At 39.2% G+C, this 288,358-nt stretch overlaps 1 protein-coding gene and 1 pseudogene across 2 annotated transcripts; one reads left to right on the top strand and one right to left on the bottom strand.

Moving 5' to 3' along the window:
• Positions 1-44,898: 44,898 nt before the first annotated feature.
• On the top strand, positions 44,899-45,864 carry LOC149140724 (uncharacterized). The gene has a single exon (XM_089451053.1). It carries the CDS (start codon positions 44,899-44,901, stop codon positions 45,862-45,864), a length of 966 nt encoding a protein of 321 aa, XP_089307179.1.
• Positions 45,865-90,551: 44,687 nt separating this feature from the next.
• Positions 90,552-284,487, bottom strand: LOC149140723 (uncharacterized; annotated as a pseudogene). The gene is made up of 9 exons (XR_016264639.1): positions 284,107-284,487; positions 201,360-201,475; positions 199,334-199,391; positions 124,968-125,114; positions 112,499-112,712; positions 91,829-91,874; positions 91,596-91,716; positions 91,375-91,447; positions 90,552-91,242 (listed from the first exon to the last, which is right to left on the bottom strand). The product of XR_016264639.1 is annotated as an uncharacterized LOC149140723 (transcript).
• Between the last annotated feature and the right edge of the window lie 3,871 nt (positions 284,488-288,358).

Raw genomic sequence — 288,358 nt, 5'->3', positions numbered from 1 at the left:
TGCACATGAAGCCTTTCTCTTCTTTCACCTTTGTACTTTTGGGGTGGAAGAGGGATCCCGACTTATTAAGAGTAGAAGAGGTTGTTCCTTCAGAGAAGCATATAAGACCTCTGACGTAGGTTTGCTCGTTTAGATTTTCCCCTTCTTCGTTTCTATTGGTTGGATGAGCTTGAACAAACAGAGAAGAAGGCTGAGTGCAAGCATGGGGCTTCCCAGTGTGAACATGGGTTCATGGTTGGACCAAAACTTCCCTCGCAGATGGCTCATATTTTTCATCAATTCTTCATTGGCTGAAGGTTATAACAAAGCACAGAGAAGATAGACACAAGATTGGCCAAGTGTTGCAGTGTCACAAGTTTCTTCAAATCTTAGCCACATAATATTTTCAAAAGCCACAATGTAGTAGTTTGCAGCACTTATTTCTGGAAACAAAAATAGTAAGGTATTAAGAAAACCAAATAAATGAAAAAAATAGTAAGAAAAGCAAACAAAGTGAAAACAATAACAAGCAAGCAAAGTAAGCAAGTCATCAAGTAAACAAACATGCAAACCAAAAAGCAAAGACAAGCGAAAAAGAAAACACTGCTCCTACTCCTATGTTAAATGGTCAGGGTTACATGAATAGAAATTTCCAGTGAAGCCACCATAAGCGTAACCGGCTTACATTCACAAAGACACAAGCATTTAAAATAGATAAAAAATAGTGTGCAACAGAAAATGGAAAAACTTGGAAAACTTGCACACGAGAGAGAAGGTCTCGCCTGTGGGAAGAAGAATGTGTAACAACCACCCAACACACATGCTCACCTCTTCCTTGACTACCATTTTTCAACAAACCTCAGAGGCCTCTTGCAAGTGTGTGTTGTTCTACACCAAGTTTCTTAGTGAGTGCGAGGAATGACTAAATCTTGTTACCTGCAACCGACTCGCGAAGTAAGATTGTTCCAACCATTCAACGATTGGATCATGAAATTCATGATGGTTGTTTTGAAAGATTCGTGATCTTTGAGAAGATGGATTACTGATTCGAGAGAGGGGAGCATGATGGGAATCTGATATAGATAGATAGATCTGGTCACTATCATCTGTCATGTCAAGACAATGAGGGCCTTCCATAGCTATCAGCGAAGGTGGAGGTGCCTCACTTGCTTGACAGAAATCTGACAATAAAGATGTTACACAGTGAAAATCAAAGTGCGCGAAGCAACTATCATTGGAAACAATGTAAACTTTGAAACGGGAACTATAAACTCAAAAACGGGAACTCTGGCCAAAAACCCCTGTAAAAACATCAAAAACAGTGCTAAAAACGAAAAGTGTTCATGCTGGAATAACACCTTTTTTTCTAGGGTAAATTTTCAACATGTTTTAAAAATGGCGGTGAAAACCAATTTTTTGTGCAAAAATTGTCCAAAAAACACCCTCAAAATTAAAGTGTTGATGTTCGAATAACACTTTTTTTTTTCAATGGTAAATTTTGTGCAAAACACATCTTTAAAATGAAAAGTGTTGACGTTGGAATAACACTTTTTTTTTCAAGAGTAAATTTCAACATTTCCAAATAATGGCGTAAAAGATAAAAAAAAAAAAAGGAAGAAGTTAAAAAAAAATAACAAAACATAAATTAAAATATATACTTATAAAAAAAAAAAAAGAGGACAAAAAAATTGAAACATCAAAAAAAAATTAACAAAAAAATAAAATCAATCATAAAAATGTAAAAAACAAAAAAACAAAATTAAGAAAAGAATTAAAAATTAAAAAAAAAAAAAACTTAAAAATTATAAGCAAATGTGTTGATGCCACGTGTTGATGCAGCATACTTTTTTTTTAGAGGACTTATTTTTCACACTTTAAAATTTATTATGTCCAATTTTTTTTGAACTTATGATTACTTAACGAATTTTCAAGTTGTTTTATTTTCCTTTTTTAAATGTTAATTACTTAAAAAACAAATATAAATAAATAAATATATATATATATATATAGACAAAAAAAAAACATTAAAAATGTTAAAGATAAATAAAATTATCTCATAAGCCATAAAAGAATTTGGAAAAGAAAAAAAAAAAAAAAAAACAAATAAACAAAAAACAAAAACAAAAACAAAATTAAAAAATAAAAAATAAATATATATATATATATATATATATATATATATATATATATATATATATATAGTAAAAATAGAAAAATTAAAACAAAAACACTAGATTAAAAAAAAATAGAAAATTAACAAAAAAAAAAAAAATCTAGTAAAATTAAGATTAAAAACATTTAAAAAAAAACAAAAATAAACTCAAATTATACATACATATATATATATATATATATATATATTCAATTAAAAAAAATCAAAAAAACATTTAAAGTTTAAAATATTTTTTTTATTTAAAAATATATATATATATATAAGCCTTGTATTTTTTTATTTAAAAACAAAATAACTAAAAATTAAAAACTTTTAAACCATTTCTTTTTTACAATTTTTTTTATTTAAAAAAATAAACAAATTTGACCCTTTCCATTGCCCGGCCGCCCGTGGTGGCGCGGCCCTAAGCAGAGAGGCTGTATGCAGCACCCTCCGCCTAGGGCCGCCCATGGTACCACAGCCCTGGGGGTAGGGTGTTGCATGTAGCCCCTCTGCCCAGGGCTACGCCACCATGGGCGGCTAAGCAGCGGAGAGGGTCAATTTTTTTTTTTAAGTTTTTAATTTTTAATTATTTTGTTTTTAAATATAAACTACAAAGCTTAGTAAAAAAATTTTTTTTTTAAATCAAAAATGCATTTTTTTTTAACTTTAAATGTTTTTTGATTTTTTTTTAATTGAATATATATATATGTGTGTGTGTGTGTGTGTAGAATTTTAATAATTTTTTGGTTTTTTTTTATAATTTGAGTTTATTTTTGTTTTTATAATTTTTTTAAATGTTTTTAATCTTAATTTTACTAGTTTTTTAATTTATTTATTTCGCTAATTTTTTGTTTTGTTTTAATCTACTTTTTGTTGTTGTGTTTTTTTTTTTTTTTTTTTTTTTTTTTTTTTTTTTTTTTTTTTTTTTTCCAAATTCTTTTATGTTTTATGAGATAATTTTATTTTATTTTTAACATTTTTTTATGTTTTTTTTTATCTTTTTTATATATATTTTTATATTTGTCTTTTTAAGTAATCAACATTTAAAAAAAGAAAAATAAAACAACTTGAAAATTCGTTCAGTAATCATAATTTCAAAAAAAATTAGACATAATAAATTTTAGAGTGTGAAAAATAAGTCCTCTAAAAAAAAGGTATGCTACATCAACACGTTTCAAAATCAACATGAAGATCACTAACATTTAAAAACAAATATTTACATTTGATACATAAGGAAATTTAAGGTGTCAAAAATATACTCCGAAATAAAAGAAGTGTATTCTACATCACCACATTTCAACATTGGGTCACTTTTTTCCTACTTTTACGAAACGGAAATTGTATCGGTTATTTAAAGTGCCAAAAACTATACTCTAAAAAAAATGTGTGTTTTTCATTGCCCCTTTTCAAAATCAGGTCACTTTTTTGCTATCTCTACGAAACGAGTAACAGTATCAGTTCCCGTTTCAAAGTTTACGTTGTTTGGATGTAATGTTGGAAAAATGATAAACTGCATGACACCCACCCAAGTTAGAAGAAACATCAGACCAGTCAATCGAGATGGCAGATTCCTAGTTTGACACGAACAACGAAAATTTTTGAACAATCGTGCCAACGCTTTGAATGAGGGAACCAAGTTCGTTGTCCGATAGACATGATAGAACACCCAACTACAACTGGTGAAAATGTGCGCAGGCATCATGGTAATCACAAAAATGAAGAAAGTATGTCAACACTATGAATGTGTGAAACCAGTTGGGGTGTGGTGAAATGAGAGTAACTTGATTCGCGCGATAGGTTGTTCGCTCACCATCAAACAGGGAGATTACTGGTGTGATGAGTGGGCAGATTTGACACGTGAAATTTGCAAAAAGACCAAGGAGCTGATTATGAGACAGAACATCCGATAAGTATGATTCTAGATAAATATAGTCTTTCAAATGATCAACTTCGTTATCCCATGATTGAATGATGGACGGACACTCCCAGCCTGAATTAGATGTAAGAGAGGTGCATGAAGGCGGAGTTGTAATGGATTCGTGGATTCGATCATTAGCGAAAATCTAAAATTTTGAAATATCACACCCATAATAGTAAATATTATTTACACGGGGATCCACGTCGAGTGCAACCATGCAGATATATAGATTGTGTGTGAGAAACAAGATCTAATTTGGTTTGGCGGGCTTACCAGAATCGCGAGGTCCTGACATAACCATCAACGAACATTGAAGTGTCTCGACTCCCTGGCATGTCCCGAAACTTCCTAAAATTGAAAAATTGCATTTTGAGATGTGAACCAGATCATGCATGGCTTGAGGATCGCTATTGTTACTGATTTCAAAATTCAGGATGACAGCCATCTTTGTCACAGGCTTCATCAAAATTTTCAGCAAGCTGACTTGACGAGTTATCTTCATGCAATACACAAGATGATAATGAGTGAGAAGAGTCCTGTGTGTTAAAACTATTTTCATCATGGGCAACCACTACAAGAAAAATGACATTGGTGAGGGGTGAAAAATGTCACCATAAGCTCATTGGTGATGGTCAAAATAACCTTCGTCACGAAAAATTAAACGTCACCAAAGGTGGCGTCGCCAAAAGTATAGATGTTGTAGTGACATTCAAAGTCCCTCACCAATAATTATTTATAATGATGGATAGTGACCGTCACTATTTCATATGAGCAATGGTGATGGACCATAGCCTCTGTCACCAAAAGTTGAACGTCACCAAAGGTGGTGTCGCCAAAAGTATAGGTGTTGTAGTGACATTCAAAGTCTGCTACAAATAATGATTTATAATGACAGATAGCGACCATCACCATTTCATATGAAAAATGCTGACGGACCATAGCCTTGGTCACTAAAAACTGAACGTCACCAAAGGTGACGTCACCAAAAGTATAGGTGTTATGGTGACATTCAAGGTCCATCACGAATATTGATTATAATGACGGATAGTGACCGTCACCATTTCATATGAACAACAACAATTTATTGTGGTCGATCTTTCATGTTCGTCACTATTAGTGCATGTATATGGTAACGTGCGTTGATCGTCACCAAAATCTGCATTGCTAGAAGTATAGGTGTTGTGGTGACATTCAAGGTCTGTCACGAAAAATGACTATAATGATGGACAATGACCATCACCGTTTCATATCAACAACAACGATTTATGGTTATAGACCTTTGAGAGTCGTCATTATTGATGCGTATATATGGTGGCATTCGTTGAGTGTCACCATTTCATATTTTGGTGAGGGTCGAAAAATGGCACCAAAGCTCATTGGTGATGGTCAAAAGAACCTCAATCACTAAAAATTGATCATCGTCATTCCATATGGATGTTAGGGCACAATGGAATCGAACCACCAACCTCCTGCTTGTAAAGCAGGTGCTCTTCCATTGAGCTAGCACCTTTTAAAGAATTAGACTTTTAAAAATTAAACCTTGAAACTTCATAAACTGTAAATTCTACAACTTTCAATAAATTAAAGTCTCAGCAATATTTTAATAAACAAGAAAAGCAACATCGAAGCTACAAATCCCTAATTAATGGTTATGGAAGTTATGAAAAGTGGGTGGAGGAAAAAATAGTTATGTATAAGCGAATCAATATGTTTAGTTGAATACTTAATTAGAATTGAAACTCTGAAGACATTTATAACCTATAAATGACCTATAACCAGTAAATGCACCAAATATTGCAAAGAAAATGTCATAATTGGATAGCATATGGAAGAAGAGAATTGATGAAGACAGATGCAATATGTTATAGGTTAAGTGAAAGAAAAATCTCAATGTTGTTGTTATTTGGTGTTTAGATATATGAATGATATCTAAACGTCTATGCAAATGTAACACGGATCTCCAGAAACTATGAACGATATATATATATATATATATATATATATATATATATATATATATATATATATATATATATCCCCTTTACATAAACCAACATGCGATTTGGAATTTCACAAGTCTGTACTCAAAACATGACAGCAACCAACAAATAAAAAAAATTGACTTGGACAGAAAGCAATAGCTTCACCTTCATTCTTGAGTTGCTTCTATTTATTTGAATTTGACTTGTGAAATTCTTTATCTCAAAAGGAATCAAAATCATCACAAATATTAAATTCATCAAACACGAACTTTGGATATCCCACTGAAATCTGTGTTTTTGTTGTCATGCCTAAAAACCATGGAGTTTCCTGTCAATAGTAGAATAAGATGTTTGCCCACTGCTCAAGAACACATTCCTTATTAACCATTGTTACATGACAGAAACCAAAGAGAATATAGTATCAACGTATACAAAATCCCCTACAGAAATATAATCGTAACTTAGCTAAGAAGTCTAAAAGATGTTCTTAATTAATAAACTTTGTATTTGGAAATATTGTTTCTTTAGATTTAAAAAAGACTATGTTGTACAACACTTCTATCTATATATCCAGGCAATTATATCATAGCATATGTCACACATATGCATAGCAATCTACAGTACCTAAAGTAAAAAGACAAATTTGCTCAAGAAAATAGATTTAGAAAAGAGCTTTGAAAACTATAAGATTGTCATCAAAGCTTTAATTAGTTTAACAACAAACTAGTTGGAGTTTGAAAATCAAAATCATTCATAGGAAACAAACAAGACAATGGCCAAACTCGTTATTCATACAAATAAAGCTAGAGTCACTACTGCCATTGCAGATAACTGAAATTTGGGTAGTGGTCTAATAGTTAGAGCTTATTTGTCAGGAAGACTCGTCAAAAGCATACCACCTTCCACCTTCTTCATAAAATAATACAACCATGAGCTCATATTAGATCTATAATAATGTTACCAACCTAATGACAACAGTAACCTCGAAACAACAACTCTAGCTCAAAAAAACCCTATTTTTGTGCAAAAAAAATGAAAAAGCACCTAAAAATCGAAAAGTGGTGATGTAGAATCACCTATTTTTGTAGGGTTAAAATTCCAACATTTTTTAGCCATAGCATTAAAAACCAAAATCATGATCATGGAAAACCTTAAAATTCCAACCATTTTCAACCATGGCATTAAAGATCAAATAACTTGGCTCCGAAAAATCTTAAAATTTTGACATTTTTCCACCATGGAATTAAAACAAAATATTATGAGTACAAAAAATCTAAAATTTCAACATTTTTCAACAATGTCTTTATAAACCAAATATCATGACTAAGAAAATATTTAAAATAAACATCTAAATCAAAGAGTAATTCTACTGATAGATATTTTTCTTTTTAATGGTTAAAAATATAGCTCTTTTGAAATTATTAAAAGAAACAGTTTAAGACAAATTTTAAAACAAATCTTTAAAAAAAATAGCATATATATATGAAATTTTAAAATTATATTAAAAATAAATAAAAATAATCCTAAAATAATTATTCTAATTTTTAATATAGATTTAAAATTTCATATATATATATGGGGAAACAAATTTAAAATATATATCAAAAAAATTGAGGAAAAAAAACCAACAAACCGTAAAAATAAAAATGCATAAATAAATAAACTTAAAATACTTATTTAATTTAAAAAGTTGAAAAAAAAAAAAAAAAAAAAAAAAAAAAAAAAAAAAAAAAAAAAAAAACTTAAATTAAAATTTAAAAATAAAACCCTCGGATGCGGGTGATAGCATGGATGGGACGCGCGTTTAAATGCGGCCACATGCCAGCCATGCGTCGTTTCAAGGAAAACACATGGGCGCAGACCTGTCTTCGGCCGCGCGGGAGTAGTCTGCTTGATATTTACCAAAAGAGCTTAAATGCTCTGTCCGGCTCTTCAACTCGCATGGAGGTTGCAGTAATGGCGGACGGGTTTCGAGGTGGAGGCAGTTATGATAAACGCAATGGTGGGTTGGGTCTCACTGCGTCGGTTCATGGTCTATTCATGGTTCTTTCTCATGGTATGTTTATGCAACCTCTGGAGCTGCGAGCAGCTCCAAGCGGCTGTCTTTCTGTCTGGGACAATTCGTCGTCTATTTGTGGTATCCCCGGGGCTGGTTTGATACTCATTCTCGCACTGCGCATTATCCATTTTGACCCTGCAATTATGGTTAGGCCTCGACAGCGAATGCTCAACCGTCGAGGCACCTCCCGTGGAGGGTCTTCGCGCCCTCCTGTAGATGCTACCTATCCCCATTGCTGCCATTGCAATTGTCATCGTACCCTTGAAGCCAACCCCCTTCAGTCAAGTCAATTCCTGGACTCAAGCGCTCCTGATTATGCTTCCTCGTCCGCCTTCGGCTCTGCCATTTTCAATTTCAACAGTGCTTTGAACTGCCCCCGGATCAGTGCCCATGTGTTGGTTCTCTTCATCAAAGACTCCCCGAATGGCAATGATACTCAAGACAGTCGGGGGAAGCAGCCAGTTGACGGCTCAGAGAAAGTCATGAAGACGCCTGCTGCAGAACCAGAGAATGTCTCAAATCGCCCTCTAGCTCAGGAAGTGATGATCAGCAAAGGAGAAGACGTCAACATGGAAACCGGTCCCACTGCAGCAGAGGTGGAGGAATACGGGTGGTGCCGAGTGGTTGAGGAGGAACCTGACGAATAGCGGCGCCTTCGTTCCAGGTCTCTGCGGCACATCTGTTAGGACTTTCGGCCTCTCTCGATGTTTTGATTAAGTTTTGGTCTTTATGTTTATGTTATGATGGCATACTGTCTATGTTTGGGTCTTGGGTACTTGGATCTTTTTCTATGGTTGGGAAGTGTCTGTTTCCCCTGCACGGGATTAATCTGATGTTCTGCTGGCGCCCCTGCGAGGGTTGGTTTATTTTTGGTCTGGTTAAGTCCTCGGACATTGCAGTCTCGACTGTTCCAAGCTGTCATTACAGGTAACTGGTTCTTTCTGTCTTGAAATGATGTAACTGTTTTTTGTCTATGTATATAATAGAATAGTTTTAACGAAAAAAAAAAAAAACAAACAAAAAACATGTTCAAATAAATAAATATATATATGAAGAAACATATTAAAACAAAATAAATATATATATGAAAAAACATATTAAAACAAAACATATCGAAAAAAAAAATATTAAAATTCATTTTAAAATATATTAAAAAAACAAATATAAAATAATAAAAATAATTTTAAAAAAACATATTAAAACATTATGTGTGGGGTTGTCTATTGGGTAAGGGAAGGGTGATGCTAGGCATTGCCCTCAACAAACAAAACTTGTTGTGCATACAACAAATTGTGTGAGGATGGGCATCTCCCTTTCCTTTTCTTTTTTCCCTTTTCTTTTATTTTTTTCTTTTTAATTTTTTAATTAAATTTATTTTTTTATTTTTTTTATTTAAGCACATGGGTTTAGCTCAATTGTTGATGGTCATAAATTATGAAATATGGTCCTGTTATAAAATATTGTGTAAATTATGAAATTTGTATTTTTTTAATTATTTTATTTTTTAAACGTTGTATTATTTTGTTTGTTCTTTCTTTTTATAATATTGGATGGTGTTTTTTGAAATCAATAAAGGAATTTTTTATTTTTATTTTTTTGTATTTTTTATTTTATTTTATTTTTCATTTAAAAAAAAAAACCTTAATTTATTATTAAACCAAAAAAATCTATAACATTTTTCAATGTTTTTTGACATTTAAAAGATGATTTAAAAAAAAAATTGATTTCCTTCCCTAAAAAATATGATTATTTGCAAAAAAAAATAACGTAAATGATTAAAAAATAAATAATTAAAGATTTTAACAAAACATATGTAATGTTACTCCCAGAGTCACAAAAGTGTTAGGTTTTTTTCCCAATCCGATAGTATTAATAGTCAAGATTGAAGTGTTTATTAATTAGTAATTTTAACACACAAAAATAAAATAAAAGTTAGAGAAATTTGAAAAATGCTTAAAATGCACACACACACACACACACACATATATAAACTTTAAGTTTTGGGTTTTGCAAGGTTATAATATTTGGTCTCTCATGCCATGGTTGAAAAACATTTGAATTTTATCCCTAAAAAAGGTGGGGTGATATTGCATCACCACTTTTTTGCATTTCATATATATAGCATCACCACTTTTTTGCATTTCATATATATATATATATATATATATATATATATATATATATATATACTTTAAGTTTTGGGTTTTGCGTAGTTATAATATTTGGTCTCTCATGCCATGGTTGAAAAACATTTGAATTTTAACCCTAAAAAAGGCGCGGTGATATTGCATCACCACTTTTGCATTTCAATGTGTTTTTTATGTTTTTCATAGTCATGATATTTGGTCTTGATTGAAACAAAATTGAAATTTAACTCCAAACAAAAAAAGAGGTGATGCATCACCATTTTTGCATTTCAGTGTGGTTTTTCATGTCTTTCGTAATCATGATATTTGATATTTAAAGCCATCAAAAAATAGATATATATATATTGGAATTTAACCCTGAAATGAAAAAATGGTGATGTTTCATCAACACTTTTCAAAATCCGCATGAAAATCATGATTTGATGCAACCTAAAAAAACGAGATCTCAATAAAATTCTTGTTAAGTTGGTAACATTATTCTATTGAGTTGTGTAATTGTGAGACTATTATTTGGTACTTATCCAATTCATCATCTCCATAAATATGATATTCTTAATTTTTTATTTGACACCTTGCCAATTTTATATTGTTTGTTCTATAACCATGGATCTTTTGAAATCTCTAGTTGTCCCCCAAGTGCCTACCTAAGAGCATTTGGATCAGTGAATGACTCACCACCAAGAAATCATTGCATATGAAAAAAGGGCCACCAATTTGAAATTTCTCAAGCAAGGATGAAAAGTATGTCATTGCATAGCAAGGAGGATATTCTTACATGAAGAGCATGAAAAAAGAGAAAGGGCACTGTAAAATAAGGTAGGACACAACCATAAACCAACTCTAAAAGAAAACTACAAGCCAAAGAAACAAGGTATAGGAAGGATCGTTAATTGAGCAAGTAGTTGAGAAAAAAATCGCTATCCTTGACACCTATGTTCAAATCTTACATGTAAAATGTTTGCTCTTTGTGAACAGGATGTTGATTGGGGATGTTCATGAGATATCATGAATATCCCACTCTCAGGTGTGTGTTGGAGGGCAGTGTAACCCCTTTGTCAATAGAGGTACATAGATTTTTTCTAGAGCATCATTCACGACCATTTTAAGCCCAAGGGCACAAGTCAAAGCCTTGTAGAAAACCATGTGAGGCCCTATATTAGGTCTCATAGACCTATGTTTGTCAATTTGAGTCTGTATCCATTTTGTTTGGTCAAATCATGCCCTATCCCTTCAAAAATTCATGTTAGAAATCTCATCCCTGATCAAATTGGAGGACCTCTGGAGGCTTCTCATGAGGACTCACGGTTTTAAGGGAGGTTGCATTTTGTAGAGGTGATCCCCGACATATGGGCCAATCGAATGCACCTATGTCATTCCACATGGTTAGTGTCTATAAAGTATGTAGGTGACATTGGCCTTAGTGCAGTATTACTCATGAAAGCTCTCACAACATAGAGGTCTCTTGTGACAACTTTTATGTTTCTCGAGGCACTTCATGCTTCCTAATGCAAAATGGTCAAAAAGTCAACCTAGACTCATAGTATAGAGCATGATGAGAGGATTCCATGCCATTTGGAATTTTCACGATCTAAGAAATATTTATGGCTACTTACAACGCGATCAAACTTGGTCAACAGTTTATAGGAAACTTTTTCAGGGGGATTTTCAAGCAAAGCATTGGGTAGTTTGTGACATGCATGATGTCAAAAGTGGTCTACTCAATGAGAGGAACAAACCCCATGTTTTAGATTTTGAAAATACTCAAGGGCATTAGAGATCATCCAGTTGGGTGGGATGTTAGAGATCATCCACATCAGTGGGATGATGTGGTAGGACAAGTTTCCAAGAGGCATAACAAGAGAAAAACTTGACAAAAGTTGACATAATATATCAAAAATGGTCTAAGAAATGAAAGAAACAAAACACATGACAGTTTATCCAAATTCCCAAGGACGTTAGAGCTCTAGCAGAGTAGGATGATGTGGCAAGCAGGTTATGATGTGGCAATGTTGGGAAAGATATGAAGATTTCAAGAGATACCCAATACGTATCTAGGCCAGTTTCAACATACCCAGGTGCTAAAATTGTCAAAAAAGCTCAAGGGCATTGGAAATATAGCGTCCATGTGACTAAGTCGAATTATTAAAGGGAAAAGTCAAGTCAAAAATAGCCATTGCTCAAGCCAACTAACCATTAGAGTCCTGACGAACCAATTGGTTAGGTAATGGACCATGACCAAATGGAATATTGAACTAAATTGTGGGAATTATCCAAGTCGACCCCCTAGTGGGTGAATTAAAAATTATAGTAGAATATTTTATGAATTAATTCACTGTCTCCAACCTATGGATTACTAATAAATATTTTATTGAGGAAGAGTCAAACTATCAATTCTAATGTTTTCTATAAAGGCTAAGCTCTCCTCATTTGTAGGTTGTTCACGTGAGATAAGTGTTATCTAATAAAAAGAGTTCATCCATTTTGCAAACAATTGTTCTTTTGTACTGGTGGAATGGCTATTGTTAATATTCTTTTTCTTGAGATTGGCGTTGAATATTGAATTTTTATTCTAATTTCATTTTGCTAATTAGTAGATTTATCCTAAAACTAATGTTTGAAACTAATATGTTATGTGGAAGCAAAAACTAGGGTTCTCCACTTGTTTGTTTTGGTTTTGCAGATAAATCGGTCTAAGGGTTCTAAACTGCTTTGAAAGAATGTTTTATTATCTCAAGGGCTTTGTATCTTTCCACACTAAGAGAGCAAAGATTGCAGAATTTACATAAGAGGGTCACTCCTAAGGAGAATTGAATATTGCAAGATGAATTAAGCTAAAGTGGGGTGACTTCCAGGAGGATCAAGACCACTCCCTGAACATAAATCGAGCATATTGACTTAGAAGGATATCTCCTTCACACTCCAACAAAGGGTGAGACTCCAAGGAATAGGTAACAATCCCAACAACCAAAAACATTTAAAACAAAAAAAAACAAACAAACAAACAAATTTCTTTTACTTTTGTCCATTAGAGTAGATATTTTGTTTGTTTTTTTTTACTTTCATATTAATTTACAACAAGTTTTTTGTGAGGAAATACTAATAAAATTGTTAGATCTAAACTCCACTTAGAAACGAGGTATTATTTCTTTCATTTTATACTTATATCTAGCCTTCTAGTTGTGAATTGTCAAGTTAAGAGGGCACTCTATTTGTTGGACCTGCATTTTCAGCCTTCAGCAACAAGTTCTACAGAATTTCCACTAAGTATATTACACTGGAACTCATAATTTTCAGCTCTATATTTGTTTATCAGCAAAAATTTTAATTAGAGTTCAATAAAATTTATTTTCCAACCATCGAAATTGAATAAAAAAAATTGGTCTATTAAACATAACATAGAATCTAATAATCAATTTCCAACTAGTTGGATGATCCATAAATTTCCAGAGATATTCCACTGGAAAGTTTGTTACAACAGATTTGATAAATTATTCTTAAAAATATGAAATTTACAATATGAAGGTTTATTTCTCTTTAAATTTTTGGATCTGTAAATTATTTTTTATTGCATATGTATGCAAATTATAATTATGGAAAATAGAGAATAATGAAAACAAATGTCACAAACCACGATTGCTGTTGGTATCATCCCAAGACCCCTTTTTCCTCCCAAAAACATATCATTTATCCATTCATTTTCATCATATATCCCTTAGAATCCTTGAAAATTGATTATTAATAGTCTTATAGTTATTAAATTGCATAGAAATTGATTTAGGGGTTTTATGTTGAAGAATTAGAAGTTTTTGATGAAATGGTTACAGGAAGTTCCCACATCCTGTAATAAGCTTATCGTTTGACATGTGGCGCAGCAGTTGGGCTAGAACGAAAGGCATGGACGAAAAGCAGAATGTCCAAGCATGGACAAACACCTATCTCCCAGCCGAATCAATCCTCCTATATGCGCGATCAACTCAAGTCAAAGCATGGCACACTGGCAGACAAAAGCAGCAACAGCAGCTCGTTCTATTTTTATTTAGTTTTTTTTCTTTTTGAAAACACTTAGGATAGAAACATTTTGAAAAGGCTTGATGTAATAAAAGCGGCAACAGCCGAATGTACATTCATTGTCGAAATGACATGGCTGTGGATATACATATGTAAATACAGTCCGGTTAATGGTTAATGTTTAATCGTTGAATCGTTCCAGAACAGAGTTTTTAAGTTTAATACTAAGACCTATTCACAGTTACGACTTGTGTATCTCGTGCATTGATTTGGTAGCCGGTCGATTATAAGCCAGTGTACCCTTGGAACGCGGACGGGCCCTGCGTTCAATCGGTATACTGTCCATTTATTTCATTTACATTTCGGTTATCGTATGGTTTGCACAGTGATTGGATTTCGATTTCAATAGGTTTTATATGGTTTGCATAATAGTTACAATTACATAGATTTCGATTTCCATAGCTTTCGATTTCCATTGAATGTATATGGTTTGCGCTTATGGTTGGTTTGCGTTTATGGTTATGCTGCACAGTCATCACTAAGATTTGGAAGTGCGTCCTGTAAGGGATTTGATCCATGTGTGTCTTGTAAAAGCACCATCATAAACTCTGTTTTTATTCCACAATTCATTTATGCTCTCTATATAGTTTGATATAGTGTAAATATCATTGAATGCTGTGTGTTTACAGAACAAGGGTTTTCTGGTTAATATCTTTGTAAGGAGATTAAGATCATTGTTACAGTCATACGCAGTGCTTAGGTTTGCACAGTCATACACAGTGCTTAGGTTCAGGTTTAATTTGGTAAATGCATTTAATGATAAGCATTGTAATCAGGTATATTAGTAAGGTAATCTGAGTGTTTGAATGATAAGTGACATATCCCAGCCTTCCGTAAAGAAGCCTTGTAACCTACATCATAATCACTTGGCCAACAATCCTTTATGTCTATATATTTTAGACCATGCCTCTAAGCTTACGCACCTTGGTCGATATTAAATATAGAGTCTAGCCTAGTACCCTAGCTAGAACACTACATTTTGGCGCCGTTGCCGGGGAGGCATACTTAAAGGATTCAAACAAAAAGAAAAAAATTTCAATACACAAAAATAAACAAAAACACAGTTAGAAATCATGTTCATTTATGCCTAGACTTAGAGACAATCAAGGGAGATTTGTAAAAAACCCCCACCATCTAAAAACTAACCCATCATCATCAGGAGCAGACTCTCTAGGGAATACAACACCAGCTGAGGAGGATATCCAAACATTGGAAGAAAGATTTTATTCAGGACAGCAAATTACTCTTGCTGAGAGAGAAACTCTATTTGCACATAAATCACAGCACAAGCCCTTTCCTAGATCTTCTACACAAGGGAAAAGTAGTACAATTACCAAGCAATCTTCTTTTCTCTCTTTTCCACCAAGTGACACTGACACAAAGAGACCAATTAGAATGGCTGAGGAGGGATCTGGATCAGTTCCCCACCAAGAGGAGGAGGAGTCAACTTTTAAGTTCCCTATATAAGAACCACAGGAGGATGAGGAGATCAAAATGAAAAATATACCCCCATCCGTGCTACCCAATTTCTATGGTATGGCTTCAGAGGATCCGGACTCATTCTTATTCGAGTTTGACATTGTATGTCGAACTTATGGCTATACAGATGATGCTCATAGGCTGAGATTGTTTCCAGCCACATTAAAGGCAGCAGCCTTGAAATGGTTTATGGGGCTAGGTGAGCATGCCATAGTTGATTGGGATGGCATGAGGAGAATATTTCTAAGGAAATATCAGCCTTATGGCAGATCCAAAGACTCTAAAGATGACATCTTTAGAATGAGTCAGCAGGAGGATGAAACCTTAGAAGAATATTTAGAACGGTTTGTCTATAACTTGCAAAAATCTAAACACCGAACAATGCCTCCTGATCTGGTCCGCACAATATTCTTGAAAGGTATCCGGGAAGAATACATGGATGATCTCAACTTAATGGGCAAAGGTGACATTTCTGCCTTACCCTTTGAAGAAATAGCTGAACTGTGTGAAAAATATTCAAGGAGTAAAGCTAAAATGGGAAAGAGAACCTTGTCATCAAGGGTCACAAAAACTGCCTCTGCAAGTGTCACCCGGGCTGAAATTGGTAATCTTTTAGAAGAGTTTAAAACAGATTTGTTGAGCACTCTAGGGAACCAAATTGATACCTTAAAGGCCAAAAAGAAACAGGAAGAAGAAGATAATATCATGGCTATTTTCTGCCCCAAATGCCGCAAGAAACATGCATTAAAAGATTGCCCTCTAGAAAATATCCAATTTTGTGCTTTCTGTACTGAACATCATGATATGTTTAACTGTCCTAAAGTTAAAATTTTGTAGAACTGTAACATGGCAGCCAGTACAGAGATGGAAAACGTGTATTACATGGGTGCAAAGCGACCATGGCAGCCAAGACAAGCACCCCAAGGTATGTTTCCTAATCAAAATCTGCAATTTCCTATGAATGATCAGATGTATGCACAAAACTCATGGAATGTACCCATGCCATGGCAGCATGGAAACCAACCACAAAATCAATGGAGACCGTCTCAACAGTACTCACAATCTTATCATCCATATCCGCAATCATACCCACCTTACTCACAGCCATATCAGCAGTACCAACAGCCATATCCATCACATTCTCAAACATATCAGCAGCACCCTCAGCAAGTTGTTTATCAGCCCCAACCTTCTCAACAAGCACTGCCTGCTCCTCCACCAATAAATGTACCACAACTGCAATTTCCAACTAACCCACAACCTCCCAGACCCACTCAAATACCTGCTCAAACTGTCCCAAATCCGAATAATAGAGCAGAGAGGCCAGCCTATAATGTAGAGGAAGGAACTTCATACTCCACACTGTCAGGCCAGGTTAGCTCAGAAATTAATGAGCGCAAAACAACTTAGTGATATTATTCATTCAACTATTATTATTTATACAAATACAAAAACGGATCAGTTCATCTTCTAGATGACTGTCCGGCTTCACCTCATCCGTTTCGGATTAGGTGTCAACATTCCCCCCCTTAATCTGAAGGGATGTTGGTGAGTCCAAGCATCGTTCTGAATCTTTCAAGCTTTTCTCTTCCAAGCGCTTTGGTGAAGATGTCTGCAATTTGCTCGTTTGTGGAACAATGACGGAGATGGATTGTTTTGGCCTCAACATGATGTCGGATCAAATGATATTTAGTATTGATGTGCTTAGTACGATCATGGAACTTTGGATTCTTGGCCAACTTTATTGCAGATGTGTTATCAATCATGAGTGGAGTAGATTGTATTTGTTTTACTTGTAAATCTTCAAGAATTTTCCTGAGCCACACAATTTCTTTCGTTGCTTCAGCTGCTGCCACGTATTATGCTTCTGTTGTGGAATCTGCTGGTACTGATTGTTTGCGTGATCTCCAGGAGACAGCTCCTGATCCAAGACTCATAGCATATCCTGAAGTAGATACCTCAGTTTCTTTGTCTCCATCGAAGTCTGAATCAGAGTATCCAATCAAGTTGAAGTCGTCCACCTGTGTATACTTGATTCCAAGGTCTTGAGTTCCCTTCAAGTACCTTAGAACTCTTTTTGCAGCAGACCAATGTCCTTCACAAGGCTTTTGCATAAACCTTGAGAGGATTCCAACAGCAAATGAAATGTCTGGTCTGGTAGTAGCGAGGTAGATGAGACTTCCTACAAGCTGTCTATACTTTGTTGCATCCTCAAATTCTTTTCCTTCAATAGATGTGAGCTTCAAGTTTTGTTCCATTGGAGTAGAAAGGGGATTGCACTCTGTCATGCCAAATCTGTTTAACAAATCTCCAATGTATTTCTTTTGAGAAAGAAATATGGACTTTGGATGTTGGGTTACTTCAATGCCAAGATAGTAATGAACATAGCCCAAATCAGTCATTTCAAAAAAATTTCCTAATTCTTTCTTTATGGATGCAATATAACTTTCATTATTCCCTGTCATTAAAAGATCATCTACATATACCACAAGATATACAACTGTTTTGCCAACTTTCTTGACAAATAAAGTTGCATCATCAAGATCAAAATGTTTGAAGTTGAGTTTCAGAAGATGCTCAGTTAGTTTTTCATACCAGGCTCGTGGTGCTTGTTTGAGGCCATACAAGGACTTCACAAGTTTGCATACTTTGTGTTCATGTCCTTTCACAGCAAATCCTTCAGGCTGGGACATAAAAACATTCTCTTTTAGATCTCCATTCAAGAATGCAGTTTTTACATCCATTTGATGGACTTTCCAACCGTTCTGAGCAGCTAGTGCAAAGAGTGTCCGGATGGTGGCCCATTTTGCTGTGGGAGCAAAAGTTTCCTCATAATCGACCCCTTCCTTCTGTGCAAAACCTTTTGCCACAAGCCTAGCTTTGTGCTTGTCAAGTGAGCCATCAGCTTTGTACTTGTTCTTGTAGACCCACTTGCAGCCAATTGGTTTGGTTCCAAATGGAGGATCAACCAGCTTCCAAGTGCCATTCTTTATGAGGGCATCATACTCCTTCTGCATCGCTTCTTTCCATTCATCATGAGAAGCAGCTTCTTTGAAGGAAGTTGGTTCAAAATCTGTAGACAAGTTCAATTCACAATCATAAGTAACATCCATATCAACAGGTGAATTAGAGTTATCTACATCACCTCCATCTTGTCGGTTTGAATTTCTGGTTCCTGTTTTTCCAATTTCATCAGGATGAACACTTTCAAGTGTCTTTGTCAGCCACTTTGGGGGACCTTTCTGAGATGGTCCAGGCTGTTCTGTTGATGGAGTTGGGTCTGAATCAAGATTGAGTCTCCCAATTCTATCAATTACATCACTTAAAGCATCATCCGTTGTTGGAGTGTCATGCAGGGGAGATTGTTCTTCAGAAGAAGATTCCACATGTTGATCTAGTATAGGAATCCCCCCTTCAAGATGTGGAATCTGATTATCAAACTCTTGAAATGATTTTGGTTTTGTGAATCTATCCAAGCGATCAAGTTGCCGCTCAACAACACTGTCAGATTTGGATGATTCAAGAAAAATGACATCTCTAGATAAAACAAACTTTTTATTTACTTCATCATAAAGGCGGTATGCTTTAGATGTGTTTGAATACCCCAGGAAGATACACTTACGACTTCTAGCACCAAGTTTGTTTCTATGTACCTTTGGTATTAAATCATAACAGGTGGAACCAAAAATCCTGAGATGTTTTACCGAAGGAACATGTCCATACCACAATTCATAAGGAGTCTTGTTTCTTATAGCACTAGATGGACATCTATTCTTTATATATGCAGCACATAGAACAGCATCAGCCCAAAACATTGTCTTTACATTTTTGAAGAAAAGCATGGATCGTACCATATTCAAAATTGTTCTGTTCATTCTTTCAGCTACACCATTCTGTTGAGGATTATAAGGTACAGTTGTTTGATGTTTAATCCCATGTTGGCGAAGATAGTGTTCAAATTCATTTGATGTATATTCTTTTCCATTATCAGTGCGAATAGACCCAATATGAGATTGTGCATCATTTTCAATCCACTTACGAAAATTCTTGAATGTTTGAAAAGCATCAGATTTGTTCTTCAATAAATAAACCCAACACATTCTGGTGTAATCATCAATAAATGTCATGATATACTTATTTCCATTTGCAGAAGGAACAGGCATTGGACCACATAAATCTGAATGAATAAGTTCAAGCTTCCTATGTGCTCTTGAATGTGAATCATGAAAAGACTGTTTGCTATGCTTTCCTAGAATGCAAGCATCACATTGTTTATGTTTTCTAGGAATTGTAGGCAAACCAGCAACACCATTTTTCTTCAACAAGCGGAGACTATCATAGTTTAGATGTCCAAATCTAGCATGCCATAATAAACTTGATGGAAGTGTACCTTCATCATGATGAGAAATATATGAAAAATGTTGTGCATGAGCAGAGGTTCCTTGCAGTTTAAGAAGTCTTTCTTCTTCTATACCCCTCATGACAAGTGAATGGTCAGATGCCTTTCTTACCTCAAGCTTTCCATCAAACATATGAATGGAGTGACCTTGCTGGCGGATGTGGACCAGGGACAGCAAGTTTCTCTTGAGCTGTGGGAGATATAGAACATGATCCAGAAGAAAGTCTGGAAGACCAGGCAGTTTAAGCCTGACTGTGCCAAGCCCTGATGGCTTGATTTTTGACTGATCTGCAAAGTATACTACTCCATCAACATTATCAGTGAAATCTTCAAAAAAATCTTTCCTATGAGTCATATGACAGGTTGCTCCTGAATCAAGCAACCAGTCATTTTTCGAAGAAGTAAGTGAAGCATTAAACAGATCTTCATTTACTCCAATGTTACATTGTGCCTCAATATAGTGAGCGGATTCAGGTGCTTTACCTTTGTCTGAGTCATCAGTTTTACCTTTCTGCTGATTTCTTCTCTGCTCAATCTTTTCCCATGGTAGCTTGCATGTAGAAGCATCATGAGATCCTTTTTGTTTGCAGCGAATGCAATGTAAGTCTGCCTTTTCTTCTTGAGGGTGTCTGCCCCCCCTGCCTCTGAAGTATCTTCTTCTTTCTCTTGAATGCATACTGTAACAAAATATCTCTGCCAAAAACTTCTGTAAAAATATCCTTATATGATTGCCTTATGCATTATCACTGCTCATATATATATCACTGTTTAACAAAACTAGGGTGCTCACTGCTTACATATATCAATATCTCAACAAAAAAATAGCGCTCACATATATATGACTGCTTACATATATCACTGTTGAACAAAAAGGGCGCTCACTGCTTACATATATCAAACAAAAAAGGCGCTCATATACATATCATTTCTCACGTATATATCAATGTATATCACTGTTCAACAAAGGTGCTCATATGAAAACATATGTATATCACTGTTTAAAAAACTCGGGAAAGCTGATATGGAAGACCAATACCACTGTTTTGAAAAGGAGGGCGCTCAATACCACTGTTATGAAAACGCTGTATTAGAAACGCACAGTCATCATACATCAACGCAGTCTTAGCTTGCATTAATACACCATTAAAATACGCATCCAGCATTTAAAAACGCAGTGTTAGCTTGCCATTAAAAAACGCATCCAGCAAAAAAAAAGGCGCAGTCACCACAGCGTTTAATAAAGGCGCAGTCACAGTTCTATACCATGTCATCTTTCACCATAGCTTCAATAAGTTTAAAGGCATAACATTAAAGGCAGGTCTTTGATACCATAAACTCAGGTTTCAATAACATAACAGGTCTTCAATGCACAGGTTTCAATATACGCAGCAATACCATGTGTCAGTCTTCAATAAGGAAAACGCAGCAACCAGCTATTTAAAATAAGGACGCAGCAATACCATTAACGCAGTGATGGGATTTGTTGAAAAGCATGACGGTGATCATAAACTCCCTACGGCATGAATTGAAGTAACAGTGAAGAACTTAATCCAAAGGATAAAATCTGAGAAAACAAGAGTCATCAGATCCCATTCCTCATGAACGAGATCATGTCTTTTTCGACAACCTGGATTTTGAAGGCATCTCGGATTGCTCGACTTTCAGGAAGCAAGGATCGGCACCAGAAGGCACTTACCTCAAAACGTCCAAAAGATCAGAGAATAAAAATATCTGCGGGAACAGCTATAATACTGGAAAGGTAGTGTTGGTTTCGACCAACGTAGAAGTGCTGTCGATTGTGTCACTGCAAATCCCAGGCTTAGTTCACACATAATACAAAATGTGAAATCCAACACTGTCAGGTCTCAATACCTTGTAAGAAATACATTAAACGCAGGTCTTCAATTCATTAAACGCAGTCTTCAATATACCATACGCAGGTCTTCAATACATTAAACGCAGTCATCTTACCGTTGTCAGGCCTCAATACGTTGCAAAAAAACACGCAGGTCACAGCATCATCACCTTCTCTTCCTTGAACGGACCTCAACGCAGCGTATGCAGCGATGTCAGAAGGGATGTCAAGCCATTCAGAATAGCAGAGAGCGTATGCAGCGCTGGTGCGCCAGGGAGCAGAGGCAGCAGAGGAGTTACGCTATTTCTGGAACCTGGGGACCTGGGCTCTGATACCATGTCAGGCCAGGTTAGCTCAGAAATTAATGAGCGCAAAACAACTTAGTGATATTATTCATTCAACTATTATTATTTATACAAATACAAAAACGGATCAGTTCATATTCTAGATGACTGTCCGGCTTCACCTCATCCGTTTCGGATTAGGTGTCAACACACACTGCCTTTGCAAAACATTAATCTGAGGTCTGGTAGGGTGCTCCAGAAGGATTCCCCAATAACAGATCAGCAAGAAGAAAACTCAGAAAAAGACAATGAAATGACAACTCAAACAAAACCAAGCAGTGATACCAAAGATAAACAGATGCAATCACTGCATCCACCTTTTCCAGACCGATTGGTCCAAGTAAAACCACCATTGTCTCCACCACAATTTGATGTCTTAGATGAACTTAAAAATGTCTACATAAAAATCCACTGCTGCAAGCTATAAAAGACATTCATATTTATACCAAAGCCATCAAAGACATGTGCCTCAAGAAACCTGCTAGAAAAAGGATTGATCCTCAAACCATTCATGTTTTAGGAAATTTAGCAGGCCTTATGACCAATACCATCTCCATGGAGAAGTATGTTGATCCTGGCATTCCCAAAGTGACCACCATCATTAACAACATACGGATTCCAAACACTTTGATAGATCTTGGAGCCGCAATCAATGTCATGACCCTTGAAACCATGAGAACACTCCAGCTCATGAATTTGCAACATACCACGATTGTTCTTGAACTAGCTGATAGGTCCAAAGTCATTCCTGAAGGGATTTTGGAAGACATCATTGTCTCACTAGACTCTTGGGAGTATCCAGTGGATTTCCTAGTCCTTCAACCCAAATCCAATTTAGGAGGACACCCTATCATCCTAGGTAGACCATGGTTAGCGACTGCTGATGCATTCATTGGATGTCGATCAGGCAACATGATTATTTCCAGAGGGACCGAAAGAAAACAACTCACCCTCTATCCATCGGCACAATCACCAGCAGTAACACATAACTTGTGGCTTGATGATAAATTTAATGATAAATAAGAAGTACAATCTGTTTTTAGCATTGACCAGATCTATGATTTCCACGAAGACAATAATGATTTGGTAGAATTATTTCTTTCTCAACCCGATGTATCTGAAAATTTGAGAAATGAACAATATAATGCTGCAGATGTACTTTTGGCTCAAAACTTTCAAGAAACATGCACTATCCACTCTTTGCAATCTACATTTCATGACATCTTTCCAGTTCAATCCATCACCAATACACAGAGTCAGGTCATAGAGATCAGTCCAGGGAAAACTTTGAACATAGGCAACCACCTAGACTCATCTCAGCAAGAGAAATTGATTAGACTCTTGAAGAAGTACCAAAAAGCCTTTGCTTGGGATTACACTGACATGCATGGGATCCACCCCGACACATGCACTCATCATATCTACACAGATAGCACCATTAAACCAGTGAGGCAACCACAAAGAAGAATGAACCCCATGCTCCAAGACATTGTCAGAGAGGAATTGCAAAAACTTTTGAGAGTCAACTTTATATATCCTATTTCTGACAGCCAGTGGGTATCCCCATTGGTTATCGTGCCCAAGAAAAATGGTAAGTGGCGCATCTGTGTTGATTACAGACAGCTGAATAAAGCAACGCTCAAAGATTACTTCCCACTGCCATTTATTGACCAAGTGTTAGACACCCTAGCTGGCAAATCATCATTTTCTTTTATTGATGGTTTCAGTGGCTACAACCAGATCAGGATTGCCTCTGAAGACCAGGACAAAACCACATTCACCTGTCCTTGGGGCACCTATGCCTACAATGTTTTGCCATTTGGACTTTGTAACGCTCCAGCTACATTTCAGCGAGCTGTGTTAGCTATTTTCGCTGATTTAATTCATGATTGTGTTGAAGTGTATATGGATGATTTTTCAGTATATGGCAATTCATTTGAACATGCATTAGAAAATCTTGAGAGAGTTTTGAAAAGGTGTATTGAAGCTAACCTGTCCCTCAGCAATGAAAAGTGCTTTATGATGTTAAATGAAGGGATAGTGTTGGGCCATTATATCTCTTTTCAAGGCATCCAGGTTGACCCAGCCAAGATCCAGATTATTGCCGATTTGCCTATTCCACAAAATCAGAGAGGTAAGAAGTTTTCTTGGGTATGCAAGCTATTACCGCAGATTCATTGAACATTTTAGCAAGATAGCTTTACCTTTGTTTAAACTTCTAACCAAAGATGTACTTTTCAACTGGACTGAGAACTGTCAACATGCATTCGAACAACTCAAAAAGAAATTATCTACCGCACCAGTCTTGAGAGGGCCTAATTGGAGTTTACCATTTCATATTTTTACCGATGCATCTGACACTGCAGTAGGTGCATCATTAGGCCAAAAAGAGGAATCGTGTACTTATGCCATTTATTTCATTAGTAAAAATCTAACACCTGCAGAGCTAAACTATACAGTTACAGAAAAGGAAACGCTTTCCATCATTTATGTTGTGAATAAATTCCGACATTACATAACTGGTTATGAAGTCTTTGTACATACTGATCATTCTGCCATTAGACATCTCATGAATAAACCAATAACTAGTGGCAGAGTTACCAGATGGTTACTATTGTTACAGGAATTTAACATCACAGTGTTAGATAGACCAGGCAAAGAGAACCAGGTGGCTGATTTTCTCTCTAGACTGCAAAATCCAGGTGAGGTTGTTCCAGTTGAAGATTCTTTTCCGGATGAACACTTATTTGCAATTTCCATAGTAACTCCTTGGTATGCTGATTTGGCTAATTACTTGTCTACAGGAAGGACACCTCCACACTTCACTGCAAAGGAAAGGAAAAGACTAATCAAACAAAGTGCTAGATATTCATGGCTTAATGGCGATCTATTTTATACTGGTTTTGATATGATCATTAGGAGATGTGTAAGAAATGATGAGGTAATTGACATTTTAAAATCTTGCCATGATGAACCGTGTGGTGGGCATTTTGCAGCGAAGCGGACAGCCTTCAAAGTTCTTACTATTGGATACTACTGGCCATCCATTTTCAAGGATGCCAAGAAGTATATAAAGAGTTGTGACAACTGCCAAAGAATGGGCAGACCAACAGCTACCGATGAGATGCCCCTTCAGCCCCAAGTTCACTTAGAGCCATTTGATAAGTGGGCTCTGGACTTTATAGGACCTATTAACCCAGCCTCCAATGGTAAGAAGTACATCTTAGTATGTACTGATTACGTCACAAAGTGGGCAGAAGAAAAAGCACTGGTGAGAGAAACCGAACACACAGTAGTCAATTTCATTTTTGAGGAGATCTTTGTGAGGTATGGAGTACCAAGGGAAATTGTAACTGATCAAGGTACTCAATTCACCTCAAAACTCATGAAGGACATCACAGACAAGTACCAAATAAAGCATAGAAAAAGTACCCCTTATCATCCACAGGCCAATGGGCAGGTGGAATCAACAAACAAAACTTTGGAGGGGATCATTACCAAAACTGTTGCAATGAACAGGAAAAATTGGGAAGAAAAGCTCAAAGAGGCACTCTGGGCTTACAGGATTACTTGGAAAGATACCACAGGATTTACACCATACCAATTGGTGTACGGTAAGGAGGTCATGCTTCCTATTGAATTCCAAATTCACACTTTTAAACTGGCTGCAGATTTACAAATTGATTTGGACCAAGCACAAAAAGAAAGAATCCAGCAGTTGAACCAGCTGGATGAGATGAGGCAGCAAGCAGAACAAACCACCATCCTCATGCAAAAACACAGGAAGCAATGGCATGATTCACACATTAAGAAGAAGCACTTCAAGGAAGGTGACTGGGCTTTACTTTTTGATTCAAAATTCAAGGATCATAAAGCCAAGTTCACCACCCATTGGATGGGCCCCTATGAAATTATTCAGGCTTATGACAATGGTTCAGTTAAGCTCAAAACTATTGATGGAGAAGGTCACTCCTTCACAGTCAATGGTCATCGCCTGAAACTGTACACCAAGCCCATCAGCAAGCAAGATTTTCTCCATACACTATCTCAGCAAAGAGAGGTTGAGATACTGTAGCCCTCAGCTGCAGTATCACTGCCTTAGTTTCATTTCCTTTCAATTTCAAAGTCAAAAAAAAAATAATAAAAAAATATATATAAAAAAAAAAATTTATAAAACAAAAAAAAAAAAAAAAAAAATAATAAATAATAAATAATGGGTTAGATATGAAAACCAGTATTTGGCACAATCTAACCCCGAATTCCTACTTGAAAACCAATTCGTTGGCGGGTATGAATTCTCTTTATTTTGTTCACTGTTTAATTTCTCAGCTGAATCATGACTTGAGGACAAGTCAAACTTTAAGTCGGGGAGAGAGGCATCAGCATTCTGTTCTATTACTTTTATCTCTCCCTTGTAAATTCTTCAAGATTTCTTATTCTATATTTTCACTGTAAATTTCCAACAGCAGCTTGTTCCAGCATTCCAGACTTCAATAAATAAGTTGTTTTGTCATGATTTTATTTCAGAGGGACCTGGTTATAAACATTTTGTAGGGGGACCTGTTCTGTTCAGATATCTATGCTACCAACACCAGCAGTAATGGGACCTGTTAAAACATTCAGAAGGGACCTGTTAAAGAAATTGACACCAAGGGCTACTTCAACAGAATTTCATCAAGCTTCTACAAGGATTTGGGCACCAACACTCCATCAAATGCCAAGCTCAGTGAACCTGTAACAATATAAGGATCTGCATGAACATTTTCAAAATTTTCTAAGGGACCTGTTACATTCAAATTTTCTCAAAGGGACCTGTTACATCTTCAATTTTTCTCAAAGGACCTGTGCATTCAATCTTCCTCAGAGGACCTGTTACAACAAGCAAAAGAACAGTCCAAAAAGGGACTAGCTACTCAGCATGTCAATACAATAACGATCAACAAAAGAGTAATGTGTTTCTGTTCTTAAACATTTAATTTCCTAGATTGATTTTTAATGTAACTTTGATGACTATGAACTGTTATGATTAGTTTCAAGGACACCTACATCAATCTCCTATCACCCCTTATCCCACCGATTCTCATCATTCCCATACATCAACCTATTCATATCCCTAAAACCCATTACCAACACATCCACCTTGTCATATATCCTACAGTCATACCAACATCCTCTATACGACTGAATACCAACTGAAAAGGGCACGTGGTGAGTTGTGTTTTTAAATACAAAGGAAGAGACAGATGTAAAGCGGCCTATATATATTTCACTCCACACAGCCAAATCATAATAAGCGGCCTATATATATTTCACTCCACACAGCCAAATCATAACTTCACCACCCAACGTACCCAATGATCAAAAGGGGCTCCCCGAAATCATACCCAGCATTATAGATACGCTACCAGCGCTCTTGTGGTGACATCCATGCAAGCGTACAGCACTCCTCTGTTTTTTTTTAAATGAATGGTTACGTTGTGAAGTGAGTACAGGGTTATCTCACCATCATTTCCACCTTCGATTCCCATAACTTCCAAAGTGAGAACCAGAAGCAAGGAGCGCCGAAGAGAGTATTATCATTTGGGTAGATTTACACAGTGGAATCAGAAGCAAGGAGCGCCGAAGGGAGTATTACCGTTTGGGTCGATTTACACAGTGAAGATTGAAACCAGTGAGTGCAGAAAAGAGGGAAACCATGGAAAGAATTCCTAGCTGTCAATCAAATTAGAGATGAGGAAGAAAAAGAAGTGTAAGAGGAATCAGGGTTTATGAAGGACATTGATGAAGAAATTCCAGTATCCAAAGCCAGCAAAGCACCTCTACCTGTGGGCAGCATAAGGACCAGGAACATGCAAAAAGGAGATGCTAAGAGGGCCGAAAAAGACAAAATTTTTACCACTTACTCACGAAGAACAAGGCGGACACCAAAAGCCCAGTTGCAAGAAGACCAGTTTGAATCTCATGCACCTGCACAAATGGATGTTGAGAGTGGTGACCATTCACTACCAGCGCCAGAAGTTGACATGGAGGTAGAAAGCAATAACAAACAGGAAAAATGTTCACCACCTCCCATCAAAAGACAGAAGAAGTTAGAGAAACAAATTGAAGAATTGAAGGAAGAGCTCATGGAAGCTAACATGTTGGAAAAAGTTATTAAAAGAGAAAATGAAATGCTCCTGGCGCAAAGCAAAGAAACACAGAAGAAGAATGAAAAGTTAAAGGAAAGAATCAGTGAATTGGAGGCCGAGCAAACTGAGATTTCTAACTGGGCCACCAAGTGGTACAATCAGAAGAAGACCCTTAAAGAAAAATATAAAAAGTTAAAGCGGGAGCTCAAGGGACAGAAAGATAACCAGGTGAAAAAGAATGTAGACACCTTACTCAAGGCAGCAGAGATCCAGGCAGGGACAGAGTTCAAGGGAAGCACTTCGGGGGTAGCATGAGGACATGCTAATCCTTAAGTCGGGGAGAGATGTTGGTATCATCCCAAGACCCCTTTTTCCTCCCAAAAACATATCATTTATCCATTCATTTTCATCATATATCCCTTAGAATCCTTGAAAATTGATTATTAATAGTCTTATAGTTATTAAATTGCATAGAAATTGATTTAGGGGTTTTATGTTGAAGAATTAGAAGTTTTTGATGAAATGGTTACAGGAAGTTCCCACATACTGTAATAAGCTTATCGTTTGACATGTGGCACAGCAGTTGGGCTAGAACGAAAGGCATGGACGAAAAGCAGAATGTCCAAGCATGGACAAACACCTATCTCCCAGCCGAATTGATCCTCCTATATGCGCGGTCAACTCAAGTCAAAGCATGGCACACTGGCAGACAAAAGCAGCAACAGCAGCTCGTTCTATTTTTATTTAGTTTTTGTTCTTTTTGAAAACACTTAGGATAGAAACATTTTGAAAAGGCTTGATGTAATAAAAGCGGCAACAGCCGAATGTACATTCATTGTCGAAATGACATGGCTGTGGATATACATATGTAAATACAGTCCGGTTAATGGTTAATGTTTAATCGTTGAATCGTTCCAGAACAGAGTTTTTAAGTTTAATACTAAGACCTATTCACAGTTACGACTTGTGTATCTCGTGCATTGATTTGGTAGCCGGTCGATTATAAGCCAGTGTACCCTTGGAACGCGGACGGGCCCTGCGTTCAATCGGTATACTGTCCATTTATTTCATTTACATTTCGGTTATCGTATGGTTTGCACAGTGATTGGATTTCGATTTCAATAGGTTTTATATGGTTTGCATAACAGTTACAATTACATAGCTTTCGATTTCCATAGCTTTCGATTTCCATTGAATGTATATGGTTTGCGCTTATGGTTGGTTTGCGTTTATGGTTATGCTGCATAGTCATCACTGAGATTTGGAAGTGCGTCCTGTAAGGGATTCGATCCCTGTGTGTCTTGTAAAAGCACCATCATAAACTCTGTTTTTATTCCACAATTCATTTATGCTCTCTATATAGTTTGATATAGTGTAAATATCATTGAATGTTGTGTGTTTACTGAACAAGGGTTTTCTGGGTAATATCTTTGTAAGGAGATTAAAATCATTGTTACAGTCATACGCAGTGCTTAGGTTTGCACAATCATACACAGTGCTTAGGTTCAGGGTTTAATTTGGTAAATGCATTTAATGATAAGCATTGTAATCAGGTATATTAGTAAGGTAATCTGAGTGTTTGAATGATAGGTGACATATCCCAGCCTTCCGTAAAGAAGCCTTGTAACCTACATCATAATCACTTGGCCAACAATCCTTTATGTCTATATATTTTAGACCATGCCTCTAAGCTTACGCACCTTGGTCGATATTAAATATAGAGTCTAGCCTAGTACCCTAGCTAGAACACTACAATTGCCACAAGATATAACTTAGGAAACCATTTCGAGAGAAAACACGGCTGGAAGGTGAGACAACTCTGCTCTCTTTCTCTTAATAGAAAAGGGTTGTGAGTACAAAGAAGGAAGACATGTGACTCGTGGACTACTACAGCGCACAAATCCTCTCTATGTACTCTCTTTCTATCCTTCTATGCTACTCTGCTCATCTATTGAACAAAATGCCATCAAAAACAATGGAACCCCTTTTTGTCCTAATGGCCAAATTATAACACAACCCCATAGTCTACTAGTGGTTAGGTTTGACTCCTTTAACTCTTTACAAGAATTACAACATGGACGTTTTTAGAGTATTATTCAGCATAATCACGCGGCTATCCCATTTTCCATGAGTAATGAGTACTGATGCAGCGTCCTCTCGAATTATGGTGGTCAAAACAAGAAGGTCAACTTCCAAGTGGCATAACTTTTGCATATAGACTCTGATCGAGGTGATTCTTGTGCCATTGGAAAGGTATTTATGTATAGAATAGGAAAAATATGTGCCACAATATAGCAACAAATTTTTACCCCAAAAAAATGTCTTTTGATGAGGCAAAATGCTCTTAGAAGGTTTCAAACCCTAATTTGCCCAACTGTGTAGTGCTAGTAAAAATGGGTGTGTGAGCTTATTCCTCCATTTTTTCTAGTCTAAAAGCATTGATATAGATGATTAACAATATAATGATCCAATTTGAATCACACATCCCCATTTTGTGACCAAAAGCCTCTACTAAATGAGGTGAGGAAAATTTGTCTCCACCTTCTCTCAGGTGTACCATTTATCCTTGCAAAAAGTTTTCCATTCAACCTAATCTGCCAAATGGCACACTACTCATGTCTTGTAGTCATGGGCCTCTTTTGCAAAATTGTTTGTTCTATCAACTATGCATGAGTATCTAGTTTCAAATCCTCTACAAAAGCTAAGACTGGTTCCTTTTCCTAATCGAGTATGGAAGGCTCATAAAGTTGCAGATTCTCTACATTCACAACTGAGTAAATGTGCATATATGGGGGCATATTGAGTCTATTGGTGTCATCTCCTGCCTATTATAGTATCTCAAAGGGGCTATCCCACAGAGCCTTGACTTTCTTACCAGGGCCCTTTAGTCTCTCATTGTTCAACTATAATCACATTGTCTCTGTTGGCTTAGGGGGTCCTAACCCATGTTCACAGTTAGTTGCACCAAACAAATCCCTACACTATTGACCCTTTCGACATCAATCTGTGGTGCTCAGGTTGAAGTCTCACCCAAAGCACTGTGGGGGGATGTTGGAACCAAGTTTCCGCACCCATAGATAAGTGGGATGTCTTTTTATGACCTAGAACTGCCTTCGCGCAAATCTCTAAGACCTTATGGCTTATCGTTGTAACTTCCCTTAATCGGCCTCTAGACCTCCACGAAGGTCTACGACTAGCTTTTGCAGACCTTGAACATGCAAATTATCTACTTACACGCATAATAGATTCTCCTTAGATCAGTATTTACTCAGATCCACCTAAGTGTTCAATAACTTTAACAAAAAGTGTCATGATCTTCGCGTAATCACTTAACATTTTTTGTGTTCAAATAATAAGACAGATCAAGTAAATTCGTGAATCAATACATCATTATTTCATAAAGACATTATTCATCACATCATATATCGCATTCATATATGACAGAAGTAAAGAGATAACACACAAGAATTTCTGCAACAGTGTTCTTTATTGATCTTCAGTAAAGGCTTACCATGGTAAATTTTAGGGGCAATAGCCCAAGGGCGAAATTTAAGGGGTTTTTCATTTTAGAGGGGCCAAATTTTTATAAAACACCCATTTCATATATTTAACCCAACTTTTATTTAAAACATAATTACTTTTTTCATTTTAGCCCAAAAACAAAGGGGTGGATAAACTATGAAAAGACTCATTTGACCTGATTCGCTGGGAGATCTATTCCATTACAATCGCCCGATTTTCTGCTTTGCAATGTTAAATTTGTTTGCAATTGCCCATTTTCTGGTTTGGGAGGAGGTTTGGGAGGTTGTATTTGGTCCCAATTGCCCTGATTTCTTTTGTGAATGGCTCCCTGTTTTCAAATCTGGTTTTCATCGATGGCAAGAGTGTAAATAAATAAAAATATAAATAAAGTGAAGATATGGTAAATAAATAAAACCTCTTTTTATACTTACTCCAAAGGTATGGTAAATAAATATAAATATAAATAAACTAGAGGTATGGAAAATAAATAAAACCTCTTTTTATATTTAGTCCATAACCCTCTTATTATTTAAGAACGCTCAAAAAAGAGGTTTTATTTAAGTGAATCCTATGGGCCAAATACCATATTTATACAAGAGGTATGGTAAATAAATAAAACATGTTTTTATATTTACTTCATAAGTCACCTTATATTTACAAACACCCAAGGGTGTAAATAAATAAAAATATAAATAAAGTGGAGGTATGGTAAATAAATAAAACCTCTTTTTATACTTACTCCAAATGTATGGTAAATAAATTAAAATATAAATAAATTAGAAGTATGGTAAATAAATAAAACCTCTTTTTATGTTTAGTCCATAACCCTCTTTCTATTTAAAAAGGCTCAAAAAAGAGGTTTTATTTAAGTGAATCCTATGGGCCAAATACCATATTTATAAAAGAGATATTGTAAATTAATAAAAATATAAATAAACGAGAGGTATGGCAAATAAATAAAACATTTTTTTATATTTACTCCATAAGTCACATTATATTTACGAACCCTCAAAAAATGCATTATATGTAGGTGAAGCCTATGGGCCAAATACCATGGGCCAAATTATTATTAATACCATGCAAAAAAACATTATTAACCCTAATATTAGTATTAATAAAAATAAAGATGGCACATGGTATCGACCCATTGTATTCACACGGAATGTAGTCTATTTAAAGGGGGAATTAAACGAGCATAGATCCATCTTTACCCTAGATCTACTAAGCCCCTAGAGGGATCAAATATCATGATATGCAAACTAGCATAGAGTGAAAAAATATTTGATCCCTCTCAGGGCTTGGTAGATCAAGAGTAAAAATGGATCTTGTAATTTAATGTCACTTAAAAATTTTAACTCGGTTAAAATATATATATATATATATATATATATATATATATATATATCAATTATTAAGTTTATTAATTTTTATAAATTAGTAATAGTAGTTTTTAAGCTCTAGGTTTATGATAACCCATGGTAATACCATAGTATTCATGTGAGCATAGACTATTTAAAGGGGAAATTCTATCCATCTTAATTCTGGGTCTGCGGTATTGACCTATGGTAATACCATGGTATTCATGTGAGCATAGACTATTTAAAGGGGAAATTCTATCCATGTTAATTCTGGGTCTGCCATGTGCTAAGAGAGATAAATAGATTTCATCCCTCTAAGAGTGGTAGATGTGGAGTTAAGATGGATATATGTTGGTTTTATGATAATGAAGATATTAAATAGACTTAGGAAATTATATTGTAAAAAACATCTTAAGGTGAATGGTTGAAGCTACGTTTAGTCACTTCACAAAATTGAGTAAAAAATAGCAATATCTCCATTAATATTGATTTTTCTGATTTAACAAAAAAAAATCAAAACAATGAAATCTTATCACTCTTTCTGGATCACCCTCGCAGAAGAGAGATAGTCGCTGCCCAGATTTCCCACCATTTTTCAAACGTTCTCAATATGATATCTTTATGAAAAAGTTAAGGTACTAATGTTGGATTAGTTGTTTGAAAAAAATGCTGGTTTGTACAACCTTTCATCTTCTCCGTTATTCTTAGTTTGTCGTAATGATCTGTAGGGGTTGGACCACTGCACCATATTGTCCTAAAAGGTGGAGATTGTGCACCAAAAAGCAAATTAATCCTCTTCTCTGTTATTCTTAGTTTGTCGTAATGATCTGTAGGGGTTGAAACATCGCACCATATTGTCCTAAAATGTGGACTAGGGGTTGGGACACTACACCATATTGTCCTTAAAGGAGGAGATTGTGCACCAAAAAGGAAATTAATCCACATGTTACAACTTTGTTAAAAAATGCAAGACGTATGAAGGTAGTGAATTATGCTAATAAACAATTTAGATTGGGAGAGATGTAATTAAATTTTATTCTTTCATTGAAGATTTCCAATTAAAATAATAATAAATATACATTTATATATTTATATATTGATTGGAAGGCTTCTAAAAACAGACACTTCTTTCCATTAGATCCCCTTCAAGCCTTTGGAATACCTACTACTTTCTTATATTATATAGTTGGGGCTTGCTACTTGTTGGCGTGTTGGGGTAAACAAACTTGATGTGCTTTTTTTTATCTCACAGTTGGAGTCTATGGTATAAGAAAAAAAATTGATTTGCATTTTCTCATCCTGATAAGTAAATGTTTGTAGATGAAGATTCCATCATAGCAACTTTGTCACAAGGAAATTATGTATATTTTGTTGTTTCTCAGTACAAAATCAAGCAATTTTTTTTTTTAACTCAACATTGGTTGCATTTAGGAGCAAAGAGTTGTCTCCATGCCTTCTTCATGCGAGAAAGTTGTATGGTCCAATGGTCCTGCCATATGATTTTTGACAGCTAGCTTGCGGTACAAGGCTATCTTTGATGATGAAGCAGTAGTAGTAGCTTGGTGGTGGGGAAGATTTGGAAAGTTAAATCTTCAATGAAATCCATGATTTTTATGTGGTTGGCCCTAACGAATAATGTTTTGACGTGAGAGGTTCTACAAAATAGGGCAAGGTAGGGTCCTAGAATTTGTACTCTATGCAAATGTGAAGGGGAAACAATAGACCATGTGCTAGTGTTCATTTGTATTTTTTCTCAAGAGGTATGGGGTGTTATTCTCCCCTTATTTGAGGATAAGTTACTTGGCAGGGGGCTTCCTTGTTGGATTGTTTGATGATACAACACTCAAATAACATAGATTATTGCCCCTGATTGCCTCTAGAGCCATTTGGACAGGAAATAAGGAACAACAATTTTGTATACAAGGATATTCCGCCTTTTCAGGTACATCATCAAATAAAATACCTATATGAAGGCATAAAAATGACTCCAAAGGTTAAAGTTCCAAGATGGGTTACAATCTGGAGGTTGATAAAACTTATCCATGGCCTTTCTTTGTTGGTGCTTGCCAAGGTGATATTCTTGTTATATGTATTATATGTGAATATGTGTGATATTCTTGTTTTGTATATTATCTGTGTTTCGAACCCAAGTCAGTTTCTCCTGCATGTGTGATATTCTTGTTCTGTATATTATCTGCGATTTGAACCCAAGTCATCAACGTGCAGGAGGCAAATTCAAACCAGTGCTACCTTTGGTGTCTTTCATGTCTACCTCTACCAGAGAATTATCCATAATACATCAAGTTATGGATTCACATGTCTCCGGATATTTGATTATTTTTCACATTTTGAAGTGGGCACAGAGGATAGCTCTTGTTTCAGGTGCAAACATATTCATTGCAAGTCATAAATGGGCAGTGGAGCAATAGGGATGGGATTGTTGGGTCAATATAATTTGAACCCAACTGCAAATTTGATGCCCAAAACTTCACAACTAGTTTTGGGGGTTCCCTGGCAACATAAAAGCAGAAAATTAGGAGGTTTGAAACTTTGAGGCCGTGCCCATCATATAAACCTTTTTGTATCACAACAAGCTTGACAATGGGAAATCCTTTGGCGTTCATGCTGGCGCAACCCTGCAACTTCCCAAGTGTGCATGTTGTTCACAATTCACGCTATGATTTATTTATTTATGTATTTGTTTTTGGTTGAAATTTCTACATGTATAGATAGCCTATGTGACATCCTTGATAATCTTTCCATTTGAAGACCAAGTGAAGAAAGCACAGATCATAGTTGAATATATTTTAACTTGGAGGTGTTTAGAAGATTCATTTGTGAATTGAATTGCTACAAATAAGCTTCTTATATTCATTTAATGAACTATGTCAAATACCTCAGTTTTATTTATAGTTTTGTTGAGTTAATGGTTAGTGAATGGCTTGATAAAGAATTTGTTCTTGATCTGGATTCCCCTCAATGCCAGCAAACAGAAATTATAGACCTCAATAATACAATTAATGCTCCTGTCAAACCGTGCCTCAGTTACCGAGGGTACTAAATTTATTGTGATTTCTTTATCTAGTTTGTAAATTACTCTGTGCAGAGGGAAAGAAGAGCTTTGTAGATCCTCCTCTAAGTGAGCTCGATCCTTAAATGAATGTGATAATTGAGAAAGAAAAGCAATCGCAATTCAATGGCTTGGAACTTATTTCTTCTGAAAATTTTACATCCTGGGTGGTTATGGAAGTTGTTGGATCATGTCTAATAAACAAGTATTCAAAATGACGCCCTCGTAAGAGGTAAATGCTTGAAGATATAACTTGGAATGTGAAGAATGGCACCATCATGACTGCGATTGTGTCTAAGCTGCTTGGCAGTTTCTTCTTGCCACTTGGTATTTTTTTCTTATTAAACTCAGTTTCTCTTAGCTTTTGGACCTATACTTTTTAGTTCGAATGTTTGACATGTGTGTAATGGTTTCTGTGTTTAGCGTTATAGTGTAGAGACCTGTAGTTGTTGCATGAGTATATGTTATCACAATGATGGATACAATTGTTGGACACTTTTCTATATTTATTCACTATTGTGTTGGGTTGGGATTTATTCCATGCATATAATATGATGGCAATGAATTCATTGACCAAAGTGAGAGGCTTTGCTAGCAGAGTGCCCTAGAAGAATTCCATCTTGACAACAGTACATGGGGTGTTAATTTTCAACCATTATCTCGATCCCCAACTAATTTTGTTGTTTATACAACTCTTCTCCAACCACATCATCGCATTATGGTGTGTATGGTTCTGAACTATGAACCTCCTTTGATAAGATTATCATTCCTATTTGGGCATGTAACATGTGAAAATTTTATTTGCAACGTTTAGGGTTTGGACTTACCACATGGAGGGCATCTGTTTCATGGATTCATGATAGCAAAAAAGCAAGTATCTACTCCATCAATTTACTTTGAATCAATGCCATATCATCTAGATGATTCCAAAGGTGAGCTTGCATTTCCAGTTTAATAATAATTAGGAGGGAAATAGTTCCATCATTGACAAATATTGAAACAATCTTTTGTGGAAGTGCTCAAAGTGTTAATGGTCGGGTTTTTTTCTTGGGTTATAGGATTCATTAACTATGAGATGCTTGAGAAGAATGCCACCCTTTTTAGGACCAAGCTTATCATTGTTGGTGCTAGTGCACATCCCCGAGATATTGATTACCCTCGCATGAGGAAGGTATTGAAGCTGGGTATTTCTAGATCTTATAATGGTAGTCCTTTCAAAAATTTCTCTTTGTTGTGGAATATTACACCTACAAGAACTTTGTTGTGGAATATTATCAAAACTAATAGAAGGATATGAAAGAGTGTACAATAAGAACCTTGACAAACACAGCCACTGAAACTTGCAACATTGTTTGTAGGAAGAGAAAATTATGTTTCTTTTTTCCAAACATGTATGTTAGTATATTACAGTTTAATGAATATGTTTTCCTATTATCATTTATGGTTTCATACTTTAACAAAACATACGCCAAGACTTCACAATGTTTTATTATTCAGTGAAATATTTGCCATGATTTTACAAGATAATATAATCTCGTGAGAGATTCGCCAAAAGAATTATATATGCATATTATATTATTGATAAAATTGCCTCCCATTTTTCCTATGTATCATGGGGATTCGCCCATTTATTATACATATAAATTTAAGGCGGTTCTTAAAATTTTCCCTGAGGCTTACAAACTCAAAACTTCCCTATGCACTAAGTTGTAGGGGTCCGCGCACTCAGCTGCAGACACAACTCTAGGCCTCTACACACTCAGCTGCAGAGCCTTTTCCTCCTCTAAGACTCTTATCTCAATCTTCCTTCTATAGACCCATTACATTCATCATTATAGATTATGACTTACACCTTCTAAGACACTCCTATTTATACAATCCCATGGTCTACAGACCATGGTTAGATCTCAAAAACCGACTCATATTTACATGAACAAGGGTAAAAACCCTTTTTGACTCCTAACTAGCTAGGTGCTCCGCGACCACAATTTGAGGAGACTTTACATCTTTCTACATCAACGCTTGGGCTTTTTCCCCAAAACTGACCCAGTGGACCCCATCCCAATAGGCCCCAAACACAAAGGTCGTGACTCGCCCTCGAGTCACTCGGCTGGCGCAACGATCTTGTTGCGAAGATCCCCAGCTATACCTATACAACCACTACTTCAGTCGCGCTCTACATGGCTGCCTGCTTTACTTGCTCCACCAGCTGCTCTGTGGCTGGTCCTTCACCGGCTCGCTTGATATTCTATTGTGTAAGCTGCAAGTTCGCCAACTTTTCATGTATGTTGGCCGAGACTAGGTAGGCTTCATCCAACCAAGGACCCAACCTGGCCTTAAGGACTTCTTGTTTTTTCTGCATTGCTTCCACTTGTGTAAGAATTTTCTTTGCCTCTTGTAACTTGGCGAGGCGTTGCGTCGTAGCAATGGAGCATGTCATCGCCCTCACTTCATCGTACTGTTGTTGGAGCTTGCGGATCTCTGTATTCAATCGCTGCAGGTTGGGTTCTTCCTGCAGGATTGTTACCATTTCCATGGCATGTTCAAAAGATGTTGTGCAGTCCATGACTACGGAATCCACCATATCCATCCCTTCCATGATGGCAGCTCCACGTTGTTCCCTAACTTCAAGCGGAGTGGAAGGCTATGACTGGAGTTCCACCTCCATGATTTTCACGTTGAGTTCAAACTGAACTCTGGCCACCTCTGTCTTAGCATCGCAAACACCCGCAGCAAGTTTCCAGATCTTGGCCTCTAGTTGCACTTCCTCAGGGATGTGCAACTCTGGCACTATTCAACACGCCTTTGCAACTGTTGCCGCCAAACGGGCATCCTGCTCCTTGATTGTATCTCTTTCTTTTAGGGTCATCGTCTTCTCGGTGAACATTTTTTTATTGTTCACCTTGTACTTGCTGATTAAACTGAGAGCGCGCTACTCTCGCGCTCTCAATTCCGTTGTCACACCTGTCTGCAGTGTGTGAAGATATTTGTTGGGGAGAGTTGCAATGTTGAGGCCAATGTTCTTTAGAGTGCTCCATTGACCTTTTCATCGACCGATTCTGCGCTCAGGGATCTTTCTGATAGCGCGATTGTCCTGAGATCCACTGTCCTGACAAGCTCGGAAGCCTGACTTGTCCATGGTGCCAAACTTGTCTGTGCAGCGCCCACCTGACCTATGCCCTCTTGTATCCTGTTGGTATGGATCTACAGTTCGCGCAGATCCTTCTGAATAGTACCTAATGACTGCAGGTGTTGTTTCTCGAATTGCTGCAATAGTTCAGCGGTGGTGTTGCGCACTTTGTCCTCGATCTCGTCGAGATCGCCCTCTGTCAGCGTAATGGGATCCAACGGTGGCTTAGTCACCTTTGACTTCTTACAGGGCTCCTCCTTCTGTTGTTCTATGTACCTCTTTACCCGGAATGGAGTGCTCTACCCTTCATCACCGCCACCACTCTGCGCTGATTGTTCTTCCTCCTTAGTCTGGGGCGAAGGGGATTTATCGCTTCGCTTGGAGTCGTGTTTCTCTGTTCGACCTGCTTCTTTGCAGCGCGATCCTTTTCCAACCGAGCCTTCTCCTCGGCCTCCTTCGCTGCACGGCCAACTTTTGTACCATCTGTTTCGCTCCATCCTTTCTCTTTTTCTCCGTCGAACTCCCCACGCCTTTACAGGTACCTGTGGCCAGGTCAGATGGAGAGTGCCAATCTGCTGGCCAGCACCTAATGACTTCCTGAATCGCATCATCTATGGTAAGATATGGCAAATCAAACCACTTCTGCTATGGGTACTTCCGTGCCCTGATATAGATAAGGTGGAAGTATGCCTTGAACTCTGCGTACTCTGATAACTGCTCATACACGGTTGGGGACAACTGTGGCACTGGTTGATGGCCATGCAAATGCTCGCCACCATCAAAATCCAGAAGATTTATGTTTTTGTGACCCGTGCAGGGTCCTTCGTGGCCCAAAGGGAAGCAAATTATGCAGCCTCCAGTAAACCTACCTCCAATGGGGGCAACTGACTGTCCTCTGGCAGCTCCCAAGCAACCAGCACAATAGAGAGCGGCAACCACGCGTAGTGGAAGGTCTTTCCCTCGTCTTGAGCCTTGCGACAATTCGCAAGGAACTCGCTACATAAATAGCGCGACCAGTTACACTGCACACCCTCCGCACATTGTGCAGCTAACGAGATCAAGGGCATTGGAACCTCATCTGTGCGGAACTTCCTCATGACCTTACCAGCTAGTATCTGTGTGGCAATTCTCACCATGGGGTCGATGATGGATGTTATGGAGTACCCGCGCGGCTTCTTGATAAGTTCAAATTTCTTCTTCACCTTTTTTGCCAAGTCGCGCTCGCTTGTCTTTCCACCAAAATCCTTGGCCGGATTCAAGCCTTCATGTGACAGGAGCGTTATTCTGTGGCTGAGCATGTCTATGATGGGGATAGGCACGCCAAGCCATAAACACCCATCATCCACCAAAGTCAGCAGTTTCCTTATACAGGTGGTATTGATATTGGAGCGGTGGTAGTGGGGCACCCACAGCAGGTTCAACAACCCCAATTTATTTACTCCGCGGATCCACTCAACTGGCTCCAACGCAGTGACAACAGAGTCTTTATAATACATCTATTTCATGTAAGTCTTTGTCACGAGGTGGGGTAACCTCTCATGTTCAGTCAAATCCCAATCCTCCATCTTTAAAAGGGGAACCCGAGCCAAGCGTGAACCTTCAAAGGTGATATTTTCTAGCAATAGGGGCGTATGAACGACAAATGTCTCTGCGTCCAGGCCCTTGGTGACCTTCACCTTTCCTTTACGCAGAGGGATATACTCCGGCAACTTGGAAATGGGCTCTGTGCCCTCAACATCTATATCTTCAGTGCCCTCTTTGGCCTCCAAATCTACAACCTTCTCAGGTTGCTTGTCCTTCTTTTGTGCCTGGGTAGCAGAGTGCTTTCTAGGCAACTCGCGCACTGGCATTAGCCTCTTCTTCTTGTCTTTCTTCGGCTTGTGGGCCTTGCGTACTGATGTAGGCTTCATCCTATGCGACCTTGGCGCCATAGGCACAGGAGCCAGAGCCTCCATGCTCACCACTTTTGGGGCCACTCCTTCGGAGGAAAAATTTCCTTTGATGCTTGCAGTCTCACCTGGTCCTGACATAGTGCTGCAAATGAACTGTCAAGTTTCCTCGGGTAGAGTATCAAACACAAAGCTTGCGACCAAATCCTCGAAAAACTTGCGATTCATAAACGACGTACAGCACAGCTCAAAAACTCTAAGGGTGCAAAGTGTTCGTTGTTGGACTGGCACACGTAATTTATAGGAGAATTAGAATTCAAATCTAACCATTCCCCCCAAAATTCGTTCATTAATGCTGATTTGGCGGTAGATCTCCAAAGATTTCAGTCTTAAATGCCCCTAGTTCTCCTCTTAACCGTCTCTTGGCTGTCAAATCGTGAACAGTGACCTTAACGGTCATTTTCTGGCTACGTTGTGTGGTATCTCCCTTCATAGCGCAGCTCCCTTCGCATCACTTTTGGTACTATGACATTACCCTTTTTCGCGCAGCCCCCTATCGCGGAGTCCCCAAAACTGAGCAGTGTAGTTTGTAGTCCCGCGCTCCCTTACAGTTGCCTTGAGCACTAAGACTATCCTGTCGTCATGTAGTCATTGAGTCGGATCTCCTGCATATGGCTTCAACTAACTTCCATTCACCCTTCCCGGAAAAGGTTCTCCATTCAGTTTTGCGAGTAGAATTGCACCTACATCTGTGATTTCTTTGATGACATATGGCCCCAACCAATGCATCTGAAACTTTCGTGGAAACTTATCGAACTTACTATCATATAATAATACCAAATCATTTACCTTGAATTTGCGCAACTTGATGTGTCGATCATGCCATGCTTTTTCATGTTCCTTTTGTACTCGCTGATGAAATCCAGCCAAGAATCTATCCTCTTCGAGCTCCATCAACTGTGTGAGTCATTCTTCAAGGCTTCGCAATCTGCCATCCCTGTGAAAGCTGCTATGTGTAGACTAGGCACGATATATTGCATAGGCATCACCACTTCTACGCCATAGACCAATCGAAAAGGTGTCTGACCTATTAGTTTTTTGCAAGTAGTCTTGTATGCCCACAATATAGCTGCTACGTGCACATCCCAATGATTCCGCTGCGCATTGCAAATCTTTGTCAACACATTCTCCAAGATCTTATTGAAGGTCTCAACTGTTCCATTAGCTTGAGGATGATACGGTGTACATTTCTGATGATACACCTGGAACTCTTCTGTCAGCGCGTTGATTGTTTCATTGAGTAAGTGCATACCGCGATCAGTCATCAATACCTTCAGGTAACCAAACCTGGTTAACACATACTCAAACAAGAACTTAGCAGTTGTGGCCTTTGTACAATCTTTCACAGACTATGCCTCCGCCCATCTAGTCAGATACTTTATCACGGTGATGATATAGCACGCACTTGTTTTCTTTCCTAGGGGCCGAATTGGCTCTACAAAGTCAATAGCCCATTTCTCAAATGGTTATAACGACACCTAAGGATTTAGAGGCATCTCATCCTTTCGTGATGGCCTGCTCGTTCTTTGACATGCATCACACGCCCTACAATATGCTTTGGCATCCTTGCGTAATGTAGGCCACCACAACCTGGCACACAGAATCTTCTGCGTCGTTGTCTTTCCTGCATAATGCCCTCTCGCAGCTCCTCCATGAGCTTTAGCAAGGATGCTATTTCATTCAAAATTGGGCACATATCATCGGAGTATCTCGTCCGATCCCATCTTATACAAATGTTTGGCAATTTATTTTCTCTGAAGCATCTACACCTATATATACAATGTTAAGGTTAGATAATATACTCCACCTTTGCCCTGATGATGAACCACAGTCGAGGGTTTGAAACATTGGCTCCAAGAAATTATTCGATGTGATCATTCTGAAAGAATCTACACTAAACATTATGGATCATAGAAGTCTAAACTCAAAAATATTAGCCCTTCATGGGAGGGATTTTGTTGATAATTTTGAACGCTTGTGTTTGCAGGTTTCAAAGATGAGGTATGATCTAACTTTCTTAAAAAGTGTAGAAATGTGTCAGTTATCCCTGTTTTTGCTAGAATAAATCATCAAAAGAATAATGGTAGGAATTTTCATATTTTCTTCAATTCCAGTTTATCTCTTTTGCGCTCTGAGATTCGCAGGTTACGAAGAGATCTCGATCTGCTCTCTAGGAAGTTATTTCATTTACATCTTTATCTAGCTCATATCTTTTCTTCTCCTCTTTGGATGAAGATTTATGCATGCACTGCCATGAAAGACAATCAATTTGAAGAGGTCTCTAGAAAAAAGCAGTCAACGAAGTTTTTGAGACTTCAAAATGATCGCCTTCCCCATTCGCCTTAGTCTTCTTCAAGCAGAATTCGGAGTGAACAAATTCCGGTCCTCCGCTCCTCGGTTTCTTCTTTAGGTAAAGATTTCATTGCTTCTTCTCATTCCACTCCTGAGAATTCCACTAGTTCGTTTGCGTCCACTAACCTGAACAGTTCCCTGTCTTCGGAGTCTTCGTGTCGTTGTATTTCTAGGCCTGAAAACCTTCATTTGTTCTCACAAGTTTCCGCCTATATTTCTCCCCACAATAAACGCAATTATTCTTCACCCTCGTCTGAGAGGAATATTTTTCTTAGACCTGCTAATCCCTCCAATGACGGCCCTTCCTCGAAGTCGACCCTAGATGCTCTATGTAATGACTTATCTTCTGATCCTCGTATTCTCCCAAATGTTGAACCGCAAACCTTTGTTTCATTGTTATGCAAACATCCGTCCGCTACCCAATCTTGCCACCCTCCGCCTGAACGCTCATCCTCAACCCCGTCAGCACTTTCCTCCCTACCAGATTCCTACCCACCCCCCAATCCTGGATCAGCGCCTCTACCCAACCCCCTTCCCTCAGCTCAGCTTTTTGTTCCAACCCAATCCCCTGCGCATATCTCGACCCATCCCTCCTCGTCTAATTCGAACCATCCCTCATCGTCTAAACCGAAAACCCCACCCTCTGGTCTAATCGTTTCCCCTCCCGCGCCTTCTAACCCTTGCAATCTCCGTCCGTTAACTTTTCACCCCCTCTTTCGGATGCTTTTTATAATAATAATAATTGTTTTAAGAATTCGGTTACTCCCTCCCATAAAATTTATAATAAGGATTTTAATCTTTCTCCCAACCATAAATTTAATAAAAAGGTTTTTAATCTTTCTAGCAAAGAGTTTGATTCGTCCACTTTCCATCTTTTGGAAAAAGGTCTGAATTTTTCTCTTGCTCCCAGAAAAATTCCTCTTGAAGATATTATTTTCAATATCGAATTTGGGATTAAGGACTTGCATGATAACATTAAAGAATCTATTAGGCAGGACTGCGCAATGGTTCTTAAGAATGCAAGGCTTCCAAAAAGCAACCTTTCAAAAGCAAAGTTTTTGGCCCTTAAAACTTTGAATAATGACCCCGATGTTGTTGTTCTTAAAGCCGATAAAGGGGGAGCTGCTGTGATCCTTGATAAAATTGACTACCAGAGTAAAATGTTGGATCACCTCCGCAATAGTGGTAGCTATAAGAAATTAAATAAGAACCCTATTAAAAAAATCTCTAATGAGATTGCTCATGCTATTAATTCTAGTAATATCCCTAGCCCCCTGAAGAAGAAGCTTATTGTTAGCAACCCCCTCACCCCTAGGATTTATGGACTTCCCAAAGTCCACAAAAATGGGGTTCCCCTCAGACCTATTGTCAACACAATAGGAGGACCCACCTATCTTCTTGCTAAGTTCTTAGCTCTTAAGCTTAAGCCCCTTGTTGGCCTTACTGATTCCTTCATGAAGGACTCAGCGTCTTTTGTTGAGGAACTTAAAGATAGTAAGATTGACCCTGATGATTTTCTTGTGAGCTTTGACGTGGTCTCTCTCTATACCAATATTCCCATTAATAAAGCTATGGAGGTTATTAATCGCATCACCGATCCAAATACTGCTAAGTTGGTCGGTCTCTGCCTTACCTCCACTTTCTTTAGTTTCCAAGAAGAATTCTATGAGCAAACGTGCGGGGTAGCTATGGGTTCTCCATTGTCTCCCATAGTCGTGAACTTGTTCATGGAAGACTTTGAAACCAAAGCCCTTGCCTCTGCCCCCATTTGCCCTAAAATTTGGAAGAGATTTGTTTATGATACCTTCATTGATTGGCAGCATGGGCGTGGCTCTCTTGATTCCTTTCTTTCTCATCTAAATGGTCAATCTGAGTCGATTAAGTTTACTATGGAAACTGAGGTCAATGGTAGTCTCCCCTTTCTTGATGTACTAATCTCTAAAAAAGGGGACGGTAACTTTTCTCACTAGGTTTATCGTAAAAAAACTCATATTGAGCAGTACCTGCATGCTAGCTTCCATCACTATCCTCCTCAAAAATCTGGGGTTCTCAAAACCTTAGCAGCTAGAGCTTTGAGGATTTCTGATGAGAGTCACTTTGAAAGTGAAAAATCTCATCTTCTTGGAGTTTTTGAAGATAATGGTTATAATAGACACTAAGGTCTCAAAGCTTTTCGAAAAGCTAGCCTCGGACCTAAGCCAAAAAAGGATCCCCTTAGTTTTACGAACTTTGTGCAACTTTCGTTCATACAAGGAACCATTGACAAGATCACATGCATTTTGAGTAAGAAGAAGGTGCATACTTCCTTTAAGCCCCTCAGCACTATCCGTAGCTCCCTTAAGTTTGTCAAGGATCCTGTTGACCCCAAAGATATGAAAGGTGTTTACTTAGTCCCTTGCTCATGTGGAACACCCTACATTGGAGAAACAGGTCGCTCTATCAAGCAAAGGATCCAAGAGCATGCAGTTGATATTAAGCATAATAGATCCCGCTCGTCTGCCTTAGCCGAACATGCGTCTAATACTAAACACCACATTTGTATTGAGGACTCCCGGGTTTTAGCCAAAATTGATCACTTCCATCATAGGAAGCTTAGGGAAGCTTTAGAAATTGAGAAACATGGTAACAATCTGAATAGGGATGAAGGTTGGAAAATTAGCAGCAACTGGATCTCGGCTCTCCATTCCTAAGTTTTTTTTTTAAATTAATTAATTAATATAATAATTATTATTATTTTCTTTATAAAAACAAAAACAAAAAAAAGGTAATTAAATACATTTAATTTTATTTTATATTAGTTTTTATTGATCCTAGCTTTTGACTTCCTGTGTTTTCCATAAATTTAGCTTTTTAAACATTTTGTTTCACTTTATTTTGACTAATAAATTTATTTAATTAATTTATTAAAAAAAAAAATGATTTTTTAACGAATCATAGATTTATTAAATTTATTTATTTTTATATTTTTTATTAATTTTTATTGATCCTAGTTTTTGACTTCCTTTATTTTCTCCATAAATTTAGCTTTTTAAACGTTTTGTTTTACTTTATTTTGACTATAAAAAAATAATAATAATAATTTATTTATTTAATTTTTTATTTTTGATTTTTTGACTTTCTAACGGATCATTATGTTTTTTCTTATTTTCTCTGAAGCATCTACACCTATATATACAATGTTAAGGTTACATCAGATACTCCACCTTTGCCCTAATGATGAACCATAGTAGAGAGTTCAAAACGTTGGCTCCAAGAATTATTCGATGTGATCATTCCGAAAGAATCTACACTAAACATTATGGATCACAGAAGTCTAAACTCAGAAAAATTACTGAGAAATCTGTTGCGCGCACTACCAAATCTTTCTTCTGCTAATTGGTGTATACTTCTGGAGTTGTCCCTGTAGTAAAGAAGTGGATAATATCCGCAAAGCGGTTATGCGCTATGCGCACCGTGAAGAGTTGCACATCAGGCATCCATTCCTCCAAATTAGTAGGCTCCTTCCCTGTCTCAATGCGTGAAAAATGGTCAGGTCATGCATTCAACCTTCTTGGTTTCACGATTACCTCAAAATCATATTCTTAAAATAACAACAGCCATTTGCATATTCCCCCCCAACACAGGCTTATTGATTAGATACTTCAATTCAGAATGGTTTGTGTACATCTTGAAATGTCCGCCCAACAGATAGTGTCTAAATATTTGGAGTGCATATACCATTCCCTCGCGCTCTATCGTTGAGCAGTTCTTCTCAACCTTTGATAATTTCCTGCTCGCAAAGGCTATAGGGTGATCCATCTCTCCTTCGTTAGCCTGTGTCAGCACTGCTCCCAACGCAATACACGAGTCATCAATGTGCACATGGAATTCCTTCTTCCAATCCAGGAAGACCAAGATCGGTGCGGTGATATCCGGGTTTTCTATCTCCGGACCTTCGACCTCGTGGTGGCCTTCCATTTCTGGGATATTGATATTCCTTAGATCCTCATCCTCCCCTTCAGCAGTCACATTATAGCATTCCAGCGCATGGTGTAGCTAGGTGCTCCAATCCAGTTGAATAAATTCCAAAGGATCCTGCAGAATTTTGAGGATCCCTGCCTTAACCTCCTGCAGCGACTCATCAATGCTTTCGAATCCGTCTTCAAAACTAAAGGTCATCAAAAATCCTTCCCTTAAGATATCCCACTCCATGGTGTCATGGCAAAGCTCTGTTTCCAGGTACCAATTCATAGGGATTATATCCAGAGTGTGACAGAATAAGTGCACCCACTCTGGCTGCGGCTCTGTTCCGTAGACTTTAGTCCACTTTGCTAAATGATCACGCGAATCATTCCTCCCATCATATTTCTCAGTTAACCACACTTTAGGATGACCAAATTGCATCCTCATCATCCTCCTGTAATCGTGCCATTCATCAAAGTTGTCCTTGTGCGTACCCCACCATCGAGTGGGCATAGCATGCAGTGCCAAATCTAGAGCCTGAAAATGATGATCCTCCAGGACTTCTCTTTCAAAAGCATCCAAAAAATTATCTACATCGGTTAAACCATCGTAATAAGGTAAATTTCTTACCTCCGAGGACACACAGCGCAGTGATTTAGTCATCATATTGCAGCGCAGCATAGATACTTCATGCAGCCTATTATGCTAATGCTCTAATTCTTCATCTGAATCTGAGGTATAGGAGTTTTCGTGGTCACATGCAATCCGTCCATCAACTATTGGATTAACCCAGTCTTTCTCTCGCACTGTTATTTTATATATCTTATCCAGATCATCATCACTTTCCTCATAGTTGCGGACCAGTTCAGTATAGCGTTGTCCTTCTACAGGGTCCAATGGTACTACAACGCGGAGCAACTTCCTTTCAAACGACATTGTCTGCTTCTTCAAATTGATGACCCCAATCATGTCGATAGCCCAATCAATTCCCAGGAGCATGAGGTATGGATTGTTGTCATCAACAATCTCTATCACTTCAAAATCGGCCAGCGCGCTCGTATCTTCTATATCTACTGTCACTCCATGCAATCGTCCCATAAGGGATAATATTCTGTTGGTTTTCCATTGTCATTTGAATCGGAGACCACTGCAATGCAGGTCTCCCCATTCTTTCCCACGTTTGTTTAGGCAAAATGTTCGGATCAAATCCCAGATCCAGAATAACCTGGTCCATCTCATAGTCTCATATTTGCGCGGTGAGACTCATTTCACGCCCTGCTCTCATCTTATGTTTGTCGATCTTTCTGACTACGTGGTGTCCTTCAGGAGCGTTTTCCTTACCAACGCACTTGTTTATCAATTCTTGTAGCCCTTTCACAACCTTTCTATCACGCAGTAGTTTCATACAAGTCTCCAGGAAGGTGGTAATCACAGAGGAGTCAACCTCTGTAGGTGCACCGATTGTTGGCAGTTTATCCTGACTTCCTAAGGTAGAGGCCCCAACGAAGCTTTTCTTCGCCTCCATAAACTTTTCCTTTGCGCACTCAAGATCAAACCCAACCTCTTTTTTTGGGGCCTTGCAGACCCATCCGCTTTCTTCAGGTTGTTTTCCTTTATCATCACTAGTCGTTATTCTACTTCGCAGCACGATATTCACATTTGGATCTTCCTCGCGGGGCTCGGCCCTCATCATCTATAAGTTCTAGGTAGGATGCTGAGGTTGCACCTTCTTCTCCTGCATCTTAGTTATCAACATAGGGCATTCTTCTATTGTATGGTCAAACTGAGTGTAGTATTGACATGACAGGCGTGTCTAACTCAAACACTCTGTGCGTAGTGCCCTGGTGTTCCGCAATTATAGAAAATGACCTGTCCACGACCTCTATCAGGTCCTCCTCCTCCTCGGCCTCGTCCACGCCCCTAATATCCTCCACACGCTCCCCCAACGCCCTGATTTGGAGGCCAAGTTTTTTCTTGCATTCGATACATAGGCGTCCTCTCCATCATTAGTTCATAGCTACGGCAATGGCGCTCATCGTGGCCTACCGATTTCCAGAAATTGCAGAACAATTGTTGTGGTCTCTGCACAAATTTTTGCAGCAAATGACAGTTATCCATTACATGTTTTCCAGCCTCAGGGGCATCGCCCCCCACCCCTCCTCCCACCTCCCCCAAGATATAATTCACGAAGACAGGGCAATGATCCTTATCATGCCCCTAGCTCTTATACGTGAGGCACTACACTTCTTCACACACTTTTGTCCTAGCCTCCTTTTCTTTTTTCAAGCTCTGCAATTCCAAAAAGAGGTTCTGCAATTGCGAGTCAATTTGTTGGACTCCCAAAGATTCATCCTAAATAGGTGTTTCATGCAATCTCATCGTGATTTCCAGAGCTTCCACCTGAGTTCCTATCTTTTGTTGCAATAAAGAAATCCTTAGGTGGGGCAGGAGCGTGGCTATAAACCAATCATGGTGCTGACTATCTGTGAGATTCATATTAGCTTCACGGATCCCGCACTTCAACCTTTGATCTAGCTCCCAAGGTGTTTCACTGGTCCTCATCATGATTTCCTTAAATCCAATTACCAATTGTGAGGCAGACTTAGGCTTACCGAATTCTTTGTTCAAAGCAGTGTGAGTATCTACTAATGACGCCAACAGATTATCAGTGCAATACTTAACGTACCATGTCAACGCGCAATCCTACAGAGCGGTAACCAACTCCGCCTTCTTTATATTATTATCTGTAATATGTTGTGTTGTCCACACAACCTTCGCAACAAACCAAAACTAATCTGGATCCTCACTTCCTAAGCCCTTGAAAACTGGAAACTTCATGGTATTCAACATGTTGAATGGCAGCAATGGTGGTGGTGGTGTGGATGATGGTGCATGTTGTGGGGGTGAAGGTGGAGGTGGCGTGGACGGTATCTGCGAAAAACCTTGTCATATCAACTAGACAGCACTCTGCGGTGAAGCTTGTGCTGCTCTGTCGTCCCTCACAGGAGGTCCAATCAGCGGTCTATATTCAGGGTCTGTTCTTCCCCAATATCTAAAGAGCTTCCCACTTCACATAGCTCCAAACATCAAGGCAGTGGCATAACCCGTTTCTCACATAATAGCATCTTAATCCAAGTATTCAAATATCTTATATACTTACCTTGCAGTCCTTTGAATAAGCATAGCCCTACTTCGTTGTAACTGACTGAGGTGTCAATCACGAATTCTGTAACAAATCCTCCTATAACCCAATCAAGCCAATGGTCGACAGCGTGCGCGATCTTATCTTCAGAGGCTTCCGACCTCCACACTAGCTCCAGAATGCACACTATTGGACCGTCAAGCCTCCACCTTCTTTGGTCATCTGCCAATTTAGCTATCCCCTCGTATAGTTCAATCGAGAAGGTGCAGAAGAAAATTTCAAATTCTATGTACAGATATATGTCCAACCTTTTGTCAAGCGTGGATTCTCGTTTTCCTGTTTCGCAAATTCGTGGATCTTTCTATCCAACCACTTCTCGATTTCCTTCCTGGTCGCATTCCAGTGATGCAACATCACACATATCTTTATGCAAATCTCGATCTCAGCAATGGAACCATTTGTTGGCTTAGGGGTTCCTAACCCATCAATCCACGATGCGCGGAATGAAGTCTCACCCAAAGCAGTGTGGGGGGATGTTCGAACCAAGTTTCTGCACCCAAAGATCAATGGGATGTCTTTTTATGACCTAGATCTACCTTCACATAGATCTCTAAGCCCTTATGGTTTATCGTTGTAACTTCCCTTAATCGGCCTCAAGACCACTACGAAGGTCTACGACTGGCTTTTGCGAACCTTGAACAGCCAAATTATATACTGACGCGTACCATAGATTCTCTTTAGATCAGTATTTACTCGGATCTACCTAAGTATTCAATAATTTTAACAGAAAGTGTTATGATCTTTGTGTAATCACTTAACATTAATTGTGTTTATATAATAAGATAGATCAAGTAAATTCGTGCATCAATACATCATTATTTCATAAATACATTATTCATCACAGCATATATCACAATCATACATGACAGAAGTAAAGAGATAAAACACAGGAATTTCTACAACAGTATTCTTTATTGATCTTCAGTAAAGGCTTATAGACTCAAAACTTCCATGCGCACTCAGCTGCAGGGGTCCGCGCACTAAGTTGCGGACATAACTCTAGGCCTTTGCACACTCAGCGACAGAGCCTTTTCCTCCTCCAAGACTCCTATCTCAATCTTCCTTCTATCGACCCATTACATTCATCATTATAGATTATGCCTTAGACCTTCTAAGACACTCCTATTTATACAATCCTATGGTCCACGGACCATGGATAGATCTCAAAAAGTGACTCATCTTTACATGAACAATGGTAAAAACCCTTTTTGACTCCTAACTATCTACGTGCTCCGCAACCACAATTTGTAGAGACTTTACATCTTTTTACATCAAAGTTTGGGTGTTTGCCCCAAAACTTGGGTTTTTGCCCCAAAATTTACCCAGGGGATCCCATTCCAACAGGCCCCCAACACAAAAGTCGTGACTCGCCCTCGAGTCACTCGACTGGCGTGGCGATCTTGCTGTGAAGATCCCCCAGCTCTACCTGTACAACCGCTACTTCATTCGTGCTCTCCATGGCTACCTGCTTTACTTGCTCCACCAAATGCTCTATGGTTGGTCCTTCACCGGATTGCTTGATATTTTGTTGTGTAAGCTGCAAGTCTGCCAACTTTTCTTGTATGTTGGCCGAGACTAGGCAGGCTTCATCCAACCAAGGACGCAACCTGGCCTTAAGTACTGCTTCCATTTTTTGCGCTGCTTCCACTTGTGCAAGAAGTTGCTTTGCCTCCTGTAACTTGGCGAGGCATTGCATCGTAGCAATGGAGTGCGTCGTCGCCCTCATTTCGTCGTACTATTGCTGGAGCTCGTAGATCTCTGTATTCAATCAATGCAGGTTGAGGTTTTCCTGCAAGGTTGTTACCATTTCCATGGCCTGTTCAAACAACGTTGTGCAGTCCATTACTGCGGCATCCATCGTAGCCATCCCTTCGGTGATGGCAGCTCCGCATTGTTCCCTGACTTTAGGCGGAGTGGAAGGTTGTGAATTGAGTTCTAGCTCTGTGATTTTCATGTTGAGTTCACGCTGAACGCTGGCCACCTCTGCCTTAGCATCGCTGACACCCACAACAAGTTTCTGGATCTTAACCTCTAGCTGCGCTTCCTCAGGTATGTGCAACTCCAACACTATTTGACATGCCTCTGCAACTGCTACTGCGAATTGGGCGTTCTGCTCCTTGATTGTATCTCTTTCTTTCAAGGTCATCATCTTCTCAGCGAACCATTTTTCATTGTTCACCATGTACTTGCTGATTAAACTGAAAGTGTGTTGCTCCGCCACTCTCAATGTCGTTGTCACACCTGTCTACAGTGTGTGAAGATATTCGTTGGGGAGTGTTGCAATGTTGAGGCCGATGTTCTTCAGAGTGCTCACGATGACCTTGTCATCGGCCAATTCCACACTTAGGGATCCTTCTGACAGCGCGACTGCCCTAAGATCCATTGTCCTGACCAGCTAGGCAACCTAACTTGTCCCTCGTGCCAGGCTTGTCTGTGCAGTGCCCACTTGACCTGTGCCCACCTGTATCCTGTTGGTCTGGATCTACAATTCGCACAGGTCATCCTAAATAGTACCTAATCACTGTAGGTGTTGTTGCTCGAATTGTTGCAACAGTTCAGCGATGTTGTCGCGCACTTTGTCCCCGATCTCGTCGAGATCGCCCTTTGTCAGCGTAATGGGATCTAGTGGTGGCTTAGTCGCCTTTGACTTCTTCCGGGGCCCCTCCTTCTGTTGTTCTCTATACCTCTTTACCCGGAATGGAGTGCTCTACCCTTCATCACTGCCATCGCTCTACGCTGAAGTTTCTTCCTCCTCAGTCTGGGGCGAAGGGGATTTACTGCTTCGCTCGGAGTCATGCTACTCTTGTTCGTCCTGCTGCTTTGCAGCGCGCTGCTGAGCCTTCTCCCCGGCCTCCTTCCTTTGCTACACAGCCAACTTATGTACCGTCTGTTTTGCTACATCCTTCCTCTTTTTCTGTGCCAAACTCCCCACGCCTTCGTTGGTACCTTCGGCCAAGTCAGACGGAGAGTGCCAATCTGCTGGCCAGCGCTTGATGACTTCCTGAATCGCATCATCCCTGGCAATATGTGGCAGATCAAAACACTTCTGATCTGGGTCCTTGCACACCCTGATATAGATGCGGTGGAAGTCTGCCTTGAACTCTGCGTACTTTGATAACTGCTCATACACAGTTGGGGACAACCATGGCCGCTGGTTGATGGCCATGTGAATGCTCACCTCCATCAAAACCCAGAAAATTTTTGTTTCTGTGACCCACACAGGGTCCTTCGTGGCCCAAAGGGAGGCAAACTGTGCAGCCTCTGGCAAACCTGCCTCCAATGGGGGGAACTGACTGTCCTCCGGTAGCTCCCAAGCAACCAACACAATAGAGAGCAACAACCATGCGTAGTGGAAGGTCTTGCTCTCATCTTGAGCCTCGCGACAATTCACAAGGAACTCGCTACATAGATAGTGTGACCAGTTAAACTACACGCCCTCCGCACATTGTGCAGCTAACGAGATCACGGGCGCCGGAACCTCATCCATGTAGCACTTCCTCATAACCTTACCAGCTAGTATCTGCGTGGCAATTTTCACTGCGGGGTCGATGATGGATGTTATGGAGTACCCACGCGGCTTCTTTATAAGTTCAAGTTTCTTCTTCATCTTTTCAGTTAAGTCGCGCTCGCTTGTCTTTCCGCTAAACTCCTTGGCCAAATTCAAGCCTTCATGCGGTAGGAGTGTAATTCTGTGGACGAGCATGTCTGTGATGGGGATAGGCACACCAAGCCATAAACACCCATCATGCACCAGAGTCATAAGTTGCCTTATACAGGTGGTATTAATATTGGAGCGGTGGTAGTGGGGCACCCACAGCAAGTTCAACAACCTCGATTTATTTACTCCACGAATCCATTCAACTGGCTCCAACACAGTGACACCGGAGTCTTTGTAATACACCTGTTTCATGTAATTCTTCGTCGCGAGGTGGGGGAACCTCTCATGGTCAGCCAAATCCCAATCCTCCATCTTTAAAAGGGGAACCCGCACCAAGCGTGAACCTTCAAAGGTGATATTTTCCAGCAACAGTGGCGTATGAATGACGAATTTCTCTGTTGTCGGGTCCTTGGTGATCTTCACCTTTCCTTTACGTGGAGGGATATACTCTCGCAACTTGGAAATGGGCTCCACGCCCTCAGCATCTATATCTTTAGTGCCCTCTTTGCCTCCAAATCTACAACCTTACCAAGCTGCTTGTCCTTCTTCTATGCCTTGGTAGCAGAGTTCTTTCTAGGCGACTCGCGCACTGGCATTGGCCTCTTCTACTTGTCTTTCTTCAGCTTGTGGGTCTCGTGGACTAGTGTAGGCTTCAACCTAGGCGACCTTGGTGTAGTAAGCACAGAAGCTGAAGCCTCCATTCTCACCACTTCAATGGTTGCTCTTTCAAAGGCAATAGTTCCTCTGATGCTTGCAGTGTCACTTGGTATTGACATAGTGCTACAAATGAACTGTCGGGTTTCCTTGGGTAGAGTATCAAACACAGTGCTTGCGACCAAATCCTTGAAAAACTTGCAATTCATAAGCGATGGACAACACAGCTCAAAAACTCTAAGGGTGCAAAGTGTTCGTTCCTGGACTAGCACGTGTAATTTATAGGAGAATTCGAATTCAAATCTGATCGTTCCTTCCAAAATTCGTCCATTAATGTTGATTTGGCAGCAGATCTCCAAAGATTTCAGCCTTAAATGTCCCCCCCCTCCCTCAATCCTCTTAACCGTCTCCTGGTTGTCAAATCGTGAACAGTGACCCTAACGGTCATCTTTCAGTTGTGTTGCACGGTATCTCCCTTCGTAGCATAGCTCCCTTTGCATCTCTTTTGGTATTGTGACATCACCCTTTTTCGTGCAGTCTCACTGTCGCGTAGTCCCCAAAACCAGGTATTTTATAGTCCCACGCTCCCTTACAATTTCCTGGAGCACTAAGACTCTCCTATCAGCATGTAGTCATTGAGCCAGATCTCTTGCATATGGCTTCAACCGACTTCCATTCAACCTTCCCAGAAAAGGTTCTCCGTTCAGTTTTGCGTGCTAAACCACGACTCCATCTGTGATTTCTTTGATAAGATATGGCCACAACTAGTGCATCTGAAACTTTCCTGGAAACTTATCGAACTTACTATCATATAATAATACCAAATCATTTACCTTGAATGTGTACAGCTTGTGTCGATCGTGCCATGATTTTTCACGTTCCTTTTGTAATTGCTGATCAAATCCAGCCAAAAATACGTCATCTTCGAACTCCATCAACTGCGCGAGCCATTCTTCCAAGGCTCCACAGTCCGCCATCCCTGTGAAAGTTTCTATGCGTAGACTAGGAATAATATATTCCATAGGCATCACTGCTTCTACGCCATAGACCAACCGGAAAGCTGTTTGACCTGCTAGTTTTTTGCAAGTAGTCCTGTATGCCAATAATACGATTGGTACGCGCACGTCCCAATCATTCTGTTGCGCATTGCAAATCTTTGTCAATGCATTCTCCAAGATCTTATTGAAGGCCTCAACTGTTCCATTAGCTTGAGGATGATATGGTGTACTTTTCTGATGATACACCTGGAACTCTTTTGTCAGCGCGTTGATTGTTTCATTCAGGAAGTGCGTACCGCGATCACTCATCAATACCTTCGGGCAACCAAACCTGGTTAACACATATTCAAACAAGAACTTATCTGTTGTGGCCCCTGTACAATCCTTCATGGGTTGTGCCTCCGCCCATCTGGTCAGATACTCTATCACGGTGATGATATAGCGCGCACTTGTTTTCATGTATGCAAGCTGAATTGGCCCTACAAAGTCAATAGCCCATTTCTCAAATGGCTGTAACAACACCTGAGGATTCATAGGTAGCTCATCCCTTCGTGATGGCCTGCTCATTCTTTGACATGCATCACACACCCTATAATATGCTTTGGCATACTTGTGTAATGTAGGCCACCACATCCCAGCGCGCAAAATCTTCTTCGTCGTTACCTTTCCTGCATAATGTCCTCCCACAACTCCTCCATGAGCTTAAGCGAGGATGTTATTTCGTTCAAAATCGGGCATATATCATCGGAGTATCTCGTCTAACCCCATCTTATATAAATGTCTGGAAATTACTAAGAAACCTGTTGCACACACTACCAACTCTTTCTTCTACTAACTGATATATCCTTCTAGAGTCGTCTCTGTAGTCAAGAAGTGGATAATATCCGCTACGCCCACCGCAAAGAGCTACACGTCGGGCATCCCTTCCTCCAAATTAGTAGACTCCTCCCCTGTCTCAATGCGCGACAAATGGTCAGGTCCTGCATTCAACCTTCCTGATTTCACAATTACCTCAAAATCATATTCTTGAAATAAAAACAGCCATCTGCATATTTCCCCCCCAACACAAGCTTATTGACTAGATACTTCAATGCAAAATGGTTGGTGTACATCTTGAAATGTCCAACCAACAGATAGTGTCTGAATTTTTGGAGCGCATATACCATAGCCAATCCCTCGCACTCTGTCGTTGAGTAGTTCTTCTCAGCCTTTGATAATTTCCTGCTCGCAAAGGCTATAGGGTGATCCATCTCTCCTTCGACAGCCTATGTTAGCACTTCTCCCAACGCAATACATGAGGCATCAACATGCACATGGAATTCCTTCTTCCAATCTGGAAAGACCAAGATCAGCACGGTGATATCCGGGTTTTCTATTTGCAGACCTTCAGCTTCACGGTGGCCTTCCGTTTCTGGCATATTGATATTCCTTGGATCCTCATCCTCCCCTTCAACAGTCACATTATAGCATTCCAGCGCATGGCATAGCTACATGCTCCAATCCGATTGAATCAATTCCAAAGGATCCTGCAGAATTTTGAAGATCGTTGCCTTAACCTCCTGCAACGCCTCATCAATGCTTTTGAATCCGTCTTCAAAACTGAAGGTCATCAAAAAGCCTTCCCTTAAGATATCCCACTATCTGGTGCCGTGGTGGAGCTCTGTTTCCAGGGAACAATTCATAGGGATTATATCCGAAGTGTGACAGAATAAGTGCACCCACTCTAGCTGTGGCTTTGTTCCGTAGACTTTAGTCCACTTTGCTAAATCATCGCGTGGATGATTCCTCCCATCATATTTCTCACTTAACCGCACTTTAGGATGATGAAATTGTACCCTCATCATCCTCCTGTAATCACACCATTCATCAAAGTTTTCCTTGCGCATACCCCACGATCGAGCGAGCATAACGCGCAGTGCCAAATCCAGAGCCTGAAAATGATGATCCTTCAAGACTTCCCTTTCAAAAGCATCCAAAAACTTATCTACATCGGTAAACCATTGTAATAAGGTGAATTTCTTACCTCCGAGGACACACAGCGCAGTGATTTAGTCATCATATTGCAGTGCAACGTATATACTTCATGCAGCCTATTCTGCCAATGCTCTAATTCTTCATCTAAGTCTGAGGTACAGGAGCTTTCGCGGTCCCATGCAATCCGTCCATCATCTGTTGGATTAACCCAGTCTTGGTCTCGCTCTATTATTTTATAGGTTTGATCCAAATCATCATCACTTTCGTCATAGTCGCGGACCAGTTCAGTATAGCGCAATCCTTCTGCAGGGTCCAATGGTAATACAACGTGGAGAAATTTCCTTTTAAACGACATTGTCTTCTAATTCAAATTGATGACCCCATTCATGTCGATAGCCCAATCAATTCCCAGGAGCACGAGGTATGGATTGTTGTTATCAACAATCTCTATCACTTCAAAATCGGCCAGCGCACTTGCACCTTCTATATCTATGGTCACTCCATGCAATCATCCCATAGGGATAATCTTTTGTTGTTTTCCCATCCTCAATTGAATCGGACCACTACAATGCAGGTCTCCCCATTCTTCCCAGGTTTGATTAGGCAAAACGTTTGCATCAGATCCCAGATCCAGAATAACCTGGTCCATCTCATATTCTCCTATTTGCGCAGTGAGCCTCATCTCGCGCCCTGCTCTCGTCTTATGTTTGCCAATCTTTATGGCTGCGCGGTGTCCTTCAGGAGCGTTTTCCTTACCAGCACACTTCTTTATCAATTCTTGTAACCCTTTCACAGCCTTGCTATCGTATCGTAGTTTCATACAAGTCTCCAGGAAGGTGGTAAGCACAAAGGGGTCAACCTCTGTAGATGCGTTGATTGCTAGCAATTTGTCCTGACTCCCTGAGGTAGAGGCCTTAGCGAAGCTTTTCTTCACCTCTATAAACGTTTCCTTCGCGCACTTGAGATCAAACCCAACCTCCTTTTCTAGGACCTTTCGGACCCACCCGATTTCTTCAAGATGTTTTCCTTTATCATCACCAGTCCTTATTCCACTTTGCAGCACGATATTCACATTTGGATCTTCCTCACAGAGCTCGGCTTGCATCATCTGTAAGTTCTGGGTAGGATGCTGAGGTTGCGCCTTCCTCTCCTGCATCTTAGCTATCAACATAGGGCATTTTTCTATTGTATGGTCAAACTAAGTGCAATATTGACATGACGAGCGTGTCTGACTCGTACACTCCCGTGCATAGTGCCCTGATGCTCTGTAATTATAGCAAATGACATGTCCACAACCTCTATCAGGTCCTCCTCCTCCTCGGCCTCGTCGGCGCCCCTGATATCATCTGCACGCTCCCCCAACGCCCTGATTCGGAGGCCGAGCTTCTTCTTACATTCGATACGTAAGCATCCTCTCCATCATTAGTTCATAGCTACGGTAATGGCGCTCATCCTGGCTCGCCGATTTGCAGAAATCGCAGAACAATTGTGCTATCTGCACAAATTTTTGCAACAAATGGCAGTTATATGTTACATGTTTTCCAGCCACCTGACAAATAGCACACCATAGCATTGGCCCCATACTTGGTCCTATTGGAGCTTCTTTCCTCAGGGGCATCAAACCCCCCTGAGATATAATTCACGAAGACAGGGCAATGATCCTTATCATGCCCCTGGCTCTTACACTTGAGGCACCAGACTTCTTTCACACCTCTGCCCTGGCCTCCTTTTCTTTTTTCAAGCTCTGCAATTCCAAACAAAGGTTCTGCAACTGCGAGTGAATTTGTTGGACTCCCAAATGCGCGTCCTGAATAGGTGTTTCATGCAATCTCATCGCGATTTCCATAGCTTCCGCTTGAGTTCATATCTTTTGTTGCGATAAAGTAATCCTTAGGTGGGGCAGGAGCGCAGCTATAAACCAATCGCGGTGCTGAATATCTGTGAGATTCAAATTAGCCTCGTGGATCCCGCACTTCAGCCTTTGCTCTATCTCATAGGGCATTTCACCGGGCCTCATCATGATTTCCTTAAATCCAATTACCGATTGCGAGGTAGACTTAGTCTTACCGAATTCTTTGTTCAAAGTGGTCTGAGTATCTGCTAATGATGCCAACGGATTATCAGTGCAGTACTTAACGTACCATGTCAGTGTGCGATCTTGCAGAGCGGTAACCAACTACACCTTCTCTATATTATCATCCGTAATCTGTTGTGTTGTCCACACAACCTTCGCAACAAACCAAAACTGATCTAGATCCTCACTTCCTAAGCCCTTGAAAACTGGCAACTTCACAGTATTTGACATGTTCAACGGCAGCGATGGTGGTGGTGGTGTGGGTGATGGTGTATGTTGTGAGGGTGAAGGTGGAGGTGGTGTGGACGGTATCCGCGGAAAACCATATCTTATCAACTGCACAGCGCTCTGCAGTGAAGCATGTGTTGCTCCCTCGTCGTCACTCACAAGAGGTCTAATCAGCGGGCTATATTCAGAGCATGTTCTCCCCTATCTCTGAAGAGCTTCCCACTTTGCGTAGCTCCAAACATCAAGGTAGTGGCATAACCTGTTTCTCACACAACAGCATCTTAATCCAAGTATTCAAAGATCTTAGATACTTACCTCGCATTCCTTTGAAGAAGCGTCGCTCTGCTTCGCTGTAACTACATGAGGTGTCAATCGCTAATTCTATAACAAATCCTCCTATAACCCGATCAAGCCAATGGTCAACAGCGCGTGCGATCTTATCTTCAGAGGCTTCCAACCTCCGCACTATCCCCGGAGTCCACACTATTGGACCGTCAAGCCTCCACCTTCCTTGGTCGTCTGCCAATTTAGCTATCCACTCATATAGTTCAATCGGGAAACTGCAGAAGAAAATTTTGTGTATCTTTGTGTACAAATATATGTCCAACCTTTTGTTAGACATGGATTCATGTTTTCCTGCGTCGTGAATTCGTGGATCTTTCTATCCAACCACTTTTCGATTTCCTTCTTGGTCGGATTCCAGTGATGCTACATCACACATCTCTTTATGCAGATCTCAGTCCCGGCAACGAAACCATTTGTTGGCTTAGGGGGTCCTGACCTAGGTTCAGAGTTAGTTGCACCAAACAAATCCTTACACTACTAGCCCTTTCGGCATCAATCCACGGTGCGCGGATTGAAATCTCACCCAAAGCAGTATGGGAGGATGTTGGAACCAAGTTTTTGCACCCAGAGATTAGTGGAATGGTTTTTTATGACCTAGATTTGCCTTCGCGCAGATCTCTAAGCCCTGACTGCTTATCGTTGTAACTTCGCTTAATCGACCTCTAGACCTCCGCGAAGGTCTATGACTGGCTTTTGCAGACCTTGAACAAGAAAATTATCTACTTACGTGCACCATAGATTCTCCTTAGATTAGTATTTACTCAAATCTACCTAAGTGTTCAATAATTTTAACAGAGAGTGTTATGATCTTCACATAATCACTTAACATTAATTGTGTTCAGATAATAAGACGGATCAAGTAAATTTGTGCATCAATACATCATTATTTCATAAATACATTATTCATCACAACATATATCACATTCATACATGACAGAAGTAAAGAGATAAAACACAAGAATTTCTGCAACAGTATTCTTTATTGATCTTCAATAAAGGCTTACAAACTCAAAACTTCCCTGCGCACTCAGCTGTAGGGGTTTGCGCACTCAGCTGCAGACACAACTCTAGGCCTCTGCGCACTCAGCTGCAAAGCCTTTTCCTCCTCTAAGACTCCTATCTCAATCTTCCTTCTATCGACCCATTACATTCATCATTATAGATTATGCCTTAGACTTTCTAAGACACTCCTATTTATACAATCCCATGGTCCGTGGACCATGGGTAGATCTCAAAAACTGACTCATCTTTACATGAACAAGGGTAAAAACCCTTTTTGACTCCTAACTAGCTATGAGCGCCACAAGCACAATTTGCGGAGACTTTACATCTTTTTACATCAAAGCTTGGGTTTTTGCCCCAAAATTGGCCCAGGGGACCCCATCCCAACAATCTCCCACCTTGAATGACTTCTTTATTTTGTGTTGATCATGTTTGGCCTTGCATTTTCTTATGACTTATATAGTGTTTCTTGTACTTGTATATGGATTTATTTGATCTTCTCCATAAATTTTTCAACCCTCAAGGCATCTCCTCTAAGATCATTCATCACTCTTCTTTGTTTCCCATATGCAATATCCAAAGGTGAAGGTCGAAAATATCCAAAACAAGTTTCAAATGATGACTTACCAATAGAAGTGTGGACTACTCTATTATAAGAGTGTTGTATATATATCATATTTTCATCTCAAGTCTTTAGATACTTATGATTATAACCCCTCAAAAGTTGCACTAAAGTCAAGTTGACTACTTTTCTCTACCCATTTATTTGTGGATGGAATGTTGTAGACCACTTTAACTTTGTGTCCATCTTCTCCCACAATGTATTCCAAATTTCACTAAGAAATCTTGTGTCCTTGCATGAAAAGATGCTCCTCGGTATCCCAAAGTGCACCAAGACTTGACTAAAGAACAAGATTGTTTCTTCTTGCTCGTTGATGGTATTATTACAGAGCATCAAAACACATATTTTGTTGAACCTATCAACCTTGTTTTAAGTGCTAATACCGCCCTCGCCTAAACTTTGTTTTCTTAACTCGTTTCATGCTCAAATTTCTTCCTATTCCTTAAACCTATCAAAAGAGTGATTGTGGGTTAGACTTCCTCTTCCATGGGGGTCATTGTAAGCTTAAAGCCAAATGGAATTAGGTTTCTGGAGGGATACACACACGTCAAACAAATGTTGCAACAAGCTAAATGGCTAGAATTTGTGGAGAAATTCGATGGCCATGAGAAGGAGGTAACAAAATATTTTGTTGGGGCATAAGATGAAATTGAAGCAGAAATTAGGGATGTGAAGCTGGTGTTGACAGAATCCTTCCTAGCAGAAACCACAGGGTTGCCAAGAATTGGATAAAGTTGGTTTAAGAAAAAAAGAAATGAAGAAAGGGAATGGAGGGTTTTTCTCAAGAATCCAAGTATGGACATTTCTAATTTTAAAAAGGGAATACCAGTCACAACTTTGAAGAATGAATCCAGAACCCTGCTACTAATCATTTAAAGTTTATAACTTGTGAAGGAAAATTGGTAATATGTTCTTATATCATGCGAGATTAATGATGAATTTTCTAGATGGAAATGAAATTAACCTAACATATTTTCTACTTCAAACCTTAAGAAAAATGGTTGATAGCATTCAAAGAAAAAGTTCAATCTATAGATAGTGCTCTATATCAACATGGTCTGGTAAAAATCTTGACTAAAGCACATCTTAGAAACATTGGAGACAATTGGGAAGATTTCTTGGTTAGAAATCATTTCCAGGAAGCAAATTTAGAAGAGCCCAGTGGTAAAACAAATAAAGTAAAAGGAAGTTTCCCATAAAAGATAACTCACCTCCAAAACAAGAGAAACATTTAGAGGATGAGACTCCTCTCGAAAATATGTTAGTAAATCTTAAAAAGACAAAACTTAAGATAAAGGTAACTAGCACTAAGGAAGGAAATCCAACTAAAGAGAAAACAGAGCAAGCAAAAACAAAGCAAGGAAAGGTTAAGAAGCAACCCTTATTACTAAATCATCATCTAAATCATCATCTTCCATAAGAAGAAGCGCAAGGCTCAATAAAACAATGCATGAACTGCCTCAATAGTCCCCAGAATTTTTTTATTTAGAGAAAGAAGAAATGGAACCTAGAATTCCATCATCACCAATGCCATCACCCACAGTTGCCAGTCCAATTAGAAGAACTCTAGAGATTGATCCTGTGTAGTAGGAAATTTATGACTATATAGAGTCTTTGGAAAGAAAATCTACAGGTAAAATCATTCCATCATCTTCAAACCAAGGAGAAAATGAAGCAGTCCATTCTAATATCTCAGGAGAACATCAAGTTGAAGAAACCCTCAAACAAGAAATTTATGAATTAGAAACACTGAATAGACATCTAAAGCAGGAGAATGAAGTAGTAAAGGCACATAATGAAATCCATAGAACTCATAATGACAACATCCTGCTAACCTTGGTTTGTGGTATAATAAAAACAATAAATTGACAGCTCAGAACAAATTTCTTAAGAGGATGATTATATGCTTGCAACACATAATTCTGACAAAAAAGCCAAGGATGACAATCATTGTTAATAAATCAATGAGTAACTTGGATGTCCTTGCTTAAGTATCTGAGCAGGTTCAGTAATAGGAAGGACTCACGAATTTTTAAATTTTGCATGAGGACATGGAATGTCTTTCGTGTGGGGGAATGTTGAACCCCATAATTGCTTCTTTTTTACAACCCTTTTTCACTCTAATCCTTCCTTTTTGACCATGATAACTACAATTTGGGTATCAATTTACAAGGTTGAAAGCATAGCAGGTACATAATCATCTTACATTTCAAAATTGTCATTTGTATTTATTATTTAACTTAATATCTACCCAAGCCACTGAATTACAATGCTTCTACAACTGATGAATGCTTCTACAGCTAAGTCCAAGGCTCGATAGGTTGCGGAGCCTCAATCAAGAAACATGGCACATGGGTAGTTTACAATTAACTGGGACAAGAATTTGTTCCTATTTGCAGAAGCGGGATCGATGAAGAAGGCACTATATTAGTTCGGGCAAAGGATAAGTCAACCATCGTGGAAGGCGAATCAATCGAGCGAGATGTAGATTTTCCACCTCATGATTTGTTGTGTTGATAGAAAATCATGAGAAAGATTACAATATCTTATCTCTTAAGTTAATTATATCCAATGTCAATTAGCATAGGCGTAAATCTCTGAAAACATTTATTGCATAAGGGTTTTATAAATATGCCTCTTGGCATAGCTAAAGGAGACTGGAATTTTATTTGTAAGCACTCTGTTTTGATATACAAAAACTATATTTCGATTCCATCATGTTGTGCGATCTCAATGCATGGATAATTAAATTGTGAAAGCTTTATAGTGCTACATGCTTCTCGTAGGAGGGCCCCCTCGAGATAGTAAGGTATTAATTTATTAACAGTTAATATTTCAGTTCATATTTGCAATAGATTTTTGTCAATTCATTTGAGTATTTGAGTTTTGATTCTTAGATACAAGTTTGAAATTGTTTTTGCTAATCATTTTATTATTCAGGTGAAGAGAGATTTCAAATGCACATGGATAGAGTATAATCTAACATAGCAGTAGAAGTATAAGCTTTACATTGTAGTGATTTTCAATTATAGAACTAATCTGTATTTAAATTAAAACATATTCATTTGTAAGTGTGACGCTAGAGTGATTTGATTCAAGTACAAGTGTGATTTCCATTTAAGCTAGTGTGGTTATCAAGAGTGATTTTCATTCAAGTACAAGTGTGATTTACATTTAAGCAAGTGTGGTTTTTAAGAGTGATTTTTCATTTAAGAAAGTTTGATTTTAAGAGAAAGAGTGATTTTATTTTAAAGCAAGTGTGAATGTGATCTTATGAGGCAAGTGTGAAGTTTCTTTCAAATAGAGTGTAATCATTATTCAAGCAAGGAAAGTAGAATTGATTTCATTTTGTATGAGTATTTTATTTACTTACATAGCTATAAAGAAACATGTGCATTTCGATAACTCAAATTAACTTAGGAATAGAATGAGTGAAAAAGGATCCTACCACATACAGTGCACATACATTTCATCAGTTTACTAGCCCTATTTGATAATTCATATAAGTAATTTAACATCAATTAAATTACCAAACAACTATTCATACAATAGTCCATCCATATCTTAAATCAAGCTCACTTCAGGCCAAACAATTACAAGACCCCCTATGAATTGTGCCATGTGTTACCGGGTGATAACACCCTAGGGTCTTGGGTTGAGAACCCCAATAGAGCGGAGGGCAAACCACAACAAGAAATGCTCAGGAAATCAACCTAAATGTGTATTCTATTGAATTGTGTAAGAGTGTCCTTACCCGGAAGTCCTACGTTTGAGTAGATCTCGCAGGGTGTAAACCCTCAGCGTCTCTTGATGTCTTTGAAACCTGAAAATTATTCAAATGAAACATATACAACAATAGAAACATAAAGCATGTTCATGATATTAACTTTAAATCATATAAATGAATGAACGATTACGCATTAATGTAAGATTCATAAATAAATTACGATACAAATAGATGCATAAACAAATTTAATATCGGAAACAGAACAACATTCCTTTATTGAAGTTAGCTACAAGTAAAGTGGAGAAATACGACCTGAGTCCTACTCCAGCTCCAAGCAGAACCATACTCTGGATCCGTCCTTTCCCGGCCTCAACAATCTTCCCCCATCACCAATACAAGGATATCTCAAGAAAGATAAAGAATATCTCCAACAAGGAAACAAGGGTTTCCTGAAGCTTTAGGGAGTGTACGAGGCACAGGGATTTCTTCAGACTTGATCAGGGATAATATCACTATAGTATCGATATCTCATATCTTCTCCCTTAAGGCCTTCCCATGAAGGTTTATTTATACTTCTCCAAATTAGATTTTTCAGTTGAGAAACAGTTGGGCCACAGGAAATAGGAGGTGAGTAACAGGTAAAACCCGTGAACTCCTCTCGAAATTAAGGAAATTTAATTTTTTTAAGTGTTTTAACATATGTACGTGGGTTGGGTATATGATGACCCGCATATCATAGGGAAAATTAATGTATAGGGAATAAAACGTTGTTTTTTAAATTTTGGACCAAGTCTGGAAGGAAGGTTTTCCCTAGGCCATAATCAGAGCATCAGATCTACCAAGAGTGGTAAATGGTGTTATAACAGATGCCCCCTAATATATGAGGTCAGAAGGGGTACATGATGGCCGAAATGCATTAAGTGTATAGAATGAATCATGCCGAGACCAAGGAGGAGTTCACAAGAATTCAGCCTACCAAGCCAGCGAAAGAGATTAGAAAAAAATTGTTCTCTGAGGCAAGCACACCCATGCTCAAAAATAGTAAAGCATGTCTGCATATCAAGTACAAAAGAGGATCCAATATGCATACAAGTAAAAAGGAACTGGAAATACATAATGGATCATCTGATTATAATAAAGAAAGTACATGTCTGAATATCACACATAAAGAGTTGATCAATGATGTTGAAGTATGAAGCTGATCACTGAAGTCAAGAAACTGATCCAAATATTACCAAGTGAACATGATGGAATAAATGGTACTACACTGCAACTCGAGTGCCAACATATAAGATATCGTTGTAATGAACTGAAATATATAAGGTGGATGGTATCAACTAGCAGAAACAGGAGCAACTGACAAGTGAACCAAGACATGTTGATGCAAACCCGAGGTCTTCACCGACCGTCGTGGTACATTTCTACACAATGGGAATAAATGATTCAAAGTCGACCATGTGAGAAATCATTCGATTACCGGTCATTGATGTATACCGTTAACAAATGCAAAGCTACTCACCGATAATGATGATGAGAGTCAAGGTACCCAGTACAATCTAACAAGTGTGAATAAATGAGTTGTAGTCGAACACTTAGAAGAATCTATCAATCAAGAGACAATGATGTTTTCCCACTGTCGATAGCGAAGGAATCTGCCACTAATGACTACAAACCCTAAGGTACTGCTAAATGGACTCTAGATCTCTTTCCCAGAGCAATAAGTTGAAGTCAATGGGAAAAGATCTGCTAGAAGGAAGGCATCAAGGCATCCTTCATCAATCTAGCACGAGTGTAACCCGTAGGCCAATAATGTGGAAGGAATCGGACGAACAAAAATGTAGTAACCCAACCAAAGCACGTTTCTGGCGTTCACAAGATGTGGCTAGTGCACAATAGAAACCCTCTTAACCAACCAATAATGAAAGCTGACACAGAGGCGAGGAATCCACCAATGGGGTCAAATGGGAACCAAGGCACTGCACGAATCCCAATGTGTGATAATGAAAGCTGATGTCGAACACAAGGGAAACCACTTAGTCAAAGACCCATGATACTGATTGATACTGAGCAAAAGGTGACCTATTAAGAATGAAAATAGGGCCAGGATACGGCTCTAGATCTTCCATCGGAGCAATTTTTCGTAGTCGATAAGAGCAAGATCCGCCAGCAAGAAGTCAATGGAGACCTTCTCAAACTAGCACGAGCAAAGGACCAATATAGCTGATGTGATAACGAACATGACGCTGACAACTAGGGATGGCCGACTGAAAAATAGGTCAAGAGACACCACAGAGAGGCCGACTCAAGTTTACTTCCCTTGAACAAAAGCACGACTCAATTTTGACTACATGGCAGCATATGATAACTTTGTATAAGTTCGTCATGCAGGAGGCATAAGCAAACTCTCCATATGATTGGAAGAGGTAACCAATCGGAGGAGTACTGACTCAATAACAAGGTTAAGGCTCTCCTAAGTCAAACTAAAGCCCATCCCAATGGAGGAAAAGACTTACTTTTGAGTGCTTTGTTCAAGGGCGACACAACTGACTCTGGAAATAATGTTTCGTTCCTACTCTTTTTTGGAATATATAATTTTTTGTCTTTTTCTTTTATATGAAGCTTGAAAAAGAATAAAAGAATGTTATAGTACAATGGAAAGAACGAATGTCGAAAAAATAGATGCTCTAGTTCCTGGGAGGGGAACTTTCCTATGCTCAATGCAAGGTGGCGAAACTGGTCAAGGACACTCAAAGGAATGTTCTTTCCATGGGTAAAAGGGTGCGTCAAGTCGCAAAGGCTAAGTGATTGCAAGGTTGATTTTGCAGAAGACATGGTCGAAAAGTGGCTTAAACACGAGTCCAAGTGAAGTTGGCTCAAGGCCAAAAGGTGAAAATAGTCAATATGCAATGCAGCAGTACAACTCAACACAAAGGAGCCTCTAGGGTATAAGGCCAGAAAACAGCACAGAAGAACGAGAATGAGTCTTCAACGAACAAATCATGGCAGGACTAAAGAGGACTCCTGAACCTACTCAATATAGCAGCATGGGCAACAAAAGTCCATGGGAATGATTTCCCAAAAATGAGTGGTTACAGGTAAGGCATGATATAGACCCTACATCATGTTACTAGGCATGTTGGTACAACAAAGAATGCATCCTCTGATGAACCTACCTACCTCTTCTTGCATCTTGGGCCAATACACATACCTCTGCAAGTTGGTCATTGTCTTCCTTACACCAAAGTGCCATGCAACCTTGGAGGTGTGAGCCTCTCTAATCAGCTATAATCACTCACTTGTAAGAACACAAATTATCCAGCTTGTAGAGTGACCCATCTTAGAGATGGTAATCAATTGTGATGTCATCATCGCGCACATGGCTTTGGCTCTGCAACTATTGAAACACCTCCTTCAAGTCCTTATCCTCTGAATATGACTCTTTGTATGCATCATGGGTGAATGCCTCCATGTGCATCAAAGTTCCCAAAGTTGTGATACTTGATGTGGGTGGCCTTGAAAGCATGTCAGCCAACTTGTTTGTGTTTCCCTTCTTATACTTGATTACTAGGCGAAACTATTGTAAAAAAACCATCCACTTGTAATTTTTGGTTTGTTGTAGCTTATTGTGGGCCTACAATTATCGTAGTGGCTAGTGTGTTGGGAAAAATACTAAGAGGGGGGCAGGGTGAGGGTGAATCAGTATTTAAACTTTCATAATAATTATTTTCCTTTTCAAAATGTATGCAGTATTTTACTGAAGCCATCCAACGTATGTCCGCGCCTATAAAGAATGAAACCAGCGTATAGATAATAAACTTTGATAAACAGTCAATTCATTGTCTTAAATCAGAGTTTGATGCATTTACTAAGCAATAAATAGAGGCAATAAGAACAGAATAAATCAACACACATAAGCAGTACAAATGAACACCAGGATTTTTCAGGTGGAAACCCAATGTGGGAAACAACTACCACTGTTATCGTCTCAGTCTTCAATCTTCTTGTAATAAAAAGTGTTTACAAGTTTTGTATTGGTGCATAATTTTTCCAATACGCAGGCATCTACCTGTTGAAGGCTACAACCTTCACTCGTTTTCTAGCTTCTACTAGAAGGGAGTTACAACCCCCTAGCTTTTGTAATCGCTGATACGTTTACCAGTACGTAGGCATCGGCCTACAGAAGGCTACTACCTTCACTCTTCCTCTAGGGACCACGTTTCATAAATTTTCAGACTGGATACCCTTGGTACATAACAACACCATATGTAGGCCACGTTTCATCAAATTTTCATATTAGACTCATCAGTAACATTGAAGCTCAAAATCAATCACCACTGCAATACAACCATCAAATACAACTGCATCTATCAACAATCAATCAATCTGAACAATCAGAGCACTATCACCAGAACATTGCATCAATAATCAGAACCAAATGCAACCTCAAAATTCATATGTCAGAATGTATACGCTACTTCAATGAAGCCAACCTGCATGTATACTTTACTTCATTTAACCCAACCTGTGTATACCTCTAAAGATACTGAATCATAAAACCTCTGAACCAAAAATTGTACCAACCAATGACATTCTGAAGATCTACAAAGTTCTAAACAAATAACATCAAAGATCACCCTTCTTACTCAATCAATCAATCAACTAGACTCAATCTCCTTATACAATCAGTTTTGCTTTTAGATCTAATGAAGACATCATTGACAAACAGCGGTAAAATAGCAGCATTGATCAGATAGATCAGTCAATCTCTGAACAACAAAATTTTCTTCTGCATACGCTACTTGGAAGAGCTAAAACAGCATATATACACGCCTTCACTAAGGCAAACCAGCATATAGATCTGCAAATAATAACTTATAACTTCGCAACTATTCCAGACTTCAAATATACCCATATCATAGCATTTAAAGAAAAAAAACATTTGTTAGCACTCAGATCTAACCTATCCATTATCAGATCACATAATGGTAAGTCATTTTAGGTCTCATGATCTTGATCCATCATTAGATCTCATCCATCATCAAACACTCAGATGCATACTTAGTTTAGATCAAACAAAGCATTAGAAACCCATAACATGCATATTTGTTTTTTATCTAACTCTTTATAAGATATGCATTCCTTGCCCTCATAGCCCTTTGATCTTCTCCTCCTTATATACTTAGAGCCTTTTTCAATACCTCAAATCAAAACAATACTTAGAACATGCGGTATTCTTAGACGGGGTCAAGTAATCATTATTTCGCTCAATATTGTGGGCTAATACAATGGTATGGACCCTTGGTATTCTTTAACATTAATTTTCTATCCCATACGTGTTTTTCCTCTTGTTAAAGTGTGTGCATACGTATACGCTCTTTTTATTCTATGAACCCGCTTGTATACACTACTTGGACTAGGTGAACCAGCGTATACAACTTAAAACATTATTTTCCTTCAATTACTTGATTATGATATGTAATCCTTTGTTCCATCATCCTGTTCTTTTGTGTCATTTCTCTATTACCTTTGAATTGACCTGTTATAATTTGAGTTGCCCTTTATCAATTATGAACTAACCTGAGAGTGGTTTGCCATCAAGGACAACATATGTACCATAATGCCAACAATCTCCGCCTTTGGACTTGATGGCAACCATATTGGTGTTGATCACTTCAAGCTATAGAACCTGTTAGATATATCAAGCAACACCAAGATACTCTCCCCCTTTGACATCAAGGGCAAAGGGTGGACCAAGAAATTATCCCCCTTAGTACATGCTGAGATGCACTATATTGTCCATGCTCCCCCTGAGCACATGCAAAGTCTGCAGAATATTTTTCAAAATAATAACATGACTCTATAATGACATTCCTATTACCAATGACTCATACATACATCAATCACCCAACCAAGTGGGGATACACCAAATGACTCAACCACTCAACCAAGTAGGATTACATGATCTCAAAAGTCCATACATGACTGAATATGACAATTATTACATCATAGGTCTTTACATGACCTTTACATCAAATGATATACATGAAATTTATAACAAAGACCAAAGATCTAAACAAGACCATGATATTCATCAGCAACTATCATACAACATATATGATTTTCACCATAAGCATCCGTCAACAGCATCTAGAACAGCGACTTGTATATGTCCATCATCAGTTCGCAAGATAAGACAATGTACCTTTAATATCATCAACCTGTGACAAAGTATGTCTCATATAGATATCAACTCATCCTCTTGATCTCATCAAGATCAACTTGCTATGTTTCCTTAGTATAAAAATCCTTAGCATAGCCTTCCATGAATCAACTAGGCATATGTCATATCTCCAAGCAGTGACACAAAACCATTCACATCATATCATATGTATGTGAAAACACCATAGTCATCATCCATGACTATACCATCATCATCGTACCAAGAACTACATGATCTTTCCATAACAACCCTCAATATATCAACCATGTATCATCACTAGGGAGTTTTCTAACATCCCACATCTGATAAGCATCAACCATGATAATAAACATATGTGAGTGTCAAACATATCATCATAAAGTCAGCATCATTATGTGACTAAGTAAGCCATGTCTCCAAATAGTCATGTCTTCAAATAGATATGTCTTCTTGAAACCTGCAATAACACCATTCTCTTGGCCAACCAACAATATTTACCAATATGCAACCTAAGTAACCATACATGTATCAAGCATAATGTGTATCTAGCTTCACATCAGTGAGAAAAGCAAATCATGACCTCACAATCAAACTTTCTTGATATCATCAAGATCAATAGTCCTCAACCAATATGCCATGTGAGATCCAAGAACTATAGGAATCCTTATCCATAACTGCACCCTATGAAATTTATGCATCCTTGAAGGCATGATGGCAACATCATAACATAAATGAGTGACACATGACATCATCAAATAATGAAGATGTGTACTCAAGCTTTGTTCTTCTCCTTGAACTTATGAGGATCATCATGTAAGCAACATAACAATATGCATCATCAAAAGAGTCATCCACGAATCTGATCAGAAGCATCAAAACAACTAAGTGGCTTAAGCAAAGTATCATCTGTGATTTCATCATAGGCAATTCATGACCGCAGCATGATGCATCATTTAAACACTTCATAAGCATCATCACCATCATTATGTACCAAAGACTTCTAAACATAATGCCAACAATGCATTATTAGAAGTATAACATATTCTCCCCCTGAACCTGTGCCAACTATTCAGTGTCAGATCTGATCATTGCAAATATCAATAAATATCATCAAGGCATCATCATCAACTAGTTATACATCAAGTCATCAACAACTTATGAGAGTCAAAATCACTTCTAAATAACATCCACAGACTGTAGTCATCAAACATCAAACTAGAAACGACAATTGATAATTGTTTGAACCATATGAGACCCTTTTTTTGAGTATGTCCCACTGCTTCTCCATCAAACCAACATATACGCAAATATGCAGTTTCAATCTCGCACATATATGCTACTTGTCTTCATAATATCTTTGTATGAGAATTAGAACATTGAAATTTCATACTTTCAGTTCCTCCTAAGTTTGTTTTGATTGTACCTAGTCCTAGAACTTTTGTTGAAGCATCAGTACCAAGAATATCATTATCAGGATGGTTCTTTATTAGATACTCGATTTTTCTCTTATCCCCAGTCGTGATGAGCACGTCTACTATCATCTTTGTCTTCGAATGAGCAGAGACCAAGATCACACTTTATCTGATCTTCCTTTTCTTAATTCTTGGTGGATTCGTCTTTTTCAGATTTTCTAATATAAATCTGCTTATTTGATTGCTTATTGTATTGTCTACGATGATCCATAGGCTTGTCCCTGCATTCTTTTGTTATATGCCCAAACATGTTACAAACATAACATCTTATATGTTTCATATTCCTTCTATAGCAATCAATAGATTTGTGACCAAACATATTGCAAGAAAAACAATATCCCTTATAGTACCTGGAAGCTGATGATTTTTCTGTGAGATGGTTATTAGCTTGAAACATTCTACTTTTGCATCTGCCTGTAACATGTCCAAAATTATGACATATAAAACATTCAACATTATTCATCAAAGGAAATAATCGATTAACACTTCCATAGTTAGGAGTAAATGATTTTCTTTGAATACTTTCTTTCCTTGGTTGTTGATGGGGTTGACCTCTTATCTTCTTGTTGAGAATTTCAGATTTTGCATTAGAGTTCCTTGCCTCAGTTTGTGAGCTAGATTCACGTTTAACAATTTCATGAAAACCAAGCCCAGATTTGATGGCAGGAGACCTTTGACTACTAATAATATTATCCAAAATCTTAGTATTGCCTTGAAATCGTAAAAGTTTATCATTTTCTTCTAATTTACCTTTTAGGATATTTACCTCAACCTGATATTGCTCTTCCTTTTCAAGACACTGCTTCTTCATGATTTCTTCAGCTTTTCTTCCTTCTTCCACTTGTTGTTTTAATTTGAGAATCTCATTTTCTTGTTCTTCATTCTGCTTATTTGAATGTTCAAGATATTCTTTTAGAGAGACGATCTCAGCTTCAAGACTTTCATAGTAACTGGATCTATCTTTAAGTTTATTGATTGTTGTATCATTTTCATTTACTTCATTTCTCAATGATGTCACTTCATCCTACAGCCTTTGACATTGATCTTCCTTTTCCTTGTACTACTTCCTTACTTTGTTTCCTTCCTCCAACTGAGCTTTTAACCTGGTAACTTCTTCTTTGAAGGTACACTCCCTTTTGTCAAATAGATCTTGTTGATCTCTAATTTTATTTGTGAGCCTTTTAACTTTTGTCTCTATTAGATTTCTTTCACTTTCACCCATAAGAGAAAATTCAGTTGTTTCACTATCACTTTCATTATCTTCAATATTGCATGAACAGAGAAATGTATCACTAGAAGACCAAAAATTAGTACCTGATACTTCTTTTGCTTATTCATCTTCAATCTGAGGTGATTCTGAATTTGAATACTTGCTTCCACCTAATAGCCAATTGTCTCTCATGCTGTCATTGTTCCTTTGAGATGTCTTCTTCTTTTGAGATGCTTTCTTCTTTTGCTTCTCTCCCATTGTCTTGATGGATCTCCTTCAAGCGATCAAGCTTCTACCAAAGGATCAGATCTGATACCAATTGTTGGGAAAAAACACTGAGAGGGGGGGTGAATCAGTATTTAAACTTTCATATTAATGCCTTTCCTTTTCAAACTGTATACGCTATTTTACTGAAGCCAACCAGCGTATTTCCGCACCTATAAAGAATGAAACCAACATATAGAAAATAAATTTTGATAAACAGTTAATTCATTGTCTTAAATTAGAGTGTGATGCATTTACTAAGTAGTAAACACATGCAGTAAGAACAGAATAAATAAACACACATAAGCAGTACACATGAACACCAGGATTTTTCAGATGGAAACCCAATGTGGGAAACAGCGGTAAAACAGCAGCACTGATCAGATAGATCAGTCAGCTCTGAACAACAAACTTTTCTTCTGCATACGCTACTTGGAAGAGCCGAACTAGCGTGTATACGCGTCTTCACCAAGGCAAACCAATGTATAGATCTGCAAATAATAACTTATAACTTTGTAACTTTTCCAGACTTCAGATATACCCATACCATAGCATTTAAAGGAAAAAAAACATTTGTTAACACTCATATCTAGCCTATCCATTATCAGATCACATAATGATAAATCATTTCAGGTCTCATGACCCTGATCCATCATTAGATCTCATCCATCATCAAACACTCAAATGCATACTTAGTTTAGATCAAACAAAACATCAGAAACCCATAGCATGCATATTTTCTTTTGATCTAACTCTTCATAAGATATCCATTCCTTGCCCTCATAGCCCTTTGATCTTCTCCTCCTTATATACTTAGAGCCTTTTTCAATACCTCGGACCAAAACAACACTTAGAACATGTGGTATTCTTAGACAGGATCAAGTAACCATTATTCCACTCAATATCGTGGGCTAATACCATGGTATGAACCCTTGGTATCCTTTAACCTTAATTTTCCATCCCATACGCGTTTTTCCTCTTATAAAAGTGTGTGCATACGTATACGCTCCTTTTGTTCTGTGAACTTGCTTGTATACGCTACTTGGACTAGGTAACCAACATATACAACTTAATACAACTTAAAACATTATTTTTCTTCAATTGCTTGATTCTTATCTGTAATCCTTTGTTCCATCATCTTGTTCCTCTGTGCCATTTCTTTGTTACCTCTGAATTGACCTGTTATAATGTGAGTTGCCTTTTATCAATTCTAAACTGCCCTGAGAGTGGGTTGTCATCAAGGACAACATATGTACCATAATGCCAACATAGTGATCTATATGGATTATTGTCTCCTTTCTCATCAAATAGTGCTTCCACTTCTTCACAACTTGCACCAGGGCATAGAGTTCCTTGTCATAAGTAATGACACAGTCGGAAACAATTGTATTCTATAAAACCACAAATGGATCAAAATGCCCCAACAATCACCCTGCTTTGCTCCCTTTTCACAATATATCATCCCTTTTCCTATCGGAACCCAAAAGCCTTTGTTAAAGCTTAAAACAATGTTTTTTTCCCTTTCGGGACCAATGCACTCTCGGCAATGTCAAAACAAGGCTTTTCCACCTTTTAAACAATTATATATGTTGTTGTCGTGGATCGAGATCTGGCCGATCGGACGGCTCAGATTCAATCGCCATATCAGCGATCGGCAGTCTCAGTGGTTTGCACTATCGCACTATCCCTTTGGCGAAGCTCCAATGCGATATCGCTAATCACTATCGACGATTTCCATATGTTCGCTTTACTATATGGCGCCTCCCCTTCAAACCTCCGATGTGATAGCCTTTGCGATCCGATAGGCTATCCAATTGTTCCTATATCGTTTCGGATCCGGTTAGGTTGCGATATCGGAATTCGGCGATTTTATAAGTCGATTCCCTTCCTCTGTAGTGATGTGATTTACATGTCGGACCCGATAAGACCCAAAAGCGGTATTTATATTATTTCAAATCCGTTTTGTCAAATCTGCTAAGTGTTTTGCGCAGTTTCTCTATGTAAATGGGTTTTCCGCTTGCGGACCCAGATTACACCAAATTGCCTTAACCACAAGAAATTCTATTATAAAGAATAAAAACGCAGAGCCAACACCAAATTCATCCGAATACAAGGAACATTAAACATTCAAGGCCTCCACAGGCCGTTTATGTAATAATGCACGTAACACTGATTTATTCACAATGAATCCATTATAGAGTCTCGACCTTGGGCCAGATTACAACATTAAAGACCTTTGTCTCAAAATAAATGAAATCAATTACACAGTTCCACACTCACAATCAATTCTCTGTGTACAGGCATAAATACAAAACTACATTTGAGGTTCGCTACCCCTCTCTGCCCTGATTATTCTAGTTAGCGGCCTTCTCCTCCTACGCTGCCCGTAAGCTCACAATGCTCTCGAACCCTCTCTCTCTCTCTGTCTCTCTGTCTCTCTCCCCTTCAAAAAAGACAGGAAAATACATAAATGTCTAAGCTAACCATCTCCTCCACAATTGAAGGAATAATCTATACATTTAGAAATCAAATCATATCCTAATCTAAACAAATTAGACTACTTGGCTTGATCTCCACATAGAGAGGATCACTTTGCCATTTATTCCCAATTCAGTTCAAAATTAGGCAATAATTAATTACTTACATTTATTTTGAGATTAATACAAATTAAACAACCAAGTCTTCCTCCAAACTTGCATTAGCCACAACATGTGACCACTTCCATCACATTGTTGGCTACGCCTAGATGCTCCTACATCAGAGTCCCAAAGTTTAAATTAATCATGATCTCCTAATCATGCGCTTCTGATCTATGGCCTCCTGGATCCCATACTTTGTTTGGTAGTCTATCCTTGGTTACTGTTGTTGTTTGTTGTTCTCCTGGTCTCCATACTTTATGTTGCATTGCCCCATTAGCTATGCTCTCACTGTCTGTTGCTACCCTTTTCATATATCTTACTGTTGTTTGCTCATCATTACAGTTTATGATAGGCTCCCACATCTTAGTTTGCAGTTTTCCATTTCCTTCACATGTACCATTCTTTCCAGTCAATCTTCCTTTCTTCTTTTGTCCTTTATTTGTTTTATTGGAATGTTGTTGTATGAGTCTCCACAACTCATCCAATTCTTTGTCCACTTCACTTCTCATGTGTTGAATACTATTCTCCTGCAACTGATTGTGTTCTTGAATAAGAACATCATAATCCCTGTGTCAATATTTTCCCATATACATTTCTGAAATGTACAAATGCCTTCTCCATTGATCCTCTGTAATAGTTCCAGTTCCTTCTTCTGGTTTCTCATTCATGACTTCACTACTTCTTACTTCAATTCTCAGCATACCTGTAACTTCACAAATTTCTTGAAAACTCAGAATTCTTCCTGCTTGTTTAGCTACTTGGAATATTTCTTCTTCCAGTAACTTCATTTCTGCACTCTTAAGGATTATGGCATTATATTTGTCTGCATCTGAAATGTCATCTTCAACCTCTTCTCCATCAATAAATCCCTGTAGTATAATAGTAATTCTGTTACTATCATCTCTTGAATTCATTTCTAGTTCAACACTCCCATACTGTAGATTCAGCATCATTCCATCTTTCTAAGACATTCTGATCTCACCCTTCATTAATTCGATCTGATCTTCAGAATCAACTCCTTGGTTCAAATTGACTTCACATTGCCTTGTTCCTGCATATAAATCTTCATCAGAGTTAATCAATTCATTAAACACAATTACTTTACCTTGCTTCCTCATTATGCCAACACTTCTGACAACTTCTTTCTCATATTTGTCATTCATGACAACTTTGTTCTCATTCAGTTTTGGTTGTACAATTTGATCACTTATTCTTTGGCTTTATTGCCTCTTATCCAAAAGACTTGACTCATGCCACAAATCTGTCATCTCATTTGGAATTTTTCCCAAAAGCTCTGCACAATCTTTACTAACTTCATTGTCTGCAACATCCGTCTTTAGTCCTTCTTTACTCGGGCTTCCTTCAAGGTCAATAATCTTCAATAACTGTTTATCATCTACAAAGTCTTCTATATCAACTTCCAGTAGCTGCTCTCCTTTGGCTTCAGTCCTCAATAGTTGTCCAATATCTGTATAATTCACTACAGCTATGTTTAACAACTGCTCTTCCCTCTGTATCACAAGATTATGTGAATTCCCTTCTTCTAACTTCTGAAAAATCATATCTTTTCTTTTCCTTTCCCCTATGACAACATTAAACAGTTGTCTTACTTCAGTGTATCCTGCATTTACACACACAATATTAGTTTCAAAATTATGAGATACCAAGGTCTCCTCAAATAATTTCATCATCAACTCTTCCAGTTGACTTCCACTTCCTGAATACACCATAAGATTCCCCATTTGCTTTGTATTAGCTTCATCAGTTTTCCTGAGAAAAATCTTTGTTCCATATTCATATGAATGGATCTCTTCCTTTCCAAACATTCCTTTGATCTCAATAATTCCTTTGCCATCTGCCTTTTGAATTATCCTTTGGATGTCATCTGAATGGACATCTTCCTTCACTTGACTGTAACTTTTCTCTTTATTCTTCATATGACTGTGAATAGTCATCTCTTCACCTGTTAATATAACAATTTCCGATAACTGCTTGTCTTTCCTCAAGTCTATATGACCTGCAAACATACAACAATCATCAATTTTAAAAACACAATACCTTCCATCCTCTTGTGATGCTTCAAGCACCAATCTTCCATCATAGATCTTTTGAATTTCAGCAGATCCCTCTTGCTGTGACTCCATTCCTTTGAGTCTTTCCTTCTCTAACAAATCAATATGAATTTGTTCAAGTTCCTTGAACTCGTTTATCAACTTGCCTTTCTACCTCTGTTGCGATAGCTTCCACTTGACCTTTTTTTTCATTCTCCATCTGTATCTTCGGTCTTCAGTTGTCTTTCTTTGTACTGCCAGAATAATCTCTTGTTCTTCATTCTATTGCCAGTTGTTATACTTCTGCAATCTAATGCCTTCCTCAAATTCATTCTCATGTTGTTGATGATCTCCTTTAAATTGTTGATTCCTTCCATCTTCATCTTGCTGGATTAATACTTATGTCTCCTTCATGTCTCTGAGGACATAACTTCCTTGTTTCTCTTGATCTTTCATCTCACCTTCAAATAATCTCTGCTCAATTTCTCTGATTTCAGCATCATATTTATTAATGTTGTCTTCCACACCTGTAGTCACATCATTAACTGAAGAGTCTAAACATTTACTTAACTCTATAAATGTTAGAGACATTTCATCCTTATCATGCATAGTAACCATATCCTTTTCTCCATCAGGTTCTGAAAGCTTCATTTCTTCTTCAGGTTCCTTGAGCAGTCTTTCCAAGAATTCTATTTCCTTGTGAAATCTCTCCAGCAGTTCATCACAACTTCCATCCTCAGCTTCATTCTTTTCCTGGCAATCCTCCTGAGTTATCATGTTTTCTGCACTATCATATTGCAAAGTTCTTTCATCAATTTCATTAAACAAATTCATTTGTTTACCTTCTTGTAGTACCGCTATGGCATTGTCATTAGACTTCTGGTCCATATCAACTTCATCTGATTGTTTCACACCAAACAAAATTTCATCTATGAACTCCTTCTGCTACAATAGATCAGCACCTTCTTCCTCTAGAAGGTATTCTCCATCATACTTCACCTCAAGAGCTTCATCCTTGTTTGTGACAGTCTCACCAGACTGTCCATCACCCTCTGCATATCCTGCAAACATACACAAACTATGAGAATAAAAATCACAAGGCTCCATTGCCTCATCTGCTTCCATTGTCATCATATCTTCGAATTGTTCTAAACTATGCCAATAGTCCATGAGATATTCCACTGATCTCCCATTATCCTCTTCACCCAACATTTCACCTTGTTCTGGTCTACAAATGGAAACTTCCATTTCTGCTTCTACTTCTCTGAGTTCCTCTGGTTCCTCTTGAGCACTCAATATATGCTCAATCTTCCTCAACTCTTCTGCTTTCTCTAAATTTACTTGTTGATTTCTCTTCTCTTGTAGCCTATGCCACTTTACTCTCCCCATGGCCCAACCATGCTTCTGGTCTTCATCACTTCTTTGCAACATCTCCATCAATATTCCAATCTGGAAATCTATCTCAGTGCTCTCTCTGTCAAACTCTTCTTGACTCATCCTCATGCCATTTGCTTTGGCATCTTTCTGTCTGTTGTGGCTTCTTTCTGAACCTCTGTTATGACTATCAGTTGTCATCTTCTTCTCCTCTTTTTTCCTGAGCTCATCACTCCTCTGCGACAAGCCTCTGCAACAGCAAGTCCTCCTTACTGTGATCTTACCTCACTAAGCTCTCCTCACTCAGTGTTTTGGTAAGCACGGTCCTCTATCTGGAACCTCCTCTTGAGCAACATCTTTGCTCCTTCTAGGCTTCTGCAATCTCTCACTCTCTCTTGAGAACACTTCAGTTGTCCTCTCTATCCAATCTCTTGTTGGATTCTTCAGGTTCACTGCCACTTCAAAGTGCTTTCCTTGCTCTGCCTTTAAGAACACATCCGGTTCTTCTCTCACAGCTTCACACTTTCTTATGTTGTCCCCAGTGTTTTGAATGGATTTCCTCTGTCTCTTGCATTTGCAAGTTCTGCTACACATCACCTCTGTGTGCCTTCCTTCTGTCAGATTAGAATCTGATCCTTCCTCTTGCCTGCATAAATACTTTAGCACATAACTATGTTTTTAATTCCTTCATACAGAATTTCTCTGTTCTGTTTAACCCCAATTATTCAATTACAATTCTGCTCTGATACCAAAAATGACATAGTTGGAAACAATGGTATTCTATAAAACCACAAATGGATCAAAATGACCCAACAATCACCCCGCTTTGCTCCCTTTTCCGCAATATATCATCCCTTTTCCTATCAGAACCCAAAAGCCTTTGTTAAAGCTTAAAACAATGTTTTTTTATTCCCTTTCGAGACCAATGCACTCTCGACAATGTCAAAACAAGGCTTTTCCGCCTTTTAAACAATTATATATGTTGTTGTCGCGGATCGAGATCTGGCCGATCAGACAGCTCAGATTCAATTGCCATATCGGCGATCGGCAGTCTCAATGGTCTGCACTATCGTGTTATCCCTTTGGTGGAGCTCCGATGCGATATCGCTAATCGCTATCGGCGATTGCCATATGTCCGCTTTACTATATGCCGCCTCCCCTTCAAACCTCCGATGCGATAGCCTTTGCGGATCTGATAGGCTATCCAATTGTTCCTATACCGTTTCGGATCCGGTTAGGTTGCGATATCGGAATTCGGCGATTTTACAAGCTGATTCCCTTCCTCTGCAGTGATGTGATTTACACGTCGGACCCGATAAGACCCAAAAGCGGTATTTATATTATTTCAAATCCGTTTTGTCAAATCCGCTAAGTGTTTTGCACAGTTTCTCTATGTAAATGGGTTTTCTGCTTGCGGACCCAGATTACACCAAATTGCCTTAACCATAGGAAATTCTATTGTAAAGAATGAAAACGCAGAGCCAACACCAAATTCATCCAAATACAGGGAAAACTAAACATTCAAGGCCTCCACGGGCCATTTATGTAATAATGCACGCAACACTAATTTATTCACAATGAATCCATTACAGAGTCTTGGCCTTGGGCCAGATTACAACATTAAAGACCTCTGTCTCAAAAGAAATGCAATCAATTACACAGTTCCACACTCACAATCAATTCTCTGTGTACAGACATAAATACAAAACTACATTTGAGGTTCTCTGCCCCTCTCTGGCCTGATTATTCTAGTTAGCGGCCTTCTCCTCCTATGCTGCCCGTAGGCTCACAATGCTCTCGAACCCTCTCTCTCCGTCTCTCTGTCTCTCTCTCCTTCAGAAAAGACAGGAAAATACATATATGTCTAAGCTAACCATCTCCTCCACAATTGAAGGAATAAACTATACATTTAGAAATCAAATCCTATCCTAATCTAAACAAACTAGACTACTTGGCTTGATCTCCACGCAGGGAGGATCACTTTGCCATTTATTCCCAATTCAGTTCAGAATTAGGCAATAATTAATTACTTACATTTATTTTGAAATTAATACAAATTAAACAACCAAGTCTTCCTCCAAACTTGCATTAGCCACAACATGTGACCACTTCCATCACATTGTTGGCTAGGCCTAGATATATCCATACCATATCATTTAAAAGACAAAACATTTGTTAGCACTCAGATCTAGCCTATCCATTATCAGATCACATAATGATAAGTCATTTCAGGTCTCATGATCTTGATCCATCATTAGATCTCATCCATCATCAAACACTCAAATGCATACTTAGTTTAGATCAAGCAAAGCATAAGAAACCCATAATATGCATATTTTCTTTTAATCTAACTCTTCATAAGATATCCATTCCTTGCCCTCATAGCCCTTTGATCTTCTCCTCCTTATATACTTAGAGCCTTTTTCAATACCTCGGACCAAAACAACACTTAGAACATGTGGTATTCTTAGACGGGATCAAGTAACCGTTAGTCCACTCAATATTGTGGGCTAATACCATGGTATGGACCCTTGGTATTCTTTAACCTAAATTTTCCATCCCATACACGTTTTTCCTCTTATAAAAGTGTGTGCAAATGTATACGCTCCTTTTATTCTGTGAACTCGCTTGTATACGCTACTTGGACTAGGTGAACCAATGTATACAACTTAATACAACTTAAAACATTATTTTTCTTCAATTTCTTGATTCTTATCTGTAATCCTTTGTTCCATCATCTTGTTCTTCTGTGCCATTTCTTTGTTACCTCTGAATTGACCTGTTATAATGTGAGTTGCCCTTTATCAATTCTAAACTGACCTGAGAGTGGGTTGTCATCAAGGACATTATATGTACCATAATGCCAACATAGTGATCTATATGGATTATTGTCTCCTTTCTCATCAAATAGTGCTTCCACTTCTTCACAACTTGCACCCGGGCATAGAGTTTCTTGTCATATGTAAGGTAGTTAAGAATTGCCCTATGAATTACTTCATAATGGTAGCATGCAGACCTTCTGACATCAAGACCACTCCCATAGCATACCCACTCACATCCATCTCAACTTCAGAGGTTTGTTGCAAGTTCGATAATACCATAAATAGGGCTTGATTGATTTTTTGTAGTTCCTCAAAGGCCCTTTGTTGACCCTTTCCCCACTAGAAACTCTTGTCACTTGTTATGGAGTGGAATGGTGATGCTACCACTGAAAATGAGGTTACAAATTTCCTCAGACATTGTGTTTCCCCAACGAAACTCCTAACCTCATAAACATTGGTAGGCGTAGGCCATTTCATGATGGCCTCCCTCTTAGCAAGATCTATTTTCAGCTCTCTGCCTATCACGTACCCCAGATAGTCTAAAGATTGTTGTGCAAACTCACACTACTTTAGATTTGCTAGCAGCGAGTGTTTCTTTAATGTCTCCAACACCTATGTCAAAAGTGAGATGTGCTCCTCCTAGGTAACGTTGTATACCAGTATATCATCCAAATAGACAATAACAAATGAATCTATAAAAGGGCACAGCATATCATTCATTAACCTCATAAACATAGTTGGTGCATTGCATAGGCCAAATGGCATAACTAACCACTCATACAAACCTTGCCTAGTTTTGAAGACAGTATTCTAGGTATCTTCTTCTCTAACTTGAACCTGGTGATATCCGGATTTTAAGTCCAGCTTAGTGAAGTATTTCCTTTGTTGCAATTGATCTAGGTCATCTATTATGGGCAAGGGTGCCTATTCTTGAGCGTAATTTTGTTCAATGTCTTGTAATCTATACACATTCACCAAGTCTCATCATTCTTTGGCACAATGATGACAAGTAATCCAGGCAATGTACTCAATTGAATGACACCCTACTCTAGTAGTGGTAACTATTTCTTCACGTCACTTGCTTCTATGATAGATTGCTTGTACAACCCAATGTTTAGCAATGGGGATTTCGGCAAGAGTCAGATATCGTGCTCCACTTCCCTCTTGGGGGTAGCCCTTTAGGTCCATGGAACACATCTTTGTATGCTTGTAGCACCTCTTCCAATTGTTGTTTATGTTTCTTAATGCACTGCTCCAGGATGCCTTTGCTCTTACTGACTCCTCTACAAACTGATTTTCTCTTAAAAACAATAAAACATACTTCTTGTTTGAACTAATCAATTTGTTGGCTTGGTTAGCACTTACCAGTGAAATTTTATACTTTCCTTTGTGTGTGTTGATGGTGAACAATTTCCGATCCTTGAAGAGTTGATATTGGTTAGATATATGCATGAATATTTCATCCTACATGTACATGTAGGGACTTACAAACACCATTATGCATACATCAAGGGGAACTACATCAAGTTCTACTTCATCAATAACATCAGCACTGATAGCAAATGTAATTTTGCACTATTTTGTTTCATTTACCCATCCAAATGGATATTAGCTTGGATGATCACAAACTTCTAATCTCAATTTGTTGACCAACTTTGTTGCAATAAGATTTGTCTACAATCCTCAATCAAACATAACATCAATCTTTATATTTTTAACCTGTATCTTTATATGCAAGAGCTTGCTCTTTTCGTTCTTCATGTTGTTGAAAGCTACTCAGATTCACCTCCATTTGCACTAATGTACAAATGATCTTCTGATCCACGTATGAGTTGCTTTCAATCCGATTGCTCGAATCAGTGGCCATGAGATTTTTTTTCTTATTATCTTTCTTTTTGTTCTTTAGGGTAACTTTTGGATGCAACTTCCAACAGTTCTCCTTTGTATCACCATCAATGTTACATTGGTTGCAATGGTTATTGGGATCTTTGCACTGATGTGTTGTGGCCACCATATTTTTATCTTTTCCTCCATTCCAATTCTTCTTCCCCTCCTTAGAAGCGTCTCATTGCTTCTTCTGCATCAATCCACTTGATTGCCATTTTTTTCAGGCCTATTTTCTCTAAGTATTGCTCTTGTTCACAAACCTCGTCCGTTGATTTAGGCTTGAACAGCATCACTTGCTTCCACAGATGGTTGTGTGGACCTCCTGAATACTTGAGAAGTACATTTGGGTTCTTTGTAGAGATACCAAACATATGGCCATCTTTCTAAATCATGTGGTGTAGTCATGTACACTCTGCCTCTTCTTTTGCCTCAAGTAGTGTCACTAGATCCACTAGTCCTCTACATACCCAATAGAGTAAAATTGTGACTTTATGGGGTTTTTAAAGTCCTCCCACTTAGTCACTTGAGAATCTCCCTCCAACCTCGAGGTCTTTGTGTAGCTTTCCCACCAGGTCAGATCATGGCCCTATAATTTTAGTCGCACAAATGAAATCTTCTATTCTTGGTTATTGTAGGAAGATCCACAGGTTTGAATATTTTAGTTGACGTTTCGGAGCCACCATCCAGGTCCATCTTCAAGACTTGAGGGAAGGTGAAGAGCAAGTGGAGAATAGATATATAGAGAAGATTCAAAGATGCGCCAATAAGAAGCCTAAAAGGTCAACTACTATGAAGAATATATAATAGAACCATATAAATTAATATATGCTCATTATTATAAATCTTCTATTATTCCTCGATATGATGAACATTGAAATATACTTCTAATTGTTGCAACCAGTGATTTAACTTCAGTGTGTCGATCTCAACTTGAAACGTATCGACGTCAACTTTCACTTCCATTTTGAATAGGGACTATGAATGGTTCATGACACTTGAACTGAGTTGATCCCTTTCAGGTTATTTCTTTGCCTCCTCCGTTTTTCTCAATCTCCTTATCTCCCCAATGATTGAACCTCTACGTTAAAACACCCATCTTATTTGAATAGTCCAAGCTTATTGGTCAAAGTCGTCATGAGGAGATTCACATTATAGTTTATATCTATAACTTGTGCTTCTAGTCGCGAAAAAAATCTCCTCTGCAAGATCACAAGGGTTATTCACAAGTTCGTCGACCATGACTGGGGTTTTATGATTTTTAGCTTGGTCAATCTCTATCCTTTGCAAATATCCACAATATACCCAAAGAAACCAATATGATCTGTAAATTGTCATGGACATTCCATTGGGCACTTCACAACATATCTGAAAATTATTCTAAAAAACCCCAAGTATACGCTATGAGATTTTATTTCTCTTTAGATTTCTATATTAGTAAACTATTGTTTATTGTACATGCATGCAAATTATAATTATGTAGAAAATAAAGAACAGTGAAATAAAAGCACACAAACCACGATTGACACACAGTATAACTTGGTAAACCCTTTCGAGAGAAAACCCCACTGAAAAGTGAGGCAGTCTACTTTTTTTCTTTGAATAGAAAATGGTTGCAAATATAAAGAAGGTATGTGGCCTGTGGGCTACTACATTACACAAATCTTTTTCTGTGTACTCTCTATATTCCTCTCAGCTACTCTACTCGCCTATCAAACAAACTGCTCTTGAAAAGAATGGAACCTCTTTTCTCCCTGGTGGCCCGGTTATAACATTGCCTAATAGCTTATTAGGGGTTAGGTTTGACTCCTTCAACTCTTAACTAGAGTTACAATATGGACTCTTCTAGAGTATTATTCAACACGATAACATGGCTAGCCCCTTTTCCATGAGTAATGGGGGTTGATGTTGTGTTCTCTCGAATTATGCTAGTTAAAACAGAAATATCAACCTCTGAGTGGCATAACTTTTGCATCCGAACTCTGATTGAAGTGATTCTTGCGCTAATGGAAAGGTATTTTTGTGTAAAATAGGAAAAATGGTTTAGCACTAATGTGGTGAAGTTTTACCCCCAAAAAATGTCATTTGATGTCTCAAAAATGTTCCCGAAAAGTTTCAGACTTCAATTTACCCAACTAGGTCCCACCAGTGAAAATGGTCCTATGCACTAATTCTTCCACTTTTTCCACTCTAAAAGGATCAAGACGGATGACAAACAATATAATGATCTAATCCAAATCACTAGAAATTGTCCTTTTAACCCAAATTTAATAGAAGGGAAGTCTGAAAGCCTCTACAATCACTCTCTATCCCTTCTACACTCTAGGGTAACTCCCTAGTGGTGCTTTTCACACAGTAGATTGGTTGTTGCAACAAAATAAGTTGTTGCCTTGCATTTTTACACAGGTTTTACAGGTTGTTATATTGGATATAAGGTCATTTTGACTCGTACCTCCTTAACCATACTTCAAAATTAATAGATAATCACATATTTGGTTAGGATAGCTCAAGTAGACCAAAATCCATAGGTTACATGCTATATCTTTGAATTATTTTGGCTGCTAATATCTACTGTAGAAATATGTTATGTTTTTAGCATTTTTTTTTACGCAGAACAAACAATTCAAGAACGTCTCCACCCCATTGACTTCATACAAGGCATTGGACATAAACTGAAGTTGTTAGGTGATATTTAGACTCCTCCATTGGTTGTTTAGGAGATGTTGAGCCTAAATAGCAAGATCTTGGGCCAAAGTGACAATGGATCTCTACCCTATGTGCTCATCTAGCGAGGCTGACAAGACCTTAGTCACCTTACTACAATGATCAATAACAAGAATGATGAAAAGTTACATGTAAAAAAAAAAAACAAAGTTGTAGTAAGCATAACAACTAAATAAGGTCGAAATCCAAAAGAATAACAATAAGGCATGGTGATGATCAAAAGATTAGAAAACTAAATTGGAAAAATTGGACTTACCAAACCAAATACTACGAGGAGTCGATGTAACTATTATGAGAATAAATCCAAGAATACTTTCAAAATGGAACCTACAGCATTGAAAACCTTTGAATTCAAACTCCCATTTCCCATTATCCATGATCATCCTTTTGGCCATACAAAAATTTGATTGGTCTTGACATAACAAGGTTTATATCTACCAAATCAACTTGACAACTATATTAGAGTGCTTTCAGCGATAAATGGTCAACCTCCATCAAAAGGAAAATCTGGATTTGTTCATTGTAGACCAAAACATGTATCTTATCATTACACTTTAGATAGCTATAAATATTTTTGATACAGTTCTAATTCTGATTCAGTCCTGCTACTTGCAACCTTCTCTACAGGAATAATGAACATTAGGGTTAAACGAGTACTGATCTGAGGCTCTTACACATCCATAGAACTCAATATAAGGAGATACAAGCATCAGCATGCATGATTCTTGACTACCCTGGGAATTATAAGTTTAACTATATACTGCAAATGTCTTGGTGAAAACGGCTTCCAGTCAACATCTTCTACATATCCATCATAGCTTTTTAAAGGCCTTTCCAACGTAATAATGATGTCGACGTCACGAAGACTGCATCCATAGCTTCACTTAGAGAGCCTTTTGACATTGCCGTTATTCACCAATGAATGTCAGGCATTAATCTGATCATCAATGACTCATGGCATATGTACTTGCCCTCAGTTGAATGGATTATATAACTTTTGACATCTGTTTGGCCATTAACTGGGAGAAATTTAACCTCACCCACATAATCTTTTAGTACGTACCGCCCAGCCAAGATGTATCCCTTCATGCTACACTCGGTCTTATTAGGAAGAGTGCATAGTACATCAAGAACATAATAGGCCTTTCCTTGGAGAAATAATCGTAAAAATTAATTGCCAACACTTTCCCAGCAGCAAAAACAATTGATGGAGCTAAAACACCTGCCCTTGAGACCTTTTATAAGCACGTATGTTATTACATTTGTCAACAATACAGAAACCACTATGGTCAACCCCACCAATCTATTATAAAAAGTCTTGTACTACACAACTTAAGCAGTCATTATTGTGAGTTTAAATTCCTGCATACGAACTTTACTTGATAATACGATTGGTAAAAGATAATGGGAACTATGCTATTACAACTTAATAGATTTCTTTGGCTCGAATAAGAAGTCATTACTAGATGTATTTACAGGTAGGAGGCAAAATTCAGAAAAGCAGTACTATTGGCAACCAAAAACTTACTGAATATAAGTATTATAAGCTAAGATAAATAAAGAATCTACCACTCAACATTGGGACTCAGAGGGAGAAAACAATGAGGGGATCATTGATGATTAAATTGCAACTTTATACACTTGCTTACATTTCTCATAATCATGAAGAGCTCCCGGTGAAGCTCATAGCAATGACATTGTTAAGCCATAACATAGCTTCCCACATTTAATCCCCAAAAATGGATACTACTTTTGTTCTAAATGGCTTGAAGTGGCTAATCTTTGGCCTGGTAAATTCATAATAATTACAAAGATGATAGGTGAAATGTTTCTACATTAACCATTCAGGTCAATATAATCCCTTCAAACAAAATCCAACGGCCTATGAAATACTCTTTAGGAAATTTCGAAGTGTAAATTGCAATGCCAAATCTTTCACCCAAGATCAGGTCACAACAACCAATAAACTTATTTGCCTTGGTACATATTGAAAAAACAACTTGTTGAACCAGAGATGCAATGAAATTAAGGGAAGGATTTCTTGCCATTTAGCTCAAAAACAACTTGTGTCATTGGAGAGATGTCTCCATAGATATGCTTGCAACTTCATGAGCATCATGCTGAATCTTGTCATTGAAATGCTCTCGCAGAAACTCAACAGCCATAAATGTGCAAGCTGAAGCTGGGACATACCATATGACTCTGGCAGTACTTCCCCTGAAAAAACCTTTTGTTCCTTCAGTGCTCCTTATTTTTTGAAAAGCATCCAGCCAGCCATTGTACCTGCAAAAGACAGTTAATTTTTAGTTGGACTATCAATCAACTTCCAGGCTATACGTAGCCAGCCAAGATATACCTCAGTTCCCATAACAATTGAGCTGAAATAGTATGTACTATATAGGCACATGCACAAACCTTTTAGTTGATCCCTGTACTTGAAGTCGTGTTTTGATGACATCAAGTGGTGTTGTCATGTAAGCACTAACACCTGCATCAAGATTGTGAGCCAACAACCAAACAAAAAATCAAGATACACACATCACCAACATCAAGGTGAATTTTTCGTAAGAGAATGATGAAAATGAAGGAACTCCACAAGAACAGCTGACATAATCCAAAAGCAGTATTTGACCTACCCCCAGCAACACCTCCCAATACAAGTCCCTCAAACGAATTTTGGTCTTGCCACCTTGATCCAAGTGCCCATCTCCTTTTCCCATACTCAACAGTATCCTTCAAGGCTTCATAAAACATAACCTACAATAGAAACATAATACAACTTAAAAAGTTCCCAGCAGAAAAAGGGTATAGAAAACAATAACTACGTTCAAAAACTAGGGAGAAATTTATCATAGTCAAATATTATTACCATCAAGCCTGCAAACGGAACGTCTCTCATTAAGGTAGACCAGTAACTGCCAACAGACATGTGAGAAGTTAATAACAGAAACACATTTTAATGCCACCAAAGTGAAACAACTAACCATCAAACTATTGATAAAAAATAATCAGGACGAACTTAAAAAGTAAAAATTTATAAAGTCAGACATGCACAAATGGGCACTCATTTGTGGCATCTGTTATGTTCTCTCCTTTATCAGCCAGTATGCAGTTGGAGCAAAATTTTGTGGTTAGTGTAAAGTTTCGACCTTAAAAAGAAGTGATCTCCAATTTATGACCTATGGAACTGACATATTCCTCCTTTTTGGCATATGAAAGTCCATGGAATGGCTTTGGAACAAACCAATCCACTCTTAAATTAGCCTAAAACCCTTTAAACAACCTGGATCACCAATAGCACATCTGTGCACCGCGAGCGGGACCACAATGTGCAGGTTAAAGCTTGGCTTCTGGAATATTTTCAACCTTCATGCCAAGAAATTTTTAGATATTTTAGTAACACAAAAGGTAATAATAAAAAATTAGCTGCTGTCTAGCGGCTACAGGATTGATAAGAGCCTTTGCAAAACTACATGGATCAGTTTTTCATTCTTAGCTCTTCCACTAATGAGCAGCATCAAACGCAAAGGCATGCCTTTAATTTTGAGGGTTCATAATCTCTTTTTAGTAACTTTTTCTAGCATGTATTTACTATTTTTATTGGTTTGAATCTTTTCTCCATAAAAACCATAACCCTTCTAGAAGGCTACTGTAAGAGAATCTCCTTCAAAAGACAATATATCGGTGTTTGATCATTGATCAGTGTTATTGACACGCACTACTTATTACTGATGTTATTGTTAATACGATCCATTTGTACTGGAGCACTTCTCTTTACAAATATATTTTTGAATACAGTGTTTGACTATTGATCTCGAATTAGGCAATAGATTAATATCTGTTTAGAGAATTAGAGGGTTGAATAGATCAAGATATTATTTTTGTTGGTTTGAATTTTAGAATTAAACAAGAAAAATAAAAAACTTCATCACATGATAGTCCTAAATCATGCTAGAAACCTGCTGTAACAATATCACATGAAATAAATTGTTCAAGAATCAATTATAATCACTATTGAAGATTCATTAAAAGCACTATGGCAGAACATAGATCTGTGCATATCACCAACAGTGTTCCTATTCACAGCAAGAACGATAAACAAAATAACTAGGGATAGAGAATCTCTTCATTAGGACATCCTACTCGAGAAACTCAGCATGGCTTCAACATAGACATAGGTTCCAGATTAAGTAGATTAGTAATCTTAAAAAATTCTAAGTCCAGTAACCCATCGCTTCCATTACGTGACATACTGTTGGATGATTTAGTCTAATCTGAAGCCCTACTCATACAACATATCCACCTCGCAAATATTTTTATCTGATTGTGGGCTGCAATCCTTTTATCTCTGCAAACATATACATTTATCTTCTATCACCTATATAGCTTAGGTTCAAGATGACTTAGGCATTCCTTTTTCATGCACCATTATATTTCAGTTTCCAGCTGTGCTTCCAACTGATTTCATAATTTATGTGTATCTCCTTCAAAAGCTTCATCTTTGCACTTCTTTAAGTCTCATCCAAAGGTCTGCATTTGTTTTCGTTGTTTTCTTGTCTTTTACTTTGCTATAGTTTCTTTTGATAAATTATAAGACCAATAATAACAAGAGAAAATAATAGAGAATGGTGCACAATAGGCAATAGATTCATTATGAAAGAGGTCAAAATTATACATTCCATACATAACAAACTCAACTCCAACAAGGTACTAGAGTCTGTGTAAATCATAGTCTTAAAAACTGGCACCGGGTTTTGAACCAGATCACCTATCAAACTGGGGATTGAACGGGAACTGGATCAAACCAGATTCAATGAATGAGTATTGAAAAAATACATAAAATAATTGATTTTAAATGAAAATTAAAAATTAAAAAAAAATAAATAAATAAATAAATAAATACCTTTAAGATTTCAAACCCCAATTCCACACCATTAGAGACAAAAGAGACAAAGTTTGTTCATCTATATACCATGTAAGGGTGTACAAATACCAAAATGGCACTGAGGGCAATACATATCATCAACAAAATACATAATCAATGTAGGTCTAAATGGCCTCTAGAGTCCAAAAACAATGCTACAAGCTACTAGGCCACTGGCCTACTACAAGTACAAATCACTGATCAGCATGATATCCCATCAAACTCATCACCACTACTAGACATGGAATCATCAAAAGGAGCTGCATAAACATCATCTGCCTCAGAGTCCAAGGACTCCTCAGACTCCAAACAAGCTCCAAGATGACAAACAACCTCCAAACTTGCTGATGTTAATGATTGTTGCTGCAAAATTTTGTACTGTTGCAGAACTCTCCAAGCTCACATATGCTCACAAAAAGTCAAAAGTTAAGAAGAACAGATTTTGGAGGGAAACAGCCCATGGTTTCCCTAAAAAGTAAAAACCACTTCAAAGCCTAGCCCAAGGGTCTCCCACCTTGTCACATGCATTAGCTTCCAAACCGGGCTGGTTTGGTTCGTAACCAGACAGTTTAGACCAGTTGGTACCTAACCGGTACGAACCAGTCCCCAAACCAGGCTTGTCTTCCAGTTAGATATCCTTGGCTCGCTGACCGGCCGGTTTGACCAGTAACTGGTTCAAACCGGCCAGTTTCTAAAACTATGGTCTAAATCACTAAATATGTAATTACATGACGCAAGTCTAAGTTACATTTTCAATTCCATAAAGACATTAGTCATTATATTTTAACACCCTCCTTAATGACTAACTTGTTAACTTTAAAATCAAGCTTTTGTCTAAATTTTACAAATGTATCTTTGCTAATGGCTTGATGAATAAAACAGCTAATTGGTCCTGTGAAGCACAATATAGAAGTTATCTCTCTTTACATTGAACCTAAGTTGCACTGAAATGGATACAGGAACAGATACAAATGCGGAATTTGAAACGGATATGGCAAATTTTCAAAAAATATGGATATGATATAGCAAGTAAATGGCATATATATGTGATGACCTTACCAGAATTAAATCCCTAGATTCTAACTACTACAAATTAAACAAAAATTTATCAATTTAATACACAGATACATATCTAGCTTTCGTGTTTGAATTCGATCCCGAGCTGTCGTAGCTTCAAATTTGCTCCTGCTACAAAATGACCGAATCCTCCCTACCAAACTGGGCACAATCTCGGTACCCAGTTCCAGAACTGAGAATACTTCAAAATTGAAGCACTCTGGCCCCTGTGCCCAAAAGCTTCAAGAACAATTACCCAAATCTCAAATTTTGATTGAATTCTCCTCCGAACCACACTTCACCCCTATCGCAGACCAATTTTTCCTCCCCCCTTTCTCCATGTCGTAACCCTTCTCCTAACATGCCAAAATCATCACTTTCAACCCTCCACCGCCCTGGCAATGAAGCATGGTTTCTTGCCTTTTGTTTGTTACATGGCTCCTCACTGTTGAAGAATCTAGGGCATTCAAGTTAATTGAGATTCTTCTTTACGATGATAACTATTTGTGAGGTATTTTAACTTTTTCTTATTAGTACAATCTCCTCTTGATATCATTAGTGTATGTATTTCTTACTTCATCAAACAGTTACCAAAATACAAGAGACAAGAACACAATATGTTGGCTTTCTGCCAAGGCCAAAACCTCTTCCTCTTGGGGAGGAAAACCCGCACAAAATTCTTCTTATAGAGATTCCAATTGATGAATACCAAGACCATGACCCTTGACCTACTAGGCCACTCCAAGACCAAGACACCAATCCTCTTCATCACTATTATTGAAGTCATCACTGCCGCTACATCGAAGTCATCATTATTTTCACCACTGGGATCTTGTCGCACATTCACCTTTACATTATGCCGAGATCATGACTGTGTATAGTATGTCGAGAGTGTATTACTGTGGGATCACTTAGATCCTCATCATCACAACTAGGCCGAGACAGTGACTGAGTTTTTCTCCCTGCACCAAGATCATCATAGGAATGTTGAGACTATCTAGTATGCTAAGACAGTGATTGTGTTCTCTCCATATCTGAAGTCTTCTTCATCACAGATATGCCAAGACTGTGGTACCCATCCGAAAACAAAGATGCTTATCCGAAATATTGAACTATTGTACCCATCCAAATTTTTTGAGGTTGTGGACAAACCTCCGAAATTCTTCCTGTAACTGTCCTCCTGTACTTCCTGTACCCATCCGAAAATCTCAGGAAATCTGAGTTCTATACTCCCCTATACCATCCGAAATTACAGAGGAATCTGAGTTCATGTACCTCTGTTTTGCGCAGACCCTAGCTGAGTATATATAGTGGTTTCGTCTCCATAAATAACCCGACCTGAGTGTATGAAGAGATGTGTCCTTTTATAGTGAGTCAACATGATCTTCTGTTAATTCAATTTGATGGTCGACTTCTTCAAGAGGATTGTGCTTGTCTTGGAGGGTTGATCTAGCCACTATATTTACTCATATACATTACATATATGCTCAAGAAGAGCTTTTTAACATTTTCTTTGACTCTTTGACTTTCCTATAGCACTTCAACATGTGTTGGACCTATGTAATGAGCAAGAAACTCATTTAGAATTTACAAAAATAATATTTCTTTTCTTTTACAAGTACAAAGATCAAAATTACATTTATGAAGACTGAACCTAGTTACATTTTCTTCAACACTCCCTCTTAACTAGGGAGGTATTCATAATGGTACTTGATCATTCTCAATCTGAAGAATTTCCCATAAGAAGAATCGGATTGGTAACACATCTGTATAGCATCATAGTAACCAACATTGTTTCCACAGCAAGGCCTTAACAGATCTATCTCTCATTAGACCAGAGCACAATGTTCGTGAGACCAATGACTATATACACCTTCATCATTGTCTCTCAAGGTACATACCCACCCTGGTGTTCACTGAGTATGACCTTATAGGACTATTCTTATCTTGGGTTCCCAACCCTCAAAGAATATAGGTCCTCTTTCCTACTCTTGTCTTGGATGCCCTACACATCCTCAAAGAGCTTCGGATGCCAGATGATTACCCAATCCTCCATTATTTATTCCAAAGTGAAGACAAGAATGTTGTGTCTATCTCTCCCTCTCAATTGGGGAAGATATGCCCATTCCTTGAAGGAATGTACCCAAGCGCCCTCTGATCAAGGACTTGCCCAACCTCCCTTTTAATCGGGAACTTGTCAGATCTCCCTCTTAGCTAGGGACTCTTCTACACATCAGCAACTTCTTCTTCGTGGGTCCTTCAGCTACTTGATCAACTTCTCCTTGATGTCATGAAATTCAGTTGAGCTTCTTCCTTGTAGGGAAATAGCCATCGATCACTTTCCTCCTTGGTTCGTCATATCATTCCTTTCTTCATGGAAAGTGGCCTTCTTCATATCTGGAGCCTTCACCATATGACTACTTCTTTCTCATCATGCTTCTTCCATCCACCACACGAATGCTAGTTGTAATTGTAAGTAACCCTGCATGAACTTATCTAGATATTATTCAAGAAATCAAATCATACCTTACGAGATGACTCTTCATCATGACATATTTCTGTAGGTATCAGCATCCTGCATACATGTTGACACATCTCCCAAAGATATCCATTGTCAAGGGTCTTCATCTTTTTCCATCAGAGTCTTCATATCTTTTCGAGAGATTTCCTAGTTAAGTCTTCTTGGTCTTTTGGATGTTGATCACCTTCATCAGGGTTGCTTATCTCACAATCTCTTCCTTCTCCACACATTCCATTCCCAGGTGTTTTCAATCAGAGTTTCTTAATTGTAGTCATATTATGTTGATTTCATCTTAGTGTGTCTTATGCCTTCCTGCATCCTTTCAGAGGAGGAGATCTTGTTTCTCTTGATCATGCTTCTTAAGCTAGAAGTAATGATCCATGTTACCTGCAACCATACGACATGACATTATAAATTTAAACACAAGCATACATACCTTATTTCATCTTTAGGTCATCTAGGCTTCCTTCAACAGCTTCCTTGATTGAAGTGTCTTCAACCTCTTGATCTGCTTCTCTTATGTCACCATAACATCATTCATGAATTCCACAAGTTGGACTTTCAGATGAAACACTTGCTTCCTCTATAGATTAGTGAACCCTCTGATGAGGATTCCAATAGAGAATCTTGAGAATCTTGTATGTCCCCATCTGGTAGAATCGTTATATAATGAAACCCTATATCTTCAGTGTTTGGTGAATTAGGGTTTATGAACAAAAACCCTTTTAATAGTTGAAGTAAGGTCCTAGGAATGGAACCATAAGTGTATATTCTTTTGTATGATCAAAACCCTAGCCTAGTCAAAATTGTTATTTAAATTTGGAATTTGATGTCTGCATCTAGGGTTTACGTCATAGATAGAAATTGATATAAGGAATGAAACACTAGAGATGAAATGTTGGTATGCTAACTTAATTGTTGATATTCATGTTTTGGAAATCTAGGGTTTGTAACAAAATATTAATTAGAGATTGATATTCTAGGGCATGATAATGAAACCCTAGAAGTATATTATTTCTGATTATTGATACGATTTAGTTTTGATGATGAAATCTAGGGTTGGCAACAAACCCTAGTAGAGTGTGACATGTAATTCTAAAAGCATATTGTTGAAACCTTAAGATTGGGTTGATATCTTGATTGAAATGCTAAAGATTTGTCTCGAAGATAGAGTCTAAGGTTTATGCCAGAACCCTTCAAGTCTAGCATATAAAAAATGTAAACCTTGCTAATCATGAACCTAACTAGGTTTAAGTATTTGATGTCTAAAAGCTTGAATGCTTTGACACTTCCATTGCAATGACATGATTTTGATATAGTTGACTTCATGCTTTTGTATATTTGTGTTTGGTTGTACTTTCTATTAATGTTTTGCAGGTACATAATCTTCAAAATGTTGAAGATGTTGATAATAAAGATGAGCATGATGAAGGAAGTTATAATAATGATGATGATAATCAAGATGACTTGGATGCCATGAGAAAGAAATAAAGCCTTGAAACATTGAAGTCTATGCAATGTTATAAGAGAAGGAAGTTATTGAGTTGAGAGGGACCTTGGATAGAAGAATGGGCATATCTCCCTAGTTAAGAGGGAGGGCATATTATGACAATCATAGTAAATACCTTGAAGAAAGAATGAAACCGAAGAATGAATGAAAGTACTACAGATGGATTTGCAAACAAAAGACTTGAGAAGTATTGAGGTTGTATTTGGTGCTACTAAAGAAGTGAAAGAAGAAAGCTTTTGACAAGTTGTATTTGGATAACTTGATGATGATATAAGTAGCATTAGAATGATTGAGGACCTCGAAGGTTTGTGTTTACTTGTATATATATTTGAAGGTTTATTATTGATTGGGGTTGTGATTATGCAGGATCTCTCCATAAAAAGGTTGAACATTTGAAGCATGCTTGGAGTGGTGGATATATATCTGATTTAGTTGATAAGGAGAGATAAAGCATCTTGTGGTGACAAGATGCTTGGGAGGACATCTAGTTGGCCTTTGTGTTGATGTCTAGATCTCGAAGTAGGGAGTGTGGCGTTGGTCTTGGAACTCTCACCTTGGATATGCACCTAGATCCCTGTGTTAGTGTTAGAGCTTAAAAGCCTAATGTTACCTAGAGTGGCTAAAGCTTGAGTACACCTTAGTCCCACCCGATTAGAGTATCCTAGTAAGGTATCTAATTTGTAGCATTGTGTGTGCTAGAACTCTTCATAGTTCATATCATATTGAGATCTTCCATGTACCTTTATGTGATTATGAATACCTCCCTAGTTAAGAGGGAGTGTTAAAGAATGTAACTAGTGTCGGTCTTCATAATTGTTTTTGATGAAAAGAATGAAAGAAAAAAATTATTATAAAAGAAATTGACTTATTAAAGCATGGGTTTCGTGCTTGGGTCAATGATTTTAGGTCAAAGCCTCCATTGAAGGCTTCTAGGTTTTCTCACGAGTCAATACAGTGATTTTCGTTTTTATTAGACCCTTCTTGGGCTTTTGTATCATGTAAAAGGAATTATTTTTTATTCAAAAGAGTCTGTTGTCACCTCCACACCAAGTCAACCCTATCCTCATGAAGTCGACCTAGATTACGCTATTCGGCCTAGCAAAAAGGCTATATATAAAGGCAACTTGACTCATTTGAAGCACACACTCAACAAGTTCGATCTACAAGAGAAAGAGGAAGAAAAGAAGATTGAAGTTGCAGGATAAGGAAGAAAGAATCTAGGAAGACTAAAATCAAGTTCTTGGGCATCTCTCTCTCACAGGTGCGAAGTTTTTGGGCTGCAGTTGGGGCCGCGATTTCTAAACTTACTACAGGTCTGAATTTTGAAGTTGGGGGCCGAAATTTTGGATTGAAGTTGCATTTGTGAAGCTGACACTTGGAGACTTTGGCATGGATCATCTACTGAAAGGAAGGGTTGACTTGGTGATTAGAGGAAGTCTTTGTCTAGGTCTAAAGGGCCTTGGATTGTCTCATCTTGATTTGAATCTAATAGTGGAAGAGTTGGTCTGGCTTTTCCCCTTGGAGGGGTTTTGCCCTAGCTGAGTACCTACATCTTGTGTTCTCTTGTTGTCTTTGAAGTTTTGGAAATAGTCTTGTAGAAGAGAAATCAATTTTAATAAGAAGCCCTAACTATGTTGCCCTAGATTTCTCAACAAGGTTCCCTTAGTAAATGTTTGGTTTCTTTCATGCCATACTCAATTCTTTCGCTAAGAGAAATTCTATTGACGAATCCTCTCTAGTGGGTTTTTGACATTACGATGCTCCCTAATTGGCTAAGAAATTACCCATTCTTAGATATTAATCTCTCCCTTGATTCATTGTTCCAGGGAACTAACCTAAGGAGGGTCATTCTTCTTGATATCCTCTCATCATTAATATTCCCTTGAATATCGGCACCAATCCTTACACCCCTGCATCACTAGTATTTTATTTTTCCCTTAAACCCAACTTGATCATTGGGTTACTCCATGAACAAGATGTAATACACACATCCACTATAAGCATATATACCAAAACCACCCAAATGAGATAACATGCTCCATAACCATCAAATGTGCAACCAAGGAGTGATCAACAAGGCAATCACATGTAAGAAGCCCACCAAACTAGAAAGCATAATCATCCAACCAAGGAGAAGTGAGACTCTCTCAACCAAAGATCTCCATCAAATAATCTAATGCCATGAAGAGAAAGAGCTCTAAGAAGATATATCCCCCCAAGTTGGTCCAATGCTACAAGGCAGCAGCTGCAAATCTCCATCAATGTGATGAAAATCACAATGTGGAACCTTGAGGTGTGACAACCAGAATAGCACCTTGCAATAGCATTACTACCTCCCTCTTTGGGTAGCTTCTCCATTTGGTAAAAGCTAATTATCTGTGAGGGCAGAGGTATGAATCCATTGAATTTGTATTTTGTTTGTCTACTAACTTGAACCTAATGGAAGAGTTTGGTCAAGTTCATAGGAAAGGTGCCTAGTGTTCAAAGCCATTGGACTCCCATGAAATGATCCACTCCCCTATCGGTATTGGAAAGATATCCATTGCTAACTCTTAATCCCCCATAACTAGCACATACACAAACACACATATTGTCGATTCCTTGCAATTTCAAATCCGGCTCTTTTGCAAATTTGCCATGTCTATTTCTCCCACTGTTTTGTTGGACATTAGGTTCAGCGCTCCCCATGTGTTTTGTGACATGGACTAACCGCCTCTCGTGGATCCTAACTCTGGCAATTGTAGCAAAGACTAATGCCTACAGGTTTTGGTCCAACGGCAATCGTGATTCCAACAATTGGTATCAGAGCAGGTCCTTATAAATCAATCTAACCATTGAAGGGAGATCATGGAGTACACCAAGAATGGAGTTCCTTTGTTTGATGGGAAAAACTATGCACTATGGAATAGAAAGATGCAAGTATACATCCTTGCACAAGGATATGATATTTGGGAATCAATTGAACAAGGCTATGATGCAAAAGCCTCTCCTCCAACAGATGAAAAGGGAAGGAAACTTGTTGAATATGATGCCAAAACCAAGAATGCCATTATGAGTGGACTCACTCAATCTGTCTATGTTAAGGTATTGGGCTGTAAAACAGCTAAGGAACTTTGGGGCAAGCTTCAAAACATATATGAAGGAGACTCAAAGGTCAAAGAAGCAAAACTTCAAATTAGCAGAGCTAAATTTGAACAACTAAAGATGAAAGAAGACGAGAACATTGCAACTTTCTTTCAACGAGTGGATGAAGTAACAAATGCCTTGGAAGGACTGGGAGAACCAGTTGATAAAAAGACTATTGTACGAAAGGTCCTAAGATCTCTTCCAACAAGATTTAATCCTAAAGTTTTTGTCTTAGAAGATAGATCTGACTTGAACAACCTTAGCATGGATGAGTTACACGGGATTCTTACAGCTTATGAAATGAGGATTGAAGAGGAAGACGATCCATCCAACTGAGAAGCAGCATTCACAACATCCAAGAAGACCGGAAAAGGCAAACAGGAATCAAGACCTAGCTCCAGTTGTTGTGAGGAAGACAAATTTTCGAATGAAGAAATTGCAAACTTTACAAGAAAGATGAAAAAAAGAACAGATAAGTTCAAAGGTAAATTCCATTAGTTTGTTTCAATTATGGTGCGATTGGTCACTTTGTAGGTAGATGTCCTTATAAGGACTCGGGTAATGAAGATGAAGCAAGCTGGCAAGGGAAAAAGGGTCAAAGAAGATTCAATAAGCAAGGTAAAAGGAAAGGCATTAACAAAAGTGTTTTCTCTAAAGAAGGCAATGTCTCATTTGATGAAGAAAACAACACAGGAAGAGTATTATTCATGGCTAAAGACAACCAGAAGAAAGCATCTAAAGAAGAAGATGAAGAAGAATGGATGAAATTCAATTTTAAAATGAGATAGACAAAGATATTAAGGATCTTAAGGTTGAAAAAGAAAATGTCAAATCCCTTGAAGTTGAATTGAAGATAGCAAAAGATCATGCCAGAAGCATCAATAAGAAGAATGAAGAATTAAATGAAGCCATTATCATCCTTGAAGTACAATTAGAAGAAGCCAGAAAAATTGAAGAGTTTATCAAAAGAGAACTTGAAGAAAACAACAAAGTAAGGGAAGATTTAGAAGCAAAGATAGTCTACCTATGGACAAAAGCACAAAAAGAAAATATCCAACAGAACTTTGCAAGCAACTCTAGAGCATTGGATGAGCTCATCAGCAACCAAAGGCCAAATCAAAATGAAGGACAAGGATCATCAAGAAGATCATCCAAACAAGATAATCCATCCAGGTATGCTAATTTGTTTAATGGTTATTGTTTTTCATGTACTAACTTTGGACATATGGCTAGGAATTGTAAAGCTTATGACAGGTACAATTATCAAGGACATTATCAATGGAATCAAAACCCTAGAAGCAGGTTTGCAACATCACGACACAAGTTTCATGACGACTTTGACAACAAAAAGTATGTGTCATATGCTCCATTACTCAGGCCAAACATTGAATGTTACAAATGCCATAACTATGGGCACATAGCTCGAGATTGCAAGTACAAGATGGAATCTTCCATGAATGACAACCCTAATATCAAGTACATGAAAAGACAACAGATGCAAGAAGACCAAGCAAATAAGAAAGTCTCCGCAGTAATTCTTTTAGGTTTTGTAAAGGGAAAATATCATGAGGGAGCAACAAGTACATTAGACAATGACAAGATTCAAGATGATCCGACCGAAGAGTTGGTTCATACATTATTTTGAAAAATTCAATATGATGACTCCCTGAATATTGAAGAGGGTGAGTCTAAGCAACAACAGTTGCACGTTTTAAAGATCAATCATTAACAGGTTGATAGTTGGTAGATCTTAAGAATTGTAATGAGCAGTTTCAGTGAAATCGCAGTTCTAGCAAGAAAAAATGATCCTTATTGACAAGTAGAGTCAGCAATGGCAATTCGTATGAAGCATAGCATGACAGAGGGAGACAGGTTGTTGCAGCCAGTATTGAGGAAAGTATTTTGAAGACTGGAAATTACTTTGCAAGAAGATAGAGGTAGGTTTCTCGTTAGGGGAGCACAATCAGATTACAGGTCCACAGGAAGCAGGTAGATTGTCAGGAGGAGTCATCCTTTGCCATTGATGTCAAAGGGGGAGAGAAATCACAAGAAGAAGATTGAAGCATGAAGCCAGGGGGAGTTGTACTCGCAAAAGGAGTACGTGTGTTGCCATCAATGACAAAGGGGGAGATTGTTGGATGGTGTTGTCATTGATGTCAACCCTGGGATTTGACTTTGACTAAAACACCAATCATTGATGTCAAACAGTTAATGAACATTTATTATATTTGTCTGGATTACATCAAGTTGGAAGCTCCATTGTTGGATGGTTGAAAACCCTAAGTTCTAGGTTTGGATTCCCAAGACTAAGAACATACCCCAAACTTGTCAGAGGTTTTTGAAGTGGCAAATCATTGAGTTTACCTTGGAGATCCCAATCATTGGATTCTCCTCATCAAGATGTTTCCAGTGGTATGTGGCACGCCCTGAGAGGCCTCCTAGTTTGAGATATATTTAAGTTTGAAGTTGATGACCCCAGTTTCTGGGCTAAAACCCCAAGGGGTGGTGACATCGCATATTTTTAGTGGTTGTTGGGCATTAGACATCAAGCATGAACATTCTTTAGTGTATTTTATGGAGCAATTTAGTTAAGGAAGGTATCACAAGTATTGTGTACCTATGAGACACATCCTACTTTCATCTAAAAATAAAAGATCTCATCCATAAGGCAACGACCTCCTTTGATTAGGGCTTAAGATACCCAAACAGTGGTGGTTAATTGAATATGTCAACATTATTAAAAATGTTTAGGCTCCTTAGTCTCCTCCAACGTTCACTTGTGAAGCCCCTCTACACTCTATAAAAGGAAGCCTAAATCATTCCTCGAAACATATGATCCAAAACAATTATTATTTGATGAACTACCTCTGAAATTTGCGGACTCTCTAAGGAAAACAGCGAAAACATAACAGAGAAGTACTTCATTGTGTTTTTAGGTTTGGTTTCGATTATTTTGTTTTTTCTTTTTGGGTTGGGTGATCTCGTTGAGCAAACCTTCTTCTTGCAGCACTATTCCCAGACTATTCAACTGTCTCCTTAAACAGCGAGGTTTCTGAATTCTGGGTATGTCTTGTTTCTACAACAATTAATGAATTGACTAGGTAAGCCGCTATCCTAAAGTAGCCTCTTTTGTAGCCTTCAGATCTCTTTAAGAGCAGATTCTTGAACTATTTTCATAAGCTGAAGCTTTGGAAAAATCGTTTGGAATATCTCTGTTTTCGTCCCTGTTAAAAAACCTCTGTACTTCCGGCCCTGTAGGAACATGTCTGTAATGAATCTCTGCCTTTTTATCTTGGTGGTTTCTTTTGTATAGGATCTGCAAAGGAAGTTTTAGGAACAAGTAGACCTGCGAAGGGTTTTGGGTTGGGCAATAGCCATTTTAGGCCATCAATTGTGAAGGCATACATCTATTTCTTGGAGCTCCTTGACCTAGCCGCAGTCCAAAACAATAGTCAACACACCAAAAGGACCATCTACCTTCTGTAACATCAGCGAGGATTTCAACAAAGAATAGTTGTTGTCCTAAATTCTTCAGCCTTCTTACAAAGAGAACTGTTTTGAACTTTGATTAGGGATTCGCTTGAGTCATTTTAATTGCTTGTCTTTCTTTAGGCATCCTGATTAGTATCACAGAACAGCAAAGAAGTCTGAGGTCCCCTTGTCAATGTATGACATTAATTCTCACCATAAGACAGTGGCGGTAATCTCATTGTATCAATGAACAACTTCTAGGATCAAATGCACTAATCCAATGATTGATTTCTGATTTTATTGAGATACTTAGTGTGAGCTTGCATACATATATTAATAAGCCTATGACAAATTCATGTATAGTGATGGTGAATATTTATCATTACACAACTAAAGAGCATTAACTATAGAATATCAGTGATCCTTGATATGAATAATAGTGATGTAAAGTTTAAACAACAGAAAGATTTAATGTAATATTAGACAGTGACCTATTATTCATATAGCAGAATTGCTCATTTCATCTAGGTCAATTATTGGTACATATACAACCCAAGTTCTTAAGTGATTTTCATATCTATATAACAGTGACCTTACTTCGCACTACAGTGACCTCTATGTTGCAATTACAGTAAGACAGTGACCTACTTTGTATTTGATGACAATACTTTGAATATATGACTGTAGCTAGAGTTTGACATATTGACAGTGACATTGATTGTACCTATAGTGACCTCAGTTAATAAGATTGTTTTGAGTGACAACATCCTAGGACAATGATCTACTTTATATGACAACACTTCAGTGATAAAGTAACATTAACCACACATGACTTGACAATGATATATATTCACTCTTGAGTGTGTAACTACAACAGTGATTTGAATTGGTGATCTATATGCATAAAGTGATCTAGAGGAACTTTGTTGACTACATGGATCTTTGGAGAGTGGCATTAGTCTTGTTACCTGTTGACAGTGATTTTATCCTACATGATCTTCGATACATGAATCAGTAGTTATATAGCAGCAGTAAGAGGATTTATTGATTTGCAGTACGAGTTTATGTTTCACCATTATTGTAGCAGTCTGGAAGGTGCTTCATAGTCATATCTAAGCAGTTATAAGATACATGCTAGTAGTTCTCCTTGGGCAGAGTTTGAGAGCATTACAAGCAGGTCTTAGGGATGACCTAAGGCATCTCAGTCTGAGCAATCATCAGACAATAGTGTCTGGCACTTGCAGCAGTATAAGCAGTTTGGTACAGTGATTTGGACAGAATACCTCATGAGCCTTTGAACACATATTCATTCATGAGCAGTGCAGTGCAGTGGGAGCAGCAGTGACAGTGTTTTGTACAGTGATCAATGGATGTAACAGTATTGAGAGTCAGGGTTTGATGTGGAGTTTGTGTCAGTGTTATCAAGACCGAACCAGACCAGCTGGTCCAAACCAGTCCAACCATTTTGAGGAAAAAACGGTTAAAAACTTAAATTTTTAGCATTACCATGAAATGACTCAAGATGTTTGAGAGTGGTTCCGACCTCATTGGATTTCATATGGAGAAAGTAGAATTTTAGATCTCACTCAAAATCCAGCAGACTTAACAGTTTTTCAGGATTTCAGGATTGGGGGGATTGCAATGTTTCCATTGGATTTTATCATGTATGAGGGTATCGAACTAGCATTTAATCAAGAGCACCAATCCCTCTATGTACCTTGATGTTAGTGGCATTGATTGTTGAACTCCTCTATCATGATCCTACTAAAAATGTACCCATCACTCAAACAAAATCTTGAATTGACATGCTAAGCATTTTTTATCTTATTTTAATGCTTAGAGGGTGATATTGATGACAAAGATCCCAATATAGGCAAAGATTTTGATGATATGTAGGTATTTGTTGTAGCATGATATTTTTTGGATGCTAGAGGCCATCTAGGTCTTGTTTTTTGATGTATTTTTGGTTCAAAGATGGATTGCACTCGGTGTTATTTTGGTTGTGCACCCTTACATGCTCTATAAATGAGAATTTTCGCTGATTTGTGTATATATGGTTTTGATTAAGATGGATGTACATGAATATATATGGTTTTCTTTAAATCTGAATATTTTAAGTGTTTTTGGTTGACCGGCTTTTTGACCCAGTCCTTTTACTGATTCAGGCCTGGTTCTGGCCAGATCCCAGTCTGAGTGGTTTACCGGTTCGATCACCAGTCCAGTTCTGATAACATTGGTTTGTGTAGTGGCTTGATTTTGCATTGTGATTGAGCAGATGTCAATTTGGTGAACAATGTTTTACTGTGTCAGTTAGAGCAGTGTTGAGCACTGTGGTTGCCAGGGCTTGTTAATGATATTCGTACTGAACAAAGTAGTAGTATCTTCTTTACAATTTCTTATGTTGTGTAACAAATAAAACATCTAAATAATATAAATATAATGTAAAAGATAATAATCATAAATAATAGTTAGTTAAGCTAGTAATTAGCTTGAAGAGGCATTTCTAAATGAGACATGACTCTTCATGAAGAGACGCTTGATATATAAGCAAGCCTCTCGTTCTCATTTGTAAATCATTCATTCTTATTCACATATTTAATACAATATTTATATCCTCAATGGATAACTTCATATTCCAAGTCTTCTGGAGTAATTAATTTGTAGAAGGAACTTTGTTCACTTCATTTGGTATTAGAGCCACATTTGGCTGATCACCAAGCCTTTGGCTATCAACCTATCATCAACCTTGTTGCTGTCATAATTGAAGTGTTTCGCCACACATTGGGAGATTCTCCATTTTTTAGGTCTTTTGGCCATTTGCTTCAAAAAAAAAAAATTCTATTTAAAAAACAAGAAAAATAATAAAGAAGAAGGGTATATAAAAAAAAAGGAAATAATATATTATGAACAAACAAAAAAAAAAAGTGAAAAATATATATATATAAAGGTTTTACATTATTGATAAAGAGTGCATAATAAAGATAAGCGGGAATCTTTTCAAGTATATTTAAAACTTTTTACGTGGAGAAGCCCGTGGTTTTAGAAACCAATGGTAATAGCCCGTGGTTTTAGAAACCAATGGTAAGTTATACATTTTACGTGGAGAACATTAACCAAGGTTTTAGAAACAACCCATGGTAATTGCCCATGGTATTTTAGAAACCGATGGTAATTGCCCGTGGTTTTAGAAACTAGTGGTAAGTTTTACATTTTACGTGGAGAACATTAACCGAGGTTTTAGAAACAACCCATGGTAATTGCCCATGGTATTTTAAAGGTAAAAGATATTTTGATAACATTGGACAAAAAAGGTGTGATCTAAATAATTTTAATCGTTCAAATCTAAAGATTGTGACCGTACAATTTTCTGAGAAAAAAAAATATTAGTATAATTATAAACAGGGATACTATATAAGCCTTATATAAGCCTTATATAGTTACATATAAAAAGAAAAGCGGGTCTCAAAAAAGTATATATAAATTTTGTATAATTATAATTTTATAATATATATAAATTAAAAATTATATAATATATATAATTTATAATTATAAATATTAAAAAAAATTATTATTATATAAAATTTTATTAAAAGAATGAACCAAAAAAAAAGAAGAGAATATTTGAAATAGATATTTATTAATATTAGATTTTTATAAGAAAGAAGTGGAAATATATTTTATAGATTAAAAGAATATATATATTAAAAAAAGAGAGAGAGAGAGAAATTATATAAAAAGAGAGTAAAAAAAAAAGGAGAGAGAATATATCATATTAAAATTAAAAAAAAAAAAATAGAAAAATAAATAAATAAATAAATTGTTGAAAAAAAAAGGAAGATAAAAGAAGTGAAGAAAAAGAAAAAATATGGAACCCATGAGTAAGGAACAAAGACAATCAATCACAATCAATCAAGAACAATTAATTACAATAATTGAGCGACAGATTGAGGAGAGAAAGAGAATGGATTCCTTCTTCCATTCTCTACATCCATCATCACTTCCACAGAATGATGTTATCCAATGTACCGAGAAAGTGCAGCTAAAAGATCAAGAGAATGAAAAAATAGCCAAAATTCAACAAAGCAAGGAAGTGTTAGAATGGGTACATAAAAATCTTGTGACATTACAAAGAAATAATGGAAAAGGACGAAGAAATTTCTTGTCTCAAGGACCACGTCGAAAAATTACTGGCACAAGTGAAGAAGGCTAAAGTCATAAAGAAAGAACTCAAGAAACACTTATCAGAACAAGAAGAGGAAAATTTGCGTTTAAAGAATCTTAATAAAAATTTATTAGAACAAATCAGAGATCTAAAAGATGAAAAACTTAAAATTCAAAACATTGAAAATAAGGTTGAAGAATCAAAAACCAAAGAACTTTTACGTCTGAGAAACCATAATCAAAGTTTGCTCAACAAACTAGGAAACTTAAGGAGGATAAGAAAGCATTACAAGATAAGTTGGAACAAGTCACTCAAGAAGAAGTATCGAAATCTCCAATCACAACAGTTCAAGTTGAAAAGAAGGGAACAAATACCGATCCAGTGAATATGACAACTCAAGAAGACAAGTCAGTTGAAGAAACGACACACGTAGATGTTGCAGTTCAGAAAATGAACATCCCAAGTGAATGTTCCATAACCAACTCAACAACATCTTCGCCAGAAGAAAATCTAAAAACTTTATATCGGCATCCGAATCATGAGAATAGACAAATCAACCAAGTTGTGTATCAGGACCATTCAAATTGTAGACAACAAATTAATGTTTCAGAGAATAATGACATAACATCAATTTCGTCTTATGCTAACAAGTCGTTACAAAATTTTAGTGATCAGAATGCTATACAGAAGATTAATCTAGGATGGTCAGATCTGTCCTCAGTGCGACAATTTTGTTTGTCACTAAGAAGATCATATCAACTTGTATCAACGAGGATGACTATTCCAAGACAGAAAGACATTCGAAGCCGAAAAAGAGATCAAGCCTTTTGTCATCAAAAAGTTTTGAGGACAAAGCTTTTTGAGGAAAGAGGCAATGTAACGAATAAAATATCTAAATAATATAAATATAATGTAAAAGATAATAACATAAATAATAGTTAGTTAAGCTAGTAATTAGGTTGACGAGGCATTTCTAAATGAGACATGACTCTTCATGAAGAGACACTTGCTTGATATATAAGCAAGCCTCTCGTTCTCATTTGTAAATCATTCATTCTTATTCACATATTTAATACAATATTTATATCCTCAATGGATAACTTCATATTCCAAGTCTTTTGGAGTAATTAATTTGTAGAAGGAATTTTGTTCGCTTCATATTGATTCAAAGAAAATGAGGATTCGGTCTGAAAATTGTGAAATGTGATCCGTCAGTTGATCAGGGTGATAGGGTGGTGCAAGGCAGGTGATTGAAGTCACCTTCAGGTTGGAGCTTGAAAACACTTCAGGGTGGCAGAGTAGTGCTAGGGCAGGTTGGAACATGCACAGTACGTTGGAGAGTCTGTCCAATTGCAGCTGGTGCACAGGGTGTTGGAGCATCCGTCAGGTTGGAGCCTAAGATCTAGGGTGTTGGAGCGTCCTCCCAATTGCAGTTGGTAAACAGGGTGTTGGAGCATCCTATAGATTAGAACTTGTAAATCAAGGGGTTGGAGCATCCTATAGATTAGTACTTGTAAATCAAGGGGTTGGAGCCTCCTTCAGTTGGAGCAGAAAACTTGATGTAATTATTGTTTTTAAAGAAGAAGACAAATATTAAGAAGCGTTTTGTGGTTTTTGACCCAGAGAGGGTTTTCCACATAAAAATCTTTGTGTCCACTGTCTTGATTATTGTGCATTGTTGAATGGTGTTGTTTACTGCTTTTTGCTATCTGATTAAATAACGCTGAAGATTAACTAATGCTCTAAAAAGATTAATAAATTGTTAATTGTTAAGAAATATTGATTCACCCCCCTCTCAGTGTTTCCAACATGTTTCTCTATCCATTACCATTTCAGAGAAACTTAAGATCCTAGACCATTAGCTTTGAATATCTGTTATCAACCAATTTAAGCAATTTGCAGTATCAAAATCCCCCATGCGCATAGCAATATATAGTGAATTTCTATTCAATATTTCTTTCAACCTTCTTAAAACTAATATTAAAAATGTCAAATAGAGTTTTGAAGGCAATAAGATGAGAAAACTGTGAAAAGGATTTGTTAGAATTGTCAGAAACTGATGGCCAGAAATTAAAAACCCTAAGAAGATAAATCAGTAGTATAATTTGCTTTCAAGATGTCAGAAAAAGCAATCAATGATTGCAATACTAGTTTAGAAACTTGTACAGAAGCTGTGTTACCAGAAAGCACCCCTACAGCGGGTATTTCTTGCAGGTTTCTGACCTGCAAGATATGGTCAATAGAAAAGACCTTAGTTCAAGGCTCTATTACAAGAAGAGCTGACTTTAGGTATTAAATGCAATATAATATGAAATAATGGCAGGTACATGATAGTAGGTATAAAACACAATGGGATGCGGCTGTAATATGCAGGATGCTTTTCAACTTTTTTTTGGCTCTGAAAAATCAGTAGAAAAACGAAAACTTAAAAGATTACAATCCAACCCTGACACTAACTCTCACATAACTGCTGTGTAAATAAAACTGAAACAACATATGTTTCATAAATCTGACTATCTCAAGGAACAGAAAAGAAAGCATTAATATTTTACACTTCACATAACCACTTGCATGAAGTCTCATAACACCTTGATGGGGTCTCAACAAATTAGGCTACAGATGATTTAAGCCTAAATCAAGAACTAAAATTCAAAATTATCCTTGGAAATGGGTAGATATCAATATATTGTTCCTTTTGGATACAAAACATTTTTACAAAACATCGTGAATTCAAGAAATAAGACAATCTTGTCAAGGACTGCCACATACCCTTCATATAAACCTCTCAAACCTTCACGTTTCCAGATAGAGGTTCCTGCTTGAAAAATTCCAGTATAGTACTCATACATGTTTGTACCAGACTTCAAGGAAGATGCATTATCTTTGGATATCATTGAATTCCAAGATCTTTTGGTTCCTTGGACCTGCATACGCTGTTTCATTACTTCGCATGGGACATATATGAAAGATCCAAGTGTGTCTCCTGAAGAATATCAAATGTAGTATGAGAAAATTTATAGTTGTAACATAGACAAAAACCATTCAGATAAATAAGTACCAAAATCAAATCACCAATACCTAATAACTATTTGATGAATGAACGATAGCTACACACAACACAAAAGCACATTAATATGTATAGTTGTCTTTACATCCCAATAAATATATGACTAAGAAGTAGTATTTCAATTCTTGGAATTCTTTAAGTCATTGTATTATCAAGATTCAATATACAGTAATTTTGGAATTACAATAATTACAAAATGTCAAGCTTCAACAGTCAAAATTAGCAGTCATCACCATATTGTCCACCATCATCTACATCGTCTAATGCAATATCATCCAAGCTACCAACCCGACAATAGCAGAAGTAATATCGAACCAGATCCAGAAGTAAAATTGAACGCATTAGCACATCCAATAATTGATTGATCATCCTCTATTATGAAATGGACATACTGAAGAAGAAGATCCCAAAGTTGAATTAGCAAGCATCATGAAAGGAACATCCAACTCTTCATATTTGGCATTGACGTCCCACAACTTTCAACACTCCTCTTTGTAACCATCCCAAGAGAGAAGGTAAAGAGATGTCCCGATTACACAGGATTTTCTGCCTTTGATGATGTCAACTTATTTCTCTTCTAGAAATGACTAAACCTGTAAGAGCTTCAATTTCTCTCACCAGGTCACAGGTGAGGGGCTGGCAACTGGTGAAAAAATCCAAGCTACTAGTGAGTGCAATTCACAAGCATAAAAGCCATAAGCCATCAAAAGATTGCCCTGATACAGCCACTCCTAACCACAAGTTCTTGGATATTTCCAAATTGTCCCGTTACCAATGGAAAATATGGCAAACTAATTATGAAGCAAGAAAGTTGCACTGTTATCAGGATGTAATTTAGAAAATGAAACTCTAAATCCAGCAACGACCACATTATCTTGGTTTGGAGGTGTTGTCACCCAAAGTGTACACCAAGGGCTAGAACGCTCAGGGCCCCTAATCCCTGCCCACTCCGTTCTAGCTGTCTCCTAGACAAGTCCCTAAAGGGTGAAAGGGTGGATGATGAAAGGAAACTAGTTGGGAACCAACAAGTTCTAGGAGATGCACTTAGGATTATCTTAGTAGCTTGACTTAAATTAGGTGCAAGTGTGATTAATTGAGCAATGCTTAGGCTTTTCAATCAGATTGGACTATTTAGATTTAAAGTTATGAGACCAGTGCCTTCAATCCAATGCTTAAAGAAACTAACTTACATAATAAATGGTTTATCAAGTCAAGATAACAAGTGCTGCTAAATGAAAATGAGTTAGAGAATGCAATGCAAGCCAAGTTTGGCTGAAGATGCAAAAGATAAAGTTGCAGATGCAAGAATGCCTTTATCAGTGAAATACTGCAACTATATTCTTCATGAGATGCTGGAGTTATCAAAAAATGCAATGGTGCAGGAATGAGGGAATTCAAGACAAGATTAATGCTTCACAGTATAATGACATCCAAACGAGCATAAATGAAACTTAAATCAGTCAACTGCCTTTAATAGATGGACAATTGCAGCCTGCTGCCAAGTATATATCAGCCAATGAGATCTAAGCACAAGCACAATGATAAGTCAATTTGCCAACAAAGATAAGTCAATCTCAAAGCAATCAGCTTATCCAATGATTAATTAATGAATGCACCAGACTTCAGAAAATGCTGCTGTCAAGAAATACAAGCCTATGCAATCACATTCCAGATCATGATGTCAAACCATATTACCTTTCTTAGGATAATCTTCTACTTTGCAAAGTAATAAATAGTAACTAGTGTAATTTAAGAGATACAAGCGCTGATGACCAAACACAGTAAAATGCCACAGTGAGTACTGTGAGCAGCAATTAGATCAAGATGAAATTCAAAAGATAATAAGCATTAGGCTTTCATATAACTTCATCAATCCAATAATTTTGCATGAAATACCTTGCTAACTTTATTGATGATGCAAACAGTTCCTTTTCACAAATGAGCCTAAAGTACTTAAATTTCGGAGATTATATTTAGGACAGCAGTAAGCTTCAGTGATTATAAGAGTAGCAAATAAATTTGTGACAGCAGAGAATGCTTACTGCAAACAGTTATATCAGTCCTCTAAAAACCTTATGCCAGTCACCTGGAATCTATGATAAAATTAATTCAGTAAATGCCCAGGTGTTTTTAAGAATTTTTCAGCGTGAGATGAGTTTAATGCCACTGCTATGCAAATTTTATTTGACTGAAATAGTAAGGTAAGGGTTAGAAGATGTACACCAGGAACCCCTAGGGCTTGAAGACACTTGCCGGATCAGCAAACCAAATCACCCACCTCAGATCTGAATGCCAAATTTCTTGACTTAACTCAGTAAACGTTTCAAATTTATATCACAGTGACTGGGGGAAGGCAAGATTCGTGAGGCTTAAAACAGCGTTAAGGTATAGACTCTAGAGTGAAGGTTGAGGCTTTGAAGGGCCTAGAGGGAGATAGGAGCTGCGGCAGGGAAAAAGGGTTCGGATAAGGCAGCGGAGGAGGGTTTAGGGGCAAGGCTGACAGAGCGGAGGCCTAAGGTGAGTGCCCCAGGGAAAAAGGAAGTAATGGAGGGCTGAATATGAGAAAGGAGGCTACGGCAAGGAGGAAGGGAGGCAGATAAGGCTCTCGATAGGCTGGTGAAGGCTGCGGAAGAGAGATAAGGCCCTGTGGCCAAGCTTAGGAGGTTGTTTCAGCCTACAGGAGGCCTGGAAAAGGCAATGCGGCAGGGTTGGGATGAAGTTTAGGGCCATGACAGGAGTAGCAAAGGGTTTTAGGGGCAGCAAAGGAGACGGCTAGGCTTGAGGGCTGTCTTTGGCCCTAAAAACAAAATTTTCACCACAAACCCTTATCAAAAAAAATTATATTTCATTCCAGATTTATATATTTGCCTCCAATTGATCACACAAAAAGAGAATTTGATCCTTGATTCCAGAAGCTGAGCGTTGATTTTAGAGGTGTAGCAGAGGGTGGATCTTGCCTTCCTAGGCCTAGATCCACCTCTAGAGTTTTCTCTTAAAATTTCCCCAAAAGATGAAACCCTTGAAGCCCTTGGTATTTCTTCAGATCTGCAAAAGTAAATTTGAAAGCCCCAAATCCCAAATATATACAAAACAGAACTCAAAAACCCAAAACCCAGAGGTTATAATTTTAAAATTATTTTACAAAAAAAATTCAGATCTATGTAAGTAAAATACAAATCTACTAGATCTGAGGAGTATGAGTCCAACACTCCCAGATCAGTAGATCTGTATTTTCCACTCCCAGATACAGTAGATCTGTATTTTACTTACATAGATCTGGAAAAAAAAAAAAAACTGAAATAATTTTAAAATTCTAACCTTTGGGTTTGGGTTTTTGAGTTCTATTTTGTAGATATGTGGGATCTGGGGTTTTAAAATTAAATTTTCTTTGCAGTGATCTTATGACTCATTTGACCGGGTTGTCGTCTACCTGTCGTCCCATGGAAAATTTTGGGGTGCACTCTAGTCGTTCTGGGAACGTGTTTCCCCATCCCCAAAACAAGTGCAACATAAATAATATACCTATCACATGGACACTTCTCTGGCCTGGGTATTATGGCTAAGTTTTTAGTGATATTGCATCTATATATATGTTAAACTTGTTGGAAAATTCAAAGTGGCAGCTTATTAAATCAATTTTCCTTTACCTTAATATTTGCTTGTGAACTTAGTTAGTCTTCTTGTGTTCTTTATTTAGATCTTTTCATCAAACAAATATCAAGAATAGAAACAGCAACAACAGAGGACATATAAAATAGGTTCACAGCCAGGGCAAAACCCCTCCAAGAGGAAAACCCGGAAAACTCTTCTCTTCTTATAGAATTTGCTTCCTATGAGACAACAAAGACCTAACCCTAGACCAAGTCCTACTCCAAGTACCAAGTCGGCCTTTCCAACAAGTCCTCCCTTGATCCAACACCAACCAGCTTCAAACAATAACTTCGACCTCCCAGCTTCAATACTGCTTCCTCAACCTGCAACTTCAACCCTTGAATCTACTACAAAAACCTTAATCCAATCTCCTCTTGATACCTTCCTTGAGCAAGACAACTCCAACCAAGGTCAATGAGGTCACTATAGGGTGATTCTTCCTTCCAGCAACAAGAGGCTACACTTCGTCCTACTGCAATTCAAATCTGCAATTTCGGCTCCTTCTGTAGTTGCAAAAACCCTAGGTTTCACACGTGTAAGAGAGAGAGAGCCCAAAAACGTATTTTTCCTTATCTTGCTAGATTCCTTTTATCTATTAGACCTTCACTCCTTCTTCCTTGTCTCTTCTTTCCCCAGATTGAACTTTTTCTTGTAAGATCAAACTTCTTGGTGAGTTAGTGCTAAATGAGGTTGAACTGGTCTTTTATATAACCTTTCCAAGTGGTCGAATTCCCTCCTTTAGGCCGATTTGAAGCTGCCAAGGCCGACTTGTACTTTTGGAGTTTCCAGGACTTTCTAGTCTCAAACTAAATTCTTTTTCTAGTTACATTTTGCTCGGAAGGGTTTTATAAACATGATTTTGACTCCTTTGACTCATGACAATAAATCCTAATACCTAACAAACCCTAGAAGCATGAAACCCATTTTTTAATAATAATAACTTTTTATTTTCTTCTTTTGTTTGTTACATAAGATACAAATTAAAATTAGTACAACAATTATGAAGGCCGAAACTAGTCACATTTTCAACACTCCCTCTTAACTAGGGAGGTATTCATAATTGTACAACCAGTACAACATCATTCTCAAACAGAAGAGTTCACACAAGAAGAGTTTGATTGATAAGCCAACTGTAAGCATCATCAATATAACCAGCATTGTCACTAAGGCCTAACTTGACAAGCTCAACTTTATTCGAGAGCATTATGTTGGGAGGCTTTACATGTGATACTACTCTACCTCTATAACGCACATACCCCATCTGGATGTTCACAAGGTATGACCTTTTAGGACTATTCTTATCTTGAATCTCCAATCCCGAGTCCTCAAAGAGTATCAATCCTCTTCGACCACTCTTATCTTGCATACCTGTCCCATACTCAAAGATTGTCGGTCCCTTTCCATTCATGGATGCTTTATCCTCAAGGAAACCACAGATGCTTATCCAATCCTCTGTCATTCTTTCTTCATTACCTGAAGAAGTGAATGCACAAGTGATGTCCAACATCACTCCATCTCAACCGGAGAGGATATCCCTATTCCTTCTTGACTAAGGAATAGATCCTTGCTCCTATCTAAGGAGACTTCTTAACTCCCTCTCAAAACTAGAGAATATTCCAGACTTCCTTTCTATTTGGGAAGTCAACACCACAAGCCTTGTAGCTTTGTCTTCATAAGAGAATCAGCTACAAGTTCTCCATAGCTAACTGGCTGCCTCTTTTCTCTGCATCGCATTGTATCAAGCTTGCTTCCTCTCGAGGTAACATGGAGCCATCTTCACTCTTCAATCTTGTGATAGGATCTAAGTCAGTTTTCTTGCTCATCACTTTCACCTTGACATCATAGATGAAGGCATTATAATGAGCCTTCCCAAACTTCAAGCTTGATTATAGCTTCTGTGATCTTTTTTTACCTTCAGGTTATCTTTTCGTACTACTACCTTTCAGTCCCAAGATAGGCACATCTTGACTTCACAGTTGCCAGGAACCAGATATTGAGCTTCCCGCAATAGTTGAATTTGCCTCAACCATCATCATGTATTCCTGCAACATCCTTCCAGGTAGAAAAATAACATGTTAACCAAATAACCAAAAATAATTGAAATTAAACTTACCTCACCATGATGACTTTCTCGTCCAATCAACATCCCCAAGGTCCATCTCCATATGAATCTTTATTCATGCCTCAGAGTGCCCAAGGATCGAACTTGATTACCAAGTTACAACTTTTTCTTCCGGAGATTGTACTGGATGTTAATCATTATTTTACATATACTCTAGAGAAAGTCCTAATTCTTTATTCATCCTTGAGTAAGCTAAATTATTTTCTTTAAAACATCACATAATCATACAAAGCATGTTACAAGATTCTTCCCACATGAAGCTTATCAAAGAGTCACTCTTAATGTGTATTCCTATGTTTCTTATTTCATCATCTAACTATATAATAAGCCTGCAACCTGACCCATTGCATGCCTTCATACCTTCAAAAGTATTGTTTCCACATTACATGGAATGTATACTAACCTTGTCATAATGCTTCTCCAAGAACCCCCAAAATGATGGTTCTTACAGGATCATGATGATCCACCTTAGCAAGATGAATACCTCTAACATAATGTTAGAAAATGTGTGGATGAACAACATGCAAAATGGTCTATCTATCATCTTAAAGACTAGATGATTGATTCCTGCAAAGAAACTTAACCAAGTAGACTCTACATATGTTACTATCACATGCTTCTCTCTACGATGTTAAAATCAAGATTCTTTTAAAGTAAACAAAAATGTATGCTATCCTAAGGAAAGACTAATTTTACCGAGAACTTGACAAACAAGATGCCTTCTTCAATAGTAGAGATCTTTCACATCTTCTTTCTTCGGCTTCTTCTAAGGTTCTCCTATTTCTTCAGCAATGTGAGCCTTGCTTCTTTCCTTTCTCTTGTTGTTTTGTTGGCTTCGACAGACTCTCTTATAGAGTCCATATTCATTGCACTTAAAGCATTGAACCTTGGGCATATCTTTCTTCTTGGACTTCTTGAACTTACTTTTCTTCAGCTTCTTGACTCAAGCTAGAAATGCTTGAGACTACTCATTTGATCCAATGTCATCTTTTACCTTGATCCTTGACTCTTCCACAATACATTGTGCCCACAACTCATCAAATGGAGTTGAATCTTTCTTAGAGTAAATGCTCATTGCAACGCTACTCCATTCTGGTGGCAATGCATTTAATACACAAATGGTCATTTCTGAATCAGAAATGGTCTCTCCAAGCCCCTGCAAGTGATCTCTTAATTGAGATATCTTCATTAGAAAGGATTCCATGTCCTCATCCTTTGATTTCTTCATCTTGTATAGTTTATTTCGCAAAGACATCTTTTGTCCCAATGTACTTACAGAGTACAAGTTCACTAGCTTGTCATACATAGCCTTAGAAGTTTTCAAATTTGCAACAAATGGAACAAGAGGATCCTTGATTGATTCAACTATGATCCTTTGTGCCCTTACTTCTCCTTTCTTGTATTTTGCTAGTTCTTGAGTCTTGTCTTTTCTAGGTTCAGTGATTTCCCCAGTTACATATTCCATTACCTCATGTTCTATCAGTGCCAAGTCAATCCTTTTCTTCCATGCTAGGTAATTTGATGCTCCAACGAGCTTATTGCTCTCCTTGCAGAAAAAACCCATATGACCAGTAGATTCAAACATAGAGTAATAATATGATACTTACTTGATAATCAAGATTCTCCTCTTCCTTGATGATGTCTTCAACCTTTCTTGATGCCTTCAAGGCCTTTGAAGAAACTTCAATAATGTCCTTGAAAGATGTTCCCTAGGATTCTTCAACAACAGCTTTCAAGAGTGATGAATGAACCGAGATCCTTTTGATACTACCTTCAAAGAAGTCTTTCAATAAGCCTTTAAGTAGATCTTCCTCTCTTCAAGAGACATCCCTTTCTTGTAGTCTTCCTTTCAACCTTCCTTTGATGAGAGCTTGATGTAATCATGATCTTAATGTAGAAACCCTCCTTCTCGATCAACAGGCCTTCTACTTCTTTACAAATAATTCTTCTTGACAAATTCCACAAGATGATCCTTCCAGTGGCCTTCTTGTTCACCTTAGCTCTGATACCATGTTGGAAAATTCAAAGTGGCAGCTTATAAAATCAATTTTCCTTTACCTTGACATTTGCTTGTGAACTTCGTTATTCTTCTTGTGTTCTTAATTTAGATCTTTTCATCAAACAAATATCAAGAGCATAAACAGCATCAACAGAGGGCACAGAAATTAGGCTCTTAGCCAAGGCAAAACCCCTCCAAGGGGAGAACTCAGAAAACTCTTCTCTTCTTATAGAATCTGCTTCCAATTAGACAACAAAGACCCAACCCTAGACCAAGTCCTACTCCAAGTACCTAGTCAGCCCTTCCAACAAGTCCTTCATTGATCCAGCACCAACTGGCTTCAAACTACAACTTCAACCTCCCAACTTCAGTACTACTTCTTCGACCTGCAACCTCACCATTGAAGCCATTGTAAAAAACTACGTTGCATGAAACATCGAAAAGTCTAGAAGTTTATGAAATGGGGACGGCCCGAAACGCGATCCCCGAAAAATTGAAACACGGTCGAAACATCATATATATATGTATATATATATATATATATATATATATAGATATTAAATAAATTATAACACATTATTTTGCAAGAAAAGAAAGAATGAGACATATTTTGACATTTTAGAAGGAAATCCAAATTTATATTAACTCCAACAGAGAATTACATGATGCAAACATCCAAAATTAGCCTTAATAGATGAGGTTTTACATCCAAGACTCCAAAATCAGCCTTTATATGTGAGGCTTAGTTGAAACTTTAAGTACGACACTTCTTTTTCTTCTAACCTTGTATTGTTCTCTATCACTCAATACAACAAAATCAGATTGAAATTTATCCTCTACAACCAATATTGCAATCAATATTTGTTATTAAAATGTCTATATGCTCCAAAATCAATGTACCAATCAAATTTATAACTCCTTGAATCCTTGTCTATGGCCATGAACACGTAGAACTCTTCCTCCTCCTTCTATTCAACCCTTCCCACTCCTCCTGTTCAGCCACATTAACATGTTTCTTTCCATATTTATCATCAGAAGAATGCTTTTGGCTATGCTTTTCATCCAACAACCACTTTCTACAAACTCTGCTTATATGGCCTAATTTTCCAAAATAAACACATTTAATTGCTTTTTCTACTTTTACTTTACCCAAAAAAGTTACCACCATTATCTTCTTCCCTCTGCGTTTTACCCTTGCTTTTAAACTTTGCTGCAAGTGCTACCTTAGAAGGCTCAATCACACTACTATTCCCAAACCATTTTTTTATCGATGTTGCTGCAAGAGCTTAATACCAATGTGGAAAAAGTCGAAGTCGGATTAAATCGGCAAGGGTCCAAAAGTTGCAAGACTTGTTGAAGTCGAGAGTTTTTTGAAAAAGTCGGCAAAATTAAAAAAACACAAAAATATTCATTTATTTTTATTTTTTTTAGCATCTAGAGTATCCACAACATCAAATAAATGCATTTCCACATAAACATGTAAAGAAAACTAATATATAATATGTAAATGAAGTCTAGTGCTACATCACATATCAAAATAGTGAATCAACCCCTAAATCTTGAGTCTTCTCTGAGTCTCAACTCTCAAGATGGCCGACTTTTTCGGTCGACTCTTGATAAAATCGGGATTAATTCGATTAAATCGCGATTTTTTCGGCAGTGAAAAAGTCTGCAAAAAGTTGGCCGATTTAATTGTTTTGCTGAAAAAATCGGGTTTTTGGGATTTAATCCCGACTTTTTGCCGACTTTTTCCACACTGCTTTATACTTAACTGCTCAACCATCAGGAATCTTTATTAATACTAGTAATGTTCAAGGTTTGAATAAAATTTGCATAGGAAGGAGGCAAACTTTTCAAAGTTGTAACCACCATATCTTATTCTTTCATTCTCATGTCAATTGATTTCAATTGATCTCGAAAAATCATTGAATTTTAGAAACATAATCTCACAAAGAATCACATTCTTTCATTTAAATTGAGAATACATAATTTTAAGGAAAAACGCTCTTCATTGGTCTGAGGTTTCATGCAGTTTAGTAGGTTACCCAACATGAGAAATGCATCATTACCGTCATGAACTTCATGAAGCATCTTATTTGTTACCAAGAGCTTATTCAGCATCACAATCTCTTAATTCTTCTTATCATAATTTTCATGGGCATCTACACTGGCATTCAATTTGAATTTCTTTTCCCAATACAAGTTTGTCCAAACATCTATATTCAAATATAGCCAAGAATTTAGGTTTCCAAGACCTATAAGTCTGACCATTAAACTTTTGGTTACTGCCCAAAATTATGGGAGGAACTAGACATTTTTAACGTTTCAAACAGATCTCACCTTGGTTTTGGTAAATGCACACCAAAAAATACTACTTCAAGGCAAACTTTTCAAACATCCACAAATTTCATAAATTTCAAAAAATCTCTTTTGAAAATCTTCTATACAAGCTTACGGTTTTTGTCTTGAGCATTCACCAAATCAACTCAACTCCCATTCATATATGAGAAGTCACCTTGCTCTTCATTCACTGGTGGTTCAATTCTCTAACCGTGACCCTCTTTGAATGTGATTAGTAGTGACTCCCTTTTTAACTTTCAATAACATCGGGGACTTCCTTTTTTTATACTTTACCTTCAATAATATCTACAGCAATCTTCCTTCTACCCAACGTGATTGCTCGACGGCTTCCCTCTTCTAAGCAACAGATAATTCTTACCAATCACCCTTGCAACAGCTCCATTTATTTGCTAATTTGCAAACCCAACACTAATAGAAATATCCTTGCTGCACAATTAACCTCTGTTGGGCAATTATACCTTTGCTGGGTAGTTATATCTTTTTGACTTGCCTTCATTGGATACTTATACCTAGTAGCTCACAAAAGCTTACTAAAAAAGTTAAGTTCAGCATCATACTCCACAACACAAAAATACCAACCCCGGGAATACTTACCATAAATAGTATTTCTTAAAATAAACACTGCACGACCACAGCACATAAAAAGGACTTGCAGCGACAAGAGGGCCTGGGGTGCGAATGGAACTCGAAAAAGTGGCAATGAACTTAAAATATGCCACACATCAGACTATCATTGCCAAAATGCACACCAGAACACCCTTAACATTGCAAGAATTAAGACATCAGACAACCAAGCCAAGATTTTGAAATCTGAAAACCAGCATACTTCCTTTTAAAACCCTTGAACATATTTTCTATAATGAACCGTGAATTAGGTACAAAAAGGTACAATAAACAAATTTCCTCAACAGACGGGTAACAGGCCTTCAATTGCCCTTCATGCATATGCTATTTAAAGGCAAAGGAACATTACAATAAAACAAAAATAATGGCTCCTGTGATGTTGGTTCCCATTATGTGTGTGTGTGTATATATACATATATATACGTATGTATATATATATATATATATATATATATATATAAAAGGAAGGTTTGTGAACCATCATGCTATATATATAAAAGGAAGGTTTGTTTTATTGTTCCCTAATTAATATATATATATATATATATATATATATATATATATCCAACAAACAACGTTGCCAAAATGCACACCATAGTGCCCTTAACATTGCAAGGATTAACACGTCAGACAACCAATCAAAGACTTTCAAATCTAAAATGCCAAAATACTTCGTTTTAGAACCCTTGAGCATATTTTCTATAAAGAACCGTGAATTAGGTACGAAAAAATACAATAAACAAATTTCCTCAACAAACAGGTAACAGGCCTTCAATTGCCCTTCATATGTATATGCTATTTAACGTCAAAGGAAGATTAAGAAGAAACAAAAACGATGGTTTTTGTAATGTTATATATATAAAAGGAAGGTCAAGATAAAACAAAAATGATGTTTCCCATAATGTGATATATATATATATATATATATATATATGGTTGGTTCCCCTAATGGTTCCCGTGTATATATTTAGAGAGAGAGGGATGGTGAAGATAAAACAAAAATGATGGTCCCGTAATGTTATATTTGTTTTATTCTAAACTTTCTTTTTTTTATATATAAGGAAGGTTAAGATAAAACAAAAATGATGGTTCCTATAATGTTGCATGTGTGTATCAAGTTGAATGTCAATCGGGTTTAACTTGGGTGGGTGGGAGAAATTATTGTTATCCTCCCTACCCAGGTTCAATTCCCCCAAGTGACATGTTGAGCTCATATAGAGTATATAGTTGTACTGACTTTGAGCCTTGTTGTTGAACAGCCTTAAGCCCTAAAGAATATCTTACACTTGCCTATGGGCTGGACGGTGGGATGATTGGTAACATGGAAACAATATCATTTTGCCACAAGCACAACTTTCAATATTACAAGTATTTTTATACATCGACAAGAAATTTTAATTAACATAATGCTTACCAACAGCTCCAGCAATGAAATGAGCCCAATGACCTTCAAGGCTAGGATTCTTCTCTAACCATTTCTTAGTAGACTCTATCACACCAAAGTAGGTTGCCCCAGTTGCCAGTGATCCAGTTATTCCAGGAGTAACTCCTCTATAAAACCCTGTGCAATTTGAAAGGAAGAATCAGTTAAGCAATATCTTTAAAATGTAGTAACCAATAAAAAAAGACATATAAGTCTACCAAAACTTGCCTAAAGGCTAACATCAAACTTAGCAAAGCTGTACGTTTAGACAGCAGGCATGCAGAGGGAGCTAGGTCCTTCTCTGCAGCACCATTACAGCTCAAAATTGAGCACTTGAACTGCTCAAAGAGTGCCTATTTCATATGTGGGCTGATATGCCATTAAAAAAACAGTCCAAATCTGGTCTACGAATGCTTTCTATCCAACTAGGAAGATGATCACTGCTTGCAGCCAAAGGTAATAGGGAAATGAAAATTTACAAAATAAGAAATTTAGAGGTTGAATGTAAACATGCAAGCGCATCCAAAAAGCTATCAACAGAACAAATCTTACAATGATGCAACCTGCCAAGTCAAAGGTAGCTGAGAGGAAAACAAAAATTACAAAAGAAAGAACCTGAAGGTTGATGCTTAGCATACAAGCTCATCTAAGAATCTAGTAAACAAAGAAACTTTGTGGTCTGGAAGAATTCTTATTGGATACAAGTATCATGCAACTTAAGAACACTGTCCACGAAGTTCCTTTGTATAGCTTTTTTTTTTAATATGGCTTGCCTCAACATGTGTGCCAAAGGGATGTGCTACCCTCAACTTGTGTACCACATGAATATGAGTTGCATTCCCTAATGCCTTTTATTTCTTTTTTGTTCTTCTTTTTTCCTGTTAGAACCCAATAATAAAAAGGCCAATGGTATAGCACTTCAACATTGTGGTTGGTTTTGACTAATACGATATCCCAAAGCACTTTTCCATGCTCACACATGGAAAGGGTTACCAAATGAAAGGTTAGTTTTGAAGGAAAAAATATATGAAAATGAATCACGCACCCTCTAGGAGTGGGTAAATAATGTAGGATGAATTTTGTTGAGGGAAAAATGAAAAGATGATAAAACAATGGATAGTAGTTGTTACCACAAAATCTAAGAAGCCTAGTGCAAAGCCTCATTAGGCAACCTAGGTCTTATGGCAACAAAGAGATCAACCACCATTGCCACCTTAGTCGCCCCTCTCCAGCTATTTAGTGGTGGATGTTATCCCCAAATGGGAGGCTTCTCTAAAGAAATCACCCAACGTGATCTTTAACAAACAAGGGCTCCAGAGTGATATAACGTCTAATGGTTATGGAAGAAGGTCTGTCATGGCCTTGATGGTCGTGATAAGAGATACACGCAATCAAGTACACTTTCCACCAACCCCAATAGACTAGAAGAGGGACACTATAAACTACGGTTTCTATGATATGCAAGTTTACGACATATAAAAGCATATAGTAGCAAAGAAATAGCCTCTAGCATATAGATTCAATAAAGTATCAAAGGCTATAGGAAAAGGAAACTTTTGGAGTTTTTACTGGTTTAACACGCATAGAACAGCAAAATAAGCCTAGAAGTCAATCCTAATTTTGGAATAAAGATGCAATAAATGCTAAATTTTTCCTTTTAAATTTATTAAATGCAATTATTATCCATAGATTAATGACATATAGATGCAAAGTTAGCATAACATGCAAATTAAAGTCAAACTCTAAACCTAGCTACCAAGAAATTAAGAAAGAAATAGAAATATAGGTTGATCACCACAACTAGAATATTGCCTTCTTTCAATTGGGCAATGGAGTCAATTAGGGAGAGGCCTAAGATAGAGGGACTCAAATGAAGAGGGTGGAAGACTTGCTTTCTTCTCTTAGAAACCCTAGTGACCTCTCTATATGAGACATTTATGGTCAAGGGATGCATTAACCAAATTCCCTTGATAGATTCTTGCAAAACAAGTTTCACATACCATAAAGAATCAAGGTTTCAAGAAAAATATTCCATTTTTTAATATCGCATAGAGAGAAACCCTAATTTCATAAATATAGCCTACAAAATGGACGATAATAGCAATAACCTTACACAATTTCCACAAGAATCACCTCCAATTCCAAACAAGTATCTCCATCCAAAAGCCTCCCTCCCAAGATAATTCACTCCATTAGATATCCATTGTGTCCAATAGAAAAGTACAAGAGAACTAGTGTGCAATGCGCACTTCTTAAGAGAGAGAGAAGTGTATGAATGTGTGATGATACAAAATAAAAGTGACTTCCCTTTGTTTGTATGAGGGAAACCAAGTCACTTTTCATACTTTTACAAAACAAAGCCCTAAAAGTTTGCTTGTGTGTTCAACTAGACCTAAAGGTCAAAAGCCAACCTTAACATAACTTTAAATTGGACATTCTCCATCAATCAAGTGATAAAATGGTCCATGAGTGCTCCTCACTCCAAGGTAATCATCAAAGTGCATGGGTGCATCTCCAAGTAACATCTTTTCAACCATGATTTCATCTCCAAGAAGGCTCACATCACCCTTCTAAGGCATGTAGAGATGGCATGGCAACCACTAGAGCAAGCATTGGCATCTAATCATGATCTACTAGCCCTCCCAAGTCATCTCAATGATCTCCATCATCATCTAGGCCCTAGAACAAGGCAACGTCCATCAAATAGGGTCAAGGCTAACATGATGGCAACCTGAGTCCATATGGGCATGTTACTACTCAAATGGTATATTGGAGATGGTGAAAGCAGTAACCCACTTCATACATCTAAGTGGAACCCTAGTAAGTCACCCACTATCACCTCAACAACTTACTTAGCCTCTTTCAGTCGGCATTTTTCTAGGTATGAGGGGGCCTTTCTTATTAGGATCACCAGGGCATAACCTAGAAGAGTACAAGGTGATGTCAAAAATAGCCTTAATGAAAGAGTGTTTGGATTTTTTATATAAATGAAGAAAAAACTAATGGAAGGACTTGAAGACTGCCTATATCCTTCAAGGACAAAGGAGTCAAGGTGAACCAAGTGGCAAAATGAGATCCTCCTAGGTCAATATCGTTGGCTAAATTCAAGGGAGTGGGTTTGGTCTAGGATAGAAATTGCCCCCATTGTTGCTTAACCTCCCTGATAACTTTTGGATCTGCTTAGAAGTAGCCTTTCTTCTAAGTGGCCTCGCCAGTATTCAATCTTTGTGTGTTCTGAATACAAGATCCTACACAATTCAAAGCTCCCCTCTAGAGACAGTCAAGTTGCCTAGATCGACCCACCTACAAACAAAGAAACTCAAGCGGAGTACTCCCCTGGTAGGCCCCTACCATGTAACATATCATCTCCTCAATGGCAGAAACTGTTAGCCATAGCATAATATTACTGATTACCGAGATTAGTTAAAAAAGTATACATCGAGGCATATATCAAGAAAAAGAAAAAACATTAAAACCACATTAGGAAAAACCCTTAACAGAATATACTCTTAAAAGTTGCCTTCATTAATCTTTAAAGAGAGAGAAATGCTCTCATGATCCAACCATGATTACAAAATGAGGAAAGTGCCTCTCTTTATAGGAGGAGACTTTAACTGCTTTATAATAAAATATTATTGTTTTTTATGGAGAACTTAGTCTAAAAAGACCAAGTCCTTTTCTAACTTAAAATAATAATAAAAAGAAGGAAAAGTGGACAAAGCCACATGCACAATGATACTTATATGAAGCCCCACAAACTTAAAAAATAATTCTTTAACATCCTAGCGCTCTTTGACAAAATCAACATCTTTTGCAACAACTAAAAAATAATCAAATGGCCCAAACCTCTAACAGCCAAACACAAATCGGACTCAGGTCCACCTTCATGCCCATACTTCGCTTTTGTAGCTCAATCCAATACTCGTGGAGCACTAACAAAATCTTGTTCTTTAACTTCAACAAGAAACTCTTGTTACCGTACTTGTCTATGCTTGACCTCAACGTTCGATGGGAGCATGTGTAGTGTGTGATCACAGACTTGAGTATCAACTAAACAGAAAACGAGGTGAGTGAGGGTTAATTCCTCTCAAGTTTCATTATGGCTCTGGTAATTTGCATAACTTGACCCTCACATTGCGGTCACGCAACATCCACAATGGTTTGTTTCTCCTTATTTGCTACAGATTTATTTGACCAACTACAGGCTCAAGATATTTACATAACTTCAAGTCCTTGATTTCAAAGATCGTCAATTATGTTTCTTGAATGGCAAGGAAACCACCCAAACATGATACTTGTTGTCGCTCAAATTGTACAGGTACTGCGACAATGACTCAGGTCGAGGGTTGTCATCCTAATTCTTGACCTCTCCATTTTAGTTGTCTTCCAAAAACAGGCTATGGGGGATAGTCCCTATGGAAGATAGAAAAGCAAGACTTATTGGCAACCAACAAGTCCGAGAGACAATTGAATGGTGTAGCCACTTGGTTGATTTTAGCAAGTTTTAAAGATTTGATTAGATTTATATGTGAGACCAATGCCTTGTGGAGTCAACTACTTGCTTTGAATCAATTAGAGACCAAGTAACCGAATGAACAACCATTCCTTAATGAATGACTCACTATCCTAGATGAAATGCAGATCCTATGACTTAGGTGAAATGCAAGAATCTTGATTGCTTTTAATTAGATGCCTATTCTAGGTGTATCCTTCCTCTTAACTATTTTGAAGCTAGTCTCTAGAGTAGGTTGTGAAAAAGAGGCCAAGGGGAAGCAAGCAGCGGCTTGATTAATGATGCCTCCCCTTAGGTACTAGTGACCGGGAGCCTCCGACTCTGCAGAGACTGTGGTTCTAACGACTGCAAGCTCACCGTGTTAACCACTAAAGAGGTGTTAGGCTCCTTAAGCTAGATGAGAAAGGTGGTCCTATTCTCTATCAACCAAGCTTATGCTTAGAGGCAAATTATTAATGCAAGACTAGTCTTAGGATGAGATGCAAGATGAACGAGTGTTTCTTGAGTTAAGATTGCTTAATGACCTTAAGTACTTAATTATGACTTAACAATAAATTAAAAAATAAACAATCTGAAGAGTGAGAGGAATCGTCCATTGAAACCCTAACAATGGGGGAAGGGCACAGTTGGTTATGGGATGGCGACATCTACCGCTGGGAGGTCTTATGCTCCGTAGATGATGACGCACGGAGCTAAGTGTCAGGGAAGGGAGGGCAGCTGGAGGGGAGTTGTCACGGGGACAAACTGCGTTGGGAATGGTGAGAAAAGAAAACAGGGTTACAGGGACTTGGGAGGATGGAGGCAGGGTTTTACCATTTTAGTTTTGTTAATCGATGTGCTGGCGACAGTAAGAGATTTCACACACTCGCAGAAGTTGAAACTGCATTCCAGGTCCTAGGGAGATTACAAACTGCTAACAATGGAAGGAACCATGGTCAAACAACGGGATACTATTGATCTAGATCCCGAACCTGAGGACATTCTATTAGTGTGGGGTTTGGAAGTCATGGACCAAAACATCGAGAAGTATATCGGCCCAGCTGGATTGCCAAGCGGGAAGAGGCATGGCTCGGGGGAGGGATGGAGACAAGGCAAAACATTAGGGCTACTAGAGGAAAGCCTAGTTTTGTCTAAATTGGAGAGCTAGGGCACTGAAACGGAGCCAGAAGAAAGGCAAGGCGATTTACTTCCAGTGACAGGTTGCTCAGTGGGAGAAGCGAGGGTTTTCCAAGTAAGTAACCAGTTCTCTAGTCCACTCAAATATTTTTACTCGGGAGGGTTAGAAGAAATTGTAATCAATTGTGGGTTTAAGGGGCAAGAAGGGTTGAAATCCTTTCTTGTGGAAGTTCTGGGACCGGCGGAAGCCGTAAGAGGGATTAGTTTGGATAGTACTGTTGCATGCAAAAGCCATATGCATTTGCGAAGAGGAGAAACTTTCAACCAAAATGGGAGTCCACACTTGGAGTTTCTAGGGTTAAATGGGCGGGAAGCGACTCTGAGTGGTTTTTGGAAGACCTCTGAGGCTGGGCAAGGGGGAATCTGTGACCAACAGGGGTTTTCTCTTGCTCCTCCCATATCAACAGACCGGGAAGGGTTTACTCGAGCAGAGGGTTTTTCAAAAGCAAGGGAGATACCACATCTGGTGGGAGAGGAAGGACAGGCAGGGGAAGGAGGTCTTAACAGTCTCAGGAACTTTTGGTCGGAGGGGCAGTCTAAGCCACTCCAGGCAGTAGCTATCAATGCGGAGGAGAACTCACCAGGTATTGGGGAAGGGGGGAGGCACAGAAAGACAGGGGAGAAGCAGAAGAAAAATAAGCTAATAAGGAAAAAAGAGATAACCCCAAATCTAGTACTAGGAGTTGATCTCTAGATCGACGAAGCTATGGAGGCAGCTGAGCTAACCTTGGTCGGGAGGGCAAAGGGGAAAAAGTATTCAACAAACTACATACAGGAATGGACTTTTAAATGTTGGCAGGAGGTGCCAGATAAATCCTATGAGGTATCAACCCTAGCTAGGGGTTGGTTCATGATCAAATTCTTTAAAAAGGAAGCACTGGAATGGGTACTGGAAAGAAATTGGAGTTTTGGGAAAAGCCCAATCCTATTTAAAAGGTGGAACCCATTATTTGATGCTCAAAGAGAGAAGGTGGATGAAATCCCAGTATGGGTAAGACTTCCAGGACTTCCACCACAATTCTGGGTGGAATCGGTGTTCAGGGCAATCAGGAATAACCTGGGACGTTTTTTGGAAGCTAACATGTCATTTGTGCACACTAGTGATAAGGGACTAGCCAGAATACTGGTAAGTCTAAACCCTAGGGAAGGGTTGGCAGAGGAAATCAACCTCAAGTACAAGGATTTCTCATATACCCAGATGATTGATTATGAACAGTTGCCATTCCGATGCCATCGGTGTCACAAATATGGACACCTTGCAAGAGAATGCCCCCTAGGCTTCAGAAGAAGAAGAAGGCAGAGAAAGGAGGGGGGAACAGCAAAACATCAAGTGGAGGAGGAACAGAGAAAGGGAAATCCTGAAGCAAAGGGGGAAAGGATGGAAGAGGACAAGATGCAGTTGGATGCAGATGAAACAGAGGATATGCAGATTGAGGAGAGGTCCGGCCGAGATCATGAGCTTCAAGGGGAGACAGTTCGGGCAGAGACAATGGAGGGAGAAGGATTGGGTTTTGCAAATCAGCCAGAGGGTACAGTTCTGCAACCTATCCCTTCATTTAATACATCCTTGTTGTCTTTTCTCAATTCTATTTCAAAGCCTGGTCCTTCCAGGTTGATGAACTCTGAAAATCTCCATGTTAAAAATGTAAATGAAACATTGGATAGCATCATTACTTCTATCCCTGAGATTCTTCTGAACCGTAATCCTTGGTCAAGTATTGAGACTACTAGTATGCCCTATGCCCTTTCGGAGAAGTCCCAATCCCGAGATAAAAAAATTATCCCTTGGGAAGCAGTGGGGAGTCTGGCAATTCAACCAATTTGATTGGTCCTCGAAAATCCAGAGGAAGGAAGACAAACATTTCAAAGGCTCAGCTAAGAGCAAAGATTGACATAGTCGATGGGAAACAACTATCCATTTCAGGGGTGCTTAGAGCAGCGCAGAACCCCTCCCTCAGTTCCAAATGATCATTATGTCCTTTAACTGTAGAGGGTTTGCTAGTACGCCAAAGAAACTAGCCTTGAAGGCACTTATAATTGCCTATAACCGGGATGTGCTTTTGTTGCAAGAAACCCTAGGATTGGGTGAGGATATTAATAGAGCTTTGCACAAAATGTTGCCTAGGTGGGCCTTTCAGACTCTGGATGCTAAGGGCAGATCAGGGGGATTGGCTACAGGAGTGAAAGAAGGAAGGCTAAAGGTCCTTACCACCTGGGGCGTAGAACAGGCTTTGGGTGTAGAGGTATACTCATTGGAGCTCTGCACCAATCTCTTAATCTATATATGGGCCTTGTCAAGACAGGGCGATTTACTGGAACAATTTGTTCTCAAAATCATTCATGGAGAATCCAAATTTGGTTATAGGGGGGATTTGAATTTCTCGCTGGGTCTATCAAAAACCTGGGGACCATCAGCACATGTCGACCCTCTGACTGATTTCTTCATGAACAAGATCAGTTCCAGGAAACTGATGGACATCAACCTGATCAAGCCCAGGCCAACATGGAGGAATAGGAGAACTAGGGAAGCAAGGGTGGCAAAGAGGCTGGACCATTTCCTCCTTAGAGAAGAAGTGGTGGCTAAGATTCTGGTCTTTAGACATTGGGTGGGGGAAGGAGGAGACTCTGATCATCTACCCATCCTGCTAGAAATGAAAGGCCCTAACAAAAACTATGGTTCCCCGTTTAAATTCAATCCGTCTTGGCTTAAAGATGAATCTTACAACAATATGTTCAAATCTACTTGGAGGTCAGGAGCTGATGATCAGGGAGAACCTAAAACAAATGAAAAAGGGAACTATTGAATGGGCCAAAATTTAGAAAGACAAAGAAGAAGTAGAATTAAAGCAGATAGGAGAGGAATTAGACTTATTGGACCTCCTTTTTACACTAATATATATCGGGTATATCAGCTATAGATGTAATTATTCCATTCCGGAAGAGGATGGATATGAGACAAAAGTGAAGAGGGACAGGATAAAGCAGCTAGAATCCAATCGAAGAAATATTCTTACAATCAGGGAAGAGTAGTGGAGACTAAAAAGCAAAGCAATTTGGTTGATAGCCAGGGATGAAAATTCAAAATTCTTCCAGAATTATGCAAAAGGCCGGGAAAATATAAACACAATCTGGAGTTTAAAATCGGAGGAAGGAACCTAGGCCAAGTCTTTTGAGGAATTGTCCTGCCTTGGAAGGGACCATTTTAAAAAACTATTCAAAGCCCCTGCTGAATGGAGGAAGTGACAAAAGGGGAAGTCGAAGGAATATTAAAGTTGATGCAGAAGGATAAGAGCCCAGGTCCGGACGGATGGACAATGGAGTTTTTTCGACATTTTTTTGAGTCTATTGGAAACAAACTTACAGGGGTTGTCGAAGAATCCCGGGTGAAAGGGTCGATTTTTGAACCTTTCAATGCCACCTTTATAGCCCTAATCCCAAAGAAGGAGGACCTGTCGTCTTTTGAAGACTTCAGACCGATATCTCTGTGTAATTGCATTTACAAAATTATTGCAAAAGTAATCGCAATTAGATTGAAACTGATTCTCTCAAGAAACATATGAAAAGAGAAATTCGGTTTCCTGGATGGAAGGTAAATCCATGAAGCAGTGGGCGTGGCACAGGACTTTACATAGCATAAAAAAGAGCCGAAGGAAAGGCGCTATTGTCAAAATAAATCTATCCAAAGCATATGACCGAATCAACTGGCTGTATATTCAAATGCTATTGACTCACTTGGGGTTCAACAATAGGTTCAAAAACTGGGTTATGGGATGTATGACAAATATTAGCTTTGTTGTTCTGATCAATGGGGTGGCCACATCTTTCTTTCAGAGCCAGAGGGGCCTTCGGTAAGGATGCCCTCTCTCCCCATTACTCTTTCTCCTAGCACCAGAGGGACTCAATCAAATGATCCTTGAAGCAAGGAGAAGAGGCAACATAAAGGGCATAGAAGTGGTTGTCAACCTTCATATATCCCACTTATTGTTTGTCAATGACATTCTCCTCTTCAGTAATGGTAGCAGGAGTGAAACTCGGCAGTTAAAATATGTCCTAGATCTATTCCTAAAAGCTACTTGTATGTGCATCAATACACAAAAATCCTCATTGATACTGGAAGACTTCATAAGGGCCGAGACTCGAAGGATAGCAGAGGACCTCCCTTTTGAGGAAAAGAGAATGTCAGATAGTTTCAAATATCTGGGGTTCCACTTAAAACCTGACTCATACAAAAACTAGGACTGGTTCTGGTTGGTGGCGAAAATCGAGAACAGGATAAAGCACTAGAGTTACAAATGGTTATCGAGAGCGGGAAGGCTAGTTTTGATTAAATATGTCATCATGGCAATCCCTGTCTACTGGTTGGCACTGACATGGGTGCCCAAAGGAATCCTTGCAAGAGTAAGAAAACTCTGCAACAAATTCTTGTGGGCTGGCTCAAAAGAGCATTTTGTCCTCCCACGGGTGGCATGGGAGAAAGTGGCAAGATCGAAGGAATGGAGGGGTAGGTATAAAAGACCTCACAGCTTTTGCCCCATCTCTAGCAGCAAAATTGGGATGGCGGCTGTTATCAATGGAAAATTTATGGACGACCGTGGTATAAAGAAGATACATTGATCCAATCCCAATTGATGAGCGGATCAAAAAGCCTGACAAGAGAAACCCTCAAGCATCTGTGGTGTGGAAAGAAACTCCGGACACCATCAAGATAGTTGAACAAGGCCTCTCTTAGCAGGTGGGAAACGGAGAGAAAGTTAGGGTGGGGCAGGACCCATGGGTGGGTTGCAACGAAGGATTTTCCCTCTCCCCGGGAATCATCGACCACTTGAAAGCAAGAGGGGTATATAATTTGAGTTAGATAGAGAAGGCTGGACACTCAACAATCTGGCACCAAGCCTGGTTATCCGAGGGGGATTTAAACCTTGAACCCCAATGGGAGGAGGAATGGCAGCATTTTACTAAGGAACTTCAGAGGTCAAATGTACGCCTCAGGAACAAGCCAGACACCCTGAGATGGGTTCATGCTCCCACAGGCAGATACTCCCCAAAGTACGGTTATAACTATCTCATGTCCAAGAAGGGATGGGAAAACCCGGAATGGTGGGAAAAACCTATCTGGAAACTGAAATGTCCAGCCAAAGCAAGAATGTTTTTCTGGTGTATACTAAGGAACAAGGTTCCAACATGGGACAATCTCCAGAAGAGAAATAAGATGGGACCAGGCTGGTGCTCTTTGTGCAAAAAAGAAGAGGAATCAATACAACACTTATTCCTAAAGTGTCCTTTCAACAGAGGAGCATGGCTCAAGACTTTGAGATTGACAAAGAAAACTCAGAGATGGGATGGAGAATTAATCAAAGAAGTGCGACACAATTGGTGGAATGACACCTCCAAGGAAAACCTGCGAAATTTACCTCTAGTAATAGCATGGGGCACTTGGCTGGCCCGGAACAGAAAAATTTTCAAGGTTCAGGATCCTTCCTATGAACACATTGCGATTGAATGTGCATCTATCTATGAAAGCATACCAGTACCCAATGTTGCAGGAAGCATCCCCCCCCCCGGTTCTAAGGCCCAAAGCGCGTCCCGTACGGATTCGTACAGGAAGCGTCCACGGAAGCGCGACCCCAAAATTCGGAAGCACAGTTCCACCTGTTTTGGACGCTTCCTGGAAATTTCCGAAGCTTTCCTCCAAAGCACACTTCATATGGCGCTTCAGAGGGCGAAGCATATGCTTCCCGTACGATTCCGAAAAAGCGCTGCGCGAAGAGAAGAAATACGATTTTTTTTATATTTTTTTTATTTTCGCTGACTTGGAAAAAAGGGGGTGGGTCCACCTTGGGTTAGGGTGAAGTTAGGGTGAGGAATGAAGGGAATAAAGCCCCCATTCATTCCTATTTTGCTCACTTTGAGTTTATGAGAGTTGGAGAAGAGAAGAGAGGAGAGGAGAAGAGAAGAGAGGAAAGGAGAGGAGAAGAGAGGAGAGCTTGGAGGAGTGAAGGAGGAGGAGCTTGGAGCAAGAGCTTGGAGGACTTCATCTACAAGAGCTAAAGAGGTAAGTTAAAACCCCAAACTCCCTTATTTTTTTGACATTTTTTTTGTATTTTTCTCCTCCCTCTCCTACTCTTTCCCATTGTTTCTACTTGCTCCTTTACTTGCAAGTTGTCCACCACCTATACCCATATTCCAAAATGGTGTTCTTTTGGCTTCTATGTATCATTCCACTCTTGGTTTTAATGATGGCAAGGGGGAGTAGGAATAGAAGGGAAAAAGCACAAGAGGACGGTGGTCCCAATATGAGTGACCCAATGTATGATGAGGAGGAAGGGGATGAACCTGAAGGGGAAACTGAAACACTAGAGGGGAAAGCTGCATTAACACCCTTGTGGAACTATGTCATCAAACTTGATGCGGGAAAGGGTGGTGGAACTTACAAATTTGTGTGCCCTCATGGTTGTCATGGAGGAAAACCATATTGTGGTTCATATACCCGTGTGAGGAGGCATCTTTGTGGGGTGTTGGACAGTGATGATAAAAAGGGTCCTGTGGGGATACAAATTTGCCCAAACATTTCATCCGAACAAAGAAGAAAATACATACAAATAGAGGAGGTTGCACAACAAACAAACAAGAAACAAAAAACTCATTCTGAATCAAGTGCAACCTCTAAATCTGGTAGCTCATCTCCTCATGGTACTTCTGCAAGCTCTGGAGGTAGAAGAACAATAGGGGATTTCCTTAATGTTACTGGGAGGGATGATGTGGATGGAAAGATAGTTCGTTTTCTTTGTGCTTGCGGTGTACCATTCAATGTGCTTCGCTCTCCCTATTGGCATGAAATGGTAAAGGCCATCAATGAAGCCCCAAAAGGATACAAGGTCCCCAACTATGAGAAAGCTAGAAAAATGTTATTAGAAAAAGAAAAAGTTAAGGTTCAAAGAGCTTTGACACGTTTTACAAATGAGTGGGTAGATTCTGGGGTATCCATTGTATCAGATGGGTGGGAAAATATTAGAAACCAGCATTTGATAAATGTTCTTGGTGTTTCTTCCAGTGGCGCAATATTTATTACATGTCATGACTCCTCCTCCATCAGTGCATCTGCACAAAACATTGCAGATCTCCTATTGCAATCAATCAAAGATGTTGGTCCGAATAATGTGGTTCAAGTGATCACAGATAATGCAGCAAATTGTAAAAAAGCAGGAAAAAATATTGAGTGTACTCATCCACACATCTTTTGGTCTGGGTGCCTGGTTCACACATTGAACCTTTTGATGCATGATAAGCACAAAGAATGTGGGTGGATTACTGAGCTTTACAGGAGAGGGAAGCAACTCATTAAATTCATCACAGGGCATACAAGGGTAAACTACTTCTATGGCACTTACTCCAAGTTGCAGTTGCTTACACTTGCAAACACAAGATTTGTCAGTTATTACCTCACCTTTAGGCGGCTAGTGAAGGTGAGACAAGCTTTAACAAATCTGGTGTGTGCTGAATCATGGGATGAAATTAACACTGACAGAGATGGTGCTAATGCAGTCCAGGACACTGTTCTTGACATTTAATTTTGGTCACAGGTTAAATATGTTTTGCAATTCACCAAACCAATTTATTACATGATCAAGTTTGGAGATTCAAATTGACCAGAAATTGGGGAGGTGTATGAGCAAATGGATAGCATGTTGGGGCAGATTAAAGACATTGTTGAGCCTAGAGATATCAACTTGTACAATTATATTCGTGCAGAGGTGGAAAACCGATGGGAAATGCTAAATGTTCCATTGCACGCATTAGCATATGTTTTGACACCTAAATACTATCATCCATCATGGCTTTCAACACCAGCGCCTGGGGGGAAGCAGGAGAAAACCACACCAAGATCAAGACGTTCACAAAAAATATATGGCTGCAGTGAGTAAACTAATCCCTAATGAGGAGGAGGCTGCATTGGTACAGAGACAGTTGAGCAACTATACGCTTAACACTGGTCCATTTAGGAGCATGCATGCAATTAGAGATCGAGAGACTTTTTCTTCTCTTGAGTGGTGGAACATGCATGGAGGGGCTACTCCACTTCTACAGACTTTGGCATTGCGGGTGCTATCACAAGTGGTAAACACTTCTTCTGCAGAGAGGTGTTGGAGCTCTTATTCTTTCATCCACAGGGTTAAAAGGAACATGTTGAGTTTAGACCGGGCAGAGAGCTTGGTTTATGTTCATTACAACTTGCGATTGTTGTCCCATTATTGTGAAGATGCAAAGTCTAATAAATACCTGCTGATTTGGGACAAGAATCCAGAGGAGCCCAATTTGGATGATGGAGTGTTGCGATTAGAGCAATTAGAGGATGCTCTTATCCATTGTGGTATGAATTTTCCTTATAAAGCATTTCTCTAATTCATGTTTTTAATTTTTTTGTTAACTAGTGTTTTTTCTTTTTGCATGAATTTTTTGAGTGATTCCAGGATGATGATGATCGTGTTGATATGCCACCCCACCCTCATCTGGTCCCTTGGTTCCTAGGTTCCATGGTTCAACACCAACAGCAAGGCGTTCTTCTTCATCAGTTACAGTGCCACTGCCACAACTTCCACAAGCACCATCTTCTTCATTGCCAGCACGTGGAGTCCCGCCACCATGTGGAGGCCCGCAGCCACGTTCTCTTCGTGGTGGAAGGAGGAGAGATTAGTAGATATATTCACAATTTACTACTTTTGTCATAGATTACTCATTAGACTTGTAGGCTTGTGAATTTGAATTTTGAACCTTTTTTGTCTTGGCGGTGACCAAGTGACATATTTTGTAAACATTATTATTTGAATCTTGGACATGACAAATGTTGACAGTTGCTCACTTGCTAGATAAATCATAATATGCTCTATGTTTTATGTTTTATAATACGCTTAAATGTTTTATGTTTTATAATATGCTTAAAAATTTGATGTATGTTTGTAATTGCTAGAATATAGATGGTTGATGTACATACTAGTAACTACAATGGAATCATGGATGCCATATCTATCTTGATTTGTGCAAAAATATGCATGTTTTCATGTCTTCTACAACTAATTTGGTATTTGGGATGTTTCTTTTGAGTGTAAATGCAAAAAATATAAATATATATATATATAACAGACGCTTCGCTTCCTAGATTTTTGGAAAATGACGCTTCCGTGTCCCCGCTTCATGCAACATTGCCCAAGCTATTTCAAGAAGATTTGCTAGGGTTTGAGTTAGATCTAGGCCCTTGAGAGTAAGATCTAGTCTCCAAAATTTTTTTAGAGTCAACATCAAAGAATTTTGTAGTTATTTGGGTGATTATTGAAGATCTGAAACAAATAATAAATTTTATGAGGGTTTCAAATTTTTTAGGGCCTCCAAGCCCAACGTCTTCCTCTCTTGCCTAGCCGCTGGCCATTTTTGGTCGGGCCCAGTCGTTAAGCCCTAGGGGCTCCTTGCCCTTGGCCATAGGCCTAATTTGCCTTCCTAGGGTTGGTTGTGCCCTTTTTTGCCTCACCGCAGCCTTTTTCATGTTGAGAAATCTAGGGCAGCTAGATTAGGTGATTTCTCTTACTTTGATAACTACTTGTGATGTATTTTTACTTGACTAGCTTCTTCTTTCACTTGATTATTATTAATGTTCTTTATCATCAAACAACTACCAAACAATAAAATCAAAGAGATAATAGGGCACAAGATGTAGGCGGTCAACCAGGGCCAAAACCACTCCAACTGAGAGGAAAACCCACAAGAATTCTTCTCTTCTTATAGAACTTCAATTGACGAATTACAAGGCCTATGACCCTTGACGAAGACCCTCCAAGACCAACTCAAACCTTGATTCCAACGACTTCTGCAAATTTGACTTGCCCAACAGATTCTTCTGGAACTTCGACCTGCCTAACACATTCTTCTGCAACTTCGATATGCCCAGCAAACTCTTCTGCAACTTTGACCTACCCAACAAATTCTTCTGCAACTTCGACTTTCCCAGCAAATTCTTCGGCCCATCAAATGTAGAAACCCTAACAAGAGAGAGAGAGACAGAGACAGAGACAGAGAGAGAGAGGCCCAAAGACTTCGATCTAGTTCTTCTCCTTCCGTTTCGTCCTTTTGCCAGCTTCTATCTTCAGAAGATCGAACTTGATTGAGTGAGTCACAATGAGGTTGAGTTCATTCTTATTTATAGGCATGTGAGTGGTATGAATTGCTCTCTTAAGGCCGATTTGATCTTTGTGCCATGAACGAGGTCTTGGAGGGTCTTTTGATTCTATTTTGACTCAAATAAATTTTCTTTCCAATATGTAACATGCCCAAATGCTTCAATACATGACAATGACTCAATTGACTTTATGACAAACCTAAAAGCACTCAATGGGTGCTTGACCTAAAAATAAATTTTCCTTGAGCATGAAACCCATGCCTCAAGAATAATAATAAATTTATTTTTCTCATTTCATTAAATACATAAAATCACGATTACATATGCCATTATGAAGACCAATCCTATTTACATATTTCAGCATTTCAAGCCTTATAGGCCTAGCCGCAGGCCTTACGACCTTCCTTCCCTCATCCTATCCCTTCTTCCCCTCTGCTCAGCCTCCTTATCCCTCTGCTTCCCTCTTTTCTCCTTGTTGCAGGCTCGTTGTGGCCTCGTTCCTCGGTCCACTCATTTCTCCTCCTTACCCCTCGACAACCTCCATCTCTTCTAGCTGCAACCCCTTTAGGGCTTGCAGCAGACCTTTAAGGCCTTAGAAGCCTAGGCCACAGGCCTTAGGGCTTCTTCCAGCGCCTTCTCTGTGAAAATTTTGTTACTGCAACAACTAATTTATTTTACCTACTTATTTTCCAATAAATTATTTACGAAATCCCTTAAATAAATATTAAAATAAATTCAATTGCAGATATCACACCATTATACAGAAACAAATACATGCACAAGAATCAAACACATCAACACAGTTATTTTTGGACAATTGTCCCCGGAAAAACCCAATGTGGGAAAATCGGTGTAGTAGAGGAGGATTTTATTAATCAGTGTTTCTTGAGTACAACTAGGGTGCCAGATTGTCTCACCTAACAAAGATAACCACACGACAATAATACCATAAATCCTACAACACTTCCCCAAAGCTCAGCGTCAGTCCACCTGACCTCGGCGCAGCTCCCAAACCCTCTGCGTCAGCTTTCTGCTTCACTGCGTCAGCACTTGGCCTCTTTGCGTCACCCACACAGGCCCTCCAGTCACCGCGCAATCCAACTGCCTCTACGTCTTCCTGATCTGCTCTGCGTCTACCTCTTTGATCTCAGCACGAAGTTGTGCTAGCCGCCATATATTCTGCTTCAGCTGAGCTCAAAGCTACGGATTTCTGTTTCGTACTGCACCAGGAGGTCATTCCCGATCCAATGTGGAAACAATACCCAGAGGTACTTTTCCGATCCATTGAACTTCCAACCCAATCTGCATCAGTAAACCCACTCAATCTGGTATCATTATTTCTGGTGTACAAGAGTCCATAATCGAATGTTCCCTGTATATATCTGAGAACATGTTTGGTTGTTGCCCAATGAGCCCTCTTTGGTTCTACCATGAACTGACTGAGGGTGTTGACAACGTAACAAATGTCTGGTCTGGTATTGACCAGATACATCAGGGACCCTATGAGCTGCCTGTATATTGGTGATCTACATTTTAAACACTTGAGCAATTGTATCATGGACATCTCTCATATCTTGTTGGCACTTGTTAAATTGACACATTATCTTGCATATAAGATTGTCTCTTAATTTATTGTTAAGTAATCTTGTCATAAGGCTACTCATAATTAAGTACTTCAAGTCATTAAGCAATCTTAGCTTAAGAAACACTTGTTCATCTTGCATCTCATCCTAAGACTTGTCTTTCATAATTGGCATTAAGTAATCTAATTTTGGCATTATCTTGTCTAAAGAGCATTGATCTTATCATCTAAGAATCATTGATTAATTGTTCAAAGTAGATAAGTATTGTCCTTATTGTTTCATGGTTAATATCTTTCGTGGAGTATAACTTGATCTTGAGCATATTGGTGCTCTATATTTTGAACACTTGAGCAATTGTATCGTGGATATCTCTCATATCTTGTTGGCACTTGTTAAATTGGCACATTATCTTGCATATAAGATTGTCTCTTAATTTTTTTTTCCAAAGAAAAAAATCGAACTTTCTATGAAGGCAATAAAAAGTTACATAGTATATGCATTGAAGCATTCCGTAAACTGTATGTTCATCAACTAAACATAGAGTATAAAGCTGAGCTGGTAAGCAACAAAAATACTTTCGCATCCCAATGTATGCAAAAAAAGACCACTGATCCGAATTCTCGAGCTTCCTCATATGAGGAAAACATCCCAAACAAGAAGAGAAACCAACAACGATTCAGTTAATAATGTTTTCCACTGTTTAAACAAGCCGTAAAATGAAAACACACAAGTATTGTTTGTCTGCAATATCCCTGTATACATTTGACGAGGAATAGTAAAACTGAAGTCCAAAAGCAAAAAAAGACAAAGCCCGAAGTTTAGGGGCTAAAACGGATATATACTTCAAAGCACGAAAGGAGGATGATCCGACACACAAATCACATCTTGTTCTATTTCTCTTGTGCTCCAGTTGTCCATAACCTGTTGTAAACCCTCCTTAGATAAGAGGTCTACAATCGTGTTCCGCTCCCTGTAAATATGGCACACAGTAATAGAATTAAGATGTTGTTTTAGATTTATGACTTCTTCTAACAAAGGATTTAACATATAGTTTTGACATCTATACTCTCCATTAACCCATTTGATAACATTCTGAGAATCACCAAAAATCTGAACCGATCTCAAACCCAGGTGTATAAGCCAGCAAAGAAGGAGTTTTAAGGTTTGTAGTTCTGCATAATTGTTGGTTCCTGCTCCAAGCCCCACCAAGGCTTTTAGGCATTTTTGTGCATTTAGGTGTATTATGATTCCTGCCCCGTAGATGTTCCTCTGATCAGAGGCCTTGTCAAAAAAAGCCCATTGTATCGCCCCTGATCTATTCCTCTCCTCTCCCCCTCACATTTGATTTTGGGATTGGTACTGGCAATCTTGCACGAAGCGAGGACGCAGAAGCGTCATTTTCCAAAAATCTAGGAAGTGAAGCGTCTGCAGAAGCGTATGCGATATATATATATATATATATATATATATATATAGATATATATATTTGCATTTATACTCAAAACAAAACTCCCAAATACCAAATTAGTTGTAGAAGACATGAAAACATGCATATTTTTGCACAAATCAAGATAGATATGGCATCCATGATTCCATTGTAGTTACTAGTATGTACATCAACCATCTATATTCTAGCGATTACAAACATACATCAAATTTTTAAGCATATTATAAAACATAAAACATAGAGCATATTATGATTTATCTAGCAAGTGAGCAATTGTCAACATTTGTCATGTCCAAAATTCAAATAATAATGTTTACAAAATATGTCACTTGGTCACCGCCAAGACAAAAAAGGTTCAAAATTCAAATTCACAAGCCTACAAGTCTAATGAGTAATCTATGACAAAAGTAGTAAATTGTGAATATATCTACTAATCTCTCCTCCTTCCACCATGAAGAGAACGTGGCGGCGGGCCTCCACGTGGTGGCAATGAAGAAGATGGTGCCTGTGGAAGTTGTGGCAGTGGCACTGTAACTGATGAAGAAGAACCCCCTGCTGTCGGTGTTGAACCATGGAACCTAGGAACCAAGGCACCAGATGGGGGTGGGGGTGGCATATCAACACGATCATCATCATCCTAGAATCGCTCAAAAAATTCATGCAAAAAAAAACACTAGTTAACAAAAAAATTAAAAACATGAATTAGAGAAATGCTTTATAAGGAAAATTCATACCACAATGGGCATACTTGGATAAGAGCTCCTCTAATTGCTCTAAACACAACACTCCATCCTCCAAATTGGGCTCCTCTAGATTCTTGTCTCAAATCAACAGGTCTTTATTAGACTTTGCATCTTTACAGTAATGGGACAACAATCGCAAGTTGTAATGAACATAAACCAAGCTCTCTGCCTGGTCTAAACTCAACCTGTTCCTTTTAACATTGTGGATGAAAGAATAAGAGCTCCAACACCTCTCTGCAGAAGAAGTGTTTACCACCTATGATAGCACCCGCAATGCCAAAGCCTGTAGAAGTGGAGTAGCCCTTCCATGCATGTTCCACCACTCAAGAGAAGAAAAAGTCTCTCGATCTCTAATTGCATGCATGCTCCTAAATGGACCAGTGTTAAGCGTATAGTTGTTCAACTGTCTCCATACCAATGCAACCTCCTCCTCATCAGGGATTAATTTACTCAATGCAACCATATATTTTTTGTGAACCTCTTGATCTTGGTGTGGTTTTCTCCTGCTTCCCCCCCGAGATGCTGGTGTTGAAAGCCATGATGGATGATAGTATTTAGGTGTCAAAACATATGCTAATGCGTGCAATGGAACATTTAGCATTTCCCATCAGTGTTCCACCTCTGCACGAATATGATTGTACAAGTTGATATCTCTAGGCTCAACAATGTCTTTAATCTGCCCCAACATGCTATCCATTTGCTCATACACCTCCCCAATTACAGGTCGATCTAAATCTCCAAACTTGATCATGTAATAAATTGGTTTGGTGAATTGCAAAACATATTTAAACTGTGACCAAAAGTAAATGTCAAGAACAGTGTCCTTGACTGCATTAGCACCATCTCTATCAGTGTTAATTTCATCCCATGATGCAGCACACACCAGATTAGTTAAAGCTTGTCTCACCTTCACTAGCTGCCTAAAGGTGAGGTAATCACTGGCAAATCTTGTGTTTGCAAGTTTAAGCAACTGCAACTTGGAGTAAGTGCCATAGAAGTAGTTTACCCTTGTATGCCCTGTGATGAATTTAATGAGTTGCTTCCCTCTCCTGTAAAGCTCAGTAATCCACCCACATTCTTTGTGCTTCACAATATCATGCATCAAAAGGTTCAATGTGTGAACTAGGTACCTAGACCAAAAGATGTGTGGATGAGTACGCTCAATAATTTTTCCTGCTGCCTTACAATTTGCTGCATTATCTGTGATCACTTGAACCACATTATTCGGACTAACATCTTTGATTGATTGCAATAGGAGATCTGCAATGTTTTGTGCAGATGCACTGATGGAGGAGGAGTCATGACATGTAATAAATATTTCACCACTAGAAGAAACACCAAGAACATTTATCAAATGTTGGTTTCTAATATTTGTCCACCCATCTGATACAATGGATACCCCAGAATCTACCCACTCATTTGTAAAATGTGTCAAAGCTCTTTGAACCTTAGCTTTTTCTCTTTCTAATAACATTGTTCTAGCTTTCTCATAATTGGGGGCCTTGTATCCTTTTGGGGCTTCATTGATGGACTTTACCATTTCATGCCAATAGGGAGAGCGAAGCACATTGAATGGTACACCGCAAGCACAAAGAAAATGGACTATCTTTCCATCCACATCATCCCTCCCAACAACATTAAGGAAATCCCCTATTGTTCTTCTACCTCCAGAGCTTGCAAAATTACCATGAGGAGATGAGCTACCAAATTTAGAGGTTGCACTTGATTCAGAATGAGTTTCTTGTTTCTTGTTTGTTTGTTGTGCAGCCTCCTCTATTTGGATGTATTTTCTTCTTTGTTCAGATGAAATGTTTGGGCAAATTTGTATCCCCACAGGACCCTTTTTATCATCACTGTCCAACACCCCACAAAGATGCCTCTTCACACGAGTATATGAACCACAATATGGTTTTCCTCCATGACAACCATGAGGGCACACAAATTTGTAAGTTCCACCACCCTTTTCCCCCATCAAGTTTGCTCACATAGTTCCACAAGGGTGTTAATGCAGCTTTCCCCTCTAGTGTTTCAGTTTCCCCTTCAGGTTCATCCCCTTTTCAAACCCTTCCTCCTCATCATACATTGGGTCATTCATATTGGGACCACTTTCCTCTTGTGCTTCTTCCCTTCTATTCTTACTCCCCCTTACCATCATTAAAACCAAGAGTGGAATGATACATAGAAGCCAAAAGAACACCATCTTGGAATATGGATATAGGTGGTGGACAACCTACAAGTAAAGGAGCAAGTAGAAACAATGGGAAAGAGTAGGAGAGGGAGGAGAAAAATACAAAAAAATGTCAAAAAAATAAGCGAGTTTGGGGTTTGAACTTACCTCTTTAGCTCTTGTAGATGAAGTCCTCCAAGCTCTTGCTCCAAGCTCCTCCTCCTTCACTCCTCCAAGCTCTCCTCTCTTCTCCTCTCCTTTCCTCTCTTCTCTTCTCCAACTCTCATAAACTCAAAGTGAGCAAATGAGGAATGAATGGGGGTTTTATTCCCTTCATTCCTCATCCTAACCCAAGGTGGACCCACCCCCCTTTATGCCAAGTTAGCTAAAATAAAAAATAAAAAATAAAAAATTGCATTTCTTCCCTTCGCACAGCGCTTTTCCGAAACCGTACAAGAAGCGTACGCTTTGCCCTCTGAAGTGTCGTTCAAAGCGCGCTTCGAAGGAAAGCTTTGGAAATTTCCAGGAAGCATCCAAAACAGGCGGAACCGCGCTTCCGAATTTTGGAGTGGCGCTTCTGGGGATGCTTCCTGTACGATTCCGTACGGGACACGCTTCGGGCCTTAGAACCGGGGGGGGACGCTTCCTGCAACATTGAGCTTGGGCCTAAACTGCACAAATGAAAATAAAAATACCCAAAACCTCAATTTATACAAAAACAATCAAAATAAACCCCAAATAGGCACAAAACAAGGGTTAGAAAAAATTAATCTACAAAAATTATTTTACAAAAAAAAATTACAAGATATATACAAATTTACAATGCTTGAAAGATTTTTGGAAGAATAATTTTTATAACAATGACAATGGCTTGATGTATTTAGAAAGATAGTTATTAACCACAGTCTTAGCGAAGTAAGAAAATTACATAAATTTCCCGAAGCCCAAACAAGGTCAACCTATGCCCACAGTTTGTGAACTTGGGGCCCAAGGGTCGGGGACCTAGCAAACTCTACATATTTCTTCAAGAAAACTTATTAGACAAATGGTGAACCAGAGCACCTAAGATAGACACAAAATCTACCAATAGAATGTTTTTATCACCATCTAATGAAATAACAAGTCCTATAAAATTTTAAGCACAATATTGAAATCACATATCCGTCACGTACCACAGATCAATGAGACAAAGACACCATGAACTGAACCCCAAAGTCTTTTATTATGAATTTCAAACATCCCAGTAGAACAGTGGCTTCACACCAATGTTTACAAAATTACATCAACCAAAGATGATGGAGAGAAGGAAAATGTCTTCTATTTATAAAAATATCCCTCCAAGTGGAAAATAGCAGCTAGTTGGCTTGATCCGCGTAAAAATAATCTCGACCGTTGATAAATACTTGATCATCTTTTAATCGTTTTCGTCTAAAATATTTATTGTTGAGGAATTTTCGAATTTCTCATAAGAAAACATTTTTTATTAATCCAAAAATAAATATTTTGGATTAATTTCCTCAAAAAATGGACTTTGACTTAACCACCAAGGTCTAAGGGCTCAACTTTTCTTAAAAAATCCATTTTTGCCTTTGCTCATTTTCCACTTGGAGAAAATAATTTCTCTAAAATTTATTTTTTGACTCTAAATTAGTTAATTTTCTAACTTAGGATTTAATTTTTTTTTTTTGCCAAAAAAAATTAATTAGTTGACTCTTGAAGGGATTAATTATTTTTCCACCCTCAAATACTTTAGCCATGGTGTCTGATTGCGAGGGACCATGCACTAAAATATTTTTACATCAAAGAATTACAATTCCAACCCTCAAAGGGGGAATACCCATTTGTTATAGACCCTCATAATATTTACCCAATTCTGCGACACAATATGATCTAGTTGACCAAGTGAATTGTAGTAAAATAATTTAGCCAAATAGCATAAATTATTCCCAAATCACTTTTACAATATACTCGACTAAGAACACTAGCACTCACCTAAGACTTTGTCAATAAATTCCACCCTAGGTTTCGGGTTTAACATGGAGGGAAAAACTTTGCTAATAATCCGTGCTCAGAAACACACATAATTCGGTGAGACGAAAAACCTCCTAAGATGAAATTCGTCGCCAAAATCGTAGGCTTACCTAGGTTGTTACATAATTAAATTGTCGTACTAGCATCATTTACTTTATAATTTGCAGAAATTGGGTTTACAATGACATAGGAACTGATTAGTCAATGATTTTGAACTTTGAAAAAATTTGTACAACTACTTCCCTGGGTTTGTGACAAAATAGGTGCAACAATACCCAAGGGGACAACTTTATTTGAACTTCGATTCTGTCAGAGAAATGACGCACTTGTTGATTTTTAGTAACATCGAATGTGCTCTAGCCATGAAAATTGGTGGAGAGGCTAAGGCACATGAGATCTCCAAGACCCAGAAATCGTTTGGAGAAATTCCACCCTGATAGAGAGATATTAAAATAATTAATATTTTTAATGAGACCCTAAGTCTAAACTTAGAAAAATTAAAATATTAATGTGTATTAATATAATATGAGTGAGAAAGTTCTAAATAACGAGGATCAAGCCAAATCTAATCTTAGTCATTGATTAGGGACTTAATCTCAGCCATTGATTCGTCAACAGGAAAAGTATAAGAGGAGGCTTGAGGGTCAGTTGGAGATACACCAAAATTGATCAGTCAATTCGATTTTCTGGGGTAGGGTTTGCTGAGAAATCGAGTTAGTGACCTGTTGCAATGAGGGGTAGTTCGGCAGGAGGCTGAGAATACATAACAAAGAGGCAGAGAAAGTGTCAGAGAGACAACGCAGAGGTAGCTTGGGCTGACGCGAAGGCAGCCAAAGTTGGCGCAGAGGCTTAGAGGGCCAATGCAGAGGACGCAGGAGACTTAGAGTGCCAGCGCAGAGGACGCAGGAGGCCAAGAAGCTGACACAGGCAAACGCAAAGGCTAGCAAAGCTAACGCTAGGCTGAAGGAACTACGCTGTGGTGTTTTTGTGGGGTAGACTGACAGCTGAGAGGCAGACGCAGAGCCGTAGAGGGTGATGCAATCCTTGGAGGGTGACGCAGTTCGGGAAGTTAGCTTGGAGCAACTTTCGATGTCTAGCTAAGGAACAGTCGAAGTCACTGTGGGGCCAATCATGCGGTTGCTAGATTAGCCGGAATATCTGTCTCCGGAGAAAGGTACTTCTGTCGAGGATAATCTCTGAAGGGTGAGCCATTTCCGGCACCCTAGCTGTATTCAGAAATTTGCATAATAAAAATCCTCATATCTGCTGCACCGGTTTTCCTGCATTGGGTTTTTCCGGGGACGATTGTCCAAAAATAACAGTGTCCCTTGTGTTGTCTCAGTTTCTTTCAGCTGTTGATCTTATTTGTGAAGGCTGCATTTGTGTTTATTTCGATATTTATGCATATAAATAACTCGTTAATGTAAAGAACAAGTAGTAGATAATAAACCAGATATTGCAGTAGGGGTTTCTAATGTGTTGGATTCAAAAAATTTCACATCACTTGAGGGTATATTAGATTTAGTGATCATTTTTGGCATAAGGATATTCCATTCATCACAACGATCCTCAAAATCATATAGATGTGGTCCCTCAAAATTCATAAAATATGATTTGTAGTGTATCGTGCAATTCAATGCTCCCCCACTCATGTAGTTCGAGCTTCAACAGTGGATCTGCTCTAAAGCTTGCCTCATCATGTTCTCTAATTAGATCTTCACATAACACATGGTTACTCGACTTATTTCCCAAGTTAGTTAATTCGTAGATATGTAACACAATATTCTCGCTCGCGAAGGATCCGTTAGTGTTAAGTTATGGTATGTTCTATGCTTATAACAGTTTACTTCTTTTTCTTATTATATTCCACCGATTAGCAATCACATGTACATAAAGTAAAGTGCAGATAGAACATTAAACGATCGACAGAAAACAAGCCAAGACAAGAGACACAAGATGTGGCGGCTAGCCAGGGAAAAACCCCACAATGTGTGGGGAAACCCTTTGATCAAATCTTCTTTTATCTTCAATAATTCAGCAAAGAGAAATAGTACAATAAATCTCATTCATATCAACAGTAGCAAACCCTAGATCAGTAGCATCAGCATTAGCGGCTTCATTATCAAACTAGGGCAGACCATATCTCACAAACCGACAGTCGGATTGACTTCATTCCACCACCAAAAGTTGCGCCTTTCAAAGGAGGTTCAGATGAACCTACAGCGCAGTTCCAAAGAGGAGATCTTCTAGGCCACGCAAGTCAATCTTTACTTCTGCAGTTGCAGCTTCAGTTTCAGCAGTTTCCGGCTTCAAACTAGGGCAGTCGATATCTTGCAAACCGTTCGTCGGATTGACTTCATTCCACCACCAAAAGTTGCGGCTTTCAAAGGAGGTTCAGATGAACCTACAGCGCAGTTCCAAAGAGGAGATCTTCTAGGCCACGCAAGTCAATCTTTACTTCTGCAGTTGCAGCTTCAAATTCAGCAGTTTCCGGCTTCAAACTAGGGCAGTCGATATCTTGCAAACCGTTCGTCGGATTGACTTCATTCCACCACCAAAAGTTGCGGCTTTCAAAAGAGGTTCAGATGAACCTACAGCACAGTTCCAAAGAGGAGATCTTCTAGGCCATGCAAGTCAATCTTTACTTCTGCAGTTGCAGCTTCAAATTCAACAGCTTCTGGCTTCACCTGTGTGAGAGAGAGAGACTCATTTCAGCGCAGTAGAGAAGAGACTCATATCTGCGCAGTAGAGAGAGATAGATGTGATGAGATGAGTGAGTCCAAATGAGGAAAAGTCCTCTTATATTTATACACAACGTTGGTGGGTGAATAGATGCGACTGTTGGGCTTCTGAGCCTACATAAGTTGTAGGTCGGCTTGATAATAATTCCATAATCAAAATAAATTCATATCTCCATGAATACTTATCGGAATTGGATGATCTTTATATCAATCCTACACCTCTCGACGAGAGGAATCTAATAAAAATATTATTAGCCATGAATAAGATGACCCACATGAAGTTTTGCCTAGTTGCCAATTTTAACACTCCCTTTCAACCATGGAGATCTTCATCTGCAATCTGTCTATCGGTCGTTACTATTCATCCATCAAATGCACTGCCTTGTACAGCCTGACCCTTGCCCTGCTCTGCTCTATTTTGCCTGTTCTGCTTTGTCTTGTTCTGCCCTGCACTGATCTGTACTGTTTTGTTCTGTTCTGCTCTGCTCTTGCATTGTTTTGTTCTACTCTGCTTTTGTCCGAATTATGAAGAAGAAGAAATGATCGAGGATGTATCATACTGACTCAAAGTCAGTCTAAAAGTATGTACCACTGGTCCCAGACCAGTCTCAACCAACCCAAAGTCAGCGTCATAGTGAGTACAACTCCAATGGTCCCAGACCAATATCATCCTCCACTGACTCAAAGTCAGTCTCAGAGTATGTACCACTGATCCCAAACCAGTCTCAACCGACCCGAAGTCAGCGTCATAGTATGGTACAACTCCTACCACTGGTCCCAGACCAGTATCATTGATCCCAGATCAATGAAGGTCATCCTAGCGTAGGGAATACGGTAGTTACAACGATGCGTCCATCGGTACTACTATGGTCCCTAACTTCATTTCCCTGCTCATTGATCAGATGAGAGGTACTTCCCATGAGTCCCAGACTGCATGGGTAGGATGCCTCGACAAGAGAACTAATCAATCCTGTCCTCACAGGAGAACACATCAATCCTGCTACAATTGCCATGGAGAACACATCAATCCAGGCCTCACAGGAGAACACATCAATCCTGCTACAATTGCCATGGAGAACACATCAATCCAGGCCGCCATGGAGAACACATCAATCCAGGCCTCACAAGAGAACACATCAATCCTGCTACAATCGCCATGGAGAACACATCAATCCAGGCCTCACAGGAGAACTAATCATCCTGCTACACAGGAGAGCGAATCATCCTGTTCCACAAGAGAGCGAATCATCTTGTCCCACAAGAGAGCGAATCATCTTGTTCCAGTGTGCAACACCAGGGGAGGGTGAGTCACCCTGTGGTCGTATGTTGCTCCAGTAATAACCGCAAGCCCTCAGAGCTCCCAGAGCTCAATGTATGCAACATGCAAGACCCTTGTACAAGGGTTTCTTACCGACTCCAAGTCGTTTGGGAAAATCACAGATTAGATCTTTCCTCGGGGCTTTGACAAGGTGTATCAACCTGTACATCATCTTAATGCGATGGAGCCTCCTTGCTCATCAACTTACCATATCCAAGATGATGTCTATCTGCTGGAGCAATCGACGAATACGGGATTCCTCAATAATCGAATCCCACCTCTGGTTGTTATAGAGAATCACAGTGGTATCCAATGTAAATCCAAACAGCTCTCTGAAGAGCTTTCGCAACCAGACTACCTCACGCGAGGTTATGCTAGCAACAATATATCCTGCTTCGGCGGTGCTCAAAGCCACCGACTTCTGCTTCCTGCTCATCCAGGATATCGAAGCAGATCCCAAGGTGAAACAGCACCCAGAAGTGCTCTTACGGTCCACCACACTGCCTGCCCAATCAACATCAGTATATCCAAGTAGTCTCACATCTCCGGCAGTGTATCTTAATCCATGAGAGATTGTGTCCTGAAGACATCTCAGAAGATTCCTGGCATCAATCCAGTGAGGCTCAACCAAATATGAGCTCACAATGCTAACTGCAAAAAAATATGTTCGGACGGAGGTTCACCAAGAACATCAATGCGAATGAGTTTATGAAACTCAGAGGCATTTCCCAAATCTGGTCTGACATCACTACCATATAACTTCTAAAAGTTAAGATCCTCGAGGTAGTCACAGGCTTGCAGTCCATCATACCAAATCTTTCCAATATCTTTACCACATATTTCCCTTGAGATAGGAAAATTTCCCTTGGCTTCTGCCATACTTCAAGTCCTAGGAAGTAGTGCATCAATCCTAGGTCTTTCATTTCAAATTCAGAGGCCAGCTCCCTCTTACATTTGTGAGAGGGTCTGCACCTGTTAGAAAGAGGTCATCCACATACAACACCAGTATGAGAGGCTTGTCATCTTCGACCTTAAAGTAAAGGTTAGGATCGGCTTCACTCCTAGTGAATCCCAGCTTCATCAAGTAGCTATCGATCCTCTCATACCATGCTCGGGGTGCTTGCTTCAGCCCATAGAGAGCTTTCTTCAACCTGCATACATGAGATTTTCGATCATAAATCTCAAATCCTTCGGGTTGCTCCACGTAGACCTCTTCTTTGATCGAGCCATGCAAGAACGCAGTCTTGACATCCATCTGATGTAGGTTCCATCCTTGTGAAGCGGCAAGGGCTATGATCGAGCGGATGGTCGTATATCTGGCAACAGGTGCAAATATCTCATCATAGTCTATACCTTCCTTTTGGGAGAAACCTCGAGCAACAAAACGAGCCTTATACTTTTCCGTGCTTCCATCTGCTGCATGCTTTATCTTGTAAAGCCATTTGGAAGTAACAACAGTCTTGTCCTAGGGTCTGGGAACTACTTCTCAAACATCATTCTTTATGATAGACTCATATTCTTCGATCATAGCATCCTTCCATACTTGATGCTTGACGGCATCTGAGAATGACGAAGGCTCATTTTGTATGATCGTGCTCATGATGGTCAGGTATCCTTGATACCTATTAAGTTTCTTACTTTGACGGAAGGTTCCTCAGGGTGCAGCATGTCCTTCAGCATCATCAAGTAACCCCTTAAGCCATGAAGGCCTCTTCCTAGAAGAGGAAGGCTCATATGGAGGAGGATCAATCGGATCCATGGGTTCTTCTACATCAGGCATTGATTCATCATCCTTTTCTTTCGGTTCCCTGGTGTCGGCTTCTTGAGAGCTCCTCAAAGTCGGAAGATTGATCACCTTGCTGAGAGCCATATCTTCGTCAAAGGTGACATCATGACTAATTATGACTTCCCTTTGACCGGCTACATAGATTCTATAGCCTTTAGTATTTTCACCATAGCCCACGAAAATTCCCTTCTTTCCATATGCTCCCAATTTATTTCTTTTCTCTTTCGGCACATGAAAGTATACAGGGCTTCCAAAAATTTTAAAATGAGAAACATCAAGTTTCTTACCGGTGAATTTTTCTTCAGGAGTCTTGGAACCCAATGCTTGATGAGGGCATCAATTTTGTACATATACGACGGTGATTGTAGTTTCAGCCCATAGAAACATCAGAAGTCTTTAATCATGTAGCATGGCCCAGACAGCTTCCATCATCGTGCGGTTCTTCCTTCCCACCACACCATTCTGCTCAGGAGTATGTGGTGTAGTAGTCTCCCTCTTAATGCCAACCTCAGGTATGCCTGAGTGAACCAATTGTAATATATCAGAGGTCTTGCTTTGGCTTGATGGGAATGGTCCCCTTTTGAGCTTTCCTTCAGCACATCCTTGACATACACCTTCATTCTCTATTCAGAATTCGGGCATCCCTATCACCATTTGTCTTACACCGAGTATAGGTTTATAATGAAGGTGGGCAAACCTCCGATGCCAAAGTTCGGACTGAAGAGATGTGTCATAAGACATGACACCTAGCAGACTTCCATCGACCTGATATAATGAATCAACACTAAACCCAAGAGTAAAGGCATCTTTAACATTATTTTTCCATATACATACCTTGCCATCATTGAAGGTTACCTTGTAGCCTTTGTCTTCCATTCCCGAGATGGACACTAGGTTCTTTTTGAGGTCAGGTGCATTTAATACATGCTGGAATTTCTGGCCTTCTTGAATGCTTGTCCTCTTCCTTGATTCCCAGCTCTCCTCTTACCTTTGTTGTTGAATTTGTCATTCCTTTGATTGCCATCAGAGGGATTTTGATCATCATCCTAGAGTGAGTCCTTTCTATCAGGGCACTCCCTTGCATAGTGACTTGCTTTATCGCAAATGTAACATCGTCATTTTCTTCTAGCCTTAGGTCCAGCCTTTCCTTTTGATTTAGTCCCGGAATTATTTCTTTTCTATGCATGAAAAGAAAAGGCAGCAAGAGGACCTTTAGGCATGGGCATTTCTTACACTTCTTCCCTTGTTTCTTCTTGAATGCATCTAGCCATTAATTCCTCGAAACCAAGAATTACATTATAGTTCAGAAGAGTAGTCCTGAACACATACCATTCAGATGGTAATCCTTCAAGAGTTGTGAGTGCCATTTCTTTGTCAATAATAGTTTCCCCAATAGATAGGAGATCGTTCTTGATCTCGGTGATTCTTAACAAGTATGCTTGCATACTTTCATCTTTACCCTTCTTGATTTCCCTCAGCTTATTTCTAAAAAACAAAACTTGATTTGCATCATTAACTTTAAATAAACTCACCAGTCTGTCGTAGATTTCCTTGGAGGTGTCTAGATCAGAGATGTAGGCCACCAAGCGCTTGTCGATAGAGTCCCGCATGATCTTCTTTGTTTTGACTTCTCCATTTTTCCATTTGTTCCAGGCAGCAGCAGATGCATTTGATGAAGGCTCAACAATATTGCCTCTTACATGGTCCAGCACTCCTTGATCTTCAAGGGTTAGATCGATAGACATCTTTCATCCGTGATAGTCAACTTTCTCACGGAGCTTGTCTTCGGCAGGAAAGAGTGTTGAGGACCCCATAGTTCTTTTAGGATAGCCTTGCCAATCTTCTCTTCAATGATTTCTCTTGCTCTTGCTCGGGCTTTGTCTTCACCTCAGCTCCGATACCATGTTAAGTTATGTTATGTTCTATGCTTATAACAGTTTACTTCTTTTTCTTATTATATTCCACCGATTAACAATCACATGTACATAAAGTAAAGTGCAGATAGAACATTAAACGATCGACAGAAAACAAGCCAAGACAAGAGACACAAGATGTGGCGGCTAGCCAGGGACAAACCCCACAATGTGTGGGGAAACCCTTTGATCAAATCTTCTTTTATCTTCAATAATTCAACAGAGAGAAATAGTACAATAAATCTGATTCATATCAGCAGTAGCAAACCCTAGATCAGTAGCATCAGCATTAGCGGCTTCATTATCAAACTAGGGCAGACCATATCTCACAAACCGACAGTCGGATTAACTTCATTCCACCACCAAAAGTTGCGGCTTTCAAAGGAGGTTCAGATGAACCTACAGCGCAGTTCCAAAGAGGGGATCTTCTAGGCCACGCAAGTCAATCCTTACTTCTGCAGTTGCAGCTTCAGTTTCAACAGTTTCCGGCTTCAAACTAGGGCAGTCGATATCTTGCAAACCGTTCGTCGGATTGACTTCATTCCACCACCAAAAGTTGCGGCTTTCAAAGGAGGTTCAGATGAACCTACAGCGCAGTTCCAAAGAGGAGATCTTCTAGGCCACGCAAGTCAATCTTTACTTCTGCAGTTGCAGCTTCAAATTCAGCAGTTTCCGGCTTCAAACTAGGGCAGTCGATATCTTGCAAATCGTTCGTCGGATTGACTTCATTCCACCACCAAAAGTTGCGGCTTTCAAAGAAGGTTCAGATGAACCTACAACGCAGTTCCAAAGAGGAGATCTTCTAGGCCACGCAAGTCAATCTTTACTTCTGCAGTTGCAGCGTCAAATTCAACAGCTTCCGGCTTCACCTGTGTGAGAGAGAGAGACTCATTTCAGCGCAGTAGAGAAGAGACTCATATCTACGCAGTAGAAAGAGATAGATGTGATGAGATGAGTGAGTCCAAATGAGGAAAAGTCCTCTTATATTTATACACAACGTTGGTGGGTGAATAGATGCGACTGTTGGGCTTCTGAGCCTACATGAGTTGTAGGTTGGCTTGATAATAATTCCATAATCAAAATAAATTCATATCTCCATGAATACTTATCGGAATTGGATGATCTTTATATCAATCCTACACCTCTCGACGAGAGGAATCTAATAAAAATATTATTAGCCATGAATAAGATGACCCACATGAAGTTTTGCCCTGGTTGCCAATTTTAACAGTTAGGCAAGTTGCGGAGGGTGCTCATCATTAACGTCCCCAGAGGAGTCTCCCTCGTGATTAGCTTCAGTCGTAAGGGAGAGGCCTATCACCGGCTATGTTTTACAAGCTTCATATTCGCCACCATCGTCATCAAGATGCAATAGCCTAGCCTTATCATTGTTTTGTTGTCATTTTGAGTATAAAATTGGGTTGTTGAGTGCAACCTTATGTCACGTGAAGCTTTTAACATCCTCAAATGTCTACTCCTCAAGTGAAAAACAATAAAAACAATGTACATTACTATTATCATGGGTTGAGCTATCGTCATAGTATTCCAAACTTATGTCATGTTCTTCATGTTGATGAGTTTGATTTGATACTTTAGTATCTTAGTTATATGCTTTTGTGACTGATCATGAGACTTCAAGCCCATGTCACATTCTTGACACAAGAGGTCTTCACTTGAAATTTCCTTGGACTGCATACTTGTTCATTTGCTAACTCTAGCTACCCTCTCTCTTCAACAAGATTGTGGGCGAACAGAAGGAGAATTCTCTTTGTAGAAATTTGGTGATAGAATTGCAACTACTCAAGAAATTTCATCTAAATCAAGAGACACAATTCTACTCTACTGATATGCGAAAATTAATTCACAATTTAGAAAACATTCACAAACATGCATCAATCACGTACACAAGTACACAGATGTATATATAGGAAACCAACTGGTAAAAACCCCTTAAGCTTGCTTGCATTAATCTGATGAATAGAGAATCTACTACAATTGTTATCTCCAGCACTGAGCTCAACCTACAAAAGAATAATTGTTCTCACTGCTCAATGAGAAGCTCTGACTCAAACTTAGTCAATTTCTGCCCCCACCTGAGCTCTTATTTCCTTACGCAAATCCTAAGGAAATTGGCCCCTATTCTTTAGGAATTTCCTCCAAAATGATTGTGCAATTCCCAAGCATTGATCATTGATTGCATGCAACACCTATACACTCAAGACTAGTCTACAATTGTTATTACCCTTGGAATCTCCACCACAGCTAAGCAATCCAAATTCCTTGCATGCATGAGCTATTTTTGGTTGATTGATTAGTTAATTCGATGATCTCTAAGTTTGACTGTTGTCCCACTTCATAGCTGACCTCCAACTAGTTCTATTAACTGTTAGAATTAGTTTAACTGAGTACAACTGGAATTCACTGAACTAGATTGCTATAAATTAGCAAACACACATGCATAACTGAACTCCAAGCCCTCTAACTCGAATTTACTAAGCTAACTGAGTGACAAGAGCCATGTCACCTCAATTAACTGCCTCCAAGTTGTCTGCTGATATGGAAATTTCGAATTTTCTCAATTTGACCAAGGTTAAGTCAAATTGAGCCTTTCTTGCTACACTTCTCAACACTCCCTCTTAGCAAGAAAGGAATTATCAACCACCACTATCATGCACCAGTGGAATTCAAACTTCCCTCTTGACAAAGCCTTTGTCAAGATGTCAGCATCCTGTTACTCTATCGGAATGTATTGTAGCAACACTATCCTCCTTTGCACACAGTGTCGTAAATGATGATACTGGATATCTATATGATTGGATTGATCGTGAAATACCGGAATCTCAGAGATCTTAATTCAACTCTAATTATCACAATAGATCATAGTTGGATCCATCTCCTGACCAAATAGTCCTACAAGTATCTTTATTATCCAGATCACCTCACATGTTGCTTAACTTGCAACCATGTATTCAGCTTTTGCTGAGTTGAGTGCCACAAACCTTTCTGCTTCCTACTATACCAGGAAATTGTTGCGGACCCAACACTGAAAATTGCATCTGATGTACTCTTTCGGTCAGACGGACTACCTACCTAATCTGCATCTGTGAAGCCGTGCAGCTTCACTCCCCTTGTCCGTTTGTACCACCATAATCAATACTGGGTAGTGCCTCTGAGGTACCATAAAACATGTTTTGTTGCTTTCCAATACAATTTGATCGACCTAACCATAGCTTGGCTCAAGTAGTTCACTGCATAGCACATATCTAGTCGTGTGTTCACAAGATACATCAGTGAACCCACTAATTGTCGGTAAATGGTAGCATCAACCTCTTCTCTTGAAGTGGCATTCTCCTTCCTCCAGTTCGTCGCTAGAGGTGTCTCCATGGACTTACAACTCTTCATGTGAAATCTCTACAATATCTCGGTGGCATACTTGCCTTAAGACACAAACAATTCCCCATCACCTTGCCATACTTCAGCCTAAGGAAGTAGTGCATGAGACCCATGTCTTTCATCTCAAATTCCCTTGCAAGGTCCTCCTTGCAAGAGCTGATCAGCTGCTCATCACCTATCAATATTAAATCATCAACATATAAAACAATGATAAGCAATTTACCTTCTACCAAAATATGATAGAGGCTCACATTTGCTTCACTTTTGGTCAAACCCAATCCAGTGAGATAACTATCAATCTGAGTGTACCAAGCTCGAGGTGCATGTTCGAGACTGTACAATGCTCCCTTGAGTCTACACACATGAGACTCCCGATCAAACGTCTCAAAACCTTCTGGTTGCTCTTTGTACACTTCCTCCTCAATAGAACCATTGATAAATGTTGTGTTTACATCCATTTGGTCGATCTTCCACCCCGTCTACGCAGCTAGTGCAAGAACTGATATAATGGTTGAATACCTTGCTACGGGAGCAAAGGTTTCCTCATAGCCAATTCTATCAACTTGAGAGAATCCTTTGGCCACAAATTTGGCCTTATACTTCTCTATGCTTCCGTCTGCTGCATGCTTAACTTTGAAGATCCATTTCAAAACCACAACTGATTTTCCTATCGGTCTTGGGACCACATCCCAAGCATTGTTCTTTATGATGGATACGTATTCTTCCACCATTACATCAACCCAAATTGGTTACTCAACTGCTTCCTCAAAAGAGGATGGCTCAGTCTCTACAAGCTCAGACATTAGAGCCATGTAACCAGTGTACCTCTCATGTGACCTCCTTTGCCTGCGCAAATTTGAAGGAGCTCCCATATTCTCCCTTGCATCCTGCACCAATCTTTCAACTTCACTAGTTCCTTTTCTACCTTCTCTGGATGGTTCCGCTTAAGTGGATGTCTCCACTCTACCTCCTCTCTACTCCTCCATTCATGGCTGCTCCACAACTTCTTGAAGCTCCTCCTTTGGAGCTAAAAGTGTTGGATTTTTAGTAGCTTGGGAGGTACTTCAAGCCCTAGGGTTCAAGGTTTGGAGGGCAAAGTGCCACAAGAGTCACTTGTCAGCTTGGAACGCAAGCATGGGGTTTTACACCCATCGGGATTTGGGCCAAACCCATGAAGAATTTGAGCATGAGAAAATTTGAGGTGATAGAGCTTGGGGTCCCAATTCCAACACACTTCGAAGATCACTCAAATCGGAGCTCTAGAAATGAAATTATGAATTTTTGAAGTCAAAGTGTGGGTTTGCACAAGAAGTGTCAAGGTAGGCTAGATGTTATTTAGCTTTGTGACAGTTGTACAAGCCCCAAGTATGAAGTTTTGGAGGAGCCCCCATATGTGTATAAATAAGAGGTTAGGAGGAGGCATTTGAGCATCCATTTGTGCAACACACACAAGAAGAAAAGAACTTGGTGGAGGACAGGAATTTTCTGATTTAGCCACAGAAAGGAGAGGTAGTCCAACGTGGGAGAAAAAGAGTTGTGTTAGGGCTTGTTTCAAGGTGACCAAGGGCTGGAAGGTAGGTCGAGTACCTTGCTAGAGGGCAGAGGCAATGCGGGTCTGGTTGAGGGCAGAAAAGAGGTAAGGAACGTTGTTTTGGGTGGGTTGTAGGAGGCAGCGGAGGTCTGTGGTAGGCCGCAGGCCTAGCCACTCCAAAACAGGGTTGCGTGGAGGTGTTAGGGGCTACAAAAGCCTAGAACAGCAGCTCACATAAGGAGGAACCTTCCTTGCCTAGGCTGCAACAAAAGGGAGACTGTTTAAGTGGGTATTTAAGGGTTGTTGCAGCATGCACATTCCCTAACCAGGGACAGCAGTACAGTAGACTTGGAGCAGCAGTTGTGTCATGTGTTGGGTCAAAGATTTGACCGGTTTTGGATCGGTTTGTTGAAGCAGCCTGTGGGAGCCAAGTGTTGGAGTTGTCTTTGGCAAAAAGAAACTCCAACTAGGTGCAAATCTTGCAGTGATTGTATTGGGTTCCATTGATCTGGTGGAGGGCAGTGTGTTGGCTACCCAAAGTAGCCCTAGACAAGCTATCTTGAAGTGACGAAGAAGAGTTGAAGGTTGGGTGAAGATTGGTGCCGAAAGTGCAGCACTTTGATGGACAAAAGTGACTGCTAGCCTGACAGATTGGAGCTCGGGAATTGGCCAGCCTAGAGAGCAAATTGGATCAGCCTGTGTACATGTAGCAGAAGTGACTTGCAGCAGTGTTAGCTAGCAGCCCTCCTGGAGTCTCGATGTGTTGTCCTTTGAAGGACTAAGGGGCAGCTAGTGAGTAATACGGGAGCGAAGGGACTTGAGTCCAAGTACCACGCACTCCCCATCACAATGCTTCCCATGGATGCAATGAGGGTGAAGTCTAACTCGAACTATGAAGCCAATGCTTCACCTGTTGCTCCTCCTAAGTTCTTCTTGCTAGACTTTTTGTGTGGACACTTTGTAGCATAGTGCTTGAATTCATGACAATTGAAGCATTTTATTTTGGACAAGTCTTTCTTCTTGCCCCCTTGGCTGGAATTTGGTTTGGTTTGAGATTTCTTCCCTTTTCCCTTCTTTCCCTTTCCAACCAATGAAAAATTTTCTTCATCCTCTCCCTTGGATGAACCTCCATCTCTAGTATTTCGCCTAATTTCTTCTTGTACCAAATCAGACCATAAGTGTTCCCAATTCGGTAATTTTTCCCTCCCGTTCACAGAGTCTTGGTAGCTATGCCAAGCTTTTGGAAGGCCTAGAAGAGCTAGGCTCACTAGGTCATCTTCTGCAACATTCACACCAACCCCTCCAAGATCATCCTGAACTTGTGTAAATCTAGTGAGATACTGCGGAATAGTATCATTCTTTTGCAACATTCACACCAACCCCTCCAAGATCATCCCGAACTTGTGTAAATCTGGTGAGATATTGCGAAATAGTATCGTTCTTCTACATCTTAATGTTTCTAAGTTTGTCTTTGAGGGCCAGTTTTCTATGGTCATTGCTATTCTCGAATAGCTCAATCACTCCCTTCCACATCGGAAAGGATTTTACTTGCCATGGAGATTTTAGACAATGTGGTCTCTCACTCCCTCTAGGATTATTCTCCTCGCCTTGGCTACATCTTTCTTCCATTGGGCTAGGTTTTGGGCATCAGCTAATCCTGGATTTGGAATGTTTGCCTTGACATAATCTAGCAACCCATTTTCATCAAGCACTGCCTCCATGCGATTCTTCTAGGCAATGAAATTCGAGTTGCCTTCCAAGGAAAACTCTAATCTACTCCATTCAAGGCCATTCTCCCAACTCTGAGGAAATCTTGCTACACTGAAGTTGCAAATTCAAACCTCCTGAGGGACAACTTCGAAATTCTTGTTCTAATGTGAATCCTGCTTTCATACCATGTAGACATTTGACGATAGAATTGCAACTGCTCAAGAAATTTGGACTAAATCAAGAGACACAATTCTACTCTACTGCTCTACGAAAATTAATTCACAACTTAAAACAACATTTGCAAACATGCATCAATCACATACACAAGTACACAGATGTATCTAGGGGAAACCAACTGGTAAAAACCCCTTAAGCCTTCTTACATGAATCAGATGAATAGAAAATCTATTACAATTGCTAGCAACAACTCTGAGCTTACCTTGCAAAAGAATCATTGTTCTCACTGCTCAATGAGAGGCTCTGACTGCTGCCGCCGTAGGGACTGGTGCTGCGACGCATAGCTAAGACTTCCGCCGCCCAAGTCCACACTCCACTGCTGGCTTTGCCGACACTGTTGCCGCCGGAGGTTGGCACAGGGACTACTGTTGCGACACACAGTTGAGACTTTCGCCACCAACTTGGTCAGTTATAAATTCTAATAGATCTATTCCTTTTGATGTTTGGTTTATCTTCAAGACTTTAATCGATGCAAACCTTTTTAGGACCTCTTGTATGATCTCGACCTTCCTTGGCTCTGTATAAAGAGCATTTCTTTTGGCTACAAAGCAGGCCCATTCAGAGAAAGTTGGCAGGAATTTGTCATCCTAGATGATCCTATGGGTACCAAATAGATTTGACGAGCTTGCCAAAAGGCTGTGACAATGCATTGCCAAGAATATACTTAGCTCTGTAGGATTTGCTATGTAACTAATCCTTAGATTCAACATAATTGTGTGCTTTATTAATACTAAATTCATATGTAATCTTATGTTATTTCAGTCAATCTGGCTATGAAGGCTCAGTTATGGCATGACTAGCATACGCAAAAGGTTAGAGAAGGCAGGGCTATATATGAAATGTTTCATTAATCATTTTACCAGTTGGCATTTCATTTCATTGATGAATTCACTTCTACTAAGAGATCCATTCCCTTCGATGTTTGCTTTATCTTCAAGACTTTAATCAATGCAAACCTTTCTAAGCCAGTGTATTTTAACTTACAACTTATTCTCCCAAACTTTAGAAACGATGGACAATATTAAATCAGCTAAATATTAAATAAGCGCAATAAATTTTGGGACATTTTTCACTCTAGGAAGCTCAATGTTTAGAAAGTTAGAAGCAAAGTGCAGTGTGCACATTAAAATGGACATCTATATCTTCAGAAGAGATAATATTAAATAGTAAATACACACTCTGTTTCCTATGAGGACTGAGTTTTATGTTTGGTCAGATGACTATAATTCAACAAAGAATACAAATGTTAAATTTGTGAAGAACTCTCGCAACAGCCATACATTGACATCAATAGGTTACCATAAGTCTCAGAGAAACTCAATCACAAGCTACAGCGCAGAGAAACGTTACCATAAGTCTTCTCGAAGGCTTCATATTTCAATGAAAGTCGGAGATTACCATATGGTTCCAGAAAGATGTCATATTGACATATTGTCATTGTTTACCATAAGGCTCCAGAGTCCAGACTCCAAAGAGGTTTCAAAGTTCAAAGTTCATATTGTAATGAAAATTAAAGACTCCCTAGTAACAAACTTATTCATTTCTCTTAAACTTTAAAGGGAAGGCATAGTATCTATTAGTGTAAGATACTATAAGATAATTTTATTTATTTCCAATGAATGACCACAATAAGACTTAAGTGGGTCAATAAAAGTCAAGACTCAAAAGTACATCTTTTATTTTTATTTCTTTTATAAAATATGTTTTACATTACGAAGAGAAAATGTACATATTTGTCAATTTTATTTTGCAATTTCATAATTCATTTACATCATCCTCATCATTCATGGTGACTTCAAGTTCAGCCATTCGTGAGGCAGAGGAAGTGGAACTTGAAATTGAATCTGCCCCTAAAGTCGATCCAAAGTCACCACTTCGGAAATATGTAACTATTGTTGGGAAGATCCAAGGAGGGGGATCATTGGCATGGGTTTGCAGTGACTGTAAAAAGGAGTATAAGGGACCATACACACGGGTTAAAGCACATTTGTTTGGGTTAAAAGGCAATGGGGTTCGAATATGCAGTGGCCCACCTAAAAATAATGGGACAGATGGAAATGGTTTAAGCAAGGCAAAACTTGCAAAATATTGGAAAGAACAAGGCGAGGCAGATACTAAAGCAAACGAGGCAAATCTTGCCTCCCATTTAAAACACCTAGCAAGGTTGGGAGCATCTTCATCAAAGCCTCCACTTCATTCTCATGGAATTGTTTGTTCAAAGCGGTCAAATTTAAGACCGCTTGAAAAGAGTTTTAATAATGACGCTCGAGAGATAACAGATGCATATATAGCCCAATGCATTTATGCAAATGGCCTTCCCTTTGACCTTGTGCAATCTCCTTACTGGGTAAAGATGATAAAAACAGTGAATGAAGCCCCAAGACGGTACAAGAGCCCTGGATATGAGAAGGTACACACCACATTGTCGAGGGCTGAAAACTTAGATTTGGAGGCTAAATTAAGGCCCTTTCATCATTCATGGCTCATTTCAGGGGTCTCCATCATTTTTGATGGATGGAAAGATCAAAGAAATAGGCCTTTGATCAATGTGATTGCTCGAGCCCACAAGGGGGCAATGTTTTTGAAGGTAGTGGATAGTGAGGGGCAGATGAAAGATTCTCAATTCATTGCTAACATCTTGATTGAAGCAATTGAATTGGTGAGGCCAAAAAATGTTGTCCAGGTAATAACTGACAATGCAACGGTGTGTAGAGCAGCAGGCCTAATTATTTAAGGCAAATATGAGCACATCTTTTGGACCCCTTGTGTTGTACGTTCATTGAACCTCATGTTGAGCAAGATGGGGAAGCAAATTGAGTGGATTTGACCGCTTGAAAAGAGTTTTAATAATGACACTCGAGAGATAACAGATGCATATATAGCCCAATGCATTTATGCAAATGGCCTTCCCTTTGACCTTGTGCAATCTCCTTACTGGGTAAAGATGATAAAAACAGTGAATGAAGCCCCAAGACGGTACAAGAACCCTGGATATGAGAAGGTACACACCACATTGTCGAGGGCTGAAAAGTTAGATTTGGAGGCTAAATTAAGGCCCTTTCATCATTCATGGCTCATTTCAGGGGTCTCCATCATTTTTGATGGATGGAAAGATCAAAGAAATAGGCCTTTGATCAATGTGATTGCTCGAGCCCACAGGGGGGCAATGTTTTTGAAGGTAGTGGATAGTGAGGGGTAGATGAAAGATTCTCAATTCATTGCTAACATCTTGATTGAAGCAATTGAATTGGTGAGGCCAAAAAATGTTGTCCAGGTAATAACTGACAATGCAACGGTGTGTAGAGCAGCAGGCCTAATTATTTAAGGCAAATATGAGCACATCTTTTGGACCCCTTGTGTTGTACGTTCATTGAACCTCATGTTGAGCAAGATGGGGAAGCAAATTGAGTGGATTTGAGTTATTTTTGAAGAGCCAAAAGAAATTGAAGCCTTTATCACAAACCACCACATGTCCCAATGCATCTACAGGGAATTTGCTAAGTTGGAGCGCTCCTTAAGGTACCTATACTTTATAATTTATTTCATAAATTCTAATTTCCGACTCTAAATTCAAATATCTAAATTGGATTCTCAAATGTCATGATTCGTGAATCATAATATTTATTCAATTGAATTATGATTTTTAATTTGTTGAAATTTGAAACATTAGCAATTTGGCACCTGCAGATTGCCGAGACTCAATTTGCTTCTCACATTATAGTCTTAACAAGGCTTATACAGGTGAAAGATGCATTACAATCAATGGTATGCAGTTCTCCTTGGAATCAATCGAGGCAATCCCAATCTGATAGAGCACAAGCAATGAAACGGTTGGTTGTTGATGATGAATGGTGGGATAGGGTGGAGTACCTCAAGATGAGATGCACGTTTATTATGTGAGTTTATAGGGTGGAGTACATATTAGGAGGAAGCTATTGAGTTTTTCATCTCATCTTTGGATGAAGTAATTTTCAACTGACATACTAAGCTTTGCTTTGCTGGAATTATTTTTCGTATAATAGAAAGACTTTGGGGTTTCAATTCATGGTGTTCTTAAATCTGTTGATCAGTGGTATGTGCTAGTATTTTTGTTGTTTCATGCTCTACATTGTGCTTGTTACCGCTCAAACTAGGAGGAGTCCTACGAGGGGATTCTATAGAGCAACTACCAGGTCAAGGGGCAATAATGGGGCAATAGCCCAATGTGACCTCAGCTAAGGCTCCTTGCTCTTTACGGACTTTCACCAATGGGGGGATACCCAGTATAAGGGGAATCACTACATGAATGGATCAATAAGAGGATAAGGAGTGATTCCTAAGGCCTATTCATAAGAGAGACTCAATTAGATAGCTTACTTGCTTCGAAAGCAAGGTGATGGGTTCTCGAGGAACCGCTAAGAGGATTCTCGAGACTAGGGTTTGGGAATATATCTTGTCAAGAGGGTTCCTAGACCGGAAAATTCTTATGGAGAATTGGCCTTTATGTGATTTATGTGAAATTAGAGTTGTAAAGTTGCGAGACCACAGAGGACCAAGTGGACCCAAAATTAGGTCAAGGGTATGGAGTTGATCAACCAAGGAGGGGCTTGACCTAATTAGGGGAGAGAAAAGGATCAAAGGACAAATTTTCTTTTGAGGATTGAATACAATGATCCCAATGAGGACACTAGCCAAAGGAAACTTAGGGCAACAAATGATCTTTGAGCTAGGGTTTGCTATATCCCAGGATCCCACTATTAGAATTGCTTCAAATTTGGAGGGCCTCTAGAGAAAACCCTAGCATAGTTATGGACCAAAAATCGAGGTGTTTTGATGGCTACGATGGAATTTATTTGATGCCCTAGGTGACCTATTAGGGCTAGGCCTAGAAAGAGAAGGAGGCGAGAAAGATAATTGTTTAAGTGACCACCAGTGGATGGATCAATGCCTTGCCTTTGGGAGAGATGGAGTCAAGGTGAATTTGTGATATGGAGAGAATTAACCCAATCAAGGAGGCCTTTAGGCAACTTCGCATGGCAATTAGGGCATGAGAGTAGCTACCCAAGGACTTTATACTTCGATGTGCAATGTTTGATGACTTATCAAGGTATATTCAACAAAAATAACCTCTAGGAACATTCACCCATTCATACATGACACATGCAATGATGCAATGCTTCAAAAGATCAAAATTTCCACAATTTCGCATAGAATAACAGTAAATTTCAGACCTAGATAGTGAAAATCCCAGCAACATTCATGTGATATGATAAATACAAGAATAAACATGAAAAAGAGATCACTTACATGTACAAAGAGTATATCCAATCATCAAATCATGAAAAGAATGAAGCTCCAAGATCAAGAGAATAGTATCCAAACATCAAAATTCATCCATGAAACCAAACTCGTCCTCCAAAAGGGAATGTGAAATTCTCCAAGTAGCTACTAATTCCAAATCCAAGTGATGATGAGAGAAATGAATCACCTCTCATCTATTTATACCATCTCTAACAAGTTCGATTTGCCTAATTAGCCTAATTAAGCCCCAAATAATAAAATAATCTACAATAATAACATCCCTTGGTGACAAGCCCACCAAGATAGCTCAATAACATAAAAATAAGCCTCACAAGGGGGTAGAATGATCAATAAAATGAGTTGTTGGGCCTTTGAGGAGGCCTAATGAAGTCCAAAGTGTGTCATGGTAAGAAAATGGACTCCAAACATAGTGGACAAGGAGTTGGCCCCTTTTTTTCCAAGCAAGTCACCGTGGTGCTCCCAAGTGGGCGTGGGGGCACAAGGATATCCTCATGGATCTCCAAGTGGATCGAAAATGTTTGTAAACCATCTGTAAGGGCTAGGATGATGACATAGGCCCTTCCTTTCTCTAATACAGTGTGGAGTCAGTTGGGCATGGTGAACCAGGTGCATCATCCTCATCCAAAAGGTGGAACATGAGCAATCAATGAGCAGTGTTGGGGATCCATGAAGTAATCTCTGCTATGGTGGAGGACCATGGCTCTCAACACTCACCTTACAAGTGTCAATGTGGCTCTCTAGAGGGTTAGGACCCCGTATAGGGAGACCAAGCCCCAAATGGAGACCCACCTGCAATCATGCATAAGATCCAATGTGTCCCCTTGCCCTCCAATACAACAAATCATTAGAATAATCAAGTAAAAGAACTTAAAAGTCTTGGAATCAATGGGGCACTTCATGGTGGCATGCCCTTCTATAGTGGGCTTTGGCATGTACAAGTGTCTACAAGCTCAATAAGGGCGGTTAATCAAGGACCCTATTAGATGGTTTCAACCTTTAAAGGGGATGTCATGTCCATGTTACATCCATCAGGTGGTAGGTGGCAAAGGATATAGTGATGGAACAAAGTGGGGCTCAAGGGAATGCTCCAAGCCACATGCCATGCTACAAGGGTAGTTATAATAAGGGAAGCCCACACTTGGGTATATGAGTGTAGGAGTGAGCAAAGCATGGTTCATGAGTTACCCCAACCTTTGTTTTTCCACCCTTCTTCATAATCTTTTGTCTTTGATTGATTTTTCTTCATAATTGCTCAAGGCTCCAGGGGATGAGAGCATGATGTGTAAGATATAGCAGTAGGTACCCCCCTTTTAAAGTGGGGCATTTCATTACCCACCAGGGGTGGGCAATCATGGGTTCCTTTCTGTGGAGGGAGCTAACCTAGGGCCCATAGGAAGCAGGGTGATGGCCATAAATAAAGGGTAGAGCTCATGTTTGGCTTTTGCCCACGTGCTAAATTTGTATGTGCCAGCCATCTTTTGCATTTTGTGGTGCATTTCCTATTGAGAGTGGCCAAATTATGTCATTTCTTTTCTTTTTAGCTGCATCAACTTTCGGGGCATCATTCCAAGACCAATCGAAGGTGTGGACAAGGGGAGGGAAAGGCTAAACTTATGTGGACCAAGTGGACCTGGATGGGAAAAATGATAAATGGGGTTAGAATGAGCAAAAGGGAGTGATGCATATGGTGTCAGGTAGCGGGACCACGCAACCATAATCAAGATTTCTCATGTAGTGCCAACCCTAAAGCTAATGGTCAGTAAAGGTGATCCCACGGGACTAGAATACAAGGGTAACCACCAAATCGAGCAGAGGGGACAAGAGTACAAACCTAACCCACTCTTTCTGTCGAATCCCCCAACTAATCCATGCCCAAAAGTGTCCATGAAAAGTAAGGAAAAATTCTCAACTATACCAATGAAAATCCATACCTTCAGGGTTGAGAGGCCCACCTTCAAACATACAATCATAGCAGATGGGCGAGGGACGACATGGTTGGCTCAGGTGGCATAGATAATGGCACATCAAGCTATCTAGTAGCTGCGAAGGGTTGCTTGCTTCCGGCTGAGGACCATCTAAGAGAAAAAATTTCTCCTATGCATACTATCTACAGGTGGTGGGTAACAGATCTAAAACTCATTATTGTTATTTCATTTGTTGGTGATAAGAACATTCTATACGTATAGTTATTTTTCCTTAGGTGATCAGTTTCACCTCATGATCTACAATTATTTTCAAGATTAAATAGAGATCTACAAGTACACTAGCCCTTGGACTCTAAGTTCACAAACAGTGAGGAAGGATCGACCTTGTTTAAGCTTTGGGCTTTCATTTTGACAAATGATTTTGCAGGAGGGTTTGGCCAGTGATTTTTGAAATTATTCATCCATATTATCTACTCTATAATCTCAAAATTTTATTTTCTAATTTTGCACTGTAAAGATTTAATCTGCTAATAAGAGAAAACATTTGAATTTTGCAAATAAATCTAAGTTTTTTTATTTTTGAAGTTTTGTAAATAATTATTGGGGTTTTGGGGTTTTATTTCAATTTTTGCATATATTTGGCTTTTGGGTTTTCTTCTTTTCATTTGCAGAGGTGAATTTTCAAGTTCTCAAAGGAAATTCAAATTTGGTTGGAAGAACTGGCCCTAGGGCTAGGGCTTCAGGGGTTTCTCACCTCCAATTGAAGTCGTCTAGCCTATTTGTCTGATTCGCTAAAGTGAGGAAGGTTGATCCAAGCCCTAAAGGCCTAGATCTAGCCTCCTAGGACCCTAGAAGCTCAACGTAAAGCCACAGAGAGAAGGTCACAGGCCCTACAAGGTAAATATTTTTAATGGTAAATTGTTTGCTCTCCTAACTCTCCTTGTGTTTTTGCAGGGGTCCGAAAATTTTTTGAGGCCTCCAAGGCCTAGCCGAAGGCTCTCTTCCTCTTGTAGTAGCCCTGATTGGGTCTCCTCCTAGCCATCGCAAGCCTATACAAGCCTCTTACCCTCTCAGTAGCCCCTCTCTTTCTCCTTTTTGGTGTTTCGCAGGCCTATAGGCCTCTTCCCTTGCCATTGCAAGCCTTGATCTATAGCATTTAGGGCCCTTAGAACCCTTGGCTGAGCCCTTTCCTCCCCTACCGTGAGCCCTAAAGGTGTTTCTCTCCCTTGTGACAACTTGTAGGAGACTTAAGTGTCACATGCCTACAAGGCCTCTTATAGCCCCCATACATTCATATCTTAGTCATTACTTGGTTTTGCATTGGTATTTTGGACCAACACTTTGTTTTGCAGGTGTTCCAAGTGCTTTTGGAGATAACATTTGTGGTTGCATGTGGATAGACTCATTGGAAGAGTCCTAGGAGCCCAACTAGTCACCAACAAAGGCCATATGGCCTAGCGGTTTGCCTCCTCAACATTTCCTTTCGCATCACTGTTTCATTACAGCATCAAGATACATTTTTCCAGTGGCATAAAAGGCATAACAGTGGCACCTAAACTTATTAGGCATTCACTCTTAGCATCACTTGCATCTTTGGTAATAGTCATGTTGTTAGCAAGGTAATTTGATTGGGTTGCTTCACTTACCGTTGTGATCATTCGTCTCTAGATTTCTTTGCTACCTCATATCACTCTTGCATTTCATTGCTAGTTCTTGCATCCATCTATTGCACTACTTCATTCAAAAGTATTTCATTGTTAGCAATCTCATCTAATTGACAAAATATGTGTGTACTCATTAAGTCAATACTCTCAATGAGAAGATAGATGCTCTAAAAGATAATTGGTATACTTGGACTAAATTGGCATTCCTTACATAACATAGGCTTGTTTCTCTCACAAAATTGCTCTTGCTCTTTTACTGTCAATAACATAAAGTAAAGAATAATATCTTTGAGCATATCATCATTCTCTAAGTTGCCTAATAGTTCTAATTGCAAGCATTCCTAAATGTCATTGGTTATCAAATTAGTGATTTTTTTGTAGCTTGCTCTCTTCCTTTCATTGACATTGAATATCTCCTTAAGAATTGCTAGCATAGTGAAATTTGGGTACCTTTGCTTGTCATTGTTATTAACCAAAGGAATTAGATATCTTCTTTCCATTCTTATTGTCTTCTTCTTTTTTCGAAGAGAAAAATTGTAATCTTTCATTTATGTGAGAAAAATTACATGTAGTAGATGCCTATAGGCATATGCGATATCAAACTATTCAGTTGAGAGCTATATACATATTTTGCATAGTGCAAAAAAAACCTTTGACCTGCCGGTCAATTTGCAAAAATAAATGTTGTCTGTGTTGAGCTATAACAAAAAGCAAAAATAAATATACAGTTTTGTCTATAGATATTTTGTATATAAACAAAAAAAATCGACCATATTTCTATGGCCGATCCACCCTGTGATATTCCCGATCTATGTACGGTCTATGGTGGTATTGGTAGATTTCTGTGTCCACCTGTTCGTTGATTATCCACAAGCCTCTGGGAAGTAACGAGCCCTCCTTGGAAAGCCCGTCAGCATCTTCATTGTATTCCCTGTGAATGTGTTGACAAGAGATCAGATTAAATCCTGTTTTGAGATTTTGCACATCAAATAGTATATTTTGAAGGGAAATGGCATGACATTGATTTGTATCATTGAACCAATTAATGATAATTTGTGAGTCTCCAAAGATCTGAACAGAGATGCAATCATGCGCGAGGGTGAAATGCAGCAAATGTCTAAGGGTTAGGAGCTCAGCATAGTTGTTGGTTCCATCTCCCAGGCCTAGTTTGACTTTGAAGCAGTGTTGTTCAGTGAGGTATAAACAGAATCCCCCTCCACATCCATGTGGCTGTGCGGCCCCGTCGAAGAAGGCCCATGGCCGAGTTTTATCAATGTTCCCCGGTCCAGTAATAATGCGGGTTCGAGAAGGCGGATCCTCGGGGACATCATTGTATGCAGACATAGCCTATACTGTGAGCAGCTGCCAATTTACAGGCTGGTTTTTGAAGATGCATCGGTTCCTTCCAAGCCAAATAGTCCAGCAAATTATGAGAGGGAGGCATTGTTCTTTATGTTTAGGGTGAGCAGTTGTCCAGCTATGCCAGGCTTGTATAAGTGATGTCCCCTGCCAAGAATTTCTGATTCTTAGTTGCTGTGTGATATCTTGCCAAAAGTGTGTGACATGTGTGCAAAGCAGGAATAAGTGTTCATTGGATTCAGATGCTTGCTGACATAATACACATTTGCTCAGTCCATATATCGCTTGGTGCATGAGGGCCTCTCCCATGGGGGTCTTGTTATTAAGAACAGACCACATGAATAGCATGGGATGAGGGGCAACCTTTACTTTCCATAGGCTCTACCACCAGCTTTGTAGATGTAATGGTTTCCGGGCTTCCATCAGATGAAGGTATCCAAGCTTGGGACTATATATCCCATGTGCAGCTGGAGTCTAGACGAGGATGTCAGGTTCTTGATTTAGAAAGATGTGTGCCTCCTAAAGAGCCCTTGTATACAAAGACCAAGTGTGCTGCCACTGCTTAGGGATGTCGAGATCATGCGCTGATCTCCATTGTTGTCTGAGATAAATACGAGGGTCTAGATCGGCAATGTGGGCTATGGTCGAGACCTCTCTGCAGTGTAAGAAGTGGATGAGTTCCGGAGGTAGATAATACAAGTTGCCACCCCCAATCCATGGGTCGATACCAATTCTTACAGAGTGACCATTGTTGATGCGCCATGCTAGAGCAGCCCTTATAAAAGGCATTGTTTGTAAAATGGCTTTCCAAACAATTGAGATGCCTCCTCTAGTCCAGGATTGTTGGCACGCCCAGTCCAAGATCTGTAGTGGCCAGATGTACTTGTGGAATGAAACAGTTGTCCAGAGGTTGCTAGCAGTGAGGAGGGTCCAACTCATTTTAGCTGCAAGAGCTTTTGCAAACTGAGGGAGCTCTTTTATCCCCCATCCCCCCCATTTCTTGGGCAGGGCAATGGATTTCCATGACACCCATGCAAAAATTTTACCTTCCTTGTGCCCCTTCCATAGATATCGATTGCAGAGTTGTTGCAAACGACTGAGAATTCCCCAAGGAATCCATGCAAGCGACATCCAGTAGACTGGGGTGGCCTCCAAAACTGATTTGATCAGGACTAGCCTCCCAGCTCTAGAGAGTAGTCTATGGTTCTAGCTTTTTAGTCTTTTTTCCAGCTTGACAACTAACCATATCCAGTCAGCAATGTGATAGCAGTTTGGTTTAATCCGGAAGCCCAGATATTTAAGACCCTCTGAGAGATGGTGGGGAGTGTAAGGAAATAAAAGGGTTGCAGATCTGGATTCTGTTGGATTAAGACTAGACAGAGTGATGGTGGACTTGGAATGGTTGACTGACATACCAGTGGCTATTTCAAATAGATTGAGGATCTCATGGAAGGTGTCCATGTCCCTGGAGCTTCCATTTAAGAAAATCAGAATATCATCCACAAAAAGCAGGTGGGTGAGATAGAGGAGGTCAGTCATTTTGAGGCCTTGTAATCTTCCCTCCCTCTTTGCCGAGGCAATGAGTCTACTGAGGCCCTCCATCACTAATAGAAATAGCAGAGGAGACAGAGGACATCCCTGTCTCAGGCCACGATCAGCATGAAAGAAAGGTGTAGCTGAGCCATTTACCAGGATGCTGTAGGTGACAGAGTTGATGCAGCAAATGATCCAATTAATGAACTCAATGGGAAAACCAAGATGTATGAAAATCATTTTAATGAAAAGCCATGATACACGGTCAAAAGCTTTTGCAAGGTCAATTTTGAGGATGGTACACTTTAGGGATTTTTGATTGATGGAGTGAATGGCTTCCTGAGCTGTACCAATGGCTTCATGGATCTGCCTGTTATGGAGAAAGGCAAACTATTCAGGGGAGATGTGGTGAGATAGGATGGGGCGAAGCCGATTGGCTATGATTTTGGCTATAACTTTGTAAAGAGTGTTGCAGAGGGATATAGGCTGAAAATCATTGAATGAGTTCAGGGAATCGGATTTCGAGATGAGGGCAATGAAGGTGGTGTTGATTGCTTCATACATTCTGCCTGTCAATCTGCATTCCTCAACGACACTGAGGAGGTCATTCCCAAGGATATCAAAAAAGGCCAAATAAAATTCGATAGGCCACCCATCCGGCCCAGGGCTCTTGTCCTTTTGGAACCATTTTAGGGTTTGTTCCAATTCTTCAATAGTGACCGGGGCAATGAGCTCATCTGCAGCTTCGTGTTCAACAAATCGAGGGAAATGCCCTGCTACTCGAATGATCTCTGCCAAGTTACTTCCAGGGGGAGCTTTGAAGAGTTGCTTAAAATGTGCAATGCCCAATTGTGAGAGCTGATGGAAAGTGTGAGTAGTGCCACCTTCCGGAGTGGGCAATTGCCAAATAGTGTTGGCAGATTTCCTTCCTTTGGCAAAATTTTGGAAGTACTTGGTGTTATCATCTCCTGCTTTGAGCCAGATGGCCCGACTCTTCAACCTCCAAGTTTCCTCCCGATCCTTTAATATGCTAGCACGTTTGTTCTCCAATTCAATCAGATGGGCTTTATCTTCAGGATTGGTAAAACCTCTGTTATTTTCATCAATGAGACCAACAAGGTCAGCTTCCACCGCACAAAGGGTCTGATTGTCCTTCAGATTTTTGTCTTTGGCCCATTTAATGGTGAGCTTCTTTAGGTGGAGTAGTTTGTGGCAGAAGACAGCTGCCTTAGATAGAAGCTGGGAGGGAGGATTGTGTGCCCAATGTGCCTTTACCATCTCAGTGAAACTCGGATCTTGTAACCATACTGAATTGAACTTGAAAGGAGCCCGAGGTTTGGTGGGTGGTCCGGTGATTTCCAAGTAGATGGGAGAGTGGTCAGAAATGCCACCAGAACCCACCCATTGCCTGTAATGAGAAAGGGTCTAAAGAAGTTGATGCTTAATGACCATCCTGTCCAGCCTCCTGGCTAGGGCTGCCTCCCCTACTCTTCTATTCCTCCAGGTAGGTAAGGGCTTTATCATAGGCACATCAATGAGTTGTGCCTGTTCAAGAAGGGATTCCATGACTTCCGAGAGAGGATCGACCTAGGCAGCTGATCCCCACGACTCACTCTATCCAATGGAGAAATTTAGGTCCCCTCCTAAAATGAGGTTGTCTACAGAGGTCAAAGATAAGTTTAGGAGGTGATTCCAGAAGGCCTCTCTTCCCTGACAAGGCCCATACACATTCATAACCCTGAGCTCCTTACCCAATTCAGCAGAGTATAGGTCCATTCCCATATATCCCCTGCCTCCCCAAGTTGCAAGGGCTTTGATAGTGCGAGGGTTATAACCAATAGCCAACCCCCCCGAACGACCCGAGGCATCAAGAGCAGTGTAAGTCCATCTAGGGCAGATGGACTGTAATGTGTTAGAGACAAGCATGCCTTCCCCTAGGGTTTCTTGCAGAAGGATAATGTCAACAGGATCAACAGAGAAAAGTCTGCGAAGGGCTAGCTTTTTGGGGGAGCTAGCCATGCCCCTACAATTGAAAGAGAGGCATTTCATGGGGGAACAATGGCAGGGGTTGGCTTTGCTCTAAGAACCCGATCGATAGATGACTGTCTCCCAGAGAGGACCTCGGCCCCTGCTCGAAGGATAGCATGTGATAAATATGATTTGCAGCCTCGTGATGGTCTAGTCGATGAAATGGGGGGGTGAGTCCCAGGCCCAGGAGGGGTAAGGAAAAACCTGATGATGTTCGAGACCTGAGATTATAGGGGCATGGGGGATCCAGAGGAGATGAGGAGGGGACTATGACTCACCGGGAGAATGGTGGGGGCGGTGGTGGAGTCAACCAAAAAATGGGGGGAAACTGCAGAAAATGGATGCAGAATGAGGGATGCAATAAGAATGAGATGCAGGCAGATGCATAACATTAGAAATATCAATATAAGATAGAACAAGAGATGAGGGAAGAGGAGTACCCGTTGATCGAGCCGCTTCCGCCACTGCTCGTGCTTGAGTCAGTGGAGGAGATGGGGGACCAGAGGATGTACTCACTACAGGGCTCACAGGCTTGGATGGAGTCGCTTTGCGAGGTGGATCAGGGCTTGGTTCAGTGTTCTTCCTGTGTTGCGCTGTAGTACCATGAGCATATGTCGATCCGTGCATTGTTGCTGTCTCCTGTGCTTTGGTGACCAGGGGGCAATCCTTGAAAATGTGGCCAACCTTATGGCATCTGCGACATCGAAATGGCACGCCCTCATAATCCAGTATCTGAACCCTGGTGAAATTCCTCCACTGGAGTGTAATTTTTTCTTCCAGGCCCTCCCTAGTGTCCAAATGTACCAATATGCACGCTAAGGAGCGATTTTTGGACTGCACAATGGTTTTATCATAATCCAAGTATGTACCAAGAGTGTTACCAATTTTGATGAAGACTTCTTCGGACCAGTACTGTAATGGAAGCCCCGGTAGCCTCACCCATAGTGGTCCTGCTCCGATCTGCTCTCGCTCTGGGTCAAAAAGAGGACTCCAACGCTTGAGGAGCACTGGTGCCATTTCGATATGCCAGAAGCAAGCCAGAGCTAGATTGGTGTAATCCTCGTTCGCGAACCGGAGAACAAACCATCCTCGTGCTAGGGTTTGTACCGCGGGCAGTTGCTGGAAGGTCTGCCCCCAAATCTCCTTTACCCAGAGCCCTAATCGCTCTGCTGTGTATGTCCGTCCACGAACCCTGCCTACCAGAACCTTGTTGGCATTGTCTGCGATATCCCCCATTGCAAGACCTTCTCCGAACTTGATGGTGTAGTCTTTCCCAGAGGCTCTGATGCACTTTGATTTTTTCTTCCCAGTGCGCGACACAGTAGGGTGCGGTTGTAGATGATCGGCCGGACTGTTGGATGCTGCCGGAGTGTCCTCAGCTTGTACCCCAACCACAGGCATGACAAAACATCCCGAGGGTTTGCCGGATACCGATGGCACGTACCCAGATCCAGTATTGTGTTCAGCTGGCTGGGAGGGGTTTTCAGCAGGCGGCCCTTGTTGAGGGTTAGGGTTAGGGTTTTGAGGAAAGCAGAGGTCGGCAGGAGGAGCAGGGTCGAATAGCGGGATGGAGCAGGAGGTGAGAAGATTGAGGGTCGTGGGTGAGAGAGGTGGGCAGTCCAGCCCGGGAGAGTCAACAGAGAGGAATCCGAGGTGGGGAGAGTTGTCAGGTGGCCCAGGCAAGGAGACAACCGGCCCAGGATGCGAACAGGACGGGACGGAGGAGGTGGCAACCGACTTTTGAGCAGGATTATGGAAAATGACCTGATCGGCTAACGGATCCAGTGAGTAATCAACAGCATCGAGGTCCATTCCGTCCATGCTAACTGCAAATAATGACAGGTGCAGGCAGGGACCGGAGCTGCGGGGAAAGTCGGGTTGACCGCTACGGTTGGGAGCTCTCAATTAACCAGGGTTTGATTTGGATGCAGGGCTATGGCTGCAGAGCTCCTCCATCCTCAACAAGAAGTTGGTACTCGGCTATTATCTTGCTGAATATTTTAATTAATTACCCATCTGGTTAATTAAGCCGTAAGGTGTTTACTACCATTTCAAGTGTTCATCGGGCATCCTCACAACGAGGCCATCACAGTGAAAGCACGTTGATCACAACGCTGCCAACAAGTACAAAGATCCACGATTTTCCTTTCCATTCTTATTGTCATAATTAGCATTATAAATATTTCTTGTGAGTTTACTTTTTGTAACAAGTGCACTAACATATCGTTTTCCAAGTGAGCATCACATCTAAGAATCATAATCTTGCAACATTGAAGTTAACTCACTCTCAAAGCACTTGATTGATCACCATATTGATATTGTGATAAGAGTAATCTTGATGTCAACTAAGTAACCTCAAGAATCGCTAATTGTGTTGATATCTTGTTAGGATTGGCATTGTCTAATTGGCACTTTAACATTGTTAAGAGAAACATTTGACTTGTGCATTTTACATTTGATCAAATAATAATCCATTGCGATATTCCTAATCTTGAATTGCCTTACACTTTACTTGTCATTGGGTAACCTAATTGGTAATTAAGGAGTTCATTGAGCACTACTTTTGGTGAAGATTGTCATTGTAATTGTTAAGTACTTTCCTTTATTACACTAAATTGAATATCATTATTTAGATAATTTGTCTCAAAGTACTTAAAACATTTAACGATCTCACCTAAAGCTAATCACTCATTTTGCACTTGCATTCTAGGAGTAGTAGTGCATTAATTAATTTACCTCCAGGCATAAGCTTGGTTGAAAGACGATAGGACCACCTTTCACACCCAACTTGCAAAGTTTAGACCCTCACTTGTGGTTAACACAGTGACCTTGCAGTCGTCAGAGCCACAGTCTTTGTAGCGCCAAGGCATTCAGGTGGTTAAAACTCCAACGAAGGTATCATTAATATAGCCATTGCTATCTTCCCCTGGGTTTCTCTCCACACTTGAGACTAACTCCAAAAAAATTGAGAGAGAGATCTCACTTAAATAGGCATTTAATTTAAAATTTACCAAGATCTTGTATATCACACAAATCTAGGTGTCGCATCTCATATACGATAGTTTTCACCCTAACAGTGATTGTTCATCCAATAACTTGGGATTTAATGTATATTGTGCAAGTAAATTGACTGCATAAGGCACTGGTCTCTCAATAATCTTATTAAATCCTGCTAATAATAAACTTTCCAATCATCATCAACCAAGTTGCTAGGCCATTCAGTTGTGTCTCTGGAACTTGTCAATTTCCCAACAAGTCTTTCATCCTCACATTTCATAGGGACTACCCCCCATAGCCTGTCTTAGGGAGACAACTAAAATAGAGAAGGCGGGGATCAGAGTGACAGCCCCCACCCTAAGTCATTATCACATTCACCTATACAATTTGGGCGACAACATGGGGCAAAGCACAAATTGTTGTGGTGTTGTAGGTGCCCATAGAATGGAATGATTCTCTACAAGCAACAGAAGTCCCATGGGTCTCAATGCTTCACCTATAGGGTGTCATATGCTCCTCTAGTGGAGGCCACAATTAAGTTGCCCAACCCATGATGAAAACCACCTGCCAATCACACATAATGTCCAGTGTTGCATCTTCACCATTAGGTACAATTAATCATTACTGCATCTAAGTGAACCAAGCTTGTTAGTCAAGGGCAAATTGAGACTTCATATGGGGTTTCTCTTCCAAATTTGGGGTTTTCATCTCATAATAGTGTTACCTCCTGTTGACTGTTGAGTTGCACTTAGCAAATATTATGAAGACTACATAGCCCAAGACAAAAAGTCTATATCAAAATTTTTCAAAATCCAAAAGTCAGCAGGGCATTCTAGCCCCTTTCTCTCTCCTCTCTCTTCACTTTGTTTTCAAATTCCACAACACTTTCCACTTGTATACCAGTAGTACACTCCAGCTTATATGGATAGCTAGTTGGCAGCCATACGCAGAGCTACTATGTAGCACTTGAGGAGCAGCATTTGGCACTTGTACAAGGTGTCATGATACCATCTTTTGATTGAGGATTTGGTGCAAATTTGTTTCCCCTTCACCCACTCGATTTCATACATGACAACTGGAAGGGAATACGCACCAGCATGAGGGAATACGTTGTCCACCTACCAACAGTTCGATCTTCACACTTGACCTGGCAACTCTACACACGGAATTTGACTTGCTTCATGGGATCTTCACCTTGGTTTCACTTGTCATTGATCATTCTCATTAAGATCTTCTCCCACTTGTGTATAAAGGGACCCATTGGGCTCTATTGCAGTAATGTTTGTGTTACCACTCAATCTTGCAGGGGTCCTAATGGCATTCCAAAAGGGGCTACTAGACCAAGCGGCAACAATGGGACAAAGACCCACTGTCACCTCATTGAATGTCCCCTACTTTTTACGGGCTTTCACCAATGGGAAGAATCTCAGTATAAGGGAAATCACTATGAATGGTATATCAATGATGGAGGGATAACGATTTCAAGAGCCCATTCATAGGAGAGACTCAGATGATAGGACTTAATCAATCAAGAAGCAAGGTATAGGGCTCTCCAAGAAAGGCTTAAGAGGAAGCCTAGACCTCGGGATTAGAGATATTTCTTGATAAGGGATGCCCTAGACCTAAGATCCTTAAGGGGAGAGGGTTTCTAAAGTGGTCTTGTAAAGTAGAAATGATGAAGGTGCGGGACAGCAAAGAAGTCCAAGTGGAAACAAGCAAGGCTTAGGGTTTTGGATGAAACCTTAAACAAAAGATCTAGACCAAGCAAGGGGCAAGAAAGAGTTAATGAAATTGAAATCATCTTGTGTTTCTAGTGAAATGACCCTTAAGGAAACCACTAACCAAGGAAACCTAGGGACAACAATGACATTGGAGCTAAGGCTTGGGATAATTCCAAATCTAGTCATGGAAAATTTTCAAACTTTATGAGGTCCTAGGGAAAACCCTAGCGCATTTGTAGTCCAACTCCCTCTCCAAATCAATGGCTCAAAAAGGTTTCGCTTGATGCCCTAGGAGACCTTTAGGGTTAGGGCCTAGAAAGAAAGAGAGGAGGTGAGGAAAGATATTCTTTAAGGTGATCACCGAGGATAAGATCAGTGCCTAGCCTATTGGGAGAATGGAGTCAATCTGCTCTCACTTTTTGGAGTGCCTTTACCCAATCAAGGAGTCATATGGCAACTTTGAATGGCCCTAGAGGTAGCTACTAGGTTACCACAAGAATGTATACTTCTTGTTGCAGCAATTTGATGACTTCTCAAGGTAATTATGGAGATACTTTACCCCTAGGAACATTCCTTCACCATACCCAAACATGTAACATATGCAATACCTCACAAAATAAAAATTTCCACAATTTCGCATTTAATTAGGGTAGAATTTTCAGATTTCATGAGCAAAAATTCCATATACAAAAGAGACAGATAAAATATGAAAGAGCACTTACAAGTATAGTGAATATATCCAATCATCAAAGAGAGGCAAATTGAAGCTCCAAGACCAAGAAAAGATATCCAAACATCAAAATGCATCAATGTTTCACCAATTCGTCCATCATTAGCTATAGCGAAATTCTCAAGAAGAGAGAGATACAAATCCAAGTGATGATGAGGAATAGAATGATCCTCTCATCAATATATATGATCCTCTAAGGGTTCGATTTGCCTAATTAGGCCTAATGATGCCCCTAATAATAAAATAATGTGCAAAATAACATTCCTTGGTGACAAGCCCACCAAGATAGCTCCATAACATGAAAAATAAGCCTCTCAAGAGGGCCAAAATGATAGATAAATAGCTAGGAGGGCCATTGGAAGGCCTAGTGGAGTCCAATATGTGCCAAAATGAGTGGAAGGGCTCCAAATATAGTGATAAAGGGGGTGGCCCCTTGATCTCCAAGCAAATGACTTGTGGTGCTCCCAAGTGGCTGTGGGGGCACAAAAACATCCTCATGGGTCTCCAAGTAGATCGATCAAGCATGTATCCCATTTGTAAGGGCTGGAACAATGATGCAAGCCCTCCCTTTGTCTCCCATGGTGAGACACAACCCCATCTGGGCCCTGGATCAACTGCCAAGTGTGTGGTGCAAGTGTGTAGTTGGCTAGGCAAGGTGGTCTAGGTGCATCATCATCATCAAATAGGTGGAACATGAGCGAGCAAGGGATAGTACTGAAGGATCCCATGGCATGGCCATCTGCTCTCTATTATAGTGGAGGCCCATGGCTCTCACCGCACACCCTACAAATGCCAATATGACCCTCTAGAGGGCTTAGATCTTGTATAGGGAGACCAAACCCCAAGATGAAGACCCAATTGCAATCATGTATAAAATCCAATGTGTCTCTTTACCTTCCAGCACAACAAATCATCAATGTAATTGAGTAAATGAGCTTACAAACCATGGAACGAAGTGGACACTTCATAGTGGCATGCCCTTCCATAATGGGCTTTAGGGTGTACAGGTGTCTATTAGGACCCTATTAGGTGGTTTCAACTTTCAACCTCTAAGGGAGCAACAGGTCCATGGTACATCCACCAAGTGGTAGGTGTCATGTGATATGACGATGGAACGGAGTGCAGCATTAGGTAAGGCTCCAAGCCACATGTCATAGTACAAGGGTAACTAAGATAAGGGAAGCCCACACTTGGGTGTATGAATGTAGGAGGGAGCAATCATGGTACATGGGTTACCTCGACCTTTGTTTTTCCACCCTTCCTCATATGCCTTTTTCCTTTTATTTATTTTTCTTTAAAACTACTCGAGGCTCTAGGGGATGAGAGCATGATGTGAATGATATAGCAGTGAATACCCCCTTAAGGTTGGGTAGTTCATCGCCCACCAGGGATTGGGACAAGCATGGGTTCCATAATGATGCAGAGAGCCAACATGAGGGGCCCTAGGTGTCAAAATCCCCTTGAAACGCAACAACTAGAATTAATTCTCCTAACTGATTAACAATTTATTAATTTTCTTATTAATATTGAATTAATCACGCTACAATTTCTTCACCAAACAAAATATTGCGGAAGCAAAAAATAGGAATTGAGAAATGCTAACACACACACAAAATTAACATGATTGTTTTTGGACAAAAGTCCCCGAAAAAACCCAATGTGGGAAAACTAGTGTAGTAACTGAGGGGTTTCTTTTATTATACAGCAGTGAATTATGAGTACAATCTTTGGAAGGTTCTCTCCATCCACAAGCAAACCCCAACCTTTGAAAATTGGTCGTCCAACCTCTATGCAAGACCTCACAGCTTTTGATTGATCCGCGCAGCTGTGCTGGGAAAACCCACACGATCCCACAACTGTACTAGGAAAACCCCAGCGACCGTAATTGTGACCAGTTAAGAAATTTCGTGCGACCCTTACGGTTGATCTAGATTAGCTACACCATGGAATACTTAAATCACTTGCTTCTGCCTCTTCTGGATCTGGAAATCCTTCTCCAAATCATTGTCTCTACCCCTCTAACACTTTGCTACTCGATCTCTGACTTGATCACTCTTGTTGAATCACCTGCACTAGAGAATCAATGTAAACGCCTCCTCCCATATCTACCCACTTTCACCGGCTTGCCCCGGGTAAACATGAGTTGACGGCTACTATGACATGATTCAACCTCCTATATGACCTTAAGGAAATGGATTCGATAAGCCAAGACTTTACTAACTACCCTCAGGTGCTACAAGACCCTCAGGAGCTAATCAACCACTCCAGGTGTCCAACCTCTGAGTTAACTTCCTTTTTCAATGAACGCGACCCCCGATCGCTCCCATGACAATGCCTCCATGTCACTGGAACCCTCCAGTCGCTCCCACAGGAATGCTTCCCAGTGACTATAGTCCCTTTCAGGCAGTTCTATGCCAGCACCCATGAGATCTAAGCCACTTTTTCAGAGCTAGGATCCAGACCTCTGCCCAGGACTTAATGAAACACTTAGAAAATATAAATATCATAATGACAAAGCTTTTAACTCCAAACTTGATCAGGGACATACCCTAGTCCATCCTAACCATGACAGTCATTCCGTCAAACACATGATAAAGATGCAACCTACAGGTCATGAATGCATATTTGAACATAGAGATCTGATACTTATATGAGGTTTGCCAAGGACTAATACCCTCTCTCAATAGCTGCAATAACATCTATTAGGTCATGCATTCAATAACCATTCATTTATCAATCAAATATGATAAGAGCCATAACTTGGATCTGTCATAAAACCATGTTTATAACCAGCATATAACCAGATAAATAACAATGATAGAACAGTCATTAAAGCCACATAATAACAAGTACATTTACTTATAAAATACACGAGGAACTTAGCTCTTATTGTCATAATCCAAAATCCAACCAAGTCATGGACTTCCACGTACCACCCGACCATAGATTGGGCTGAGCCAAATCTTTATTTCATCCAATCACCCTCGTGCCATATCCAAGCATGAATGTGGGATCTCATGGGATAATCCAATCCATAAACAAGAAAGGGAATCTGGAGGTTAAACGACCTCCACCATCACACTACCGTGATCTCAACTAAACCAGTCCCTAGATCACAAAACCAAACTAAGCTTGGATGCCTCAGAATTCCTTCACCATCCCTTGAGGAATTTTCCTGTCTCCACCCACTTGTTGAGGGCTTCCCAGAGAAAACCATCTCCACCCCCAACCCTTGGGATTTTCCTAAGACCACCTCACCCGGATCCAAAACCTTCTGGCAATCCAAAGCTCAACCAAGAATGAATCCCATCACACCATGGCTATCCAGAAATGGCAAGGCAAGGCTAAAACCACTGTCGAAACCCAGCAAAACCCATGCCAATGACAAGAAATGAACCAAATACACACATGTATATACCATGCATACCAAAACCAGCTAGGAAATCATACATGCAACCTATTACCTGTGAGTATTCTCGTTGAAGCCGCTTGATCCAACCCTTCCTTGCTTGTTCCTTGCTTTCCTTGTCCTTCCTTTGCTTGCTTGATTTTCTTGTCCTTCATTTGCTTGCTTGATTTTCTTGTCCTTCATTTGCTTGCTTGCTTTCCTTCTCCTCTTAGTGCTTTTTCTTCTATCTAAGACTAATTCCAAAACAAAACTGACAAAAGGCCCCAAACTGATGCTCTGATGTCCTTTTATTACTAATGCCTCTAATTTCTTCATTTTCCTCTATTTTCCTTCAATTTCCTCCCCGCATGCAACCTATGACCTTTCTCCTCCCTTTTCTCCTATTTTTCTTTTTCATAAATAAAATGCCAATAATGTATTTTTGCCTATTCAAAGCCTTTGCCAGTGCCTTTGCCAACTTCCATTTAGCCATAATAAACAACAAGTGATACCCACTAGGATGCTTTTCCCAACATTCAGCTTGGAAAACATGTCCCATGACCTTGGTCTTATTTCCTTTATTAACTTTATTACAAGAACTTTTAACTCGGGGCTATTACAATCAATGTGTCTAGATCACTGAATATCTGCAACTAATCACACTCTCAAGTGCCTCTCACCTTCAAGTGTATTCTCCATCTACACATCGACTTCTTATAATCTCTAGTAGAGACTTCAACGGCCATGATTAAAGCTTAATCAATGGTTGAGATTATCTCTAAGTCGATATGTGTGAGCTTCTTGATAATTCACACCTTTCTCAATTAATTTCTATTAATTAACCCATTTTTCTAAGACTTAGGAAATTTTTTATTTTGTTCAATTAATTTAATTGAGCCATCTCTAGTTGGAATTTCCATAAACGATTTGTGTTTTGGAGATTTCCTGTGTTTTAGCCTCTCCACAAAGTTTCGAGACTAGAACACATCTGATGCTACAAAAAATAACATTCCCTCTTAGTGAGAAAGGTGTTCTAGTGTTGAATTGCTCCAACACCCTATCTCTACATTATCCTCCATACGTGGTTGATGTCTCGCCACTGTGACTACCTACCACTTCCCACCAACTACTGCGCAACTCTGATGTTGCATTTGTGTTGTTGTTGACCTACTATCCTGCTGCCAACTCTACATTTGCACTGCACCACCTTCTCAACTATTGTTGTTGCTACTGCAACTGCGAAGCATCCGAAATAATGAATCAACTGTGACTTTGTGTTGCATCTGTCTCTTGAGCATCTGACTGCTACTAGTCTTTGCACTGTCCACTAAGGAATCCACATTGTTGTTGACTCTGCTACTGAGCCTCCTGCTCTGTTGTCAACACTGCTCTGCACTCCTTAGCACCTAACTGCAACTATCACTCTGGAATCTGACTGCATCATTGAAACCGATCCATCCTACTACTGAATACTGTGGGCCCCCGTAGCAAGGTAATGATCCATGAGGAAGACACCTTAATGGACCTTGCCCAACGCTCTGCACAACTCTAGCACTATAACTCCATATCGCCCCACCTCTCTCCTGGAGGTATAGCTGCAAACATGTTGAAATCTGATCTACTCATATTGTTGTTGCAACAACTACTGCAAGAATGAGTCTGATCTCCTTCGATCCTGAAGCAATAGCTTCCATTGGGCTACTCCCTTTGAAGCTAAACTCCCATTGAGTCTCGATCTCCCTATGGGAAATCTCTCTGCTCCCTCCTGGCAACTTGCGTTGTCCTCCTACACTGGAAACTGGACTAGAGAGCTCTGTGTTGGGAATCTTCTGGTTGGAATTGCACTTGCATACTGCAACTGGGCAATTCCCACTGCCTGTGTCACTGCAACTGTCTCCCGAGTTGTGACTACAACTAGCTTTGCAACTGTCTAATGACAAATTTCATTTGTTGATATTGCACCTGCTACTCTGCTACTGTGGGCTCATGTAGCAAACGTGATGGTCCCGCTGCAACAATCTAGAACTGATATGACTGATCTCCTTGTTGCAACTACGTTGGACCCTACCTATTCAACACATTGGAGTATCATACTCCTCCTGGATCTGGTGCCCTATTATCTCCTTTTGAGCCTAGTCCCTGGGTGGGACCCTTCCTTTATTTGCAACTCGCACTAGATGACTTGCACTTCCTCCGGCACTTGTCTCCGGCAACTAGAAGTTGAACTGCTGCCCAGTTCTCCATTTTGGTTAACTCGCACAACCTCCTCCGGAAATCTCGTATGGTCATAGCTTCAAAGCTGCAAAATCTGTGAAACGCAAAATCTCCCTCTCTTCCTTGCTTGGCTGCTAGCACTCTTGTTTGCACCCCCTTCTAGAGTGAGAAAATTTGCCTGTTGCTACTACCATCTGCAACTGGAAGTGTTGGATTTCCGAAGCTAGAAACCCTTTGAGGGAAACTCCTCCTGAGCGTGCACTTTCTCTTCCACCCAACAATGAATCTGCTCTAGCAAACTGCTGCAAACCCTCTATGCCCGGACCAAAAGTGTGCTCTACAAAAATTTGAGTTTCAGCTTCCTCTGTCTGCGTTCGCGGCTATCCTATCTGTACTCCCGCGGCCCGCGCAACTATAAAAGGAAGTATCACGCGAATCTCACAACTCTTCAAAGATAACCTGCGCGACCCACTAAAAAACTTGTATTGCAACTCCTTCTGGGCCACGAATTTTTCCTCTTCACTTCTGAGCTTCCTGTTCGTCAAATAAGCTCTGATACCATGTGAAAATTCCCTTGAAATGTAGTAACTCGAATTAATTCTACTAACTAATTAACAATTTCTAATTTTCTAATTAATCACATTGCAATTTATTCACCAAACAAAATACTGCAGAAGCAAAAAATAGGAATTAAGAAATGCTAGCACACACAAAATTAACACGGTTGTTTTTGAACAAAAGTCCCTGGAAAAACCCAATCTGCGAAAACCGGTGCAGCAACTGAGGGTTTATTTTATTATGCAGTAGTGAATTATGAGTACAATCTTTGGAAGCCTAAATGGCTATCCAATAAGCAAGATCTGACAAAAAATATTTGGAGAGAAGGTTCTCTCCCTCCACAAGCAAACCTCGGCCTTTGAAAATTGGTCATCCAACCTCTGCGCAGGCCCTCGCGGCTTCTTATCAATCTATTCGGTTGTGCTGGGAAAACCCGCGCAATCCTCGCAATTGTACTAGGAAAATAAGCGCAGCCATAACTGTGACCCGTCAGGAAATTCCGCGCGACCCTTGCGGCTGATCTCGATTAGCTGCGTCGTGGAATACTTCAGTCACTCACTTCTACCTCTTTCGGACCTGGAAATCCTTCTCCAAATCATTGTCTTTGCCCCTCTGACACTATGTTATTCGATCTTTGACTTGATCACTCCTAATGAATCACCTGCACTGGAGAATCAATCTATCTAGATCACTGAGTATCTGCAATTGATCACACTCTCAAGTGCTTCTCACCTTCCAGTGTTCTCCAATGTGTATTCTCCATCTACTTATCGACTTCTTTTTATAATCTCTAGTTCAGACTTCAACGGCCATGATTAATGTTTAATCAATGGTTGAGATTATCTATATGTCGATCTGTGTGAGTTTCTAAATAATTCACACCTTTCCCAATTAATTTCTATTAATTAACCCCTTTTTCTAAGTTAGACTTAGAAAATTTTTAATCATGGTCAATTAATTTAATTGAGCCATCTCTAGGTGGAATTTCCATAAACGATTTTTTGGTTTTGGAGATCACCTATGTCTTAGCCTCTCCACAAAGTTTCGAGACTAGAACACCTCCGATGCTACAAAAACTAACACTAGGAACCACGGTGATGGCCATAATGATGGGGTAGAGTTCATGTTTGGCTTTTGCCCACGTGCTAAATTTGTATGACCAGACCATCTTTTGCATTATATGGTACATTTCCTATTGAGAGTGGCCAAATTATGTTTTTTACTTTCCTTTTAGATGTGTCAACCTCCAAGGCATCATTCCAAGCCCGACCCAAAGTGTGAACAAGGGGAGGGGGTTGCTAAATCCTTGTGGACCCAATGGAAAAATGTGGACCTAAATGGGAAACATGTGAAAAGGGGTGATAATGAGCGAAGGGGAGTGATGTATGTGGTGTCAACAAGCAGGACCACGCAACTAAAATCGGGATTTCTCATGTTGTGGCACTCCTAAAGCTAGTCAACAATAAAGGAGACCAACGGGACTAAGATACAAGTTTAACCACTAAATTGGACAAGGGGACAAAAGTACAAACCAAGCCCATTCTTTCTGTCGAATCCCCCCACTAATCCTTGCCCAAAAGTGTCCATGATAAGTAAGCAAAAATACCCAACTACATAATGAAAGTCATACCTTCAGGGTTGGAAGGCCTACCTTCAAACATACAATCTTAACAGATGGGCGAGGAATCATAATGGTTGGTTCAGGTGGTGGAGATGGTGGCACGTCAAGCTATTTGGTGTCTGCAAGTGACTGTTGGCTACTGGTTAAGGACCATCTAGGAGAAAAATCTCTCCTACGGGTGATGTTGTTGCCTGTCACACACACCTAAGTTAGTGAGAAAAGCCCTTAACCCAACAAGGTGTGGTTGGTGGCAAATTTAAGAGATGGGGTTGTCACCTATTCCCAACTCTCTTCGTTTAAGCTACTCTTAAGCTAGGTATGGGGGTTGGTCCTTAAAAGAAAACTAAGTTAAAGATGTGATGTTTCTAGGAAAATGTTAAAGTGAATTGGATTACCTTTTTAAGATTACAAACAAATATGATGTGAGCAATATGAAATGAAATAACCATTAACAACCATCAACACATTAAATAAGCATTAGCATATGAAAAAACAGTGTCTTTTAAAGTGTTGCTCAAAAATGAAAGATATTTGCTTAATATAAATGAAATGTTTTCAAATAAAAGCACAAGTAATCCTGAAAGTGAAACAAGAAAATGTTAGCACAATAAAATAATCAATACAAAATATAAGGATGCTTCTAAGATATATGATAAATTGCTAAATCAAAGGAAACAAGGATATGTTGCAAAAGGAAAACAATTAGTATTCTACTTGCAAAATATAGATGAAATAAAGCTTGCCAAAAACAAAATATTCAATTCGGCAATGACAAGTAAAAGACCAATTGCAAGCAAAACCATGAGATGTGTTAATATGAAATGCAATTACACTAGATTTGGATGCAATTATCTTGGTTACTTTTTATCTAAGATGCCTAATATAGGTGATAAATCCTCCTCTTGAGCTCTTACCAAAGGGTAAAAATTGAGGTGACCATAAGAAAGAGGGGGTGAGGACACGACAGTGTCATTAACGATACAGGTCCCCTAAGTCTTACGAGTCAGTGTGTGTCTTTGTTGCTACAAGGGGACAAGCCACCTTCATTTCTATCAACCAAGTTTATGCTTGGAGGTTGATTTCAAATGTGCAACTCGGTTCATATAACTACTGTGATATGCAAGTAAATTTGCAAGTGCTATGTAAAAGATAGAGATGATGTCCCAATTGCTATTGCAGCACTATGTCTTGTTGCTGTCCCAATTGCTATTGCAACACCATGTCTTGCTATTGTCCCAATTGTTATTGCAGCACCATGTCTTGTTGTTGTCCCAATTGCTATTGCAGCACCATGTCTTGTTGTTGTCCCAATTGCTATTGCAGCACTATCTCTTGTTGTTGTCCCAATTGTTATTGCAACACCATGTCTTGTTGTTGTCCCAATTATCTAATTGCCAACATACCACACAAACGCTGCTCCAAATATGTATGTACAAGCTCACTGTTTTGAGGTCTGTTTGGTTGCATCAAACTAGGTCTAGTTAGGGCACACAACAATCCTTAACCAGCGTTCTTTTTGTGCCCAAAAATACTCCCAAGGGATGTGGTTGCCCTTCTTTGAGGGGCCAAGGGTGGTTGCTTCAATTCTGGGTTGCCCTAGCCCTTGTCTACCCTTTGGCCTGCCTGTAATTTCACCCTACAGCAAGACTGTGTAGGGTTACGGTTGCTTTTCCATGGATCTACACCCCTCCAAAGTGTCCTCAAAATTGTCTTATGGTTGCGGCTCTTCCAGCAAGGGAACTCAACTCTCCTTCACCCTGAAACAAGCCCTAAACCAACAGCGTTTAGCCCTTAAGGGCTTGGCCTAGCACACCGCATACTCAGCCTCCATTAGGGTAACTTGAACCCAAAAACAATCCTCCTCTTCCACGTTGTTCCAGCCTCCTTATGTTGCGGCTAGGTACAACTCGTTTAGGGCTTCTCTATAGCGTTATTTCTCCATCATAGGACTGCGGCTAGGCTCCTTTAGGCAGCGTATAGAAGTAGGGTCTCTTCTCTTGAATTGTTGATAGATCATCCTCCTTAGAACTACATTAGGGCATCCTCCTTATGTTGCGGCTTAGGGCTACTTCCTCCTAGATTTCTCTCACACTAAAACCCAAGACAAGTGGAGAGAAATCAAGAGAGAAGTGTGTGTAAAATGACTCTCAAGTCAACTCCTTTTATACTAAAACGTTGAGCACATGTGGAGGTTATTTGGTTGCTAGCCGACCTTGACGAATTGTCTTATAACACAAATAAATTCATAACTCCATGAATACTTATCGAAATCGGATGATCTTTAGATCAATCCTACACCTCCCAATGAGAGGGGTCCAAGAAAAATATCAGCTGCCATAAATAAGATGACACACATGGAATTTGGCCCTAGTTGCCAATTTTAACACTCCCTCTCAACTAGGGAGAACTCCATCCGTTGATCCATCTGCCAGACCGTACTATCTCTGCCATCAGTGCCCTGCACTGCTCTGCTCTGCTGAACCATGAAGAAGAAGAATTAATCGAGAATGTCTCATACCATTCTCTACTGACCCGAAGTCAGTCCCCTTTGAAGAGAGTGTGTCATACCACTCTTACAGATCCCAGATCAGTTTCAAAAGAGAGTGAGTTATATCACTTTTACTGACCCGAAGTCAGTTTCATTGATCCCAGATCAATATCACAAGAGAGTGTCTCAAACCACTCATATTGATCCCAGATCAGTTTCATTGATCCCAAATCTTTGGAGGTCATCCTAGCATAGGGAGTACGGTAGATACAACGATGCGTCCATCGATAGTACCACTATGGCCCCTAACCCCATTTACCTACTCATTGGCCAGATGAGAGATACTCCCATGAGTCCCAGACTGCATGGGTAGGATGCCTCGACGAGAGAACCACTCATCATGTCCCTAAGTCGCCACGGGGTATCACAGGGGAAGGTTGAACCATTCACCCTGTACACAGTGCACCATAAGGGGAGGGTGAGTCGCCCTTTGGTCGCTTGTTGCTCCATTGAGTACCCCAAGACCCCCGGAGCTCCCAAAGATCAATGCATGCATCATGCAAGACCCTCATAAGAGGGTCTCTCAACAACTCCAAGTCATTCAGGAAAGTCACAAATTTGACCTTTCCCTAGGGCTTTGACAGAATGTCTGCGACCTCTACATCAGTCTCAATGCGATGGAGCCTCCTCGCTCATCGACGTACCATATCCCAGATAAGGTAGTATCTGATGTCTATATGCTGGAGCAATCATGGAAAACGGGATTCCTCAATAATCGAATCCCCCTCTGGTTGACACAGAAGATCTCGGTGGTATCCATCATGTGTACAAACATCTCACTAAAGAGCTTCCACAACCAAGCAGCGTCACACAAGATCATACTCGTAGCTATGTATTTGGTCTCAGCGGTGCTTATAGCAACCGACTTCTGCTTCTAGCTCATCCAGGATATCGAAGCAAAACCCAAAGAGAACCAGCGCTCATAAGTGCTCTTGCAATCCTCCACATTGCCTGCCCAATCATTATTGGAATAATCATGTAGCTTTATATTTCCCGCAGTGTATTTCAATATATGAGAGATTGTGCCCCGAAGATATCTCAGAAGATCCTTGGCATCAATCTAGTGAGGCTCAACCATATATGAGCCCAACATGCTAACTGCAAAACATAATGTCCGGATGGAAGTTCACCATGAACATCAACACGAATGAGTTTTATGAAACTCAGAGGCATTTCCCAAATCTAGTTCAGCATCACTACCACATAACTTCTGAAAGTTAAGCTCCATCGAGGTAGTCACGGGCTTGTTGTTTACCATTCCAAATCCGAAATCCAACTTCGTCTTACTTGAGAGGTCTGCACCTGTCAGAAAGAGGTTGTCCTCATAAGGTGCTAGTATGAGAGGTGTATCATCCACAACCTTCGAGCAATGGTTTGGATCAGCTTCACTCCTAGTGAATCTCAGCTTCATCAGACAGTTATCAATCCTCTCATATTAAGCCCGAGGTGTTTTGCTTCAAGCCATAGAGGGCTTTCTTTCACCTGCATACATGAGATTCTCGATCATGAATCTCAAACCCCTCGGGTTGTCCCAAACCTGTGGACCTGCTACATGAGGGGAATGGTCCCCTCATAAGATTTTCCTTTAGTACATCTCGGACATGTACCTTCATGCTCTTTTTGAATTCAAGCATCCCTATCACCATCTAACTCACATCAAGTAGGGCCCCATAAAATAGACCTCTGGTGTATGAGATGTGTCAACTGTCATGATCCCCAATGGACCATCCTGCAACTTGATACAAATTGCCAACCCTGAACCCATGAGCAAAATCATCTTTGAAAATTTCATTTTCAAACACATACCTTTCCATCGATGAATGCCACCCTGAAACCTTTAGACTTCCATTGTCGAAATGGACACCAGGTTCTTCTTGCGATCAGGTACATAAAGAGATTCTCCTAAATGAATCGAGTTACCCTCATTCAATTGAGGGGTAACATTCCCTACACCCTTTCCGGGATAGGTGGCATTGACTCCAAGTATAATCCCACGATTGTTTCCATCTCCACCAAATTAGAGAGAGCACCCTTCTATCCGATGAAGTGCCTTGGACCACTACAATCAATAAGCCAGATTCCCAAAGAATATGAAGGAGAGGGCCAATACAAGATAACGCTTCTTTATCTTATCAGAAACAACATTTGATTCTTCATACCTGGGGTTCCTTGCTTTCTTTGAAGAGTCGGCTATTTCCTTGATGACCTGCATTGCATGTCATTCCTTCGATCATTGAAGATGTCCCTAGAATGATTGTTATCATCATCAAGTGATGTGTCCCTGCCATTCGGACACTCCTTTGCATGATGGCCAAACTTATTACAAACAAGGCATCTGCCTTTCCTTCCACCCTTAGATCTAGAGTTCCCAATGAAGTGATCTTTAGGTAGGGCATCAGAAGCTTCCGTTGCGCTATTCTGATAATATTCTCTGCTTCGATTTCACCCTCGGTGAATTTGAAGAGGGATGAGGAATCCATTGATCCTTTTGTCCTTTCCCAACTGTCTTCGGTGATTGCTCTTTCACTCTTACTTGGGCTTTGTATTCACCTCAGCTCTAATACCATATTAATTTTAGGTATGTTCTATGCTTATAGAGCAATTTATTTCAATTTTCACAGTTAGCTCAATATCTTTTCCAGATTAGCAATCACATCAGCATAATAGTAAATTGCAGATAGAACATAAACATAAATCGTAGAAGACAAGAGGACACAAGATGTGGCGCTAGCCAGGGACAAGCCCCAATGTGGGGAAACCCTTGATCAATTCTTCTTATATGTTCTTCAATAGTTCAACAGAGAGAGAGAGAGATTGTACATTTACAACAGAAGTCAACACCTTGACTTATCTAAATAAGAGCATAGATCATCTCTAAGAAGATGATATATGAGATAGTTGAACTTAGTTGAAGACATGTTGCTTCAACTAATTCTCCAAGGTGACTCCATCGCCTTGCTGCACCTATCATTGTGTTGCTCATCATCATGTTGTACCTCACTGTGCTGCACCATGCTGCACCCATCATCACTATGTTGCATCTCATCATGCTTCATCAATCATGATTGTACCCATCACTGTACTGCATCATGTAACATCATGTGCCATTGTTGCACCTTGTTTTGCCACCATGTGCTTGTTGCACCTTGCTTACCATACTGTTGTCCCAATTGCTATTGCAGCACCATGTCTTGTTGCTGTCCCAATTGCTATTGCAGCACCATGTCTTGCTGTTGTCCCAATTATCTAGCTGCCAACATACCACACAAACGCTGCTCTAAATATGTATGTACAAGCTCACAGTTTTGAGGTCTGTTTGGTTGCAACAAACTAGGTCTGGTTAGGGCACACAACAGTCCTTAACCAACCTTCTTTTTGTGCCCAAAAATACTCCCAAGAGATGCAGCTGCCCTTCTTTGAGGGGCTGAGGGTGGTTGCTTCAATTCTAGGCTGCCCTAGCCCTTGTCTACCCTTCGGCCTGCCTGTAATTTCACCCTACAGCAACACAGTGTAGGGTTACCACTGCCTTTCCATGGCTCTGCACCCCTCCAAAGTGTCCTCAAAACTATCCTATGGTTGCCGCTCTTCCAGCAAGGGAACTCGGCTCTCCTTCACCCTGAAACAGGCCCTAAACCAACAGCATTTAGCCCTTAAGGGCTTGGCCTAGCACACTGCATACTTGGCCTCCATTAGGGCAAATCGGACCCCAAAACAGTCCTCTTCCACGTTGTTCCAACCTCCTTATGCTGCGGCTAGGGCATGTTATAACCCTCCTTAACTGCGGCTAGGTACAACTCATTTAGGGCTTCCTCTATAGCATTATTTCTCCATCCTAGGACTGCGGCTAGGCTCCTTTAGGCAGCATATAGAAGTAGGGTCTCTTCTCTTGAATTGTTGCTAGATCATCCTCCTTATGTTGCGGCTTAGGGCTACTTCCTCCTAGATTTCTCTCACGCTAAAACCCAAGACAAGTGGAGAGAAATCAAGAGAGGTGTGTGTGTAAAATGCCTCTAAAGTCATCTCCTTTTATACTAAAACGTTGAGCACATGTGGGGGTTATTTGGTCGCTGGCCGACCTTGACGAATTGTCTTATAACACAAATAATTTCATAACTCCATGAATACTTATCGGAATCGGATGATCTTTAGATCAATCCTCCACCTCTCAATGAGAGGGATCCAAGAAAAATATCAGTTGCCATAAATAAGATGACCCACATGGAGTTTGGCCCTAGTTGCCAATTTTAACACCCCTTCAAGGATAATGGGAGGTATAATTTTCTTTTATGTGAGGCTTTCATTGTGCATTTATTTTTCATATGCTTCTCTTTGTATTAGGAAATGCTTGTAACATGTTGTAGTTGCCTTCTAATGAGCCATGATTCATTTGGGTGGAGTATTGTAAGGATTATATCCCTCCAATTGCTCTTTTTGTTGTGTTAAATACTCATAAAATAAGCCAAATTTTTGCTAGATTTATGTAACCTCACTTTCATACAATGCTCAAGTATGCCACCTCTAACCTTCTAAGGTGATTTTCTGCTATATAAATCTGCAAGCTAGGGCTGGTTCGTGGCATGCATAGCAGAGCTTATTGATCTACATTTTCATGCATTCACACTCTTTGACCTATGCTTCCTTGACTCTATTTGTCCAAGGTGTCATTAGGCACCTGGTCTTAAGGTTTTCTTTCATTTTTCCTTCTCGCATCATTCATTCTTCCACTACACTATAGCCATCTATTTTGTATAGGCTTACTCTTCATTAATCACCTTGTGACTGTGTCCCTCCACTCTATAGCCTTAACCAATCCTACCTTTTAGGGAATCCCTCCTTGAATTGAAGAAAAGCCAACCAAAATTCTGAGGAAGAGCTAAAATGGCAATAGTTGGTAGCCTTCCAAAGTTGCACAAGACTAGCCCTTGCTGCTTGGGACTTTACATCGTTTGGGGGCGATAGATTTTGTTGTTACACTGCATATAAGATTACAAACAAAAAACGTCACTTCTAATCATGAAACCTAGCAGTGATTGCAAATGAGATTATCAGGAGTTATGCTTCCATCACCAATACTTGCAAGAGAGATAAGGATATCACCAAAAGAAGATGGTTATTTGACAAAATCTTGAGCAAGCACATTCAACAATGATGGAATGGACAAATAATAGCCCCAAGTTGATCACTTTGTAATATTTTGTCTTGCCGTCTATTTCATCCTTGTTGACTTTAAAATGTAGTTAATGGAAGTCTTGTTATTTTTACAGAATAACAGTTTTTATTACTTTACAGAGTAGGTAAGTCACAAAGTCATTAGGAAGACGTCACTATGAAGTCCTAGATAAGAAGTCATAATTTATTGAGCAAACAATCGTGTTCCCCAATCATCGTATAGGTTAAGCTGTGTATAAAGTGGCACCTATTATGATTTCATTTATCATCACAGTGTGTGCATTCACATCATATTTGCATTGTACCTTCATCTGTGTTGGTCGCATATAAATATCTCTATAAAATAGACTATAACATGAATAAGAGCTTCATCATAATTCTAATGTTCCTATGAATAATGTTATAACCTTTTCTCTCTTATTTATTTAAGTCAACTGTACACACATTATATCCTTGTTAACTCCATCTCATTCTCATTCCAAACTGATAATTTCAGGCGGACTCATTATCTACATAAAGTAGATTATATTAAACGGTAAACCTGAAAAGGAAAGTAGAAGCTTTTTTGTTAGATGTCACTGAACCAACGCTTTCTTCTTGCATCACTCGATAACAAAAGCAATGTAAAGTCAGCTAGCAACAAACTTCTCACAAGTACAGCCAGCTTTCAACATCCATATTTTTTTTTTACCACCACAAACAATGAACAGTGAAAAAAATATAAAGCCTAAAGACTGGCCTTTCAGGATTTAGGAGTTTCTGTGAAACAAATATACTCATCCAACAAAGGAGATGGAAAAAACAATAAGAAATAAACATGGTTACACTCATCCAGATTAACTCATACACAACAGGAAATCAAACTAAGGTTACATGAGCACATTTTCCTGAGATAAATGATAAAATAAAAAATTGCAATTGCAACAAAGACACAGTAAACCAGGTAAACCAGGTAAGAGTTGAAAATGTGGTCCAAACTCCAAAGAGACCAACATTACATTCTTTTGTGTCTTCAAGCATCATCTGGAAACGAAAATATATATGGTAGAGAACAAGAACTTTTGTTTTTTTGTCTCTATTCCCTCTCCTATTTCTACTGAAAGATTTACCTCCTGGATTTTTTGCATCCAGTGAAGAAGACGCATACCTCTAAAGCCATCTGTAACCCATACTGTTTTAACCATCTGCCGGATACTTTTCGGTTTCTGAAATAGAAAACAAAAGTACGGATAAGGATGACCTCTGATATCATCACAAGCTTGCAACGTAAAATCAGTCTATATGTAAAAGGTTTAGCATTAATCCCTGTAAATTCAACACTGTTGCACCCATATTACACGGGAACATGACAAGGAATCATAATAAGTACACAAAATATGACCTTGACCAGAAAAATCAATTATGCGTTGTTAAAAAACTACTGACAAGGTTATTTGCTTATTATCAGTTTTCCAATAGAAAACAAAAGTACGGATAAGGATGACCTCTGATATCGTCACAAGCTTGCAATGTAAAATCAGTCTATATGTAAAATGTTTAGCATTAATCCCTGTAAATTCAACACTGCTGCACCCATATTTCACGGGAACATGACAAGGAATCATAAGAAGTACACAAAATATGACCTTGACCGTTGTTAGAAAACTACTGACAAGGCTATTTGCTTATTATCACTTTTCAAATTGATGAAATAAGATATGATTAAGAACTAAAATAAAATGTGAATAGGAAGCAAAATTCAGAACATCTAAAAGCAAATTGCTCAAACTACCTCATAATTATGGATTATAGATAGTAACTAACAAACGTATACTTAGAAATTCCACAAATTCTTGTTGCACTGCGAGTAGTAAAGTGCTCTATGGCCCAGGTGGTGGGTGATGTCCTCTAGTGTGTACACTATATGTGTTGTCCTTGTATGCTTGTGTAACGGTAATAAAATAAAATGAAAAAAGAGCCAAAGTCTTATTTTTTAATTAAATAAAAATGCATATTATATATCTTTCTTACCATATTTATACAACTGAGAAAAACTAGCTCCTCCTGGGCATGAGGTTAACTGCAACCAGAGGTAGTATCTCATTTTATGAATGAGAACTATGGCTAGATGCTGCTATAAAAGCATATGTCCCTGCTGGAGGTAGTGTCAATGATGACCATAATGGGTGTTGGCTTTCTTGTAGATATTATCTAGGCTAAAACCGTCTTTTGGTCCCGGATTAAGACCCAAAACTGCTTCTAATTGGCTAAGAGTTCATCTTTCTTAAACACAAAGAAACAGCTTAATGGCCTAAGACCCAAGCCCCCCTTATGGACAACAAGTGAGTCACTTCATGTGGTGTGATTTTCCTTGAATACTGGTGATGAGTCAGCATGCATTCACAGATAGTAGCCAATGACAGTTGTCCTCACTGTTGGTTGACAACTGAGTTATGACAGGTTTTGCAACTTGACCAAAATCAATTCAAAAAAACAAAACTAGCATACATACATCTTAAACTCATATTTATTATATGTTGATAAGGATAAAAAAATTGCCAGGTGCAAGCCTCAACGTTTAATAAATATTAAATAACACTGGGACTGCAAAAAGATTGAGGTTTGCACCCTCAAGATTTTACACTTCAAAGTACTTCATAGACCTGAGGTTAAGATGGATCTATGCAAGTTTATTTGCCTGTCATAAACTCTGATAAATGAAATAAAGCTCAGTGCATGTACCACTCCAATAATACAATTACTCATAACATGAAACATTGTAATCCCAAAATATTCACCTTGTGATTACTAGATAAAATAATTTATTAATGTCCAACAAATAACCACAAAACTAAGCCAATGAAACTAACAGAGTACATCCAGTGTAGGTACAAAGTGGGAATGCCCAAGTGACTCCTAGATCCACTACTAGAGGCAAGAAAAGGAATGAAGGACTATGTGCCAAATTAAAAGCTGAATGTCTAGGTAATAGAAGATATTCCATAAGGTGCAAGTGCAAGAAAGATAATAGAAATTGATGAGTCTCTGTGACAGAAAAAAAGAGTGGATGTCAAGGCATGCTAAAACATAAAACTGGCAACAAACAAATGACATGGTAGCTCAATGAACTTTCTCTTTATCTTCAACAAGCACATAAGTTTCACATATGAAAACTAAACAGAATAAATAATTACCTGGATTCCCCCAACGAAAGCTGCACTTTGCATCCGTGTTTTCGTTGTATCCACTGGGTGCATAATACTTTCACCAAAAGCCCCAGCCAAAGCCCCCCATAAAAATTCTCGCCAAACTGTAACATTAATTTAACACCAAAATAAACATTTATTGCAGTCTCGATTTCTTTTCCATATCACTTATGCTGAAATTGAAGGAACCAACAGATTTAAATGATATAATGAGTGCCTGAATTAAAGAAAGACACGAGATATTCATCTCTACATATAACCAGAATCAGTCAATAGATCTGATATCTTGCAAAATTCTAGTTGCAACAGAACAGTATGTGACACAAAATATTAAGATCCACATATGAAAAGCTGTCAAGGAGTCACCAGGAACTTGACTGGCTGGTCAAGCAGGGGTGATGATACCCCCCTGCCAGGGTTCAATCCCCCCAACATGAAGTACATGTTTAGCCCCTCCAAAAGGGGAGCATCATCACCACATAATTCGGCCGGGGGCAAGCAGTGGACAAAGTTCCTAGCCCATACTACTGTCAGCTTTCCACTTCTGTGTTGAGTGGATGGTATTAATAGTTAACGGAAGCTTCTCCAAGTTTCCAAAGCCATCAAGGTATCTCATGTATTGCAAAAGTCTGGTTGCAACAGAAAAATATGTGAGACGACTTCATAACATCTATGAAGTAATAAATAACAAGGTTTGTGATGAATCACAGCATGTCCCTGCCTATTCAAAATTCTTCAAACGGTACTAATAGATTTGCACCTTGTTAATTGACATGTACCCAATCAAAAGTTAATGTTGTGATCTCAAAATCAACACAAGCATCAAAAACTAAAAATCACTGAAAAGGGCATCCATTATCTTAATATTGGATATATTTTATATATCATTCATCATTTGCTCCCTAGGGTCACCCCATGCAGGGCATCAGAGCTCATGTAATACTTTTCTATCTGTGTCAGTGAACAAGTGTATGTCATTTCATTTTCCTATAATTCCATCTCCATTCATAGCATGTAGCCAGTGTTCCACAGGGATGCATACCCCAAGGTGGGGTGCACACTCCCCATGTTTCCCATACACACGGGACAAGGGAGCACTTGGGGAAACGTTTCCCCACATCCACCTTTTGGGGAAACTTGGGGAGACGTAAGGGGAAACGTTTCCCCAACGTGGGGAATGTGTTTCCCCAAAAGGGGTGCTTGTAGGCTTCCCCCCAGAATTTGGATTCAAAACTATAATTTATAAGTAGGGAAGCCTAATATTCAGCTTTTACTAATGTTATGTGTCGCTACACACAATGTCTAGGCACCGCGACAACGGCTCATAATGGGGGTTGTCACCCTAATCCCAAATCTCTCCGTTTAAGTTGTCTCCCAATAGCAGACTAAGTGGGCTAGACCCTACAGAAATGGAATGAAGGAGAGCTAGTTGGGAACCAACCAATTCAGGAGACACAGTGAAGCAACCACGTATTTGTTTTAGATGTAGCAAGACTTCTAGGATTCGATTAGATTTAAACGATTGATACCAGTGCCTTATGGAGTCAACTATCTTGCTAGGAAATTTAGGACTAAGTAATTGATGAGCAACTGCTACTTGAATGAATAACTATCTTATATGAAATGCAGATCCTAAAACTAATGTGAGATGCAGGAATCTTGGTTAATTTTAATTAAATGTCTATTCTAGGTTTAAACCCTTCAATCCTTTCCATATCAACCCTGATTTCGTAGTAAGTGGCAGAGAGAAGATAAGGTGAAGCACACTAAGATGTGATTAACAATACCTCTACTGAAAATCTAATGTACCCGGTGCCTCCGGCGCTGCAAAGAGTTGTGGCTCTGACGACTGCAAGATCACCGTTTTAAGTACTATTAAAACCAAGCTTCTCAAGCAAAGATGGATGGATACCTATCTTTCTATCGACGAAGCTTATGATTGCAAGTAAATTTTAATTATGCAAGATTAACTTAATATGCAAGTGCACGAGACAATTAGAAGATGGAGTGAGATGAAGCTAGATCAAGGATTGAAAACGCTTATGTCACGATTGCCAAAATAAATATTCACTTCACAAGACAATGACTGAAAGATAAACTTCTTAAAGCATTCAGCTCAGCAATGTGCTTAAAATATCACAGTACAATGCCCAATATGAAATTAAATCACAAGCTTATCACTTCAATTTATCTAAATTCTTTTCAATGCAATTATAGTTCAAAGAGAACAAAAACTTCTTCACAATTTTTCAAGATCACCATCAAAAATATATCAATTATGTAGATGTTCAAAATACTCAAGAACTGAAAGATGTACACTTTTCCACAAGTCCACAATAGAGTATTTAACAATTGCTTGAAAAAAACTCAAAATTAAATATGCGAGAAATATCCAATAATTCAAGTAAATAAACCCACACTTAGAGCGATTAAAAATGTTCAAAATCCAATGCCAATGGTCATGAAACTTAGCATGCAAAATGCTTAAGCACTTAAATTTCGAAAATTAATTACCAAGAAAAATTATGAAATTTAAATGATAATCAAACAAATACTTCCAAGCAATTTCAGAATTAAAATGATTTTCTTAAGTAACTCCAATCCAGAAAATATTTATTTTTCCTATAGTCAAACTTGATATTAAAAATTAAGTTGCCTTGACTATAGAAAAATTTTAAATTTTTTGCCACAAAAAAATTTTAAATTTTTTGCCACAAAAAAATTTTGAAGTTTGAAGGCCTCAAAACCCTTATCACATAAACTCAAAAGGACAAATTTATGTCACCCTTTTAAAAATCCTTCAAAGTTAAATGTGATAATGTTTGTGAATTAGAAATTTTTTGAAAATGGGCAAAATAAATCTAATGTGGAAAATTTTAAAATATTTATGGGTCAAAGCCCACTTAAAAATTAAATCAAATTTTTATGAAAATTTTAAGTTTTAAAAGGGGAAAACCAAAAATCAAAATGAAGATTGAATGAAGGCGTTAAAGTGAAAAAAGGCAAAATTGTATTTTTTTATTGTTTTGTGCTTAGGAATTAGGTAAAGTCGAGGAGTGTAAAGGAAGTGAGGGAGAGTAGCGATCTGAGGGCGTAGAAATAAAGAAAAAACGTAGAGGAATGAGGCTCCGATTTCGGGAAGAAAAAAACACACAACAAATGAAAAGCCTCAAGGCAATAGACAGGAGAAAAAAAAGGTAGCCCAAGGGCCCTAAAAAGTTTTAAAAAAAATCCCAGAAAATTATATTTCAGACTGGTCTATGTTTGCTTTGAATTTTTCTCATAAATTTATTTATGAAATCTTCAGATCTAAATTTGAAACCCTTGGACTGAAAATCTCTTTCAATAATGTGTCCTTGCAAAATGGTATTGAGGCCAGATCTTGCCCTCCAAAGTCTAGATCTGGCTTCAAAGTGATGGAATCCTTCAGATCTGTACCTGCACAATAGAAAACAAAAATATCTAGATCCCGATATATACAAAAAATAAATAAAACCCCAAGACCCAAATTAAGAAAAAAAAAATCCTTAGATATATACAAGATAATTACAGACCTATACAAATGACTTATAGATCTATAGGATCCGAGGAGTATGAGTCTAACTCCGCTCCCAGATCTGTAGATCTAAGGCTCTTCCTAGCCAAATTTATCAATTTTGCACAAGTTATAAAAGATATTTAAAATTTTTAATGAAGTACTAGCCCAGAAACACCCTGTAGAAAAATAGATCGTTAGATAAATCCTGAGGCTTCGATCAAGTAGGGTCTTCAAAAATTATTCTTTGAGAGTTGATTGGTCCAATCGAGGACTATCCCCCAAACGCTCAATTAAAATGATCTTTTGCAAACACTAGATCCAACTGTCAGATCAAGTAGATAAATAAAATAACAATATAATTTTCAAGAACTAGAAATACCTGTTAATTTAATCAAATTAAAATTGTTACCCCAAATCCAATAAATTAAACAAGATACCTGTGCACAGATTATTCCATGAGAGCTATTGATTGACAATTTTCAAATAATATTCAGCAGAAAAATTTAAAACAACATTACCATAAACTCAAGAAGAGGAACACCACCATCAATCAAAACCCCAAAGACTTTTGCATTATATTCCAAAAATATTACAAGAGAGCTTCGAGAGCTTAGTACACGATTCAAAGATCAGATAGAATAGACTAACACTGACCTCTAATTTATAGATAAAGTCTCCAACGACTAGTTCGCTTGATCCCCGTCAAAGTAATCTTAACCGTTAAAAAAAAAATTAATTATCTTTTAATCTTCTCCATCGAAATTATTTTATTTTTTAAAAGAATTTCGAATTTTTCATTTATTTTTGTTTAATTAACTCAAAAAAAATTATTTTGAGTTAATTTCCCCAAAAAATTGATTTTAACTTAACTACCAAGGCCCAAGGGTCCAAAATCTCTTGAAATTTTCAATATTCCCTTGGCCAGGGACCTCCAAAATTAATTTCTTTCAAACCCACGAATTTTACCTTTGGAGAATTTAATCTTATCTAGGACACAAAAGTAATTAAATTTCTGACTTAAGATTTTAATTTAATTTTGTCAGAAAAATTAATTAATTGACTTATGAGGGAGGGTAATAATAATTTTTCCAACCCTCTAATATTTAGCCATAGTGTCTAATTATGAGGTACCATGCAATAAATATTTTTTTACATGAAGATTTTACATTTTAATACATGAAGGGGAAAAACCCATTCGTTATAGACCCTCAACATTTACCCACTTTTGCAACACAAAAAATATAATCTAGTAGACTAAGTGACTTATAATAAAATAATTTAGTCAATTAGCTAAAATTATTCCCAAGTCATTTTTACAAAGACTCGATCTAAAACACTAGGACCATGCACTAAATATTTTATAAGGAGAATAATAATTTTTCCAGCCCTCTAATATTTAGTCATGGTGTCTAATTATGAGAGACCATACAATAAATATTTTTTTACATGAAGATTTTACATTTTAATACATGAAGGGGGAAAACCCGTTCATTATAGACCCTCAACATTTACCCATTTCTGCAACACAAAAAATATAATCTAGTAGACCAAGTGACTTGTAATAAAATAATTTAGTCAATTAGCTAAAATTATTCCTAGGTCATTTTTACAAAAACTCGATCTAATACAATAGAACTCGCCTAGACGACAAAAGCCACCCTAGCTTCAGGGTAAGGGTGGAGAGAAAAACTTTGTCGATCATTTGTGTCTAGAGACACAGATGAATCAGTGAGACAAAAAACCTCCTATAATGGAAATCGTCACGAAAATAATAGGTTTACCTAGGTTGTTACATAAAAATGTGGTCATACTAGGATTATTTACATTATACATATGCAAAATGGGTTGACATCTTTACAAAACTATACTGATGATGAAATCTCAAAGACGCGAACACTCGAACACAATAGATCCCTTTTGCGAAAAAAGGGGTGTACTGTTATGGCGTCATTAACAAAGAGTGGTCAACATCTGGCTCTACTTGGGGACACGTTGCTTCATCAGAGGAATGTGAGAATCCAGAATCTGCATCCAAGCAACACATAAGATTACATAAGTAGCGTCCATCCAAAATTCATCATATACCATTAAGCACATGAAAATAGAAGCTCTTCTACCATTAACTATTCCGCTAACATGAAATTTAAATCTAATCTAACTAGAAAATGAAATGCTAAAATAACAAGGTGTAGGGTTAGAGATAATTTATAAAGGATGCTCTATGGCATCATATGTGTTCAATCTAGTGCATACTGAGCATTTGCCTACTTTCTAGCAAATCTGTGGGTTGTTTTTTAGATGTGCCATGCCCGATCCAGCATATCGTAGGACTTTGTCCGATCCAAAAATCGAGTTTCTCTTGGCTATCAGATGCATTAAATCGCTTCCTTCTGATTTTATGATTTTCTCTTCTTTTGGGTGGGTTGTGATGTCAACAATGAGACCAGTGTAGATTTCTTGCCCTGATCTTGAAGATATTTGGACGAAAGATCTTAAGAATCTGAAGTATGCCCAATCTTATTATGAATATAGTTTGTTAATGGTGATACATAAGCTCGGTTTTCCTTAACCAAAGTCGACTTATCCTTAATGGGAAAAGTAACCTCCTTGCGATGAGATGGGAAATGCTTCGGTGGACCGGGAGATTTGTGAGTCGTGGCAAACCCTTTGTGCTTTGATTTAACCTGAAGTCTCGGAATTTGTTGTGTGTTTTTCATCATTTGCAGCTTATTCTGAAGAGTGGCCTTTTCGATTTTGATGGCATCAATCTAGTTAGAGTGTTCAACCTTCATAGCATTGATTTACTTGGCATGGCTTTCCTCCATGGTCAATAATTTATTCTAAAGACATATCTAACTAACTTCCATGTCTTTTATTAATTGCACTTGCTTTTTCTCCATGGCTAACAATTTGTTCTGAAGAGAAATTTGACCAGCTTCAATGTCCATCATTGTGTTATGATTTACTTGAATAATACTCATTTCTTTCTCATGATGATTTTGCATGTCGGTCCTCATAGCCTCCATCTTCTGAGCACACTTTTATACTACGGTGGCTATGTGATCAGAGTGATTAACTTTCATGATTTCTATCTCCTTGTCAAGATTTTCTAGTTTGATGTACAAAGCTCTCATATCCTTGGCATAATCAGCTACCAAATTTTCTTGATTAAATTCCATGTTTTTTACCAGTTGTGTTTGAATGAACTGCATGTCTTTAACCAACTGCTTTAGTCCTTTAATAAGATGCTTATCATTTTCCCTTTCATTGTCGACACTGATTTGACAACTTGTTCCTGCTTTTCCACTATCATGGATTTGTCTTGCAACGATACAATTGGATTCATCATGAGAACATTCACAATGCCTACAATATGGCATATTTTGATATGGAGAATTGTCTTGAAATCTTTCGTTGATAGTTGGGTTCTTTACAAGATCACTTTCATCCTTTTGCATAGTACTAGGGGCACAAGGCGAGCCACCTTGATCTCCATATCTATCTTTAAAAGCATCAATGATGTCTTGTAAAGAAGCGAAAAAATTATCAAGATAATTACGAAACCAATTTCTAGCATCACCTTCCAAGGAAAGGACAAAGAGCCGCATCTTGACATCTTCATAATCATACCGTGAAGGACTACAATATATTAGCATACAACGAGTAAACTTTAAGAGATGTTTTGTAGCAGTGATTGCATTATTACCCATGAACAAAGGCAATTTATTAGTGGCATCTTCTAGAAAATCATGAAGAAAGTTAGTAAAATGACATGGGGCAAACAAGTCATCCATGATGACTTGCTTAAAGGGAAAAGGAGGGACCAAATGGATGCTAGAGAGAGACCCTTGCTCAAAAAAATCAAGATATCCAAGAAGTGAGTTGTTGAAGAATCTAGCGCAAATGTAGTTAATGTGATTCATCTTAGCATGATAACTATTTGTGAGGTATTTTAACTTTTGCTTATTAGCACAATCTTCTCTTGATATCATTAGTGTGTGTATTTCTTACTTCATCAAATAGTTACCAAAATACAAGAGACAAGAACACAAGATGTTGGCTTTCTGCCATGGCCAAAACCTCTCCCTCTTGGAGAGGAAAACCCGCACAAAATTCTTCTTATAGAGATTCCAATTGACGAATACCAAGACCATGACTCTTGACCTATCATGCCACTCCAAGACCAAGACAACAATCCTCTTCTTTGTCACTGCTGAGATCATCATCATTGTTGCTTCATCATTGATCCATCTTGACTGAGATCATTGTTGCACACTGAGATCATCTCTACCACCATTAAAGTTGCACCTTGCTACACTATCACAGAGATATTCATCACCGTTGTGTCCTCACCGAGATTTTCTCCACAACAAAGAGATCTGAGATATATAGTAGAGTTGCACTTAGATTCACCGAGACAGTGATATTCTCTATTAAGGTCTTGATTGTAGTTATACTGAGATCATTATTACATATGTTATGACTGCTTCTGGACTGAGACAAAGTATCACTTCAGAATCTCTCTTCACACATGCCGAGATAGTGAGGTTGCTTCACTGTGTTAGTACTGACCATAATTGAGACCTTCATTACTACTGCTTTACTAAGATAATGGTTGTTATCCTTCTACTGAGATTACGATTGCAGGTATGTTGAGATTGCCATCACCGAGGAGTATTAGACTGCAATTTTCCTCGTTGTAATTGCCTGCGAAATTGCAGAGGCATCCAAGAACCTTCCTGCACCCATCCGAAGTTGTGCCATCCGAGATCCTGCACCTCCTATACCCATCCGAATTTTTACCCTGTGACAAACCCGAAAATCTCAAACAAGTCCGAGTTCTCTTTGTTTTGTGGATACCCTAGTAGGGTGTATATAGTGGTTTTGTCCCCATATTTATTCAACCTGTCAGTGTGAACAGATGTGTCTCTATTTGCAATCCAACATGACTTGTATTTAGTTCATTTGTTGGCCGACTTCATCCAGAGGATTGTGCTTGTCTTGGAGGGTTGTTCTACACATTCAGTTTGACCCATATACATTACACATAAGCTGAAGAAGAGCTCTTCAATTTTCTTTTGACTCTTTGACTTTCCTAGACCTATGGAATGAGCAAGAAATACATTCATATAATTTATAAAAATAATAATTCTTTTTCTTGACAAGTACAAAGATCAAAATTACAATGACAAATACTAAACCTAGTTACCCCTTTATTCAACACTCCCTCTTAACTAGGGAGGTATTTACAATGGTAATTGGTTATTCTCAATCTGAAGAATTTCTCATAAGAAGAATCAGATTGGGAATCCCATCTGTACAGCATCATATCAATCAGCATTGTCACAGTGCAAGGTCTTGACTAACAGCTCCATCTCTCCATTAGACCATGAGCTACAATGCTGGTGAGACCAATGATTTATAAACACCTTCATCATTGTCTCTCAAGGTACATACCCACCCAGGTGTTCACTGAGTATGACCTTCTAGAACTATTCTTATCTTGGGTTCCCAACCCTCAAAGAATATCGGTCCTCTTGCCTACTCTTATCTTGGATGCCCTACACATCCTCAAAGAGTATTGGATGCCAGATGATTACCCAATCCTCCCATTCTTTCTTCCCAAGACAAGAATGTTGTGTCTATCATGTGTCTACATTTCCATTCATGGCCTTCATCTAGACTTACGGTTGTTATTCCTAGTCTAGTGCATGACACATGAAATGGAAAAACACAATTGTCACTCCTTTGTAATCAAGGGTGATCTAATTCAAACTCCCTCTTGATCAGGGACCTGTCAGAGCTCCCTCTTAGCTAGGGACTCTTTTATACATCAACAGCTTCTTCTTCGTGGGTTCTTCAACTGCTTGATCAACTTCTCTCCTTGATGTCATGAAATTTAGTTGAGCTTCTTCCTTGTAGGGCAACAGCCATCGATCACTTTCCTTCTTATTCCGTCATGTCATTCCTTTCTTCATGGAAAGTGGCCTTCTTGGCATACATCTGGAACTTTCTTCATATGGCTACTTCTTTTCTCTCCATGCTTCTTTCAGGAATTTCCATCCACCACATGAATGCTAGTTGTACTTGTACTTACAACTTTTGTGCCAGTAACCCTGCATGAATTCATCCAGATATTATTCAAGAAATCAAATTGTACCTTTCAAGATGGCTCTTCATCATGACATCTTCCTGTAGGTATCAGCATCCTTCATACATGTTGACACATCTCCCAAAGATATCTATTGTCAAGAGTCTTCATCTTTTTCAGACTCTCATCAGAATCTTCATATCTTTCTAGGAGATTTCTTAGTCACATCTTTTTGGTCTTTTGGATGTTGATTGAATTCATCATGTTTGCCTATCTCACAATCTCTTCCTTCCTCACGCATTCCATTTCTAAGAGCTTTCAATCATAGTTTCTTAGTCAACTACCTCATACTTCATATGAAGACATTTTAAGTTGATTTCATCTAATGTGACTTATGCCTTCTCACATTCTTTCGGAGGAGAAGATCTCGTGATCATGCTTCTCAAGATAGAAGTCATGATTCATGTTACTCGCAACCATATGACATGACATTATAATATACAAGCATACATACCTCATTTTACCTTTAGGTCATCTAGGCTTCTTCCAATAGCGCCCTTGATTGAATAGATCTTTAATCCCTTCATCTGCTTCATGTCATCACACCATTATCCCATGAATTCCATAAGTTGGAGTTCCTGATGAAACACTTGCTCCCTCTCTAGATTAGTGAACCCTCCGATGAGAATTCCTTCAGAGACTCTTGAGGATCTTGCATATCCCTATTCGGCAAATGTTTCCCTTTTGCCTTAAATGAGCCTTGTCCTGGATGACATCTTTCTTTCCTTCAATGTTCAATGAGATTCCCAAGAGCTATATCCTTCATGTTTGACTGCCATGGATTTTGTCCCTTTTGTCCTTCATGAAATCCATGGTGATGTCAAGAGCTCTTGCTTCTAATGCTTTCATGATGTCATGATGCATCTTATTATCATTGTCATATCTTATAACACAAGATATAGGAGCTTATGATAGGATCCTTTTGTGAGGGATACTATCTTACTCATAGGAGAGATTTGATAATCCCTCTTTCCTTGGCCCTTTTTTTAGCTTCCTCCATCTTTCAATGACATGAACTTCCAAAATCTTTCTATAGCATTGAATCTTAACTATAATTATTTTTGTCTTTGCTTGAGGACCAACCTTACCTATCTTTTTTGCACATGGTTGAATTATTTCATCCTTTAATACTATAGATTGCAACTTGTCTTTCTCTATCTAGCATAGAGACCACAAATTGTCAAGTGAGGTAACATTCTTTGTTCATTGATATTTGTTACCTTGCTCATCAATGATGACTTCCTTCTTATCATCTTTCCTAGATCTTCATGAAGTTATTCCTCATTCTTTGATACCTTTACTATTATGTAGGTCTAAGTGATGTGACCTTTACTTTAATTTCCGAGAGAATATCTAGCATTTCATCAATCTCTCTTTATGTCTCTTCTTCTGCTATTTAGATATGAGAGGACTTTTGAGTGATATCATATGAATCCTATGAATCTCTTGATGCATTCAAACAATGCTTGACCTTCATAGACCTTTTCATAGATATCAATGATTTCTCTTTTCTATGAGGATTATGACAATCCTCCTTATTCTATGCAAGGACTTTCGATTATGTAACTGATTTATAAATCCCCTTGCAATCATGAAATCATTTAACCAAATCTGATTATAAAATTGAAAGATACTTACTTGGTGTCTGAAGAGGAGATCTTCACATTGATGATTCTTTTGCTTGAGTTGCCCATCATTAGTATCCTTTCATCACGACTTCCCTGGAGACCTTCTAGCACCATGACATTAGTGGTCTTGACATCACCGAAACTGCTTCATGACCTTCCCAATTCATCTTTAAGGGATTTTTCACTTCAACATATTGTTGACGTGCCAGTGATACTATGTTCTAATCCGAGCATCATGCTATTGAGATCATATTCATAGACAGAATTTGAGACTGTGACAAGTACATTGATATGGTATTGCACTGAGACAGTGATGTCTATATGCATAGAGTTTTGTAGAGATGCAATGTATAGAGAGCCCAAACTTGTCACTGAATAACATAACTAAATTGTGAGTGGCACTATATATTGAACCAGTGATGTAATCATGGATTGTGAGAGGTATTCCTTGGATTACTTCTGCAATATATATATATACACCTGAGACTATCTTTTATGGCATGGAGAAAGTTCAGTGATCAAGAAGTGAGGATCACTCGTATACTCTATCAACCTGAGCATGAGTTGAGTGCATGATTGTAATTACTGAAGTTGATACTCCATGACTATTGTAGACCTGCTTGTCGTATACTTGCTCCTTGAAGACAAATCCTTGTATGTCTATTTTGTTGCCCTTCATTTGACTTCATCACCTTAGCTCTAATGCCATGTTGAAGAATCAAGGGCAAATGTAATTAATGTGATTCTTCTTAGCATAATAACTATTTGTGAGGTATTTTAACTTTTTCTTATTAGCACAATCTTCTCTTGATATCATTAGTGTGTGTATTTCTTACTTCATCAAACAGTTACCAAAATACAAAAGACAAGAACACAAGATGTTGGCTTTCTGCCAGGGCCAAAACCTCTCCCTCTTGGAGAGGAAAGCCCACAAAATTCTTCTTATAGAGATTCTAATTGACGAAGACCAAGACCATGACTCTTGATGTTAAAATTGGCAAACTAGGGCCAAACTCCATGTGGGTCATCTTATTTATGGCAGCTGATATTTTTCTTGGATCCCACTCATCAAGAGGTGTAAGATTGATCTAAAGATCATCTGATTCCGATAAGTATTCATGGAGTTACGAATTTATTTGTGTTATAAGACAATTCGTCAAGGTCGACCAGCAACCAAATAAACCCCACATGTGCTCAACGTTTTAGTATAAAAAGAGGTGACTTGATATTCATTTCTACACACACTTCTATCTTGATTTCTCTCCACTTGTCTTGGGTTTTAGTGGAAGAGAAATCTAGGAGTGGCAGCCCTAGATGTTGGAGGAAAAGAAGGCAACCCTAACACTACAAGGAGGACAGCCCTAGTATCTACACAAGTCAAGTGAGAGGCCGTAGGACGCAGTAAAGTGAGAAGCCATAGGATGCAGTCAAGTGAGAAGCCCTAACGCAGTCAAGTTTATGGGCCGCAGTGACGGTTTGTTGTAGGTGACAGTGTGGTAAGTAAGGGTTGTTCCAAGTGCGTATTGTTGGGCAAATTAGGCCGAGGAACAGCTGTGTGGACAGCAGAGTCTTAGCCGCAATATAAGGGGTCAAAGGAACAGCATGAAGGTTGCCCTAGACAGCGTGAAGGGGCTATAGAGATAGCGTGGCCTTAGCCACAGTATGAAGGACCAGAAGGACAACGTGGAGGCTGCCCTAGACAACGTGAAGGGGTTGTAGGGACAGCATGGCCTTAGCCACAGTCAAACAAAGCCAAAAGGAATAGTGTAGGTGTGGAGGGTTACTCCCTTGGAGAACCGCAGTCTTTAGAAGGCTGGTTTGTTGATTTGTATGGAGGATAAGGGCTGTAGGATGATGCCCTAACCAGTGATGTAGTGCAGTAGTGCAGTGTGGTGAAACAACACATGGCAGCAAGGGTACATGGTGCTGCTCAGCAGCAAGCAAGGCGACTAGTACAGCAGTGCTAAGACTACATGACGCTGCTAACTAGTGCAGCAGAGTAAATGGGATTGTTGGGCTACATGTTGCTACCAAGATGCAAGGGACAACAAGTGACTTAGTGTTGCAAAGATGAATGGGACAGCTAGACAATGAAGCTTGGTGGAGCCACGATACAAGGGACAGCAAGGCTACATGGTGCTGCTAAGACACATGGACAGCAGCAAGGTATGCTAAGACATATGGTACAGCTGCAAAGTATGGCAAGGCAAAGTAGGAAAGCAGTTGTGACATGGCAGAAGGCACATGGTACAGCAGCCAACATGGTACAACAGCAAGCATGGACAGCATAGCTATCATGGACAACATGGATAGCAGTGGCAAGAATGGTGTTGCAAGCACATGAAACATGTTGTATGACAACATGATTCAACAACGGCACATGGGACAACAATGCAGCATCAGGTGCAGCAATCATGAGGTCCAGCATTGTGATGATGGATGCAGCATGGTGCAGCACGATGAGGTGCAGCATGATGACGAGATACAGCACGATGATAGGTGAAGGAGTCACCTTGGAGAATCAGTTGAAGCAGCATGTCTTCAACTGATCTCATGTATCATATTCTTAGAGACGATCTATGCTCTTACTTAGATAAGTCAAAGTGTTGATTTCTGTTGTATATGTACTATCTCTCTCTCTCTGCTAAACTATTGAAGAACATATAAGAAGAATTGATCAAGGTTTCCCACATTGGGGTTTGTCCCTGGCTAGTGCCACATCTTGTGTCCTCTTGTCTTGGCTTGTCTTATGCGATCTATGTTTATGTTCTATCTGCAATTTACTTTAATGCCAATGTGATTGCTAATCTAGAAAAGATATTGAGCTAACTGTGAAAATTGAAATAAATTGCTCTAAGCATAAAACATACCTAAAATTAACACTTGACCTATCATGCCACTCCAAGACCAAGACAACAATCCTCTTCTTTGTCACTACTGAGATCATCATCACTGCTGCTTCATCATTGATCCATCTTGACTGAGATCATTGTTGCACACTGAGATCATCTCTACCACCATTACTATTGCACCTTGCTACACTATCACGAAGATCTTCATCACTGTTGTGTCCTCACAGATATCTTCTCCACAACAAAGAGATCTGAGATATATAGTAGAGTTACACTTAGATTCACCGAGACAGTGATATTCTTTATTAAGGTCTTGACTATACTTATACTAAGATCATTATTACATCTGTTATTACTGCTTCTAAACTGAGACAGCGTGTCACTTCAAAATCTTTCTCTTCACACATGTCGAGATAGTGAAGCTGCTTCACTGTGTTAGTAGGCCAAGACTCTAACCATAATTGAGACCTTCATTACTACTTCTTTACTAAGATAATCACTGTTATCCTTGTACCGAGATTATGATTGCAGGTACGCTGAGATTGCCATCACCGAGGAGTATTAGACTGCAATTTTCCTCATTGTAATTGCCTACGAAATTGCAGAGGCATCTGAGAACCTTCCTGCACCCATTCGAAGTTTTGCCATCCGAGATCCCACACCTCCTATACCCATCTGAATGTTTACCTTGTGACAAACCCGAAAATCTCAGACAAGTCTCAATTCTGTGTCTCTGTTTTGTGGATACCCTCGCTAGGTAGATATAGCGGTTTCGTCTCCATATTTAGCCGACCTGTCAGTGTGAACAAATATGTCTCTATTTGCAAGCCGACTTGACTTTTATTTAGTTCATTTGCTGACCGACTTCATCCAGAGGATTGTGCTTGTCTTGGAGGGTTGTTCTACACATTCGATTTGACCCATATACATTACACATAGGCTCAAGAAGAGCTCTTCAATTTTATTTTGACTCTTTGACTTTCCTAGACCTATGGAATGAGCAAGAAACTCATTCATATAATTTACAAAAATAATAATTATTTTTCTTGACAAGTACAAAGATCAAAATTACATTGACAAATACCAAACCTAGTTACCCTTTTCTTCAACATGAGCTTGTAGCAGAAATTCTCATAAGAAATGAAAGAATTGGAGTCGCCACTAGAGCATGAATCTAGCTCTAAGATCCAAAAGGCAAAAACCGAAAGGTTAGTCAAGGAGAAGGAGATGGATACCAGGAAGATTATTTTGTCTGAGAAACAATGGATGAATAAGTGGAGTCGCCACCCAAACAGGAAACCAACCGAAATGTCCAGATGCCAAAGGGAAGATGAAAGGATTAGAGAGATGATGAAAGATAAGGTGATGAAAAGATGAGAAATATAAAGGTGCTAGAAAATGTGGCGTTGAGGGGATAAGACACGATAAAACACTGAAAAGATGAAGATGAATGTCGTAAATGCAAGGTCCAATAAATTGGTCCTCGACAACAACATCAAAAAATGTTGGCATTGCCAGCAAAAATGATAAAGATGATATGAGGAGAATGAAGATAAAATGTCGTTGAAGCACCGAGAATAAAATTCCCCCGGGCAACGGCGCCAAAAAATGTTGTCGCACAGAATGTCTAAGCACCGCAACAACAACTCAAATTGGGGGTTGTCACCCTGATGCCCAATCTCTCCATTTAAATTGTCTCCCAATAGTAGACTAAGGGGTGTAGACCCCACAGAAATGGAATGAAGGAGAATTAGTTGGGAACCAACCTGTTCGGGAGAAACATATAAGCAACCAAGTAGTTGTTTTAGATCTAGCAAGACTTACAGGATTCGATTAGATTTAGACGATTGATATCAGTTCCTTATGGAGTCAACTATCTTGCTAAGAAATTTAGTACCAAGTAATTGATGAGCAACTGTTGCTTGAATGAATAACTATCTTATATGAAATGCAGATCCTAGAACTAATGTGAGATGCAGGAATCTTGGTTAATTTTAGTTAAATGCCTATTCTAAGTTTAAACCCTTCAATCCTCGAGCCAAATTTCGTAGTAAGTGGCGGAGAAAAGATAAGGTGAAGCACACTAAGGTGTGATTAACAATACCTCTCCTAAAAATCTAACGTATCTGGTGCCTCCGGCATTGCAAAGCGTTGTGGCTCTGACCACTGCAAGGTCACCGTTTTAAGTACTATTAAAACCAGGTTTCTCAAGCAAAGATGGATGGGTACCTATCTTTCTATCGACCAAGCTTATGATTAGAAGTAAATTTTAATTATGCAAGACTAACCTAATATGCAAGTGCATGAAATGATTAGAAGATGGAGTGAGATGAAGCTAGATTGAAAACGCTTATGTAACTATTGCCAAAATAAATATTCACTTCACAAGGCAATGACTGAAAGATAAACTTCTTAAAGCATTCAGCTCAACAATGTGCTTAAAATATCACAATACAATGCCCAATATGAAATTAAATCACAAGCTTATCACTTCAATTTATCTAAATTCTTTCCAATGCAATTATAGCTCAAAGAGAACAAAAACTTCTTCACAATTCTTCAAGATCACCCTCAAGATAATATCAATTATGTAGATGCTCAAAATACTCAAGAACTGAAAGATATACAATTTTCCACAAGTCCAAAATAGAGTATTCAACAATTACTTGAATAATTCTCAAAATTAGATATGTGAGAAATATCCAATAATTCAAGTAAATAAACCCACACTTAAAGCGATTAAAAATATTCAAAATCCAATGCCAATGGTCATGAAACTTAGCATGCAAAAGGCTTAAGCACTTAAATTTCGAAAATTAATTACCAGGAAAATTTATGAAATTTAAATGCTAATCAAACAAATAGTTCCAAGCAATTCTAGAATTAAAATGATTTTCTTAAGTAACTCCAATCCAAAAAATATTTATTTTTTTCCATAGTCACACTTTAAAGATATTAAAAAATTAAGTTGCCTTGACTATAGAAAAAATTTAAATTGGCCCCAAAACCCTTATCACATAAACTCAAAATCACAAATTTATGTCACTCCTTGAAAATATTTCAAAGTTAAATGTGATAATGTTTGTGAATTAGAAATTTTCTTGAGAAGGGGCAAAATAAATCTAATGTGGAAAATTTTTAAATTTTTATGGGCCAAAGACCACTTAAAAATTAAATCGAATTTTTATGAAAATTTTAATTTTTAAAAGGGTAAAACCAAAAGTCGAAATGAAGGTTGAATAAAGTCGTTAAAGTGAAAAACGGCAGAATTTGATTTCTTATTCTTTTGTGATTAGGAATTAGGTAAAGTCGAGGAGCATAGAGGCAGTGAGGGAGAGCAAAGATTTGAGGGAGCAGAAATAAAGAAAAAACTCTGAGGAATGAGGTTGTGATTTAGGTAAGGAAAAAAAACACACAGCAAATGAAAAGCCTCAAAGCAGTAGACAAGAGTAAAATAATGGTAGCCCAAGGGCCCTAAAAAATTTAAAACAAAATTCCCAGAAAATTATATTTCAGATTGATGTACTTTTGCTTTGAATTTTTCTCAGAAATTTACTTATGAAATCTTCAGATCTAAATTTGAAACCCTTGGACTAAAAATCTCTTTGAATAATTTGTCCCTGCAAAATGGTATTGAGGCCAGATCTTGCCCTCCAAGGTCTAGATCTGGCTTAAAAGTGATGGAATCCTTCAAATCTATACCTGCACAATGGAAAACAAAAATACCTAGATCCCAATATATACAAAAAATAAATAAAACCCTAAGACCCAAATCTAAAAAAAAAAAATCTTAGATCTATACAAGATAATCATAGACCTATACAATTGAGTTATAGATCTATTAGATCTGAGGAGTATGAGTCCAACTCCTCTCCCAGACCTGTAGATCTAAGGCTCTTCCTAGCCAGATCTATCAATTTTGCACAAGTTATAAAAAGCATTTAAAATTTTTAATGAGGTACTAGCCCAAAAACACCCTGCAAAAAATAGATCGTTAGATAAATCCTAAGGCTTCGATCAAGTAGGCTCTTCAAAAATTATGCTTTGACAATCGATTGGTCCAACTGAGGACTATCCCCCAACCGCTCGATTAAAATTCGAATGATCGTTTGCAAACACTAGATCCAACTGTCAGATCAAGTAGAGAAATAAAATAACAAAATTAATTTTCAAGAACTAGAAATACTTGTTAATTTAATCAAATTAAAAGTGTTACCCTAAATCCAATAAATTAAACAAGATACATGTGCACAGATTATTCCAGGAAATTTATTGATTAACAATTTTCAAATAATATTGAGCAAAAAAATTTAAAACAATATTACCATAATTTCGAGAAGAGGAACACTACCATCAATCGGAACCCCAAAGACTTTTGCATTATATTCCAGAAATATTACAACAGAGCTTCGAGAGCTTAGCACACGATTCAAAGGTCGGATAGAATATACTGACACCGACCTCTAATTTATAGATAAATTCTCCAATGGCTAGTTCGCTTGAACCTTGTCAAAGTAATCTCGACCATGAAAAAAGATTTAATTATATTTTAATCTCCTCTGTCGAAATTATTTTATTTTTTGAGGAATTTCGAATTTTTCATTTAATTCATTTTTAATTAACACAAAAATAATTATTTTGAGCGAGGGTCCAAAATCTCTTGAAATTTTCAATATTCCCGTGGTCGAGGACCTCCAAAAATTAATTTCTTTAAAACCCAAGAATTTTACCTTTGGAGAATTTAATCTTATCTAGGACACAAAATTAATTAAATTTCTGGCAACCACACTTACTGTTGCTACAGATCTGAGGCAATTCGCATTTTTCCTCTATACTGGATCTGGAAATCAAATTTCTTGCCTCTCTGTAATTCACAACCCTGACTGGCCAGCTCAAATTTGGAAGTTGGTGCTTCAAATCTCCCTTTGAATCTACACGATCTGCTTCCTTTCGCCAACAGCCTCTTATCTTATCTTACCCGCTCTGATACCATGTGAAAATTCCATTGCAATTCGCTGGAAATTTATCTCCTATTGATTGCATTTAATTTGTTATTACGGAAAATATCGATAAACTCATAATTGCAATCTTCACCAAAATGAAACATGTTGTGGAATAAAATAGGAACTGAGAAATAAATGCACACACACAATAAAAATCTGACACAGCCATTTTGGACTAAACATCCCCGCAAAACGTCGAAGTCAAAACCAGTGCAACAGATGAGGGTTTATATTTATTATGCAGCAAAATTAGAGAATTACAACTGCGAGCCTTCCTGGCCTCGCTCTAGCAATCTATCTCTACTAGGAAAATTACTTTTTCCCTCACAGCAACTCATTCTGGCCTTCTCTGCCAAATTCGCACTTCCTAGCAAATTTGCTCTACTGGACTGGAAATGCACACTCTCTCCTACAAAGAAATTGATCTGCCTCTGGATCACTTCCAAATAAGTCGTCCTGCCCCTCTCTGCTCTTGAATCCAATTTGCTCTGCCTTCGGGATGTAGATCTGGGATCTTGCACTCGCACTTGCTGGGCAACTGACAATTCCCACTATAGAATTTCGACCTCCCTACTGAATAATTCGGCCTCCCTTTCGTAGATCTGGAAACCGAAAAACCACCTGAGAATTTCTCCACAAATTCTCACTGCTGCAACCCCTATTGCTCTCCTTCCCTGGCTCGAACTCTTCCCTCACTTGAAAATTGTGCACTGGGAAATTTGTACTGCCTCCCACACTGATGCTCAATCTCCTTGAATTTGTCTTCTCCAAACCCCTTCGTCCTGCTCTTATAATCTCTCGTTGAGCCTTCAACAGCCACAATGAAATCTCCATCAACCGTTACGATCATTTAGCCTTCATCAATAGAAGTTTATAGAGCGATCTCAAATGCCCGTAATTAATGCACTTTAATTTACCACTTTTCCTAAGTTAGGCATGGGAAATAATTTAATTATGGCAATTAATTTAATTAAAGTGTTTCGCAAGATTTTCTTGCAAAACCTTTTCTGGGGTTTGGAGCTACTTGTTCCTTAGTCTCTTAGCATCATTAGAGACTAGAACACTTCTCTGATGCTACTCTAGACCATCAAAAACTAACACTAAATAGCTCCCATGCCTTTGTCATATGGCATGAAACTCCATTATCTAGGTACCAAGTACTCCTAGTGTTGGTGCTAGTAGATATACAGGAAATAAATGAGAAGTACTTCTCGAACTTGACTTCAACTCATCAAGTTGATCCTCTGTTGATGTTGTCTCCTACTACGACTTTCCATTCTCCTTCTTATTTTGCGAACACTGTGATGCATAGTGCCCACTCTTTGGCAGCTGAAGCACTGATGTTATTCAAGTCCTCCTTCTTCCTTAACTAAGAGGTTGCCGCCTCACATTACCTTTGGAACCCTTTCCTTTGCCATTCTTGGCCATACCAATCAAGACCATGTTCTCCTCTTCATCATCCTGCTTGTTGACTTTAGACTTCTCCCTAGTCTTTTCCTAAATGCAATCATCCCAAAGCCTCTCCCAATTGGGAAGGTGCTCCTGGGCATAGAATCCCTTGAAAAATGGTTCTTGTGACTTTGGAAGACCATTCAGTACGACATTCATAAGCTTTACATCCTCCACCTTCTCCCCAATGGTAGGAAGTTGATCCCATGTTCGGATGATCCTCATGAAGTAACTGTTAACGTTATCAGATTTTGACATCTAGAATCTAGATGGATCTAAGTTTAACCCTCAAGATCTTCTTGTTCATGTTGTTGCTCTTGAACAAGTGCACTAGAGCTTTGTACATCTCACTAGCCATCTTATTTTCTGCAAAGAGACAAATCAAGTGATTCTTCACAACATCCATTATGACATATTGAGCCCTAATGTCCTTTCCATGTGTTGCCAACTATGTTGGATTTGTTGGCGATTAGATCTCCTTATCCACAATCTCCAAAAGGTCAGTCTCCTTTCACGGCAAGGTACCCTTTGCCTTCCAAGACAGGAAATTTGATCATTTTGAGATTGATTCCTCGACACCTGTATGAACTTGGCACCAAATGATTCTAAGATTGATTCCTCGGCACCTGTATGAACTTGGCACCAAATGATTCTGAGATCGATTCCTCAGAGTTGAAGCCCTAATACCATGTTAAATATTGAACCCATTAACTTGCTTAACTTATTTTTTAGCAAATTATCTCATATCTACTTAATAAAAGGACAACTAGGATCAGAATTAGGAGACCTAGATGGTTCACTCAAACATTGAGGGATCCTAAAGAGTATGTTGAGACTCCTAGGAGTACATTTATAAAGAGTAGATCCCTAAGAATTTTCCTAACTACATGGAATTATTAGGCAACATCATACATTTAGAACCTTCCAGCTTTCAAGAAACAACAACCCAAGTAAGTTTGGCAAGATGCCATGGTAGTAGAGGAGTACACCTCCATCATTAAAAATGATGTGTGGGACATAGTGCCAAGACCAAAGGGGAAATCAATAGTGTGTTTTAGGTGACTCTACAAAGTCAAGCAAGTTGTAGATGGAAGCATTAAGAAGTTCAAGGTGAGTTATGTGGTAAGAGGGCTCTCACAAGGAGAAAGATTGTACCATGACGAGACATTTGCTCCAATCGTCGGGTACAATTCCATTAGAGCAATTAAGTCTTTGGTTTCATTTTATGGGATGAAAGATACTTCAAATGGATACCAAAACAACTTTCCTTAATGGAAAGATTAAGGAAGAAGTGCACACAGTGGCCTTGGGGCTTTGAAGTAAATGGGCTTTGCAAGCTTAAGAAGGCCTTGTATAGACTCAAGTAAGCACCAAGCGCATGATATTCAAAGATTAATGTACATTTAAAGAGTATGGGCTTCACCAAAAGTGAAGTAGATCATACTTTCTATTATATATTTCTCGAGACTAATCTACATATATTGGTGTTGTATGTGTATGACTTGTTTCTTACAAGCACATAGAAACTCAACATAGGGTGTAAGGCCAACATGGAAATTGAGTTTGAGATGAAGGACATCAACATGATGCATTACTTTTTGGGTTTGGAGGTATGCCAGAAGCTAAGAGAAATCTTCCTTGGATATGGTAAGTATGTGGTTGAGATCCTGAACAGGTTTCAAATAGAAAACTGCAAAACTATGGCCACACCCATGACATTAATCTATCGAAGGTGATAATTTAGATTTAGAATTGGTGGGCCCTATATTGTACAAGCAACCAATGGGTTCCCTGATGTATTTGACACTAAACCAAATATATGTTCTGTCATGAACACCTTGAGCTCGTCAATGTTGGAGTGAACGCAAGAGCATTGAATAACAACAAAACATGTGCTCAAATACTTGAGGGGCACGAAATGAAGTATGGGCTAAGATATCTGGGAGATGGTGAATTAAAATTACAGGGGTGTACAAACCTAGATTGGGCAAGCAATGCAGCATACAGGAAGAGCACCTCAAGGTAGCACATTAACATGGGATCGACAATGATATCTTGGTTCAATAGGAAGTAGAATTCCATGGCACTTAGCTCAACAAAGGCTAAATACATGGCAACTAGTATTGCAAGCTATGAAGCCATCTAGCTTTACAAGTTGCTTGCAGAGTTGTTTAATCAAGAGTTAGATCGCACGATTATATATTGTGATAATCAAAGTTGTATCAAACTCATTGAGAATCAAGTGTTTCATAACAAGTCCAAACACATGGAGATCAAGTATCACTTCATGAGAGACAAGATTCATAAGGAAGCAATGAAGCTTCAATACATTCCTACAAATTAGCAAGTAGCTAGTAGTCTAACCAAACCTTTAGCAAAAGGGAACTTTGACCCATTCAAAGACAAACTTGAATTGGTGCAAAATTGCTTCCTCACTAAGACGAACAATTGAAAAATGTAGCTCAAACCGAAACTTCTTGCACAAGCTTTGGTGTGGCCATGTAAGAAGAGGTTCGTGATATTTAAAAGTGACTACTTAGGAAAAGGAGGTAATTAATTCTATCTTGTAATTCACATAGGAAAAAGTAAAATAGCTTATGTTTTGCATTTGACATAGCCTCAAGAGTCTAATACAGTGACATCTCAAGATGAGATTAGGGTTTTGGCAAATTAAATTTTTTCAATAAAGCATAAATAAGACAAAATAGAAGAGGTAAATCAAAACTAAGTAGATCTAGTGAGCAGGAGAGAAGCCAGAGTTCAAGAATACGGAGGTCATACCACAACCGTATCAATGTTGCACGAAGCGGGGACGTTTTTTGGAAGTGGGGACGCGGAAGCGTCATTTCCCAAAAATCTAGGAAGTGAAGCGTCTCGGAAGCGTCTACTATATATATATTTGCATTTATATTAAAAAAAAACATCCAAAATACCAAATTAGTTGTAGAAGACATGAAAACATGCATATTTTTACATAAATCAAGATAGATATGGCATCCATTGTACATCAATGATTAATTATTCCAGCATCAACCATCTAGAATCTAGATTCCTCTTCTCTTGTCTAGCCTTTGCCTCTACTTAGATTCTATAGGGATATTAGTCAACATTGCCCAATTTTGATAAAACAACCTAATTCAAGCCTTATAATATGGTAGAGAAAGCTTAACATGCATGATCAATGCTTTTGACTTGAGTGAAGGGTACATTTTTGCTAAGGTCATGACAAAGGAGTTCAACAATCAACAACATCAACACTGGGGTACATATAGGGTTGGGTGCTCTTGATTAAATGCCAATCACATGCCTTCATACATGATATAATCCAATGAAACGCCACAATCCCATTGATCCTGAAAACTGTTAAGTCTGTTGAATTTTGAATGGGATATGAAATTCTATTTTCTCCATATGAAGTCTGATGAGGTTGGAACCACTCTACATCCTGAGTCGTTTCATGGTAATGTTAATAATTTAAGTAAAAGGATGGAAATGAAAGATAAAGGAGAATATCACTTTTACTTGAAGAATTTAACATTACCATTAGGGAGCATCTAGGAAGCATCTAGGGAGCATCAAGGGGCACCTTGGGAGTATTCGGAAAGCATAGTTCCTCACATAACAGTTCAAAATTTCCAAAGGAAAAACAAAAAAAAGCCCTGCAGAGCCCTGTGAACCGTCCACCTTCTCTTGGATCCGCGGTGGATACACGCCCGAACCTCCACAAATCCACACCCGATCCTTTCCGAAACCGCGGATCGGGCAACCGAAACCACGGATCGGTCCCCAATAGATCCGATTTTCCAGGAATCGCCAAAAAATGGTGGAACTGCAGATCCGATTTTAGGATCCGCGGTTCTGCCAAAGGATCGGTGGCAGATCCGTATGGGACGTGGTTTCGCCTCTGGATCCTTGGGGGGGCGGTTCCTGCAACTATGAATCGTATAACACATGTCGTAAAACAATTGTATCACACAGTCATACAACAGCTATACAACAGGGTCATATAATGGCTATACAACAACAATACACATCAAGTCTATACAATAGGTTGAAAAGGTCATGCAATTGTTGTGTTTTTCGTCATTCTTTGTGAAGGCTATACACCTTTTCAACAAGTCATATAGCACTGTTTTGGATGACTTTGTAGACTATAGAGCTATTGGTTTAGCAGGTTCTTCAGTCACCTTCTAAGCTTTGCTCTACGAAATGAGGAGCTAACTTGAAAGAGAAATCATTTATGTATGTGTGTATTCAATTCACACATCTACTATTTACTTTTCCAGTGATTTTGTGAATGATGCCATCTTAAAAAGCGAAATTTCAATAGATAATAAATTCAGCTTGATTTTTTTGCTTTGAGATCATACAGATATCAGTCTTCTAAGGTTAGAGACTTTAACAAGGCCATTATGGAGGAGGCTTGCCATTACTCTTGAAAATTCTTTTACAACTTTGTGGACAATTAGTATGCGTTGTTGAATTTGTAACTATGGTATTCTTCATAATGTACATTTGGTCACTTGATGTAATTGTATTTATCATTGTAAAGCATATTTATAAATGCTTGAGTCAAAGAAAAAAATATTTTGAGTCAAAGTCCCATTGCGACTTTTAAAAGATGAAAAATTGAATTTTTGAAATGTAAATTTTGGCTCCAAAAGTGACAAGTCGGCTACCCTCCAAGTCAAGCTAGCCCTGGCCAAGAGACACGTCCATTCACCCAAGAGACTACTATATAAAGGCAGCCCGACCTCCTCCATTTGGACATTGGCATTCTCTCACACAAGATAGTTTTTGGGCAAGCAAGCAAAGGACAACAAGGACGAAGAAGGAGGCCGAAATTTCTCTCCTCTCTCTCTCTAGCAACTCACATGTGTGAATTGATTTCTCCCTTTGTGATTCACATTTTTCTGGGGCAACTATTGTAGGTGGGCAAAATTTTTGGGTAACTGAGGCAACTGTTGTAGAGCTGAACTTCTATGTCAACTGGCGATTGCAAGAGGGTCAAAATTCTGGGTAAGATAGGCAAAGCAAAGTGCAAGATCAAATTAGGTGACTTGACTTGGAGGAGAAGGCCAGGTTTGACCATAGATCTAGGTGTGTCTCTCATTGAACAAGAAGAATTTCTCTATTGAAAAAGGTTGTTGGGTTTTTCCCCTTTATGGGTTTTCCCAAGGTAAATCTTGTCTTCTTTTGTGTATTGTGATCTCTATTGTTCCACTATTCTTTACGGTTGAATTTCTAAGGTATAATTGTTGAATGTTATATTGAATAAGTTAAAAGAAGATCTACATCAAAAGTAATTATCAGAATTTCATAAATATTGTGTTAACCCTAATTGCACTAAGAAAATCAACATGGTATTAGAGCTTTGCTGAAGGAAGAAGGGAAGATTGAGATCACCTTGACAAAAATCTAGAAAGCATTTTATTCAAGACCTTGCAGATTGATTTCTATGGCTTCTTCTATGAAAGCTGAAAACAAGCTAGAGGGGGCATCTAATTTCAAAGCTTGGAAAGTTAGAATAGATATTCTTCTTGCCGAGAACAAGGTGTTGGACATTGTGACAAGAAAGGTAGTTAAACCAGAATATGATGCAGGAAAAGCAAAGTTCAAGGAAGATGGCATCAATGTTATGAGCATTATAGTGGACTCCATTAGGGATCATTTGGTTCCCTACATTGCAAAACTTGATACCTCAAAGAAGATGTATGATGCCCTAATGAATCTCTACACTATCAAGAACGTTGGTCAATCAATGAGCTTGAAGAATGAACTTCGAAATACAAGGATGAATAATGATGACATTATGGCTTCTTACTTCATAAGGATTTCTCAAATAAGAGATCAGATCCAAGCAATTGGAGAATCCATTCCTGATCAAGAACTAGTGATTACAACACTCAATGGTCTTCCTAGATCATGGGATGCTTTTGCAGCATGTATAAGCAGTTGGAAGGAAGCTCCTACATTTGAACAATTGTGGACATCATGTGCTCAAGAAGAAGCAAGATTGATGACTATAGATCGTCAAGATGAGGAAGTCCAAGCCCTTGCACCCCGTTTCAAGAACAAGGGAAAGAAGAAGTTTGGACCTCAACACAAGAAGTCGGGAAAGGGATCTTCTTCCTCTAAGAAGAAGAAAGACTTATCAAAGATCCAATGTTATGGTTGTCAAGAATATGAAAATTTCAATAGAGATTGTCCCAACATGGCTAATAACAAGAAGAGAAGAGGGAAGCGACATGCTTCCACAACAAATGTTGAAGACGAAAAACCAAAGAGGGTCAAAGATAGTGGAGCATCAAGGCACATGACCGGAGAGAATGGGAATCTTTCAAGCATGACAGAAAAGAAGTTGTCTCAAAGAGTTGAACTGGGAGACAATAACATCTATGCAGTCAAAGGTGTTGGAAAGGCATCCATAGAGCTAGAATCTGGGAACAATGTACATCTCAGCAATGTCCTTTATGTACCAAGTTTGAGAAAGAATCTTGTCTTTGTTTCTTGTTTAGAAGATAAAGGAGATCGACTTGCATTTGTGGATGGAGAAGTACTCATTTGGTCCAAGGGCTCTAGTATAGACGATGCTAGGGTTATTGGGATTCGTGATGAAAGACTGTATAGACTTATAAGTCAACCAGATCAAGCACTAGTACATGACGAAATAAATGCAAGTGAGTTATGGCAAAGAAGGTATGAACATCTTCATTTTAGAGCATTGCCTGAGTTGAGTCAAATAGTGTCAAGGGTTCTTGAAATACAGATAAAGAACGATGGTGTATGCAAAGGCTATGCTCTTGGGAAGAACATCATCAAACCATTTGCAAACAATGACAACAAATCTAAAGAAGCTTTGGACTTGATTGATTTTGATGTATGTGGTCTGATGCTAGGGAAATCGCTTAGTGGTCCGTTGTACTATGTGACATTTGTTGATGACTTCTCTCGTAAGACATGCATATATCTCTTAAAGACTAAGGATGAGGTATTCGACAAGTTTCAGGAATTCAAAGCTGAAGTGGAAAACTTGACAGGCAAAAAGATCAAGATACTAAGATCTGACAATGGAGGAGAATACACCTCGAAGGAGTTTGTTGCTTTCTGCAAACAGGGTGGGATTAAGAGGGAGTTGATTATCCCCTTTAATCCACAACAGAATGGTGTAGCAGAACAAAAGAATAGATCCATTGAAGAATTTGCCAAGGCCATGACGCATGATTTGGACTTGCCATTGTTCTTATGGGGGGAAGCATCACAGACAGTTGTGTACATTCAAAATAGAAGTCCTCATAAAGTTATGGAAGGTAAGGCATGTTACCCACCAACTGTGGGTAGTGTATATAGGAGAAAAAATTTCTCCTAGATGGTCCTCAGTCGGCAACCCTTGCAGCCACTAAATAGCTCAATGTGCCATCATCTCCGCCACCTAAGCCAGCCATGCGGTTCCTCGACCACTTGTCATGAATGTATGTTTGAAGGTGGGCCTCCCGACCCCAAAGGTATGGCTTTTCATTGGTATAATTGAGTAATTTTCCTTACTTGTCATGGACACTTTTGGGCATGGATTGGTGGGGGGATTCGACAAAAAGAATGGGTTAGGTTTGTATTCTTGTCTCCACTGCCCAATTTTTTGGTTACCCTTGTATCCTAGTCCTGTGGGATTTTCTTTACCGACCATTGGCTTTAGTGTTGGCACTACATGGGTAAATCATGATTTTGGTTGTGTGGTCCCGCTTCCCGATACCACCTACATCACTCCCATTCCACTCATTTTAGTCCCATTCATCTATTTTTCCATCCGAGTCCACATGTCTAATGGAACCGACAGTGATACACTGCGATAATCAAAGTTGTGTGAATCTTTTAGAGACTCCTATGTTCCATGACAGGTCGAAGCATGTTGAAATCAAGTACCACTACATCCGTGACATGGTGCAAAGGAGAGCAATAAGGCTCGAGTACATCTCCACCAATGAGCAAACAAATGATGTTCTAATGGATCCACTACCAAGGAACAAGTTCGTGTATTTCAGAGACAAGTTGGGGCTCGTGGAGATTACCCCTCTCGTTGAGAGGGAGTGTTGATATGTCTGCAACATGCATGGACATTCTCCTGAAAAGGAGAATGAGTCCAAGAGACCCAGAGGAATCAACAGGGAGTGTTGAGTGAGTATCTCTTGGAGGAGGACCTTGATCGCACACCAGGATCGGTGGAGTGAGGCCCTAGACCCTTATCACACACCAAGCATGGTGGAGTGAGGTCCTTTAGCATTTGGACCCTGATCACACACCACGAAGGATAGAGTGATGTAATGGACCCTAATCACACCCCGAATAGGGTGGAGTGAGGTCTTATCAACATCTAGACCCGAACACCAACCAGGAGGGGTTGAGTGAGGTCTTGGCCCAGAGTGCACACCAGGAAAGGTGAGTGACTACTTGCTAGTTGAGGGTCTTAGCATTTTGGCCTAGGTAGAGGCCATGGGATTAGAGGACTGATCACTCTGGAGAAGTGAGTCTTGATATGCTAATGACATTGCCATGGGTTTGGTAACGCCCCGAATCGACCACTAGCAGATGTTGATAATAAATGATGATGTCAATAATAATTGATAACCTTTCTCTTTGAAGAAATTTGTTCAATATGAGAACACATATGACAATGATTATAAATGCCTCCCTAGTTAAGAGGGAGGGTTGAATTTGTAACTATGGTCGGTCTTCATAATGTACATTTGGTGACTTGATGTAATTGTATTTATCATTGTAAAGCATATTTATAAATGCTTGAGTCAAAGAAAAATTATTTTGAGTCAAAGTCCCATTGCGACTTTTAAAAGATGAAAATTTAAATTTTTGAAATGTAAATTTTAGCTCCAAAAGTGAGAATTTGGCTTCCCTCCAAGTCAAGTCCGCCCTAGCCAAGGGACACGTCCATTCACTCAAGACAGACTACTATATAAAGGCAGCTCGCCCTCCTCCATTTGGACATTCGCATTCTCTCACACAAGACAATTTCTAGGAAAGCAAGCGAAGGACAAGAAGGACGAAGTAGGATGAAGAAGGAGGCCGAAATTTCTCTCTCTCTAGCAACTTGCACATGTGGATTGATCTCTCTCTCTGTGGTTCGCATTTTCTTGGGGCAATAGTTACAGGGGGGCGAAATTTCTGGGTAACTAGGGCAACTGGCTATTGCAAGAGGGCTAAAATTCTAGGTCAGACAGGCAAAGTGAGGTGCAAGATCAGATTGGGTGACTTGACTTAGAGGAGAAGGCTAGGTTTGACCATAGGTATAGGTGTGTCTCTCATTGAAAAAGAAGAATTTCTCTATTGAAAAAGGTTGTTGGGTTTTTCCCCTTTGTGGGTTTTCCCAAGGTAAATCTTGTCTTATTTTGTGTGTTGTGATCTCTACCATTCCGTTGTTCTTTATGGTTGAATTTATGAAGTATAATTGCGAAATGATATATTGAATAAGTTAAAAGAAGATCTACATCAAAAGTAATTATCAAAATTTAAGAAATATTGTGCTAACCCTAATTGCACTAAGAAAATAAACATGTGTTTGACACAATCCTGAGAAAGGCCTTGTTTTAAAGGCTTTGTGACACTTTATGAGTTAATGATTGGTTGTCTCCACAAGCCCCATGACTTTTGTAATTTAATCTAGAGCACAATCGGGATTTAATAAGGGTGTCCCTCTCACCAACATTCTTTGGGATTATTGCCCACCAAAAAAGGGTAACCCCAATGTAGAAAACTTTTCTCCTATTTTGGACAGCCACCCAGCCAATAGCCCTATTACCCACCATTTTGTGGGTGATATCCCTAGGAGAATTTTTTTTCTCCAAGATGGTCCTCAATCGGCAGCCAGAGCAGCCCCTTGCAGCCACCAACTAGCTTGTTGTCCCACTTCTCTGCCACCTAAGCCAGCCATGTGGTCCCTCACCCATCTGTCATCATCGTATGTTTGAAGGTGGGCCTCCCGAACCTAAAGGTATGCCTTATCATTTGGTAATTGAGTATTGTAGTTTGCTTATCATGCACACTTCTGGGCATGGATTAATGGGGGGATTCAGTGGAAAGAATTGGCTAGGTTTGTGCTTTTGTCCCCTAGACCCCTTTCTGGATATTAACCTTGGATTCTAGTCCCGTGGGATCTCTTTTACTGACCATTTGGCTTTAGGGATGGTATTTCACGGGAAACCCTGATTTTGGTTGTGTGGTCCCGCTCCCTCATCCGCATGTATTACCCCCCTTCCCACTCATTATTACCCCATACATCATTTCTCCCACTTGGGTCCACATTCCTCCACTGGGTCCACATAGGACTAGTTCTCCCCTACCCCTTGCCCACACCTTGGGTCAGGCTTAGAATGATGCCCCGGAGGTTGATGTAACTAAAAAGAAAAGTAAAAGCATAATTGGCCACATTCAATAGGAAAATGTACCACGCAAAGCAAAAGATGGTTGAGACAAACACATTTAGCACATCATGGGCAGAAGCCAATGCATGAGATCTACCCCATCATCATGGCCATCACCCTGGTTCCTACAAGTTCTATGAGCCTCCCTCATCGTATAGGAACCCATGATTGTCCCAACCCCTAGTGGGAAATGAACTACCCTTCCTTGAAAGGGGGTATCCACTGCTATATCTCACACATCATGCTCTTACCCCTTGAGCCCCTAGCAGTTAATTAAAGAAAAATCATAAAAGGGCAAAAGGCATATAAAGAAAGATGGAAAAATCAAGGTCGGGGCACCTCATGTATCACAGTTGCTCCATCCTATTCATTATATACCCAAGTGTGGCCTTCCCTTCTACTAGTTACCATTGTACCCCAACATGTGGCCCAAGACTACCCCTTCTCATTCCTTACTCCATTCACCTCATTATCACGTGCCACCACCTTTCAAAAGATGTACCTTGGACATGTTATCCCCTTTAAAAGTAGAAACCACCTAATGGGATACTTGGTTAACCCCATTTGCAGTTTGGAGACATTAGCACATGCCAAAGCACATTATGGAAGGGCGGGCCATTATGAAGTCCCCATTTGTGGTCCATGGTTTATAAGCTCTTTTATTCGATTTCCTTGATGACTTGTTGTACTAGAAGGCTAGGGGATGCATTGGCTCTTATGCAGGATTGTAGATGGTCTCCATCTTGGGTTTGGTCTCCCTATACGGGGTCCTAACCCTCCAGAGGGCTACATTGGTACATGTAGGGTGCATGTTGAGAGTCATGGGCCTCCACGGCAGTAGATAGCACTCCATGGATCCCCAAACATATTCAGAGATTGCTCGAGATTCACCTGGTTCACCTTTGCCTAGCCAACCCCATAGATGTACCATACACTTGGCAGCTGATCCAGGACTTGTAGGATGATGCGACATCAACTACATTATCATCTGAGTCGTTATAGATGATCTACAAGCATCTTCGACTTACTTGGAGACCCATGAGGTCACTTGTGTGCCCTCACAGCCATTGGGAGCACCACAGGTTTATTATGTGAAGAACAAGGGGCCAACCGCTTGTCCATTATGTTTGGAAGTCCAACTCATCATTTTGGCACTTATGGACTTCATCAGGCCTCTTAGAGAGCCCAATGACATGCATTATGGACCATTCGACCTCTTGGGAGGCTTATTATTTTATTTGTGAGCTAGTTTGGTGGGTTTGTCACCAATAGATAATTATTTGCACATTATTTTAATTGATGGGCTAATGTAGGCTCAAAGTAAGTAATTCGAACTCCTAATGAGTGTATAAATAGGAGAGACGTGAATTCATTTGTATCATCACTTTGGATTGGATCATTCTTCTCTTTAAAGAATTTCGCACTTTTTGTGGGATGATGAATTGGAGCATGGATGAATTTTGATGTTTGGATTGGAGTATTTTATCTTGGAGCTCCTTTATTGTCAAATTGTTGATGGATGGATATGTTTTATTACATGTAAGTACACACATTTAATGTTATTCTTGTTTTACTTTTGTCATATGCATTGAATGGGATTTTCGCTATATTAGGGATAATTGTTGCATTGCATAATTGAGAAATTGTGGAATTATTGTTTCTATATAGCATCTCTCAATGTTTGGGCCATGTATGTGAATGAAATCTCCTAGGGATAATTCCACCAGTGAATTTATCTTGATAAGCCATCTCCTTTTGCAAAGCAAAGTATAAAAGCTTTGAGGTCTCTTCTTCTTGCCCTAAAGGCCAAGCGAAGTAGTCCTTAAGGCCTCCTTAACTGAAATACGAGTTCCTTTCTCATCATTCCCCTAGACTCCATTCTCCCCAATGGATCAAGCACTGGTCCACCAATAGGTGATCACTCAAAGAACATCTTTCTCCACCTCCCCCTTTCTCTTCTAGGTCTAGACAAGTTGGGTCACCTAGGGCATCACTTTCCCGCAAAATAGCTAAAGAAAAAGTTCGATCTCCTAGTCTCTACTACGCTAGTGTGTCCTCAACGCCTCCTCCAATTCTGAAGCCAATCCGACGGTGGAGTTGTGAGATAACCCAAGCCCTCACTCCGATATAAAACTTTGCCCTAGCATTCCCTAAGCTAGCACCTCATAGGATCAATTTGACACGTTTAATTGGAAATTCTTGCTTTGATCCTTTCTGGGTTAAGAACATCATTGGTTGCTAGATTATCTCTCATTAACCTAGGTTGGGTCCACTTGGTCCCCTGTGGTCCCATACCTTTGAAAGGTCAATTCTTCAAGAACCATTCAGGAAGCCAAGTTCAATAGGGATTTTAGGATTGGGAAACTACTTTACAATGCATATTCCTCTAACCTAACCCTCAAATCCTCCCCCCCATCCTAGAAGCCTTTGTACCTTGCTTAAAGAACAAGCTCACTCCATTATTTACCCCCTTCTAGGAAAAGGATCATCAAGGTCAGTTCACATCCATTCGTTGATTCATCCTCCATAAGTGACTTCCATATACCAGGCCTCCTCCCATTGGTAAAAGTCCGTAAAGAGTAGGGAGTCTTAACTAAGGTGACAGCAGGCTAAGTTTCCATTGTTTCCCTTGGCCTGGCAGTTGTCCCCTTTAGGCCCCCTTGCTAGTTTGAGCGGTAACAAGCCCCATACATTGATGCCACATTCCTCCACCATTTGCACGAGTCACACACCTCTCACCATCTGGCATTCCTCTCAAAGGAAGGTGGGTTACCACTCAACAAGTACTTTAGCCATTTCGCAATCAAGTGCTTTTACTTAAATTTTTGGGCATTCTAGCAAGGATAAAGGGATTGTTGCCGCCTAAATCTGCACCTGAGGTTAGCATGGAGAAAAATTCCTAACTCCACTTGGTGTGGCCTTAGGGGCAAGCTGTGAGTTGGGGTTGTCACCCAATTCCCAACTTCTTCGTCTAGGCTCTCTCTTAATCTTAGCCAAGGGGGCTAGACCCTAAGGAAAATCTAAGGCTTGGTTAGTGCTACTAAGCAACTTCTAAGAGATAAATGATAAGTTAGCCAAGAGAAACATCAACCATCAAATTACAAATTTACAATAAACCACTTGAACCATGTAAATACTTCAACAAGTAAATAAGATCACCATGAGCATATAGAGATAACCATTTATGAACAAATATATAAAGCAATGATACCAATATGAAGGATACTTTGCAAGAAATAAAATGATGAGACCAGTGCCAAATAAGTAAACTTGCAAAATGAAATGCTCAAGGGAAGAAATAGTACTTGTAAAGTAAGAACATGCAAGTAAAAAAGATAACAATTAAAATTCTTGAGATACAATTATACTTGAAAGTAATATTTGCTCACATGAAATATACTTGAAAGTAAAATTGCATCAATGAAATAAGAGATACTTCAAGATAAGCAAGTGAGCTTCAAATAAAAATATTCCAAGTACAAGAATGTAAATGCTTGAAAATACTTGCAAGTGTAAAATGCTACTTGAAGGTAAATAATGCTTGAAAATGAAACTTGATCAACTATGGCATGAGATAACTTCAAGATGGCATAAACATAAGAGATATTGCAATGACGTAATGTGTGATGTAAAGTGCTCTTGGTTTATTTTATTAGACCTATTCTAAGGTGAAACTTCCTCTCTAGACCTTCACCCTTGTAAGGATAGGGATGGTTGCAAGGAGCCTCAAGTGGAGAAGCTTAGCTTCATTAATGAGTATCCACCTAGTCTACCAAGTCAACCCACGTGCAAGCACTCCAACACTGGACTAAGCCAAGCCTGAACTGCCAAGTCACGTGTTTACCTTTCTCCAAACTTGGGTAAATGAATATTGAGGAGGGTGTCCTATTGTCTATACAACCAACTTATGTTGGAGGTTGATTTTAGTGAACCAAAATGATCAATTGCAAATACTTCAGATGTGAAGAGTGCTCAAAGTAAAATTGCAAATGAAATGAGACAAATTGCAATGAGTTAGTAAGCAATCTAAATCAAATGAAAGCAAAACTATCTATAGAGCATGTAATTGGAAATTAGAAATTTTGCATGTAAATGAAATTAAACTAGCATGAAAGAAGATACTTGCATGGAAATGAGATCAAACTATGAGAGCATTAACATGTAAATGATCAAGTAAAACTTAGCATGTAGTGATAGTCAAGTGAGATAAAGCATAAAATAACCAACTAGCTCAAGATCAAATGTGCATTAGTGAATGGAGAGAGCATGCAACTAGATCATGAAAGTCTCATAAGCATAACATGAACATTAGCATGAAACAAAAGAAAATGTAAGCTAGTCTACTTGCGAGAAATGAAAAGGAATGAAAGAGGAAATCACAACAAGCACACTCAAGACCTCCTTCCCTCAAAAGAGAGAAGGATGGGATGCCAAGGGGAAAATCCCCAAGCTCCCAAAGAAAAATATTCTTTTATTATTAATGATGTGAGTGCCCTCTTATAGAAATGAGGGACTATTTTGGGAAGAGTTTTACAATATTCTTGAAAAGCAAGACTACTCTTTCCCAAGAGTTACAATGAATGATCAAGAACTACTTTTGAGAAATGTTACAAGAAAACTCTCCTTGAGAGAGACTTGAAAATCTTGAATGAAAAAATGAAATGTAAAAGTTACAACTCCTCACAACTTGTGAGGCTTTGGAACAAGAAAATGAGTAGTGAAAAGTGTTAAGAAATGTGACTAGTTTCGACCTTCATAATTGTTGTACTCAATTCAATATATATCCTACGTAACAAACAAGAAAAGAAGAAAGAAAAATTGTTATTATTTAAGCATGGGTTTCATGTTCATTATTGATGGTCTTCTAGGTAAAAGCATGTTTTTCGTGCTTATAGGTTTGTTAGGTCTTAGGATTTATTGTCATGAGTCAATAGAATCAACATCATGTTTATAAGACTCTTCTAGGCAATTTGCAATTGTAAAAAGAATTATTCAAGTCTAAAAGGTCTTGGAATCTCCAAAAGTACAAGTCGGCCCTGGGATCCTCAAGTTGGCCTAAAGGAGGTAATTCGACCCCTTGAGAAGGCTATATAAATCGCAGTTCGACTTCATTTGGTTACACAAACTCACAAGTTCAATCCATCAAAGAAAGAGTTTGATCTGTAGCTGGGAAGCTGCGAATAGGAGAGTGAAAGTTCAAGGAAAGTTGGGAGGACAAAATTTGTGATTTATGGGCTATATCTCTCTCACACATACGAAATTCTTGAGTTGTTGAACTGCAGTAGGAGGCTGAAATTGCAGGATCGAGTTGCAGGAGGACGAAGTGCAGAATCTATAGCTGGAAGAGTGAAAAACTTGTCTAGACCTCGTTGACCTTAGGAGAGTTGTTTTGCTCTAAGTAGGTCTCACAAGGAGGTCGTATTAGGGTTTCCAAGAAGTTGCAGGGACGAAGAGGTTGGGTCGAAGTTGCAGGTCGAGTAGTAGTAGCTAGGAAGTCGCAATTGCAGGTCAAGTAGTTGTTGCTGGCAAAACGAAGTAGCACAGAAGAAGCTAAGGACTTGAGGAAGGGTCGACTTGGTACAGGGAGAAGGACTTGGTCGAGGATTGGGTCTATGTATCTCATTTGAAGCAGATTCTAAGAAGAGAAGAATTTTTGAGTTATCCTCATGGAGGGGTTTTGCCCTGGCTGAGAGCCTATATATGTTTCCTCTTTTGTTGTTGCAGTTTTTTTGATGTTGTTTGATGAACATATCTAACTAAAGAACACGAATAGGATAACTAATATCCACAAGCATCAAGATTAAGAAAACAAGACATAATAAGCTGCCACTTTATTATTTTCTAACAAAAAAAGGTGGTAGTCTTGAAGGGTTTGGATGTGAGAAAGCCTTCAATATATACGCTTTAGTTCTCCTTCTCCAATCAAGTTTGCTTCCAAACCTTCTCCAATTCAAATCTATCTTCAAACCCCTATACAACAGCGAGAGGATAAGTTAGCATACAAGAGAAGCAAAAGGTTGAAATATGCAAGAAAAACTTGAGTGCATGTGATGGAAAAAACTTATGGATTAAATGCTAATTCGAATACAGTTATAATACAACAAATTCCTCCAATAAACCAACTCGCATGAGTTGATTTAATGAATGAAAGTTAGGAATAAGTCCAATACTTTAGCCTTCTATGCTTGATTTAACAATATTTGTGCAATAGAGAGTGAGATAATTCTTCAAGAACCATCCGAGATACCAATTTCAATAAGGATTTTAGGGATTGGGAAACTCATTCACGAATCATATCCCTTAAACCTAACCCTTAAATCCTCTCATTCCTCTCCAAGAAGTCATTGTACCTTGCTTAGAAAGCAAGCAAGCTCTATCCTTCAACTTCTTCTGGAAAGGAATCATTTGGGTCACAACACATCCACTCAATAATTTATCTTTCATTGGTGACTCCATAATATACTAGGTATCCTCCCATCGGTGAAAGTCTGTAAATAGGAGGGAGCATTAGCTGCGGTGACAGTGGGCTAAGTCTCCATTTGTTGCCCTTGGTCTAGCATTTGCTCTTTAGGGATCCCCTTTAGGTCCCCTACTAGTTTGAGCGGTAACAGGCCATACAAGAACCTTGCCATCAACAAATGTTACTCTATCTCCATTATCTTCTATTGTAGCGGCTACAACCACCCTCCAAAATTTTCCCTTAGCTTAGTTTTGGAGCCTCCCTACCAACCATCCTTAGCAGCATGTCTTGCACTGTCAAGTACATAGGGTTCTGTTGTGTTTCAGTGGCTCAATAGCCTGTGCATGTCAACTTGTTTGTCTCCCACCCGCAGGCTATCATACCGGACTTAGTCAATTTTTCTTGCTGAGATGTTCCCCCTGAAAATTGCACAATTCTGGAGGGGAACCAGCCTTTCCTCCAGAAATTGTGCAATCCTGTTGGGTTGCCTGCTGGGCTCCAGAAATGCATAGTTCAGCCAGGCAGCCTTCCCTTGGAAAATTGCACAGTGCAGCCCGACACCAGGCTTTAGCTCAAGAATTGCGTAGTTCTGACTGACAGTCAGGGCTTCAGTCTAGAAATTGCGCAGTTCTGACTGACAGCGAGGGCTTCAGTCTAGAAATTGCACAGTTCTGACTGACAGCCAGGGCTTCAGTCTAGAAATTGCGCAGTTCTGACTGACATCCAGGGCTTCAGTCTAGAAATTGCGTTGTGCATGAGGGACAGCCAGTGTTGCTCAACCCAGAAATTGCGCAAATTCCATCCCCAGGCTTGCAGACTGCTGCATGTGCTGTCAGGTTGATCGGTTCCCTCCGGGACTGAGCAATCCTGATTTGCATGCATGGGTTTCTTTTCCCGAAAAAGCAAAAGGCAAAGCATCCCTAGATTTTAGGGATCTATTTTAGCAGCTAGTGGTTACATGCAAAGATCGTTTTAGAAACCTCCCACCAAGTGTCGATTTCTCCTAGATTTGTGTCATGAGCATCATAACCTCAATCTTATCAAAACTCATTTACCGGACGCTGCAAAGCTCATTCCTCATATCGATCTTGCAGCTCTGACATCCCACATCGCATCTGGAAGTCTTTGGCACATTCCGCTTAGCTTTTTCAGGGTAAGTCCGCTCCGCATGTCTTGTGTCGTGTTTCTGTCGCTTTTTGTATTACGCTTTGTGTAAGTGTTGTTTGCTTGATTTCAATGAGCGTTTGTTGTCGTTTTGATGTATGTTAGCTTGTAGAAGCATTGTTTCAGTTTTCTTTTGCATCTCACTGCAATCACATGCATGACACTGTTTCTGCACTGAGAGTCGTCGTTGTGGCGACTCGATTCACACACATGCTCGCTTTCCCGTTTTATGAATCTTGCACTCATTGTTTGCATGCATGATCATTCACTATTGCTTACACTTAGTCTCGCCATGCATCCAAATCTTTTCATGTTTTCAGTCGCCCGTCGGTGGGTTTGGGCTGCCTTGACTCGGACCTTGCCTTGCCCAGACAGTGATGCAGATTTCTGGAAGTGAAGGCTCAGCCTTCCCTCCAGAAACTACGCAACCGAGACAGCACTGACCTCCAAGCTTGCTCTGCGCAATTCTGGGAGGCAGTGCCCTGCTGACCCAGAAAATTGCGCAATGCAGTCCCTGGGCTTGCATGTCACTACTAACTGAAATTGTGCATTGCATAGTTTCAGTCCTCAGCAAGCCAGCCTGGATTGTGCATTGCGCAGTTCCAGCAGTCAGTCAGCCTCCTGACAGCCCGAACTGTGCCTTGCGCAATTTTGGCAGTCAATCTCCCAGACTCTCGTGAAAATTGCACAATCTTCACAATCTATCACACAAGTATGTTGCATGACAGCCCTCCAATTTGTTTTGGTTTTCAACTGACAGATTGCTCACCATGAGTGTTGTTATGTCTCCAGGTATCACAAGTGTTCGTCTGCCTCTCAAAAGTACAGGTACAATGGCCTCCAAGAGAGCAAAGTCGAAGGACACCATTGAGAGCACAACTAGAGATACAGTTGAGCAAGTTTCTATGAGATTGCCTATCTATGAAGACACCAAGTTGTTCATAGACAAGGATATCAAGATGAAATGGCAGCAGCAGCAAAGGGTAACAGACCTGTGCGCGACAAATGCAAGAGTAAGGTTGTTGACAGCGTAGAGGCAGAGCAAAGCTGCAAGTTCAAAGCAAATCCACTCGTGATGAAAGCAACTTTGGAGATTGAGGCTATGAGGCGACAACGCGACAAGAGGATCGTGCAAAGGCAGAGAGAGAAACATAGAAGGAGTTGCAGGTGTTGAAGCAGCAACTGAGGGAAGAATAGGAACTGCACAAACAAGAGAAGGAAGCGCAGCAAGAACAGGTACAACAGGGGGCGCAACATGCACAGATTGATGAACCTGCACCTGTACAGGTTATGGACCCATCCCAGTAGCTGGCACAAAACAGACAGGGTGAGCAGTGATGTTGATCACATGCACAGATGTTCAGGAGCATGGATGTTATTGTGCGTGCGCATATGATCCCATCCATTGGCACACTCACCGAGGCGAAGACAAAGGACCAAGTCCGATTGGAGTTGGACATGTACTTCGACAAGTTGATGCACCTAGCCACCGGCACACACTTGGAGATCAGCGCAGACACCATCACAGACTACCAAGCTTGGCATCAGTTCACCACCGTTGATCATCGCGAGGATGTCGAAGAGTTGGTCTTCCCACAGCTATCCGAGTCTTAGTGATAGCTTGCATGGCTTGCTCAAGCCTATTTTGTCTCACATGGGTACATGTGCAAATTGTAATGTAACATCTTGTAAAAGTGAAAGACCAAGTGTCGATGGTTGAATGTAACAATCATGTAGTAGTTGAAGAGTCATGAGGGTAGGTGAAGAGTCACAAAGGGGAATGTCAAGGGTCACCCCACCCTTTGCTATTTATAGAACCTCATAACTCATTGTACGGGCTTTTGGGAGCCAAGCTTCCTATAGGTGTATCTTAGAGAAAGCTTGGAGTGTATTGTAACGAGCCTTGGCTTCTCCACAATGCAGAGCTAGTACATCTCTTTGGAGGAGAAAGCAGCAGTGACTGTAACGTTTCGCTGTTGGAACTAGTGGTTGGTCATGGTTGCATGTATGATTGGAACTTTCACTTTCTTAATATAACAGGTCCAGCACGTTTCATGCATATGTTGTTATCGCATTTCAACTGTCTTGGTTACTCTAATGATATATGTACTTGTTTGCTTATGCATGTATGTATGGACTCTTTCTATATATGTATGTATGAATCTTACTGAGATGTGCTATTGGTTTAACCATCACTTTGGATCGTTGGTTTCCCTGCCTTCCAGCTGGTGATGTATCTTTGCTCGTGTGTTCCCTTTCAAGTTGCGTGTTTCCACAAGTTTCTAAGGGGCGCACTCATTCCCCTTTCCATGTGTTAGAACCTTTCATGCACCTTCCTTGGCTTGTTGCATTGGTCACACCCTTGCTACCAACAAGGACATCCTACTTACCTCTGCGCGCAATCGCGATGAAGGCAATACCGTACGACCCACTACTGGAACTCCTACACCAAACGGTCTGAGGTCTAGTTGGGACTTCTTACTAGGGAGATCCCTTGACATGTTGGCGGGTCCAGCACCATCAACATCTTTTAAGCATGAAATAGAAACCAAATTCTTTTTCAAACCTGGTACATATAGTGTGTTGCTAAGATGAACATTTTCACCTGATTCTAGTTCAATGGATGTTTTCCCAATGCCTTTGACTATATAATTATTGTTGTCTCCAAGCTCTACCTTTTGAGATAATCTTCTTTCCATTAGACTTGTGAGGTTGTCACGATCTCCCGTCATGTGTCTTGAGGCACCACTATCTACTAGCCACAAATCATCGCTATCTGCAATAGAACCTGTAAGAGTAGAAAAATAGAAGAAATCTTTGGTACCTGAATCTTCATTCTTAGGTTTCTTTGGAAGTTCATCAATGTTTGTTGTGGTGGCATGTTGCTTTCCTTTTCTCTTTCTATCATTTGATCTTTCAAGACAATCATGTCTATAGTGACCAAATTTGTGACAATGATAGCATTGAACTTTTGACATATCTCTCTTTCCTTGAGGAGCATATCTTCTTCCTTCAAGTCTTCTCCCTTCAGATCTTCTTCCTTCATTTCTTCTTTGGAAACCAAACTTCTTTCTTCCTCCAGCCTTCTTGAAACGTGTTGCATATGCTTGAGAGTCACCTTCTTCAGATCTTTGAATCTTTCCTTTTGATATGAGCCTAGATTCTTCTTGAGTACATGCAGTCCATAGTTCTTCAAACTTTGGAGCTTCTTTTCTGGCACATATACCCAATGCAAATGAGTCCCATGAGTCAGGTAAACCATTAAGTGTTGTAGTCACTAGTTCCCTTTCATAAATAATTTCATCAATTGCTTGAAGTTGATCTCTTAATTGAGAAATCCTCATGAAATATGAGGTTATGATATCATTTCTTGTCATTCTAACATCACGAAGCTCATTCTTCAAACTCATTGCTTGACCAATGTTGTTGATAATGTATAATCCAACTAGGGCATCATACATCTGCTTTGAAGATTCAAGATTTGCAACATAAGGAATCAAGTGATCTCTGATAGAGTCCACAATGATGCTTCTAGTTGTGATGTCATCCTTCTCATATTTTGTTTTCCCTTCATCATCTGCATGCTTAGTAACCTTACCTTTCAAAATACCTAGGAGATCATTCTTTGCAAGAATAAGGTCAATCCTTGTCTTCCAAGCCCTGAAGTTTATAGCTCCTTCCAATTTGTTTTCAAACTTCATAGAAAAACCCATAGGCATAGATAAACAATCTGATTGTAGATGTAGGTATTCTTCAATGTTCCTCCCTTTACCAAACCTCTTCAAGAGTGATCTCAATGTATTATTCTTCACCAAAGCTTTGATACCATGTTGATTTTTCAAGTGCAATAGATACAAGCACAAATTTTTGAAATACTGATAATTATTTCTAATGATGTAAAACTTCTTTTAACAATTCTAGTTTATCATTAACCAATTACACTTCAAAAATTCAACCATAAAAGCCTAAGGATAGTAAAGATCACAATGCACAAAGAAAACACAAGATTTACCCTAGGAAAACCCTCTTGGGGGAAAAACCCAACAACCTTTTCCTTACAGAAATTTTTCAATTCAACAAGAGATACACCTAACACTGAGTCAACTATGAGGTCAAACTGACCAACAATGTTATGGTCAAACCTGGTCAAGCAGCCCTCTTGTTAAGTCAAACTTGTGCCCTTCAACTCTAGCCCTCTTTGATCTGTGTAGGCCAAATTTCAGCCTCCCAGAATATGCCTAGAAACTCGGCCCCACTACCAAAAATTTAGGCTCTGTTGCCCAGAAAGTCACACATGCGAAGTCAAGAGAGAGAGATAAATGCTAAAGATGAACTCATCTTTCTTCGTCCTTCTTCATCCTACTTTGTCCTTCTTCTTTGTTGGGATGCCCAGTGTTGAGAAATCTAAAGGGCAACGGTTAATATGATTTCTCTTTTTATGATAATTGCTTGTGATGTCTTTTTACTTTTTCTTACTTATTAGCTTCTTCACTTATTTTTATGTTCGAGTATCATCAAACAGCTAACAAAACAAGAGGAACAATAGTACACAAGAACACAGAATGTAGGTTGCAAGCTAGGGCCAAAACCTCTCCACTTGAGAGGAAAACCCGCAAAATCTCTTCTCTTCTTATAGATTCTTCAATTGACGAATTCCAAGACCTCCAGACCAAGTCCAAGACCAGGTCCAACCTTTCTGAATGATGTGCTTCCCTTGTCCAAGTCAAACCCAGTCAAATCCCTTCCAACAACACAACTTCAATCCCCAACTTCAAAATTTCATCCTCTACTACAGTTTTGAAATTTTCGGCACCCTGCAATTGCTACTGCATCCACACGTGTGTGCAAAATTAGCCTTCCGAGACCTCCCAGCAACTTCGCTTGCCTTGCTTCCTTGTCTAGGGCTAGTAGGTGACCTAGTAGACCCTTCTTCCAACAGATTTGATCCTCTTCCAGCAGATAAAGAATTTCGACCTTGAAGCTGCAAACCCTAGCTTCTCTTCTTCGCACATGTGAGAGAAAATTACCCAAATACAAACTTTTTTCGTCCTCTTCCTTCTTCGCTTTGCTTCTTGCTCTTCTCCATTACTTGAATGAGTGAGAGATGGATGTGTCTCAAGGAGGTCGAGTTCCCTCCTTTATATAAGCTTGTCAAGGTGGACGTGGCTCCTCAAAATAGGCTGACTTCCCAACTGTCAGGTCGACTTGATCTTGAAGGGTATTTTGACACTTTTAATGACAAAAATAACTTTCTTTACAAGTTACAATGTGCCCGATGGGGTCTTAAACTTATGACAATGAATCTTTTGACTTCTTGACCTATGACAAACCCTAGAAGCACTCAATCGGTGCTTGACCTATAAAATAAAAGACCTTGAGCATGAACCCCATGCTCCAAAAATAATAATAATAATTTTATTTCATTTTAGAATATACAAGAATCAAAAGTACATTTCGTATTTATGAAGACCGAGCCTAGTTACACATTTTTCAACACCCAGAATATTACTTGCCTTGTGTGAGATCGAATGGTGCCTTAGGGAGGAGGTCAAATGCTCTATATATATTGTTCTTCCTGTTTGAATGGGTGTGTCTCTTCAATGGGGCTGACTTGACTTAAGGGAGGGCCGACTTGACAAGTTTGAAGCCAAAAAATTCAAAATTCAAATTTCAAAATTCTCTTTTAAATCCGACATGAAGACCATGTGTTATAATAATTCTTTTAAGGGCTTGTCAATGAAAATGACATGAAGAACATGTCTTACAATTACATTATATATTTCAACGGCTAAAATGTAAATTATGAGGACCGACCATATCTACAAAAATTCAACAAATGGGAAGTAATGGAGGCCAACAATACAATGTGGGTCAATGCCCTTACAAGCAACCTACAACAGTGACATGTAGGCTCGCACATGTGGAGCACTACACTCCAAGAGTATACATGTCAAGCTCTAAGCTGATGTTGTACAAAAGAAGGGCTCCAAGATCATGCAGCTAAACAAGGTGTGTCCACACTCCTTCGCCATAAACCCATATAAACTCCATCAATCCTCCTAAGCCATGTACTCCATTAGGTCCACTCCCTCTGCATGGACACTATCACAACCCAAGCATCCTTGAGCCAACTCCAAGTCTCCATATAGCAATTCAAGCTACCCCATATTGTCTAAGGCCTAATGTCCTCCTCCAAGGTGCACAACACTCTTCCTCCTAAGCAAGACATTGTTTGATAAAGCCAAGCATCTCCATGTGATTGTGTCACCCAAGCTATCAACAGAACTCCAATACGCAAATGGACATGTAATGGAGTTCGAAAGCATATTCTTGCCAAGCTTTTTGAGTAGCCATTGCCACTACATGTACTTATCTTGCCAATATCTAATCAAGAAAAAGTTGTCTAAGAGTTTATTTCAACTAACCTCATTGCATAACAAATTCTTGACAAGCATATTGGCTTCATTACACATACACTTCCCACCAATATTGCATTCCATGCAAACTTAAGAGTACCAAAGGAGATATTTTCTTCATCATCGATGTGATTCACCGTAAACTATGTAACAGGCATTCCAATGCTTCGATATCAATTCCAAACCTGAATAATGGAATGTTAAGGACTCCAACTCCAAGGTTGGAATTAATAGACTCCATACTGGTCAAATGTATGGGCAGCCAAGAAAAACGTCACAAGTAATCTCATCCTTCATGGGCTTCATTCCATGCTCAAATGTGCATTGTTTGTGTTGGAATTTGGTTGTCATTGATGTCAACCCAAGCAGCAGCCAAAAGAAGCCCCACCTTTAATAAAGCAAATGATAAGGAAGAACAATGTTTAGAGGTTCTTGACCATCTTCATTTGATTCTCATCATTGTGTCGATTCCAACGGTAGGTGGCACACCTCATAACTCCTTACGGTTGAGGAGATATGTCATATTAAATTTGGAGCCCCATTCTAAGGTCAAGAAGCCCCAAATTGGAATACTATTGGCAATTTAACGATTGCTTAGTTTGGGACTAAAAATGGAATTATTATTAAAAAATTGTTCATGATACCTTTGTGGGCTTTGCGCTGCTCTCAATGATCCTCACTTAAGCAAAGAAATTCCTCTTCAAGTTGGCCTCCAAAGAAAATTAATTTTGGCTTCATAATATTTACTTTGAAAATTCAAATTCAAAATTTTAAAGTCAGCTCCCTCCTATTGATCAAGTCGGCCTCCCCCCTCTAGAAGTCTCTTCGACCATTATAAGTAGGGCTTGTCTGCCCTCCAATGAAACCATACCTCATGCACTAAATTTGAAACATCTCTGTGAGTTCTGAGGCCTAGTATAGTCATGCACATCTGGAGAATTAGGCCAAAATTTATGTGTTATATTAGTCTTGATTTGTGCATTTTTGCAAGCCATTTTTTCGCTAGTCTAGAAGATTGTCCTGACGCTATTGCGAATTTTCTCTGAGGCACTCTGAGCTTGTTTGGTTGATTTGTCATTGCCTCTTCTTCGCTAGACAAGAGGCATCTTTGCTAGCTATGTGTCTGAAGCTTTTTTGTCTGTACTAGAGCCTATCTTAAGGCCATTCGGATCTCTGTTACAGGGCAGTATGACATGTTTTCTAATGACTTAGGTCGTGAGATTGAAGGTGGGTTCTTTGAGGCAATCCAGATCTGATTTAAGGCTTGTTTAAGGAACTATTTCGAGCTATTTAACTCTGAATTAAAAGCCCTCACCTCGGCCCTGAGCAGGAAGATACTCACACAAAATAAAGGTAATACTCCTACATATTTGGAAATAAAAATTTCACTGTCTTGGGGAAGGATTCTTCATTGATTCATCATCTCTAAGCAGGAGGTTTATGCCTCCTTAAGGTCTATTTCTAAAACAATTTCATTGACTTTTTGAGGAATTTTTCATTGATATTTTGAAGCCCTAATTTGAGCCTGTCTAAGACATTCGTTGATATCTGAGGCTTATTCTATTGTGTTTGAACCATCCTTAAGGTGAGTTTTTGGAAGCAGATCGTTAAGGCCTAATCTAATGGATCTTCTCTTCACAATTCCTTAAGCAAAAATGAAATTGAAGGAAGCTATTTCAGCCCTACTCTAGATCTCTGCGAAGGCATATATCCATAGTTCTAAAAACTGGTCGACTTGAACCGGAAACCGGTCAAACCAACCGACCAGTGCATTGGGCGACTAGGTAAAACAAGACAAAAAACCTGGTTTCTGTGCCTATTTCGCCAAAAAACCACAAAGACCGGTCGGTTCATTGAGCGGCCATAAACCGGTCGGTTTATTGCCAGGCCAGCTACAAAGCCCACAGAATGCAATTTTCTGAGTTTTGATGTTGTTTTGAGGGAAATTTGGAGTTGTTTCCCTCTAAAAACAACTCGTCTAAGAAAAGTATGCCTCGCCTCTCATTTGCTTCACACATATCAACTCTAGCAACACTAGCAATCAATGCCAAATGGTAACGTTAAATTCTTAAAGTAAAAGGATGAAAAATTTTCATCCTTTTACTTAAACTTTTAACATTACCATGAAATGACTCCGGATGTTTGAGAGTCGTTTCGACCTCATTGGATTTCATATGGAGAAACTAGAATTTTAGACTTCACTCAAAATTCAGCAGACTTAATGGTTTTCAGGATTTGTTGGTTTGGGGGTTTGCAATGTTTCCATTTGATTCTATCATGCATGAGGGTATGACATTGGCATTTGATCAAGAGCATGAAGCCCTTTAAGGATCTTGATGTTGGTGGCATTGATTTTTGAACTTTGTTGATGTTGGTGGTATTGATTGTTGAACTCCTCTACCATGGCCTTAACAATAATGTACCCTTCACTCAAAGGAAAATAATTGGTTAGGGATGCTAAGCTTTTTCTACCACATTATAAGGTTGAGGAGATGAACCCTTCACTCAAACCAAAATCACTAGTTAGGCATGTTAAACTTCAACTTCAATTTCTGTCATATTATAAGGTTGAGCAATCCAAGTCTGAAGACTTTGAGCGAGATGATGTTTATGTATCTCTTGTTGATGATCCCATTTTTAGTAGCGCTGAATCAATGATGAGTTTCATGAATGATCATGTTGATCAGTGATTTGTAGTTTTGATGTCTATTTTTGTTGCTACTACTACCACTACTGCTAAGGTTGCAAAGGAGTTTTAGGAGTCCTCAAACACTCAGCTAGATTATTTATGTACCTCATGTTGACGATCCCTTGTCTAGTAGTGGTTATGAGTTTGATCATGATGAGGAGTGATCATGCTGATCAATGATATGTAGGCTTGTAGTAGGTCAGTGACCCCATAGCTTATAACATTGTTTTTGGACTCTAGAGGCCATTTAGAGCCTCATTGTTTATGGATTATGTTGCTGATATGTATTGTATCGGTGCCAATTTGATATATTCACCTTTACCTAGTATATAGGTGAGCAAACTTTGCATATTTTATTTCTATTGGTTTTAAATCATGGTTTTAAATCTTAAAAATAGTTTTTTTCATTAAGAACTAAGTATTTCATGTATTTTTTTAAAGACTGGTTCATTGAGATCTTACCAGTCTCGGTTTTACTGGTTCCGGCTTGAAACTCGGTTTGAGAGGTGGACCAGTCCGGTGACCAGTTTCGGTTTTTAAAACTATGCTTATATCTGACTGGTTCTCAAGGGTTGATTCAAGCACAGATTGGCATCTAACAAGTTCTGTTGAAGGGATATTCTCTGTGATTAAATAGTACGTCCAGAAGCATATCTTAGAAGCTTTTCATCCCTCCTTTGAAGAACCCGAGGCACAGTTATTGAAGAATGTGGGCCAGATATTAGCACTGTATATGACCTCTCCTTGTGATGCATCTTCAGTCTTGTGTCTAAGACATCTTTGGGTTTTGTCTAGTCAAAAGTTTGTTGGCACAAATTGGCTAAGAAGATTCAATTGACAGCAGATTCATTTGAGGTATGAGCACAAGTTTAAGTTCAGTTTGCTTTTGACCTGTTGATTAAAGATATCAGAGATATCATTATTTGTAATCAGTCTTACACTGTATTATGGTATGATTTGAAAGCTATATATTGTAAGGGTCAGTACAACAATCATTTGACAGAGTTTTGGGCATCATTGTACATCTGGAGCATTCATCAACAGCAAAGGAAATTTTATTGAGTATCTTTGTAAGTGGGTCATTGTCCCTGGTACAGGAGCCCACAATACTTCTGTATTTTTATATTTTCAAGGTGGTTGGGTGGTGCAAGGCAAGAGAGTGAAGTCTCCTTCAGGTTGGAGCCTGAAAATACTTCAAGGTGGCAGGGTGGTGCTAGGGCAAGTTGGAGCTTGCAGAGTGTTGGAGCATCCTTTTAGTTGCAGCTAATAAAACTAGGGCATTGGAGCTGGTAAAACCAGAATGTAGGAGCATCCTTTCAATAGTTGGAGCTTCCTGATAAATTGAATGCTTTTCTAGAGTACTAGGAAGTTGGAGCTTCCCTTTCAGTTGAAGCTGAAAAATTTTGTACTCATAAATCATATTAGAAAAGCATTCGGTGGTTTTTCTCCCGAAAGGGTTTCCACCTAAAAATCTCGTGCACTAATCTCTTGATGTGTTAATGATTTATGTTTAATTAAATTAACTAATTGCAATGAAATATTGATTCGCCACCCTCTTAGTATTTCCAACAGTTTGTGACACAATTGTCAAGGTTGTTGATCAGCCATCATTGCTAAGTGAACATGTTTCACCATGCTTGCTCTTATGTTATTCTTCTCACCGTCATTGTAATAATGATATGAAAGGACTATGCGTTGACCCAATCTTTTGTGTGGAAAAGAAACTCTCCATCCTCCAATACATCTGTAGATATGTTTGTTGTTTGCATATTTGTGTTCAAACATGAAAAAGAGATTCAATCAAATATAAGTAGAAGCTTGATGATCATCTTGGAAGGTCTAAGCAATGGTGGCCTTGAGAGCCAAGCATTCATTAGTAGAAACCAGTGTTTGTTCCATGTAAAAGATAATCTTAACACTTTGTAGTTGTAGGTTCAAAGCTTGTTGATGCAATTATGCATGATAATTTTGCAATTGACGGATAAATTAACATGGATGCTAACAACATTGAGGACAATTTTGTGATTTCTTTCCATTCTATTGTGACTATTGTTGTTGTTCAGACGTTAGAGGCCTCCTATCAGGGACCACAAAAGATTGTAGTTGTTTGTGCTATGTGAGCTTCTAACATTAAGAATGCATTGAGTGAATGAGTATTTCTTTGAATACAATTGATCATTCTTGAAATCGTTATGCAACCCTTGGCAGCTTGTTAAAATTTGCAACTAGGGCCAAATTCTACTTTGGACAGCTCCTTTGGGGAAGATAATTGTAGCATTGAATTCCTCTTTTTGAGAGGACCCAAATCGATCTAAAGATCGTCAAATTTGGATAAGCAGAAGTGGGTTTTTGAATTTATTCTCTCACACAAATTATCAAGGTCAGCCTTATCTCTATGTCGGCTCATCAAGCCCAACCGACATGTCTCTTCACCTCTCTCCATCTTATATAAATAGAGATGTCTTCCTATCTCATGTGCACCGGGGACAAGGATATCTCTGAGGCAGCAAGGCTTAAGGAGGACGAATTTGAGTGGGACTGTTTTGGTTAGGATTCTGGTCTCCACAGGTCCGAGTTCAGGAGCAGAACTGTGCTATGGTTTAAGGGCATGTTTGCGAATAGGTTATGACTTGTTTTGCATGGGTTTTTCTCTCAGCTAGAAGGCCGCAACTAGGAGACCCTCTTACAGTTGGGCCGCAGGTCTAGAAACACCTGCTCAGGAGGCCAAGTTGCTGTAGCAGCCACAGACATAACATTCTAGTAATCTAGTCGTTGTTTGAGGTGATTTGGATACCTTAAAGGAGGCCAGAACAGCAGTGAAGTATAGTGACCTTGTTTAGAGTGCTAGAAGCATTGTTCGAAGGCCTTCTAGTACTAAAGAAGGGCTGAAGCAGCATGACACTGAAGCCCTATCCAAGATCCACTGAGATAAAGCCAACAATGGCTTTAATATGGTCATTGACCAGCTTCTAGAGCCAGCAAAGGATAGCATCACGAAGAATAAGGAAGGTCGCGACTCGCAGTTGAAAGAATGAATTTTGATCCTTGACTACAGTGATCAGCGGTTGCCCTAATCAGATCCACCCTCTTCTGTGATCTGCAGTTGCCCTAACCACAGGATTGATTGGGTCTTAGAGCAGTGTTATTGGATCTTAATATTGGCAAGTCATTCTGACTCTAAATCATTGTACTCTCTCTCTCTGTTGAAACATTTGATTTAATAATAAGAAGATCCAATCAAGGATTTTCCTCTGTGATTATGGTTTATGTTCTTTCCTCAGTTACTGTCAACATAATAATGGGTTATGTGATAGCAATAAAATGGTGAATTGAGCTAATATGACTCACTGAAGTAACTGACCTAAGCAAAGAACATGTTAACTGAATTTTAACACAGCAAGACAATATACATCTAGATGACCATTATACTTTGCGAACTAGAGGATACACATCTACAAGAGTATCATCATCAAGAACCCAATTTTTTTAATATACCTTTGTAGCCTAGCTTTATTTTTCAACATATTAAGTCTCTCAATATCATAGATATCCACACAAATGGACATGTTATGGAGTTCAGAAGTGCATTTTGACATGTTAGCAAGCTTTCAAAGTAGTCATTGCCACTACATCTACTTGTCTTACCAATATCACTCAAGAAAAATTTGTCAAAGAATTTATTTCCACTCATTCCACTACATAACAAATTCTTGACAAACATATTAGCTTTGTTACACATGTTTTCCACCAACAACATGCATTAAATGCAAACTTAATAGGAGCAAAGGAGATATTTTCTTCATCATCAAAGTGATTCACCGAAAAAAACGAAACAAATCTTCCAATTCTTCAATATAAATCTATACTTGAATAATGAATGTTGAAGACTCCAACACTGGGGTTAGGCTTCATAGACTCCATATTAGTCAAATATATAGATAGCCAAGAAAAATGTCGCAAGTATCAAGCCATGCCATGTCACAAGTAACCTCATCCTTCATGGGTTTGTGCATTGTTTGTGACACAGATGTCAAGGTTGTTGGTGAGCCGTCATTCCTAAGCAAACATGTTTCATTATGCTTGCTCTTGTGATATACCTCTCATTGTGAATGTTAATAATATATGCAAATTTCAAAGGCTATACATTGCCCAATATTTTGTATAGGATAGAAACTCTCTCTCTTTGTAGACATTTGTAGATATGTTTATTGTTTACATATTTCTATTCAAACATGAAAAATAAATCCACTCAAATAGGAATAGAAGCATGATGATCATCTTATGTGGTCGGAGCAATGGTGGGCTCGAGGGCCTAGCACTAATTAGTAAAAACACGAGTGTGTTACATGCATAAGATAACCATACGCAACCATTGGTGGCTAGACAATATGCATCTAGATGATCATTATACTTTGCAACTAGACAATACGCAACTACAAGAGTATCATCATCAAGAAACAAATTTCAATTTGAATATACCTTAGTAACCTTGATTTATTTTTCAATATTTAAGTTTCTCAATATCATAAATGTCCACACAAATCAACATGTAATGGAGTTTGAAAGTGTATTTTGGCATGGGTTGGCTAAGCTTTTGGAGTAGTCATTGCCACTACATCTGGGCTTCCCCATATCCAGTAGAAAAGAAGTTTTGTCTAAGAATTTATTTCAACTCAATCCGTTGCATGATGTATTATTGACAAGCATATTGGCTTTGTTACACACATGCTTCCCACCAACATGAATGCTTAAGAGTAGCAAAGAAGATATTTCCTTCATCATCAAAGTGATTCATCGCAAACTACGTAACAAGCCTTCCAATGCATCAATTTCAATTCCATGCTTAAATAATGGGATGTTGAAGACTCCAACTCTGAGGGTAAGATTTACAGACTCCGTAATAGTCAAATGTATGAACAAAAAAGAAAAATGTCGTAAGTATCAACGGGTGCCATGTCACAAGTAACCTCATCTTTAATGAGCTTCATTCCATACTAGAATGTGCATTGCTTGTAACACAAATGTCAAGCTTGTTGATGAGCCATCATTGCTAAGCAACATGTTGCACTACGCTTGATCCTATGATATTCTTCTCACTAACATTGTTAATAATGATATGCAAAGGCTATTTATTGACCAATATTTCTATGGACAAGAAACCCTCTCCCTTCCTAGACATCTATAGGTACATTTGTTGTTTGCATATTTGTGTCCAAACATGAAAAAGAGGTCCACTCAAATATGAATAGGAGCTTGATGATCATCTTTTGTGGTCTAAGCAATGGTGGCCTTGAGGGTCGAGCACCCATTAGTAGAAACTAGAGTGTGTTACATACATAACATAATCTTAACACTTTGAAATTACGAATTCAAAGCTTGTTGATGTGTTTATGCATTCTCTAAGTTTGTGATCGATGCATCTACTAGCATGGATGCTAACAACATTGAGGGAAATTTTGTGATTTCCTTTCATTCTATTGTGACAATTACCCACCAAAAATGGGTAACACCATAGGAGAAAACTTTTCTCTTGTACTGGACAGGTAGCCAACTAGCAGCCCTAAACATTGCTCAGTTATGATGATATGACACCTTCCTCTGCCATTTGCATTGGTCATACACCCCTTATCATCCAGCATTTTTCTTGAATGAAGGTGGGCTACCACTCAACGGGTACTTTAACCATTTTGCAATCAAGTGCTTTTACTCAAAGTTTTGGGCATTCTAACATGGATAAAGGGATGATCTGCCTAATTGACCAATCTTGACTGTAAGCTTGTTCTCTCACCTTACCAGGGGGGAACTTTTAGCCCTAGTCCAATGGGGCCTCCTCTGAGACTTTAGGGTTATGAGAGGGGCACTATTTGGAAAACTTGGACTGAAGTAGTGTGTTCATGGCCATTCCATACTTACCACCTTTCACCATCCCCTTTATCTCACATCCATCCTTTGGGTTTGTTGTCATTGGTTCATTGGGATTTGGCACCCACACATCCACATCCTTAAGCTACGGTCGGAAAACTTTTCCCTAAAGGTTGATGCAAGACAAGAAAGATAAAAGCATAAGATGGCCACAAGAAAAAGAAAAAAAAAGTTTAAATGCAAAAGATGACCGAGGCATAATTAGCGCGTGGGAAAAAATCCAACATGAGCTCAACCCCCCTCATTAGTCATCACCTAGTTCCTGAGCAATTGATGCTCCATCACATCAGAAGGAACCCTTGCATGTCCCAACCCTGATGAGCGAGAAATCCACTCATCATTAAGGGGTAAATAAATGCTTTATCATTAAAAGCAAAATTGGACACCTGAGCTACACTACATATCAAAGCATTATCAAAAAGAAGTAAAAGGCACAGTAGAGGGGTGGAAAAAGCAAGTCGAAAAAAGTGGTAAGTCATGCCTCCACGATTGCTCCCTCCATACATCTACACACTCAAGAAGTTGACCTCCATCAATTGGTCCCCTAGCCATGGCCCCTAGCCATGAAGTCTTTCCCCTCCATTTCCATTATTATCACTAGTGCATGTGAATTGAAGGGTTGACCTTGGACATGTGACCTCCCCTCAAGGGTGGAACACCTAATAGGGTTAATTACCTAGCCACCTCTGAGTCCTAACAAGGTAGGGAACACTTTTAAGGGACTTGGTCTAGTTAGATATTTGAAGGTGATCCCAGTTTGAAGTTTTAATATGCCCTTAACAAAGTATGGTCCACTATGATGCATTTATGGTCATTGTCTATAATGAGTGGTTGTTATCACTTGAGTTTGAGATGGTTTTGCCAAGTGGTTCTTTACAAAGTAGCAGAGCCCTCGAGGGCACACTCATTTCATGCTTACTCCACATGATGCCTAGATCGTACCACACTTCCAGAGAGCAGTGATGACCTTGTAGATGTAGCATTGCCCCTCCACGACATAGCATTGGGCACCTTGATGATTCTAGCAATTGATTGACACCTCAGAGCATCCCTGGATGTTGAAACGTTGAGCCCACTTTGCTTAGTGTTGGAGATTCTTAATGATGTAACGGGTGGACTCAACATGCCCTCAGGTGCGCCTTGACATCATTTGATGGGCATGCCTTGATCCAGAGTCTAGATGATGATGATCATCCCCGAGATTATTAGGGAGGGTTTGTACCACCTCATGGAGCCACAATGCCAAAGAGAGATTGCACCACGTTATCTCGATGGTACCCGTGGAGATGACACAGAGGGCCCAGAGAGGGCCCAGAGCTAGATTTTGGGCACATGGAAATGTTTTGATGCTTGATTTGAGGACTCTTCCTCAATTCATAGTTGATTATGATGGTTGGAGATGCATCTAGCCCCCATCTTGCATTTTGAAGCTCTATTAGCCCTAAAAGGGCATGATGTCATGCTTGGAGAGGAGTTTCAGCTCACACGTGTGGGCAAATAGTAGCTTATTTTATTGTATTGAGCTATTGGGTTGGCTGGTAACCCATTTACTTCATGTTTACTTAAAATTAAACTTGTTATATGGCTTTTAGGCAAATTAATTGAAGTGATTGACTTCATATAAATATACGATCACTCCATTTTTTTTTCTCATCATCACACAAACAATTCTCTTCTCTACCTTGCTAGAGAGTGCAAGTTGCTCATTTTTGCTCTAGTTGGAAAGATAGTCTTTTTCATGGTGTGATTCCCTACATTGGAAATATTTTGGTGGAGACGTTTCTTTGGAGAATTTGGTGAGTTTTTTTTAAATGCTTTATCATTGAAATTTTACGTGCTTTATGTAATAAAGTATGAGTTCGTTGTGCCATGGCTAAATGCTCTATATTTTATGAAATCTTTCCATACTATTCTATGCAAAATTGCTCTCTTCAAAGCCCATAATGCAACTCTAAATGTGCATCCATTATTTCATTTCTCCACTCACAAAAGAAATAGCTAGGGTTTCAAGTGAATACATAGGGCATCCCCCCTTACTCCATAAATCTTCCTTTTTCTTGAATTCAATCTATGAAATTGACTCCATTTTAGCCCTAGGGGGGCAAGGCACTAGCCATTGGTGTGTTGATCACTCAAAACCTAACAAAATCTACCTTCTCTCTCTCTTTTATCTATTTTTCATTGGCAAAGAAAGGGTTAGGGTAAATTTAGGGCTTCATATTTATGGATGAAATTGAATAATTTTATGAGAGATTTTTCGGCGTACATCACAAGATATTTCATTTGTCGACGCGTTTCGAACCAACTAGTGTGGTTCATCATCAGGACAAGTTGAATGAGCAGATCAGGATTTGCATGTTAAATAGATAGAGCAGAGACTCCAACCGTTGTATTCCTCGACCAGGTAATGGCTAGATTTGACTGGGTTAGGGGAATAACCATTATTTAATTAAAAAATTAACTTTGGTTAGTTAAATTCTTATTAAAACAAAAGTAAATAGACCCTTTTTAACCACTTATAATTATAAATATATATAAAAATAAATTATAACTTAAATTAACTTACATTAATAGTTAGTTATCAAAGTTATTAAATCTAGATATTAGAGTAATTAATAGTTATATATAAATATAACTAACTATTACTCTAATATCTAGATATTAGAGTTAATTAATATCTAGATATTAGAGTTTTAATTAACTCTAATATCTAGATATTAGAGTAATAGTTAGTTATATATATATAACTATTAATTACTCTAATATCTAGATTTAATAACTTTGATAACTAACTATTAATGTAAGTTAGTTTAAGTTATAATTTATTTTTATATATATTTATAATTATAAGTGGTTAAAAAGGGTCCATTTACTTTTGTTTTAATAAGAATTTAACTAACCAAAGTTAATTTTTTAATTAAATAATGGTTATTCCCCTAACCCAGTCAAATCTAGCCGTTACCTGGTCGAGGAATACAGCGGTTGGAGTCTCTGCTCTATCTATTTAACATGCAAATCCTGATCTGCTCATTCAACTTGTCTTGACAATGAACCACACTAGTTGGTTCGAAACGCGTCGACAAATGAAATATCTTGTGATGTACGCCGAAAAATCTCTCATAAACTTAATATGGATCACAGAAGCCTCAATTCAACAATTGAATAATTTTTTAACAAAAATGTTGCTTTTAATTTAGGCTTTATTTTAGATATTTATTATGTGTGAAATCTAGCATTAAAACCATACAAAAACTAATATTTAAGGGTGACATCATCATAGCTATTGTGAGCCAACGCATGGTGAAGAGCTTTACTTTTCCTCAGCTCTCTTGCCTATTTTGATGACCTTGGTCCTTTGTCAATCAACTCTTTGAGGTCATTTTGTTGAAATGTGTAACTATGTTAAGTCTTCATAATATTTTATGTACTATTGATTTTATCTATTTGAAAGAAAATTTATTATTGTTATTTCAGAGCATGGGTTTCATGCTCAAGATCAATTTATTTGTAGATCAAAACATTCATTGTGTGCTTCTAAGGTGTGTCATAGAGTCAAGGAGTGAAAAGAGTCATTGTCATATCTATTAGACCTTATTCGACATTTTGTAACAAGTAAAAAGAATTATTTTTTAGTCAAATATGTCAAAATGTCCCTCCAAGGCCAAGTCGGCCTACAAAGAAGAAGTCAGCCTCATAAAGGGCAATTCACACTCCTAGAGCAGCTATATATAAGGAGCATTTGACCTCATTTGAAGAAAGGAATCCAAGGAAGTTCAATCACAAGAAGAAGAAGTCCAAAAGGCAAGCAAAGATCAAGGAAAGGCTAGAAGACAACAAATCTAAAGTTTTTGGGTATATTTCTCTCACACATTCGAAGAAGAAGCTAGGGTTTCTGCAGCAATAGGGACGAAATTTCAAATCTCCAAAGAAGGTCGAAATGTGTGATCTAAAGGCAAGACATATCATCCATTTGACTAAGAAAGAAGAAACAAACCAAGCGAAGAAGAAGGGAAGCCTAAATTAGTCTCTTTCTCGCACATGTGCGAAATTGCATAAGTTGTCGAGGGTCGAAGTTACAGAAGTTGTTGGGGTCGAAGTTGCAGAAATAGTTGGGATCAAAGTTGTAGCAGTTGTCGAAGGGTCAAACTTTGTTGCTGGAAGGTGTTTAAGGAAGGCTCATCAAGAAAGAGGTTGACTTGGTCTTGGAGGGGTCTAAAGGTCTTGGAATTCATCATTTGAAGATTTTATAAGAAGAGAAGAATTTCTTGTGGGTATTCCTCTCTAGATTAGGTTTTGGCCCTGGCTAGTAGCCTCCATATTGTGCCCATTTGTTTTATTGATCTTCATGTTTTGGTAGTTGTTTGATGATAAGAACACCATAATAATCAAGAAAATAAGAAGCTAATTGTAACTACTACAAATTAAAGTAAAGAACATCACAAGCAGTTATCAATTTAAGAGAAATAAACCCTAATCTAGTTGCCCTAGATTTCTCAACATGGTACTAGAGCTAAGGTGACAAGGAAAGGCAGCTTGAAGATCACTCAATTGAAAAAGGATGCATAAGAACCAAATTATACAAAATGAAAGTATCGAAAGAAGAAGGGGTAGCTTCATATCTCATGAAGGTATCTCAAATTAGAGATCAACTACAAGAGCTAGGAGAAATAATGTCAAATCCAGAGATGAACACTTGTGTACTCAATGCACTACCAGATGAATGGGGCAACTTTGTATCAAGCATCTATGGAAAGAAGGAAGCTACTCCATTCAATGATCTATGGGCATTATGTAAGATTGAAGAAACCAGATTAAAATCAAAGAATGACGTTGGATCAAATGAGCAAACAAAAGCATTCACAGCTATGACAAGGAAGAAATGAAAGTTTGGAAGATTTGAGCCTCGAAAGAAACCTCAAAAGAAAATTGACATGTCTAAGATTCAGTGTTATGAATGTAATGAATATGGTCACTTCAAAAGGAATTGTCCTAAACTCAAAAAAGGCAACAAGAAAAGGAAAGAAAGAAGTGAAGCCCGTGTGACCAAAAAAGTAGAAGAACTGGAAGAGAAGAAATCTAAGAAGGAAGAAGTAAAAGACCTCTACTATTAAAGGTCTCTCATACATTGAGTTTATTTTCAAGACAGCAGATATGATAGGAAGCATTGTAGTTATGATAAGATGCATTATAGCAATAAATTGAGATGGCATCGTACTAGAAGAATGAAAGGATAGCAGAAACAACAATTTGCATGGTTGAAGCAAGTCATCTAGCAAGATAGGAAGATAAGAGATCATCACACCTCATCATCATTAGAATGAAGTGTTTGCAAAAAAGGATCACCAAGATCATCCATCGAAATCTTTGTTGAAAAGGTTCACCTCTACTTGGAAGAAGCCAGTGTTACAGAAATAGTCTACATCCCACCTAATGTGGAATCCACAGTTTGGAAGGATGAAGGTATGATCACAGAAACGTGCAGCATGATAATTAAAGTATTTTTCTATCTTCAAGCAAGGAAAAGGAAGTTGCTAAAGGAAGAAGGTATGCATATATTTGATAACTCTTAATAGATAGATAAAGTCATGTCATCACTTAATTGTAGATAGAATGGTTAGAATGCTCTATCTCATGAGCATGACTGAAGAAGAAGTAACTCTTCCCTCTGAATGATACATAAAGGCATAAATATAATATGCCTTGAACTCTTCTACATGATGACATGATAGAATCAACATTATATAACCTCATGAAGAATATAAGGTGATGGGCAACAATTGTTCCTATGCAAAAGAAGCTATGTATAGATATCCCGAAGAAATAGTATAAAGGAGAGTTCATGAAGATGTTGTAGAAAATTAATGATCTGCACCCTTACCTTAGTTTACAATTTTACATGTGTTCATTTGACCCAAGTCATCACTTAATTGCAGATAGAATGGTTAGAATGCACTATCTCATGAGCATGACTGAAGAAGAAGGAACTCTTCCCTCTGAATGATACATAAAGGCATAAATACAATATGCCTTGAACAGAATCAACATTATATAACCTCATGAAGAATATAAGGTGATGGGCAACAATTGTTCCTATGTAAAAGAAGCTATGCATAGAGATCCTGAAGAAATGGTATAAAGAAGAGTTCGTGAAGATGTTGTAGAAAATTAATGATCTGCACCCTAATCCCAGTTTACAATTTTATATGTGTTCATTTGACCCAACCCACATGTTTTGTCATGTTGATATAAATTTCATAATGCATTTTCTGTAAACACTCAAAAAGTATTTCTACTATTTAACACATTTCCTCCTATCAGTTGTAATTAATGCAAAATTTATGCAAGCATTTCAAGCATGAGAGACACTTATTTTTTATCAAGGTGACCCTGGAAAAACCCCACAGCCTTTTGGGGAAAACCGGTCTTCAAAGGATGATTTTATTGCTTGAAAAAATTAGTCTAAGTACATAAAAAAATTAACCACGGTGTTTATCTCCTTCAGCTGAAGCATTTAATTCAATTTCTGGAAATTTGTGCCCACTGAAAATAATTTACAGATTTACAAATTTCATGCCCATAAATATTGCCTTCATATCAGTGCCAAATTGGTCTCGAAAACAGTGCAAACTCAGCCTTGAAATTTGTGTTGTAGATGCCTCGAAATTCATGCCTGAAGGTGCCTCGATTTCTGCACTTGAGGTGATTGTTGTCCCTCAATTTCCATGCAAGGAAACCACCTCCAAATCAGCATTGCCTGTAGTAGCAAACCCGAAATCTCTGCCTCAAAATCTGCGCACAATAGCCTCGAAACTCGTGCCTCTGCCCTCGATTTTTGTGTTGATGTTCCCTCAAATTATGTGCTAATTGTTCCTCAATTTTTGTTTCTATTTCCTCCTTAAAAATCGTGCCTCTAATGGCTGCCTCCTCCTAGAAACTCATGCCTCCTTTCTCTTGCAGCAAACCCTCCTTCAAGATCTCCTTTTCTCCTCTCCTCTTGCTCTCTCAATAATCTCATGAGTGAATAATAAGAATGAGCTCTCCCTTTTCCTTTTATCTCTTAAAAAAGATTGAATCCCTAAACCTAGGATTTAATGGATGAGATTTGATCTCAAAATCTCAAGATGTGTGGTTAAGATAAACTTCCCCAATTGACCCCCCTGACACATTGGCCCCGTTACTTAAAAGCCTCCTAGTACCTGTTTCAAATTGTGTACCTTTTTCTATTTTCTCATAAAGTGATTTTCTCAACTCATTTTAATATTAGAAAAAGTGACCTTAGTACTTTACACATAAAGTCACTTTATAAAGTGCAAGTGACTTTAATATTAGAAAAGTACACTTAGTACTTCACACATAAACTCACTTTATAAAGTGCAAGTGACTTTAATATTAGAAAAGTACATGGTACACCACTTTTAAGTATCTCTTCCATCCATGACATTAATATAACTCATAAATTTCACAAAGATAAAAGTCATTAATGTGTCTACTAGGCTAAAAGAGATAAATGCCTAGTAACACCTCTCCTTGCTATTATTTTCAACAGATATATCTACAGCTACTTAGATAAGATGATTAATCAACATCTGATAACAATTAGAAGGATTAGCTATGACATCTCCATGAAGAAGTTATGAAGATTTTGATAAGTATAGTGACGAAAGAGAACTTTGATAATAGATGTCTTGGAGATGGATTCATATAATATACAAAAGGATGTCGATGTTGCATAAGCAAATCTTATGATGAAGGTCCATCATAAAGAGGTAATTTTTGGTTTGATATTCACTTTCGATTTTTGAAAGCAAGCATCTGGTTGGATTGGAACAAGGCTAACGTCAAGAAGGTTGTTGAAATTCACCTACAACTAGAATTGAATAATGATTCTGAGAGGAACCTGACTTGGAAGTGGTAGCAATATGAAAGATAGCCAGATGATGACAAAGAAGATCACTTTCCAATGAAAAGAAGGATGACATGAATAGCATTAATTGGTTCAACACTATGTTTCGTTGAAGGGAAGTGATGTAGAAGATGGCCAAAGCCCTACAAAGAAGTTATGAAAGAAGATGGCTCCATGATAAAGAAGTTTATTCATGACATAATGATGCAGAAAGAAGGAACCCTACAAGAAGTTGATAGTACCATGATCTCCACGGAAGAATAGATAGTTGTTGTTGAAAACAAGTCCCTAGTTAAGAGGGAGTTTAGGTATATTCCTTTCAGGTAAAGGAATGAGTAGACCCTCCCTAGTTGAGAGGGAGAGATAGACACATCATTCTTGTCTTCACACCATGAAGAAAGAATGGGGATTGGGTAAGCATCTGAGACCAGTATCAATATTCTTTGAGGATGATAAAGGGCATCCAATAGGCAAGAGCAGTCGAAGAGGAGATTCCTTGAGGATGTGTAAATCCAAGAGGGGAATGGTTCTAAAAGGACATACTTTGTGAACATTCGGATGGGGTATGTGTTAAATTTAGGTATGTTCATGCTTAGAGCATATACTTCAATAATTCATATTAGCTCAATGACAATATTCAGATTAGCAATCACATTAGCATGATAGAAAATGCAAATAGAACATAAACATAAATAGTAGAAGACAAGCCAAGACAAGAGGACACAAGATGTGGCACCAACCAGGGACAAACCCCAATGTGGGGAAAGTGAAACCCTTAATCAAATCTTCTTTAGTCTTCAATAGTTCAGCAGAGAGAAAGAGATAGAATACAATGATTTTAAGTCAATACTTGACTTGCCAAATAGAAGATCTGACATCAAAGATTTACACCTTGAAGATGACACAATGAGGTTGCAGTTCTGACATCAAGGACTACATTTCTGAATACTAGTTAGGGCATATTTATCAGCCCTCAAAATCTGCCCAGATTGCCTTCAATTAATGTGATTTTCCTCCTAGGGAAAGTTGTCCCCTTTGTTGTAATGCAGAGCAGCCTATAAGCCCTTAACAATAGCTCTGCCTTCCTCTCATTATAATGGCATCCTACAGCACTTAGAACAGGTCTGCGGAAGCCATTCAAGAGGATTGTGCCATCCTCTATGGGCCCTCAAATAGCTCCCTTTCTCCATGTCCTTCAAGCAAGATACTCGGCCTTCTTTCAACCCTTTAGCCTTCCTGGAATGGCTACTGAACAGCCCTATTTCATCCACGTTGAAAGCCTCTTCTTGCTGTGATCTTAAGCTTCACACTTCAGCATTTCTCCCTATAAGAGCACCTAGGAACAGCACTCAAAACAGCCTCTCTTTCACATGTTGCACCTACAACAAAACATAAGAGTTCCACGCTGATTCTAGGGCTTCTTTCTTGTTGTCTTATGGATCCTTCTAGCAGTGGCTAGGACCTTCCTCTTGCTACGGATTAGGGTCTTTCTTTCGATGAGAATAGGAGCTTTCCTTTAGCTGCGTGTCTGGCCTCTCTTAACTGCGTCTAAGCCTTCTTTTGACTGTGGCTAGGGCTGCGTTTTAGGGCTTTCTTTACAGCGGATTAGGGTTGCCTTTTGCTGTGGCTTAGGGTCTCCTTTTAGCTGCATTTTAGGGCTTTCTTTTAGCAGCGTTTCAGGGCTCTCTTGACAGCGGATTAGGGCTACTGATTAGGCCTCCTTTTGTTACAGATTAGGCTTGCGGTTAGGGCACTAGGACACCTTCAAGACAGCGGCTATACCTTCTTTGTGACTGCGACTAGGGCATGGCTAGATCTCCTTCAACTGCGGCTAGGTTTCTCTCCCTTCAACTGCGTCTAGAGCACCTTGACTTATTGTGTATAGAACCCTTCACTCACTGCGTCTAGGGCTTCTCCCTCTTGATCTCTCTAGCCACCAAACCCAAACAAGTGGAGAGAGATCTTAGAAGAAGTGTGTGTCTCAAAAATGACCTAATACCTCTTCTATTTATAATGCAACGTTGAGGATAAGTTGGGGTAATTTGCTTGCTAGTCGACCTTGACAAATTGTCAAATAGTACAAATAAATTTGTACCTCCGTGAATACATGTCGGAATCGGATGATCTTTAGATCAATCCTACACCTCTCGAAGAGAAGAATCCAAGAAAAATATCAGTTGCCATAAATAAGATGACCCACATGGAGTTTGGCCCTAGTTGCCAATTTTAACACTCCCTCTCAACTAGGGAGAACTCCATCTGCCAGTCCATACCATCTTTGCCATCAATGCAGTGCCCTGCACTGCTCTGCTCTGTTGAACTATGTAGAAGAAGAAATGATCGAGAATGTATCATACCATTCTCTACTGACCCGAAGTCAGTCCCAAATAGAGAGTGTCTCATACCACTCTTACTAATCCAAAATCAGTTCCAAATAAAGAGAGTGTCTCATACCACTCTTATTGATCCGAAATTAGTTCCAAATAAAGAGTCTCATACCACTCTTACTGATCCGAAATCAGTTCCAAATAAAGAGAGTGTTTCATACCACTCTTACTGACCCGAAGTCAGTTCCAATTGATCCCAGATCAATATCATCCTAGCATAGGGAGTACAGTAGTACACGATGCGTCCATCAGTAGTACTATGGTCCCTATCCTCATTTCCCTGCTCATTGGCCAGATAAGAGGTACTTCCCATGAGTCCCACACTGCATGGGTAGGATGTCTCCGCAGGAGAAGGATGAAACACTCATCCTACCTACATGTCGCCATGGGGTATCCCAGGGGAAGGCTGAACCACTCACCTTGTACACAACAAATCACTAGGGGAAGGCTGAACCACTCACCCTATGATTGTGTCTCAGCAGGAGAAGGATGAACCACTCATCTTGCCTACATAGCAGACCACTAGGGGAAGGCTAAACCACTCACCCTATGGTTGCTCATCGCTCCAAGAAGTACCCCAAGCCCCTCGGAGCTCCCAGAGCTCAATATCCATATCATACAGGACCCTCAGGAGAGGGTCTCTCCACGACTCCTAGTCGTTCTCGAAAAGTCAAGAATTTGACCTTTCCCAGGGGCTTCGTCAAAATATCAACGACCTGCACATCAGTCCCAATGTGATGGAGCCTTATTGCTCCTCGTTGTACCATATCCCGGATAAAGTGGTACCTGATGTCTATGTGCTGGGAGCGATCATGAAATACGGGATTCTCTAATAATCGGATCCCACTCTGGTTGTCACAGAGGATCACGGTGGTATCCAGCATGTGTCCAAACAGCTCACTGAAGAGCTTCCCCAACCAGACAACTTCACACAAGACCATACTAGCAGCTATGTATCCGGACTCAGCGGTGCTCAAAGCAACCGACTTCAGCTTCCTGCTCATCTAGGATATCAGAGCAGAACCAAAAGAAAACCAGCGCTCAAAAGTGCTTTTGCGATCCACCACACTGCCTGCCCAATCAGCGTCAGAGTAACAATGTAGCCTCACATTTCTGGCAGTGTATCTCAATCCATGAGTGATTGTGCCCCGAAGATATCTCAAAAGATTCTTGGCACCAATCCAATGTGAGTGATGAGGCTCAACCATATGTTGGCTCAACATGCTAACTGCAAAACATCTATCTGGACGGGAGTTCACCAAGAACATCAATGCTACTATGAGTTGACGAAACTCATAGGCATTTCCCAATTCAGGTCCGGCAGCACTACCGCATAACTTTTTAAAGTTAAGCTCCATCGGGGTAGTCACAGGCTTGCAGTCCACCATTCCAAATTCAGAATCCAACTCCCTCTTACTTTTGCAAATGAGAGGATTTGTACCTGTCAGAAAGAGGTTGTCCACATAAAGTACCAATATGAGACGTCTATCATCCACAACCTTAAAGCAAAGATTTGGATCGGCTTCACTCCTAGTGGATCGGCTTCACTCCTAGTGAATCTCAGCTTTATCAGATAGTTGTCAATCCTCTCACACCTGCTTTAAATCATAGAGAGCTTTCTTCAACCTGCATACATGAGATTCCTGATCATGAATCTCAAACCCCTCGGGTTGTTCCACATCTGTGGTCTTGCTATTACATGAGGGGAATGGTCCCCTTGTAAGTTTTCCTACGGTACATCTCGGACATGTACCTTCATGCTCTTCAGGCATCCCTGTCACCATCTGTCTCACATTGGGTAGGGCCTTACAATGAAGATGGGCAGACCTCTGGTGCCATTGAAGAGATGTGTCACACGGCATGCTCCCCAATGGACTTCCTGCAACTTGATACAAAGTGCAAACCCTAAACCCAAGAGTGAAAGCATCTTTAAAATTCCTTTTCCAAGCACCTACCTTTCCATCGATGAATGCCACCTTGTAACCTTTGTCTTCCATTGCCGAAATGGACACCGGGTTCTTCTTGAGATTAGGTACATATAGAACTTCTTGTAAATGAATCGAGTTACCCTGATCCAATTGAAGAGTAACATTCCCTATACCCTTTACGGGATAGGTGGCATCCTCTCTAACAATAATCTTCAAGTTTGATTCCTTCTCTATCAGATTAGAGAGCGCTTCCTTGTATCCAGTGAAGTGCCTTGAAGCACCACTATCAATAAGCCAATTTCCCAAAGTGTCTAAAGGAGAGGTAGTGGAGAGGGTCGATATAAGATAATACTCCTTTTGCTTATCAAAAACAACATTTGATTCTTCATACCTAGAGTTCCTTACTTTCTTGGAGGGTCGACCATTCCCTTGATGTCCTGCATTCCTTTTTCCTTTGCCATTATACCTATCATTCCTTCTATCATTATTGTTGAAGTTGCCCCTGGAATGATTGTGATCATCATCATGTGATGTGTCCCTTTTGTTTGGACACTCCCTCACATAATGGCCAAACTTATTACAAGCAAAGCATCTGCCTTTCCTTCCTCCCTTAGATCCAGGCTTTCCATTGAAATGAACTTTAGACCCTACATTATTTCTCCTTTTGGCATGAGCGGAGAAAGCAGTGGAGTTTCCTCTATTAGAAGGCATCTCTTGCTCCACCATCCTAGTTTCTTCTTGAATGCATCTCGACATCAATTCTTCAAACCCTAGAATTCGATCATTATTGAGAATAGTGGTTCTAAATATATACCACTCGGGTGGGAGTCCTCCAAGGGTAGTGATAGTAAGTTCCCTGTCAGGAATGACTTCTCCAATCAATAGAAAATCATTCTTGATCTCGATGACCCTTAAGAAGTAGGATTGAATATCCTCATCCTTACCCTTAATATCCTTCAATTTATTTTTGAGGAACAAAATTTGATTTGCATCACTAACCTTGAACATGCTTACCAATCTGTCGTAGATCTCCTTGGAGGTGTTTAGATCGGAGATGTAGGCCACCAGACGCTTGTCAATGGAATCTCTGATAATCTTCTTCGCTTTGACTTCACCCTTGGTGTACTTGTTCTTTGTAGCAGTGGGTGCATTTGATGGAGGCTCAGGGATTTTACCCTTCACATAATCTAGCACTTCTTGTTCTTCCAATGTCGGACTTTTTGTGGAGTTTGTCTTCAGCAGGGCCGAACGAAGGTTCGAACGAGTTGAACAGGTTGAACGAAGGTCTGAACAACCGAGTCGAACGGAGGTTCAAACAAGCTGAACGGAGGTTTGAACGACCGGGCTGAACGGAGGTCTGAAAGACCGAGCTAAACGAAGGTCTGAACGACCGAGCTGAACGGAACTCTGAACAATGGGGTCGAACAGGAGTCTGAACGACCAGCCGAACGGAAGTCTGAACGACCAGCCGAACGGAAGTCTGAACGACCAGCCGAACGGAAGTCTGAACGACCAGCTGAACGAAACTCTGAACGACCAGCCGAACGAAGGTCTGAACGACGAGCTGAACGAACCAAGGGTGATTTGCACGACAGGCATGGGCCACCCTGAACGACAGTTGGGCACTACTGGACGATGCAAGTCGAATTGTTGAGTTTTGACAAAATTGTTGAGAGGAAACTTTGGGTTCCTTCACAAAGGTTGAACTTGTATATTTAATTGTAAAAAGATTATTATTATCATTGTTGGGCAGACTCTAACCAAGAAGTTGCCCCTCCCATTAAAGATTGTATCCGTTGTGCCTATGTCTATAAATGATAATGATGATGAATGTATTTCCACTGTGCTAAAAAGATGAATGCTTAATAAAAAGTGAAAAATGATGATGAAAGTATTTATGTTATTCCTGATAAGAGTCTGCCCAACAATGATAATAATAATATTTTACAAATAAATATACAAGTACAGCCTTTGTGAAGCAACCTTAAACTTCCTTTCTACAACTCTGTCAAAACCCAACAATTCGACCTGCACCGTTCAGCAGTGCCCAACTGTCGTTCAAGAGCGCCCACCCCTGTCAAGTCGGGTCGCCCGCATCTCGTTCAACTCGTCGTTCAGACCTTCGTTCGGCCTGTCATTCAGACTTCCATTCGGCCGGTCATTCAGACTCCCGTTCAGCTCGTTCACCCTGTCATTTGAACTTTCGTTCAGTCCGTTCATCCCGTCGTTCAAACTTTCGTTCTGCCCGTTTAGCCCGTCGTTCAAACTTTCGTTCAGTCCGTTCAACCCATCGTTCGAACTTTCATTCAATCCATTCAACCCATCGTTTGAACTTTCGTTCAGACCTCCGTTCGGCCCGATTGTTCATACCTTCGTTCAGCCCGTTCAAACCTCTGTTCGGTCGGCCGTTCAAACACTCATTTAGTCCGTTCAGACCTCCGTTCGGTCGACCGTTCAGACACTCGTTCAGCCCATTCAGACCTCCGTTCAGCCAGTCATTCAGACACTCGTTTAGCCCGTTCAGACCTCCATTCGGCCGGTCATTCAGACACCCGTTCAGCCCGTTCAAACCTTCGTTCATCCAGTCGTTCAGACTTCTTCCTTGGCTTGGTGCTTCGGTCTAGAGCCGCCCGCACCTCTCCCTACTTCGTTCACCCTTCCCTTGGCTTGTCCAACATCACTTAGACTTCGCACTTAGAATGTTTGAACCTTGAATGATGCCTCCTCCTCAAATGCGTCCTCTACTTATACGCTCTTCACAAGGATGAAGGTGGGTCAGCCTGCCCAAGCCGACCTTCCAACTCGGCCAACCATACCCCAACTTCACGTCAGCTCGCCCATGTCATCGCCCCATCGGGTCCACTTGCCCAACTGCGCAACATATAAGCTCACCATCGCAAATCTCCATACTTAGCCAAATTTTTTCTTCTTCAGTTTTTCGACTCTCCGTTGGCTCGTTGCAACTCGTGTCCTGGGCGCCTTTAATCAATCGCCCAACTCGTCCCATCGTCGCAACCGACTCGCCCGCTTACCGACTCGTCCCACACCAACTCGTCGCGTTTAACCAAGGGCGCGTCTCCCCACCTCGTCGCACATCGCACACACGACTCGTGGGCGTGACATACTCCCCGACTCTAAATGGTTGTCGTCCTCGACAACACCATCATATGACATCGCAAAGTATCGCTAGCTCGAACATCCGAAATGTCCATGCTACCCACCTCTGCTCTGCCATTGCACAAACCGTAAAGGCTCATGTCTCCATGAATAGGAAAGTCTCCTCAATCCATGATCATCAACCACATCCGTCGCAATCTCCACATGTTGCCCCACCATGGAAGGCTGGTCCCCCCAACTCAAGCTACATGCTCACTGCAACATATATCGTGTCGACCCCATCATGTATCGTCGTCATGTAAACCGCTACCATGATACTCCAACCTAACTCTAACATATCTCGGTAAAAACCTTGACATATCTTTCAGACGCACCTCAGTACACTGTCTACCCCCATGACTCGAACTAGTCGAGTAGCTAATCCAATTGTCGCGCTCAAACCATGAGAATGCACCTCCTCATGCCATCATCAGTCATTTCTCTCAGCATCCTGTCACAATATCAACTCAATCAAGAATCCATCAAAATGTAAGAAAGCCATGCCCAGGTCCATGAAGTAGCCTCCATCTCGTCTGCAACATGCTTCCCATGATGTTTGATGTCAATGTGTTGCATGTCAATCAATTGCATCTATCCTAACATCATCATCCATAAATGTGTAAGATCCATCTCCTCAAAATGAAGAGATCCTCTCATCAAACCGACTCTCAATGTGCCACATCCAAATCAATGGAGCAACCTCCATCATATCTGTAATGTGACATCCCTCAAGTCTGCCAAAGAAACAAGCATACACCTGTCTCATCATCCATGTGCTGCCCATGGTCAAGTCTAGGCTCAACCCATGCCCAAGTGCTGCCACCAAGGCAACATCATCGCTGCAACTCCATCAACTCCAAAGTGTCTCATCTCGATCCTCCACATCAAGTCACTCTCCCAAGCACACCCATGTACTCAAAAGTATGCACCCCATACTGCATCAAAGTCACTGACCTCAACTTCTCAATGCATCAAATCCTTCAAGTCCACTATAATATGAAGTCTCCAATGGTTGCGACAATCTCATGTCATCATGAGCTCCATGAATCATCTCCACCCCACATCTCGGCAAGCATACATGTCTCGGCCTCAAAGCTCACTGCAAGATGCCTCAGCTCTCCATGTAGTAGGAATGTTCTCATAGACTGCTCACAAATCCACCAAGTCCATGGCCTTGTTGTACAAGAGTGCACAACATCTCCATCTATCCAACTCGATGTCCATGACTCAAGTTGCCCGTGTTGTCCAACTAAGTAGACCCATCACAACATCGGTCATCTTCATCCTAATCCTCAATTCGGTTTAGTGCCCTCGGTCACCCAAACCATATATATCATCAAGTCAAATCACGTCATACAAGTTCCTTCCACCATCACTCCCCCACTAAAGGGTCCACCAAAACTGCCTCTTGGTCTTCATCCATGAAGAAGTCCACCCAAGCATCATCAAAACTCAAGTGTGTGCCCTTTCCCCAAACAGTCCATGAGTCACGTCGAGCACTTAGCCATTTAGCACATCCTCCGCAATGATCATCATGTTCCACCCTTGTCACGAGCATTTGCACCCCCTGCCATGAGGTCACAAATTGCTCCAACAAGCCCTGCAACAATCAATGTTCCTTGCTTCTCCACACAAGGTCTCATCGTAGACATCCATGGTAAGGTTGTCCATCGCATCGACAAACTGTCTTTGCCCTTCCCTGCATATGGCCCATCCTCCAAAAGCTCCAATGAAACACAAGTAGTAATAAGAATACTTACTTCATCATGAGGCTCCTCCATGTGAGTGCCTTCATCCATCAATGTTTGCATCGTGCCCGAATCTGGTTCAACTTGAGTAATCAATGGTACCTCAAGTCCTTCCTCTTTCGCTGTCACATCTGCAACATCCTCCAAATTCGCTTTTGTTATGGTAGGTTCCATCCCACCAAGCTCCTCTTTGTCATGTACTGCAGCTTCCATCAGCGAGAGTTCTCAAGTGCAGTTTTGGAACTTCCAAACATGGTGAAGAGGGACAAGGTATGCAATTTTATTATAGGATTGAAGCCTTGGGCACGCAATGAAGTGAAGAGGCAAAAGATAAAAACACTTGAAGAAGCATTTGTTGTTGTGGATCACTTGGTAGAACACTATGATGAAGGAACCGAAGAGAAGAAGAAAAAGACTGACAAGCCGAAAGAGAAGTCTACAAAGGAGGAGCCTTCGAGATCGTATGACAAGGCGAAGACGAAGAAACTGTTGAAGTGTTGGATATGTGAGGAACCACATATGGTGAAGAATTGTCCTTCAAGACCAAAAGTGGCTATGATAGCACAGTCCAATGCGAAAAAGAAAGAAGAAACTTTTGTTGGGGTCATGCAGATTCTAGGAGTTGCAGTGGCTACGGAAGCGGTCTCACGAAGAGATCTGGAAAGAAACAAGTTAGAGTATGTTGAGATGAAAGTTGGGAGTGATGTTGTACTCACTATGGTGGATAGTGGGGCAACTCACAACTTCATGAGCAAGGATACTGCGAGAAGGATTGGACTGAAGTTTGTACCGGTGCAGGCACAAATGAAGGCAGTGAATTCTCCTCTGGATTTTGTGATCGGTGTAGCTGAGAGAGTGGATGTGACACTTGGTGAATGGACAGGGAAGGTTGATTTCACTATGGTGCAGATAGATGACTATGAAGTTGTGTTGGGCATGGAGTTTATGAAGCAATTTGAAGCTATGGTAGTTCCCCATATGAAGAAACTGTACATTTACGACGGACGAGAGGATGTACCTATTGGTGTCCCAACCGTAGGAGTTACAAAGATTGAGTGTAAACTGACAGCGATGAATATGGAGGATGACAAGCAAGATGAAGAGGTCTATAAGCGGTTGTCTTCTGCAAAGGGAAAGCTTATGGAACAATCACAGGTGATCCGCACATTGTCTGATAGTATCTTGGATCTATCAAGGAGACTAGAGGCAATGGAGATGGATGAGGATGTTAGGCCGAATGTTTAGACAGAGGATCAGGAAGCATACTTGCAGAGGTTAGAAGTGGAGGATCCTGATAGATGGATTGAGTTGATTAGTGAGGAAGAGGGAGAGCCTTCAGGCTCCACTTCCTCCTTATCTTCTTAGACTATCATGGAGATGAGGCTCATTGTTAGCTGCTCATGGCAGTGAGTCTCCAACATTTTGAGCAGACATCTAGGGGTGAGATGACACAGATTGACAGGTAGCATGCAGTGGAGAGTCATGATGATGTAGGGGCATGAGTTCTTATGGAGGCGATGCACGGTTGGATTAGCTACCCAACTAGTCACCGACATGAGGGGTACCAGCACATGATTTCTTGCAGAGTTTGGCATATCTATGGCATGAGGCAGGTCGAGAGGTGGACACATCTGGATTACCCATACACACGTTTGTGTGGTTTGACAGTCTTGGTGATGGTGATTGCCGAGATGGAGAGTTGTCGAGGACGACAACCATTTAGAGTGGGGGAGTATGTCAAGACCATGAGTCGGCGGTTGGTGTGCGACGGAGCGGGGCGATGCGCCCTCGGTTAAATGCGATGAGCTGGCGTGCGACGAGTCGGTGAGCGGGCGAATCAGTTGCGATGTTTGTTGCGACGATGGGACGAGTTGGTGTTGCAACGAGTTGGGGCAGTCAGTTAAAGGCGCCCAGGACACGAGTTGCAACGAGCCAACGGAGAGTCGAAAAACCAAAATTTGGCTAAGTGTGGAGACTTTGCAGAGGTAAGCTTATATGGTGCGAAGTTGGGCAAGTGGACCCGGTGAGGCGACGACATGGGTGAGCCGATGTAAAGTGGGGGCATAGTTGGCCGAGTTGAGAGGTCGGCCTGGGCAGGCCGACCCACGTTATATCCTTGGAGAAGCGTATAAGTAGAGGACGCCATGGAGGAGAGAAGACATCACTTCAAGTTCAAACATTCAAGTGTGAGTTCAAGGAGAAGTGGACGAGCCAAAGGGTGGGCGAACGAGCTAGGAGAGGTGCAGGCGGCCCTTGACCAAAGCACCAAACCGAGGGAGCAAAACGCAATTTTCGGGTTTCGCAGTGCAGGTTGGGCACGTCTGCCCGACGGGCGAACTGGGTAGGGCGTCGCTGCACGAGGTAGGCACGTATGCCCGACAGGTGACCCGCGGAGGGCGATGTTGCACGACAAAGCCGAACGACAAGTTTCCGCAAGTAAGGCTACGGTTACGGCTGCGGTAAGGCGTGCGAACAGGCAAGTGAAGCATCGGGGCGTTGGGCGAGCTACGGACAAGCGCCGAAAGGGCAACACGCCGAGAGCAATGGCCGAACGGTGCGACGAGCTACAGTAACCGGTTTATGCAACGAGTTAGTGCAGAGGGCAACCTGGGTAGGGCGCCTCTACCCGACGAGTTGGGCGACCCGACCCGGCAGGGGTGGGCGCTCCTGAATGACAGTTCGGGCACTACTAAATGATGCAGGCCGAACTGTGATTTTTGACAGAAATTGTAAGGAGGAAGTTGAGGTTCCTTTACAAAGACTGTACTTGTATATTTTGTAAAAGATTATTATTATCATCTTCCATCTGTGATAGTCAAACTTTTCACGGAGTTTGTCTTCAGCCGGGAAGTGGGATGAGGAATCCATTGAGCCTTTTGTCCTTCCAACTGCCTTCAGTGATTGCTCTTTCACTTTTGCTTGGGCTTTGTCTTCACCTCAATTCTGATACCATGTTAAATTTGGGTAAGTTCTATGCTTAGAGCAATTTACTTCAATTTTTCATATTAGCCCAATGACAATATTCAGATTAGCAATCACATCAGCACAATAGTAAAGTGCAGATTGAACAAAAACATAAACAATAGAAGACAAGCCAAGACAAGAGGACACAAGATGTGTGTTAAAATTGGCAACCAGGGCAAAACTTCATGTGGGTCATCTTACTCATGGCTAATAATATTTTTATTAGATTCCTCTCGTCGAGAGGTGTAGGATTGATATAAAGATCATCCAATTCCGATAAGTATTCATGGAGATATGAATTTATTTTGATTATGGAATTATTATCAAGCCGACCTACAACTCATGTAGGCTCAGAAGCCCAACAGTCGCATCTATTCACCCACCAACGTTGTGTATAAATATAAGAGGACTTTTCCTCATTTGGACTCACTCATCTCATCACATCTCTCTCTCTCTCTACTGCGCAGATATGAGTCTCTTCTCTACTGCGCTGAAATGGGTCTCTCTCTCTCACACATGTGAAGTCGGAAGCTATTGAATTTGAAGCTGCAACTGCAGAAGTAAAGATTGACTTGCGTGGCCTAGAAGATCTCCTCTTTGGAACTGCGCTGTAGGTTCATCTGAACCTCCTTTGAAAGCCGCAACTTTTGGTGGTGGAATGAAGTCAATTCGACGAACGGTTTGCAAGATATCGACTGCCCTAGTTTGAAGCCGGAAACTGCTGAAACTGAAGCTGCAACTGCAGAAGTAAAGATTGACTTGCGTGGCCTAGAAGATCTCCTCATCCGAATTGCGCTGTAGGTTCATCTGAACCTCCTCTGGAAGCCAAAACTTTTGGTGGTGGAATGAAGTCAATCCGACTGTCGGTTTGTGAGATATGGTCTGCCCTAGTTTGATAATGAAGCTGCTAATGCTGATGCTACTGATCTAGGGTTTGCTACTGCTGATATGAATCAGATTTATTGTACTATTTCTCTCTGCTGAATTATTGAAGATAAAAGAAGATTTGGTCAAAGGGTTTCCCCACACATTGTGGGGTTTGTCCCTGGCTAGCCGCCACATCTTGTGTCTCTTGTCTTGGCTTGTTTTCTGTCGATCGTTTAATGTTCTATCTGCACTTTACTTTATGTACATGTGATTGTGGAATATAATAAGAAAAAGAAGTAAACTGTTATAAGCATAGAACATACCATAACTTAACAATGTGGCACCAGCCAGGGACAAACCCCAATGTGGGGAAACCCTTGATCAAGTCTTCTTTAGTCTTCAATAGTTCAGAGATAGAGTACAATGATTTTAAGTCAATACTTGACTTGCCAAATAGAAGATCTGACATCAAATATTTACACCTTGAAGATGACACAATGAGGTTGCAGTTTTGACATCAAGGACTGCAGTTCTGAATACTGGTTAGGGCATCTTTATCAGCCCTCAAAATCTGCCCAGATTGCCTTCAATTAATGTGATTGTCCTCCAAGGGAAAGTTGTCCCCTTTGCTGTAATGCAAAGCAGCCTATAAGCCCTTAACAATAGCTCTGCCTTCCTCTCATTATAGTGGCATCCTACAGCACTTAGAACAGGCCTGCAGCAACCATTCAAGAGGATTGTTCCACACTCTATGGGCCCTCAGATAGCTCCCTTTCTCCACGTCCTTCAAGCAAGATACTCGACCTTCTTCCAGCCCTTCAACCTTCCTAGAATGGCTACTGAACAGCCCTATTTCATCCTCGTTGAATGCCACTTCTTGTTGTGATCTTAAGTTTCACACTTCAGCCTTTCTCCCTACAAGAGCACCCAGGAACAGCACTCAAAACAGCCTCTCTTTCACACGCTGCACCTACAACAAAACATAAGACTTCCACGCTGATTCTAGGGCTTCTTTCTTGTTGTCTTATGGCTCCTTCTAACAGTGGCTAGGGCCTTCCTCTTGCTACGGATTAGGGTCTTTCTTTTGCCAAGAATAGGAGCCTTCCTTAGCTGCGTGTTTGCCCTCTCTTGACTGCATCTAAGCCTTCTTTTGACTACGGCTAGGGCTACCTTTTAGCTGCATTTTAGGGCTTTCTTTACAGCGGATTAGGGATACCTTTTACTATGGCTTAGGGTCTCCTTTTAGCTGCGTTTTAGGGCTTTCTTTTAGCAGCTTTTTAGGGCTCTCTTGACAGCGGATTAGGGTTGCTAACTAGGCCTCCTTTTGTTACAGATGAGGCTTGCGGTTAGGGCACTAGAGCACCTTCAAGACAGCGGCTATACCTTCTTTGTGACTGCATCTAGGGCATGGCTAGATCTCCTTCAACTGCGTCTAGGGCACCTTGACTTGCTATGTATAGAACCCTTCCTTCACTGCGTGTAGGGCTTCTCCCTCTTGATCTCTCTAGCCACCAAACCCAAACGAGTGGAGAGAGATCTTAGGAGAAGTGTGTGTCTCAAAAATGACTTGAAACCTCTTCTATTTATAATGCAACGTTGAGGATAAGTTGGGGTAATTTGCTTGTTGGCCGACCTTGACAAATTGTCAAATAGTACAAATAAATTTGTATCTCCATGAATACATGTCGGAATCGGATGATCTTTAGATCAATCCTACACCTCTCGAAGAGAGGAATCCAAGAAAAATATCAGCTGTCATAAATAACATGACCCGCATGGAGTTTGGGCCTAGTTGCCAATTTTAACAATATGTGCCTTGAGAGACAATGATGAAGGTGCCTATAAATCATTGTCTCCCAAGCATTGTGCTCTAATCTAGTGGAGAGATAGAGCTATTAGTCAAGGCCTTGCTATATGACAATGTTGGTTGATATGATGAGATGCACTAACATAAGCTGAAAAGATAGCTTATGAGATGGCTTACCAATCCGACTCTTCTTGTGAGAATTCTTCAATATGAGAATGTCCTTGTACCATCTATGTATTATGAATACCTCCCTAGTTAAGAGGGAGTGTTGAAATGTGTAACTAGGTTTGGTCTTCATAATATTTTATGTATTTGATGTAAAAGAGAAAGAAAAATTATTATTGTTATTTTAGGGCATGGGTTTCATGCTCAAAGTCAATTTATTTGTAGGTCAAAGCACCCATTGTGTGCTTCTATGGTTTGTCATAGAGTCAAGGAGTCAAAAGTCATTGTCATATGTAATAGACCCTATTAGGCATTTTGTAACAAGTAAAAAGAATTATTTTTGAGTCAAATATGTCAAAATGTCCCTCCAACGCCAAGTTGGCCTATAGAGAAGAAGTCAGCGTCATAAAGGGCAATTCGTACTCCTAGAACAGTTATATATAAGAAGCATTCGACCTCATTTGAAGAAAGGAATCCAAGGAACTTCAATCACAAGAAGAAGAAGTTCAAAAAGGCAGCAAAGAACAAGGAAAGGCTAGAAGACAACAAATCTAAAATTTTGGGGTATATTTCTCTCACACATGCAAAGAAGAAGCTAGGGTTTCTACAGTAACAAGGACGAAATTTCAGATTTCCAAAGAAGGTTGAAATTTATGATCTAAAGGCAAGACAAATCATCCATTTGACTAAGTAAGGAGAAACAAGCCAAGCGAAGAAGAAAGGAGGCCTAAATTAGTCTCTTTCTCCCACATGTATGAAATTGCAGAAGTTATTGGGGGTCGAAGTTACAGAAGTTGTTGGGGTTGAAGTTGCAGAAATGGTTGGGGTCGAAGTTGCAGCAATTGCTGGAGGGTCGAACTTTGTTGCTAGAAGGTGTTTAAGCAAGGCTCATTAAGAAAGAGGTTGACTTGGTCTTGGAGGGGTCTCAATCTTGGGTCTAAAGGTCTTGGAATTCATCATTTGAAGATTCTATAAGAAGAGAAGAATTTATTGTGGGTTTTCCTCTCTAGGAGAGGTTTTGGCCCTCGCTAGCAGCCTACATCTTGTGTCCATTTCTTCTATTGATCTTCACGTTTTGGTAGTTGTTTGATGATAAGAACACCATAATAATTAAGAGAAGAAGAAGATAATTGTAAGTACTACAAATTAAAGTAAAGAACATCACAAGCAGTTATCAAGTAATGAGAAATCAACCCTAATCTAGCTGCCCTAGATTTCTCAACACATTTCCCTTGTTTCATGTTTGCTACATGCCATGGCCCATTACATGCCCTATCTATTGAGAACAATTCAAACCCTAACTTATAGCAAACCCTTTTTTCTTCAAGGTCCTAAGGAAAGTTACCTAAAATTTGGGGCCTCCTTATCTCGACCTTTGCAAATGTTTGGTCGATGCTTTCCTTGCCTTTTCTTCTCACCCTACTCCTTATTTGTTGACTATTTATTGGGTGATTCTTTCTCAAAGTCTAAGGCTTGAACACCTAAACCTTAGGATTTCCCTCTAGGGAAGCCTCCCTTCTGGGGATTTCATCTAGCACAAAAGGGCAAAGACGGATCATCAAGGTGATAGTGGGAGGTTGTCTTTTTTTTCCCTTGACCTAGGTTGCCTAGTGAGGCTTTGCACTAGGCCTGCTAGATTTTGCACTAACAATGACCATTGTTGTTGTTGAGGCATTAGAGGCTTTGTATCCAAGACCATAAAATATTGTAGTTGCTTGTGGTATGCAAGCTTTTGACATCAAGATTCCATTACGTAGTTCCATTCACTAGATCATATTCTTGGAATCAATTTGCAACCTTTGGCAACTAGATGATCATTATACTTTGGTAACTAGAGGATGTACACCTACAAGAGTATCATTGTCAAGAATTCAATTTCATTTCGAGTATACCTCTATAGCCTTGCTATATTTTTCAATATTTTAAGTTTCTTAATATCATAGATCTCCAGACAAGTGGACATGTTTTGGAGTTCAAAAGTATATTTTGTAGCCATTGCCACTACATATACTTGTCTTCCCAATATCCAATTGAAAAAAGGTTTTGTCTAAAAATTTATTTCAACTCATTCCGTTAAATAATGAATTCTTGAAAGGATTACATAATGAATTCTTGAAAGGCATATTGGCTTTGTAGCACAAATGCTTCTAGCAACAATGTGCATTCTGTTGAGAAATCTAGGGGCAACTAGATTAGGTGATTTCTCTTACTTTGATAACTGCTTGTGATGTATTTTTACTTAACTTGATTAGTTTCTTCTCTCACTTGATTATTATCATGTTCTTATCATCAAATAGCTCCCAAACTATGAAGATCAAATAGACAAGAGGACACAAAATGACTTGAGAGAAAAACCCACGAGAATTCTTCTCTTCTTATTTTAAGTTGAAATGACGAGTTCCCAGACCTAAGAACCTTGTCAAAGACCCCCCCAAGACCAAGTCGTACTTCTCCTTCTTGATGAACTTTTCCAGCTACTTTGACCTAGCAGCTTCTATCAATTTTGACCAAGCAACTTCCAGTAACTTCGACCCAACAACTTCTAGCAATTTTGACCTACCAGCAACTTCAACTTCCATAGCAACTTCTTCTGCAATTTCGACTTCCCCAGCAGTTCCTTCTACAACTTCGACTTCCACAACAACTTCTGTGATTTCGGTCTAGCAGCTACTTTAGAAACCCTAACAAGAGAGAGAGAAAGAGGTCCAAAAACTTCGATCTTGCTTATCTTCTTCATTTTCTTGATTTTTGTCCTTTTCCAGCGTCTTCTTTAGCATATCGAACTTCTTCTTGCTTGATTGAATTATACTTCCAAATGAAGTCGAGATTCCCTTATATATCAGCTTCTTAGGAGGCCGACTTGATCCTTCTTGTAGGTAAACTCGTTTAACAAGGTCTTGGAGGGTCTTTATGACACTTTTGACTTTACAAAAAAATTATTTGCAAGATACAAAATGCCCAAAGGGATCTTACAAGTATGAAAATGATTGTTTTGACTTCATAATTCTATGACAAACCTAGGAGCACTCAATGGGTGCTTGACCTACAAATAAATTTGCCTTGAGCATGAAACCCATGCATCAAGAAAGACAATAATAAATTTCTTTTCTCTTAAATATCAAAGATAGAAAATCATGATTACAATAGACATTATGAAGACCGAACTTAGTTACACATTTCAACACATTCCATGCAAAATTATGGGTAGCAAGAAGATATTTTCTTCAAAGCGATTCACCACAAACTCTGTAGCAAGCCTTCCAATGTTTCTGTATCAATTATATCTTTGAATAATGGGATGTTAAGGACAAAGGTCAGACCAAGGATTATAGGTGTGGCATGAACTTATCTCCTACATATTGAAGACTTTGAGGTCCTCGTACAACCATGAGAAAAAACATCCTTGAAGTCTCTTAAGAGTTCTATGAATTTAATACACCTCGAGGGTTAGCTCAATTGGTCGAGTTCCCGTCATTAAAGCACCTCGTTGTTGAAAGGTCACGAGGTCAATTCTCCTCAACACTCTCGGGGTTAGGCTCCGTTAGTGAGTCGGCGGGAAGTGATCCCTTCGGGTGGATCTGACCGAAATAATGTTTCCATAGATGTAGTGGTCACCGATCTTTGGAGTCCGTGAAAGACATACAAATAAAAGAGTTTTATGAATTTAGTGAAGTCATAAGGAAAACACAATGACCTTATATAAACCATCTTTAGATCTTCTTATGTTCTCAAAATTATAGGGGTAGTTTCTTACACCTTCCTAATAGATTCACTATCAATTCTAGGTGCAGAGGTAGAATCATCATTAGAATCAAATATGGATTCCAACATGGATAGCCCAACGTCTCACGCATTGAATGCAGACTAAGGTTTATTGGCAGTTTGATAGGCCAAGGGCACAAAAGAATTGTAGCTTAATACACATCATTAATTGGGAAACTTTGCTGTACAATTCCTAATGTTGCTTGTGCAAGGTTTCATCTAAAAGATTTGAACTTGTGCAAGGGTCTCAAGGGCACTCAAAGAGGAGTGTTGATTGATGGAAACCTATGAACAAACACATTGTGAAGGAAGGTTGTCTAGACATTAAAGAAGTTGTAGGTCAGACTCCATGCTTCCTATATGCAGACCAATGTAAATCTAATGTCTTATATGACCTGATACCAACTAATTTTTGCACCCACATGAAAGGCATAAGGACCGACCACCGATTCCAGATAAATTCAAAGCTATGGCAATGGGTTGAGGCAAGATATAGCAACTAGCACAGATAAGAACACGTATATAAAGAAGAATAAGCCAGAACCTTGCCCAATAACTCAACTATATTTACATACTTGAAAACATCACAGAGGATATATGTTAAAATATATGATACTCTCCATCCCTCCACATTAGACAAAGAATATAAAAAAAGGAAAGTAGATGAAGAGTCACGATGATTAGCATTCCAATTGCCAGCGATTACCCAAATAATTCATCTACCATGCAAAAGTTGATATCGCTATGCAAATTGGCAGAGTGGAGTTGTGGCTAAAAGGAGACTGACAAGATACTGCTGCAATCTTCACAGAAAACCCTGCAAAGGATGTTGGTGCAGTTAGTTGAGGGTCAAAGGATGTTGGTGCAGTTAGTTGAGGGTCCACAAAGTAAGTTTGGGGGCCTGCAAAGCTGATTTGTGGATGAGGACTAAAGGAAGGAAATGGTAACTTAAGACCGTGCCTGCATATGCTTTACAAAGAGCTCAAGGCTTGTGGAAGCCTGTAAACCAGCCTTCACTCTAATCAAAATCCCAAAGAATATGTACAATGACTATGGAATTTTTGCACAAACAGCAATACAGTGGAGTGCTGATATCATAGAATACAGGTAGATCAAACCGCACCCTTCATCAGACATATAGCTCAGCTTAAATTTTATCACGGCTCCCTTGAGCAAACTTGCAAAGCCTACCTGTTTTTTCAGAACTTGAGAGATATCTCTGTAGATATCCACAGCCAAACAAATCAGTCAACTATTTCACTGGTACTATTTACCAGCCTGTGGTCATAACTTCGATGCCCACATAAGTTCATGGTCTTTTATTCTATAGAAATTCATTTGTTTCTGAAACAGTATACAAGGGTTGGAAAAACAACACATACTCCATGTGCAGTCCAGGGGTAGGGCAGAGCTCTCCAGTAGGTAGGATGCAGATTGAAGCGCGTGTACCGCCAGCTGCATATTTGCCTGTTTTGGCCAGGCCTTCTATGACGGATTTGTTATCTATAGATGCATTAGTGACACAGACGCTGAATCCCACCTAGTGTGTACTATGCACTTACCACTAGAAACACTAACTATAGTGGTGGATACTGCAGCGTTAAAAGCACAGGTAACTCAACTTTGTCAAACCTTGTTAATAAGTTCTAAAACCACGGTGTACATTGTGAAAAACACACCAATACAGCATCAGAGCCCGCAAAGCAGATACCACAACTTATGCGACCTAAATAGAACAGCTTTCATCAGCTCGGCTTTTCAAGTATATCCAATATATGTTGAGGGTGTTTTTCTTAGACCGAGAGGATAATCTTTCCACACGTCCAACAACAAAGACTGATTGGCCTACTAATTAGCAAATAGCATTTCCAGCCTTGCAATAATAAAATTACAATGAATGAATTAGGCAAACAAAATGTTGTTGCAAAAGGGGTAGAAAACTGCTGTCATTCAGGACTAGCCAGGCATTTGCAGCTGGCGATCGGGTCCTCTTAATGAGATTCTAAAGCTAAATAGTTGAAACACAATATGGTAGCCGTAAACACAATACTCGCTAAGCTGTTGATCTTATGAATTGGTTGTGTTTGAAAATTTCTGTTACAGTTCTATCAAATACACATTTATTTAAAAGTTTGTTCTACATTTCTGTCACATGTACATTTATTTGAAATTTGCAATCCTCGTCCTCAAATAACTTTATTTTGTTTCGTTTCACGCAGGAACCCTAAGTACGAAACCTGTATATTGTTTGCAGGGGATTAGCAGCGGAGCTTGCCTTGTTTCCCCTGTTTTTCTCCAAGACTGGACTGAGAATTATTTCCGCAGCGGGGAAGATGAAGAACTTACTAGGGAATCCTTTAGCGGAATCGAATACGCGACCATGATGTCTGCCACCAATCTCAGCCACGTCCGAATTCTTCATGCCAGAAGCCATTTGTTTAGCCGCGTGCAAATAGAAATATGAAACACTCCTCAAAGCCTCATACCTACATTCTTATGACCAACTGAGGAAAATTTGACGGATTTGAAAGCGAAAATCCGCCAATTGTCGTTAGCTCTGAAAAGAGCGATGGTTTATGCAACAAATACCGTTTCGACAGCGAGATGCCGTACACCAAGTATTGGTGAGAGAGCATAAACGTCAACAATCTGCTCTCTTTATTGTGAGGAGTGAAGGTTTGAGGGTTTAAAGGAGGTTTTAGTGCTTCCGATGCAGGGATGGTTCCCCTTGGTTGTGATGGAGAAAAGTTGGAAATATATTTTTTCGCATTTCTGAATTTTGGCTTTTTCCATTATCACGTGGTCATATTTGCCAGTAGACTTGTCGTATTTCGCAGTATAATGTGGCCTTTCGTATGTAAATAAATATTTTTTAAAGTGAGTTTTATTTTGATATAGGTATATGGTGTAAGTTTTTTCTTATAGTTTGAGTGGGTTTAATAGTTAAGAGTATGCGTTTTTTAAAAAGGTTATAGGATGGAGTATGTATGTCTTGATAAATTTAGCAATCAAATTATTGCGCCTAGATAAGTTTTTATCCACAAACAAAATGCGTCTTACACCACTTTGGTGTCTAATTTGACTATAGCCTTAAATTAAATAATAATAATAATAAATTTTTTATTATACATTTTTAATATTACTGTTATATAAAAAATAAAATTAAAAGAATATAATAATAATAATTTTTTTATTATACATTTTTAATATTACTGTTATATAAAAAATAAAATTAAAAGAATATATATATATATATATATATATATATAATTCTTAATTTTCATTTTTATTATGTATATTCTTTATATAAATTATAAAATTATATAATATAAATGAAAATTAAGAATCCAACAACATCGAAAAAGATGTGTTCCCCATAACTGGCAAAAATATGAACCACAATTAACAAATCCTACACAAGGTAGGAACATGCAAGATTTGAATCTAGTTATCTTCACAACAACTACTCCAAGATGTCACTAAACCCCAGCGCAACGAACCAACTTTTGTTTTGCCTAAGGGGCATGAAGACGAGCTTTTACCCACTTATGTATGCACAAATTATACTTGATGCATAATGTGAATACATCATAGAAATCTTTGGAGTCCAATCTAACTTTATATATTATAACACCAAGAAGTAAGATCAAATGCTTATAATTAGTTCTATGCTAGCAAGTGTTTAGTTTGAATCACCTTAGGTGAGGTGAAAGGATGTCATTCATAAATTTAGGGAAGCATCCCCTAGGTTCTTCGTGAAATTTTTTGTGGAAAAAAATAAATATCAGCAAGTGATTGTCCACCACATGACATAACAACATGGTGATATGGAGGGATTTCCCTACAATATTGAGATGGATAGTAGCATTGCAAAAAGTGCATTAGTTACATAAATCTTTGGAATCCAATCTAACTTTATATATTGTAACATTGGGAAGCAAGATCATGCGGTTATAATTAGTTCTATTGTAGTAAGTGTTTAGTTTAAATCCCCCTAGGTAAGGCAGAAGGATGATATTGACAAATGTAGGGAAGCATCCCTTGGGTTTCCTCATGAAATTTTCCATGGAAAAAATAAATATTAGTGAGAGATTGTACACCACATGACATAACAACACGGTCATATGGAGGGACCCACGAGGCGTAGAATAGACTGTGGTGAGGTGTATTGTTAAGTCATGTGGCAACCTCCTACTTGGGCCAGCCAAAACATGATGAACCAATCAAACATTGCTACCACATACTGTATGGAATCGACACTTGGCGAGTACGCCTAGTTGGCATGCTAATGTTATCATGGCATCAACAGTACGGATTGCCCAGTCGGTAAGCCAGTCAACCCGTGTGTAAATTTCTTTTGTTGTTGGTTAAAAACTGCATAACATTATAAATTTGTCATATGGCACCAGATTGAGGCGATTCAAGCGTCATTGGAACAAGACGACGAACACTACGACTTGATGCCAGTTTCAGGGGATTCCAAGAACTTTCATTTTTTTAGGCTAATTTTAATCTCTGGATCAACAATTCATATTAGGGAGTTTCCACTATTCACCAAATGAAGAACAATTTATAGGGTGAATTCCCAATTTTATGTATGTTATATTCTATAATAATTTAATGGTGATCCATGTTCAAATTCCCCTTTTGAACCTTCAAAATCAAAACCAAAATCATCATAATAGTTCACTTGCATAAAATGTACAAACTTTACTTGCATGAGAGTGTATCTCCTTTATGCACTAATGCCCCCATGACGTAATTAAAACATAATTAGCTAATGATTAAGGGCATAATGAAGTTTGATAAACTTTATACCAACTCTCTTATTAAGGCCCTTTCATTAACTTGTTAAGCCCCCTTTTTTCCCCCTCTTGTGGAATCATAACCTTCCTATTTGTCCTTCTCTTGTACTGTGGATGATGTAATTTTATTAACGTTCAATATTTGGTTACAAATTACATCATTTGGCTTATAACAAATTACCATGTATATAAATAACACTAAACTAGGAACCAAGCCTAGGTATTAAAACTAACATAGTATCCTTTTGAGATAGGCCCTTTTGTGGCCCATTATATTTGTTTATTTACACCACTTCAGTCCAACATTATTCTATGTCATTATTATCCTAGGTAACATTTATATGATTTTAATTATGGTCTACATGAGGAGGGCCACCCGGGTGTCACTTTAATTCATCAATGGGAAGCATTGAATATGTTGGTCTAGAATTTGACATAAAAAGCAAGTGTTTACAAGATAAATGTACTAAAGAAGTTGATGGATCATCCTATTTTCAACCCTTATGATCATGAACTCTTTATTCTACTTTGAAATTTTGACTTTAAGTCACACTTTGTGCGAGATGCTAGGGTTGAATAATTACCTAGTTTCATTAAAGATGAAGCTTCATGTTGAAGCTAGTTACATTCCAAGAGGGGCCTTAAGGGCATAGACATATTTACAATTTCTACCCAAACAAGGCATGATAGTTGGATAACCTAATTAGACAATAACCATTTAGATCACAGGGAAAAGAAAACTAATGTTTTTTGCAAATCTACAATCACCTCCCAAGTAATTATGGGCATGAGCCTTATTACTAAAATAAAATGTCAAAACACCCTTAGTGAGGTTACAAGTCAAGATAAAATATTAGCCATATGGACCCCAAAGCTCCCTAACCCAAACATGAATCACTATTTAAGATGGAAATGCCCAAAAAAATAACATAAACAAAATTTCATCTCTGGGAGGATCTCTCTTATGACAAATTCCTTCCAACCCCCCTCAAATCCCCAATGAAAATATTTCTTGGAATATCATGGGACTTAATGGGAAATGAAGGTAGAGGATTTTAAAGAATAAAATCTTCAAATAATATCCCTTGGTTGTTATGATCCAAGAAACAAAATGGTAACCAAGAGTAGCAACCTTCATTTGGAAAGGACGTCATAGCATATCTCTAAATGCACATGCCGCCTCAAGAGGAGTATCACTCCTTTGGAACCCTTCTGAAGTCACCCTCTTAGACTTCTCTTCAACTCATAGAATGCTCACAACCGACTTCCATCTCCATGGATCTGTAGAAAATGGCTTTTGACCATCATATATGGGCTCAACATGCTTAGTGAAAAACTTATTTTGCTGCAAGAACTACGAGCAACACGTCAAGTGATAGGGGACACACCCTAAACAGAGGGAGAGGACTTCAATATGATCAAAACATTATAAGAGAAAAAAGGAGGTCATGGAAGATTGGACACCAACCCCAATCTCTTCAAGGAAATCATCTGAGGCATGAAGTTGGTATATATAGACAAAGCCAATAACCTAGAGAAACAAATGAGGTGAACCCCACCAAATTGCCTCCGAATTAGACCACTCTTTTATTTTCAAATCTCTTATGACCTCAAGAATTTCTATAGAGGCCTCTTTCTTATCAAGTTCAAGTTTTTATCACTATGTCATCAAGTGATGCTATATTAGAAAGCCAACTCCAAAAATCAACCATTCCATTTTGAATCCTTCTAGATCCAACATCTGACCTTCATGTAAAACGTAGAGAAATGGTGGCAGTAAGCATTAATGAATA

Source organism: Pinus tabuliformis, chromosome X (assembly GCF_031772625.1).
Source record: "Pinus tabuliformis cultivar Carrire ecotype Pingquan chromosome X, CPIR1, whole genome shotgun sequence".
NCBI lineage: Eukaryota > Viridiplantae > Streptophyta > Pinopsida > Pinales > Pinaceae > Pinus > Pinus tabuliformis.
Note: the sequence above shows the minus strand (reverse complement) of the source record. Positions and strands in the feature narration are given on the sequence as shown.

What these genes read in the sequence shown, in the direction of transcription:
- LOC149140724 (XM_089451053.1), top strand. Translation starts at nt 44,899, where the DNA reads ATGGTTCTTAAGAATGCAAGGCTTCCAAAAAGCAACCTTTCAAAAGCA.